The sequence below is a fragment of the Acinonyx jubatus genome, chromosome D2 (assembly GCF_027475565.1).
Source record: "Acinonyx jubatus isolate Ajub_Pintada_27869175 chromosome D2, VMU_Ajub_asm_v1.0, whole genome shotgun sequence".
Taxonomy (NCBI): domain Eukaryota; kingdom Metazoa; phylum Chordata; class Mammalia; order Carnivora; family Felidae; genus Acinonyx; species Acinonyx jubatus.
In genome coordinates this window covers 44,661,783-44,941,707 of record NC_069393.1, presented here as the reverse complement: position 1 = coordinate 44,941,707, position 279,925 = coordinate 44,661,783, and the positions used below count along the sequence as shown (strand labels likewise).

The following is a 279,925-nucleotide window of genomic DNA, read 5'->3' as shown; positions in this document are numbered from 1 at the left end:
CTGGCCCGGGGCGGTCCACCCGTGGGAGCCAGATCTGCTGGGGCTCGTTGCCTCAGGGTTTGAAAGCAGGGTGTGCTTAGACCAGACCCACGCGGGGAGGAGGCACCCGGATTCTGAGCACATACCCGCGAGACAAAATGTCTATTACATTGACCGACATTACGTTCCATTCTGGGGACAGGTGCCCGGGGCCCAGCAACCTACAAGAAGGAATTGTTCTTTTCAGCCTCCTTGGAAAAACCTGCCTCGTGTTTTCCCAAAATCCACCTCGTGCCAGATTCAATGCATTACCTGATTTATCTCTCACCCCAGAAGAGACAAATTGGGAAGCCCTTAAATATCCAACAATGGGTGGAAAGGTGTCTAAATTACATACATCTTATGCAATGGAATATATTTTATCAATTTAAATGCCACGTGTTCAAGAAACTCAAGGATGCAGGAAAATGTTCCAATATATCATTAAGAGAAAGAAGGAGGTCTGCCTATATAATGATCCTACCTATATATTATGTGTACATAGAAAAACCTGAAAAGAAATCTGCCAAATTATTTTAACAGTAGTTTATCATTGGACTGTGGAATGAAAGGTGAATTGGTTCTCTTTTATACTTGGGAATTTTTTTTCCCATGGTTTCTAAATGGAACAGTTATGTTCATAATCAGAAAAAAAAGTACATTAATAATGAATATAAATATTTGTTGAATAAATGAGTGAATTCAGGTACACCATCTTCCCATGTCCTGGTGGGCTGGCCTGTTTCCAATGATTCTGAAATGAAAAATAAATGCGAGCAATCATTCATACATTCTCTTCCCATTTCCTTGCTTCCTTTTAGGCTTCTTTATTTCCTTCCTTCATATTTCCAGTAAATATGTATTTTATACCCATTCTGTGCCAGGCACTGTGCTAGCACTACAATGGAGCTTAAAGATGTAATGAACATAATAAGGAATTAATAATGGTAAACAAATGCAAAATGATCACTGCATTATAATATAAATTGATATGGATATAAGGAATTATGAAACCAATTAATAGAATTAATAAGGCTAGGAAAGTCTTCCTTGAGGCACTGCCTCTTAAGCTAAGAGTAGATTTAACTGGGCAGAAAATATTTCAGACAGAAGTAACTTGATGTGTAAGGGTCCTATGATGGCATATAATTGCTTATAATATTCTCTTATTGTTTTTATTTCTGCTGTGTTGGTTGTGATCTCTCCTCTTTCATTCTTGATTTTATTTATTTGGGTCCTTTCCTTTTTCTTTTTGATCCAACTGGCTAGTGGTTTATCAATTTTGTTAATTCTTTCAAAGAACCAGCTTCTGGTTTCATCTGTTCTACTGGTTTTTTGGTTTTGATAGCATTAATTTCTGCTCTAATCTTTGTTATTTCCTATCATCTGCTGGTTTTGGGTTTTATTTGCTGTTCTTTTTCCAGCTCCTTAAGGCGTAAGGTTAGGTTGTGTATCTGAGATCTTTCTTCCTTCTTTAGGAAGGCCTGGATTGCTATATACTTTCCTCTTATGACCACCTTTGCTGCATCCCAGAGGTTTTGGGTTGTGGTGTTATCATTTTCATTGACTTCCTTATACTTTTTAATTTCCTCTTTAACTTCTTGGTTAGCCCATTCATTCTTTAGTAGGATGTTCTTTAGTCTCCAAGTATTTGTTACCTTTCCAAATTTTTTCTTGTGGTTGATTTAGAGTTTCATAGCGTTGTGGCCTGAAAATATGCATGGTATGATCTCGATCTTTTTGTACTTACTTAGGGCTGATTTGTGTCCCAGTATATGGTCTGTTCTGGAGAACGTTCCATGTGCACTAGAGAAGAATGTATATTCTGCTGCTTTAGGATGAAATGTTCTGAATATACCTGTTAAGTCCATCTGGTCCAGTGTGTCATTCAAAGCCATTGTTTCCTTGTTGATTTTTTGATCAGATGATCTGTCTATTGCTGTGAGTAGGGTGTTGAAGTCCCCTACTATTATGGTATTACTATCAATGAGTTTCTTTATGTTTGTGATTAATTGATTTATATATTTGGGTGCTCTCACATTTGGCACATAAATGTTTACAATTGTTAGGTCTTCTTGGTGGATAGACCCCTTGATTATGATATAATGCCCTTCTGTATCTCTTGATACAGTCTTTATTTTAAAGTCTAGATTGTCTGATATCAGTATGGCTACACTGGCTTTCTCTCAGTGATAATTAGTATGATAGATGGTTCTCCATCCCCTATTTTCAATCTGAAGGTGTCTTTACATCTAAAGTGGGTCTCTTGGAAACAGCATATAGACAGATCTTGTTTTCTTATCCATTCTGTTACCCTATGTCTTTTGATTGGAGCATTGAGTCCATTGACATTTAGAGTGAGTACTGAAAGATATGAATTTACTGCCATTATGGTGCTTGTAGGGTTGGAGTTTCTGGTGGTGTTCTCTGGTCCTTTCTAATCTTTGTTGCTTTTGGTACTTATTTCTGTATTTAGTTCTATGTATCTATATATCTATATATATTTTCACCTTTTCTCCCCTCAGAGAGTCCCCCTTAAAATTTCTTGCATGGCTGGTTTAGTGGTCCCAAACTCCTTTAATTTTTGTTTGTCTGGGAAACCTTTTATCTCTCCTTCTATTTTGAATGACAGCCTTGCTGGATGAAGAATTCTTGGCTGCATATTTGTCTGATTCAGCACATTGAATATATCCCGCCACTCCTTTCTGGCTGCCAAGTTTCTGTGGATAGGTCTGCTGCAAACCTGATCTGTCTTCCCTTGTAGGTTAAGGACTTTCTTTCCCTTGCTGCTTTCATGATTCTCTCCTTGCCTGAGTATTTTGTGAATTTGACTATGATATGCCTTGTTGATGGCCAGTTTTTGTTGAATCTAATGGGAGTCCTCTGTGCTTCCTGGATTTTGATGTCTGTGTCTTTCCCCAGGTTGGGAAAGTTTTCCACTATGATTTGCTCAGATAACCCTTCTACCCCTATTTCTCTCTCTTCCTCTTCTGGGACCCCTCTGATTCTGATGTTGTTCCTTTTTAATGAGTCACTGGTTTCTCTAATTCTTAAATCGTGCTTTTTGGCCTTAATCTCCCTCTTTTTTTCTGCTTCATTGTCCTCTATAAGGTTGTCCTTGATATCTCTGATTCTCTGTTCTGCTTCATCCATCCTTGCCGCCGCTGCATCCATCTGTGATTGCAGCTCAGTTATAGCATTTTTAATTTCATTCTGGCTATTTTTTACTTCTTTTATCTCTACAGAAAGGGATTCTAATCTATTTTTGACTCCAGCTAGTATTCTTATTATTGTGATTCTAAATTCTGGTTCAGACATCTTGCTTGTATCTATGTTGGTTAAATCCCTGGCTGTCATTTCTTCGTGCTTTTTCTTTTGGGGTGAATTCCTTCGTTTTGTCATTTTGAAGGGAGAAAAGGAATTAATGAGGAAGAAAAATTAAAATTAAAAATATTAAAATTAAATAATTAAAAACACAAACACACACACAAATCAAATTAATGATGCTAGATTCTAGGTGTGTTTTGTCTGGGTGTTGATAGTGGTTTGACAGATTAGAGAAAAAAAGGGGGGAGAGAAAAACAAAGAAATCGTTTGAGAATTTGAAAAATGAATACACTGATGTAGACTAAAATGAGATGATGGGAGTAAAATAGAATTTGAAAAAATATACACAAAAGTAGAGAATAAAGTAGAAGAAAATTAAAGAAAATTAATAAAAATTAAAAATAAATATGAATATTTTCTTTTTCTGTATTCAAGAAAACGAAAAGATAAAAGAGAAAAAAGATTTTTAAAAATTTTAAAAAGGAAATTGTTTGAAAATTTGAAAAAGTGAATACACTGTAGTATATTAAAATAAAATGATGGAGGTAAATAGAATTTGAAAAAATTTACATAAAAGCAAAAAATATAGTAAAAAAATTAAAGAAAAATATTTTTAGTAGAAATTGAAAGTAAAAATTAAGTTTTTCTCTTTCTGCATTCAAGAAAAAGAAAAGAAATGAAAAAGAGAAAAAAGAAAAAGAAAGAAAAAAAAGGAAATCATTTGAAAATTTAAAAAGGTGAATACCTTGACGTAGACTAAAATGATGGAAGTAAAATAGAATTTGAAAAAATTTACACACAAGTAAAAAATATAGTAATAAAATTTAAAGAAAAATATTTTTAAGAAAAATTGAAAATAAAAATGAGTTTTTTCTCTTTCTGTATTCAAGAAAAAGAAAAGAAGTGTAAAAAAGAAAAAAAAAGGAAGATAGAAAAATGAATAGATGGACCTGCTAACAGATTGAAGTAGGACTGAAATTATTTCGTTTTCCCCTAGAAGTCAGTCTATGTAGCGCTCTATAGTCCATAAACTAAGCCGGGGGTGAGACTTGGGTTCTTGAGAGGAAAGTTGGCCCAGTTGGGTGGGGCTCAGTGTAACAGCTCCGTTCTCCACTAGATGGCGCTGCTAGCCTACTGGGGTGGATTGTTGTGGCACTGGTATCTGCGTATGTGCATGTGCAGGAGCGGTGAAAATGGCACCATCCAGCCACCCAGTCTGTTCTCCCGGACCAACAATCACTCACCCGTCCTCCGTCTTCAGCTTTCGTCTACTCCCCACTTTTTCACTCTCTGTGACCAGGCCACAGGCAGTGCCTGTCTCCTGAGTTTTGTCTCAGATGCAGCTATTTTCCCTGGCCCCTTACTTCTGAAGGACTGTGGCTTTGACCCGTTCTGTCCTTCCGTGGGAGCGTCTCACCAAGCAATGACCAAATGAGCAATGGCTGAATGTGGGCTGCACCCAGGAACGCTTGCTGGACCCTGCTGTTGCTGGTGCCCCGAGACTGTGGCCAGATGCCAGCCTACCCCAGAAAAAGTTCGCAAGATAGTGTAGCAGCAGTGTTTCAGGGATTATGGGAAATCACAACACACATCTGGCACCAGCTTCACCCTTAACGACCTTGTTCCAGCACCAGCGAATGTGGCCGTTTTCTGGGGTCTGCTGGGACCAGGAGGCTTCAACAGTCTCTACAAAATGTCCTTCCAGCAGTGGAACTGCTTTTCCCCATGTGGCCCGAGACTTCCCAGACCCCACTCTATTCCTGGGGATTCGCCCTTCCCACCAGAGCACCACCAGGTATCAAGCTGTGGAGTTGCAGACTGCACTCCCCTTGTTTACAGTCTTAATGGAATTTAAACCCACTCCTTTCTCCTTTCTCCCTTTTTAATTTAGTCCCTGCAGCTGTTTCCAATTTTCCACTTTTCTCCAGCTGCTTTTGTGGAGGAGTGCTTTTCCTGTATCCTCTCCCCCCCAGTCTCCATCCTCTCTCCACTCACAAAAGCACCTCCCTTCCTGCACCTTCTCGTTCCCCAAGTTCACTTCTCTGCACCTGCTGAATTCTGTGGTTCAGGGTGTGCAGATTGTTGTGTTAATCCTCCAGTCAGTTTTCTAGGTGTGTAGGATGGTTTAGTGTTGGTCTGGCTGTATTTCATGGATGCAAGACATACAAAAAACTTCCGTGCTATTCTGCCATCTTGGCTCCTCCCTATTAAAATTCTGCAAGGGTCCTATGATGAAAGGGATCAAGGTGAGTTGGAGAAATTGAGGAAAAGCCAGTGTTGCTGGAAAAACAAAGAGCTATGAGAAGAGGTTGGGAAGACTGAAAAGAGACCAGATTTAGTGCAGTCATACTACCCATGTTTTTGTTCTAAATGCAATGGGAATCCCTGATATGCTTCAGCAAAGGGAGCGGAATGATCAAAATGGCATCTTGAAAAGATTCCTTGTTTGAAGGAGGTCATGTGGATATAGGTCTAGATGGCAGATGTTAGAAGCGTGTTCTAGGGTGATGGTCATGGAAACAGTAAGAAGAAGGATCTGAGGACCATTTAGGAGATCCAATGCACAGAATTTGGTGACAGATTAGGTGGGTAGTGAAGGAAAGGGAGTCGTCAAGGGAAACTCATAGGTTTCTGGCTTGTGGCCAGAGATGGATATTGGTGCTGGTTCACTGAGATAGCAATCTTGGCAGAGGTTGAAACTTGAGTGGAAAGACTACATGAGCAGGTAGTTTGAAGGCTTTTGATCTGCCCTAAAAGGACCCCACATTGGGTTGGGTATACAGAGCTGGGCTCAGGCAGAGAAGAGATAAATGTTGAACATTCAACATACATTCATGATGAAAACTTTTAAATATTAAGCATAGAGAGAACGTATCTCAACATAATAGAGCCCATATGCCATATATGACAAGCCCATAGCTAAAATCATACTCAGTGTTTGAAAGCTTTTCCCCTAGGATCAGGAACAAGACAAGAGTGCCCACTCTCATTACTATTCAACATAGTTCTGGAAGTCCTACTAGAACAATCAGGCAAGAAAGAAATAAATGGTATCCAAATTAGAAAGGAAAAACAAAAATGTCTCTGTTTGCATTTGACATGACTTTGTATACAGAAAATCCTGATGATTGAACCAAAACCTCTTAGATTGAATAAATGAGTCAGTAAAATTACAGAGATATAAAATTAACACAAAAAATCAGTAATGTTTCTATACAATAACAATGAATATTCTGAAAAAGAAATAAAGAAACTGATCTCATTGACAACAGTATAAAAAATATTTAGGAATAAATTTAACTGAGGAAATGAAAGATTTCTACTCTGAAAACTACAAGACATTGATGAAAGAAATTGAAGACACAAATAAATGGAAAGGTATCTCATGTTCATGAATTGGAAGAATTAATATTGTTAAAAGATCAATATTACCAAAAGCCATCTATATATTCAATGTAATCCTGATCAAGATTCCAGTGGCATTTTTTGCAGAAGTAGAAAAAACATGCTTAAAATTTATATGGAATTACAAAAGACCCTGAACAGCCAAAGAAATCCTGAGAAAGAACAACAAAGCAGGAGGCATCATACTACCTGGTTTCAAGCTATAGTATAAAACTATAATCATCAAAACAATATGGTACCAGCATAAAAATGGGCAGATCAACCAATGGTACAAAACTGAAAGCCCAGAAATAAACCCAGGCCTATATAGTCAACTAATATTTGACAAGGGAGCCAAGAATACTCAATGGAAAAAAGACAGTCTTTTCAGTAAATGGTGCTGGGATGATTGGATATCCACATGTAAAAGAATAAAACTGGGCCCATAACTTATACCGCTCACAAAAATTAACTCAAAATGGATTAAAGACTTAAATGAAAGACCCAAAATCATGAAATGCTTAGAGGAAAACATAGGAATAAAGCTCCATGGCATGGGTCTCAGTAATGATTTTTTGTATGTGAAACCTAAAGTACAAGCAAAACATGTGGAAGTACAGAACCTAAAAAGTTTCTGCACAGCAAGATAAACAATCAATAAAGTGAAAAGACAGCATATAGAATGGGAAAAAATTTTCCAAAACCACATAAAGGGTTAATATCTAAAATATGTAAAGAACTTCTGTAAGTCAATAGCAAGAAACCAAATAACCCAATCAAAAAATGGGCAAAGGACCTCAATGGATATTTCTCCAAAGAAGATATATGAAAAGCCAATAGGTACATGAAAAGATGCTCAACCTCGCTGGGAAATGCAAATTTATTATCTAAAAAAAATGTTTAATGTTTATTTATTTTTGAGAGAGAGAAGGAGAGTAGGGGACGGGCAGGGAGAGAGGGAGATACTGAATCCAAAGCAGGCTCCAGGCTCTGAGCTGTCAGCACAGAGCTCAACATGGGGCTCGAACTCACGAACTCACAAACCGTGAGATCATGACATGAGCCGAAGTTGGACACTTAACTACCCAGGTGCCCTGTAAATGCAAATTTAAACCACAGTGTTACCTCATACCTGTTAGAATGGCCATCATCAAGAAGAGAAGAGAAAACAAATTCCTGCATGAATGTGGAGAGAAGGGAATCATTGTGCACAATTGGTGGGATTGTGAATTGGTACAACAACCATGAAAAACAGTATGGAGGATCCTCCCACCCCAAATTAAAAATAGACCCACTATATGATCCACCAATTCCACTTCCAGAAATATATTCAAAGAGAATGAAAATACTAACTGGGAAAGTTGTCTGTACTCCTATATTCATTATTTGCAATAGCTAAGACATGGAAACAATGTAAGTGCCCATTAATGGATGAATGGATAAAGACATTGTGGTATATATGTGTATAGTAGAATATTATTCAGCCATAAAAAGGAGGAATCCCATTACTTGCAACAACATGGATAGACCTTGAAGGCAAATGCTAAGTGAAATACATGAGACAGAGAAAGCAAATACTATATGATCTCACTTATATGTGAAATATAAAAAAAACCAACAACAACAAAGCCAAACTCAGAAAAAGAGATCAGATTTGGGGTTACCAGAGGTTGAGAGTTGGGGGAAGGAGAGAATTGCTGAAGGTGGTCAAAAGGCGTAAATTTCGGTTATGAGATAAATAAGAACTAGGAACATGAACCACATGATGTCTAGATCTAATATTGATGTAGGATGTGTAGGAAACCTGTTGAGAGACTAAATTCAGAGTTCTCATTGCAACGAAAAAAGTTTTTTCCTTCTTTTCTTTTTATTCTCTGTATGACAACATATGAGATGTTGGATATCAATATCATACCTCCTATCTACATGAGAAAATGGATGTTAGCTGAACCTATTATGGTAATCTTTTCACAATACATGCAAATCAAACCATTATACTGTATGCCTGAAACTTATACAGTGACGTAGATCAATTATTTCTCAATAAAACTGGCGGTGGGGGGAAGAGATTGATGACATTGACAGAGAGTAATGACTTGAAGCCTCGGGTATGGAGGAGTTAGCCTTAGGCCTGAGGGACAGTAGGTAGTGAGGAAGAAGAGAAAAACACCAGGAGCCAGGCCTGAAGAACTTCAGAATTAAATGACCACGGAGAGTCTGCAAAGGAGCTGCCAAGGAGGTAGAAGGAAAGGGGAATTCAGAAAGAAAGGAGTGTTTAATGGTATCAATAAAAGAAGAGACTTGAAATCCCAGAGTACTTAGAACCAGGAGTGGATGAAAATGTGCTGAGGAATGAATGGGAGATAGAAAAGGAAGGCAGTGAATATTGATTGAGTTAGGCAGGGAAAGAAGACAAACATATTTTACATCTAATAGGAAGGCTCTGTTGAGAGAGAGAGAGAAAAGAAGAAATAAGCATGAGTGTTAAGTGTCCTGGGAGAGCATGGGTATGGCTGGACACACAGATGGAATTATTGGCTGGCACCTCCTACTCCCTGCCAGACCCCCAGGTAACAAAAGACAGCATAATCAGAACAGTTGTGAAGTGAGAGGTGTTGCCAGGACAGAGCTCCTGCGAGTTTCATGTTCAGTTCTGTAATGTTATTGACAGCCTCTCTTTCATTCAACAGAGATAGCTTCTGAGTTAGCATCAGCCTACCACTGTCAGCTTCTAATTACCTACGTCTAGAAAGGACATCCCACATGTTTATATATGCATGTGTGCCTCTGTGTGATTTCAGAAAGCATTTCAGTACTTGTGATTGAATGTGATCATCTCTGATATTCTACAAATTCAGAATGCTTTTTGTACCCAGATGTGGCTCTGGGCCTTGTTCCTTCTCATGGCATTGTTCTTTGTTAACCCACTATGCTTCCTTGTTAACCTATTGGGGGCTAACTCAGAAAAAGAGGAAGAGCTAAGGAATTCATGTTTTTTGACTTTCGCCCCAGGGGAGTTGCCTTGGGGACAGCGGTTTCTTGGCTCCCTCTGAGGCTGAGATGAAGGGAAGGAAAGAGGAGAGGTTACAAGCCCCTTAAACCCAGTCTCTGCTGGAGTCCTGAGAGATGGTCACGAAGAAGTTGCACCTTGTCCAGAGAATCTCTTCCCTTGTCATTTTCACTAGACCACACACATACACTAGACTGTGATGGAGTTGGACCTTTGGCTAATGAGTCAGGTGGATCTCACTAAGCTGTTCAAAGGTACAGAAGCCAGAAGTTGAGACTTGATCTCACTTCCTAGTTCCCTGATTTCAATTCAGGGGTGAAGAGTCAGGGAGAGAGGATTTACTGACTAAGGTCTGTGGAAGGACATCTCCAAGAACACACCTTCTCTCCTAACCCCACCTCTAGCATTGTCCTCCTTTACCTTCACTTTCAAACTTCCCAGTCTGGTTTTCCAACCATGCCCCTGATCCTATCTACTCCCTCTGGGAGAGGAAGAGGTTCAGCACCTTGGTCAGTCACCCCCTGGCTCTGGGATGGTCTTTGAGGCTCTTTGGAGGTAGAGGCTGCTGGCTCCAGAAGGGACAATTCAGGCCCTGGTTGTGTGAGGAGAGGAAAGATGACTGTTCACCTTGCCAACTGCTCTCTCCCGACTTCGAGAATGATGGGTCATTTCCTCAGGGGTAAGACAGGACCAAAAATGAACGGAGCTCCTCAGTCACAACTTGAACAAAGCAAAGCAGATTTCTATGATTTGAACTTACAAAAGAACTCCCCTCTTCACTTGGGCTTCCTCTTTCCCTTTACCTCTATGTGTGCACATGGTTTTCAGATACACACAAGAGACAACACAGCTATGCAAATCTATAGACTGAGTACACACACATGGTCTCATCGAAAAAATGGTAAGCATTTATTCCTCTAAGACACTGGTTCTCAAATTGTGGTCCCCACATCAGCAACATCAACATCACCTGGAGACTTACTGAAAATTCAGATTCTCAGACCCACTCAAGACAAGCTGAATTAGAAGCCTTAAAGGAGGGCCCCAGCCATCTGTGTTTTAATGAGCCCTCCAACTATTTCTGGTGCCCACTAGGATACTAGCTCTCAAGTCAGCCAGCTTGTTCACATCACCCTGGGAAATTTTAAAACTACTCATGCCTAGATTCCACTTCTGGAGATCCTTCTTCAAAGGTCTATCAGGCTTTTGTAGTTTTTCAAAACCTCTCAGGAAATTCTGATATGCAGCCAAGATTGAGAGCCAGTGCCTTAATTCAACATATTTTCTGTTCCTTAAAATCTCAGAGCAAAATTGATAGGACCACCTGCCCTCCACTAGCGTTTGGGTTTCAATTTCTCTCTTGATCCTTACTTTCATTAGTGGCTCCCTTTACCCTAATGTTCTGCCTGCCCCCCCTGCCTGCCCCCCCACCCCACCCAACCTTCCACAACTTAGATGTACCTCTGCCAAATTTTCCTCCTTCCATCCACATTCAGATATTGAAGATATTCGGTATTTATTCCCTAGAGATAAAGAGAAAGAGATAAAGAAAATTCTTTCTCTCCATTGAATAGGAGAGAAAGAATATATTGTGGAAGTCCTGTAACTAATAAAATCCTTCTTGTTATTTTAAATAAATATGTATTTAGGAAGAAGTCTTTCCACCAGACTTCTCAACAAGAACTCTCGGCCTCAGTCACAACTATTTAGCCTAGAATTTCTACCAGCCCGGTGGAATCTTGCCATTTGTAACTCCTGCACTGCAGAAAACCTGTTCAGACCCTGCCAGAGAGAAGGCAGCACCTCATTACTGGCCTCGCGTCCTTGACATCTTTAGGAAGGACCAGTGTCTATCTCCACCTCCATCTCCCCCTCCATGGCTCCCTCCCTCACCCTTCAGATATAAAACTAGAATTCATGCAGACTGGCATTCTACAAATGACCCTTTGTCAGAGAGATCCCTGTGAATTCCCACCCATTATCAATTAAATGTTAAAAGGCTCTCTGTGGTGGTATTGGGTAATAGGACAGAGATTCTGGCATCCCTGGAGGGTTAAGAGTCATTGCTTGCAAGCGGCAGAATTTTGAGCCCCTTAGAAAGCCAAAGTGATGCTAAGAGGGATGTTTCCCTGCTACTGCTTTTCCAGGGGCCTCTGACAGGACAGGATTTGTCCCATTTTCCTGACTCCGGGGGTAATCTGAGGCCCTCCGACAGTCCTGAGAAGATCTTCTTGCTTCTAGAAAGCAGAGGTCTCTAAGAGACAATCTGATACAGAAGTTTCAACACCCTGTTATCCTGTTCCTGAAGCAGATTTCCATACAAAGCAGCTTTGCTTCTGAGGGTAGGCTCCAGTGCCCCTCATGCCAAAACCAGCAGGATTAGTTCTCAGCTTCAAGTTGACATAGTTGTATCAGGCTGGCCAGCTCAGAGTTTGTTATGAGATTAAGAAGGCAGAGGAGAGGAGGGTGCCTATACATGGGAAAAGGCAGGGGAATGTGCCATAACCCTTCAAGGCATGACATTGGAAATGAAGGACAATTACATAGAGAAGTAAGTGAGCATTCTTTCCTGAATCCAAGGCAGTCTACACTCCAACTGTAGCTTGAAAGATACACAATCCAGGGTAAATAGAGGAGAAATTTATTTCTAGGGTTGCTAAGTCATGATGACTGAATAAGGTCTCAAACCCAGACCCCCGCCTACTTCCACCCACCCCTTCAGTATTCTATTTCCTTATAACGTCAAGATGAGGTTGGTAACTGTCAGCCTATGCACAGCAGGAAGCAGGACTTCCCTTGGAATCAGCAGGAAAAGTAGGGACGTCACAAGTACCTTCTTCTCAAAGGTAGGGCCATGGCAAGTGGTTCTCTCTACCACTAAGCATTCACACAAGGTCTGTATGGGGGTGTCTGTGTAGATACAGAGACCATGCTGTTTGGATTACCTTGTGAGGGCACATACGCACCTATTTAGAGAAGATGGAGTTACACAAAATGACCTCAGATTCAAATACTGGGCTCACTCTGCCCTCACAGCAGGCTGGGGCATCAGGAGGCAGAATTTCCCCATTGTTTCAAAGGTCTACAGCCCCGGGAAGGAAATCGGACAGGGCTGAAAGAGGCAAGCCAAAGAGAAAACCAAATATGGAGAGCTGGCCTCAGAGGCAGAGATATAAACCATAACAAAACAAGACAAAAGAAAACAAACCCACACAGATACATAGAGACAAAATCCCCCCGAAGAGGCTAGCCAAGGCACTAGATTTCCCCCTACTCCAAATGGTCCTACAGCTTATAGATCAGAGGGAAGATGCTTAAGAGTGTTGAGTAAACCGTGAAGTCAAGGAGTTTTGAATGATACTCAGTAGGGATTGAAAAGCTTGGATTCAAAAGGACATAACTGTAGACTTATCTCCAGAATCCTTGTCAACCCGGGGAGAGAAATAGAGACAGCACTTAAAGGAGTGTGGCCAGGAGCTGGGGGTTTCCTGGGCTTATTGAATGGAAAGATAGAGGACAAGGAGGCTGAAATAAGGACTTCTGGACCCAGGCTGAGCAGGAGGAATAGTGAAGCCAGTAGGGGACAAACAGACGGGGGCAAAATTCATACAGAGAGCACACGCTTTCTATTCTTTGGGACGGAGAATGGTTGTCAGTGCACATAAGGAGTGCAAGAGGGAGACAGACAGGAATTGGGTGAGATACTGCAGTTTACACATCCAACATGGAGCAGCCCCTAGGTATGTTTACAGCTGTGAATGGTTGGCCAGAAGCAGATGTCTCAAAGTGAGTCATCGAGAAACGGTGAGTCTTTTGTGGTGGGCACAGAGTTTGATCAGATGTTCCTGCTTGTGTTGGGCGGGCCCATTTTGTACCTGTTGCTCCAGGGTAATTACCAATAGGGCTTCCCACACTCTCAGAAGTATCCAGGTTTGAACGACTACATTCGTTGGTGGCGGCAGTAGCAGAAGTAGCGGTCGTGGCCGTGGCCAAAGAAAGAAGAGAGAGGCAGCATGAGGGCGTGCTGGGTCCTCTGCAGCACGCACCTTCCCATCAGTCTCCAGAGACTCTCCCTGGGGCATCTTCACAAATATGAACTCTTTGGCCTGAACTCGAGACCAGAAACTACCCACACTCAGGCTTCTAATGTCATGGTTCTGGGTAGAGGACTTTCAGCTAAGTACTCAGCCTTGGGGTTAGCTAACTTCTCTCTTCTCCATGCATCTCACAGGGTCAAGAGGTGGATAGAGTGAGAAAGGCAATCCCAGGAAAGCGGAGTCAGAGACAATTTGGGTGAGTGGCCCAGCCAGTCACTTCTGTTTTCCCTCTAGTGGACTGAACTTGTCTTCAGCAGCTAGGCACAGTCAGTTTTCCATACCAATCCAATGTATCTAGCAAATACTGCTTTCCCATCTTCCTGACTGGGGGTCCTTAGATGGCGCACAGATCAGAAAGAGAACATTGGAGGGGCGCCTGGGTAGCTCAGTCAGTTGAGTATCCGACTTCAGCTCAGGTCATGATCTCACAGTTCGTGAGTCTGAGCCCTGCATCGGGCTCTCTGCTGTCAGCATGAGGCCTGCTTTGGATCCTCTGTCCCCCTCTCTCTCTGCACCTTCCCTGCTCATGCTCTCTCTCAAAAATAAATAAACATTAAAAAAGAAAAAAAGAAAGAGAACATTGGAATAAAGTCAGCAGGCCTGTGGAAGTATACAACTCTGTCCATAACCGAGAAAGGTTTTTGCCCCTGGTTTGGGCATGTTGGTACCAACAATGGGTACCCTAATTGTCCTGGAACCATTCATACTGTGCCCTTGGATCTCAACATTGTGCCTAGAGAAGATGACCTGCATGAGACCAAAGTTCCCCTCAGAGGTGAATTGAAGTCCAAAATTTCATATTGTCCTCATATGACTCCATGAGAAGTAACAGTCAGACTCTTGTTCAGATGAGGAAATCAGTTTAGAGAGGCTGGGTAACTTGCCTAAGGTCACCCAGTTCCTCACCAGCAGAATCTGGAGTTGAAACTCAGGTCTGGCTCCAGTCACTGCCACTGCTGCCTTCCGAAGCATGTGTTGTTTTCCTCTTTAATTTCTAAGAAATGGTTGCCTTACTTAGGCAGTGTTGCTCGTCAAGTAGCCCTCAAAGTCATCCTGACAAAGAACCTTGGCATTTCATGGTCAAGGAGGTTGGGTGTGGTTCCAGGGGTGGCCAGAAGGTGTCACGGTCACTGGTCAGATGCAGTGCGCTGAGTCTGCATTGCTGGACATGAGACTGCGCTGCCCATGTTCTTAGAAAGCCTCTCTTTTCAGCAACTTGACAAGAGCAAAGAAAAACATCCTGGACAATGCACGTCACTCCTGTCTTTATGAACTCCTGCCCACGTTCGGATGCACGCTTCATTCCAGGGGAAGAAATCATGTTGACATTGAGCTCATGACCCAAGAGAATGTAAAGAATTCCTAGATTTCTGAAAGAAATGCTTCATTTAAAAATATTTTTTCCTACAGATAATGACTATAGAGTCAGCTGCAGAGGGGCAGTGTGGTAGGCTTCTCCAGTACTAAGCCGTTTGTACACAGGCCTCCTTTACCGTCCTCCTTTGCATGCCATGGAGTGTGTCTGTCACAGAGTTGATTTCAGCAAATTACGATGATTAACATGTATCCGTGTCTGTGCCCATTTAATTCTCACAATCTTTCCATTTTAACAGAGAGGGAAAGCAACTCATCCAAGTTCCTGTGGCCAGCGAGTGTTAGGATTGGTGGACGAGTGAGTGATGGAAGGATGGAGAAGCCTTAGTGTTCTCATGCTTTTCCAGGCCAAGCCTCCACCTGTGGATGGAAAGCTCAGGTCGATCAGAGGGGACAGCAGGTGCTGGGCGTAAGGCCTAGAGAGGCAGACCTCTCTTGCCCAGAGCTGTTTGGGTAGGGGCATATAGCTATGAGAGCAGGACTGCAGAGCAAAGTTGTAGAGTACCGCCTTCCATCTCAGGGGCCAACAGCATCACCTTCATCACCAGTGAGTGTGAGCCAAAGCCACTGTGGGCCACTTATGGTTTAGTGCTGTCTCATTCATCAAGGAAAATATTTGGTCAAGAAGTGGTGGGAAAGCAGTGTGCTTGGTCCTTTTATTACTGAGCAAATCCAAGGAGTCTACTGCTCCCTGTGGTATGGCAGGAGCAATGACAAAGGGTCTGCCTGGGCCAAGCTCCCCTTGCCAGTGATTGAGAAAGAATCGAAGAATGGATCCCTTTCCTGAATTTCGTGCTTCCTTTTTCAGCTGGGCGCACAAGAGGTTATCTGTCTCTTTCTAGCACCTTGTCAGCAACTGGAATATGTTGCCATGAGAAGGAAGGACACAGGAGCTTGGTGTCTTCAAGCTTCATCTTGGTGACCTTGACTTGTTTTTGTCTACATCTGCTCTGCCTCCCAAGGGCCTTTGTTCCTCCTCTGTTTGCTGAGCTGGCTTCAGTGGATTCTGGCCCCAAGGCACTGCTGCTTTGTCTCTGAGCTCCAGACTTGTCTTCTTTTCTCCCTGGGCTAGAACATACCATTGAGATCATTGCTCCTGAAAGGAGAGCCACATCAGGTGACAGGAGCAGGGAAAAGGTGTCTGCATGCACAGTGTCTGACCCTGAGGTGGCTCATTCTGCTCAGACTGTGAGGACCCTCCCTTTGCCTTCTTCTTGTGACTTACAGAGTTGGCCCGTAGAACCTTGCCATGAGAATCTTATTAAAGTATGTGCCTTCCTTTCACTTATGGTTCACAGAAAAAATAATGCCCAAATTTTATCTCAGTAGGTGATAGCAACACTAACTAAGGTCAGTCATTCCGAATCACACATATTTGTCAGATGCCCCTGCACCTGATCAGGTACACTTAGCAGAAGTTGAAAGTGAAACCCTGGGACAGGTGAGTAAAATGGCAGGTCCCAGGCCCTGCCCCAACATTTCTGGCTGGTGTGCCAGTCTCAGTTGGCTCTGTCCCTCTCCCCCATTCCCCCACCTTCCCTGTGCTTTCTGATCACATAACAGATCTTACAAAGTCTAGCCCTGTTCTGCTTAGCACTGTCTGGCCCAGCGACAGCCCTTCCTTGATATTTACCAGGATCCTCCTTCCTTTGTATTCAAAGCCCCCTTTCTGCCAGTCTTCTTCAACAACTGCCCAGGCACCATCCACTCCAGATTTGGGATCTGGGTGTCTGGTCTGTAAAAGTCCCTGCCCTCCCCCACTGAGGGGACATGCGTTGTCAGGCACTGAGCTAGTCTTTGGCACTTGTCCGTGCCTTGCCCCACCCATCTTCTCCCCTCTCTGGGCCTCCCTTTGGCCTTCTTGACTCTCTGACCCTCTACACAGCTCCCACCCCCTTGGGCCCACCTGCTGCTCGTCAGCTTTGCTATTCCCTTCAAATTGATCACCATCTCAATCTTCCCAGGATTTGCCACAAATTGTTACCATTTTTAAGTCTGAACCTCATCATACGGATGACTGTGTGTACTACTTTCCTGAAACAATTGAGGCCATCTGACGTGAGATTTCTCAAATTCTCCCCCCATCAGCCTCAAAATTTCTGTGTCCTTCCACTCAATTTCTTCCCTTTGTTCCACCTCAAAAAAAGAACTACTTCACGGACTTCTCCAAGGCTTTCTTCTAGTGGTTCTTCCATTGGTTCTTCTAGTGGAAGGAATACAGGGTTTGAAGTGTGACCCTTTGGGGTTCAAATCCTAACTTTACCAACTGTTATAGCTATGTGTCCTTGGGCAAATTATTTGACTTCTGTGAGCCTCAGTTTCCTAATCTATAAAATGGATATGATACTCCCTACTTTCTAGTATATGTGCATATGGAGTCATATGGAAAAAGCCTTGACAGACAGTAGGCCCTCACTAAAGCAAGCAATTTCCTGGTCCTGCTCTTGTAAGACCACTCATCGTCAATCCCTCCCTTGTTCTTGAGTGCAACTTTGGCCATTTTTGAAACTCCTCTATGGGTTTGAGCACCTTACCCACTTCCTGGCTGGGTGACCTTGACTAATTCAGTCAACCTCTTCAAGCTCTAATCTTCTTTGAAAAGCAGTGAATAGACATTGACTTCACAGGGCTGCTATGGGAGATGAGCAAGACTGGGCCAAAGAAAGTAGATCTCTGCAAGGTCATCAAGAGTGCCGTCTGGGTCACTTTTAGTCTACTGAAGTACAAATATTCCATCATCCAGTCAGCCTGTATTTTTTGAGCATCTGTTCTGACTTGGGCCCCATTCCAGGTATATGGGGGTGGCAGACATTCTTGGTGTCTCACTCAGTAATCACACCCCTCCCATCTTCCTTGGTGTCAGGACCCTAGTTCGTGCAGACATCAGGGGGCAGGTGATCTGCAAAGATGGGTTTGTTCTCCTCTCTAGGGAGAAACTACGATTGGTCAGAGCCAATCACTGCCATCCTATTCCACTATGGTTTAACGGCGGCCCATGACCTCGTGTGGACAAAAATATAAAAAAGGAAGTTAGCTAAGATTCTGAAAAAGATTCCAAAGAAATGTGAGAGGATGAAGTCTTTTCTCTCCCTTATGACATGGTTGGGTCAGGATGTGAGGACTGGAGCTGCAATGGCCATTCCTCAGTGTGAGAAAAACAGAAACGTTAACCCAAGGCTCTGGGGCTGTTGAATTGGCAAAGACACATTTATGTCAGAATGTAGATGTCCTTGAGTGTTTGAGTCACTTTCCATTGTTTCACTTGCCACACGCAGCTGAAAACACCCTGTAAGCAGTAAGCAAGATGGATAAAATTCCTGCCCTCATATAGCTTATATCTATTGGTGGGGCAATAGAAAATAAACAAGTCAGCAAAGAAATACATATTATTAAAGTAAAAAAAGAAGATAATTGGTATAAAGAGAAGTGAAGAAAGCAAGGGGATTCAGAATGATGACGACATGCTACCTAAGGGTAGCCTTTCTGCGAAGGTTACACTTGAACAGACACCTGAATGAAGTGATGAAGTAAGTATGTGAAGATCTGAGGGAAGATTCCAGGCAGGGGAAATAGCATGTGAAAATCTTTGGACCAGGAACAAACTGGGACTGCCTGAAAAGCGTCAAAAATACCACTGTGACTAGATTACAGGAAATGAAGGAAAGAGTGAGGTAGCTGGCGTTAGATTGCACTTTGTGAGCCATGGTAAGATACTCGGATTTTACACCACTAGTGTGATGGACATTCACGGGAAGATGTTAAACAAGATGATGAGATGATCTGCCTTGGTTTTAAAAGGACAGCTGTGACTTTTGAGTGAAGAGTATTCTGGGAAGGGCCAAATGTTGAAGCAGGACGAGCAAGGAAGCTACTTTGCTGTTGACGTTAGAGAGGATAGTAGTTTCGATGGAAGGTAGGGGGTGATTCTAACGAGTCGTCAGATCCAGCATATATTTTTAAAAAATTTTTTTTAATGTTTATTTATTTTTGAGACAGAGAGAGACAGAGCATGAATGGGGGAGGGTCAGAGAGAAAGGGAGACACAGAATCTGAAGCAGGCTCCAGGCTCTGAGCTGTCAGCACAGAGCCTGACATGGGGCTCGAACTCACAGACCGTGAGATCATGACCTGAGCTGAAGTCGGACGCTTAACCAACTGAGCCACCCAGGCGCCCCAGATCCAGCATATATTTTAAATGGCCTTCCAGTTGATCAGACATGAGATGTGAAAGACCTAGAGGAATCAAATTGACTGTTAGTTTTTTTTTGGCCTGGGCCAATGGATGGAGGATGGTGGCATTTATTGAGATAATTAGACTGAGGAAGGAGTAGGGTTTAATTTGGTGGGGAAGGGGACTTTCGAAATCAACAATCTTCTCACAGATAAACTTAAATTTGAGTTGGTTATTTGGCCTCAAAGTGAAGATATATGGGTAGTTGCATAAAAGAATCCAGTTTAGGAGTGCTTGGATGGCTCAGTTGGTTAAGCATCCAACTCTTGATTTTGTCTCACGTCATGATCTCACAGTTAGTGAGTTTGAACCCCGAGATGGGCTCTGTGTTCACAGCTTGGAGCCTGCTTGGGATTCTCTCTCTCTCTCTCTCTCTCTCTCTCTCTCTCTGCCTTTCCTCCACTCATTCTCTCCCTCCCTCTGTCTCTATCTCTATCTCTGTCTCTCTCCCTTTCTCTGTCCCTTTCTCAAAATAAATAAATAAACTTAAGTATCCAGTATATTGGATATCCAGTATACTGGATATAAAGTATCCAGTTTATTGGAGGGGTAAGGGCTTTTCATAAATATGAACTTGGGATTCATCAGACTATAGATGGCAGGTAAAGACATGGGAGTTGAGATTTTATGGGGCAAGTGAGTGTAGAAAAAGAAGAGAAGGGTGCCATGGAAGCAATCCCCAGGCATTTCAACATCTAGAGGTCAGTAGAAGGGAGGAAAGTAGGCCTGGGATGGAAGAAGTGGCCAGCAAAGTAGGAGGAAAGTCAGAGGAATTCATTCTGGAATCCCAGGGAATAAAGCATTTCAAGGAAGAGGGACTAATCCAGTGCTGCTGTAGATCAGGTCAAATGAGCATTGGAGACCTTACCCTTGGACTTGGCCGCCTAAAAAATAGCCCTTTTCCAGGGCTCTTGTGTGGGGAGAGCCTGATTTGAGAAGAGGAGAGGAGACATGAGGAACAGACTGGAGAGAGCAAGAGGCAGATAGACTTGATGCTGGGACCATGAAGGGGCTCTCTTCGGACAGATTCTCCCTCCTCAGTGTAGCTTGAGGTTATCGGCTGCACAGAGGGAGAGAGGAGACGGCATGACTGTGGCCTGGGGGAGTTGAGGGCAACGGGGCCAGGGAAACGTGGCAGGATTATTGGGCAGTGCGGTTGAGGTGTGGGGCCACCGGTGTAGAGTGAGACCGGTTGGCACAGGTTTGTGCTGTTCTTCAACCTGGTTCAGCTGCGTGGACGTAGGGGTGCAGTAGGTGGAAGCAGAGAAGCAGAGGGGTGCGTGCCACAGCAGCAAACACACAGCGCTTACCTTGTCAGGCCGTGGTCTAATCGCTCTACACCCTGGACATGTGTCCACTTGCTTCCCTTTCGAACAGACCTATGAGCAGGTACTATCATCTATACTTCACAGATGAGGAAACACAGCAGAGAGAGAGCAGCCAAGCCAGTAGGTGGCAGAGCCAGGATTTGAACCCCTGTGGTTTTAGTCCAACAATCCATCTCTTAATCATCGTGCCGTATTGTAGCTCATGCTTCCACTTACACGCATGTGAAATTTTAGTGATAAGCTATACTAATGTAACCGATGTGGCAAAACTCAATGGCTTAAACGACATGTTTGTTTCCTTCTTAGCACACCAGGGAAAGTCTTCTAGGTGGGTGGAAGTCAGGGTCCCAGACTGAATGGGACTCTGCCGTCTATAATCTATGGCTTCCAAGTTCCCTGAAGTCGTCATCCTCACTGCCATTCCATCACCCCCTGCTGTGGGGGGTGCACACATCCTGTCCACTCACTTTCCATTGGCAGGAACTCTCTCACATGGTTCCACCCAGCCACAAAGGAGGCTGGGAAGTGTAGTCTAGATGCATGCCGCAGAGGAAGGGGAGAACACATTTTGTTGGATGGCTAGCAAGAATTTCTGCCTCGTGGACCATGGACTGTAAACTGGATAATGAGGGACAAAAACTGATGATCGGTGAAAAGGTGGTAAGGCCAATGGATGGCAGGTCTTCAGGGGCACAAAAATATGTCAGAATGGAGGTAACTTGAAGAAATTAGCTGGGAAAAATAAGTGTCAGTGGGTGTCTGAGCCTAGGATATTTGAAAGGTAAGTTTTGGAAGGGACACCATTACTTGTAATGACAAAGGCTACAGTGTGAGTGCAGCGACTGAGGTGGGGTGAGGAGGGGGAAGTGACATGGTCAAGGATTTGTTGAGGTCAGCAAGATAGCAGGAGAGACCACAGAAAGCCCAGAGCTGACACTATCAGTGAATAAGAGTGGCCCGTCCCTAACTTTTGCAGGGCCCAGGGGAAGAATATAAATGGAGGCCCACATACCTTAAGTTTAAATATTTTAAAGTTATAGGTGAAACCACCAGGTTTAAACCAAGTATTTCTGTCCTCTAACCCCGACGCATGTAACTTTGTAACTTCCTGCAAGACTAAATTTGAAATGAAAGTTCTGAGCCTCTGGGACACCTGCTTTGAATTTCTAGTCCCAGGCCATGGCCACTCCTCTTCAGGCTCTGCCTCACATTGTGAGGGGGTTTTGGTCTTCACATCCAAGCCACAGCCACGCCCACACTGGGAGAGGCCTGCACAAGCCCTGAGAGGAGGCTCAGTGCTGGTTGGGCAGGACACCTTGAACAAAGCCCAGGGGGCTGACACAGGGGCTGGTCAACATGAACCCTCGGTCCATGCACTTCTCACCCACGGGGAAGGGGTGCCTTCAGACGAGGACGAAGCTGGCCTTCTTGCCATGGTCTCAGTGGTGGACTTAGGAGTCAGTAGGTGATGGCAGCAGGGGTAGCAGGGCATCATGTCCTGTGTCTCAAAGAAGAGGTAGGTTGTCAGGGAAGTGGTTAGAGGGGCAAGAAAGACAACTGGACCCTGCAGAGGCAGCCAGGTGAGCTAAAGCTACCGGAGATAGAGTCAGGCCAGGGGGTTGCGGATGGACAGAGCTGCACTTCCCCTCCATAACCACCTAGAGCAAGACACAGAACTCTCCTGTCACCACAGAGGTCTCCTTGTGTTCGCCCTTAATAATCACCCCTCCCTCCACAATCTCTAACCTCTGGCAATCATTAATAAGTTTTCCATCTCTATAATTTTGTCATTGCAAGGATGTCGTATGAATAGAGACATACCGTATGTGACAATTTGAAATTGGCTTTTCCACTCAGCTTGATGCCCTTGAGATTCACGTAAGTGTGGCATGTACCAGTGGTTCATTCATTTTTATTACTGAGTAGGTTTCTGTGGTATGACTGTTCCACACTTTGCTTAACCATTCACCTCGTGTAGGACATTTTGGTTGTTAACAGTTTTTGACCATTGTAAAGAAAGCTGACAAACAATCATGTACAAATTGTGGGGTGGACAGAAGCTTTTTTCTTTGGGAAAAATGCCTAGGAGTTCAATTACTGGCAACAATATGTTTAGTTTTTAAAGAAACTGCCAATCTCTTTTCCAGGATAGCTGTACCCTTGTTATATTCTCCCCAGCAATGTATGAGAGGTCTTGGATTCTGTTTAGAATAATAAAACTTTATCACTTTAGATGTAGGTGATTTGCAATATATGACACCGTCGACATTGGACATATCCTTGGCAACAAGCATAAAATAAGGGGCATAAGTGGGAACTGGTCTTAGTATTAAATCCTGCTCGATTCTACATCCTACTTTAAAAAACTGTATTTAGGGGCGCCTGGGTGGCGCAGTCGGTTAAGCGTCCGACTTCAGCCAGGTCACGATCTCGCGGTCCGTGAGTTCGAGCCCCGAGTCGAGCCCCGAGTCGAGCCCCGAGTCGAGCCCCGAGTCGAGCCCCGAGTCGAGCCCCGAGTCGGGCTCTGGGCGGATGGCTCAGAGCCTGAAGCCTGTTTCCGATTCTGTGTCTCCCTCTCTCTCTGCCCCTCCCCCGTTCATGCTCTGTCTCTCTCTGTCCCAAAAATAAATAAAAAACGTTGAAAAAAATTAAAATAAAATAAAATAATAAAGAACTGTATTTAAATATGAATAAACATGGCTCTTGAAAGTGAAGCAGTTGAATTTTCTAAAATTATGCAAATTCGAAAATCTCAGTACTGAATTAGGGTTTTTCCTTGCTTTAATTTGAATGAATGAAATCTTGGCAGAAATAGGTACAGGAGGAAATTGCAGCCGAGTGCTAATATTTGTGACAAAAAGGGTGAAGGCAGTGGTGACTTTAAGCAGACCAGCATGTTCCTGGGGGTCAAGGACTTAGATGTTACTCTCTGTTCTGCCAGGAAACAGCTCCATGACTGGAAGTATTCATATTCTCCCTCTGGGACTCATTTTCTTCCACTGTACATGGTTGGCCTGAACAAATTAATAAAAACTACTTGGGCACTTGCTAAAATGCAGATCCCCTGGCTCTCTCTCAGAGATTCAGTGTCAGCAGGTCTGGGGTGGTGCTGGAAATCTACATGTTACCAAGATCCATTCTGAATCTAATGAATTGATGAATTTGGGAGAAACAGCACAAGATGATTGCGATGATCATAAAGTGTGTTACTAGCCTAGTGTGGAATGCAAGTAGGTTTGAGCCGGAAAACATAAATTTTGTAAGATATTATATAATGTTCACCACTTAAAAAAACACCTATATAACACAGGGTATAGGGGGAAAGTCCAAACATGGACAATATTTTTCCTGATTAAGTCATAACTAATGACTAACAGCATTTAAAATGGTCTCAACAAAGCAAACACTATTAAGTTTCTAGTGATTCCTCCTTAAGACTATACATGAATGTGTAATACATATAATTGAATATGTAATATAATATATATGTAAAGAACATTATATATATATATATATTCATTTACACTAAGAGGAATTATACAGGGCGAATCCACACTTGTGGTGTTTTGAAAGATTTTTGGGGCAAGTGTTGAATGCCAGCACACACAGGTCTATCCACCTCCTTTGCACAGCTGTGTAGCTGGATTTTCACTGTGTGTGAACAACAATTTACTTACCTGCTCACTATTGATGGACATTTTGGTGGCTCTCAGTTTTTCCCCATAACAACAACAACAACAACAACAACGAAATACTACAATAAGTATCCTTTTTCATATGCGTAGGCGAACGTTTGCAAGCATGTTCATGGGGTCAGTTCCCCACAACTGGGTTGGCAAATAATGTGCGCAATTACAGCTTTAATGAATATTACTGAATGCCCCACGGAGAGGGTATGCTAACGTACATTACCACTACCGACATGGGACTGCTCATCCACCATGCCCTCACCTGCACTGGGCTTCATCAAGTGTCACTATTTTATTTTTTGGTCAATGTGTGAAGTAAAATGTTCATTTTCTTTTGGAAGTCAGTTCTGCGGGGTGCCTGGGTGGCTCAGTTGGTTAAACATCTGACTCCTGATCCTGGCTCAGGTCATGATCTCACAGTATGTGAGTGTGAGCCCAGCTGATGGCGTGGAGGCTGCTTGGGATTCTGTCTCTCCCTCTCTCTGCTCTGTCCCTGTTCGCTCGCTTTCTGTCTGGGTCTCAAAATTAATAAACAAATTAAAAAAAACAAAAATTTCAGTTTTGAAATTGCTGTTGATCTAGAGGGCTCCAAAGATCCGTTCTTTCACTCTTACCTCTGCAGAACTGTGATCCAATTCTTCCTATCCTTCTCTGCTGGTTCCTTTCTGAATCCAAATACCAGAGAGTGTGGGAATTCCTTTCCTTCCTTCTCCAAACACATCCTTCTTTTAAAAACAAAACAAAACAAAACATTTTATTGAGGTATGACTGACATAGAAGAGTTGTCTATATTTCATGGATTTAATTTGGTGAGTTTGGAGATAAATATCCTCCAGTGAAACCCTCACTACGATCTATGCCATAAACATATCCGTCACCTGCAAAAGTTTCCTTCTGCCCCTTTATTTATTTATATTATTGTGAGGATTATTTTTGTGTGTGTGTAAGAATCACAACCACATTCCTCTTGCCTTCCTGCTGGCAGCTCCAGGTCACGGTTCCTCATCACGATCTTGCATGTTACTCTGCCCCGTTGGGTACAAGTCTAAAGTCTGCCTCTGTTAAAGGGCATGGAGGGCTGCTGAATTAATGAAACTAAGACTCGGCTCTTGGCGGGCCCCCTGGTTCTTCGCAGGGATCTTTCTTTTGATTGGACCAGGAGATAAAGTGACATCAGTGTAAAAGCCCCTGCTGAGCCACAATCCTATTGTCTTCAGTGGCACCTAATCCAGTTGAGCTCTTACAAGCTCTCTCACAGGTCACCGGCCTTGGGGACGAAGCCATGGCGGGATGGCTCTGCCTGCGACTGGAGACTGCACAGGGCTTAGGGCAAGAGAGCCAGTGGCAGGAAAGGAAAGGCCCCGTTGACTCACTCGCTGGGCAGCCAAGTGCTTAGTAACAAACAGTAAACAGAGGCGGCAGCGCCCGTGGCCGTGGCAGCTCAGCAGAGAGGTGAACGAGATCCCTGCTCGTTGTTGGAAAATTGTGTGATGGAGGCCTAGACCCGATCACGATCACAGAGAATTTCACATGCAACCTCTGACTCAGAACACAGGTATTTCTCCGTGTTGTTCACTTTTCTTCTGTAAATCTGGGTCGGGGGAAGGGCAAATCCATTCACTGGCTTGGGTATCAGGAATAAGGAGAACACAACTGGACTAAGTCTTGTGCTAGTGACTCTGTGGTATTATTTGGAGTGTTATTTGTTCCAGGCTACTAGTGGGACCTGATTCAAATGGTGAATTTGCTTTAAAGCAGTAACGAATGGGCTCAGCAGAGGAAACATGGGGTTTAGAGTCAGACCAACCCTTGTTTAAGTCATTGCTTTACTATTCAGCATCTTTTAGTGAATTCAAATTCAAAGGAAAGGCAACTTCCCTGAGACTCAGTTTCCTCATCTGTAAAATGGGGATAATAAATACCTACATTATAGGGCGATTAAGGATACACGAAGTGACATATATCAAGCACTTAGCACATGCTTGAGGCATAGACGTAGCTCTTAGTAAGTGATAACTCACTATCTTTCAGAAATGAGGAATTTGGTTATGCTTAAAGAAGGTCAATGCTTTAAAGAGTTTCAGGTTTTATCCGGTTGACTTCCACAAAACAATGGGGAATAAAAGTATCAATGATTCATCTGGCTTTTGTTTTTTAAATAACAAATTCAGAGATGAGGTATGCATATTTCTCCTGGCTACATCCTGTCATTTGCTACAGATTAGAGCTGAAATGGACAAAGTAATCAATTCAGCAAGCACTTACCACCTATCTCCTGGCTGCCAAGCCAAGTGCTAAGTACTAGGGACACCTCTCTCTGCTCAGAGCCTCTTCCGGGTGAGCGCAGGAGCCAAAAGAGGTGAGCCTACAAGGTGACGTGTGGCAGCAGCAAGTGCTGAAGTGGTGTAGGCTCCCGGAAGAGATGATGCTTGAGAGCAGTTTGAATGCTGGGTGGGAACTAGCAGGAGTACGAGGAGAGGGGTTGGGGCAAGCTATGCCAGGCAGAGGAAAGCATGTGCAAAAGCCCAGTGGCATGAATAAGTAAAGCATGTTCTGGGAATATCAGGCAGTTTGGCATAACTGTAGTGAGACGTGAGTGTGGGCGTCTGATAAGAAAGAAGTCTGCATAGGTGAATAGGGTAGAGCAAGGAAAGCCTTCTATGGCTTGCATTTCATTCAGAAAGTTCTGGAAAGCCATTGATAATTTTAATGAGGGGATGTCATGATTGCATTTAAATATTAGAAAGATTACTCTGGTAGTAATATACATGTTGGGTTGGAGGGGATGAAGCCTGGAAAGTTGACAGATAGACTAACCTAAGGAAACAATTTGGGGATGTATAGACCTGTCAAGCAAGGGCTGCCAGCAGTGTGAAAAGAAAGATAAACAAACATGCATACATGTACATAATATAGGTTTGTTATAAATTTTATTTATATGAAGGATGCTCATGTTGCACAATTTATAAGTAGTAAAATACAGCATCGTCTCTTTTGCAAGTTCCGTACAGCCAATAGATTCACAGAATGCAAACATTGATTTTACTGAACTCTTACATCCTTAGTCAGTCTATGTTTGCAATGGACCACTGAGTATAGCTCCAACATGAATGTTGGCTGATATCTTTGTTTACGTTGACAAGTCAGAAGAAAGTTAAGCAATGAACGTGAATGTTTTAACTTTGCTCATTTCTCCGTGACAGGAGGAACTGCTGAACTGGATCATAATTTTTGAATTCTGGAAGAATAGTTCCTCAATTTTTGCACTACTCAAAATATAACAGCTGTAGACACAACACACTTTTAGATTTAATCTGAATTATTAACATTTTCTCCATCACTGTCTTAAGTCTAGATAATCAACAAAAACAACAAACCAAGCCCTGCTTTGTAGCTTCTGTCAATTTCTGTGGTGTGAATACTGCCTCTATGGTCAATTCCAAGCTCCCAGTGTGATATCACTGAACGCAAAGTTTGAAGAGCTGTGTATTAGCACACCATTATATAGTATTTCCACCATGCAAATGCAATTGATTTAAATGAGCTGAAGAGCATGGACAATAATGAAATGTAGTGAAACAATTAGGAAATATATTGAATATATTATTAATATAATTTATTTATTTAAAAATTTTTTTCTTTTTAACGTTTATTTATTTTTGAGACAGGGAGAGACAGAGCATGAACTGGGGAGGGTCAGAGAGAGGGAGACACAGAATCTGAAACAGGCTCCAGGCTCTGAGCTGTCAGCACAGAGCCCGACGCGGGGCTCGAACTCATGGACCGCGAGATCATGACCTGAGCCGAAGTCGGCTGCCCAACCGACTGAGCCACCCAGGCACCCCTAATATAATTTATTTAATTGGAAGTTTCTGTAATTTGATTTTTCACAACGGCTATGTTTAACATCCAGCTTGCAAAATCCCTGGACATTCATTGACTCTCACTGGTGAGTAGGAGTCTTCTTCAGCACAGCAAAGGGGCCCAGAGAGTTTTCAAGAGGCAGAATCCACGGGGAGGGGAATATGATGATCAGGAGAAGCAGGGATGAAGAAAGGAGTTAAGAGGAATATGTGTTTCTCTCTATGGACAAACACATCAACCACCAAAACAAGAAATACAGGATTGGATTCAGGGGTGCAAAGTGATGTTAGATTATTTGAAAAGACTGATAAAGAAAGAGGACTGTGGATTTAAATACAGAGTGGAGAAGGTTGAGCGCTATTCGCAGTCTTGAAGAGAAGTCACTGGACTTTTTCAGATGCCTGCAGAATCCTTGCTCACTCCCCTGCTAGGGGATATCTGTGTTTGATGGAATTTATCTTGGCCAAGTTGGTCTGCATTAATCCTTTTATTTTTAAGGTAATGTTTACTTTGCCTTTCTAGAAATTGAAGGTGATTCTGCTCTCTACAAACTGTATTTTAAGCCTTCAGGGATGTCTGGAAAGTGATGCAACCCTCCTTGGGTGCTGCCCCTTGCCCAGCCTGCCTCTCTGTCAGTCGTGCTCATTGGACTTGAGGTTATGGAGGAAGGGCAGGCCATGCTCAGAGGGTGTGGCTGGACCAAGGGAGTGCTTTCGGTGGGACAGGGTAGCGTGCAGCCTGTAAGGGAGGACACAGGAAAACAGCCCTTTTCACCATCTCTCCCCCTCTCAATTTGCCTAGTCTCTGATCCTGGTAGTCACCTCTCTCCCACCTATTGTCCCCTTGTACAGGTCCCCTCCACTCACGGCTTCTGTGTTCAGGCCATGTAAGCCTGCCTGACACTGTGCAGCCGGCCTGAGTTTATGGCCTCAGTTCATAAGTCTTCCACCAAACTCCTCCCCTTTCATCTAAGAGAATAGTCACCCAAATACCCTGGAGCATTGCCAAGGACTAGGTAGGGGTCTCCCTGGTTACCTCACACAGTAATTCTATCTCTAAATTCTAACTGGCTGCAGTCATTGCCCACCTGTAACTGGGTCTTCCAAATAAGCAACGGGACCTAGGGCAGTTCTGTCTGTAACTTGTAATGTGCAGATTATCCTGTTAAAATACGGATTCTGACTTAAAGGGCCCAGGGAAGGCCTGAGTCTGCATTTCTAACAAGTTCCTGGGTGATGCCCACGTGGCTGGTCTGAGGGATCACACTTTGAGTAGCAAGGACTGGGGCCGCTGGCATCTGTAGTCCCACTGGTAAAGCCATTTCTGCTCTCAAGCCCGAGTTCTGTGGGTTTGTCCCCACCCTATCCCCTGCCCTCACTTTATATTCAATGTTAGTCGTAGGAACGGCTAGCATTGATTGAGAAGCTACCACGTGTCAGATGCAATAATTCATGTTACAGACGAGTATCGAGGAAAAAAAAATAAGTTACCCAAGGTAGACAGGGGTTAGCCCGACTCTGACCTCAGAACCTGCCCTCTCAGCCACTATGCTTTCCTATTTCCGTTTTCCTTTCAATATTTATTGGCCCTGAGGTCAATGTTTTTAGCCGTTTTCCTCTCTGACCTCTCTTGCCTGAGACAGTCAGACTGACTCCCCCGCCCCAGACTTGGTCTTCATTTTATTCTTGGTCACCGGTAGCCCTATTTCTAATCGCTCTTCTCCTTTTTCTTGCCTTAGTTCTTACTGAATTACCTCCTTTTCCCTATAATTCCTTGAGTTAAAATGGTTATAATAGCCCGACATCGTCGGAAACAGAGTAGGTGGTGAAGGAAAGCAGGAAGGAGAGCCACAGAATGGTGGAAAAGGACCAGTTCGTGGTGGGCTGGTGCCAGTCAAGTGGTATATTTTGAGACTAAGTGGTCAGAACTTACTTCTCCGTAGGTTAAAGAGGTGTGGGAAAGTATCTGGCTAGGTAGGAAATGTGTTGGACCTTTAAAGAAAGTGTCACGTAAGTATTTCATTCATTTCATGTATTGGTATCTTTTCTGTATGTTGCTGGTCCACAGAGTGCAGACAGCTCCTGACTCACTCAGTCAGGGAAGAAGGAGCTCCAGGTGGGAGTGTCCCCACACAGCCCTGGGGAGGACAGGAGATGAGAGGGGTGTGGTGCATCTGGAACTTGGAGAGAGGCTATGGAGGCAAGGGGAAGTCGCTGGAGATCAGTGTGGAAGGGTGGACTGGAGGTCGCATAAGCTTTGTTTAGGAGTCAGGAAATGGAAATGATTCTATGGAAAACACAAAGCCACTGAAGGCTTTCATGTGGAAGAGTCATATGGTCAAATGTGTTTTAGGAAGAGGTCTCTGTAGGATGGAGACTGGATTGGGGCAATGGTAAGACTTTTGCTATGAAGGTGCTTTATAGATGGGGTTAACGTCTATAATCAGTTGACATTAAATTAAGGGATATATGTAATGTGGGTGAGCCCAAGCCAGTCAGTTGAAAAACCTTAAAAGCAAAACCGAGGTTCCCTCAAAGGAGAATAAATTGTGCCTCAAGACTATAGCATCAGGGCACCTGAGTGGCTCAGTTGGTTGAGCATCTGACTCTTAATTTTGGCTCAGGCCATGATCTCATGGTTTGTGGGATTGAGCCCTGCATCGGGGCTCCACGCTTGACAGCACAGAGCCTATTTGGGATTCTGGGATTCTCTCTCGCCCTCTCTCTTTCTGCCCCTCCTCTACTTACTCTCTCTCTCTCAAAATAAATAATAAATAAACTTAAGAACAAAAAGACAACAACATCAACTCCTACGCAAGTTTCTAGCCCGCTAGTCTGTCCTGTGGATTTCAGACTTGCCAGCCCCGCATTCATGTGAGCCAATTTAAACAAAAAACTACAAATATAGTTTATATTTAAATGAATATATTTAAATTTAAATAAATATATTTAACTTCATATATATCAATAAACCTGGCTCTCTGGAGAACTGCTGACAACAGTTATATTATAAATTAGGTGAACATTAGTCAATATCATGTGAAATAGGGGCGCCTGGGTGGCTTAGCCGGTTAAGCATTCGACTTTGGCTCAGGTCATGATCTTGTGGTTCGTGAGTTTAAACCCCATGTCAGGCTCTGTGCTGACGGCTCAGAGCCCGGAGCCTGCTTCAGATTCTGTGTCTCCCTCTCTCTCTGCCCCTCCCCTGCTCTCTCTCTCTCTCTCTCTCTCTCTCTCAAAAATAAACATTAAAAAAAAATCATGTGAAGTAGCCCTTTTTATATATAAATCACCAGATGAATGGATCTTAATACTTGAAAGCTGAATCTGAAGGCTCAAGACAGCAGCTGTTAAAATTCACAACTTTATTTTATTTTATTATTATTATTTTTCTACAGCCCCAAAGCAGCTGTCCTGAAATACCAGACCATTCTTATCAACCTAACAAGACTGATTCTCACCTAAAATTCACAACTTTGGATAAACTGAATAATGATTTAAACATACGGAGCTTCAATTCGTCTTGTTAGCTTACAAGCCCACCATCCCCTCCTTTAGAAACTTAAATGGCACTTACTAGCCATGCAAATTTGGGGACCTTAAGTCAGTTAAATTCTCAGTTTCCTCATCTGGATATGGGGATCATTTTGCCTCGCCTTGAAGGATTTTTGTGGGAATCACAAAAATGTATGCAAACTCTATAAGCTGCAAAGGGCTATTCTCCTTGGAAGGCATTGCCTTCAAGTAAAATTGGTGAGGACTCAATCAATCATCTCTGAGTATGAATTACATTAAAACTGGCCCTGCAGCCTTAGAAATGGAGGATACAGCTCTTCCTAAAGGACAAGCAGGACCAAAGAACACAGGTGGAACACGAAGTGCATTAATAACAGTGAATTATATTTTTGACATTTTACTAAATTCTTCCGATTATGTCAAGAAGAAAGTCTGTCTGGAACCTTAGGCTTTCACATTTCTCAAACGAATGGCTCCTTTCACAATGAAAGACCAGGCTTTGGGACCATTGGAAGGCAATATTATCTGGCAAGAATTCAAGGATTTAAAAGAAATAGATAATTACCTTCTGTTGTTGTCCAATACTAACTTTCCTTTTCCTATAAAATATGCAGTTGCCCTGAATGCATTCACTCAAATAAAAAACTGGTCTTATCAGCACGGGTTATATAGGAATGTAGCAAATATGAGGTAAGTCGAATGTAAGCAAATATGGGTGATGAGAAAAACCCTCCTCTAAAACACTCTAAATGTTTTTCTGTACTGGAACATCCATTCTCTTTTCTACAAATGCAAGGTTCCATATGGGAACACTGAAGAAAGGTAGGACATCTGCTAGTTGCCATGTTCTCATCAGCTTGTTCTGCTTCTCACAACCATCTTGTAAGGCAGGATGTATCATCTCCATTTTACAGCGGGGAGAAGAGATTTTGAGCGTGCTCTTGCTCAAGGTCACACTACGTTGGTGCTACAGCCAGTATTTATATAGGGCAGTAGGGCAGGATCTGTGTGAAGAACTCAGAATTGAGATCAGCTTCCAAGGATCTCCCAGTAGGAGAGTGCCGGAAGTTAAGAGCCCTGACACCTTTAGCCCAGATGAGGCTTTCAATGGAGCCCAGATGAGGCAGAAGCTGACTTTTCCTCCTGGGGGAATGATGCCATTTGCCTTCTGGAAAGTTTTGCTCAGATTTTGGTCTGAGTGCAAGCAGATGGTTTTTAATGAATGTCCAAAGGGAGAAGGAATGAAGGGAAACATAAGGACCAAAAGGAGGAAGGCAAAAGGATCATTCTGAGAGCTTTGATTCCTTGGGAGCCCCACATCCTTCCCTGGTTCCTCCCTAGGGTGTCTATTTTGGGGACCTTGAGATATTTTAGGCATTTTGCTAAGGTTTAAAATGGGTTGTTTATAGCACCTCAATCCTGGCAGACAGATGGAAACAATTAACACCATATCTTAAGAATCTCATACTTGGAAACTTCTCAGCAGCTTTGATGCTTAAAATCTCTTTCTGGGTGGTTAGAGCAGAGATGGAAAGAAATGGAAATAAGATGTGTTCATCACATTTTACATACTGAGCCCTGGAATATAATTTCCTAACAGTTACATGAGGTAGATGCTATGATTAACATTATATCCCAGATGACAAAACTGAGGCTCAGAGAGGTTAGGTATATATATGCTCTGTGCCCAAGCTCACATAGCCAGGAAGTTAGGGAGCTGGAGTTTCAACCTCCCAGAGCTCATGTCTTTTTTTAGCCAACAGTAGACTGTTGAATGAAAAAGAGCTGGTGGTAGGTTGAACAATGCTTCCCCCCACCACAAAAAAGATATATACATCCTGATCTGTGGAATCCATGAATACTACCTTAAATGGCAAAAACAACTGCAGATGTGATGAGGTTAAAGGGTCTTGAAATGGGGAGATTATCCTGGATCATCTAGGCATGCCCTACTAGATGCAATCACAAATATCCTTGTAAGAGGCAGACAGAGGGAGATTTAAAATAGAAGAGGAGAAGGTGATGAGACCATGGAAGCAGACATTAGAATGATGTGGCCACAAGTCAAGAAATGCTGGCTGCCACCAGAAACAGGAAGAGACAAGGAGCAGATCCTCCCTTGGAACTTCTGGAGGGAATGCGGCCCTGCCCACCGCCCGATTTCAGCTCAGTGAAACTGATTTCTCTGAGATGATAAATTTCTGTTGCTTTCATCCATCAGGCTGGTGGTAATTTGTCCCAGCAGCCATAGGAAACCAGCGCAGGGCCGGAGCTAGCATCCTGGGGGACGACATTCCAGGGACAGCGAGAGGGAGTCACGGGAAACCGGGATCTGAAGCAACGGGTAGTGTTTCAGGGAGGGAGTGGTCACCCACTGGCTGTCCCCACGAGACCAGAGGCAGTGTGCCTTGTCCCTTCCACTTCCCTCGCAGGCACCTTCTCAACCTTCAAGTCTCAGCTCATATGGTGCCTTCCCTGACCACTCCGGCTCAAGTGCACAGCCTTGTCTACCTCTTCTTCACAGTCTATCTCTCTGTGGACTTATTTTGTTCCTCTGTTTACCTGTTCGGTATCGGTGCCCCTCTGCCCATCCCCACTAGAATGTAAGACTTGCCAGGGTAGGATGTTATATTTTCATGTTTCTATTTACAGCTTAAAATATACTAACACCTTGGTAGGATTTGTTAAATAAAGGGATGGCTGAGGCAAGGATGTCGAGGGCATGGGCAGAGCTTCTAGGCCGAGCCAGACCAGAGAAGGGCTATGAAGCCGGAGGCCAGTAGAGGAGAGTCCCTAGAGACAGAATGCACCATAGCGTGGGAACTTACGGAAGGGAGCCTGAGGAAACTCCTGAACAGCAATGAGGCCTCAGATGGAGGAGACTTTTGGGTTACGAGATGACTGCAGAAGCGTTCAGAGAATCGAGTCAACATACAGGACTTGGCCCACAGAGGTGTGAGCCTGGGAAGTGAATGAGAGACAACAGAGCTGCCCCCCCAGAAGCATGGCCATGGGCTGGACGCTTTCCCAGAGCTTCCTCACTGGCAGGAAGGCAGGGTTTATCTGTGTGGTGGGATCTCTCTGTCCCTTAGATGGTTAATGGTCCCCTTCCAGTTCACGGTGCAGTGGTACCTCACCACCAGACTGTGTAGACAAACACTTGGATGCAAGCCCGGAGGCATCACGGCATGCCGGGGCAGGGCTGATGGCGGCTGTCTCATAAACCGGGACTGGTGCACATAAAGCCCTTGGAACAGTGCCTGGTGCACAGTAAGCGCTAGGGAGTGTCTCCTTGTATTGGTGTTGTCAGCTGGCCCTGAAATGGAATTTGCAATATTGCAATGTTAACATATATTTGGGTTGCTTCTTAAGGACTAGTGGACTGAAATGGAGTCCCTGAAGTATATCCCCAAACAGGTTACTGCCTACCAGAGTGGAGGGGTGTGGTCAGGGCTGCCGTGGAAATTCGGGGCCACCAATGGTTCCCAAGTGTTGGCACTCCCTGGAGGCACAACTCACTCCTGTGGACAGAATGTCACGTTCATCTGTGGCCCTGGGGTCAGAGAGAGTTTGTACAGAAAAGCAGAACGTAGACATCTCTTTCTGCAGTGGGAGCATGCACATGTCTTGGAACAGTGGGATGGGTTTGTTGTTGTCGTATTTTGTTTTTTTTTAATGGAGAGGCTGATGACTAATTCACAGGCATTACCTCCTGTATTTGGGGTTTGTTGCCTTTGACGTGGAAGCTGTAATCCTGATACACCAGCAACGAGAATGGCAACTTCAAGCCTCAAAGAACTCTTGGTTCCAACCACAGAGAGGGGTGTTTGACTAGCCAACCCGAGCAGTTATGTGCTTTTCTAGATGTTGGCTGTTTCCTTATCCACCCTAGATGGAAAGAATGGTTGGGCCTCTTAATCTGGTTGGCATTTGTTGGCAGCATTTCAGATAGAGTCTAACATAACTGATGAAAATTGCTGGATTTGTATTTCAAGAAAGGAGGTGGAAATGGAGTGCTATTTTTTGGATTTGCCTAAAGACATTTTTAGCAGGGCAATGCTTGAAATTGTTTTAAACTTATCGTAAAAGAACGGACCCAGAGAACCGTTACAACAAATGTTTAGCTTACCGAGTCATTGTAAGATGAACACCTTATTTGAGCCATCACTGAGGCTAAGAAATAGGACTTTGCCCCCCATTCCAGAAACCCTTCCATATCCTCCATCTCAATCACAGGCCCTCACTCCCCCAAAGGTAATCATTATCCAGACTTTTACAGTCATCCTCTTGTTTCTGTAGCTTTGTCCCTCACATGTACATTCCTAGATACTATATTTACTTTTACTCATTTATTAATTTGATCTGTCTTAAAAAAATTTTTTTAAATGTTTATTTATTTTTGGGAGAGAGAGAGAGAGAGAGAGAGAGAGAGAGAGAGAGAGAGAATGAATGGGGGAGGGGCATAAAGAAGGGGGAGACACAGGATCTGAAGTAGGCTCCAGGCTCTGCACTGTCAGCACAGAGCCTGACGTGGGGCTGGAACTCACGGACTGCAAGATCACAACCTGAGCTGAAGTCAGATGCTTAACTGACTGAGCCACCCACGCACCTCATGATCTGTCTTTTAATTATAAGTTCCTTTCCATTCCTTGCTTTTCTCTTAAAAATTATTCACATTTCTGGGGGCACCTGGGTGGCTCAGTCGGTTAAGCGTCCGACTTAGGCTCAGGTTATGATCTCACGGTTTGTGGGTTCGAGCCCCACGTGGGGCTCTGTGCTGACAGCTCGGAGCCTGGAGTCTGCTTCTGATTCTGAGTCTCCCTCTCCCTCTGCCCCTCCCCTGCTCACGCTCTGTCTCTCTGTCTCTCAAAAATAAATAAATGTAAAAAAAATTAAAAAAATTATTCACATTTATGGTGTAATTCACATACCATAAGTCACCTTTTACTGTTCACAATTCAGAAATTTTTGGTATGTTCACAAGATTGTGTAACTATCACAACTAATTCCAGAGTATTGTCATCAAGCTGTTAAGAAATCTATACCCACTTCAGTCACTCTCCACCTGCCCTTCCCCCAAACCCTTGCCAAACCACTGATCTTTCCATTTCTATTCATTCGCCTCTTCTGGATATTTCTTACGAATGCAATCATATGAAATGTGACCTTTAGTGGCTGACTTCCTTTACTTGGCAGATTGTTTTCAAGATCCATCAGTCTTGTATGGCATAGATCGTGGTGATGGTTTCATGAATATGTACTTATCTCTAAACTCATCAGGTTGCATACATTAAATATATACAGCTTTTCGTATGTCAGTTACACCTTAATAAAGGGGTATAAGAAAAAAGATTCATCCATCTTGCAGCATGTAGCAGGACTTTGTTCCTTTTTATGGCCAGATAGCATTCCATTGTATGTGGATACAATTTTGTATATTCATTCATTAGTTAAGGAACGTTTGGGTTGTTTCCACTTTTTGGATACTATTAAGGATGCAGCTATGAATGTTTGTGCGTAAGTTTTGGTGTCACATATGCTTTCATTTGTCTTGGGTATATACCAAGGAGTGGAATTACGGAGTCACATGGTAACTCTATGATTAACTCTTTGAGGAACTGCTGAACCGTTTTCCAAAGTGGCTTCATTATTTTACATCCCTATCAGCAATATGTGAGGGTTCCAATTTCTCCACATTTTTGTCAACACTTTTTGGTTATAACCATCCTTATAGATCTGAAATGGTATCACATTGTGGTTTTGATTTGCATTTACCTAATGACTAATTATGTTGAGCACTTTTCATGTGCTTATCAGTTATTTATTTGTACATCTTTGGAGAAATGTATGTTCATAGTCTTTGCCTATTTAAAAAAAAGGATTTGGTGGCCATACATTCCAGTTGGCCTTTGACACTCTCAGTTTTGGCTATTGTAGTCATTTTTTTATTCTACTTTGAATTTATTTATTATTGAAGCACAGTTGACATCTCTACCCATTTTAAAATTAGGTTGTCTTTTTACAGTGAATTGTGAGGGTTCTTTATACTTTTTTTTTTTTTAGTGTTTATTTATTTTTGAGACAGAGAGAGACCGAGCGTGAGTGGGGGAGGGGTGGAAAGACACACACACACACACACACACACACACACACACACACACAGAATCCCAAGCAGGCTCCAGGCTCTGAGCTGTCAGCACAGAACCTGACACGGGGCTCAAACTCTTGAACCGTGAGATCATGATCTGAGCCGAAGTCGGACGCTTAACCAACTCAGCCACCCAGGCTTCCCAAGAGTTCTTTATTTATAGATGACCCCAATTTGTAATGGCTTGAGTTACAAGTTTTTGACTTTATGATGGTGCAAAAGCCACACACATTCAGTGGAAACTGTACTTCAGACATTGAATTTTGATCCTTTTCTGGGCTAGCAGGATGCACTACAATCCTCTCTCATGATGCTGGGCAGTGGCCTGGAGCCTCAGCTCCCAGTCAGCCAGGTGGTCACAAGGGTAAACAACTGATACGCTTAAACCATTCTATTTTTCACTTTCAGTACAGTGTTCAATAAATTACATCAGATATTCAACACTCTATTATAAAACGGGCTTCGTGTTAGGTGATTTTGCCCAACTGTAGGCTAATCTGAGTGTTCTGAACACATGTAAGGTAGGCGAGGCTAAGCTATGATGTCAGTGTCAAATCTAAGAACTCTTTGCTTCATCCTAGATCCTGAATATTTGCCTCGATGTGTTATTTCCTAAAAACTTACAGTTTTATGTTCTATATTAGGTCTATGATTCATTTTCAGTTAATTTTTAGTTTTTTAAAATGTTTATTCATTTCTGAGAGAGAGAGAGTGAGAGAGAGCATGAGTAGAGGAGGGGTGGAGAGAGAAATGGGCAGAGGATCCAAAGCAGGCTCCAGGCTCTGTGCTGACAGCAGCGAGCCTGATGTGGAGCTTGAATTCACGAACTGTGAGATCTTTTTTTTTTTTTTTAATGTTTTTATTTATTTTTGAGACAGAGAGAGACAGAGCATGAGCAGAGGAGGGGCAGAGAGAGAGGGAGACACAGAATCCGAAGCAGGCTCCAGGCTCCGAGCTGTCAGCACAGAGCCCGACGCGGGGCTCGAACTCATGGACCGTGAGATCATGACCTGAGCTGAAGTCGGTCGCCCAACCGACTGAGCCACCCAGGCGCCCCAGATCTTAACCTGGGCCAAGGTCGGACTCTCAACCGACTGAGACACCCAGGTGCCCTGAATTAATTTTTATATAAGATAAGAGGGGTTTTTTTTCTTTCTCCCATGATGAATCCAGCACTATTTGTTGAAAGTTGAATTACTATATTGAAATGATGGTCTTGACTAGCCACACCACACCACCCTAAAATACTTTTAATGCAATTTTTTTCAAGTCATATAGTGATGGGAAAACAAACCACACCACATTTGGTATTTCGTGAGAAATCTTGAGATTCAGAGATTTCGTATTTGAGAGTCCTAATCTTGTCCCTTTGTTTGTTCTCTAATAAGTAGCCTTTTACGCTGGCTGCAGAGAGCTGGGAACATGTGGCAGCATGGGGATGCCTAATCCATATGTCTCAAGCCAAGTTTAGATAAAGAAGTAGGAGGAAGAGAAAAAAGAAAGACAAGAGAGGCCCTGCACTTCAGCTTTGAATCTATTACTTTTTACCTGGGTGACCTTGGACTGCCTTCCTGTCTGCCAATGGGAATGACGGGCTTTCTTTGCAGACTCCTTGTTGTAACATCTCACACATCAAGCTTCCGGCCTAGGTCTGGCTCCAGCACACCTCTGGTCCCCAGGGGAGAGGAGGACGTGCAAGGCTTTTTTCTTCTGGGAGTCCAACTCTCTTCCTGAGGCCAGAGGAGGTTGGACTACAGGAGTAGGTAGAGCTGAGCAGGTGGTGAGTGGAGAGCTTGGCTTGGCCATGTTGGACAGAGGGATGAGGGTGCCATAAAGTGCTCTCTCCGCCCTGCCCCCCACACCGCCCTCCCACCCTCCCTGAGGCCACAGAAAAGATCAATGACGTAAATGGATTAGGAAAAGCCTGCCTGGCCTCTTCCTGCTGTCACCCCACCTGGGGCTGGAGATTAGTGGGTGGCAGCTGTGTCAGGAGGACAGACATTTAAATGTCAGCTTTGGTCAAAAGGAGCCCTTCTAAGAAGAGAGGAAAAGAGAAGACCAGCCTCCCTCACCCCTCCTCCGGCGGGTCAGTCCCGCGCTTCCCTGAGCCTGCACTTTTTCAAAACACAGGACTCGCCTTCCTTCCAGTGATTTTCACTCCTCAGGCAGGTGTCGTGATCATTACAGACAGGGCTGGTGCTGGCGCCACATCCGACTCGGCGTGTGGCAGGGGAAAAGCCATGAATCATGTAGTGGAGATTTAAAAAAAAATGCCGTTAACCTACTTTCCCAGACACAGAGGAGAGCAGGCAGAGGATGCTACCTGGGCCAAGGGAGCACTTTTCAACAGCGCAGCCCAGCTCAGAGGGCGGTGCCATTCTCATGGTTCATTTGTTCATTCATTCATTCATTCATTCATTCGCCTAAGCTTTCATTTCGGAGTTTATTTCCTCATTCACTGATTCAGCCAGGCAGCCTCGCAGGTCCCCCCCAGAAAACATTTCTGTAGCTTCCTCTGTGTGCCTAGCCCTGTGCCCAGCCCCGGGGATGCAGGTGATGAAAACATGGTGTTGCCAGGCCGCAGAGGGGGCTGGGCTGTGCCTGGGCTGGAGCGGTGAGTACGGGCCCAGAGAGCTGGTGGACGTTGTGGGGACTCTGCCACAGGCATGTCTCTGCAGGCATGAGCCGGGCCTCTGTGACCCTGGCCAGCACCCTGCAGGTCAGGGGCGAAGCTCTGTCGGAGGAGGAAATCTGGTCCCTCTTGTACCTAGCTGCGGAGCGGCTCCTGGAAGACATTCGTGAAGGTAAGAGGGTGTTTGGGCCACATGAATCGCAGGGAGTTGAACGCAAAGCTTCCCAAACCATCTCTGACTGCTGCTTCTCAGATCTGGTATCAGTCCAAAGCATTAGATCAAGTAGTCAAATGACACCTGCCTATGGAGTTGCCCTGGGAAGGCAGGCCTGTCTCTCGGACCCATGGCATGCAGCAGAATTGAAAAAAGGCCTTGCTTCTAGGGAGCTTCTAGTGGCTGCAGCTATATGGGCCTCTCCCAACACCTGGACAGTCTGAGCATAAGGGACAGGAGGCAGGGGGCTGCCCTGCTGACACTCCCATATTGTCTCCTGCCAGATGGTGTATCACCTGTGCCCCATCAGGGGTTAGAACCCACACGCTAGGGGGTCTAAAGAGCGGGAGGGAGGTTAATATAAAGAATTATTAAATTCCAACAGAAGAGTAATTGTAAGATATGGTTCCCCAGGACTGAGGGAAGTACCAGTGAGGGACAAACTTGGAAGGGAAGCCCCTTCCCCAGATCGGGGTTCAGATTTGCTGGAATTGCTGTGCTTGGAGCCCACGATGAAGGCGAAGTTCGCTGCTTTGCGGGGCCAGAAGGGTCTGGCATTGACTGGACAAGCGAGGCACAGGAATAGCCACCAGGGGCGAGGGTGACCCTCTGGATGGAGGAGGGCAGGGGGGAGACATAACTTCCGGAGCTAGTGCTGCCAGGGGGCCTGGAGCCCGCAGCGTCTGTGCAGAAGCAGTGATCACTTGGGGCCGGGAGGTGCGTGCTGGACCACGGGTCCTTTGTCAGGGCAGAGCGTCACCAAGTGTCCTCCCGCCCGCGCTCTGAGACCCAAAACAGCAGGAGGGCCCCGCCTCCCGCCATGTCTCTCTAGCGCCCTCTACTGAGAAAGCTGCATGACGCACTCGCTGTAAAGGAGAGCTTGCTTCAGGGAGCAGGTATTGAAAGGTGAATTTGGAGCTGCGAAGCCTTCCGTTAATAACTGGAACAAAGGCTGAGCACGCACACTCACATGTCAGCTCCGAAGTCACCCGCGAGACCGCAGCCGAGGCTCCCCACACATGAGTGAGACCACATGAGCAATCAGGCGGGTCCCAGTGTGGGAAGATAAAGGAGGCTGCTGTGCACCTCTACTACCTTCATTCAGTTTCACCCTCCCCGTGATTCTTCACTCCCTCCTCCCTGCCCCGGGTGTCGGTTCCGGGATGGGGGAGGGGAGACTGATGAACCCCTACAGTACGCCCAGAAGACCAGCTGCCTTGGTCCCAGGCTTGGCTCCAAAGAACTCAGACTTGGGCTTATTTCCAAGTGGACCTCTGACCTCGAGACGCTTGGGGCACTGAGGAATTTGGATGCAGGTGGCTGGTTTCCTGGCCACCACTGTGGTCGCCCTTGGTAACACGTGGTCTTGTGCACGCATGTATCTGGGTTGTATCCACTTCATGTTTCCCTGGGCATTGCTCAGTCCATCCCAGGGGCACCTACTGGTCGCAGTCCTACAACTGGCCCTCCGGACAGTGGTCATGTCTCTATACTCCCATCATGGCCTTGTTTTCAGATTCCTCGGACTATGTGGTCTGTCCCTGGTCAGCCCTGCTGTCTGCAGCCGGAAGTCTTTCTTTCCAGAACCACATTTCTCACATAGAGGCTGCTCCTTTCAAGGCCCCTGAACTGCTACAGGAACAGAGTGACGATGAACAGCCCGACGCATCTCAGGTAAGTTGTGGGGCATCTCTGTGGCACCTTTGGGCCTGTCCTGGGGAAAGGCCTGGTCCTAGGACTTTGGATCTGTCCTCGGGGTGGCATCCCCAGCTCCCAGTTTAGCACCGAGGAACACTGAGGCAGAATGGATTTAAAGAATATTATTCCCAGGCTTTTTTTTTTTTTTTTTTTTTTTTGCCAGTCTTTTAGTTATTCGATGAAGACAGGTCACCTTCTCTAAGCTTCAATTTCTACACCTGTAAAACGGGGTTAATTTGACTTAATCCATCAGATTATTATAAATATTCAAAAAGAAGTGTTGGGAAAGTTGTGGGTACACGGTCTGAACCATGGGTACCCGTGGCAGCATGTAGCAAAACCCTAAAACGTCCCCAAGCAGGAGTTGATCCTAGGGTAGGAGTAAAGACTGATTTAACTGCAGTAATGTTTATTGTTGTATTGTTGACATTAGTGATAAACTGGAAACAATGTCCAGTAAATAAGATAGCATTAAAATGAGGCTGTGGGGGCTTATTTAATGGCTTGAAAAGAACCTAAATATATGCATGTATAATGTGACCCTAGTTTAGTAAACACACACACAACACACACACACACACACACACAGGGGAGATTATTTCTGGGTGGCAACATCAGTGGTAATTTTAGTTTTTTCACGGACTTGTTTTGCTTCTGGATAGCAAAAGGTCTAGTAAACATTATATTCAATTTTTAAAAGAAGAAATTCTTTTTTTAAATGTTTATTTACTTTTGAGAGAGAGAGAGAGAAAGAGAGTAAGGAGGGCAGGGGCCGGGGGGGGCGGGGGGACAGAGGATCCGAAGTGGGGTCTGCACTGTCAGCAGCGAGCCCCATGTGGGGATCAAACTCATGCACCACGAGAGCATAACCTGAGCTGAAGTCGGATGCTTAACCGACTGAGCCACCCAGGCGCCCCCATAAGAAGAAAATCTAAGGAGAAAGTGGTGTAAGGCAGGCACACAGCACTCAGGGCATAGTGGGCTCTTAATCAGCGAGTTCTGCTTCTTCTTGCCATCCTTTCAGGAGAAAAGTACAGCCTGGAAATTCCACCTCTCTTGGAAGGAGAAGGCGTCCTGGAACGGAGGCTGCTTTTCCTTCAGGCTCAGATAACAGGGGCTTGGTGGCTTCCAGGGTTGGTTTATCTGGGCCCATGTGTCTCCAAGTCAGATCACAATAGCGAAAGCATCAAGTTCCCCATCGCAGTGGCCCTGACTCTGTCACCCACAGGCAGACACCCAGCACCCCGAGCCCCTCTACTCTTTCCTGCACTGACAGAATCTCAGGGATAAGTCCCTGGACCCCTGTGTTAGATACAGATGTGGGTGCCTCTCAGTCCCTCTGTTTGGGTCTCTCTGGTGGTGCCTCCTACAGTCTGGAGTCAGCTGACATGCCACAGCTGGAGCCAGGGGATCTGACTTTCTTTTCTTTTCTTTTTTTTATAATTTTTTAAACATTTTATTTGTTTTTGAGAGACAGAGCACAAGTGGGGGAGGGGCAGAGAAAGAATGAGACACAGAATCCGAAGCAGGCTCCAGGCTCTGAGCTGTCAGCACAGAGCCCGATGTGGGGCTCCAACTCACAAACTGTGAGATCATGACCTGAGCCCAAGTTGGACGCTTAACCGACTGAGCCACCCAGGTACCCCAGGGGGATCTGACTTTCTGAGCAGCCACTAGAGGGGTGCATGCTGATGCACCCCAGAAATGCAGGGGACTTAGCTTCCTGGGGGGGGGGGAAGAATTGTGGCAAACTGGTGCTTAGTAGGCCAGGTCACCTGGCCATTACCCCTCTTAACACATCCCTGCCATTCAGTTCTGTTAATTGCTCTTATCTTCCGTCCACTGCAGACTCCTCTCTGCATCCAACTTGGCTCAGGTCCTGTGGGAGGTGAGGTGAGCAGTCAGGAAAGTGGTCTCAGCAGAGGCTGTGCTCACAATCTTCCCCCAGCTCTGGGCTCCGTCCTGAGCCTTGGAGGATGTATGCCGACTCCTCTCCTCAGACCAATATCCAGCTCTCCCAGCACACAGAGACATTTTTTCCACTGCTTGGCGAGTTCCAGTGCAGGTGGAAGGTGTGCGCTGGTCTCTAACTATGAGTCACTCAAGCCACTATCACCCCATCCTGTGCTCATGGCAGACATCAACAATCGATCATGCTGTTCTTTCCCGTGGCACTAGGAGTTGCATTCAAAACCGTCACCACCCTGCTCCAGGCAGCATGTACTAAGGGGCTGGATTTGGGATTTGGGAGGAAGCCTGTTGTCACTTTGGCCTTAGGCACCACCAAGGGTACTTAGAGCATTTGGAATCCAGGTCACTTCCCCAGTGTGGACGGTGCCTCTGGCAGTGCTCAGGGCACGGCTCCAGCATCTGCTGTCAAGACCATTTCTCCAGAGGTGAGGATGAAATCTGTGAACTTGTCTGCAGGTGTCTAGTCACGTTCCTCAGAGGGCTGGTTGATCGGGTTGGGGATATAAGGTCAGAGAGACAATTGGCACGTGTGATACTGGACACATGCTCTTGACCTAGGGATGCCAGAAGCCAAAACCAAAGTCACTTGTACTTAACTGAGTGGATGGCTCAAATAAGCGTGTATTTTCCACATACTATGTTTTATGAACTCAGCGTGTCCCTTCTGAAGTTCTCAAAAGTCATTTCCCGTGATCCTAAGGAGAATGCGCCTTGTCAATTACGGTAGAAGCCCCACAACAATAACAGACTGACATCGATTGAAAACTTAGTATAATCCAGAAGCAACATAGCCAAGGCTCCGGTGCCTGGCTTTAGGTCTTCTTTGGGAAAGTTCCCAAAGTTGCCTTTGCGTCGCCTCTTCTGTATAATGGAGACAATTAAAATACCAACCTCACAGGATGGTGGTGAGGACCGAATGAGTTAATGTAAGTAAAAGGCTTGGAGCAGAGCTTGGCATGTAAGTGCTCCGCGTCCGATAATGATAAAAAATTTTCATGACCATTTGCAGGTTCTTTTTACTCAATCCTCATGAGTATTCAGGTAGAATACTCACTTTATTATTATTATTTTCTTTTTATTATTAAAATTTTTTTAATGTTTATTTTAAAAGCAAGAGAGACAGAGTGTGAGCGGGAGATGGGCAGAGAAAGAAGGAGACCCACAATCTGAAGCAGACTCCAGGCTCTGAGCTGTCAGCACAGAACCTGATGGGGGGCTCAAACCCATGAACCGGGAGAGCATGACCTGAGCCAAAGTCAGACACTTAACCGACTGAGCCACCCAGGTGCCCCAGAATCCTCATTTTGAAGATGAAGAAAGTGAGGGTGGAGAAGTCAGATAATGTTCTTCCATTTCATCTTGTTTTCTGACAGGTGATACTTTTAAAGCAGGCTGTCCCATAGTGTGACACGTGCAGATGGTTTCAGCTATGCGCCATCGGAAAGCCTAAAGTGCAGCGGCTGGCACCACAGATAGAGTTATTATTTGCTTCATAAGGAGTCTCGGGATTGGTCGGCGGCTCAGTAAATGTCATTGAGGATCCAGGCTGTGTATTTACATTTTACCCTTTTTAGCTGCTGGTCTTTTTTCTGGTGCCTGTTGCCTCATGGTCCCAAGATGGCAGCTATGATCCATATATGTTGTCAGCATTCGAGGCAAAATTGAGGAAAAAGTGGGACCATGGACTGTGTTCTTATTGTCAGTAAAGCAAAAGCTTTCTCAAAAGCCCCTTAACAGACTCCCCTTGCGTCTCTTGCCAAAGTGGGGTGTCACGGTCACTGTGGTTTTAAGCCGCTAGAGTGGGAGACGGGAGGTTCACGGGAGTTGCAGATGGTGGGGGGGGGGGGGGGGCTAGCCGGCCAACACTGTCTGCCGCACGTGGAAATGGAATTGTGATTTGTTTGCAGGACTATGGAATACCAGAGGTGACCGAAATCTAATCTTGTGCTTTTTCTCTTGAGCAGGTGCACGTCTATTCTTTAGGAATGACCCTCTACTGGTCAGCAGGCTTTCATGTCCCACAAAATCAGGTCTGTAAACAAGGTACTCAAAGTCTTGCCAGGTCATGTCTTTGGATTTAATGAGCAGTTTTCTTCAGGACAGGGACCACTTCTCTTGAGCTCTGTGTCACCACTCTGTCCTCCTGGGTTCTAGGAAGGCATTGCCAACGGGTTACAGAAGTGCTCCCGCTGAGTTTAGAAACCACCACAGAATGCTACTCAACATGGCCATCCAGGCAGCCACGATTTAGAGTTGGCAAGCAAAATAAGACTTATCTGCTCAGAGGAAGTGGCAAACTAGAGGATTTTATAGATGCAGATTTATAAAACAGGCTTTAAAGCAGCCGTTCCTGACGTGAGATGCTTTCCTGAAAAAGGGTTCTGTGCTCAATTGATTTGGGAAAATGCTCCCTCTATTACCTTCCTCTTCAAGATTTTGCAGAGTAATTTATTAAAGACTCCAAGAAAGCTTAAAGCATAGAAAAATTTTAAACTTTTATCACAGCACTGTATAAAACTTTTGACTACAGAGTATGTGTGTTTGTGTGTGTGTGTGCAAATTTTCATCTCACACTATAAGAATTTCTTAGACCAGGGTAACAAGAGCCAGAGAATTCTCCTCTTCCTTCTTTTTTTCCTTCCTTCCTTCCTTCCTTCCTTCCTTCCTTCCTTCCTTCCTTCCTTTTGTTCCTTCCTTCCTTCCTTCCTTCCTTCCTTCCTTCCTTCCTTCCCTCCTTCCCTCTTCTTTCCTCCCTCCCTTCCTTTCTCCCTCCCTCCCTTCCTTCCTCCCTCCCTCCCTTCCTTCCTTCTATCTCACCTTTGTCTCTCTAATTCAACATCCCAGTGTTTCCTGGTGCTTTGTATTCTCATCCCTCCTCGTGTGATATCCTTCTTACCTTCCCACTCTACTCATGGGGTTAGATTCCACTTCTCAGCAGGGCATACCTGGAGCCCCAAATTGGGCTCTTACCTGTAGCTCTGGTTCCTCTCTGGAGCTCTTCCATAATCAGGGCCAGTTTCACGGGCGTGTGGCCTGTGTAATCGAATAGTGCCCTGCGCTTACAAGGGCCCATGCTTGATGTAATGCTCTGATGTCACTGTCTTGAAATTCTTAAAAGTTTTGAACAAGGGGCCCTGTGTTATCATTTTCCCCTGGGCTCTCTCCTGCCCACAGTGCCCTTCTTTTCAGACATGGCATCCTTACTATATACTGCTCCTTCTATCTGTGGTTCCTCCCCCCGCTTTTCTCCTGGTTAACACCAGTGTGCTTTTTGAGATTTAGTTCAAGTTCTTTCCCCCAGCTCCTTGTTCCCTCCCCAGGTTGGGTTAGACCTTTTCCTCTGTGTTATCACCATGTCTGTGCTCCCCAAGACTTGAGTCCTTATCTCTCTCTCTCTTTTTAATGTTTATTTATTTTTTAGAGAGAGAGAGAGAGAGATAGAGTGCAAGCAAGAGAGGGGCAGAGAGAGAGGGAGACACAGAATCTGAAGCAGTCTTCAGGCTCTGAGTTGTCAGCACAGAGCCCGAAGCGGGGCTCAAACTACAAACTGTGAGATCATGACCTGAACTGAAGTTGGATGCTTAATTGACTGACCACCCAGGCGTCCCAGTCCTTGTCTCTTTTGGTGACCATATTTCTCATCAGACTGTGAAGTCTTTGAAGACAGGGACTGTCTCCCACTTTGTAGTTCAGGCATTGGGATTTGCTGTACGAGTCCAGAACGCAGCATCCCTCTTACACATGGAGATGGGAATTCACAACTGATGCTCCATGGCAGGAAATGGTAGGGCAGCCCTTACCTCGAAAATGACTCACGGTATGGGTGAGCGGGACAAAAAGCCTGATTTTGAGTCTGAATTTGAGGACTTTCCCAATATAAATGGTGGCCACTTGAATGCACAAGGGAAATGCTTAAGCAAATATTTTTTCTTTTGCTTCATGGCTGCATGTGACATAAAGTTCAACCAGTGATTATTGACCTTGTGCTGACCATTGGAAATGCCCAAGGATGAAAAGGCACAGCCCTTATGTTTCTGGAGCTCACATTCTAGGGGAAAGGCCCAGTGAGATCCACCTAAATAATTCGAGAAGTAATTTGGTAGAAAGTAATTGAGGAAGTAATTTGAGAAGTAATTGCATTTGAGAAGTAATCGAGAAATAATTTGACAGGTTACCCAGGTGGGTGTGAGTTGAAGGCTGATCCCTGGTTTGATGTGTGTACTTGGCATGGGTGGATGCCCACTATGTCAAGCACCTATTTTTCATAAGTATTCCAAGCACAGGTTTGTGCTCTCTGGGTACCAAAGAACATTCCAGACTAGAAAGCAGCAAACTTCACACAGCTGGCGTAGAGATCATTGCTCTGCATTTTGTGGCCTCGGTGATATATCTTGTGTCCGTCCCCAAACGCTCCAGAAGGAGCAGGTGTCTGTCTAGTGGTAATGAGATCATCTGTTTCCATTAGTCCCCACCGCACACCCGACAAGGTATTGGACTCAGCTGTCCAGGCTTCTCATGCAGCCCCTCTTCTCTCCAGCCTCTGCAGCTCCATGAGCCCTTGAGCTCCATTCTGCTGACCATGTGTGAAGACCAGCCTCGCAGGCGGCTCCCCTTGCAGTCAGTTCTGGAAGCTTGTCGGGTTCATTGGGAAGAAGTGGCCATATACCCAACCTCTGCCAGTCTCCACGTTAGACGGCTGGCTGGCTTGGTTCTGGGCACCATCTCGGAGGTCAGTGTAGATCTGCGCTTCTCAACCCAGGAGCCACTAGCTAGGGGGAGCTATTGACATTTACATTAGCTAAATTATAGTTAATTGAAATGCAAGTAAAGTCTTCAGCTCCTCGGTCATACCTACCACGTTTCAAGTGCTCAGTAGCCACATGCAGCTGCTGATGACCATACTGGACACGGAAGATCTAGAACAATCCCAGCCTTGCAGTTCTGTTGGGCAGCGCTGGTAAAGACGATTGAGCAAGCCCAGACTTCTAATGTGGCTGAGATTCTTGGAATCTTTCCAAGAAGCTCTTTACACAGAAACAATGACATTACATGTTTGTAATCCGTGAGTCAGGTCACCTGTCAAAATTCAACTAGGCTTCATGCAAGGAACTTTCCCTGACTGTGCCTACAGTCCCTGGCCCCTCCCTCCCTCTGCTATCTTGTGTCTGCAGAGGGTCCCCCTGCTGCACTTGTCACATTTGCTGCCCCGTGTGCTCCCCACCGCCTAGTAAGAGGCTGGCACATAGTAGGCATTTGGCTTACATAGGGTTCCCTCCAAACAAAGCCAGAAATGGTGATGCTTATGCATGTTATTTATTGGGTAAGTGCCTGTAGGAGAGCGGGAGTGGGGGAGGGAAGACAGGATGGGAAATAAGCCCACCCAGAAGGTGGTCTCAGGTGGAGACAGCCTCCACCTGACCGCACAGGGGTGGAGCGGGGACTCTGGGGCAGAAATTACTTCAGCATTGGCCCCCTTGAGGCCGGGGCAGTGCTGGGACTGGGGAGAGGCAAGCGAGGTGCCTGTGATAGAAATGCAAGGAGGTCTGCATTTCAGAGGAACCAGAGAGAGGCCGGGCTGGAGACTGGCCGGGCACCTGTGCACCAGTCCAGGGGGCTGGTTGGAGAACTGAGACCAAGACTAACACAGGGGCGGTGTGGATGGAGAGGAGGGGACTGCTGGGGTGGGTGCTGTCCACAGTCAATCAGAAAATGCCTGTTCTGTCTTGTCCTCCTTCCTGGATCCCTTCTTTCTTGGCATCTGAACATGTTGCCCCTATTCATTGAGCCGGAGGAGCTACAATGAAGCAGAAAGCACACAGTAAGGTCGGTGGGTGGGGGTGGGAGCAGACAGACAAGCAAGCAAACATGATATAATGTGTCATAGAAGGAGATGTGAGGGATGTGATGAGGGAAAGTGACAAAAAGACACTTCCCTCTGCCTTGAGGGCAGAAGTGGAGAGCTTTGAAAGTACAAAGAACATAGTTCTGGGTCTTGAAGGCACAGAGGAGCTTAGCAGGGAGACCCTAGCCAGTTGGGGGAGCACATGAGCAAAGGCACGGCTGTGCTTGAGTGCGCTGATATGGTGGGAGGGGAGTGAATTACCTCTAGGGCGCATGTGGGTGGTGGGGTCCGGAGCACATTCTGGTTGCCACTGTTAGGCTCTCACTGTGTGGACAGATACTTCTGAACTGACTTAATCTGACAGCCAGTCTGTATGTGTCCATATAAATGTCCCCTCTTGACTTTGGGGTGTGGATGTGTGATGCACTTGACCTTCAGGTGGAGAGGAGACTCATGGAAGAAAGCTCCTTGGCACAGCAGGACAGAAGCTGCCTGCTCAGGCATAGGCTGCATCAGGCGAGCTGCGAGAACACAACAGTATGGGCCCTGGAGCGTCTGCACCCCTGCAGAGGTGGGTATGGTGCCCCGAGATTCCCACTCTACTGTTTCCCGCCCCGAGTGGGCCGGATGTCCGTGCTGTGGTGGCAGAGAAAACCCGGGCAAGCTCCCCTCTTCCAGAGAGCCCCCACAGGGAAGGGGCTGGGTCCTGAGGAAAGCTTCACCTGGAGCTATAATTTTGTGTGATATAAATCACACATAAATTTTTTTTTATTGAGTTTTAACTGTCCCAGCTGATAAGAACAAATTTCAACACACAACATAACGGAAGACTTTCTTTTCGTTAGTTTCTAGGTGGAGCAAAAGGAAAAGCAATCTGTAAAAGATTGTTTCTGTTGTTGCTGTAGGCGTGTCCAAGGAATGGTTTTTAGAATAATCTTGTCTCTACTCTTCAACTGAATCGGAGGTTTTTAAAAAAATTAATACTACTGTTTTCTGTCCCTAAAACAAGGTACTCTTTGCCACTAGGTTTTATTCTCCCCCTCAAAAACAAAAAACAAAAACAAAACACAAAAAAAACTCCTCTGAACCCCCTGTAGCTGTCATTTCCATTTCTCATGTGAGCAAATAGACTCAGAGAGGGTAAATAAGTCACACAGCCTATAAGTCATGCTGCTGATATCCACTTGATTCAAGAGAGCCATGCTCTTTGCCTCTTCTCATGCCCTCTACCGTGCTGTTTGGTTAGTTTCAGAGAGAAGCACAGAGACCCAGAATTCCCTGGAGCCCGGTCTGAGCACCTCAGCACCCAGTCACCATAGCCTCTCTGTTAGCAGGTAAGCAGTAAGGTGTCCAGGGGGTGGGCCATCCGCGTGGGGACCGCCGTGTCTTGCTTCTTTACTGATTACTGATACAAAACCCTTTGCTTCTCCAGAAAAAGCTGACCCTATTCCATTGGCAGGTGAAAAAACCCCACATTTAAGCAGATATGCAGCCAAGGTGATGAGGGGCCTGATGGCAGGTGTGCTTTTGGGCCATTCTGTCTCCCCTGGGAACCAAGTTCACGCCTCCATGTTGTGATTTTCTGTTGCCCCATGAGGCAGCATAGCAAACAACCACAAAACACGCTGTCTGAAGATAATGGTTTATTTAGCTCTTGATTATGGGAGTTGGGAATTCAGACTGTGCTCCGCTGGGAGGTTCTTCTGGACTCTGCCAGATGCCTTTGTGATTGGCTGCAGCCTGGCTAGTCAGCCTCACTTCTGGGGGTGGCTGGCTGTTATCTGGGGGCGCCCTGGCTCTTCACCAGCAGGCTTGCCTGGGGATTGTTCTCAGGACAATGGCAGAGTTGAGAAAAAGAGAGGGAGGGAGGGAGGAAGGAATAGAGAAAGGGAAGGAGGAAAGGACAGAGGGACAGAGAGACGCAAAGGACAGGGGTCAGGGAGAAGCTGTTGGTTTGGGGATGAATGTAATGTAGATGCTTGAATCTGCTTGAAACCACATGAGACGATATCCTCCTGCATCTGGAACATTAGGAATTTTGTAACTTGGGTATTTATTTTTTTATGTATTGATTTGTTGTCCTTCCATGATTTGGCCAAGGGCTGTGGCAGTACTTGGCGTCCAATACAGAGCTGGGGCTTGACAGGATGCAGTCTAGTTCACCTTACAGTGATTTTGCCTGCTATTTAAAACTCTATTTTTGGGGCGCCTGGGTGGCTCACTCGGTTAAGCGTCTGACTTCGGCTCAGGTCATGATCTCACGGTTTGTGAGTTTGAGCCCCGTGTCGGGCTCTGTGCTGACAGCTCAAAGCCTGGAGCCTGCTTCAGATTCTGTGTCTCTCTCTCTCTCTGACCCTCCCCCGTTCATGCTATGTCTCTCTCTGTCTCAAAAATAAATAAACATTAAAAAAAAAAACCTCTATTTTCTATTTGCCCAATGAAAATAGCTTTTTTTTTTCTGATGCTGGAAACAATGTGTCTTTTTTATTTCCAAAACATTTTGTTCCTTTAAATTTTTTTAATTTTGTGTGTGTGTGTGAGAGAGAGAGAGAGAGAGAGAAGAGAGAGACCAAGCGGGGGAGGGGCAGAGAGAGAGGGAGACACAGAATCCAGAGCTGGCTCCAAGCTCTGAGCTGTCAGCACAGAGCCCGACATGGGGATCAAACTCCCTAACTGTGAGATCACGACCTGAGCCGAAGTTGGACGCTTAACCGACTGAGCCACCCAGGCTCCCCTACTTCCAAAACATTTTGAACGATATATAAAATTCTTTTTTCTTGAAACACTTCCTTTATTTTTTAAAATGTTAATTTATTTTTGAGAGAGAGAGAGAGAGAGAGAGAGCGTGTGTGTGCTTGTGTGGTGGAGGGGCAGAGGATCTGAAGCAGGCTCTGCGCTGACAGCCAAGAGCCGATAGGGGGCTCGAACTCACGAACTGTGAGATCACACCCTGAGCCAAAGTCGGACACTCAACCTACTGAACCACCCAGGTGCCCCTGAACAATATATTAAATTCTAAGCAGGAAAGTCAGAACCTCCTGCGATCCCATCACCTGTGTCAGGGTGTTCAGGAGCTGGCATCGCAGGACCTGCCTGTCCTGAACACAGTGAGCCAAAACAGGGTCTTGGGGGTGGGGAAGAAGTGGACTGTGGCCTTGCACCTCAGACCCCGCCCCACTCTTTCCCTATGCAGCCCTAGCTGCCTCATTGGAAAAGTGGACACGGTAATTTCTCCCATAGGCGTGGGGCCAAGGCTAAGTGTGAACACACCTTGTCCAGCTGAGCACCTGCACGTGTGGGCTTTGACTGTTGGAGGCTGTTTCCTTTGTTAATCATCTCTCCCCTTCTTGAACACTGGCCAGTGCTTTTCCAGTTGAAGTTCCCCCAAATCTTCAGGAGGGACCGCGGCTCAGCTCCAGCACCGCTCTGTCTGTGGCAGCAGAAATCTCACAGCCGGCAACTCCTTCTCAAAGGGCTTTTCTGCAAAGGAAAGGAAAGGTGAGCAAAAGGGGACCGAAGGACGTTCTCCAGAGAGGTGTGAGTGGGGACCTGTGTGTGGCTGACACAGTAGTTGAAAGTGGGCAGGTTCCTCTGGGGGTGGGGTGGCCAGGCCCCCTGGGCTGAGATTTGCAGAACTAAGTTAAAATAAACTTTACAGTTGCAATCCTGGCGATAGGTGTTTACTGAGTGGCCTTGCTGTGGTAAGTGCTGTGTAGGATAGAAGGTTGAAGTAGCCAGGTCCAGCTGTTCAGGAAGTTGACTGCCATCAATGTGGAGTAATGGCAAAACAAGGCATATGAAATAAGAGAGCTGACAAGGCCGAATGTACTTGGAAGGGGGCCTTGTGAGCAGGCAAAACGCAGGAGCAAAGGTTTGGGTGAGCAGAAAGGGAAGGGAGATTCTCCATTCTGCTTGGTACACAGGGTAATAGGGTTTGGGCAAGTGTGAGGAGTAGAGGCTACAGGGTAGCCAGGCCAGGATGCCTTGGCCTTGACGTCCAGGTTGACAGGGGGGATGGATGTCCAGTGGTCCCTGCAGTGTGCTCATGCCTCCGGGAACAGTGTCTCCTTGCAGGCAGGCCGGTCTCTCCTGAGGGTCCAGCTTACTAAGCCTGTGCTGGAGGGTGAGATCAGGGGTGGTCCAGGGTGCACCTTCTGCCGGACACAGCCCTGGAACCAGCCACTTGTGGTGGTTAGAAGAGAAGCACCCCCGTTCCTTGAACAACACTGCCATGAGCTGAAAAATTGTCTTAATAATCACACAAGCCCTCAGTGATCCCGAGGGGATCAGGGCCCCCTGGAGCAAGGACGCACCCCCGCTGGGCTGGCTGCTCGCTGAGGAGGCTGCCTTTGCCAGGCGTTCTGCCTGTGCATCTAGATCCCTTTGGGGATCAGACTCAGGTGCCCCCAGAAAACCTTTGTCTGTTGCAGAGAGATTTGCTTAAACCTCTTTAATTCGAGAGTAGTTGAGCCTGGAGCAGCTTCAGGACATCCTCCCCCTTGTGACTTTCAGCTCCCACACTGCCCACCAGGCCCTGATGCCCTCAGAGGCCACTCGCAGATTCTCATGAGCTTGGTTGGTGGGGGGGCAGGGGGGGGATGTAGACAGGGTCACGGAGGCCTTTTTCACCTTCTTTGATTTTTCTTCATGATCACTCACTAAGGACGCTTCTACTGGAAACTCTTACAGGACACAAGTCACGTGCCAGCTGCCCTTTTGAGATAGGAGTCTTGTTGATTCTTTTGGGGAACACATTTGTGGGCCCACCAAATCCTATCACTCTCTGGTGTTAGGTTTTGGCAAGTTTCTTAACCTCTTGGAGCCTCAATTTCCTGCCCAATGCTTCGAGAATAATCACCCCACAGGATGATGGCTAGGTCTAAACAGCGATGGTTATCAAAGTATTTCCCGGTCACAAGTGTGATACAAACAGTGTGCAATTGGGAAGAGCTGCCCATGTACCTTAGTGACTCAACATGCAGAGCTAGGAAAATGTTTCCTCAAACTTAAATCTAAAGGTATTTTTACTTTAGAAAATCTCTTGCGTTTAATATCTATTTGTCTCATATAATGTGTTTTATGATTTTGATACATATAAAAGATTATGTAACGATGCGTGAATTATGAAACATATAACGAAGGAGACACCCACCATAAGAGCACTATACTCACCGTTAAGACTTTGGCTTTGAAATGTCCAGCCTACCTGGGGCCTCAGCCCAGTTGAGCCCCATTTCCCTGGAGTCTATTTCCTGCTGGCTGTGGAGAAGGGGGAATAGATAGGGGATGAGGGGAGATGAGCCCATGGGGGAAGCCCAGTCCCAGAATTGGGGGGGGGGGCAGATCCCTGGAATGTGACTTCTCTTCTGATCACGAGTGACTCCGAGTGTTTCCCACAGTTCTCCAGGCCGGAGTTCGTCTTGCTGGCTGGAGAGGCCCCAGTGACTGTGCACCTGCCTGGATCAATTGTGGTAACCTCTGGGTTGACTGGGCAGGGGTGGAGGGTGGGGAGGGAGCCACACTGCTGGGAAGGCCTGGAGGCCGACTGACCCCTGAGTGGGGTCTCAGGCTGGGAGGGCCCTGGGGGGGGGGTACTCACTCTCTCTTCCAGGCTCCTCCCAGAGCCCTCTGCCAAGTCCCACTCCTGCTTCCCGTCCTTCAGCACTTCCTCTTCTCCTTGAAGACGAGCCTTCTGCTACTTGCAGCTCATCCTGCTTGGCTTTCCAGATGCAGCTCAACTTTGTCACCTTAATGAGTCAGGAAATATTGTTTGAGCATCTAGTCGGGGCCAGGCCCCACTCCAGAACCCAGATCTATATAATGTGAGCAAAATGGAGTCCTTTCCACCTGGAGCTTACATTCTAGCATATTCGTACTTGTCCATTTACTGAGGTGGAAAAGTCAATCTCCTTTTCCTTAGCTCTGCTGCCCCAGCCCAGGGAAGACTGTCGGGCCCCAAGGGGTTCAGCCTCCGTCTGGAGGGGCACTCGGTGTCCGGATTGAGGGTGGGCAAGACACTTGTCCCTGCTGATATACACTCAAAGAGTTTTCGTGATACCAGACCAGAGTGGGGACAGCCACTGCCATGACCTGCTCCAAGATGTCTTGGGGGTATGTGTGCTTTACTGAGACCTTCCTGAGCCAGCCCCCTGCAGAGGAGGGGAGAGATAGGCTTCCCTGGAGAGTGGAAAGGGGCAGTGGGAGGGACAGGTTGGGCTGGGCTGGAGCACCAGGGTGTAAGGGAGTTTGCAGCCAGGACCTGTCCTGGCAGGTGGGCAGCAGAAGCTTCATTGTCCCATTGGGCCCCACTTAGAAAACACACGTTCAAAGGCACAACTATTAAGAATTTCAAGGGGGCCCTTGTAGAACATTAAACCCAAGCAGAGGGCCCTTCAGAGCACATGGGTGCCTCCACACCTCTCTCTTAGCCTCTGCACCAGAGTGCCTCAGAGTGTATTGTGTGATCAGCCCTGCCCAGGATCATGTAGGAACCCTTTCGTACAGGGACCTCAGTTCCACACTGGCCCCTGGAATGTGCGGGCTGCCCCTGGGTGCCACAAGGGCTGGGATGTGGTCACAGGCATGGTCTCCATGACACTAAAGTCACACATGTCAGTGTCCATATCCATGACTGTCCTCTAATGAGGACTTTCTGGATGGAGGTCCAGGCCAGACCCCTGGCTGGGCTTTGGACAGAGGTGATACTCAGCCTATGTCCTTAGAGATAGTGCTCAGTGCCAGGGCTCTGAGCACAAGGTGCCATGGAAGTAGAAAAGGGAGTGGGTGGCTATGCCCTCCAGGCCACAGACAAGGATTTTGAGCCAGACCTAAAAAACTGGTAGGAACCTGCCATGTGGGGAAGGAGAGGAGGAGTATTCTAAGCAGGGGACATTGCATGCAAAGACACAGGCAACAAGCCCATGTGGGGGCAGAATGATGGGTGGCTGAGCGGTGGCAGCTGTGGTCAGGGTGGGGCTGTGGTAGCAGATGAATCTAGAATTAATCTCAGCAGGGTGAAGAGAGAAGTCTGGCCGCTGCTTATCTTTGGATGTGGCTCTGCTGAGCAACTTCTCGGTTCAGAACAATCCCCTTAACTCCTATCTCCTCATTGGATCTGTGCCCACCCCTATTCTCTCTGCTGTGCACTGGGAGTGGGGGTGGGGGCTGGAGGAACAGATTCAGGGTGATTGACACCTGGGACATATGATCCATGGATGAGGTCCCTGAGAAGCCTAAGCCCTTCTAGGAAGCGGAGCCCAAGGGGCAGCTGGGGTTTCAGCAAGGGGGAGACATCCACTGGATCTGCCTCCCAGCCTTTAGAGTCCCTGCAGAGCCTTATAGAATGCGGACTTGGGTCCAGTTCTGCCTCCTACTAATTCTGACACCGTCCCTTCCTATGGTTGTCATCCTTTAACTAGTATCTTTGAACCTCATTTTTCATCTACGGTATGGGAACCCTAACATACTTATCTCATAAGGTTGTTTTTCATTAAGTGAGACAATGCGTATAAAGTGCTTAGCACAGTAGCTAGCCCACAGTCAAGACTCCTGTCTCGTAAGTTATTGTTACAATTGATACTATTATCATTTTCAGACCAAAAAAGGGAAATCCTATTTGGCTCTCAGGGCCCTCTGCGTGGTGCTGTTGAGTGGGCAGTGTCTGGAGGTGAAATGTGACATTATGTCAACGGCAGGAGCTGTCTTCAGTGCTGTCATGTCTTTTGTCAACCTTGGGGAGCTCACCTACTTTGGCTTGGCTTACATGAAAGGTAAGCGTGTGTGCATAACCTACTGCTGGCCTGGTACCTCACGTAACCCAGGTACCTGGTTACCCGAACGCTCTTCCTTCTACGAAAATTGCTTGAGGCTGGGATGCCTCACCTTGCGCATTTAGACATCAGTTAGCATGGTGAAGCTTCAAGTGCTCATTGCAAAGTGTCAAGGGAGTGCAGGAGATTATAATGAAATCGTATATGTAAGAGGCTATGGGTTTCTGTGATTTGCTGGGTCTGGTTGATCTGGTTGATCAGTCTCGAAGCACTGATGCTAGATAAGTGAATGTTAAAAGCATCTCCATGTAGGGATGCCTGGGTGGCTCAGTCAGTTAAGCATCCTACTCTTTTTTTTTTTTTTTTAATTTTTCATGTTTTATTATCCATATTTGAAAGAGAGGGAGACAGAGCGTGAGCAGGGGAGGGACAGAAAGAGAGAGAGGAAGATACAGAATTCGAAGCAGGCTCCAAGGTGTCAGTACAGAGCCTGATGCGGGGCTCGAACCCACAAACCGTGAGATCGTGACCTGAGTCGAAGTAGGACGCTTAACTGACTGAGCCACCCAGGTGCCCCAAGTGTCCTACTCGAGTTCAGCTCAGGTCTTGATCTCAGGGTTGTGAGGTCAGGTCCCCCCGACTCTGGGCTCCACACTGAGCCTGGAGCCTACTTAAAAAAAAAAAAAAAAGCAGTTCCATATAGATGGGAATGTAAAATGGTGCAGCCACTGCAGAAAGCAGCAGAGTGGTTTCTCAAAAAATTAAAAATAGATTTGTCACATGATCCAGCAATTCCACTTTTGCACACATGCCCAAAATAATTGAGAGCAGAGTCTTCAAGAGAGGTTTTTGCACCCATGTGTGTAGCAGCATTGTGTGCAGTAGCTAAACTGTGGAAGCACCCCCAAGTGTCCATTGGCAGATGAATGTGTAAGCAAAGAGTGGTATATACGTATGATAGAACATGATTCCACCTTAGAAGGGAAGGAAATTCTGACCTATGCTACAACAGGGACGGACCTGGAGGATGCTGTGCTATGTGCAATAAAACAGTTGCAAAAAGACAAATATTGTATGACTCCAACTGGGGGAGGTACCGAGAAGAGGCAAAATCATAGAGACAGAAAGAATGGCGGTTGCCAGGGGCGGGGCAGAGGGGGAGTAGGGGGTGTGGTTTAATGGGTACAGGGTAGCAGTTTCTAGTAGAATTCTGGAGGTGGGTGGTGAAGATAGCTGCATGGCAATGCGAATATACTTAACAGTACTGAACTGTACCTTCAACTGTGGTTAAGATGGAAAATTTTTTTATTATGTGTATTTTACCACAACAACTTTTTTTTTTTTTTTTTTTTTAAATTTCCATCGAAATATACAGGACTAACGGGAACTCAGCACCCCACCCAGGAGCCGTTATGAAGACCTTCCCCTTTCCCAGTTCTGCCCAGTTCTTCCCTTTTACCAGCTCTGCCCTTCCATTAGGGACTCCTATTTCCAGCCACGCAATTATACCTTTGCTGTAGTTGATGCTCTCTAAGTGCTGTGTGGGAGAATGGAAAGGAGGTCGAGTTTGGATTATTTGGGCTCTCAGGTTCAATCCTGGCCAGCCCCTCTTGCTTAGGAATCATAATCTTGGTGTTCCTCTATTCTCCCATCCCTAGTGGGAGGGGCTCGGGAGCTTGTTGTAGGGTTGGTTAGTGGCCAATGGGGCGGGGGGACAGGATGGGGTAGGGGGTGCCCTTTCCCCATAGCTCTCCACAGACCTCCAAGAGACCCCTCTCCCAAGTAAAAGAACAAGCACAATATGCTTCGATGTGATGGACTGATGTTGGCTCCATCTTTTGTAAAGTGTGAAAAGAATCTTTAGGAAACACTGTATCTTTATTGATCTGTAACATGCAACTGAAAGAAAACCAGTGTGCTTGTTCTGAGTCCCAACCTTGTGTGTATCCTGGACTGTTTCCCCCCAGTCAGGTGTGTGTCCCAGACCCCTCCATGTGGGCATTCTTGAGCCGCTTAACTGGGATGTTCTGAGTAAAATGCTCAAAAGTCCCCAGTGTGGGGCTTGGAAATAAACCCACTGGGAGGGTTTGCTAGCCAAACAGTAATGGACATCTGTGTATCAACTGGGGAGAAGTGGCCCCAAGGGAAGGGTGAGTTGGTGTGAGTGGTCAGATTCAGGAGCAAGGGCTGAGGGCAGAGGGGGCAGAGGTCTGGGCGCTGTGCGGTGAATGCTATTTTGTCTTCTCTGGAGACCTCCTTCCCTTTCTCCAGCACACACAGCTTTTGAGAGAAAAGGCTGGTTATCCACTTAAAGGGTCTGCCTTCCAAAACTTGGCAGAACTCCTGTGCCTGAGGAACCTGCTGCAGTGTGCCTCTGGGCTGAGAGACTGACGCATGGAGAAGGGTGTGGGCAGAGCAGGGCTGGGGCAGGCCTGCGGGGGTCCCAGAGGGAGTGGGGGAGGGGGTCAGGCTTCAAGTGAAGAGAGCAGAGGTGAGGAGGCAGTGCCTGCAGTGGCTGGGGCTGATTCACCGTCCCTCCTGGCAGTGTTGGAGGACAAACGCAGCAGGGGTTGAAGTCCTGAGCTTGGAGTGGAGTTTCCAAGCTGGCAACATTCAGGTCAGAAGGCAAAGATGACTCCACTTAAGCACGGTCAGTTTGCTGGGGCTGCTAGAGCAAAATACCATAGACTGGGGAGATTAAACAACAGATCTTTATTTCTCACAGTTCTGGAGACTGACAAGTCCAAGATCAGGGTTTGAGCTTTGTCGGGTTGGAGGTTTTCCTGGCTTGCAGATGGCCACCTTCTCATGGTGTCCTTACATGGCAGAGAAAGTGAGCCCTGGTCTCTTCCTTTTATTACACTAATCCCATCATGGAGGCCCCATGATAAACCTAATTATCTTCCAGAGGCTCCCCATTCCCCCATTACATTGGGGGTAAGAACTTTGGGGAGATACAGACATTCAGCCCATTTCATGCCCATGGCTGGGGAAGTTTAAGAATGGTCCAGTTGAGGCAGAGGGCCTGGCCCATGGCAAAGAGCAGAATAAATAGTCATTTCTTTGTTTTTGACTTTATCTCTATAGATAAATAGCTGGAAGGCAGCTATTAAGTGATATCTTCTCTGAGATAAATAATCACATTTCTCCTCTTAGCCTGAGTTCCTCTTCTTTGACTCTCTCCTCTCTGTTTCGGACTCCTGGCCCCTCCACAGACCCAGCAAAGGTCCTGTGGCAGCAGGTGTCCAGATGACTTGCTTTTCTCCTGTTTGACCCTTCTGGGCAGAGCTCAGGGCTGTGGGTGTGAAGGGGTGGAGTCTGTCTGACTGCCCTTCCCTCTCTGTTTCAGACAAAGAGTTCTTTTTCTTGGACGATGAAACCAGGCTGTGCAAAATAGCCCCTGAAGGCTGGAGTGAGCAGCCCCAGAAGAAGACCTCCTCAAATACCTTCACACTCTTTCTGAGGATAAAGTTCTTTGTCAGTTGCTGTGCACAGCTCCAGTGAGTGCTCCAAAATTTTTCATTTGTTCCTTCAGGGACCTGTGTATGTGCTGGCTGATGTGCTTGGTGAATGGCAAATTACGCATAAATAACAACAGTCATTGTGGTCGATCTTGCTGATTAGATTCCAATATGACAGAACAGGGGGAAGTCTGTATTTGGGTCCCGGTCAAAAGGAGAACTTGCCCTTTTGTTTCAAATGTGGTCCACTCAAAGCCAAAGTTCTCCCTTGACCCCAAAATGACCCTCCCTGAGCAGCAGATCAGGGTTGGAGGAAAGGGTTATGTGTGGCTTCGGAGTTGGGTAATTGCCTCTTTATTCCTTTGCTTACTGAAAACAACATCTGAGCGTCAGTTTTCTCACTTGAACCACGGCAACAAACATCTCCGTGGGTGTTGTGTCAAGTGCTTGGCACACAGTAGCCCTCAACTTGTGGCAGGAGGCATGATGTGGGTAAAGGAGACCACACTCATCTTGCTGGCATCGCCCTCTGGGTTCTTTTAGCTTGCACCCCATCTTTTCTCCTTTCCCTGCTTCCCAGTCTGAGAAAACCCTCCAGTTTTAGTGTTCTTTCCCCCTCTCAGCATTCCAGTGACCCTTATTCCTGCGTTTCTTTCCCAGGAACAGCCAGGCAAGGCACCAATTTTATCTGCAGCTTCGGAAAGACATCCTGGAGGAGAAGCTGTACTGCAGTGATGAGACGCTGCTGCAGCTGGCGGTCCTTGCCTTACAGGCTGAGTTTGGCAAATACCCCGAGGAGGTGAGGGTGGAAACCTGGGGCCTGTGGTGGGGTCATTGGAGAAGCAGTTATGGGAACTATTAGAAATGTGGAGACTGAGACTTTGAGAAGTTTTCAGCATCTACCACTGAGATTGAGGTAAATGGCATCCATCCACTCACCCATCCATGCATCCACTCACCCATCCATGCATCCATATATCCATCCATGCATCCATGCAGCCATGCATCCATGCATGCATTCATGCATGTGTCCATGCATCCATCCATCCATCTATTCATCCTTCCATCCATCCATCCATCCACCCACCCACCCACCCATCCATCCACCTACCCACCCACCCATACATGCATCCATGCATGTGTCCATCCATCCATCCATCCATCCACCCATCCATGCATCCATTCATCCATCCATGCATCCATATATCCGTGCATGCATGCACACATGCGTCCATGCATGCATCCATCCATCCAACAAGCTTTCACTGAGTGCTTTGCTGGGCTTTGGGAGTACAAAGATGGACAAGTCAAGTGTCTACATTGTAATGTATTTCTAATTTGAGGTTTCTCCTAAAAACAATAATTTGCTAATTTATTGAGTTCCCATCCCCTTCATCATCACCAACAGGAAAAGACAACCTTTATTAAGAGATCACTCTGTACCTACCGTTGACCTAGACTTTTCCCACAGTGTTAACTCACTCAGTCCTCATAGCAACATTGTATTAATCACATTTTCTAGAAGAACAGTCTGAGACTCATTTGCTAGAAAATGGTAAAGTGTAAATTTGAGCTTAGGTGTGTCTGACTCCAAGGCCAGTGCTGAGTCTGCTGGAAACATTGCTTCTCAGAGCTTTACTCTTTTTGGCCAAACCCTTGTCCTTGCAGCAGAATCACACATATATTCCTTTGATTGATTTTGCCTATGATGGTCTCGTATTACAGTACTCAGGGAGTTAGTAGAGGCTACTGGCTATTTAATTTGCAGATGCATCACAGCAAGGAGGGATGATGTTAAGCGATTTACTTACTTATTTAGGATTCAAAGTGGGGACACAAGACAGGAAGGAGGGACCAGCCCAGTAAGCTGTGACAGAGAGCAGTGCAACTTTGCTCTGGGTTCAGGAAGCCCCTACCCGTGTTCCAGATGAGGGGAAAGGGGCTTGGCAACAGACCTCAACTGAGACTGAGTCATGCGACCCAGCAGTGTGACGTGGCATGCAGTTGTGGAGGCCATCTCTGGCTGCGTCGGTAGAAATGGAGAGGGAAAAGTGAGCAAGCAAGGTGGGCTCCCCACCAGCCCCCTGTGCTCTCTCTTGGATGGTATTGCCATCGCTATGTGACATAAGCTGGGTGCCTCTAGGAAGTGCTTACCTTGGAGAAGCTACGCTCAAGAGAGAACCTGAGAACTGTGTGAAGGAAGAATCCACTGCTCAAAGGGAAAAATGTAAAAGGCTTAATCCCTGTTCCCTGGGGCCTTTGACTGCTTTCCGGAAAGTATCTGTACACCCATCCCCACCTCACGTACCCTCCAAGGCCAACCCCAACTTCACAACTTTCCTGGCCTCCCCACAGGTAGAAGGAACCCCACTCTGGTCCTTTTTGACATCTCCTCCACACCCCTTGGCCAGGAGAAGGGATGACTCAGCACTCTCTTGATAGCAAGTGACAGAAAATCAAGCTCAGATTGGCTTGAATGAAACGTGTAATTTACTGGTTTGCAAGACTGAAGTGTTCAGGTCCTGCCTACTGTTATGACAGGCTTCTAGTCCTTTTACTGCTTACCTGGTAGCTTCTTCCTATCTCTTTTTAGCCTCCAGGCCTGGGGTCCTACCATGCCTAGGGCTTGCTGGGCTCAGGGATTCAAATGACATCAACAGGACTTGGGCTTCTGTATCTCTGGGCCGTGCTCTCCTCTTTCAGTTTTGCCTTCGGTGGCTTCTGGATTCTACCCTCCAGGTTGCAGCCTGGAACCAAAGGGAGGGTCTGTCTCTCTCTCTTTCTCTCTTCTGCTCTCAGTAATGCCATGGAGATCCTACAGTTCTGTCTCATTGGTTCTGATGGGGTCATGTGCCTACTCAAGCCAGTCACTGTGCAGGGAGATGCCATGCTCTGATTAGTTAGATTTGAGTTACATGGCACCCCGAGAACCAGGGTAGAGTTCACACTATGCAAATACATGGACTGAGGGGAAGGAAGGATGGTTCCCATTTCCAGAAAGAGGAAATGGTTGCACATGGCTAAAAATATGTCTGCCACCAGTGAGCACTTAGTGGTTGGCCATGCTACATCCTTGGTGAACAAAGGAGCTGCGTTTAGCCGAAGTTCTGAGTCTGCTGGGGTCATTTTGGTCTGGCCTTGTGTTATAGGCTGAGGAATGTTCCTCCAAAATTTATGTGTTGAAGCCTTAACCTCTGGTACCTCAAGAGTGTGACTATATTTGGAGACGGGCTCTTTAAAGGGGTGATGACATTAAAATGAGGCTTTCTGGTCGGGTCTTAATCCATTCTGACTGGAGTCTTTATCAGAAAAGATTAAGACTCACAGGGAGACACCAGGGATGCTGGAGTACAGGGGAGAGACCAGGTGAAGACAGGGAGAAGATAAGCACTTGCAAGTAAAGGAGAGAGGCCTCAGAAGAAACCACCCCTGTCAACACCTTGATCTTGGACTTCTAGCCCCCAGAGCTGTGAGAGAATAAATGTCTGTTATTGAAGACATCCAGCCTGTGGCATCGGTTATGGCATCCCAGCAGGCTAACGCACCTGGAGTCGGAGAGGGAGAAGCTGCAACCACCAGAGAGTCTGGACGCCTTGGTGGAGATCTGTGTCTTTAGTCCTCACACAGTTGGGGGGTGGGGAGTGTGCCTGTTTGCCTCAGTAGCTGGGTTTAAGAGCAAGGACCAGTTCAAAAGTTAAAATGGCTCTCAAGAACAGTGGCTTTCAAATGTGCTGTGCTGTGACCCAGGATTGAAAAAGAAAAAAAAGGTAGACATTATAACCCAACCCACGTGGGTATGTACATAGAACAGAACTGAAACAAAAGTTTAGGAAATAAGATGTACCCTTTCTGTACCTGTTACACATTGGTGTTTCCTATTCTATCGTAGTTCATGCTGGTTATGAACCATTAACCATTAGCTCGCTAATGTGTTACATACAAACTGCAGTTCGAAAACACTTTTTAGCCCATAGCATTCTCGTTTTGCTTTCTTCCCAGTAGATCTTCAGAAGGGACAGCCATGTCCAGAGTCTTCCAAGGCCCTCTTTATTCCTCACTCTGCCGCATTTTTCTCCAGAGCATTTACCACCGCCTGCGTGGTTATACCCATTTATCAGCCATCCTCCACCTCCAGCACCTTCCCCAGATTCACAGAGCCTCGCCCTCTCTCACTGCTGTGGACCAGAGCAGTTCCAAGACGCTCTCTGCTGTCCCCACATGGGCTCCCAAAGGCAGACACTTTCCTTTTCTCTTGTATGTGTAAAGGCAACAGATTACACAAACCCACTCATTTGGGCACCCACACCCTCAGTCCTAATTTATGGAGGGCCTGCTCTACTCTTGGTATCATCTAAGCCCTATGTCAACCCTGCAAAGTCCGTGTTATTTCCATTGGCAGTTGAGGAAAATTGTGCCTCTGTGAGCTTAGGTAAGCTGGTGAGAGCACAGCCAGGACTCACTTCCAGGGCCTCGCTTCACTGTGAGCCAGGCACTGCGGTGGGCGCATCAGAGGGTGCTTGGGGAGACGCAGAGAGGAGGGCCTGCGCCTGTGTCCGTGTTAAGGGGGGGGGGGGGCGGTGTGGCAGGAGGAGAGGGCTACAGGCATTTCCCTGCAGCCCTAGCTAAGGCGGCTGTGAGGCTGGGCGGCACCACCAGCCAGATCCGGGAAAAACCTCGTGTGCCCCCCTAAGGGGCTTATATCTTGTTGGATAAATGGTTCTATGGCTGGGGGGAAAAATTTAATTTGGAAACCACTGTAGTGAAAGACTGGGAGCCGCTGCAGAATTCTAAGCAGGGAAGTGACATGATTACATTTGCATTTTAGAAAGGGAGACAAAGACATGTTGGTATAAAAATAAATCTCCTTCATCACATCAATGCGACAGAACAGCTCTTCCTCTGGGTGCATCCCCTTCCAGCCTTTGATTACACGTGGGGATGTTATACAGGTGTAAGCATTGCCGTCTGCATTTGCATTCCGCTTTCCTGCTTGCTGACGCGCCTTCCTGCGGCCTTCCTTGTCATCCTCTGCGACGATGACAGTGGGAGCCTTAGCAGGGCTGGACCTCTGCTCACTTTTCCATCCCCGCCCCTGTCGGGCATCACCCGGAAGTGCCACGTAAGTGGTAACTACTGCTGTTACTGTTCCTGTTGCTTCCGATCTTTCTTTGTGATGAATGACATAGAAGTAAATGCTTCTGCTAGGGCATTTTTAGTTGCATATTGACTTCTTCTCTTGGACATATTCCTAGCTGGGTCAAAGGTCCTAAGTGCTTGTAGGTTCATGGCAAAATTGAGTGGAAGGTACTGAGATGTCCCGTGTATTCCTTTGCCCCCACACATGCACAGCCTCCCCCATTATCAACATCCCTCACCAACATGGTACATTTGTTTCAGTTGATGAACCTACATCGACACGTCGTCGTCCCTCAGAATCCATTGTTTACGTTCATGTTCGCTCTTGGTGTTGCACGTTCTATGGGTTTGAACAAATTTATAATGACACGTGTTCACAATTAGAGTATCATACAGTAGTTTCACTGCCCTAAACATCCTCTGTCTTCCATATATTTGTCCTTCCTTCTCCCCCACCCCCACCTGCCAACCATCCCCTGGCAACTACTGATCTTTTTTTATTGTCTCCATGGTTTTGCCTTTTCTAGAATGTCATATAGTTGGAATCATACAACATGTGGCCTTTTCAGATTGACTTCTTTCAGTTAATATGCATTTAAGTCCCGCCTCCCCCCCCCCCCATGTCTTTTCATGGCTTGTTAGCTCATTTCTTTTTAGCACTGAAAAATATTCTGTTGTCTGGATGTACTATAGTTTATTTATCCATTTCACCTACTGAAGGACATCTTTTGCTTCCAAGTTTTGGCAATTATGAATAAAATTGCTATACACACCCACGTGCAGGCTTCTGTGTGGACATACATTTGCAACTGCCTTGGGTAAATACCAAGAAACATGATTGCTGGATCATATGGTAAGACTATGTTTGGAAGACAAATTGTCTTCTAAAGTGGCTGTACCATTTTGCATTCCCACCGGCAACAAATGAGAGTTCCTGGTGCTCCAAATCCTCACCAGCACTTGGTGTTGTCAGTATTCTGGATTTTGGCCATGCTAATAGCATTCTGAATGCTTTTTTATGCAGCAGATTGCTGAGCAATTTCTTTCCATTTGTGTCTGAGCTTAGCTCAAAACTGGCATGGGCTAGCTCTCAGTTGAGGATTCTTAGTCCATGGCCACATGGGGATAGGTCTGTGCCATACCAGGAAATGGGGATGGTTCCCTTCAGATCCCCTCATCAGACCAACCTGCCCATCACCAGCCTTGAGAAGGCAAGATCCTCCCAGTTCCCAGCTGCCTTTCTCATGGGTAATTATCCTCACCTATGGGGAAATGACTTGGCCAAGTTTAAGCTGGGAGGGGCTGCCTAAGACCAGGACATGCTGATTCAGGAATACAAGGGCAATTTCAGCTTCCTCTGAAAGTTCTGCCTTCCTCATTCCTTATAGTGGACCCCAAGACCACCCCTCCAAAACTTTTTTTTTTTAAGTTTGCTTATTTATTTTGAGAGAGGGAGAGAGAGAGAACGCGCGCACGCGTGAGCAAAAGCGGGGCAGGGGCAGAGAGAAGAAGAGACAGAATCCCAAGCAGGCTCCATGCCATCAGCGCAGAACCCGATGTGGGGCTTGAGCTCATGAACTGTGAGATCATGACCTGAGCTGAGATTACCCCTCCAAAACTTCTGCATACCTCTCTGCCCCAGAGTCTTTATCAGGGAACCCTGCATCAGACGGCGAATGATGCTAATCTCCTAGCTGCTCACTGTAGGGTGGCAGCCTCAGGTTCCCTAAAGAGCAGACTGGATGGAGGTTCAGGCTTGGGGTAAGGTGGGGCTCTCAGATCTCTTGTTCAGGAGACAACATCTTGATCCCCTTGTGGTGAGATGCCGGCATAGGCAAGACCTCCTTTGTGAGAATGTGACAGTGTACTAAGAGCATATGCAGACCGGAAATGCTAAATGCATAAAAAGGAACAAAGTTTTGGGGCTAGGGTTTTGCTGTGGCTTTTGGGAAGCGGTGTGGCATCGGGGAGGGTGTGAGAGCTTTGGATGACCGAATCATGTTTCTGTCACTAAGTGGTGGGATCTCGGCCCTGTTGAATGACTTCCTTCCTTGTTCATTTTGTTCATCCTGTCAGTGGCAATAGAAATATCCTCGTAGGATTGCTGTGGGATGGAAAGAGCTAATGTGTTCTGAGGACCACCTGGCATACAGAAGGTCTCAAAAACAGGTGGCTCCTTTCTTCTCTCCCTTCTATTCATGTCATATGGTTTGGGCCAACTTCTAATACAGTGTAAAATGTTACCCTTGGTGGGCACTTCAAGGGAGCATCCTTGCCCTGGCGCCCTAACTGGAGTTTGGGTTGCAGAGGCTTCTGCTGTGCTCAGAGTTCCATAAAAGGCACCTTGACTATGCCCCCCCCCCTTTTTTTTCCTGCATCTTTCCAGCAGATAGAGAGTAAAGCTTATTTTCGAGTTGAAGATTACATCCCAGCGAGTCTAATTGAGAGGATGACTGCTTTCCGGTTGCAAGTTGAAGTCTCGGAGATGCACCGTCTCAGTCCTGTGCTCTGGGGAGAGGATGCCGAGCTGGAGTTCTTGAGGGTAAGACCTCTGTACTCTTGAGAGGGGGTGTTGGTGTTTAAGGGAATGCAGCCAGCCCTCTGGAGCTTTCTCTGGGGGATTGGATGTGCTTAGACCCACAAGGAGGTATGAGTGAGGGACTTGAGACTGGGAGGAAGGAAGCTCTAACATCCTGCAGGGCAAGGAGACTGTTCTGGGAGCAGGTGGCATATTGGAAATGATCCCCCCAAATTTAGTGGGCTGGGGTGGGGATGGTAGGGCCCTTCTTTAATCACAGAGTTCACAGTCACTTTTTTCACAGAGACAGACGGGAGAACACTCAAGTACAAAACTGGGGTATGAGCCAAAAGCAAAGCCATGGGAAGACCTCTCGTTTCCGGCCTTCCAGGCAACTGTCCTCCGCACAGCACAGATGGTGTGGTTTGTGCGTATGGGTATGGCTCTGGTCCACACTCTCTTCAACCCTGAAGCAAAAGCAGTGGCATTCCGGTCCCTGATATCTGTGGTACACACAGAGCCTAGGATGGATAGCCTTTGTACACTCCATAACATACCAGCTCTGGGCCGAGGGCTGCGTGGAATGGAGACAGAGAGAACCTGCTCCCTGCCCGCCAGGGAGTTCTGCATCTCCTGGGGAGGAAAGACAGGGACCCAGAGACTTGCCTAGTGTGCTATCTGATGAAAACAATAATAATGTGTCAGGATAGGAGGGAGGGGCGCTTTGCCCGGGGCAGATGGAGCTGGGAGGGGGGCACATGGGAGCCCCCACCCCCTGGCTTCCCCAGGGCAGGACGCTTGGCTGGCCTTTACAGCTGAGGAGCTGTTTCAAAAGAAGCTCCGAATTTATACATTTCCCTGTGCGAAAGTCTCTCAAGATGGATAGAAACATGTCCGTGGTTTATTTTTATCTTATTTTTTGCCTTTAATAGAGATGGGCATTGGAAAGCAGACCTGCCCAGGGGAGATCTGGCCTTTTCTTTTTTGGTGTGTCATTTAATAGACTGTCTGCAACACTTCGCACATGTGAGTCCACAAACACTTCATCTGAAACGCCCTGATGGCAAGGCACTCACTGCTTCCTATAACCCAGCATTCGTGCATGCTGCTTGTAAGAGGATGCGGCCTTCCTTTGATGAGGGACAAGTGCGCACCTCAAAGCCATCAGCGCACATCTGATGGAGGGTGGCCACAGAACCACAGAACCAGGCGGGGAAGCCAAGGGCTAGGGCCTGCGGGGGCCCCTGTAGGACCGAGAATGCCCACCTGATCCCCCCTCCCGAGGCTCCAGCTTTGTTTGCCTGGCTCTGTGTCCCTCCCTCTCCTGGTTGATTGATGGAAATTGATTGTGAAGGAAGCCACCATCTCATAAGCAGAAATACAGGAAGACTTTGCCTCAGTCATTGCTGGAAAACATCGAATAGATTTGGCTTCATTCGCATGCCATCTTATCAGTGTTGAGGAATACTGGCTTTTAGTTCCCCGTGGTGGCTAGTTGGGCTTGCTAAGGCTGTGTGCCAGCCCTGGGGCGTGAGACACCCACACGAGAGGGCCTTGTGACCCCCAGAGCACATTGCGACCCTTCTCTTTTGGGTGAGTGTGTGTTAAGCAAAATCTCCCCCACCCCCATAATGATAAAAGTAACAATTTGCTCGGAATTCTGTGGAGACAGCACAGTTATATTTTGTTGCATTAATTCTTTGTTCTGTGCGTTCACACTGTGTATACACATACACATTTAAAATTGGGTTTATATTATAGGTGCAGTTTTGTGTATTTTTATAATCGCCTCTCACCAACATTTTGAAACTTTATTTTAAATCAGCACACGGTGTACCCTAAATTTTTTCTCAATACTCTGTTGTTTGGCACATAAATTGTTTTTAATAGGGGACTATCTTAAACAATACTGAGATTAGCACTTTTTCTACATAAGTCTTTAGCTGCATTGGTGCTTAATTTCTTAGGGATAGAATCTCATGAGTGGAGTTACCGGGTCTCAGGTTATGAACGTTGTAAATGTTGTTGACAAATATTGGTAAGACACTCTACGTTTTAGTCCTTTCTATACTTTTCTTGTCCTCTCTACTAGGCTGTAAATGTCAGGGCCCTGAATTCTCAGAGCCCATCACAGAGCCCAGTTACTTCACGAACAGTCACTGGATTATTTAATTACAGTTCCTCGTGGCTCCTCTTTTCCATTATCAGATGGCGCCTCTTGGCCTCCAGTTCACCGATGACTAATTCTGCTAGTTCATCATCTCACACTAGAAGACTTGGCGGAAATCCAGTTTGGGTAACGCTGAATAGCATACTCTGGAAGATTCACAACTACATTAGCATATTAATCCCAGAACAACCTGTTCAAGGTTTACTCAATGTTTTCCAAACTTCTTCAGCCATGGAACCATTTTTTCCCACCTAACTAGGGGTTTCATATTCTATTAAGACATTTTGTTTCTTTTCTTTCTTTTTTTTTTAGCAGTTGAAATCATACTGGCTGTATCCTGTGTTTTACCCCACTTAGCATTGTAACATGTGCATTCCCCAGATAATGACAAATGCTTTGTAAATCTCCTTTCTAAAGGCTGCCTAATGATCCCTTTTAAAGCAGTATTGCCTTTAGGAAATATTTATCTCTGGCAGCTGGTCCCCCAACCCAACCTCGCTAGTCGACACCAACCATGAGAAGGGTTTGTCTTAATTACGCACTATATTTTCTTAGGACAGATCCCTAGGAATGGAATTACAGGGTCAAAGGATCATGAGTTGTTATGAATTTCTTGACGGACCAGCCTGTTTGTTTCAACAGTTTTCAGTACAGCAAGGGTACTTCATAGGCTGGGAGCCAGGAGAGCCTGGGTCCGGTCTAAACCTGGCTGCTGTTATAGGGGGCAGGAGAAAATAGTGAGATGCCTTTAGGCACCTGGAAATACAGTGACCCTCTGAGGGCAATCGGCAACTGCAACATGGAATGACCAGGAGAGGCACTACAGAAAATTCCCTAGTAGAGCATGGAAACATAGAGAACATTATTTATTTTTTACAGATTGAAAATGCCCCCGAGGATCTTACGCATATGCACCCATGTTTCCAAACTTTACAGAAACTCTGAATTTTAGTTGTGAAGAGTGGAGTTGCGGAAGGAATCAGACTCGTACTTCCATTTGTGACTCCGAAGTGTATCTCTGGTTTTTGATTTGAAAAGAGATAGCTACACCTGTCTGTTGTGATCGTTGTGAAGGTTAACGTGAAGATTAAGTGACGTCATCCAGGGGAAACGTTTAGGATGGCGCTTCACCACTTAAAAATTTTGTCCCTCTAAGTACTTGAGGATCACGTCCTTCTCTATATAATTAAAAAATACAATTAAATACTAAACAATTTCAAAATGTAAGCAAGTCTAGCAAAGGCCTCTTTATTCTAGTGAAGACCATTTTAAGGCTTTACACTTTTTTAGAAATATCACATCAAATTATTTAAAAGAATTTTATCGTATTGGTTTGAGATGACTCTAGTATCTTAAGCACATGCCTAGCCTGGCCATTGGATATTTCAGCCCCAATGCTCAATAAACAGTGTTTTGGATGCTACTGCTGATGACCATGATGGTGATGAACAGTGTCTCCAAAGTTAAAACAAGGAGGCTCAGGGCCCAGAAACTTAATCAAGGTCATGTGAAGAGCTGTAGGCTCTGCAGGCAGCAGAACCTGTCTGAAGAGATTATTTATTTTTTTATTATTTTATTTTATTATTTATAAGAAAGATAGTGCATGTGAGCAGGGGAGGCAGAGAGAGAGAGAGCAAGAGAGAGGGAATCTTAAGCAGGCTGCACACTTAGTGTGGAGCCTGACACAGGGCTCGATCCCACAACCCTGGGATCATGACCTGAGCCCAAATCGAGAGTCAGGAGCTCAACCAACTGAGCCACCCACGTGTCCCTATCTGCAGAGATTATTAACAGAAATAAAAAATACAGCAAGGATCCTGAGAAAGGAGCCCTCAGAAGTCGTAATTTCTCTCTATTTTTGTTACCCCGTGTGGCAGTGGGAGAAATTGGCCAGGGCAGACTGCTCTCTTTTGCAGGGTAGAGATGGGATACCAGATCCCACCAATGAAACCCTTCTGAGAGGGTTTCCAATCCCCGGAGCAAGAAGTCCCTGCTGTGAGTCCCGGTGCATCAGCCTTCTGATGAGGACTGGAATCTTTCAGGTGAAGACGAAGGTGGTAGACCCCAGGATAGAGATGTGATTACCAATCAGACATAAAAACATTTGCGTCAAATTTGTACCCCGATCTCTTAAGAGTTTGGTGGGCCTGATGCAGTCCCCATCTCTGATTGACCCTCAGGGCTCTGACAAAATTCAGTCTCCTGACCTGGTAAACTGAGGACAGACCTTGGGCTATGGGGACCTGGCCAAGGCACTGCCACATGGTGAGAAATGCCAGTGATTGTTCATTTTTTTTCTGCAGGATGTTCATGGCTTATCTTGCTTTAACAGTGATGCTAGCCACCTGGAAGGTTGCTTTCTGTGCCCGGGACTCAGTTTTTCTGTAAAAATCTATAAAATGAAGGGTTTGTACGAGATAATATTGCAATAGGCCTTGGTGGACACAATTATGAAAAGAAATCCTTTACCTTGAGGTGACCTAGAAGAGTCTGCATTCTAAAAACTTGCTCAGAATATTATTACTCTGTTGTATCATTTTCATAATAACGTGTTCCAAGTGTTTTGTTTTAGGTACTCCATGAAAAAAGGACTCCTAGGGTTAATAAGATAGGAAATGCTATCATATTAGAGGTGAGAAATTTTGTAGTAAGGAGATCTGTTTGACTCAGTGTTTCCTAAAGTCAGTTTGCAATTCTACTCTTTTTAAAATTTTTTCAAGGCATCTCTTAAAATGGTTTGGAGCCCGTTATTTTGGATTAGTGTGACTTGTCTCTTCTTAACTGGCCTTTTTCTTGCTGTAGGTCACTCAGAAACTCCCAGAATATGGTGTGCTGGTTCACCGAGTCCTCCCAGAGAAGATGACACGAGAAAGGGAGATGGCCTTGGGGATCTGTGCCAAGGGCATCATAGTGTATGAAGTGAAAAACAACAGCAGAATTGCAACTTTACGCTTTCAGTGGAGAGAAATTGGAAAGATTTCTACTTGTGTGAGTATCACTCAGTTGATAAAGGTTTCAATTTCCTTTGATCTGTTGCCCCTTTAAAGGAGCAGTGGGGTGCTGTGATCATCTTCTGACCAGATAAGGTCACAGCCTGTCTAACCAGTACTAACCAGTACTCTGAGGTACTGTGGCATGTTTGGAAGAAGCCTACCGGGGGCCTGGAGAGTTCTCAGGGTGCTATTTCTCCCCACCATGTCTTGCCCAGTCCCTCTATACCCCCATCAGCCATCAGCCATCAGCCAAAAGAGCTACTACGCCTTTCCTCTGTGTAGAGATCTCTTAGTTTGGGGAATCCACTGATGTTGAAAGCAAGGTTGGTGGTGGGAGATGGGAGGGGAGAGTCTGCTGTAGGCAGGGTGAAATCTGCAAGGTTTTGAAACATTTCCCTTGTGTTTCAAATTTTCCCTGTGCACGCAGCATGCTGAGGCATCTGGCCTGTCTCCTGTGAACTACAGGTGTGCTACAGGACACTGGGGACTGCAAACTTTGATACCCACTGAAAATTGAAGAGCCTTTTTTTAGAAACAAAAAATCCCTGTTAAATGTATAATGTTTGAAACTGTATTTCAACGCCATTTGCATGAGTATTTATATACTTCCTGAATTTAGTTACAATAAATCTGCCACCCAAAGCATTATGTGTGTCCCCACATGAGAGTGTTCTGGTCCCTAATCTACCTGCCTGTCCTGTGGGTCACTGAAGACAGTATGCCATTACTTTAGCGATGATTTCGTTATCAAATGTGAAGTTCTTTGTCTTTTGGCTCATGCAAAAAATTAGCTTTTTCTTTCCATTTAATTTTCTTTTAGGGTTTTAAGAATTTTCCTACTGATTAGATTGCTGTTTTAATAATCAGCAATCTGATGTTAGCTTTTCCTAAGTGGAACCTAATTGTTTCTTCCATCTTGGCCATTGAAGATAACATATTGTTCAAATACCACTCTTGATAGTATTTAATGATAAATTATTGTTTGTCTTGGGACACCTGGGTGGCTCTGTTGGTTGAGCATCTATATGACTCTTGATTTCAGCTCAGGTTGTGATCCCAGGGTCGTGGGATGGAGCCCCACATAGGACTCTGTGCTGAGTGTGGATCCTGCTTAAGATCCCCTCTCTCTCTCCCTCTCCCCCTCTGCCCTGCCCCACTTGCATGTGCATGCGTGTGCATGCGCTCTTTCTCTGTCTGAAAAATAATTGTTTGTCTTTAGAAAAAAAGCTTATATCTAAAAGTAATACCTGAACAAAATTTAATTGAGTTCATTAAAGTGGCTTATAATACACTATCAGGAAATTGACTTTTTCCCAAATATTTTTGACCATATCTAAAAGTAAACAACATTTATATTTGTAATTTCTAAAATAATTTTAATGACTTGACTTACTTTAATTCAATTGAAAGATTATTTGAGGAATTTTAATGATTAAATTAATTCTATACTATTGCATTGCTTCTTATTTTCTTTAGGTCATGGTTAATTCAAAATTTTCAAAGAAATTTGTTTTAAGACATCTGTAAAAAGGCAGATAACCTAAAATATAATTTTGAAAAGTAGAAATTTGACATTATAAAGTTGAACAATCCCTTTAAGTAAATGCTTTATATTTAAGTTGTTTTAATGTTTATAGATACTCATTTTCCCATGGCCAGGGACAATTTCTTGATTAAAGCTGGAAAATCATCAGGTTCACAAGACAAACTTAGTAGCTTAAAATAATAAAACAAAGCAAAGCAAAGCAAAGCAAAACAAAACAAAACAAAACAACCTTGCCACTAATTAGGATTTCCATGCCCTGATGATCATCCTCTTCCTCAGCATGAATGTCTTTTTTGTGGCAAAGTCATCCCATGAAATAATGTCACCAATTGCTTGCCACAAATTAGGCATCTTGCACAGAAAACGGGGAACTCTATGAACAATACAGGAGTGAGCTCCAGCAGCTGGTCTGAAATTTGCCTAAAAGCAGAAGCCAAGATACTTCAAATAATTGCAGACCATTCATCTTTCCAGCCTGCAGGGAAGTAGCAATCGAGATAGAAAAAGATGTCATTTTCGAAGACTGTGATTTACAGGTGTGTTGGCAGCCTGTCTGTGACAGAGACAACATCAATTCAGATTATTCAGTTGAGAAAGTGTTGGTTGTAGAATGATGAACCTCCCCGAGTTAGCAACTGTTCTCGGTGATTAGCAGTAGTTAAAATGCTTGAAGAGAAATGCACGAGGGCAGGAGAGGATACAGGCTTTGTAGAGCTCTCTTTAAGAAAAAGAATACAGTGGCTCAGTCAGTTGAGCCTCCAACTCTTGATTTTGGCTCAGGTCATGGTCTCAGGTTGTGAGATGGAACCTGAGTTGACTCCGTGCCGAGGGTGGAGCCTACTTGGGAGTCTCTCTCTCTCTCTCTCTCTCTCTCTCTCTCTCTCTCTCTCCTTAAAAAAGAAAATGTTGTTCTCTGTATGTAGTGTGTCCTTTTTGGGCTCCTAGGTGACTCAGTTGGTTAAGAGTCTGATTCTTGGTTTCAGCTCAGGTCATCTCTCACAGTTTGTGGGTTTGAGCCCCGTGTTGGGGACTTGGGATTCTCTCTCTCCCTCTTGCTCTCTGACCCTCCCCCACTCATGCTTATGCTCTCTCTCTCTCTCTCTCTCAAAAAAGGAAAATAAACATTAAAAAAAAAGAAAAAAGAAAACAAAGTTCTGGGTACAAACTATGAAATGAAAGTGAATAGTCATTTAGAGTGAGAAAAGAAATCACCAAAGCTTGTGAATTTAAAAAAGTGAACAAATACTGCAAAACTATGAAGACAAAAAGTGCTACTTTTATTAATGAACTCCCTGATGAGCTATAATTTCTTTCTTCTTTCAAATGTTGGTGGCATGTGCTCTGATTATGTTTCCATGTCATGGCACTTCTGTAGTATTTTCTCTAGAGGCAATAGAAATATAATTCAGACTTTCTTCTAGCATGGCTGGCTAAAAGTTATTTTTATTATTGGTAAGATGCATAAAACATGCAGCTTTGCACAGAGATGCACTTGCTCTTTGCAGTGCCGCTGTGGGCTTCTGTGCAACAAGTGAAGGGAATCTAGTAAATTCTATTTCATGTGATTCCTATCCATAAAGGAAAAATATCGTGTGATGTATTGAGAGTGCAGTATATACAGTTATAAAGCATATCCCTGATTGGATGGAAATGCCAGTTGATAGGGGTGTTTTTAAGAATTAAACTACAGTTTTTCATTTCTTACAACTGAAGATATCTGTCAGACTGGCCTCTGGCTCTTAACATTTTAAAGCTCTCTTTCCACGCTTTGCAAGAACACGTGAAGACTTGGCCAGAGCCCCTCCAGGACTCTCAACTTCATTAGCTCCAATGGCAAAATGGTAAAACAATGCTTTGAAGTGAACGTGATGTTATGGAAGCACCGAGTGTGTTTGTGGCGCAACGACAGGGGTGTAAATACGTTTTTCTTGTTTGTACGGAAAACTCTGAGATTCAAGTTTTACATCACCTTGTTCACAGAGCAGCTCGCCTGTGTGAAAGTTTGCTCGCGGATGTGTGTGTCTCATTAAATGACGTTATCAACATGGAAAAAAAAAATCCAGACTACTAAAGTCAAGATTGTTTGCAGCTTTCTGACAGGAAATTCCACTCTTTGTGGTGTGTAATACCTTAAAGCATTAGTGTCTAAAAGGAGAGTTTTGCCAAGAGTTTATGAGTTGAAAGAAACGTGTGTGTGGATGTGGATGATTCTCTCTTTTCAGATTTGTCAAGGAGTAGGTATTAGATTTTTACAAAATGACAATACTTACCTAAATTTTTTTTAATACTTGGGTGCACTTAATGTAACATTGTCAAGACTATATGAGAGCATATCAACATGTACTGACCAAAGGGATGGATTCCAAGCAAATATTCAAGTTTGGAAAAGCAAATATTCTACTGCTGGAGTTCAGGCATCATTATAATTGGAATATTAAGAAAAAATTATCAAGGATGTTAGGGAAGCGTCTGAGTGTTTGAGAAAATACAGTATTAAAAAAATGCTAGATATGGTATAGTTCAATTGGATTCCAAGTCCACTCATATTAGTATAAGGAGGTTCAACATTACATGTGTCAATACAGTGAAAGAATATTCAGAAAATGCTCAGATTTTTAAAATTAGGTTATGGGCAAAAAAGTTTCTCAGAGGAAAAGTAATGAATAATTATCTGCCTTTTGTTAATACTTGACAGTGTGGATGGAGCTTCTTGGAAATGCTAACTACTATGAATTAAAAGGGATTAGCATTAACCAGGATCAGGAGTTTCAGGGAACCCTTTCAAGCATAAGCCCTGTATTTATAAAGTTATCTTTCTAAGAGCAAGCTCAAAGTTCTTACTGAAATACCTAGAATATCTAGAGATTTTATTAAATTTTTTAAAGTTTACTTATTTATTTTTGAGATAGAGTGGGGGGGGCAGCAGAGAAAGAGAGGGAGAGAGAGAATCCCAAGCAGGCTCTGCACTGTCAGTGCAGAGCCTGATGTGGACTGTCAGTGCAGAGCCTGATGTGGGGCTCGAACCCACAAACCATGAGATTGTGACCTGAGCTGAAACCTCAGTCAGACGCTTAACTGACTGAGCCACCCAGGTGCCCCATAGACTAGAGATTTTATTTAGAAGTTATATTTAAATCCATACTTAATATCATCTCTATTTACTTTGTATTCTATTGTTTTTATTAACATCGTGCATTGAAAATAGTTATGGATCTTTTCCACAAAGCTCCATATAGATAATCCCATGTAGATAATCCTCTCCAGTTTCTCCCACTGAACTGAACAATATTATCACCTTGTATATGGGCCCTGAAGGTATAAATGAGGAGAAGGATTGCTTGGTGATGTGGCTTCAATTCCTGCTGCATTCTGAGGACTCTTGGTGTGTTTCCTCATCTGTAGAATGAGGATAATGGTATGACCTCCCTCATTCTGTAGCCTTGAGGATGAAGTGAATCAATACCCAGAAAGCACTTAGAACAGAGCCTTGTCCATACAGTAAGTAATACGAGGATACATACAGCGATCTTATCTTTTCTCTAACCCTACCAGCTGAAATTTTGTCTGCACCTTCTGGGAGTTTGTGCAATGAAAACTGTAGGTAACTTAATGGCCTTTCAAAATGCACACGGGGGATTATGTTCACTCCTTGCCGAGGGCCACGTGTGTGCCTGGCTCATTTCGTATTTTATTTTAGCGTACTTCCTGGCGGATAGCCATGACCCGATAAACAAACATTTGCTTTGTGAATGAAGAAAAAAAAAGGGATTTTCTTTAATCAAAGAAAACATATTGGGCCATGGTCAGACAGACAGTACCTGTCACACACTTCTGGATGCCTAGTACGTTGATATTGAATGGAGGGCTCCAGCATTTGATAACTCTCTGGACACTTGTGCTTCAAGGATGGTCAAAATGACCAATACATTCATGTCCGTGTTTGCTTCCTTCAGCGAAAGAAGTTCACCATCACAAGTGGCATCACTGGGAAAAAGCACACGTTTGTCACTGATTCAGCCAAGACCTGTAAATATTTACTGGGACTCTGCTCTGCTCAGCATGGATTTAATGCCCAGATGAGCTTCCTGCCAGTTGCAGCTGGTGAGTAGACACTATATTCTCAACCTCCAGGTCAGAAAGTTTGTTGTTTCATAAAATAATTTGTGTAAATGTATACAGTTGGCCCAGAAACCTCCACAAAGTTTTAGATGTCTCTAACAACTCAAGAAATACCATCTTAAAATGAAATATGTTTTGTTTTTCTTTGGTAAATGCTGAAATAAGTAACATGGTGGTGGGTGGGGTAAATGGATACCATCTTTCTGAAGTGCAATTGGGAACATATATCAAAAGCCTTTAAAAAAAAGTGCATGTCTACTAGCCCTACAATTTTGCTTGTTGACAAATATTTATCCAAAGGTGATAAATATGGAAACACACAGTTGTTTATGGGCTCATGGGTGTTCACCAGAACGTTATTTGTGATAGTGACCATTTGGAAGCAAGCTAAGTCCCCAAACACGGACGACTAGCGAAATAAATCACAACACATGTCTATAAGTTAGACATTAGAGTCAGTTTTGGAGACTGATGACACGTGAAAATGTACATAATATGGTGCTCAATGAGGGAGAGCAAAACACGAAGCCGTATCTTGGCGTGGATAGAGCTCTCTGCAATGATGGGCTATCTACACCATTCTTTATGGGGGGCACTACCAATTTGTACCTCCTGAGCACTTGAACGGTAGCAAATAGAACTGAGGAACTAAATTTTCTATTTTATGTAATTTTGACTAACTTACATTTAAACCTAAATGGCCACATGTGCCTACTGTATTGGATAGCACGGGCGTAGACATCAGGATAGTAATTTGGTTGGTGTTAATGTGTTATAAAATGAGAAAGGAAGAATATGGAAATGAACTGCACCAAAGTACCTTTGTGGGCTTGTTATTCGCTTTGTGAGTCAGGCACACAGGCATGATTATTTCCCCTTTTGTGTGTTTTTCAATAGTCACCAAACTTTAACAATGCACATGTATTATTGCTTTAATTAGGAAAGAGACTATTAGTGAAAATGAGGCCACACATCACAAAAGACTAGTTCATATTTACTGAATATTTAGGAAGTGCTAGGGAACCATTTGTTACTGTTATTAGTACTTTCCCAGGCAGTATGCTAAGCCCTTCCATGAATTATCTCATTTATGCTCGTAATACACTGTTTCCTTAAACCCCAATTGTCTGGCAGCTGAATGAGGCAGGGACCAGCATTACTGGGGGAAGCAAATTGAAGCATGGAGAAGTTAAGTGACGTGCCAGCTGGGTGCCAGGGCTGAGGTTTGAACCTGTGGCTCCCCTAGCCTAGTGCTTGTGCATTTCACTCTGCAGTACAGCCTTTCATAACCTGCCAGAACAGGGACTTTCGGACTAGAGAAGTTTGGCTTCGCGTGTTGGATTTATCACATTTGCTATTGATCTCTAAGCATTATTTATTCTTTACTTAGGAAAGGGAACAATATAATATAGTCGTTTCAGCCTTCATATTCATCCAGTGGTCTCTTCATGCACATCATCAGGGAGCTTGCTAGGGATCCAGAATCTCAGGCACCATATGGATCTACTGAATAAGTCTGCACTTGACAAAGAACCCAGGTGATTTGGATACACATAAAGGTTGAGAATCCATGGCTGGGAATGTGGCCCCTGCAGCCCAGTAGACTCAGGGCAGTGACATTTACTAGCTGTGTGACTTTGGGCAGCTCACTTGCCTTCTCTGAGCCTTGGTGTCCTCAGGTGAGCACACCGGCATCTCTTGGGCTAGTATGTATGGTGTTTCTAGGTCCATGTCTCATGTTCATGGCTCCGTGTGGGAAGTAATAGCAGCTTCTGCTTGTGGGGATTTTGTTCAGTGCTAGCCAGTTCATGTGGAGACTGTGAACGCTGGGTTCTGTGGTCCTGGGACACGGCATCAACCAGGAAACGAAATCACTGAGTGTTTTGATGCAGAACGAAACATAGAAAACAAAGGGGGTATATTAGCAGCAAACCAAAATAAGCTATAACTATTTCACTGAGATCACAGAGTGGCAGTTTTAGGATGTTTGCAGGGAGCTGGAGATAATGAATGTAAATTAATTATATTTTACCTGCTATTGCTGAGATACAGCGTGAAACATCATCAATATTGCTTTTACTGCCTAATACCACTGAATGTAAAATATTTATACAGATCCACAGGCTCCCTTGCGAAACTAGACCTTGTAGGCTTATTTTGCTCATAATATATTATTCTCTCAAACTGCAAATACTACCATCCTAAGAGTTTTCAGGAATCTAACATTTGCATTAAAAGGATTATTTCAGGCAATTTTTCTTTGTTGGGCTGGGTTGAGGTGATGCTATTCTCTTGTATTTTTTCTTTTACTGCATTATTATTGACATAAATATGTAAGTTTAAAGTGTAAAATATGATTGTTTGAACACCTGTATATTGCAAAATGATTGCCACAATAACGTACTTAAAACCTCCATCCCTTCCCCTAATTACATTTTGTGTATGTGTGGTGATAACGTTTAAGAGCTCCTGTCTTGGGGCGCCTGGATGGCTCAATTGGTTAAGCGTCCGACTTCGGCTCAGGTCATGATCTCACAGCCCGTGGGTTCGAGCCCCGCGTCGGGCTCTGTGCTGACAGCTCGGAGCCTGGAGCCTGGAGCCTGCTTCCGATTCTGTGTCTCCCTCTCTCTCTGACCCTCCCCCATTCATGCTCTGTCTCTCTCTGTCTCAAAAATAAATAAACATTAAAAAAAAATAAAAAAAAAGAGCTCCTGTCTTAACAACTTGCAAAGATATAATAGAGTATTGTTAACTATAATCACCATGCTATGTATTAGATCCCCAGAACTTATTCATCTTATAGCTGGGAGTGTGTACTCTCTGTCCAACATTTCTCCATCTCCCTTAACCTCCCTTACCAACCCCCGCCCCCAGGTCCTGGCAACTACCATTCCCCTCTCTGCTTCTATTGGTTCAGCTTTTTAGATTCTGCATATAAATGACAGTATACAATATGTGTTTTTCTCTGACTTATTTCACTTAGAATAATACCCTTAGAGTCCATCCATCTTGTCTCAAATGGCAGGATTTCCTTCTTTTTGATGGCTAAAAAATATCATATATATGATGTATAAATATCATATATGAGGTATATATACACACATTATGTAAAATATATCATATATAAAATATATCATATATAAAAATACATATACACACATTGCTTCTTCTGTTCTTTTGTTGATGGACACTTGGGTTGTGTCCATGTCTTGGCTATTGTATATAACGCTTCAGTGCACACGGGGTACACGTATCTCTTCAATGTAGTGTTTTGATTTCCTTCAGGTGCATGCCCAGAAGTGGGGATTGCTGGATCATACGGTAGCTCTATTTTTAATTTTTTGAGAAGCCTCCACACTGTTTTCCATAGTGGTCGCACCAGTTTACATTCCCACCGACAGGGCACCAGGGTTCCCTTTGTTCCACATCCTCACCAACACTTGCTGTCTCTTGTCTTCTCGGTAGTAGCCATTCAGACAGGTGTGACATCTTATTGTGGTTTTGATTTGCATTTCTCTGTTGATGAGTGATGTTGAACACCTTTTCATTTGCCTGTTGGCCATTTGTATGTCTTCTTTGGAAAAATTAGACAATTTTTCTTTGCCTTTAAAAATATTTCTTCACGTTAGAAACTCTGTCTGCAGACACTATTTTCAGTGATTGCATCCAGCTAAGAACCGGCCATGTCCATCTATCTAACGGCCCCATATGGCCTTCAAACTCAGCGTGTCCATGATTGATCTCATCCTCCCACACAACTCTCTCCACCATGATCTTTGTCTTGTTCAATTGAGACCACCCACTCACTCTGCAAGAAACTGGGTGGGGGAGGGGGTCTGAACCCGCATCCTCTCATCACATCCCACCTGTCCCCAAGTGCTCTCAACTGGGCTCACTGCTGGCCGTCATGTCCGTCTAATTTGTCTTGCTCTTGGCCTTCAAAGTGACCTTTTAAAAGCACCAATATGATTGTGTTCTTTCATGCTGAAAATTTGCAGGGGCTTTCTACTGTCTGCAGGGAAAAGCCCAGACTTAGGATGGCATGTCAGACTCTTCCCAGCCTGGCCTGAACCTTCACTTATGTCTTGCCCTGAGTCCTTCTCTTTGCTCTCCGGCTACACTGCATGTTGTCTTGCAGCCTGCTGAACACATGAAGTTATCTCACGTGCATAATTAAGCCTGAGATCACTGTCCCTTTGGGCCCTGGTGATCAGAAGGCTGAGCATGTCTCGGATACATCCCCATGCTGCTGCCTTTGTCTCTGTGTCCTGGGCACCTCCATTTCTAGTACAGACTGTGGAGTCAGCTGACTTGAGTGTAGGTCCTGCCCTACCACTTACAAGCCCTGAGACCTTGAGCAAATCATTAGCTCTCTCTTAGCCTCCATTTCCTCCTCTATAAAATGGGTATAATAATATCTACCCGACAGGGTTATTGTGGAGTTTAAATAAGGCCATATAGCGAACATGTTCACCACGGTCCCTGTCACATAATAAGCATTCAGCATACGTGAGTTGTTGTGTTGATGTTACTGTTGTTGTTGCCTCGTGTCTGAATGGGCCCAGCCTCTGGAGGAAGATACTATACGACTTGTGCAAAAGCTGCAGGTCATATTTAACTTGACTATAGTCCTTTGTTCTTTCTTGCCCACTGTGGGTGAGTAATAGTACCAAATGTCTCAGACACAGAAAGTTCTCAAGAAATATTTGTAAAAGGCTACCTTGTTCAGGGGGCACAGCCCTGGCAAGGAACCAGACACGGGTGTAGCAAAGGGGGTTCTGCCTGAGAAAAATCGATGCTCACGGACACCCTCAAAGTGGAAGCACTTCACCGTGCTTTAGATACGCGTATATGCAGACAGAGAAAACTGCAGCCACACAGGCGCCATGTGCCCAAGCATTTTTTCCTTCCCCGTTTTAGCAGGGAGCAGATGGCCCAAATATAGTCATCATTTTCCTTTTTCAAAATACAAACTTGGCTTTATAAAGCCTAGTTAATTTAAGAACTCTATCAATCAAATCTCAATTTCTTATGAATGACATGAATAGTGAAGTGGTAAGAGTCACTTACATGCATGGTCTCGAGTCAGGGGATTCATCAGAGCCATTTATTACATCCTTCCACATGAAGGAGAAAGGGAAGTTTGAGGCTGGGAGGCTCAATACACCTGATACGTATTCATATTTAAGAATATTGGATCTTAAATATTACCAGGGAAACTAAACTGCATACAGATTAAAGACTGTAATCCAGGGGCCAGGGCCTGGTTTTAGAGCCCAGGTAATTTGAAGACCCACTTGTTACATTTGGGAGGACAGTTTTGTAAAGGCACTGAGCAGAGGGGATGCGACAGCAGATGTTACACAAGGCTCTGCTGACATTTGTGACATCACCCTGAGTGTTAACACCCATCAGACTCTTGGCTGGGGGCTTGTCAGCTGCAGGGAGAGGGAGAGAATCCTCTTACCTTTGCTGTGTTTCCGAGGTCGCTTTCACTAGTGAGTGCTAATTAGGAAGGCTTGGCTAACTGCAAGGACCCCGTGAGTCAGCCTGAGGATAAATTGTGGAGAAAGAAAAGCAACAATAGAAACCGGGGTCTGTGATGTGTTGTTGCCCTGAGAGTGATACATCGAGGGTCATGCTTGCGTGTGTTTATGTTGTTTATCTTTTTCTCCCAAGTTTCAGACCATGATAAGTGTGTGCAAATGGCCAATACGAGTCTTGCACACCTGGTCCAGTCTCAGCCTCTCACTTGGATTCAGCGGCTGTCGGACTCGGAAAACGCGCTGTTCACACCCGCACCCGGGTGCCGGAAGCCACGGCAGGGGGCCTGCGGCGCTTGTCTCTGGATAACTTCACCTTGGAAACCAGCAAGGAGACTGCGGCACGGGGGATCCGAGGCAGGTGGGTTTAACACATCCGTTCTCTAAGTCCACGCCACCTTGTACTTGGCCCTCCGGGGCACTCTGTACCTGTAGAAGTTACTTAAAAGATGTCGGATATCTAAGGGGAGTATATGCTCACTCAACTATCAGCCAGTTCCATGGAGATTTCGTGAAGGCGGGCTCTGGGCAAAGTCTATGCTAATGTCACAGGGCGGACACACCATCCCCCTGGGCTGCTCTATGTTGTTCTGGTGGAGTAAGAACTAGGTGATGATACAAAATCGAAGAGGACAAAATAAACAAGTTGTCATTAGCCTGTTTGGCCTTATCATGAGCCAAGTACTGTTCTAAGCATTTGCACACATCAACTGATTTTACCCTCACCACCCTGCGAAGAGGTTTCTGTGGTTCTTCTAGGTGTTCAGGGGACAAAATGGAGAGTTTGGGCTTTGAGCCCATCTGGCCCTGGCGTCCACACTCCTAACCTTTATACTACGCTGTCTCTCTACTGATGGATTGCTTGTCAGTTGATTTGTAACTGAAAATAATGAGCTTCTAAACACAAATTTACATTATAACACATGGATCCGTAAATGTAGAAATAGCCTCGAAGTTGGATTACACTTACATGGCAAGTTATATAAATAGCTTGGATTCACAGGCAGCACATGACCAATGGAGGTTTTCTGGAGGAGGTGTTTTTCTGGAATGAGTTATACATTTGCTTCAGCAAGAGGGTACGGATAATTCATCTGAACTGCAATGTATGTATGTACCTACCTATCTATCTATAATTATTTTCCATATAAATACATATATATGTAATTCTTAGATTCACGCCCCAAATTCTGTTGATGGAGATATGCATCACCGTGCACCACAAACAAAATCAGCAATGACGGAACACGACTGTTAGTGTACCTAGTGCTGCGTAACAGACTCCTCTAAAGCACAGTGGCTTAAAACATCAGCCATTTTGTTATTCTGTTTCCCAGTTTTCTGGGATGGAAATTCAGGCAGGCTTCGGCTGGGTGATTCTTCTGCTTCATGTAGTATTGGCTGGGGTCACTTAACAACAGCACTCAGCAGGACAGTACTCAGCAGGACTGGTCTGGAGGCTCCAAGATGACTCCACTTACACGTGTGGCCCTTTGGTAGGGATGGCTGGGAAGGTGAGCTCTGTTGGGCACCTCTCACTCCCTATCTGGTCTCAGGCCCCCCCCCCCCCCCCCTGCACACGGTGCCTCCAGCCAGGTAACCAGGCTTTTCCATGGCGGCTCAGGACTCCCAACAGGTCAAGGGGAGGCTGGCAGTCTTCCTAAAGGCTGGGCCTGGAGCCGACACAGTGTTGCTTCTGAAATACTCTTTTGGTCAAAGCAGTCACAGGTCAGCACAGATTCAAGGGTAGGACAAACAGACTTCACCTCTTGATGCAGGAGTGTCAAAGAATTTGTGGCCGTTTTTACTCTGGCATTTAAATTAATAATGCTTTACAACATTTTAAAAGCCAGAAGAAGCTATGATTGACTCAAGGCCACCTCGAGAATGTGTTGAGTGCAAAGGTTCCTTCCCGAGGATAAGGGGCTTCCGGCGATCTGCCCACGGGCTCGCACAGTAGGGCCTCACAGCACTCCATGGCAGCCAGCCTACTCCAGAGAAAGCCGGGTGAGAGTCCTCAGCAAACCCTGCTACTATTTCCATCTTAGTTCACAAATGCCCAATGTTCAGAGATCTTGGCAACTCGCTTTGGAGGTTACTAGCAGCCCTTACGTGAAAAGGGAAACGGGGTCCTTGGCCATCTGGAAGGCCCCAGAAGCACAGCCGGAGACAATGACTGAATGCAGTGGTTTGTGGAGATGGTGCCAGGAAGCAGGAGTGAGCAGGGTGAGACAGGAGGGGGAAATCAAACCAAGGAGGGCACTGCCATCGGAGTAGCTGGTGTGGGCATCCAGGGCTGTTTCCCAATAAGAAGTGTACAGAAGTCCTCCCAGAATTGCCTGTCTGAAGGACAGGCAGGCGGACACTTCCGGACTGGCTCCTACCCCCTCTGCTGGAACGTTGTCCGTGGGAGGCACGAACTCCCCCGTGCTTTCAAGCAAGTGGGGGATAGCGGGGGCAGAGGGCAGCCGAGATGTACGACAAGCTCTAGGGCAGAAGGAGGACCACACTGGATGTCATCAGCATGAGCCGAGCCTGAGCTCCCGTGGGACTGCTCACCGCTGCCGTGATCAGAGTCTGAGGTGGGCCGAGAGCGGATGTCCATCTGGCTCTGTCGGTCTCCGTGGCATGAATGAGATGTTCAGCATTTCTACTGTGGCTGGTGCAAAGATGACCCCTTCAGACGGGGCTCTGGAGCCAGCTCAGCATCTTGCTGCCTGCTCAGCCATCTATTGCTGTATGATTTTGAGCAACTTATTTAATGAGTGCCTCTGCCTCCTCATTTGTCCATGGTGATAACACACCCACCCCCTGGATGGCTGTGGGAATTAGACCATGCTGGAAAGCACTGAACACGGGCTGGGTCTGTGGTCAGTGTCCTAACGGGGGTCCCTTCTCCTCGTCTCTAGAGGACATGGTAGGAACACCCCCTAGAGGGATAGAATGGGTTAAACATATGTGGTTATTTCCAAATGAGGGGGCTGGAGAAGGCTGCATGGGGCATGTGACACCAGGTCGTGACGGCTGGTAGGTTTGGGCACAGGGAGAGGGAGGGTAGGATTCCTTGAGTAAAGGCCCAAGTTAGTCTTGCTGGAAAAATTGGTTGAGCACCTGCTGTGTGCCAGCCCCGGGCTACTGGCGGAGGATGCAATATGAGCAGGACAGACACAGTCCCCGCCTTGTGGCACTCACAGACGTGACAAGCCCAGGGGCCTGTGTGGGCAGGAGCAGGCTGTGCTGTTGGCCTGCAGCCCGGAGCTTGTGGCTTGGTGGCTGGAGCCGGGACAGGAAGGGTGGCACTGCATGCCGGCATTCACACAGGCGAGGGGGGACCCCAATCCCGGCGCCATTCCCGAGTTGTTTGCTCAGCACGCCTTAGAATGGAGATGTCAGTGGGGGCATCAACCCTGACACACCACCCCTGCCTCACCCTCCTTCCCTGAGAAGCCGGCTCCCCATTTCACATCACCTTTCCTGTGAAAACTTTCCTGACTGTCCCTGCAAAGGGGTGGCTCCTTGATGTCACTGGCTCCTTTAAGAGCAGCCGCCCTTGTGGCGCCTGGATGGCTCAGTTGGTTGACTTTGGCTCAGGTCATGATCGCACAGCTCATGAGTTCAAGCCCCATGTTGGGCTCTGTGCTGACAGCTCAGAACCTGGAGCCTGCTTCAGATTCTGTGTCTCCCTCCCTCTCTCTGCCCCTCCCCCACTCACGCTCTGTCTCTCTCCCCTTCAAAAATGAACATTAAAAAAAAATTAAAAAAAAAAAAGAGCAACCGCCCATGCCCTTCATGCCCTTCTACCCTGACATCCACATGTATCTACCTGTCTGCTTGTTAAACAGTGAACTTCCAGAGAACAGTAGCACCTCTGCTTTTTCCTCAGCTCTGTGGCCAGCGTGTGGAGGCTTCCAGGAAATGGTCTTTTTTTTTTTAAGGTTTGCAGTAAAATACACATGACATAAAATTCGCCATCTGAACCATTTTTAAGGGTATGGTTCAGTAGCAGTGTTAAGCACGCTCACGTTGTTGTGCGAACGATCTCCAGCACTGTTTTCATCCTGCAGACTTGAAGCTCTAGCCACAAACCCACAATCCCCACCCCCCTCCCTGACTTCCGGAGAGCCACCATTCTACTTTCCGTCCCTATGCCTGTGACCACTCTAGCTGCCTCCTAGGGATGGAATCATGCAGTGTTTTGTGCTTGTGGGACTGGCAGGAAGTGCCAGCCCCTTATCCTTTTTAAACAACAGTGGCACATGTGGCGGGATCAGGCAGGCCGTAGAAACCTGGGGCATGAAAGTCCTTCCCTTTCTCCAAAGGTTCTCCCCAGTGACCTTGTCCTCAGAGCCTCTGTTGGCCCCTCCAGGACTCCTGGGAGTGTCCTTCCTGTAAACCCAGGAGCGCTGTGCAGTGCCTCTCCTTGGGCACTTTGGTGGGCTCCACGTGGTGCGAAAGGCACCTGTTCTACGTTCTGCCGTGGGCTGGGGACTCCCGGAAGGTGGAGCCCACCTCTGATCCACCTTTGCCCTCAGTGTCTTGCCAGCCCAGGGCCTGACACCTGGTGGGGGCCCAGTCGACTAGGGTTGTATCTGCTGAAATGCACAGTATAAACAGAAGCCAAGCCAGAGCGAGGCCTCATTCCTAATCTCTGAAGAATGGCTCTGTGCTTGCCCCTGGCCCCCGCACCCGCCTCCTCTCCCCCTTCACTCCTGTCCTTCCCTTTCTAGTTCTGGCTTGTCTGAACAGAGCGGTGCCAGGCTCCATGCCAAGAGCACCTGGCATCACTGATCCAAGGGAAAGGCAAGAGGCTCTGTGGGAAGCTGCCTGCGCCCGCATCCCTGCCTTAGTCTGGCTGCCTGAAGCAGTGGGGCGGCTGTGAGCTCACTGAGGCTGGGGACAGTCTTGGGGGAAGAAGGTTGGCCTTCCTGGCCTTCCTTTCTTCAGATGAGGCCCACGCCGGCTTCTTCCAGGGCTCTGAGCCCCCATGGCTGTGCATCTACTTTTCCCTCTTACTCTCTCTCTACTTTGCTCATCCCTCAAGGTAGCTTATCATGTGTACAGCTGACCCTGGGGGTGGGGCAGTGTCATCGCTTAATTCTTTATTCCCCTAGGGCATAGGATATTCTTTGTTCTCTAGAATGCTGGCTCTGCAAAGGCCAGTTGGATGCCTGCATGAGAACTTCTTGTTCATAGCTTGGTATGATTATGGGGTAGCCCACCCAAAGCCTGCAAGGGTCAGGCAGGTGAGTTACTGCGTGGAGCCCTCAGGGCCCATCACAGTGGGGGCGCTGGATTAAACACAAAAGCAAACAACAAAAAATCAGGACCCTTCATACTCGTTACTTTGTTTTGGAGCCAAACGTGTGATATTACTTCACGAGTGTGGGAAATAAGAATACTATTCCTATTATATGGTTAAGAAAACGGGGGTTTGGAAGGGCCTCATATCCAACACAAAGGAGAGACAGTAGGAGGCTTATAGGGGGCCCAGGTGACTCTAGGGTCCCCTCTGAGTCAGAAAGACCCCAAAGCTATTCTTTCTAGTACACTCCTGACAGCCACGTCAGCCCGTGATGGGGTGTGTCTGCGGGTCTGCTGGCTGGCCAGGCATGCGGCTACCTTCCCCACGAACCATACTCAGAAATGCCAGGACACTGCCTCTTAGAGTCATCTTTTCTCATCTTGTGGCCTTTCCCTGCAGCCCCTGCATGGGTCGGGAGCAGCTGGAGACCATCTCTTTGATCCAGAAGCCGACGACTCGTGCCCGTCTCTCCGGGCCGCCTGTTCCCAGCGTGCACAGGGGTATGGGCCGGGACGTGGGCTAGGTTTGGGAAAAAGGAAATCCTACACGTGACGCTTGCTTTTAACGCTTTTGCCACCACTGCACGCTGCCTTCCCAGTCGTATTCACAGTCCTTGTGATTTTTCAATTAATGTCAAAATGACTTATGGTCAGGAAGAGCCCCTGCAGTCCCACTTTAGCTTGGGCCGGGGGCATGTGGGTCTGAAATGTGTCAGTGCTCGTGAAGGTTCTCAGCGCTCTGGTCCCACACAAAGAAGACCTTCTGTGGAGTGCTGTGGTCAGAAATGCACCGTCCGTTTCAGCTACAGCTCTTCCCCAACCCCGAATATCACCAGGCAGCATTCTCCCTGTTGTACATCCTCTGGGGAAGACCCTAGGGAAAGTAAAGACAAAATGATTCCAGAACTAGAGAAGATATTTAGGCTTGACAATTCCCCCTAAGCCTGGGGAATCCCACTGAGCAGCACTTTTCTTTTTTTTTTTTTTTGAGAGAGAGAGAGAGAGGGAAAGAGAGAGAGAGGGGGAGGGAGGGAGGGAGAGAGAAAGAGAGAGAGAGAGAGAGAGAGAGAGAGAGAGAGAGAGAGAGAATGAATCTTAAGCAGGCTTCACACCGAGGAGGATGGAGCCCAACGCGGGGTTCAATCTCACAACCCTGTGATCATGACCTGAGCCGAAATCAAGAGTCAGATGCTTAACCGACTGAGGCACCCAGTCCCTTCTGTGCTGCTCTGTACCATAATTGTCTACCAGGGTCTGCCAAGGTCCCTGGGAGGGGGAGGAGAGATGTGGACAGCTCTGAGCTGTGGGTCATATTTGGGGATTTTCCCATGTGCTCTCTGGCCTGAATTGGAGTGCTTCACCCCAGGACTCCAGCTCATCCAGAACCAACCTCAGAGCTCTGCTTTGTGTCCCCTCTAAGACCCAGGCTCTGGGGGAAGCCCTCCAGGGTACCCTTGCTGAGCTATGGGACTATGTCACCCCCGATTATTAGAGACCCAGGAGGGGAAGGCTTTGCTGTCCCATGTCCGTGCTCTAACTTTAGTTTGACTTTTCACTGCCCGCAAGTACATCTTTGCTCAAATTCTGTCTTGTCCCAAGACCAATGCAGAAAGATACTAGCTGTAGGAAGTTGTAGAGAAAACAAGTACCATGCCCCCCACCCCCACTCTTGTCTCTGCTCATCATGAGCCTGTACTGACCCAGTGAGGCTCTATGAAGCAAGCGTGTTGACCCAGTGATGGTAATCAGAAGTGTGTGTTCAGTGATCCATTCCCAGTGTTGTGTGTGCCTGTGCACGTGCGTCTGTAAAACACTGTTTACCCCTTTTGTGTTAGGTCTCAGATAATTTGAGGAAAAGCACAACGTGGGGCTTTGTTTTCACCTCTAGAGCCACAGAGTAACAGGAGAAAGAGCTTTATAGCTGAGCCGGAACGAGAAATCGTGCATGTGACATTGCGCCGGGATCCACGTCGCGGTTTTGGTAAGAGGGCTTCTGGTAGGTGAGACCCAGCCTCTCCCTCTGGGCAGAAGGGAGGCTTGTGCCATTTTCCCTTTTGACTTTTCTACTCTCCTCTCCTGCCTCTCTCTCAACTTGCCTTTTTCAGTGATCACTTCTTTTTCTTCCCTTTAAGTGTCCCTAACAAACAATGGAATTTCTGGGTCAAAGTTTTCCTTTGATACTGTAATAGTGATGTATGGGGACAGATCATAGCTACACTTGTGAACATAGTGTAATGTATAAACTTGTTGAATAACTATGTTGTACACCTGAAACTAATGTAACATTGTGTTTCCAGTACACCCAAATTAAAAAAAACATCTCTTTCCTATTTCTGAATCTACTGGGGCAAAATTCAGCGCCCATTGATGGGTCATGTTCCCAGCTTTAGCTGTGCTTACTAATGGGGGGCAGTCAACTTTTATCCATGTGTCCGGCAGAGTAGAAGGAGCTGTTTGAGAATCAGAGGACTTAGATATAAGCAGTGCCACTTGGTAGCTGGGTGATCTCAAGCAAATAACCTAACCTCTCTGGGCAGCAAAATCATTATCATCTTATTAAATACCATTGGATTATAGGTTTTGTCATCAATGAGGGAGAAGATATTGGCAAAGTTGACCCTGGCATCTTCATATCTTCTATTATACCTGGGGGACCAGCTGAAAAAGCTAAAAGGATCAAACCAGGTATGTCTTTTTAAATTGCCAGACACACTACCTTAAGGAATGTCTCCTTCTTTCCTTGATGGTATTATTAAGATGCTTTATTTTTCCAGGAGGGCAGATTCTAGCCTTGAATCACATCAGTCTGGAGGGCTTCACGTTCGACATGGCTGTTAGAATGATTCAGAATTCTCCCGAGAGCATAGAATTAACCATTTCTCAGTCAAAAGGTGTGTATGTCTTCATCTGTGTTCAGAAGCCGGAGAACCTCCCCCATTTGCAGGAGTTTGTTATCACCACGAGGTACTAGATCTTTGAGATTACATAGGTTTGGCGTCGCTTTTCTCATGCTGGTGGCTTGCAGAGAGGCAGTGTTGTGGCACAAAGCACTAAATTCTGTAGTTCTTTGCGCAGAATGGGCTCTACTCTTGCTTGGTCTGCCCAAGGGGAGTGGTCTCCTCCATCCAGTTCTTTACCAGATGTGACCGATACAGCCATTGTGTGTTTTCCTGCTCACTCTTCTTGCATGACAGGGAGGACATTCTTTTTGTCCTTATGGAAAGTGGCTGCTCCAGAGTTTCTACATAGCTGGGGCTTGGATATGGCAATCAGCTGGGGAGGAGACTGGAGAGCTGTTCTTGAAGGTGAGCTCATATCGCAAGCGCACTGGTCTTACCTGGCTAAGACTTGGCATGTTGGAGATCAACCTGGAGAGTCAAATTCTTTTAAGAGACACTTGTATTTATCCTTTAGGTAAGTATGAGAGAGCAACAATTTCCCACATCAAAGAATAACATTATTACGTGCTATGTTTTTGGAGCAGGTTTGGGGAGATGAGTGGAAGTAAGGAGGGATGTTAACTTTCCCTTCCCTCCCAGTTACCTGGAATCACTACTGCGTTTTGGTTGAATGATCCTGTAATTGAACCGCAGACTGCCCGCGAATCCCAGCTCCTGGATTTCTTCCTCACACTCCCGTTCTCTGGACAGTTTCCCCTTATGTACAGAAATGCTTCACATCACACAAGCCAACGTTTTCTTGGTCCTAAACGTAGGCACCCCATTTGCCTTGCCCTGTGAAAGGCATGTGCGTTCTCTCAGTCTTGCACTCGTTGACCCCCATGGCCAGATGGTTTTCCCAGGTGTGGTAGCTGCTGCTGGACAGAAGCCACAGGGGATGGGAGGTGGCAGCAAAGCTGGAGCATCAGCCATGTGCTTTCTACCCTGTGTTTGGAGCTGACCTGGGGGCTCGGCCCCAGCACTTGTGAGACACCAGCCCGGTTCACACTGTCTGCTGGATTTCCCAGCACTGTCCCTGTTCTTCACATCCTATTTTAGCCTTCCTTTCATTCCCTTCCACATTTTGCACAGGACTAGGACAGAAAGGAGGAATCGAACCATCCTTTTTTTTTTTTTTGTCAGGAAACGATGCAGCTGGGCTGGGATCGGTTTGGCGTCGTTCAAGGCTGGCTATTGGGATGGGAGGTGTCAGCAGTTGGCCCCCAGAGTCTGTGAGGCTCAAACCACAGTTTCACACTAGAATTTTGGACAGCAGCCTTCCCATAATGCCTGTGAATTACATGTCTTTCCACCTTAGGGCCCCAGTTACCTGTTGGTAAGTGTGTATTACCACAGTTGGCGTTCCTCACACAGCTGCCAAGGCTTCACTGCTGTGCATTTTTTTAAAGTTTTCTTTCTTTTCTTTTCTTTTCTTTTTTTTTTGAGAGAGAGAGAGAGAGAGAGAGAATCTTAAGCAAGCTCCATGCTGTCAGCATGGAGCCCAACATGGGGCTTGATCCCACAAACCTCGAGATCGTGACCTGAGCCAAAATCAAGAGTTGGGTGCTCAACCGACTGAGCCACCCAGGCACCCCTTGACTGCTGTGCATTTGTCTGTGGTTAGGCTGCTGTTGGGGGCAGGCGCTCTAGACCTGAGGTCAAGGACAAGACAGATAACATTCCCATCATGGGAGCCATCACTGTCTACGACAGATTGAGTTTTAATTTCCTCAGAAGGTCTCCTAGCTTGTACATCCGTTAGGCAGGCTCATGTTGTATAGCTTGACTTTTTATTTCAATCATAAATCCTGTCCTCATCTCGCATGGAGTGTGTGGAAGAAAATGAACAGATGCTTACAACGTTGCCAGAAGGACAATGACAGTAGAATCTGTGAATGAAATGGCTAGGGATAAGGCATTAAAGAACAATGGCCCCACCATTCCCTACTGAATACCTTTATGCTCAAGTAACTTCCAATCTAATTCATTAAATTACAGTTCATTCAATGTGTGAGTTTGGGTACTTCCCTGTGTGCTAATGAGTCTGTATCACAAGTAAACCTACTTGTGTGTTTATATATCCAGATCTAAAAAAAGTCAGACTAGTATACCTTCCTCCCACATTTATTTGTTAAGCAGCTAATATTAACATGTTAATAGAAAATACATTGGGGCGCCTGGGTGGCTCAGTGGGTTAAGCATCAGACTCTTGATTTGTGCTCAGATCATGATCTCACCATCATGGGATCGAGCCCCGGTTCAGGCTCCATGTTGACAGTGTGGAGCTGGCTTGGGTTTCTTTCTCTCCTTCTCTTTCTGCCCTTCCCCTGCACACACTTGCACCTTTTCTCTCAATAACTAACTAGTTAACGAAATAAATAAATAAACAAACATTTAAAAAAATAGTAAATACATTTATTGAGGCTCTACCATGTACTAAACTAATTTCTCTTCATCTCTCTCTGTCTATATGAAAGATCTCTCTACATATATAACTTCTAAGCCCTACCAACCCCCAAAGGTAGTTGATACTATCTGTATTTTAACTAGTAAGGAATTTGAGGTCCAGAAATGTTAAGTACCTTGCCCGAGATTTTGTCTATTGATTCCTGACCTCATGTTCTTTCCCCTGTTTTGTGCCAGGTCAAGGGTCAGACATGGGGTAAATACGAATTAGTTGCCTAGCCTTCACCCACAAGGAGTCCGCCATCTTGTTATTACCAAATCCTCCCCAAAAGACCTAACATGTTGGTCTTTGGATCACATGGTGATTACAGGCACGCTCAGCGGGATCTCTGGAAGAGGCTGAGTTTAACGGCACCACCACATGCTTGCTGTGGGATCCTGGGCAAGCTACTTAATCCTTCTGACTCTGCTTTCTCATATTTGAACTGGGATAACACCTTCCTGGTGGATATGTCGAAAAGATATCTGTGTGTGTGTGTGTGTGTGTGTGTGTGTGTATACATAAGTGTGCTTGTGTGTGTGTTTATGTATTGCCCATCACATGGCAATAAATTAATAAGGTGGAGCTGGCATTATTAACTCTCCATTTGCTCCCATATTTTCATAGTTGGGTCACAAACCTCTACTTAGGTTTTTAAATCACACTCAGAATCTTCCCTTCCTCTATTTTAAATGCATCATCCTTTCTGAGGTGCTAAACTGACATCGTTCGCAGCAGCTATAAAAGGTCTCTCTGTCATTGGAGGAAAATACTGTACCCCATGTAGCATGATGCCACTGAAATGCCAGCCTTTCCAAGCTGTTGACTTCTTGGCTTGTTTTCATAGGTATTTGTGGAAATACCCCAAGTGAGGAAAAGAATAGCCCAGCCAATTCTGGGGTCTTCTCTACAGACAGCCCAAGCAACGGGCACCTGGGAAGTTTTTCATCACGCGCACAGGACCAGGAGAAAAATACTGAAGAACTGGAAATGGCTCAGACTCAGAGCTTACTGTCCAGGGTGAGGCCTTAGCTTTCCCCTCTGTCATTAATGGTAATCATCCCTTGGTTCACTCTCTAGAATTTGGAGAAAAGAGAACAGTGTGGACTCCAATAGTCCTGGCTCCAAATTCCTTCTTTGCTCTTTTTTTGCCATGTTAGCTAGATAGAATTTACTTACTCCCTCTGACCCTCAGCTTTCTCGTCTGCAAAATGGAAATAAATGCCTGCATTGCATGGCTATGGAGAAGAACATAAAGGGGAAAAGGCAAAGCCATGCCTGGGCCATGCCCGGGCTGTAGGGTTCAGTCTTTGAACCTTCAGTGTCCTCAGTCACTGATTATAATTGTTACTGGTAATAACATTGACTGCTACCAAGGGCCATGTATGGACAATCAGGCATCCCATAATTCTTGGCCTCTAGTTGTCCCTCGAGATCCAACTCAATGGCTTTGCTCTTGACAACACCAGGGAGAAAGAAGACAAGCCACCTTTGGGATACAGAGGGCTATGAGCTTCAGTCCCAGCGCCACCGCCTTGAGCTGTGTCTCCTTGGACACTTGGTAGAAAGGTCTCCTTTTGCCCTCCAGAACTTTCTCCCTTCTGCTCTGGGCCCCACGAAGCTGATGTTCAGAGACGGTGTCAGCCTTCCGTCCACTCATTGGCTGTGCCCAGGAGAGGCCCTGTGTCTAGAAAAAACTCTCTGCTTTCCTTTACTCTCACACTAGGACCCCACTTACGACATCACACTTACGGCACTGTTGTGTGGGTTTCTCACCAGAAGCAATTCTGGCAGTAACTGAGTGGAGTTAGCACCAGGCCCCACAGGTTTTGTGGGATTGGACTCAGCCCCACAAGACTGACTCCATCTGGGAAGCCAGTCACAAGTAGTAGATCCACAGGTTACCCACACTTCTGCCCAAATTTGGCTACAAATTGGAGGTTCCCATGTCTCCCCCTTGGGTTTGATAATTGCCTACAGCAGTTCATGGAACCCAAGAAAACAGTTTTCTCGGTATTACCAATTTATTACAGAGAATGTTTTAAAGGGTGCAAGTGAACAACCAGTGAAGAGATGCATAGGCCAAGGCCTGGAAGGATCCTGAAAACAGGACCTTTTGTCCTCATGGGGTTGAGGTATGCCATCCTTCCAGCACATACATGCTTTTGGTATTTTTATGGAGACTTTATCACATAGGCATGGTGGATCATTAACTTATTCTCCAGCTCCTCTCCCCCTCCCCCTCCCCCCCAAAATCAATGGGGAGTCGAGTGAGGTGGAAAGTTCCAAGCTTCTAATCATGGCTTGGTCTTTCTGGTAACTAGCCCCCATCCTGAAGTTATCCAGAAACCCACCGAGAGCTGCCCCTTTAGAACAAAAGACTATTACTCAAGAAATTCCAAGGGATTTGAGAGCTTTGTGTCAGGAACTGGGGTCAAAGACCAAAAATTAGTATAAAATATTCTCCCAGTCTCTTAAGACTTAAGAAATTACAATGGTAGAAGGAGCTCTGTGCCAGGAAGTGAAGAGAGACCAATATATGTATATGCTACTGTTTTATACCCTGGTTGAGTCAGTAGTTGGGGGTGGGTGGGGGCAATATTGTCACCCTGCCTGTGCTCAGGTTGGCCTCGTCCCTCTTCTGAAAGCACAGCTTGTATGAGGTGCTCTTCACCATAGAACTACTCTGTAGATTCCATCAGTCATTCCCTCCTCTTGCTCCTCAGGCTCAGAGAAAGTAAGTGAACCTACTGTTTCTTGCCCCAGTGTCCTTAGCCCTCCTTGCTGGTTTCTTTAAATGCCACCACCTCTGAAAGCAGGCCTCGCGCAGGCTCTCTTCCATGGCCCAGGTTGAGCCTGTACACCTTTGCTTTCTTGCTTTGTGGACTCTGGTTCACACAGACAAGTTATCCCACTTCTCTCCATCTCATTTTTATCCTTTGTGAGTAGAGGTAATGTCTGTCCACAGAGCTGTGGGGACAGAAGTGCCCGGGATCCACCTCGCAGTAGGGGTCCAGGAATGTTAGCTCCTTCCTAATCAGTCATGGTGCCTCATCTGGACAGTGCACCCCATGAAGAGCAGGGATAAGGGGTCAGTATGAGGATAATCCTAACAGCGGACATTTATGGTGTGATTAACCATGTGTCAGGCAGGATCCTGAGCACCTATATGTTTTATATCACTTAAGCTTGGCCGGAGCCGTGCTCCCTGGGGAGGGAGGGTGCCAAAGGAGAGGTAAAGGAGGCCAAAGGCCAAAGGGCAAAGGCAAAAGCCTACAGCACCCAGTATTCCCAGGTGGTCTCCCATCCAAGTACTAACCAGGCCCAACCCTGCTTAGCTTCCAAGATCAGATGAGATAGGGCACATTCAGGGTGGTATGACCGTAGATGCCATTACAAGCTTATGAGATAATTATTATCATCAACCCTTTTTATAGGTGTGGCACCTGAGGCACGAGAGGAAAGGAATATGCTCGAGGTCTCTCAGGGAGTGAGTGGTAGAGTTGGGATTTGAATCCGCGAGGTGGGACTGTAGAGCAGAAGCTTTCACCATAGGGCTGTACTTCAGAAGGTCCTCCTTGGCAGGAAGCAGGGCCAAGAGGGATTCAGGGCAGGAAGCAGGGCCAAGAGGGACTCATTTCCCATGAGGCTGCAAACCTGTGAGTTAGTTTTTGGTGAGCAGTTGACGGGAGTGATGGTGTTCCAAGGCCACAGCTGACCATGGTACAGGCTATGGAACCTGTGCAAGACAGGCTTTTCTGGGCCACAAGGCCAGTTTTGTGGTAAGGTAACTTTCAGTGGCATAGTGGGGTTTACACTCTTGCTTTGGACTTCACCCTTAGTGGCTGCTTTACTCTTTGGATTTTAAAGTTTGGACAAAACATCTTGCCAGACTCTGTAGGGTGGACTGTCTCTGGAACAATTGGAGTTTCGTCTGTTTTATGCCGGTCTCTTTGGAACCTCCTCTGTTGGACTGATAATTTTCTAGCTTACTTCAGCCTGTTTATTTTCCTATGGTATTAATGGTATTTTCCAATATGGTGAACCAAAAGCAGCTAAGTAAAGGGGACAGACACGACAGAAGTCTGGGAGTACCCGTGGCTCTATCTCCACCTGTGGGTACAGTTCACTAAAAGTTTCTCCCCTACTAAACAGTAGTTCAGTAGGGGCAGGTCCGTATTGTCACTGCTGTCCCCTCAACTTGCACAATGCCTGACACATAATTGGTGCTCAATTAACGTTGTTACATGACTGGATGAATGACCAAACAAATCACACACGATAGTTGTCATAGTATGGAGTTAAATCCCTGGCACGTGGTAGATAATTCTTGTCTTCTGACCTTTCCTCAGGCATTCAATCACTGTTAAGTAGAGCTCCAGTGCAGCTACGCTTGCTAGGGATGATCGGAGTTTCCCCTGAGGTTTTTTCTGTTCAAGAAGCTACTGTATCTCTGGTATCCAACATCGCTTAGCTGGTGTCATGCGTGAAGCTACCAGGAAGTGCCTAGATGGCTTTAGTTCTCAAAATGATATGTGCATCTTGAGTGGAAACATGAGGGAACCTATATTTATTGAGCCCTGCTATGTGCTGGGTATGATTCATACTCACAGTGAGAGGGGATCTCTCATGCCAGTTCTGTGGATTGAGAAACCAAGGCTGGAGAGACCAAGGGACTGGGCCAAGGTCATGTAGGGAAGATCTGATAAAGCTGGAAATGATCCCTGTTGAAGCTGAAATTCATGCTTCTTTTGGTGCGTAATCCTGGTGAGAGCTGAGAGGTGCTATCAGCTTACGTAGGGCAAGTGCCTTCATGCGTTCTTTATTTTTGTGTTCTTTAGGGGCAGGATGCTGGTATGTCTTGTCCTCCACCACCTTCAGAAATCAATGCCAGTGAAATCTACTTTGTGGAACTGGTTAAAGAAGATGGGACACTTGGATTCAGCGTGACTGTAAGAATTATTAGGCAAGCTCGGGAAGTACACGGTTGAAAAGATGTTCATCTGTAGCCTTGGTGGGCATTCCACTCATATAGCAACCTCTGATAATGTGGTCCTGGGTACAAGAAGCACACGAGAAGTGGTGAGCCAAGAAAGTCAGTGGGGCCTCCGTTGGGGTGGGGCTAGGAGTTCAAAGACAAACTGGGAGATGTAGGATGATCAGGCACTCCAAGCAGTGTGGGTGGGATTGGGTGATGGGGTCCTGACTCCGTGGTCATGCTGTACAACCAGGAAGGCGCAGCAGAGTGGGGTTGCAGGGACATAAGCTGAAGGTGAGTGGGGGTGACCCATGGTCATCCAGAGCAGCGTCACGGTGAAGCTTGGTGCTCCCGCTTCCAAGGACAGAACAGAGTCACCTTGGCCAGAGTGGGGTCCAGGGTGATCACTTTGCACTGGCTTCTAAGCTCTATCTGCGGACCCTGGAGGAGGGAAGGGAAAAAAAAAACTGCACAAAAATGATATACTCCCACTGCTGGATACGTGTGTGAAGAAATCAGAAGAAAAGTAAACTTAGATCTTCATCTCGTGACCTGTAGGGATGTTTGCGATCTATTGTTAAGTTAGAAAAACAAAAGTAAGTTATAGAACACTGTGTAGTTAATTCTAAGTTTGTACCTACAAATCAAAATTCAAGCACACAGGATGTGTCAGGCCCGCCTTTGGGCCTGTGGCTGCATCCATGTATGCTGTTTGCTACTTATGGAGAGATGATGTGGCGCGTTGATGTGACTTCAATTTCTGAACACCTGCCATGGGTCAGTCCTGGGCTGGGTGTGGGGCACAGCTCCCTCATGCTGGCTGTGTTGTTATACTCCTTTTGGACATCTAACCTTGCTGCACAGCGAATAATGTAGTCTGGACGAACAAGTGAGTATGTGACGTTGTCACATGGAAATGAGGTATTGGGATAGAGTGTCAGGCAGATGGGGGAATCTCTTAGGGAGGTTGGGGAGGCTCTTTCAGGAGGGGGCAGACAGGTGGTGAATTTTTCATTGTGTTTTCCAGGGTGGCATTAATACAAGCGTGCCCTATGGGGGTATCTACGTGAAATCCATCGTTCCTGGAGGGCCAGCTGCCAAGGAAGGGCAGATCTTGCGGGGTAAGGGACGGAGTATGTTGGGAACTGCATTGAGTCATGTGATGAGCCCTGGCCTGGGGGGTACAGCCTCCAGGCCTTGCCTCACTCCCACCCTAGACTTTGTGCAAATGATGGCCTCTCCAGGTCCTGGTTTCCTCACCTGGGAAAGGGGCTGATGTAACCTGTTCCACCTGCATGATAAGTTAACAAGGGGATCAAATGTTTGTAGTGGCACATTGGGAAGCAAAAGGTGATTTTAAAATATGAGATTTTAAATAAGCCCATTGCTGCTGGCCTTCATGGGAGAAAGTAGTGCTTCCCATGGAGGACAGAGAATGCATTGGTGACCCCACTTTTTCGTATCCAGGGAGGACACCGGCAAGCCTCCTCTCTGGCCTTCCTCACAGTCACTACACTGAAGCAAGGGGGTGACTGTTATTGCTCTCCAAAATGGCCAGTTGAGCTAGAAAGGGAACCTCGGATCTTAGTCACTTCTAATTTCTCTAGAATTCCTGTGTCTCTGGCATCAACCAGGTCTTTCTGACCTGTTTTGAGATAAAAAAACATCCTCGGGATATAAATACAATCCCTAAGTGACTTGAAAATACTTTCAAAAATGGTTTCGGAGGAAAATAGGAGGAAGGATATGGCTCTACAGAGTTGGCTCAACCTCTCTGTGAGCCAATAATAGAAAGATTTTTGTATCATTGATCTATAAAGATGTCCAGAGAGGTGGCTGGCAGCCAGGACCTATCTGGGCTCCTCACAGCTCAGCTTCCTGTCCCTCCTTGAGGCTGCATGGAAGGGTGCTGGGCAGGGGCCTCCCAGAGGAGTGCTTCCTGCAGCCTCGGGAGCTCAGAGACATGACATCTGTCCCCCTCCCAGGTGACCGGCTCCTGCAGGTGGACGGAGTGAGTCTGTGTGGCCTCACCCACAAGCAGGCTGTGCAGTGCCTCAAGGGTTCTGGGCAGGTGAGTGCACCATTATTGGGAGCTGTTCTTCTTCCTTCCAGAGCTTTCCTGGACAACATCAGAAGCTGCAGTTGCTTCTGGGTGGGAGGTGGACAGGCAGGAAACCAAACAAGACTTTCTTCTTTGTCTTTTTGTTCTCTTTCACTTCTTCACTTTTCTATGGTGATGTGAAAGCCAGGAGGAAGCAGAAAGATTTCCCAAGCGGAATACCTCACCCCTGCAAAGACCCTTGAAAAACTTGCTTTTCCCTTGCTGAGATTCTAGAATCAGAGAGCTTAACAGAGCTGATGTGCTGAAGCGACTTCTTGCGCCTCGCTCTGGCTGCCCTCTCACACTCTCCGCTCCAGCCTGAGCTGACCAGTGCTTCCATCGGCTCTCAGGACCTGTTACCAGCTGGCCTTTGCACTTGTAGGCACCCTCTTCCCAGTTCATGCTGTTCCCATCACCCTGGGTAAATTCAGGCCACATTGTCCTGGGATTCTTTTCCCAGTGAAGTAGAAATTCAAGACACCCTGAGCCGAAGGCATGAAGCCATTATTCTATGCAGCGCCCAAACAGCATGTGGATGTTACCATGCTGTGTTCAGTTCTCGTCCTGAAGGTGGGAGCCTTTACATGTCTCAGTGTGTAAGCCACAGAGCTGGCGTTGCCCTCTAAGTAACTGGGGAGTTGGCAGAGGGAGGAAGGACTCCTGTGGCCCTTCTGGCAAACTGAGGGAGCAGAAGGGCCCTTGCTTGCTTCCTTTCCCAAAGCAGTCTTCTGGTTTGTAGTGCAATTAACTTATGCTGGTGATCTTGGTTGACCTAACTTGAGAACAGAGTCATAATTTATTAGTACTCTCTGTTAGACTTTTTCTAATGAACGTGATTAGAAAAGGTACTTCTTGCTTGCTGCTGGCATCTTGCTGGCAGTGGTAACAGGTAGGAATTGTCACTCTGGGATCACGGGCTTGGTGCTGAATGACAATGGCAGCAGAAGGAATGTTAGCAGGGCCAAGGCCCCTGAATGGAAGCTTGGCATTTCTAAAAAGCTTCCAGGTGATGTCCAGCCACTGGTTCCTGAAATATGCTTTGTGTAACAAGAGTAAAGAGTGTGTCGGGAGGAAGGATGGGAAATCAAACCAGAAAGAAAAGGGAAGCCAGATTGGCAGATGTTGAGGATACCCTGCTAGGGGTTTGGACTCTAGGTGATGGGAATCATTGGAAACTTTTTTTTTTAATATGAAATTTATTGTCAAATTTGTTTCCATACAACACCCAGTGCTCATCCCAACAGGTGCCCTCTTCAATACCCATCACCCACCCTCCCCTCCCTCCCACCCCCCATCAGCCGTCAGTTTGTTCTCAGTTTTTAAGAGTCTCTTATGGTTTGGCTCCCTTCCTCTCTAACCTTTTTTTTTTTTCCTTCCCCTCCCCCATAGTCTTCTGTTAGTGAAAACATATGATATCCGTCTTTCTCTGTATAACTTATTTCACTTAGCATAACACTCTCCAGTTCCATGCACGTTGCTACAAAAGGCCATATTTCATTCTATCTCATTACCAGGTAATATTCCATTGTGTATATAAACCACAATTTCTTTATCCATTCATCAGTTGATGGACATTTAGGCTCTTTCCATAATTTGGCTATTGTTGAGAGTGCTGCTATAAACATTGGGGTACAAGTGCCCTTATGCATCAGCACTCCTGTATCTCTTGGGTAAATTCCTAGCAGTGCTATTGCTGGGTCATAGGGTAGATCTATTTTTCATTTTTTGAGGAACCTCCACACTGTTTTCCAGAGCGGCTGCACCAGTTTTCATTCCCACCAACAATGCAAAAGAGATCCTCTTTTTCCGCATCCTTGCCAACATCTGTTGTTGCCTGAGTTGTTAATGTTAGCCGTTCTGACAGGTGTAAGGTGGTATCTCATTGTGGTTTTGATTTGTATTTCCCTGATGAGGTGTGATGTTGAGCATCTTTTCATGTGCCTGTTGGCCATCTGGATGTCTTCTTTAGAGAAGTGTCTATTCATCTTTTCTGCCCATTTCTTCACTGGATTATTTGTTTTTTGGGTGTGGAGTTTGGTGAGTTCTTTATAGATTTTGGATACTAGCCCTTTATCCGATATGTCATTTTCAAATATCTTTTGATCAAGAGTGTTGCACGCTGCTGGTGGGAATGCAAACTGGTGCAGCCACTCTGGAAAACAGCATGGAGGTTCCTCAAAAAACTAAAAATAGAACTACCCTACCACCCAGCAATTGGACTACTAGGTATTTATCCAAGGGATACAGGTGTGCTGTTTTGAAGGGGCACATGCACCCCAATGTTTATAGCAGTGCTATCCACAATAGCCAAAGTATGGAAAGAGTCCAAATGTCCATCGATGGATGAATGGATAAAGAAGATGTGGTATATCTATACAATGGAGTATTACGGGGCAATCAAAAAGCATGAAATCTTGCCATTTGCAACCAAGTGGTTGGAACTGGAGGGTCTTATGCTAAGCAAAATTAGTCAGTCAGAGAAAGATAAATATCATATGACTTTACTCATATGAGGAATTTAATATATAAAACAGATGAACATAAGGGAAGGGAAGTAAAAATAATATAAAAACAGGGAGGGGGACAAAACATAAGAGACTCTTAAATATAGAGAACAAACTGAGGGTTGCTGGAGGGGTTGTGAGAGGGGAGTTGGGCTAAATGGCGAAGGGGCATTAAGGAATCTGCTCCTGAAATCATTGTTGCACTATATGCTAACTAACTTGGGTGTAAGTTAAAAAAAAAAGTGTTACATGTTCAGTTTGTGTTTTAGATCAATCCATGGGTAGCCAAGGGCAGAATGGACTGAGGAGGAGAAGATAGGGTCCAGGAAGCCAAGTTAGCTGGAGCTTTGCCACAGTCCAGCTGGGCATTGGCAATAGGGGAGGAAGTGGGGGAGGGGGAGCCCTGGGGGGAGATGTTTCTGATGGTGAACAGGCAAGTCTTAGAAAGCAGATGAACATTTGGAGGGCGGAAGGGGGCAAGCTGGATCACTGCAAGTGTGGCCTCTAGGAAATTAATTGAGGGATGGTTCCATGTTCTGAGAAAGCAGGTGCAGGAGGAGGAATGTTTTAGGCAGTATGGGGAGAGGGTAGTGAGGATGTGAGAGAGGAAGAAGATGAATGTGGCCTTGAATGCACAGAAATGGAGGTACATGTGTTACCTCCAGGAACATTTGTCTAACAGGCACTGGAAAATATGGCTCTGGATCCTAACAAGGAGGCTAGATTGAAGATTTTCATTTGAGATTCAAATGAAGCAGCTGGTGGAAGTATCAGAAAATTAAGAAGCAATTGCAGGGCGAAGGGAGAGCCTCCTGGTGGCTATATGAAGTGTAAACTGAGCTTCTCCACCCATCTTCTAGGTTGCAAGACTGGTCTTAGAGAGAAGAGGCCCCAGGACCACACAGCAGTGTCCTTCTGTTAATGGCAGGATGGCAGACGGATGCACGGCTGTTTCCTTGGCAACAGCCTTGCCCGGCAGGCCTGCGAGCTGTGTCTCAGCGACAGATGGTGAGAGAAGAGAGAATTGAGTGTTACTATTGTTATGTCATCCTGTGCTGCCTTTGAATTCTCTACTCAAAAGACAGAGCAGGAAGGCTTCCTCTGGGTTCTCAAAGGACAGTGAGCACGATGTGGCTGGCTTTCGGATGCAGTGGAAGCCAATCTGATGGAATATGTTTCTGGGAAAAAAAAATACATTGTCCCCAAACAATTGCTAGGCATAATTCTCCCCAAGTTTTCCGAGGTTTCTTGATCAGCTGCCCGAATGCTTGTGTGTAAATATGTAGGAATGAAATTGGAATGAAAGGGTCATGCATTTCCTGACCAGATCTCCACATTCCAGCCAAGATATTTGTAACAAAAGATCTGGGGAATGATGAGGCAGGCTGGGAGAGGAAGGTGCTCAGAAATCTAACCTTACTATTAGCATCATTTAAAACCGTAAACCTCCATAGGTTTGCAGGGACATCATTTGCATATCTTCTGAGAGGTGGCCTCTTTGCACTTCCCTGGTGACTTTGTTTCCTGCTAGGAAAACATGTATTTCTTTTGTATTTCATGATTTGGAGCTTAGCCATTTTTCAATCCCTTTACAGAGATTTTCCTGAAGGTGTAAGTCAGGTTGAATATAAGGTAGCCATAGTGAGTGATGGGGTTGGGTGGAGGGGGACACGTGTGCATAAGATGAGTCTGTTTCCTTTTTCATTGCTCCTCTGCTCACTCAAATGAGGCCCTTTGACAAACTGACTATCAGATGAGGGGAGGGGCCTAATGGCAGTGATGGTGAAGTTGGTCGCACAATACACCTGAACCTAAAAGCATTAGATGCTTTCATTCTTGCCCCAAATTAAGGTTTACCAGCCAGTGCTCTGTCCTATTGATCGATTGCCAACTGAGTTGAAGGCAGACCAGGAGAGACCCAGAGACCTCTTTTGCTGTTAGACGATGGAGGTTCCTGAGGCTGTGTCCCTCTTTGGTGCCCAGAGGTAGCTGTTTTGTCTTATGGTCCATCCACATGGCTGCACAAAACAGCAGCTAAAAAATTTCCACAGAGTTTACCATAATTTTCTCCATGGTCTAGTGATCAAAATTTTGTTTCAAGTGTGCTAAAAGTGATTGAGGTTCTGAAAGAGTGGTAGGAATATATATGATATATGTTTTACTAAACGATATGGGCATATTATGTCTGTCTATAAACTATATCTTTACATATAAACTTTGCCGATTATCTAGAATTGCTTTGTCCAATATGGTAGCTACTTGCCACGTGTGGCTATTGAGTACTTGAAATATAGCCAATCCAAATTGATAAAATACATATTCAATTTTTGAAGACTTAGTTCATAAGAAGGATGCAAAATCTCTCACTAATATTTTTTCATATTGATTACATGTTGAAATGGTAATATTGTAGATATATTGGGTTAAGTATACTATATGATTAAGTTTATTTTTACCTATTTCTTCTTACTTTTTTTTAAGCTTATTTATTTTGAGAAAGAGAGGGAGAGCGAGTGTAAGTGGGAGAGGGGCAAAGAGAGGTGGGGGAGGGACAGCGAGAGAAAGGGAAACAGAGAATCCTAAGCAGGCTCTGCATTGTTAGTGTGGGGCTCAAACTCACGAACTGTAAGATTATGACCTGACCTGAAATCAAGAGTCGGACACTTAAGGGCCTGAGCCACTCAGGTGCCCCATCTTACTTTTTAAAATGTAGCTGTTCGAGAACTGAAATTACATACATGGTTCGTCATTTGCATTTGCACTTCACCTTGTTTCCATTGGACAGCACTGATCTAATGGATCTAAGTGTAACGGACTCTGTCATAAAAATTAGCAAAATGAAACCTTTTTGTGTAAAGCAGAAATAATTCTTGCCTGCTCGACAGTTTGCATTTTAAGGCTGGTCAGTTTCGTTCGTAATCTGCTGTCAGATTTACCTTGTTCACATCCCACAATACAGGTCCTAAGTTTGAAGTCACTCTGAAAAAGAATGCCAGTGGCTTGGGATTCAGCTTCATGCAGATGGAGAGAGAGAGCTGCAGCCATCTCAAGAATGATCTGGTGAGAATTAAGAGGCTTTTCCCAGGGCAGCCGGCTGAGGAGAACGGGGCCATTGCAGTTGGTGACATTATCCTGGCCGTGAATGGAAGGCCCACAGAAGGCCTCGTCTTCCAGGTAGGAGACCATTTGGCCCTGTGTGCACACTGACCCCTCCCATGTTTCTTTCAGGCCCACCTAACATAAGGAATACCCTGGGCTCTCGAAAGTCACACCAGGGGCCTGGATCAGATAAACAGAGCAATTGGTGGAACATTCTTACATTTAATTTTCTGTCTCAGTTCTTAAATATCTGACCTTGAGTAAGCCTTGCTTTTAATTAGGTTTATAATGGAAGTGAAGATAAAACCCTGGCTCTGTGCTGGCTAAAGCACACCTAAAATTCCAGAAGGGGGATATATGGGCTGAAGAGATTACAGTAGGTCCTTTTCTGCCCTTCCTCACATTTCTCTTTTAAATTTACAGTTTTTGATGTGTCGTGTTGTACTGGTTGTCCTGTATGTGATCAAAAATGTAATTAAAAGAAGAGAGAGAGTGAAAAATGGACACTTCTCTTAATCTCAATGAAATATTATGCATATGCACAAAATCTCAATGAAGTATTATGCATATCAGTCAGGGTCCTGGCCGGAAATTGAGTCACTTGAGGAGAGTTTAATAAAGGTGTGAGCTGGTTGTTAAGAAGCTCAAGGGAGAGTATAGAGCCCTGGGGCTGGGAACAATGGGTGCAGTTTCCCCGTCCACCCCTCTCAAGTCCAAAGGCATATGGGAAGGAGCAATTATACAACCCGGGAAACTGAGAGAGCTGGTGAAGTGGACGTGGTGACCATGAGCTGTGATATTAGGTGGCAGACCCAGCCATTCTGCACAACCCCATGGGGAGGAAGACAGAAAAACAGACATCCACCTCCCTTCTCTTCTGCCGCTGATCCTGCCCATGCTCCCATTGGCTGAGCCCAACAGGAAGTACCTCCCTCTCCTCATGTCTCTGATCCCCGCCCATGCTCCCATTGGCTGAGCCCAGCAGGAATCGTGGCTGCAGTCTGCACAGGCCCACCTCCAGAGCACAGAGCAAGGTGGATTAGTCACTCTGGACCGGGTTGTGAGAGGTGGGGAATCCTCGGGACAGCGTATGTTTGGGTGGTGATACCTTCACCTATCTAGTGTGGGAGCCAACTGTTTTGAGAGAACCAGTGCTGGGTCAGCAGCTCTCTGAGGAACTAAAGACACAGAGGCGGGCCATACACGTGGTCTCAGAGCTCGCAGTGGGGTGGACAAACAAGAAAACAGACCCGACTGTGGAAAACAAGTGTCATGAGAGACAAAGCTGCTTGCCCCGGGGAACCGGGGAGGGAAGAAACACATTCTGTGGAAGTCCACTGTCGCCAAGGGGGGGGGGGGGGGGGCGGGTATTATGTGGCGTCCAGATTAGCGGTTCTCCAGTGGGGATGATACTACCTTTCAGGGGACATTTGGCAAAAAATTCACGTATGTTTGTGGTTGTCACAACTGGCGGGTGCCCACTGGCATCTAGTGGGCAGGGACCAGAGATGCTGCTCAACATCCTACCATAACAGGACAGCCCCACAGCAGAGTTATCCAGACTAAGATGTCAGTAATGCCGAGAGGCCGAGAAATCCTGGCCTAGATAAGAAACAGGAGCTGTCAAGGCACCCTGGGCTCTGAGAGAGTGGGTTGGAGGGAGAGGCTCGGCACGGTGGGAGCTTAGGGTATGGGAGCAGAGGGGACAGGTGGGAAAGAGAGAGTGGGGGCGAGAGGCAGGTGAGAACCGGTCCTGCGTACTGGGCTGCAGAGCTTGTTGAGTGTGAGGTGAGCCAGAGGGGGAGCTCAGCAGGAGAAGGACCTGGTTATATCTGTGTTTGGAAAGAGCTCTCTTGAATAATGTGGAGGAAGGGAGGTGGGTGACGCTGGAGGAGGCAGGGAGCAGAGAAGAAGGCACTGCAATTTCACAGGTGAGAGGTTCCGAACGCCGAGCTGAGCAGTGGAGCAAAGCTCGGGGCCAAGGGGCAAGCTTTAGAGATTGGGGTGGCGGAGCACACATGACTGATGGCCCCTGAGATGAGGGGGTGCTGAGAGGAAAGGGAGGTTGAAGTGATGAATAGCTATTTGCTTGAGTCATTCTCTCAGTGAAGAAAAGGCATCAGTATTGGCAGGTGGTGCCGTGAAAAGACCCTGGGCAGACCCTGGCCACTTCTAGCCCAGCACATCTGCATTGCCTGCATGGGAACTTCAGGCCCGTGGCTTTGGCTTCTCTCCCTTCAGGAAGTCAGGCCCAGAGCAGTGTTCTCCAGAATTCTCTGGAGGCGAGAAACAGATCAAGGGGATGGTGCCAGAGAGATAGTGGGGAGCCCAAAGGAGGAGCTGTCACAGCCATGCCACTCCCACATCTAACCACAGAGTTTGGTTTCTCGTAGGAGGTGCTCCATTTACTGCGAGGGGCATCACAGGAAGTCACGCTCCTACTTTGCCGACCCCCTCCAGGTGCACTGCCTGAGATAGACCAGGGATGGCAGGTAAGATGGGGTGGTACCCGCTGGTGCCTTCAAGCACCCCTTTTCTTGTCTGGTGGGTCCTGAGAAACCCCACTTTGTTTTAGGTAGGGTTCAATGCCATTTTCTTCCACTGGGGCAGGAAAATAGCTGGCCTCCAAACGTCAGTCTGTGAGAAGTTCATGAGATTCTATCTCTCTCTTCTCCTTGCCCTCCCTACTCTGCCTCTCCAATGTTTGGGTCTTCCTGTAGAGAAGTAACATGTTTAGATCTTGTCTGTGAATCTTCTGGAGCCAGGGCCTCTGGCAGCCCAAGCCTCAGAGAGGGGAAACCAGGATCAAGGGGAATCCATACAAAACCAGAATGAGGGAAGGTAAGAATTTCCATTGTGAGGAATGAAATGGAGAACAGGATGTATGTCCACCCTCCTAAAGCATGAATTAGACATGTATGGTCTAGTGCAAAGAAGAGGCATTGAAATCAGGAAAACTCAGAATTTTTGCTTTGATACCTATATTAGGTTCTCCAGAGAAATAGAATCTACGGGGTGTGTATGTGTGTGGGTATATGGGTAGTTGGAGGTGGGGGGCAGTTAGGGCATGGGCTCACGTGGTTGTGGGGGCTGCAGTCTAAATTCTGAAGAATAGGCTGGTAACCTAGGGAGGAGTTGATGTTGCAGTGTGCATCCCAAGGCAAACTGGAGGCAGAATTCCTTCTTTCTTGGGGATGTCAGTTGTTTTTTCCTAAGGCCCTCAACTGATTGAATGAGGCTGACCCACATCGTGGAGGGTAATCTGCTTTACTCAAAATCTGCTGACTTAAATGCAAATCTCATCTAAAAAATGCCTTCCCAGGAACATCCAGACTCCTGTTTGACCACGTGCCTTGGTTCTGTGGCCTAGCCAAGTTGACAGATAAAATTGATCGCAATGCCACTTGTGCGGTCCCCGGGACACAGACTCTGCAGCAGAGATTTGAGTGCAGGAGGTTTATGGAGCCAGCTCTTGGGGACACCCCTGTGAGGGTGAGGGAGGCAGGGTTGGACAGTCAGGGAAGTTACTGTGTGCAGCTGCAACGGGGGCCTGTGTTCATGCCACAGGGAGCTTTGGAGCTGGGATGGCCCCTCTGAGCCGTCTTGAATTAGGGCAAGAGAACCTGTGCCTTTGCATTTTGTATCAACCAGCGCTGGAGTGGGGCTGCCCCAGAGGGGACCTGACTTTGGCTGAGACAGCTCCCTTGAGTTGAGCATGATTCCTGCGGAAAGGCTAGCTGTGAGCTGTCAGTACCCAGCATTCCCAGCAGCTGGAAGATGAGGGATTCGTCCTGGGGAGGGATCTGTGTGGGTACCCTGCAATCACCTGCACCTGTTCTGCCACTCACTGGCTGCATGGACCTTGGGACAATTGCCTGACTTCTCTAGGTCTCATGAGTCATCATTTATAAGATGTGGATAAAATCGGTCCCTTATCACTGGGGTGACAGTCACTAGAGATATCACAGGGGATTTTGTGACCCAGATCCTTTTGATTCTTGGACTCCAAGAGGTCATTTGATATAGACTTTGGTGTATAAAATTGCCAAGGAAAGGAAATCAGAAAGCTGCCAGCTTGGAAAAGAAGGTAGGTATAGCAGTTGTGTTGAGCAACTGACCAGGGTGCGAAGGTCAAGCTTCACATGCACAAAGATCAGGCCACAGGGTTTGTGTCTTGTGTTTTTGCTGAGGTATCTGGGAAATGCCAGGAAAAAATGGTCCTTCTGTTCTGGAGAATAGATCCACCTAGGAGGACCCAGAAAAGTCCCCTGTGAGGGCTTGGAGTGAGGTGTGGTAGGCATGCTTTCTTTCTCTTCAGACTGGAAGGCCAAGTGGAAGAGGAATTTTCATTCATTCATGTGGCTTCAGAGGTCAGATAGAAGACCAATGAAGGGAGCATTTAGTTCATAACTAGAATAAAGTAATCATGGAAAGGAGGCAGTCATACAAAATCTAGAGTAAAGTCAATCCAAGCAGAAGTGATAGCAGGTGTGAGGGAATGAACCTGGATGTTTGAGGGACAAAAAGTAACAGGTGTGCCTGGACTGCAGTTAATGGAGGGGAATGTGGAAGGGGAGAAGCTATAGCGGGAGTCAGGGGCCACATCGTGTAGGGACTTATAGGTCTTGGCCATGTGCGGATTGCATCTTGGCTGCGATGGGAGGCCACGGGGCTGGAAGTGGATTGAGGGTGAAGGGCTAGGCAGGAGCATACCCTCGTCTGGTCTATACTTTAGAAAGACCACTGAGCTGGAGATGGACTGGAGCACAGAAGCCCTCATTCAAGTAAGATACTGCATGCAGCTTGGAATCAGGTTGCAGGCAAATAGTTGATAATAAGTAGTCAGATGTAGGATACATCTGGGGGGTAGAGCCCAAAGGATTACTTTTGGCTTAGATGTGGTCAGATGGAAAGAGAGCAAAGTTTGCCTTGGACAACTGGTTGAATGACGATACTACTTGCCGAGACGGAATGTATTTACAGAATGCAGCTTAAAGTACGTGGCAGAGAAGTGGTAGTTCTTAGTAGCATCTAGAACTGAAATGCCATAGAACAGTCAGGGGGAGATGTCAATTAGGCATTTGTTTATGGAGACCTGGCATGAGGTCAGGGCTGGAAAAGGTAGATTTGGGAATTGTCAGCAAGTAATGTTATTTGAAGCCATGACGTGGGTGAGATCACCTTGGGAAAGAGTGCAGAGAAGTAAGCCATGGGATCTGCCCAAACACTGAAAGGTCCAATTCAAAGAAATGAGACAGCAGGGGCGCCTGGGTGGATCAGTCGGTTAAACGTCCAACTCTTGGTTTCAGCTCAGGTCATGATGTCACAGTTTGTGAGTTTGAGCCCTGCACTGGGCTCCACACTGATGATGTGGACACTGCTTGGAATTCTCTGTCTCCTTCTCTCTCTGCCCTTTCCCCACCCGCACTTTCTCTCAAACTAAATAAACTTAAAAAAAAAAAAAAAAAGAAATGAGACAGCAGAAGAGTAGGGGCCTGGGAGTGGTGGGAAAACCAGCAAGGGCAGAGTTCAAAGGAAACTCAAGTAGAGTAAGTGAGTAAAGGATGCTCTCAAAGACAGAGAAACCAGTTATGTTGCCAGGAGACAGAGTGAGGTGAAGACAGAGAATTGTCCTTTGGCTTTAGAAGACATAGGTCACTGGAGACCCTGATCAGAGCTCCTTTAGTTGAATGATGTAGGCAGAGGCCTGGGTGGAGTGGGTGCAAGGAGAAGTGGGGAGACACTGACAGAAATAGTGAGTACAGGCACGCATTTGAAGAACAGAGAAATGAATGGCTTGGTGCTTGGAGGAGGTTGGGACAGGGATGCAGGCTGGTCGACTGATTGCTGTGGGGAGGTGAAGGATTCTTATCTGAATGTGCCCATTTTCACTGTCAAGTAAGAGGCAAGGTCAGGGGGATGGTTGAGGAGAGAGATGAGAAATAGAGTAGAGGGAGAGAGAATAGGAGAGAACAGGAAACTGACTTCACAAAGGAAGTGGAGAACGATTATCTAAAAGTCTTGAGTGCCTACTTGACATCTGTGCCCATACGCTTGGCATTAGTCAGTGGCTCAGAAGCAGGCATAAAGCCCACATAGAATGTCACTAGGAATTGGAATTACAATATGGCAGCTGCATATGACACTGAATCGAGGCAAAATGGAGGCACATAACACAGAATGGGAACTCGGGGTTTTCTTTATTTTTAAGGGAGTGTTTATGGGATAGAACCATGGAATCTTAGCAGAGGAAGAGGGTGGAGTTAGTAGGGAAGTGGTGGTGGTAACGTACCATGGACTGGAAGCCTTGAAGAGGGTGAAGCGTCGCTATAGAGTGAGTACTGGGGATGATGAGTTGGCGGGAGAGGAATGGTTGAAAATGAGATTTTGGAGGTCTCATTACAAGAGAAAATATAAATGCTCTTACTATTTATTTCTTATCTCATCCACTTCACATTTTAATTTTTGGTATATCCCTTATAATTTACATTGTATATCAGTAGACTAATAAGAATTCGTGGTTTATAATTAAATAAAAGTGTAGCTTTGGAAACATAGCCCCCTCTCGTTTGGAGGAGTGGGCAATCGGCAAGGCGAGGAGATATCCAGTGTCGGGGGCAGAGTAATAGTATGTGTGTTACAGGTGAGGGCAGGGATGGGAGCTCAGCCCTGTCTGGCTCTAAAGTCTGTGTTCTCTGTCACATCAGGAGTGTAGGTCATGGGACAGAAGTGCTAAAAGATAATTTTCAGGAAAAGGTAAAATCATGACTCTCACATAGATGTAGAAATGAATATATGTTAAAGATTTTATCTAACCCATTCAGTGAAGGAACCAGGTAGATGTTAAAACTGGTTCGAAAGAGATTTCAGAGGAAAACAAATTTGTTTATACAGAGTTATGAAATAGCTCAAAGTGGAAAATACAGTACAGTCAGATAACCCAGAAAGTTGTGCTGTAAACAATGCATAGTTTCCATCGACGTCTAGATTTTTTTCTCCAATAGAAAGTTGAATGGTGTTAACGTGCACAGTGTGTCATCAAAATCAGAACCTAAAAGGCCCAACAGGGATGTAAACAGTTGAGAGCAATCAAGTAATGTTTGGAGAAGTGAGGGGGACACCTAGGGAAGGGAATCAGGATGGGAAGGGAGATGAGGCTGTGAAAAGGAGCCATCATGGATGAGGACAGATAAAGACAAGAGTTTACAAAACTCATTTCTTATTGGAAAGTGAGAGAAAGAGTCAGTGTTACTTCTGCTTCCATGTTTTTTTGAAGTTTTTAAATTATTAAAAATAATGTTTACATTTATCAAGAGCTTCCAATGCCTGAACCTAAGGGGTTTAGAGATGGTTACTTGGGTCATCTCGGGCCCAGTGGGAGCTGGGGTCCTGACAGCGGGAGACTGACCCCAGAGTCCATCTTTTAACTGCTTTGCCCTACAATCACACACACAAAAAAAGGTTATTTTTAAAAGAAGCACTTTTTAGACTTTGCTTAGTGTGTACCATTGATCCAATAACCCTTAGCATTTCTTTTAATAGACACCCGTGCTCTCAGCAGACAAAGAATTCACCAGGGCAACTTGCACTGACTCTGAGCAGAGCCCGAGTCTGGATCAAGAGGACAGCCGGAGGGACAGTGCCTCCCCAGACACAGGGGAAAGCTTGGGTCCCGGGCCCGAGTCTTTCCAAAAGGCCACTGGCAAGGCACAATGGGACCAGGACATAGAGAGACCCTGGGCCACTTCCTCGATGCGTCCTCAGGATTCCCCCCCTCATTTATGCAGACTTCAGCAAGAAATGGATGCATCCACATTGGCCACCTCTTTGGAAAGGGATATGAGGCAAAACTGCTATTCGGTTTGTGATATCAGGGGACTTGAAAGGTAAGAATCACTACGTTCGCAGACACTTTGTAAATGGTATGCATTTCATTGCTAGAAATTGCAATCAGTTAATAACTGTGTTCAGATGCTTACTGGGCCCAGGACTCTGCTAGGCCTTTGGAGGGGAGGTGGGGAAAAAAAGAAGCATAAGGTTTGGAGTGGCTGCAACCACAGTTTGTGAGCTTTTGGGAAAGCTACCCTCACCCCATGGTCCCCTAGTACCCTTGGAGCCTGAGGATGGCAGGCCTCTGTTTTTTCCCAGCACACAAACCTTTGTGCTGCATTCTGCATGGATTTTTAAAGCATTGTGGTTAAGAAAGAAGGTCCCTGGTATGCATCACCATTTTTTATTGCTAATGTTACACTTTACAGTCAATACCAGCTTAAAAAAAATCTATGTCTTCAAACACCAGACTGAAACGTTCATTTTCATAGCCCCTTTTAAAAAGTTTGTTTATTTATTTTGAGAGGTGGGGGCAGGAGGGGCAGAGAGAGAGGGAGGGAGAGACTCCCAAGTAGGCTCTGCACCTTCAGCGTAGAGCCCGATGAGGGGCTCGAACCCACGAACCGTGAGAGTCAAGAGTCGATGCTTAACCAACTGGGCCACCCAGGTGCCCCATTAATAGCCATTTTAACTCAGGCTTCATTTTGTGCCCATCCCCCACAAGTATTTCCAGTTTTCCATACTGTTCTGCTGAAAAACATTCTCTTTGATTCAATTTGACGGTATTTATCATGTAGAGTCAAGGTGCAGGGGAACCCGTTAGGAGCAGAGAGAAGGTACAAATACTAAGGAAGGGTGAGATACTACTGCGAGGCACGTGCTAGCTAGATACACAGGCACAAAGCAGGCAAATAATGAGGAACAATGGGTTGTGTTTGATGCTGTATAAACCCACTGCTATGAAATGGCTCTTTTTTGTTGCTCATCCTGGAAGACTAACTAGGGCAGATCTGTAGGGACTGATAGGTGACATGACGTCTGAGGCAGCAGGTGTAATGAATGCAGTTAGGCAGGGCGAGATCTGTGACTAACAGGTGCCAGGCATGTGTTCCCTAAAAGCATCCAGACACAATTTTTATAAGTATACTGCACCCGCCAAACAAAAACTAGTGTGCCAAGTAGAACAGAGTAGGCAAGCACGATTCACCGGTAGAATTCATTTTCATTGTCTGAAAATGCATACATACAAGTGTATTTATAGCTTCTTACAATTGCATTCTAGGCAGTAATAGATACACTTGATCACATGATAAAGGAAATAATCTACAGAGGTTTATCCAAGGACAACTATTAGTGTTATCTTATAGGAAATATAGAAGGAACTGTACTTCCTTATAGGCATGAAGCTCCTCTTTTGGATTTTTAAAAGTTTTGCTGCCAGAGAGTTCAGGGTGATGGATGGAAATGACGAGCATTGGATTATAAAGTGACTGTGGGTTTAGGTACAATACTGGAGTCTAACTTGCCATGTGCTTGTAATCTGATATAGTTATCAGCTATTAATAATTGGCTTGTTTGTTTTTACTAATTGTTAGTTTGGTCACTGTTTCATTCATGGAGTCACAGAATCTGGGGGTTGTTCGATAAAAAATGATCTAATCCAACCTCATATCCTGTCGTGAAATCTGTTGTGTAATATCCCCGCAGTAGGGGGCCTGCTTTGCTTGAATACCTCCAGGGATGCAGAACTTGCTACCTCTTTTTTTTTTTTAAGGTTTATTCATTTTTTAGGGACAGAGACAGAGCATGAGTGGGGGAGGGGTAGAGAGAGAGGGAGACAAAGAATCCGAAGCAGGCTCCAGGCTCTGAGCTGTCAGCACAGAGCCCGATTCGGGGCTCGAACCCATGACCTAAGCTGGTCAGACACTCAACCACCTGAGCCACCCAGGCACCCCAGAACTTGCTACCTCTTAAAGTGGCCCGTTTTATCACCATGTGGTTGTTGATCAGAAAGTGCTTCCTTGTGTTAAAGTGAAATCTGCCTTTTTCCGTGTTCTACTTATACATAGATGCTTGTGTCCTCCTATCTTTTTTGTCATTATTTTTGCAAGAAATATCACATTATATTATTTTTCTGAATCAAATTAAATTTGACTTAGTGTTCCTACTTGAAAGGGTGTACCCGATGTCCAAAATATTCCATCTTTGGAGGGGGTTTTTCTCTCCTAGAGTTACACAAGAATCCTGAGGGCTTTTCCAGAACATTCTGGGAGCGCTTTTGATATTCAGTTGGTTGTGGTTGCTGCCCCATGCTTGTTGTCCAGGCCGATGTGGTCCAGGGAGCCACAAGTAGGACGGTCTTACTGTTTCTCTGTCCTGGTTCCCTCCATGGTCAACACCTCCCCTTTGCACTTGACCTTTCCTGTGATGGTCCTGGTAATGACGATGCTCTGTCTTCTCACATTTCCTTACTTCACTTTTACCATGTTTTCTTCCCCCTATTCAGGGACCTTTCTCTGTCTCTGAAGGAAGGACTCAAACCACGTTAGCTTCTCCTCTAATGGGACACTAGCTTGCTCTAGATGCATATATAGTGACTGTCTCCTATGGGAAGAAAAGCACGACACATGCCCAGCAGTCTCTGAACACATTCCCCCAGGTCCTGGTGGGGTTGTGGCTCTTCGCAGATGCCTTTTAGAAGTGTCTGTACCTCAGTTCTGAGGTGGCTGTCCCAGGCAACTGCTCTTTCTGGAGTTTAGAACAAAAAGAGCATGGACTCCTTGACTGTCTAGCCTTGGCTTCAGCTCTACCACATACTGTGTGTGCCTGGAGTGTTGACTTCTCGGAGCTTGAGGTTTCTCAAATGTAAACAAAGACCACAACAGCCCCACAGGGCACCTCGCGGGTCAAAAGAAGTAACACAGGCAGAGTGTTATCACAGCGCCTGGCTCCTGGCTCGCAGCGGGAACTTAACACAAGTCAGTTTCTTTCTCTTTCTTGAATTATTTCCAGCTAAAGAACAGGTCCTGTCAACTGAAATTCCCAGCAAACTGCCAGAATTTACCGTCTACCAGGTGGCTACTCTTAAAGCCAGGTGGCTGCCGGCACCCCAGCAAGCCCAGAGTAGTCATAGAGAAGATGAGGTTTTACTTTTCCTTCCTTCCTTTCTCTTTTCTTTTACAGTTGTATATCTGGAGACTGCCATATCGTAGTAGATCTTTAGAAAGCATGTTAATAAAGCAGTACAGTATATTTCCATGGAGGAAGGTTAGAACTGTGTGCCTGCTGGCAGGATGGCTTGACACTTGGCTAGAGTTGCATCTTATGCAAGGTTTATTTCTAAAGTTAGGGCATAAGGCAAAAATCACATCAAGTCACATCACCCTGGAACATCACTTTGGAAGGCGCAATGTTATTTGCTCCCCTGATAGGGGGACAGATCACCTTTTCTTTGGTTGAGCCTCAGGTGAAGGGCCTTGCTGTCTGCCAAATGGTTATCTTTAAATGCTGGACTCAGAGGAATGAATGGGGATGGCAGATTCAAGGCTTCCACTTGGCCTAGGGGCTACCACGCCCTCTCCACACACTCTGACCCCCTCACCTCTTGCAAGGAGCTTACTAGAAAGATTGGAGGAAGATGGTGGCGGGTGGTAAGGGGTGAACTATCAGGCACTGCAGTGGCCCGTGGGCACATGTTGCCACCTGCTTGTCCTCTGCCTGGAGGGAGGAGGGTAGGCAGGTTCCTGCTCGGGACAGGGTGGGGTGCGGTGTGGGCTGACCTCGGCAGCAGGCTGGATTTCCCATTTTCTGATGAAACTTCCACATTGTCCCCTTCCATGTTTATAAGAAAATGCATTTTCTACACAATTTGGTCAAGTGCTTTAAGGTTTTAAACTGATTTTTCTCAAAGTGCTTAGTGATTTTAAATATTACTTTCTTAAAGTGAGTGTTCTCCTTTTATTCCTGGTAGCATACAGTCTCCTTTTTGTGCATGTGAATGTGCATATATTTACATGAAACACACATTGACATATACCTGTAGGTCTCCTGAGCAGAAATAACGTCTTTTTGACAGTGAAACTCAGGTTGGGACAGACATGCCACTTCTCCCAGGGAGGAGGACAGGGTCTCTGGGGGTTTGGGGGCCTGTAGCTATTGAGGGGCACCAGAGCTGAGTTTACAAGAAAGAGGCGTTTCGAGAAAGGGAAGGGAGGACAGCGGGCACATAATAAAGCCAACCCATTGCTTTGGGTGTGGTGACAGAGGCTGATAAATGAGGATTTGCGTGTTTGGTGAAAAGCTAAACCTGTGCATTTTTTTTTAGATTTTCCTACTCACCCTCTCTAACCAGGCTTTCGACAGATATTTTCTGAGCACATTCTCTGCATGTTTGAAGCACTGTACAAAATGCTCTGTCGTCTGTATGGACTGCTTTTTCTAATCAAAAGGCGTGTGTGGTGACCTTTGGGCAGCCCCTGGAAGGCTTATTCTTCATGTTGTGTCTGCGTCTTCACTGCCAGACAATGCGCCCCACTCACCGTTCATCTGCCTCCTGTGTCACACCGGGAGTAAATGTCACTCCAGCTGGCTGCCTTTCCAAATAGGCACTTTCTCAGCGCTCAGAAAAGGACTCGATATTTGCACAGAGTGCTTTGAAGGTCACCTGCTTGAGTTGTTCCCAGCCTCCCGCTTTGGCCCTTTCCCTCTAACCCCTCTGTTGAAACGGCATTCATAGTCATAGCGATAACAGCCCCTCCTATTTACTGAGGACTTACCCTGCACCAGGAGCCATGGATGGATGTACCAGAATTATGTATTCTAAGCATCCCAGAAATCCTATAAATTTCTCGACCTTCTCACTTTTCAGATGGGAAAACTGAGGTCCCAGAGAAGTTAATAAGCTTTCCCGAGAACCGAAGTCATGGCCCAGAACAGAGGCATAGCTCTGCTTTTGATGCCATGTCCTCTGGCAAGTCCCCCATGGTCTCCTGGGCTCCGTAAGGAGCTCCCCTTGCTCCCATAATGCTCTGTGCTGCCGCTCCTATAGCACTTTCTCCCTGGATTGTAACATTTGTTCACCACTCACTCTTCCCATTAAATCAGGGGATCCTCAGGCACAGGGGCCATCCATATCTTATCCAATGTTCAGAACAGTCTCTGGCAGGAGCTGTTTGGACCCTGGCTGGCTCTCCTACGATGTGCTGTGATGATCATCCTGAAAGCAGGGCAAGATGGGGAGAGGAGTTTCTTATCAATGCTGGAAGACACATGGGTTTCTGTTTTCTAGTCCTGAATTGGACAGGGATGATGAGGAAGGGGACATGTGCCATCTACCTGAAGCCACTTCTCCCACTGTGGAAAATGAAGCCTATCTTACCATCAACTCTGCATGGGAAGGCCAGCTACTCTGTGAAGAATGTTTGGAGGAAGATTCAGGGACCATTCCCTTGCCACAGTTCTGTTCTTGGAGTGCCCTCTCAGAGTCTTTGCCTGCAGAAGAGGCTTGTGAGAGTGACAGTGAATGGGAAGACCTGGAGGAGGCTGTGGACCCGGAAGATGGCACCCTCAGGTGGGTGTCACTCTGGGTGGACTGAGGCTGGGCTCAGGGTTCAGTCCACTTTGGCTGGGTGATGGTCTATGGGCATCACCTTGTTCCCCTTGCATCCCTTCAGGGGGGGTCACACCTTGTCATGGCATTCGCCACGGCCCATGTTCCATGACAACACCCTATAAGATAGGGTCACTGTCATTCTCATTTGGGACTTTCCCAAGGTCACACAGTGGGTAAGTGACAGTCATAAATCATCCCAGCTCTTTTATTCCATGGACCACATGTTCGGGGCCTTCCTCTGCTGCCATCTATATGTGGCCCAGTGCCCTGGGCTGCTTGTGAAGTGCTCATTCCTCTTTTGTGTGCTCTTGCCTACCCTTGGGCTACATAGATTTCAGAGAAGTGTCTCGGTGCCCTGTAGTGCAGTCCTTCTCAACAGCCTCTGTGGCTCACAGTGAGCTCTTTTTTGATTGAGAAAGTCATTCTGTTGACTCAGGATGCCACCAGAAGTTGGGACTGGGTCAGAGAGCTGGAGGCAGATTGTACCGATGAAGACGAGGGAAGAGTAAATGTGACAAAAATCCTCTGACTAGGAGCAGAGCGGGTTAAACTCTTGACAGGTTGGTAAACCCACCCAACGTTCTGTTAAAGTGCCTATGACATATGTTGTTCCAGTATTTTATTCTTTATTTATTTATTTATTTATTTACTTATTTAAAATTTTTTTTAAATGTTTGTTCATTTTTGAGAAACAGAGAGAGAGGAAGAGAGAGAGATAGTGGGGGGGGGCAGAGAGAGAGACAGACAGACAGACAGAGAATCAGAAGCAGACTCTGTGCTATCCGCAAAAAGCCTAACGTGGGGCTTGAACTCATGAACCAGGAGATCATGACCTGAGCCAAAGTGGGATGCTCAACCGACTGAGCCACCCAGGTGCCCCTTTTTCTTTAAAAGAATTTTCTTAGGGGTGCCTGGGTGGCTCAGTTGGTTAAGCATCCCACTTCAGCTCAGGTCATGATCTGAAGTGAGTTGTGAGTTTGAGCCCTGCATTGGGCTCTGTGCTGACAGCTCAGAGCCTGGAGCCTGTGTCAGATTCTGTGTCTCCCTCTTTTCTCCTCCCCTGCTCGTGCTCTATCTCTCTCTGTCTCACAAAAATAAATAAACATTAAAAAATTAAAAAAAAATTTTTTAAACATTTATTCATTTTTGAGTGTGTGTGTGTGTGTGTGAGAGAGAGAGAGAGAGAGAAAGAAAGAAAGAGAGGAGGGGCAGAGAGAGGGAGACAGAGAATTGTTCCATTATTTTAAAAATGCTAAATACTCAAGAAACTTTCATATAAACACATTTTCAAGGCACCTTGAAACTTACTGAGGCATCAGCTCATGAAGATTTGGGTGTACCTGAGACAGTCTTGTTCACTTTTAGCCCATTGTGTCATAGCTACATTTTCACCACAAATGACTGACCTGGATTTCTTAGAGGACAATGGCAGGCAAGCTAATAAGGTGGGTGGCTATTTGAAATTCAAATATGACAAAAGGACTGGTTCTTATCTGAAATAGGAAGCAACAAGTTCATAGAGGAGATCATGTGGGGGCTTTGAAGACCATGCCTGCCATCCATGGGAAAGTTGGACACTGACGGCCTTGGGGATGATGCAATGATGGATTCATACAAGTGTGGAGCAGGCAGGGTGTGGCTTATATGTGGAGGGAAATATTTCCAGAGTGGGCTCCTCAGGGCTGGGGAGCTAAGAGAAGATGGGGTAAGCAATGCTTTTGGGACCTACAGGGAAACAAGTAAGGACCCCAAGTGTCAGTACTTATGAAATGTCCCAGAAAATCTGCTGTTCCTCTGGAGACTGGAGCAGGTAGCAGAGAAGAGACAATAGGGCTTTTTGGTTGGAGGGGCTCAGGCTCCAAGCCTGCCTCCATCACTTACTAGGGGGGTGACCTGCAGCAAACAACTTTTAAACCATCTAAGACTCAGCTGACTACCAAATGGAGATAGCAAAAGCCACCTCATTCTGTAAGAGAGGACAATGCGTGTCAAGGGTTTAGCACACTGCCTGGTGAGTAAGGACTCAAGCAGTGTTAGTGCATTTTAATCATAAATCACAAAGGAGACTATCTCTCCAGTGAGATGGTGCAACCTTAGGAACCCATTCAATACTGTTTTTTTTTTTTTTTTTTTTTTTCTGTGTAGACAAAGGAACTGGGCAACTTTGTCAGACTTGCCCTCTAACTTGAGGGGCAGGTAGAAGTATTGGTCCATGGCAAGGGTCTCAGGATCTGGGTAGACTGAATAGCCCTCTGCTATGACAGTGGCTTGGAATGTCATTAGGCCTAGGCCTGCCACAGTCACTTATCCCACCCTGCTGATAGAAGGCAGGCCTGCAGGGAAGTGCTTAAGTGAGCTCTCAGCCTGGGCTCCTTGGAGCAGCCCACAGATGAGCTTCAAGGCATCTACAGTTAGAATATTGACTTGCATGCTTCTTTTGGAAAAAGCAGCTCTTTTTTTTTTTGAAAAAGCAATTCTTAACATTCTTTAAATTCTCTAAGTGGTCCACAATCCCCTAAAGATTAAGGATCTCTGTTGTATATATTCTCTCTTTCATCCTGGAAGTGGGGAGGGTATAAAGAGGATTTTCCTTATGGATGGAGTCATGCATTTTTTAAAACCATATAAGAGATTATTTTCTTTGGTCCTTTTAGACAATGAGATAATAAATAATTTCATTTAGCCCTCATATCAACTTTGAAAGATATTCTTATTCCTCTTTTATAAATGGCACTTAGAAGGTTTATTTAATTTGCCCAAAATCACACAGCCAGAAGGGGCAGATTCACGCTGCATCTATCTGATTGAACTCTTGGTGCATTTTTACATTTCCTCTAGAATGTGTGTTCCACATGCACTTGTGTAACACACGTCTTTGCCTCAGATGTCATGAGTCCTACTAGTTCTCTCACAAAGTATTTCTCTCTTAGGAGGCTAAAACAATCCCTGCTGTCTGGTGGGATCAAGAAGGCAATTAAACTGTTCTCTTTGGAAAAGGCTAGGGCCAAATGGTGAGGGCAACCAGTAAAAGCTGCCTATTGTTTTAGGTGAACAGAGAAAGTTGGACAGTCACCCAAGGCAGAACCCAAGGTTTCTGCATGCACATCCTTTTGACAGTGATCACATGGAAGAGGCCTCAGATGCCCTTGGTCCGGAGAATGTACACACGAGCCCTACAACCAGGAAAGAAGCCTGTGGGTCCCCGAGAAGGCAACATGGAATGGAGGGTCTGGCCCAGTTAAGAACTAACTTCAAGAAGATCATGCCTGTCAATTCTGAGACTCATTTTGAATAGTGGTCATGACCTCTCTTCGGTTCTGGGGTTTATGTCCAATAAAGCTTGGTGTCTGTGTGTGTGCGTGCGTGCACAAGTGCGCTCACAAGGGCTTCCCCTTGTGAAAGGATTTGAGAACCAACCACCTATGTCAAGATAAGCCAGCTCAGGGTGAGGTCTCGCTGCTGCCCTGGTACACACCTTCAGGGACAGATGCAGTGTTCCAGTTTCCACTCTTTAGTTCTCCATTGGTTGAAGGAGTTTCCATGGCCTTCAAAGTGCTGTCAGTTCCCTCAAGGGAATCTGCTGAGAGACGGCTCAAAGGCCATGGGAGTAATGTGTTTTGACATCTTTCTGTGTTCCTCCTGTGCAACTCCATATGGTTGTAGATTCTTTTAAAAGCATTTTCCTTTTGAACTCGACAACCTGATCCTAAAGATTCTATGAAGGAAAAATAAGATGGGAACATGTAATAAAAAAGAAAGAGCAAAGTGGTAGATCCGGCATTATCAGATATTATGATATATAGCCACGGCCATAATAAGAAGCTAATATTACGTGGGATTAGCTGGGGGACATAGTGTGTGCCAAGGAACACGCTTAGCATGACACAAGAGGGGATACGTGGCAGTCAGCATTTCAACATGGGGAAGGAAGACGCCTTCACACACATAACTGGAAAAGAGGATTTGATTCAAATCTCACTTCATCTATTAAAATTACAGACCGTTTGATTAGGAAAAAAAAAAGCAACACAGAGAAAAGCTGGTGAAAGCAGATGCTAGTCTCACCAGATCTACACAGGAATAACACACTTCTTCTGGCCTACAACAATAAAAAAGCATAACAAGGAAGAACTACAGAGTTGACAGTATTGAGAACGTAAAAACTTCTGTGCAGCAACGATGACAAAATTAATGTAGAAATAGGTGCAATGGATGGGGAAGCACTTACATAATTGTGAATAAAGATTAATGCCTATAATATTTAGAAATCCCATTATAGTTTATAATAGATTAATAAAGGATTTCAGTAGCTGGTGTACACAATAAAAATGCAAATGGTGGACAAATACATATTCTGTTTAAAAAAGTTTTTTTTTAACGTTTATTTTTGAGAGAGAGAGACATAGTGTGAGCAGGGGAGGGGCAGAGAAAGAGGGAGACACAGAATCCGAAACGGGCTCCAGGCTCTGAGCTGTCAACACAGAGCCCAGATGTGAGGCTTGAACCCTGAACCATGAGATCATGACTTGAGCTGAAGTTGGACACTTAAGCGACCATGCCAGCCAGGCACCCTGACAAATACATAGTCTAATCAAAATAATCTCAATGGATTAGTTTGTGTTCACATTTGCAAAATTAAAAAAAAAATACTATCCAATTTTGGCAAAATTTGGGTGAAATTGGTATAATCAGAAATACCAAAAGCCATAGAAATGCTTATGCCCAATACCTCACAGTGCCAGTCTTCAGAATTTATCCCAAAGGAATAATTCAGAATAAGAAAAAAAATACCCACATATTTCAAGATGTTCATTGGAGTGCTCTCTCTGAAAACAACTTGAAAATGGTGAAAATCCCTTAGAATATAGTAATGTTAAAGACAGTTATGTCAGCATGGTGAAAAAATTGAATAGAATAAAAATGGCAGAGAATAAAATATGGTGATATTAAAGACAGTATGGTAAAAAAAAAAGAGAGACAATTATGGGATGGTAGCATAGTGGGATATTATGTAGCGAAGAGGACAATAAACCAAATACGGAAAGTCACGACTTAGAGCAGTGTTTGGTATAATAACATCAAGTTGCATTTGAAATGGCGTACTAATGACATCCACAGAAAGGCATATGCACATACACACAGACTAGTATAGTGAGGGAGTAGAAATCACCCAGGGGTTGGATGATAGATTAAGAGAATACATTTTGTTAAAAAATACCTTTACTTTTCTATATTACTTGTATAATGAATTTTAAGTTGAAAATAAAAAGACTGGACCAGAAAAAAAAAAAAAGAGACAACAGACAAACACAAAGGTTTAGAAAAGCCTATGCTCTAAAATTTAATTTACGAACTCTTCTCCATGTGCTTTGATTCCTAATTTCTTGTTTTCTTTATGAGAGAAGTCTGATAGATCCATTGCCTTGTTTTGTTATTAAAGAGAAATTTCCGGGCATCTGAACAGTCTTGTTTCAAATGCACTCAGGGCTGGAGCCAGCTTCCTCGGTGCACTATTACACGGTTTCACAGACCTCAAGTTTAGGGAATTAATCAAGCATGCAATGAAGTGAATAAATAACAGTATTTACAATTTTGGAACTGCTTGTGCTCTGCTGAACCCTGGTTGCTTATTTCCTTTTTGGAAAAGAAATGGATGCCTCCAGGTTCAAAATGAATCTAGTCCTCCTCCTTAGGGGAAAGGACCCCCCCTTCCCCCCAGGGCTGTTAACCCATTTGAGCCATATCTCATGAAGAACATGTTAATTTGCCTTGGGTGGACTTGACTGCAGCTGCTACTTGCTTTGTTTCAGGGCAAATGTTGGAAAGGACAGTGCAGTCCTAAGGGACTCAGACCACTGAGCGCAAACTGCTTCCCTGTCTGGCTTCTGCATTGCACATCCTCAAATCTGGATGTACCTAAGTCAAGTCAACTACAGAGGGTGTTAAAAATACAGCTTCACTGGCCTCACCCCTGGAGATTCTAAACCAGCAGGGTTGGGGTAAAAACCAGAGAACTGTCCTTTTATCAAGCTCAGCAGAGGATAGTATATATGGCCAGATTTGGAAAGCATGGATGCACACTCTTCAAGACTTTGCTTGGCTCTCCCATCCTTCCTCTCTGCCATAAATATTTATTAAGCTTCTGTTATGTGCCAGTACGCCATGTGTATGAGGTTGCCCAAACATATACATGGTCACCACTAAATTGTAGAGCTAAGGCGGGCTTCCCAACTCCACTTAGCAAAGATGTGAATTCTCCCTGAAAAAGTTTAATTTAGAGGTGTAATGGGATTCCAGTCAAGTTCCCTTCAAGGTATTTCGCAGATATAGACAAGTGTCTTCTAAACTTTATTTTATACATTTTGTATTTTAAATATAATTTATATAAATAAAAAATACGTTCTGAAAAGTCACAGGCCCTAGAATAACTAAAATAATTTTGAACATGTAGAATGAAATGGGAGGAATAGCTGTGTCCAACATCAAGGCTTACTAGATAGCTACCTTCATTAAGTGTAGTATGGCAGAGGGATAGACATACAGATCCATAGAATAGAATAAAGAACCCAGAAATAAACCCATACATATATTTCCAACTGATTTTTGACAAAAGTGCAGAAGAAATTTAATGGAGAGAAAGTAGCCTTTCAATAAATATTGCTGAAACATTTGGACATCCACAGACCAAAAAAAAAAAAAAAAAAAAAAAAAAAAAAAGGACTGACCTAAACATCACAACTTGTACAAAAATGAACCCAAAGTGGATCACAGACTTAAATGTAAATGTAAAACTATGGGACTTTCAGAAAACAAACAAACAAAAACAAACAAGAAAGCCTTGGGATTGAGGGCTAGGCAAGGAGTTCTTAGACTTGACATCAAAAGCATGACACATAAAACAAAAATAGTAAATTGGTATTTTGCTCTGTGAAAGATTCTATTAAAAGGGTGAAAAAACACGAGTATCTGGGTGGGTCAGTTGGTTGAGCATTTGACTCTTGATTTTGGCTTAGGTTATGATCCCAGGTTTGTGGGACAGAGCCCTGTGTTGGGCTCCATGCTGAGCATGGAATCTGCTTAAGATTCTCTCTCTCTCTCTCTCTCTCTCTCTCTCTCTCTCTCTCTTTCTCACTCCCTCTGATCCTCTTTCTTGTTCATGTGTGCATTCTCTTTTGCACTCTCTCTGTCTCTCTAAAAAAAAAAAGAAAGGTGGGGGAAAGTATTTGCAAACCACATATCCAACAAAGACTAGTATGTAGAATATACAGAGAACTCTCAAAACTCAACAGTAAAAAGCCAAAATCCAATTAGAAAATAGGCAAAGGTATGAACAGGTATTTCCCTGAGGATTATATACAGGTGAGAAGCAAGCACAGGAAAAGATGTTCAACCTTATTAGCTATTAGGGAAATGCAAAAATCAAACCACAATAAGGTATCTCTATATACGTATCAGAATGGTAAATAAATAGTGACACCACCAAATGCTGGTGAAGACGTGGACAACCTGGGCCACTCATGCATTGCCAGTGGGACTGTAAAATGGTGTAGTCACTCTGGAAAATAGTTTGGCAGTTTCTTATAAAAAAGTGAGTATGCAGTTACCATGAGACTCAGAACTTGAGATTAGGCATTTATCTCAGAGAAGTGGAAACATTTTCGTACAAAGATCTGTATATTAATGTTCAGAGAAGCTTTATTTATAATAGCCCCAAACTGAAAATAATCCAGATGCTTTTCAACCAGGCGAATCGTTAAACAAACCATGGTATATCCATACCCCAAAGGGTGAATTATGCATGTTTGGATGGTTCTCTGGAGAATTCCGCCAAGAAGCCAGTCACAAAAGTGTGTGCAGTATGATTCCATTTGTATGACACTCTTGAAGTGACGAAGTTCTAGAAATGGAGAACCTACCCATATGATAAAATTGGATAGAACAGCACACACACACACACACACACACACTCAATCTATCTGATTGAGAGATAGATCAATGTCAATATCCTGGTTGTGATACTATACTAGTTGTATAATAATAAAGTTGTTATCCTTAGAGCAAACTGGTAAAGGTCCAGGGGATCATCTGTATTGTTTCTTATAACTGCATGTGAATCTATAATTACCTTAAAATAAAAAAGTTTAATTAAAAACAATGGTTTTCTCAACTCTGCTTTAACCATATTGCGGCTGCTCCACGTACTGGCAGGGCGGGTTCTGCATTAAGTCATAGATCCATTGACCAAGAGTGAGAGCTCTCAGCTTCTGTGGCCAGTCTGTGTCTGACTCTCCCACAGTACATCTACATCATGCTATTGCTGCGACACTTCAAGTATATATATTTTTTTCATAAATTGCAATTTCATCCTTCAGCTACACAAATCTCGGCTGCCGAATAAGTGACTCAGCTTCAGAGTCAAGCAATCCTAGAGAGAAATCATCAGGAAGAATATCGGAACAGCTCTACATGTTTCTGCCCCATTTTCCATTTGACACACATTCACCGAGTACCTACCATATAGCAGGCTCTGGGCAAGGTGCAGGGGGTAGAGATGACCATGGATGGCAGTTACTCGCTGGAGGCTCGTGTCTTGTGAAGGAGATAAAACACAGACACGTTACTATCAATGGGAATAGTGCTAGAATGATGGTATAGAAAAAAGTAATGTAGAGAGAAAAGGGATTTTTTTTCCCCAGAAGGAAATATTAATGCTACCTGAGGGGAGGGTCTGCAATGGGGTAGCAAGATGTTCCTCTAAGAGGAGAGGCATAAGCCTTGAAGAGCATGGGAATGATTCAGCATAAAGACAGAGTAAGCAGGGGGCTGAGAGGCAGGAGAGGAGCCGAGGACGGGGTGTGGACAGATTATGAACTAAGCTTGGCTTTTCGGCAGTGTTTGTTATAATAAGAACTCTCATCAGAAAGATTAGTCTGGTTTGTGGGGTGGAGGAAGGATTGGTATAGGGAGAGACAAAAAGTAATCAGATCACTTTGGAGACCACTGCTGCTGATTCCAGAGCAGAAGGAATGGTGGGCCCATCAACTAGGATGGGGATGATCAAGGAATATCATATTTGGTGATCAGTTTGGTTTTATACATTCTGAATTTGAGATGTCTCTGGATCTGAGGTACCCCAGAAGGATGTTTTCATTAAGATGGGATCATCATGAATTCCATTGCAAAGGGCGCCATCACTGAGGGCTCAAGGTAATGCCATGGTGTGGTTTTATCTATGAGAGTTTCTGTAGAACAGACCCTAGGGCTAACAGTGCTATGAGGTGCTAACATATAAAGGGAGCAGCAGCAGAGGGACAGCCCCATGCAGCGGTCTCCCTTCTTCATTCGGTGAACTACTCCAGTCACCTCCCCTGGCAAGCCAGCAGCACTGGTGATCACCCACCCATAGCTTATAAGGGTTTAGAGGGTAAGGAGGCCAGTAATGGACAATTCCCCTGAAAACAGATGTTGGAATGCTATGGTATTTTCCCTTCCATACCTGTGAGGGAGGGTGGCGCTTTTCCCTGTATGAGAGAACTTTAAGAGAATAATTTACAAGGCTTGATGTGTGTCTCCTGAAGTTGGAGGTGGTGGTGGTGGGGGACACACGGGTGTGTAGCTGCATCCCAACAGACTTGAAGCCAAGTGTGGGTGATGGTCCAGTGAGGCCAAGAAACGACCCAGACACAGATATCAAGACATCGGTTTACTCCTGCAACTTACATACAAGGAGTCCGTAAATGGCTGACTGGACAAAGCAACCATTGCTGGGATCTACATGCAGCAAGCTTTTATAATGTAGCAACTAGCCTAGCAACTCTCTGTAGCCTCTCCTTCCTACATGGCCAGCATTCCAAGGAGATGAAGGCCTGCTGTCTGGACATTCTTCATTACAAGGGAGACGCTCTGGATTGATTACCCCCAGAGCCCCTGACCTTGAATGCTGAACAACATGTTCTTCTGCATATTCTTCTTGATGGGAATATACAAGGAGGATGGGATCTCTGCATTCTCAAGATAGCGATGAACATGGACACTCACAGTGTGCTCGCACCAGCTAGCTATCCAGCACGTACCGGACAAAAGTCTTTGTGTCTAATCCATGCCTGAGCCGTGTAAAGGTGAGAGGTGATGGCAGAAAAAATAAGCCTGGTGGGGGAGCAAAGAGAAAAAGGACTGCCCAGGAATAAATTGTCATACCCTTGGTAGGGTAAGGACGTGGAAGCTTTTCTTATAGTCAAGTGGCCCTACAGGTGGGGCACAGCCTACAGCTCTTGTAAAATAAGTAGGCATGACCCAACCAGAGAGAGAGAGAGAGAGAGAGAGAGAGAGAGAGAGAGAGAGAGGAGTGTCAGAGCCTCCGCTCACACAGAGGGTGTGTCAGTGAGAATCCTAAAAAGCCCCCTTCTGTGGCTGATACATTATGCAAAGGTGGCCTTTTCTCCCTTTGACAAGCCCCTCATCGGGGGACAAAAACCAAGTTGGCATTTTGGCCCCCACTTACCCATTTGTCTGGCACCTGTACTCATAGCACAGACTACATAAACTCATTGGTACTCTGGAGTGGGGGAGCAGAGGGAGGGCATTGTAAACAGCTGTCCAGAGACAACATCACCCAGGCAATGGAGTTGCGCCTGGAGACACCTTGCAGGGGAGTTGTTGGGGAAACCACAAGATTCTCTCCCAGCACAAACAGCTGACTCAAAATACCTGCAGAGCCCAGAGGGGCCAGGGCTGCGTTCCAGCTGCAGAGATATCAGGCACTGGGTCTACAAAGTAGGATGTGGGTGTGAAGCTGAGTGAGGAGGAGAAACTGATGTGTCCATTTCCCATACCCGTTTCCAACCCAAAGCAGTCCCAGCCTCAAGGGCAGAGAGCTTAACAGATCAGAAGACAGAGGGAATCTTACACTGAAATGGGACTGTTCTGGGTGTTCATAGTTATGGGCCTGCCCAAGATTTGATATACAAGGGCCCAGGAAAAAGATGCATCTGGATATCGAACTTGAATGGCACTGGAAGGAAACAAAGACGTTGTCTTCCGTGTGCCCCCTATTCTGTCTAGCTAATAAGATGCAATCAGCTGATGACATCTGTATTCTTGCTGTAGAGCCCAGGGCTTGGCACAGACCAAGTGGTAATACGTGAGGGTTGAAAGGCATCCATCCAGCTCCCCTGTTAGAATCTGTCAGTGTTTGCAGTTCACTTCTGCCACATCATGATTTTACTGTTAATAAGTAGAGCTGGAAGCAGAAGGCGGGGCATTTATGTACAAGAGTTGGTGACAGGCGAGCCTGCCAACTTAGCGACTCTCCTTGTCAAAGCCTCCGGATCCCTTCCCTCTCCGTGTGGTGTGTGCCTGCGGAACGATGGGCTGGTTGACACTCTGCAAACAGATGAGCAGCAGCTAATGGTCAATCAATTAATATTTATTGGGCATCTACCATGTGCCAGGCTCAGGGACCGGGCAGCGGGGAATTCACAACGAGGTAAGTGTGTGTCCTTCTGCTCTTTAAATAAAACAGTTTTCGGCTCCCACTGGGCTTTTTATTGGCATTGCACTTTCCACAATTTATTTTTATAGAGCCTTTTATGTGAAGTGTCTCAAAGCTAAGCAGAGAGAAAGAAACACACAGAAAGGCCCCATGGCTTCTTCCAAGCTCACGATCCCCATCCACTCACACTTGGTGGCGCTGGGTGTGAAGAACATCATCTAAAAATAAATCAGGCTGCCAAGCAGAGGCCTAGGCCGTGACGGATCCGATGGAAGGGTAGTGTTGCTGAAAAGATTCTTTTCTTTCCTGCCGGTGTTTCTTATTCTTAGTTATGTGCTCTTCCCTAGGTCAAACCAAGTTTAGAAAACTCTGGACTTGAGCGTGGACCTTGCGGACTGTGAAAACATGCCTTTGGGTTCTGAGGTGCACAGTGCTTCCTGGAGTCTGGAAGCCCCTCATGGGTCCTCTCTGATTGTGTCTGGAGACCCATGGCTTGGGATGAGGGGCCATTTTGTCAGTAAATTCTTGTACTTGAAAGAAGCAGAAGGGCCCCACCTCAGCAGAGAGCAGGTCTTTGGCTGGCCTTCAGGTGCATCCAAGAGGGAGCCTGGATGTCCAGACCAGGGGTGGGGGTGCAGACGGTGAGATGACACAGTCAGCGTTACCTCTTTGTGCTGGTCACTGCTATTCCCCCATCTGAGCTTTCCCAGGGATCTGTAGTGAGCCCCAGGCACAGCAGGACAGGAGGAGGTGGTGTCTGGGGGCGGGGGGGAGTGGGGAGAGCAGAGAGGGGATAACCAAGAGACTCCATAGGTAGCCTGGAAAGGGAACCTGGATGGATGGACTACGAGAGGCAGACTGGGATGGAGGACCACATTGGGACCAGGCCTGCAGTAAGCACCAAGGGTTGTGTGGTAAAGAGTCCTGTAAGGTTGAGTTCTGGAGCCCAAAGGAAAGGGAATATTAGCAACCTAGTCTCCTAGACCTGCTTTTGGAATGACCACGACATCAATATTCCTGGTCTAATTTGTGGAGGGTATCCAGCCTTACCCACAACAGGACAGAGACCATGGCTGCAGCGGGTCCTTTGCTTAGAGAGAAACAGACAATGAGAGATAGAAACAGTCAGCACAGAAACTCTGGAAGATCCACAGCCCTAGCAAACTCTGTGAATCCATCCTCTGGGAAAGGGAAACAGGATTTAGCACCACAGTGCTGCATGCTTCTGTACTTTGTCTCATTAAGCACTTACAACCCTATGGACTCTTTTTAAGTTTATTTATTTTGAGAGAGATAGCATGAGCGGGGGAGGGGCAGAAAGAGAGGGAGAGAGAGAATCCCAAGGAGGCTCTGTGCTGGGACTCAATCTCATGAACCATGAGATCATGACCTGAGCTGAAATCAAGAGTGTGCTTAACCGACTGAACCATCCAGGTGCCCCTGGACTTTGTTTTTTTTTTTTTTTTTTAAAGAAACTGAGGCAGAAATTAGGAAGTAACTTGCTCCAGGTCACCAGCTATTCAGTAGCAGAGCAGGGATTGAAATCTAGGCCTGCAAGACTCTTTGCACTACTGGTGACTGGTTAGACACAAGAGTTTGAAAGGGCCTCCAAAGCATGGCAGAAAGTTTGGTAACATACTACATCGTTCTTTCAATTTTCCACAGAAGCAACCAAGAAAAGCCTTCTGGGTTGGTGGCCTCTGAGATTATTGTGTGGTTTAGCAGAAGGTTGGTGGATAGAGACCTCAGGATCCACTCTGACCAAGTGTTCATTTAGTCTCCATTCGGGGATTTCCTGACGCTGTGGGTGGGAATTCTTTCTTCTGTGTGTCCCTAAGATAGCCTTCTATGTAGGGACGTATAACAGTATACATAACATTTCAATTCATTCATGCTGTTCATGTTTGTGAAATGGTGACCACGGCAGAGTTCTGATATTAGAGACTATGAAAAACAAAAGATACATCAGACAAGGGGGTCCGTCTTTAAGAGGAATCTTACCCTGGCACTGGTACGGCTTGCCTGGAGGGTGCCTTGGTTGCTAAGGGAAAACCAGGACTCTGATGGAGAGAAGGCAGCTACCTATTGTCAGTGACTCGTAGAGCAGGAAGCTGACCCCTCCATGACTGGACAGAGGGTGGCCGTTTTTGCTGAGTCCGCCTTCAGCTTAAGGATATGGCTGTCTTCTTTGGACCAACACTGACGGCCGTGGGCTGAGCCAGGCAGGTCTTGTCATGACTTCAAGGGAAATGGATCTGCTAGAATGGCTCGGGTCAGGACCAAATGGAGAGAGATGTACTCACCAAGATAAAAAGATTCCAGCTTCGTGGATTGAGGCAATGTTTACATCCTGAATTGCCCCTGCACCGACGATCCGAACAGAAACTCTCAACCGACCTGTAGCCAACTGACCTCGCACTCCGGCACGGGTTAGTGACTTCTGCAGTAGTCTATCCTGTCCAACGTTCCTAAATACTCTGTCTGTCCTGCTCTGACACTGCAAATCCACTCCTACTCTGGCCGCTCTGCGACTCAGTAGAGGGGGACAGTCAGAGGTACGGATGAACCAAGAGGCCATCCCTAGGGAACAAAGTCAGTGGTTCAAGATGTGGGCATGGCTCAGAGAGTTGCTGGCGTCAGGGCTTAGTTTAGGAAAGGGGTATGTACAGCGGGGTGGTGGTCCAGCGACCCGCAGGGAGGCGTCAGCTGGGTCCGCAGGGAGCGCTGTATGGCCTTGAAAGGGCAGCAGGGGAGGTACTGCAGGCTCCAGCCAGGCCAGCAGAGGGCGGTGGCGCAGGGTGAGGCCCCAGTGCGCAGGCTCGCAGGCGTGGCTGGGATTGGGTCTGCGGGCTCCCGCGAGAACCCAACTGGCAAGGCGGGCTGGGGGCGGGCTGGGGGCGGGCAGGGGGCGGTTGGTGCCACGCAGGGCGGGGCAGGCCAGGTGAGGAATTGTGGCTGGGGCCAAGTGGCAGCGGGGAGGGTGGGGGAGGCTGCTGCGCAGCAGCGTGAGAGGGCCGACTTGGGCTCACCCGGTGGCCCGGAGAGGAAGATGCCTTTGATGCCCAGGGGCAGTGGGAGTGTGTTGTGGCCCCAGTCCCCAGGAGGCCTGCAGGTGCTGGTTTTGGGCAGGCCCTGGGCAAAGAGAAGCCAAGGCGGGGGTGGGGGGGGGGGGTGGAGACTCAGCCTGTGTAGTGTGATGTCCAGCTGTACTGTGACATATGTTGTGGTTCCTGTGTGTGACAGGTTTGGGGCAGGAAACACTTTGGCTCTGTGGTAAAGAAAGGCCTTGAACTCTCATTGAGAAGCATGGAGCCGATATGATTGGTAAGAAGCCATAATCAGATACTAAGACATGGTATGGTCCTCGCTGGCCTGGGCTGGGGAGGTTTTGAGGCCAAGAACTCCGGTCTCACTCAAGGACCAATGAGGGTTGAGGGGCCTAGCAAGAAACGGAGCATTAATTCATCAGTTAATTCAGCAGCTAGTTTTGAACACCTCCTGTGTGCCAGGCACTGCTCTCGAAGTTGGGAATATACATGAACAAGATAGGCAGGGCCCCTGCTTTGATGGAGTTATAGTCCAGAGGGGAAGATAGCTAGTCAAGGCTGCGTCCTGGGTTTTTGCCTCGCCTACTCTTTTGCCTTGCTGTTTAATGAGATGGGGAAAAATGTAGGTGGGGTGTAGGTTTCATTTTTGGAAGGGGTGGAACCAAGAATTAATGTTTTGAATATGTTAGGTTTGAGATGCCTACTAGGTTTTCCCCCAACGTGCGACATACAAACAACATAGTTGGAAAGAATTTTCCACTGAACTCTGTATACCCGCCACCTAGGTTCCACCACTAACATTTAACCACACTTGTTCTTGTGTTTTTTTTTTTTTTTTATTTCTCACATATTGATTTATCTCTCCATCCCTCTCTCCATCTGTCACCTTGTAGATTTATTTTGTTTTATTATGGTGAAATATACATGACAAATCTAGTAGATTTTTAAGTTGAGATGTCAGAGAGGCCATTGGAAATTTGTATCTGAAGTCCTGTGCGATGTCAGGGCTTTGGAATCACTACCACATAGATGGTATTTAAACTAAGGGACTGGCTGAAACCACCTAGGTTGAGAGTGTACCCAGAAAAGAAAAAGGGAAGCCAAAAAAAGAAGGAAGTGGTGGTTAACTGTGGCGAATGCCACTGTGTAAGATGGATTTGGAATTAGGATTTTAATCATTTTAACAAGAATAACTTTTTGGACTAGAGGGGCCTTTAGGTCAAGTGGGTTTTTTTTTTTTCCAAGATAGAAGAAACTAGAATATATTTATATGCCAGTAGGATTGAACTCCTAGAAAGGGAGAAATGATGCAGATGAGAGAGGGGAACATTACAGGGGTAGGTCGTTGAATATCTGAGAGGGGAGGAGATCCAGAGCAGGTGGGTGGTTGGCTTTGAATTGATCAGGAGCACATATTCCAGTATCACTAGAGGGGAAGCCGAGACAACAGGTGCAGATGCAGGTAGGTGGTAGTGGCACCATCTGTCTGTAATGCAGTCATTGACTGAGAGGACAGTGGGGGAGAGGAGAAGAGGTGTTAGGCTCTTGAGGAGACACATGTGACGTCCTTCCGCAGAGTGGAGAAGTGAAGTGACTAGGGAAATGGGATTGGACTGTCAGGCAGTGTTGAATACCTGTTCGAGGTGTGTAGAAATGAATTTAGAGTGAGATCGACCAGTGGGGTTGTGTGGTTTTCTCTGGGAATGTTAGCCCCTGGAACGGTGTTTTGAGGATTAAATGAAGCAACCTATGGAAAACATTTAATAAGTGGCAAGCACATGATGAATGTTACCTATTTTTGAGCTCTCGTTTTGTTTTTCTTTTGGTTTATGCACATATAACCGGGGGAGGGGTGCTGACCTTTACCAACTGACAGGGTCCTGTAGTCCACTGTTTGCAGTTATTTCGAAGCCTGTCTCCTAATGTGTTGTATTTATATAGCCTGATAATAGGGGATGTTGGCTTAAAAAGGCTAAACTATAGCAAACAGGGGTGTCACTGGCAGACTCATTCAGTCTTGGCCTGGATGGGCTGGGGCTTTGTCACAGTAACAGTTACAAAGTTCTCGTGAAAGTCTGTTTTGCGTGTCCTATCGGGTCTGATATACTGGGACTTTACAGAATCTACAGATCTAAGATCACCAGAGAGGATTTTCAGTTTAGTAGGTTGTCATTTCTCCCCAACCACTTGGGCCGTATTATGGTACAAATAGCAATAATGGCTGACATTGACAGCTCTTAAAAATGTCAAGTGTTGTTCTAAGCACATCACATGCATTGTCTTGTTTAATCCTCACCCCAACTCACTGAGGCAGGTACTGTCATCTCTATTTTTCATGTGCAGAAATGGCACAGAGAGGTTAAGTCACTTACCCACAGTACACATAGTCTGATATCCAGTGTTTGCTGCGGACTAACTTAAATTTTTTTTTTTTAATTTTTTTAAAGATTGTTTGGCCATCACTCATCTACTAGTTAAGGTAACAGGCTGAAGCAAATTGCCTGGGTTCAAAAACTGCCACTTACTAACTCTGTGTCTTTGGAACTCATTTAACTTCCGTGTGTATTTTTTTTTTTTAACTCATGAAATGGGAATAATAAAAGTACAGTATGTGCTCAATAGGGTTATTTTGAGGATTACATGAATTAATGTATTTAATAAGCTTAAGAATAATGCCTGGTTGTTTAAATGCTATTACCATCTGTCTGGTAATGCAGCCAGGGTGATATGTGTACTGATTGACTCCCCTAAAATCATTCACTAAGGGTCCTGCTGCTGCGTTTAGTAGAGCTTGAAAATTACAGGGCACTCTGTTAATGCTCCTAATTAAGAGATCACCTTTCCTTAGATTTTATTATGTCTGAGGGAAGCAAATTTAAGTTTGCCTCTAGGTGCAGAAAACAACTTGGATTTCATTCAGACTCATCTGACCAGTGAGGTTAATGTCATTAGTCCTGGTATCACATACCACTTAAAGGGAAATGAGGCCTGGGCATTCCATTTTGCCATTCCCAAATCGGCAGCCTAATGGGATTTGGTTAGAAAGGCCAGCGGACTGCATAGCTGGTGCTGGGCACAGTGTGTGGTAAATGATGTGGGTCAGTAGTCTGCACATGAAAATGTTTTGAAAAGGTCTGTAGACTTTAGACTTGCTGTGATGTATTGCATCAGTTACTGATTAAAAGAAACTGGGAAGGCTTGGCATGGGCGGCCATGAAAGTTCTGAACATGCCAGGAAAGTTCTAAAGGACCTTTGCTGGTACACAACAGGGAGAGTAAATTCATAGTATAAGGTAGTGGTTCCCTGCAGGTTTCTGTCAGAATCACCAGGGGGAAGTTTTATGATGCTTTGCAAAATGCCAAGTTCCATGTCCATGGACTCGGAATCACTAAGTTATGGCAGGGTTCTGGAATCCATCTATTTTTTTTTGAGAGCTCCACAAATGACTCGGATATGTAGTTAGCATGGGGTGTCATTAGTGCAAATAAGTATTTTTCAGCCCTGACTGTGTTTTAGAATTACAGATCAATTAGCCTTTTAAAGAATACTCATGCTCTGGACCTACCCCAAGGATTTTGATTTAATGGGCTTTCGCAAGGTCTGGACATTTGGTATGGGTTGTTTTTAAAAAAGCTTAAGTTGATTCTAACCTGCATCCAGGTTTGAGAATCGCTGGTATAAATAGTAAGTTAGATTTCCCTTCAAAGTTTAGTTACTCATAGATTTAAAATGGACATAGCTTCAGGTGGCATCTTATCATCAGAACACTGAGAAAGTTAGCATTTCTAAACTTCTCCAATGCAAATGTTCACTTCAATAGTCAGGTAACAATGGAAGATATGAATTGATGATTGAATTAGCATTTGTCATACCAAGCAATGAAGATTTCATCAAGCTTGCCCTGGAGAGGCACATTAACATTTACTTAGAGCTTTATATAGAATCTCAGTCTTTGGGAGGTATATATTGTTCCCATTTTATAGATGAGATTTTTGGGGCAGAGGGAGGTTATGTCACTTGCCCAAGATTTTCACCCAAGTAGGTACAGCTCCAAAGCCTAGGTTCCATTTCCTCAGTAGTTTTTAATCTTGACTGCACTAGGATCACCTGGAGAACTTTAATGATCAATACTTGGATCCCATTCTCTGATTTCATTCATTTGATGTGACCTGCAATCCGTATTTTGCAGAGCTCCCCAGATAATTCGAATGCGCACAGTCCTGGCGGTCTAAATTTACTTTCTTTTACATCAGGTTGCCCCTCTGTGGGCTGCTATGACTGGGTTCCTTGCTTTTGCAAATTTACTTATCTTTGTGTCACTTCTTTCTGCTTCTTACTGCCTTTTAATACATATGTATTGAGTGCCCACGTTCTACCATTCATCTTGGTGTTGAGGTGACACTGTGGTGACAAGACAGACCAGGTCACCAGCCTCGTGGTACTTATACGGAGGGAGATAGACAGTACACATATGAGCAGATACACAAGGACTTGCATACATAGGTAAATCTTAAGGTAATGAAAAGTGCTTTTAAGAAAACTAAGGCAAGGTAGTGAGTAAAGGGGTCCTGACAGCGGTGCATCAGAGTTCCAGTTGTTCCATTTTTGCCAGAACTGCTTTGTATTGTTCGTGTGATTGTATTTCATTTTAGCCATCCTGATAAGTGTGTAGTGGCATCTCATTGTTTCCTTTTGCATTTTCCTGTTGACAAATGGTGTTGAGCGTTTTTTTCCTATGTTTAATTTACCATCTGTAGTTTTTTCTTTGGTGAAGTGTCTATTCAAATATTTTGCTCATTAAAAAAAAACTTGGGTTGTTTGTCTTCTTGAGTTTATAAGGGTCTTTACATGTTTGGAATACAAGTCCTTTTCCATATAGGTGTTTCTTCCAGTGTGTGGCTTATCTTTATATTTTCTTAATGTAATCTTTTGAAGAATGGGATTAAGAAAAATTTTTAAGAGTCTTCCAAATTTTTCTTTTGTGGTTTGTGCTCTTAGTGTCCTAATATATGCATTCTTTCACAGTTCTGGAAGCTAGAAGTCTGAAATCAAGTTATTAGCAGGGCCATGCTCTTACCGAAGTTTGTCAAACCATACCTTTAGTCTTGTTTCCAGAGCATGATATATTGGATAGGTTGAGAATATTACAAATCATCAAATGCTGGTTCCATTTCGCCTAACAATTCCTTTCTCAATTTATCTCTTCCCTCTTGCATTTTGTTATATAGGCAGCAAGGAGAACCCATGGTCACATCTTCTACACTTTGCTTAGGAATATCCTCAGCTAAATATCCAAGTTCATTACAGTTGACCCTTGAAAACATGGGTTTGAACTGCATGGGTCCACTTATATGTGGATTTTTTTTTTTTGATAAAGGTAGTACTATAAGTGTATTTTCTCTTAAGATATTTTAAATAACATCATTTTTTCTCTAGCTTACTTTAGGAATATAGTATATGAGACATACAGATGTGATATATCTGTAGATATGATACATTCAGATGTGTCAGTTGACTTTGTGTTATTGGTAAGGCTTCCAGTCAATAGTAGAGTATAAGTGGTTACATTTTTGGGGAGTCAAAAGTTATAGGTGTACTTTTTACCATGGCGGGGGTGGGGGTGGTCAGTGCCCCTCACCTCCACTTTGTTTAAGGCAACTGTAGTTAGTTACAAGTTCTACTTCGACCCAACAGTAGAACACATTTCAGGCAGTTTTTGCCACTTTGTAACAATGATTGCTTTTCTTCCAGTATCCAATAATATGTTCATTATTTCCTTTGGAAAAAAAAATTTAAAAATGTTTATTTATTTTTGAGAGAGAGATAAACAGAGCACAATCAGGGGAGGGGCAGGGAGAGAGGGAGACACAGAATCTGAAACAGGCTCCAGGCTCCGCACTGTCAGGACAGAGCCTGATGTGGGGGTTTGATCTCACAAACCATGAGATCATGACCTGAGCCGAAATCAAGAGTTGGATGCTTATCGCCTGAGTCACCCAGGTGTCTCTCATTATTTCCTTCTAAGGCCTAGCCTGAGGAACCTTTAAAGTTTATGTTTCTAGCAATATTCTTTTCTTGGACGGTACATGTATTCTCGAAGACTGGAGATGCTTTTTACACTATTCCCCTCTTTTCTTTCTGACCCCTCACCAGGGTCGCCTTTAATGTCCACATTTCTACCCACAGTCTTTTCAAGGCAGACTAGGCTTTTTCTATAATGTGCCTCAACACTTTTATGTCCTCTATCCATTACCTAATTACAAAGCCACTTCCACATTTTTTTTGGGTATCTATTATACAACACTGTACTTCATGGTACCGAAATATGTATTGGTTCTTAGGGTTGCCATAACAAAGTACCGCAGACTGGATGTCTGTAAGAAAACAGAAGTGTATTCTTTCACAGTTCTGGAGGCAACATTCTGAGATTTTGTCAGCAAGGCCATGCTCTCTCTGAAGTTTCTACAGAAGGATCTTTCCTTGCTCCTTCCTAACTTTTGGTGGTTGCCAGCAATGCTTGCTGTCCTTGGCTTGTAGACACATCACTCCAGTTTTTGCCTCTCTTGTCATACGGATTTTTTCCTCTGTGTCCAGATTTTCCTTATCTTAAAAGGACATCAGTTATTGCATTAGGACCTCATCTTAATTACGTCTGCAAATAGCCTATTTCCAAAAAAGCTTATGTTCACAGATACTGGGGGTTAGGACTTCAAAATATCTTTTTAGGGAATACCGTTTGCCCACAACAATCACACAGGAGAAAATATGGGTGACCTTGGTTTCAGCAATGAATTTTTAGATACTACACCAAAAGGAATCATCCATGGATCACCATGAAAGAAAAAAAAATGATAATTTAGTCTTTATTAAAATTAAAAACTTCTGTGAAAGGTACTGTTAAGAGAATAAAGACAGGTCTCACACTTGGAGATGATTTTGCAAAATACATATATGATAAAAGACTTGTAGTATAGTTGAAATCATCCAGTATGTGGCCTTTTCAGCCTGGCTTCTTTTCCTTAGCAACATTCACTTAAGGTGCCTACATATCTATTTATAGCTTGATAGCTCTTTTCTTTTTCTTCATTTTTAAAAATTTTTAATATTTTTTTATTTTTGAGAGAAAGAGAGAGAACCAGAGCATGAGTGGGGGAAGGGCAGGGAGAGAGGGAGACACAGAATCTGAAGCAGGCTCCAGGCTCTGAGCTGTCAGCACAGAGCCCAACGTGGGACTTGAACTCGGGAATGGTGAGATCATGTCCTGAGCTGAAGTTGGACGCTTAACCTACTGAGCCACCCAGGTGCCCCCTCATTTCCTTTTATCACCAAATAATACTACATTGGGTGGATGTACTACAGTTTGTTTATCAATTCAACTAATGAAGGACAGTTTGGGCATTTCCAGCTCCACCTCCCCCACCCCTGTTTTTGATGATTGTGAATAAAGCGGCTATCAACATTTGAACACAGGGTTTTGTGTGGATATACATTTAAAATCAATTGGGTCAATACCTAGGAGTATAGTTGCCAGAGCATATGGAAATACTATGCTTAGCTTTGTAAGAATGTGCTAAATTGTCTTCCAGAGTGGCATTCCCAGCAATGTATCTCCATCCTTAACAGCTTTTGGTTTGCTTAGTTTTTTTTGGATTTTAGCCTAATAGGTATGTAGTAACATCTCATTGTTGTAACTTGCAGATCTCTAATGACATACGATGTTGAACGGCTTTTCATATGCTTATTTTCCATTTGCATATATTCTTTGGTGAGACATCAGTTTAGATCTTTTGCCCATTAAATATTTTTTTTAATTGTTGAGCTATTTAGGAGTTTTTTTTTTTTTTTTTTTTTTTTACTTTTTAAAAGTTTATTTATTTTTGAGAGAGAGAGAGACAGAGTGGAGGAGGAGGAGCAGAGAGAGACAGAGACACAGAATCCAAAGCAGGCTCCAGGCTCCAGACTGTCAGCACAGAGCCCAAAGTGGGGCTCGAACTCACAAACTGCGAGATCGTGACCTGAGCCGAAGTCGGATACTTCACCGACTGAGCCACCCAGGCACCCCAGTTTTTTTTTTTTTTTTAAAGTCACCCAGTTTGTGGTACTTTGTTATGATAGCCTTGGGCACCAATACAGTTATCTTTTAGAAGTTTTATAATTTTGTGCTTTACATTTAGGCCTATAATCCATTTTGAATTAATTGTTTAAAAGTGTAAAGTCTAGTTTTTTTTTTTTTTTTTTTTTTTTTTTTTTGGCATATGGATGTCCAGTTGTTTCAGTGCTGTTTGTCAGAAAGAATGTTCTTTCTCTATTGAATTGCATTTGCTCTTTATCAAGGATCAGTTGACCAAATTTGTGTGGGTCTGTGTGGGTCTCTCTGTTGATCTATTTGTCTTTTTTCCCACCGTGTCATGCTGTATTGATTACTGTATCTTTATAGTAAATCTTGAAACCCTGAAGTGTCAGTTCCTACTTCATTCTTCAGTATTGTGTTGATTATTCTGAATCTTTTGCTTTCTCACATATACTTTATTTTTTTTAATATGGAATTTATTGTCAAATTGGTTTCCATACAACACCCAGTGCTCATCCCAAAAGGTGCCCTCCTCAATACCCATCACCCACCCTCCCCTCCCTCCCACCCCCCATCAACCCTCAGTTTGTTCTCAGTTTTTAAGAGTCTCTTATGCTTTGGCTCTCTTCCATTCTAACCTCTTTTTTTTTTTTTTTTTTCCTTCCCCTACTCCATGGGTTTCTGTTAAGTTTCTCAGGATCCACATAAGAGTGAAAACATATGGTATCTGTCTTTCTCTGTATGACTTATTTCACTTAGCATAACACTCCCCAGTTCCATCCATGTTGCTACAAAAGGCCATATTTCATTCTTTCTCATTGCCATGTAGTATTTCATTGTGTACATATACTTTAGCATGAGTTTATTGGTAACTACAAAACAACTTGCTGGGATTTTGACTGAGATTGCACTGACTCTATAAAACACATTTGGAAGAATTGAGATCTTAACAATTTTGAGTCTTTCTATCCATGAACATGTAATATTTCTTCATTTATTTAGACGTTTCCTTTCTTTCATTAGTTTTGTAGAGTTCTTCATGTACATCCAGCACATATTTTGTTAAATTTATGCCTATGTATCTCATTTTGGATGAAGCTAATGTAATGATGTATTTTTTATTTCCAATTTCATTTGTTCGTTGCTGGTATATAGGAAAGGAATTGACATTTGTGTATTAACTTCAACCTTCAACCTTGCTATAATTCCTTATTAGTTCCAGAAGTTCTTTTGTTGTTGTTGATTCTTTGGTATTTTCTTCTTAGGCAATCATGTCATCTGAGATGAAAGGTAGTTTTATTTTTTCCTTACCAATCTGTGTATCTTTTATTTCCGTTGTGTTATGCATTAGGTAGGACTTCTATAATTTGGTCTTGAATAGGAGTGGTGGGAGAGGATATCCTTGCCTTGTTACCCATCTTAGAAGAAAGCATCTAGTTTATCATCATTAAGTTACCTGTAGATGTTTTTGTAGATGTTCTTTGTCAAGTTGAGGATGTTCCTCTCCTCTAATCCTGGTTTCCTGAGAGTTTTTTTTTTTTATCATGAATGTGTTTGGATTTTGTTAAATGTTTTTTCTATGTGTATTGGCATGATAATATAATTTTTCTTCTTTAGACTGTTTTGTTGCATTACGTCAGTTGGTTTTCACATGTTGAACCAACCTTGCATACTTGGAATAAGTTTTGCTGGTCATGGTGTATAATTATTTTGATATATTTTTGGATTCAGTGGCTGATAGTTTTGTTGATTTTTGTATCTGTGTTCATGAGTGATTTTGGCCTATAGTTTTTTTTTTTTCTTTTAATGTCTTCATCTGGTTTTGATGTTAGGGCAATGTTGGCTTTATAGAATGAGTTAGAAAGTGTTCTCTATGATTCTGTTTTATGGAAGAGATTGGAGGTAATTGGTATATTTTTATTGATTGAATTTCTTTTATAGGCTCATTCAGATGATCAACTTTTTCTTTTGTGAATGTTGGTAGTTTATGTTTTATAAGGAATTGATCTCTTTAATCTGAGTTATCAAATATGAGGGCATGATGATATTCCTCTCTTATCCTTTTAATGTCCGTAGAATCAGTAGTGATAATCCTTTTTTATTTCTGATATTAGTACTTGGTATTGGCTCACTTTTTTCCGTGGTTATCCTGGTTATAGGTTTATCTATTTTATTTATCTTTACAAAGAACCAGCTTTTGGTTTTATTGATTTTCTCTATTGATTTGCTGTTATCAACTTCATTTATTTCTGCTTTAATTTTTATTCTTTCTTTGCTTGTTTTAGGTTTATATTGCCCCTTTTTCTTTAATGTCTTGAGGTAGAAGCTTAGTTATTGATTTTATCTTTCTTTTTTAAATATATGTATTTAGTACTTTAAATTTATTCCTAAGCATTGCTTTTGCTGTATCTCACAAATTTTGATAAGTTGTATTTCAGTTTTCATTTAGTTCAAAATATTTTAAAATTTCTCTTGAGACTTCTTTGACTTCTGTGTTATCTAATCACATGTTGTTTAATCCCCAACTATCGTTCTGTTACTTATTTCTAGTTTAATTTCACAGTGTTCTGAGAGCATATTTTGTATGATTTATACTCTTTCCAATTTGTCTTAAAGTGTGTTTTGTGGCTTGAGATGTGACCTGTCTTTGTGAATGTTCCATGCAAGCTTGATAACAGTGCTTATTCTGCTATTGTTGAAGGAAGCATTTGATAAATGTCAGATACAGTTGATTGCTTGTGTTGATCAGCTCAACTGTATCCTTACTGATTTTCTGCTTGCTGAATCTGTCCACTACTGATAGAAAGGTGCTGATTTCTATAACTAAAATAGTGGATTTGTTTATTTCTCTTTGTAGTTTTATTACTTTTTGCCTCACATATTTTGACACTTTGTTAGATGTGTACCTGTTAAGGATTGTTATATCCTCTTGGAGAATGGACGATTTATCATTATGTAGTGCCACCCCTTGTCTCTGGTAACTTTCCTTTTCTGGAATCTGCTTTGCCTGAGATTAATATAGATACTCTAGCTTCCTTTTGATTAGTGTTAGCATGCTATATCTATTTCTTTCCCTATCTAAAAAATCTATCTTTGTCTTTATATTTAAAGTGGGGTTCTGAGAGACAAGTTATATTGGAGGCTTTTAAAAAGTCTACTCTGACATGTGGATGTATTTATTAGACTATTCATATTTAAAGTGATAATAATATAGTGGGGTTAATATCTACTGTATTTGTAGCTGTTTTCTACTTGTACTTGTTCTTTGTTTCTTTATCTTCCTCCATTTTTCTGCCTTCCTTGATTTTAATTGATCATTTTGTGGTCAGTCACTTATGGTAAATCATTTTCTGTCCTCTTAATTAAAAAATTAATTTTTTTAGTGGTTACCTTAGTGTTTGCAGTATACATTTATAATAAATGTAAGTCTACGTTCAAATAACATTATGCTGTTTAATGGGTACTCCCCATTTTGCCTTACATATTTATCTTATTACACAGTAGTCCCAATTTTTCCCTCCTATCCCTTATGACATTGCTGTCATTCATTTCATTTATCCATATGCTATAATCACCCAGTACATTGTTGCCATTATTACTTGAAAAATTATTAGATCAATTAGGAATAGGAAGAACAAGAGATTCTACTTGACCTTCATTTATTCTTTCTGTGATGTTCTTAGTTTCTGGCCTTTTCCTTTCTTTGAAGAACTTTGTTAAAATTTCTTATGTGGAGGTCTGGGAAAAATCCCCTAGTTTTTGTTTGTTTGAGCAAGTCTTTATTTCTCCTTCACATTGGAAGGATAATTTCACTGTATGCAGAATTCTAAATTGGGTTTTTTTTTTCCTTTCATCATATAAGTACTCTATGGTCTTTTTGTTTGTGTGGTTTCTTACAAGAAATCAGATGTAAATCTTGTCTTTGTTCCTCTATAGGTATTGTATTTACCCCCCTTCTCACTTCTTTCAAGATTTTCTCTTTGTCTTTGGTTTTCTTCAGTTTGAATATAATATGCTTTGGATATTTATCCTCCTTGGTGTTTTCTGAGCATCTTGGTTCTGTGGTTTCATGTCTGTCATTAGTTTGAGGAAAGTCTTGATTATTTTTACTTCAGGTATTTCTGTTCCTTCCTTCCCCACCTTCTTCCCTCCCTCTCTTCTTCCCTCCCTCCCTTCCTTTATGCTCCTTCTGGCATTCCCATTATACATATGTTACGCTTTTTAAAATTGTCCAGTAGTTCTTATATATTTTGTTCTATCCCCCACACCCCTTCTTTTTTCTCTTTCTTTTTAGTTTGGGAGGTTTCTGTTGACGTGTCTTCAAGCTTGCTGATTCTTTCTGCAGCCATGCCCAATCTACTGATGAGTTCATCACAAGCATTCTTCATTTATGTTACAGTGTTTTTTACTTTGAACATTTCCTATTTATTTATTTATTTTTACAGTTTGCCATTGTTTGTGTCCATGACCCATATATTCTTACACATTATTACTTCTTTTTCCTAGAGCTCTTAGTTTTTGTTAAATCCCTACTGGATATGTGTGTCATATTGGAATCTAGTTCTGAACTTGCTTTGTCTCTTTAGATGGTAAGGTTTTTCTTTTGCTTGTTTAGAATGTTTTGTAATTTTTCTTGAAAGTCAGACATAGTATTTGAATAATAAGAACTGAGGTCCTTAGGCTTTAAAATTTTTTTTTAAGTTTATTATTTTTGAGAGAGCATGCAGGGAAGGGGCAGAGAGAGGGAGACACAGAATTGGTAGCAGGTTTCAGGCTCTGAGCTCTCAGCACAGAGCCCCACGTGGGGCTCGAACTCACAGACTGCAAGATCATGACCTGAGCTGTAGTCAGCTGCCCAACCAACTGAGCCACCCAGGCACTCCTTTAGGCTTTTAGAGTGAGATTTTGTGTCAGTCTGGCTGGAAACTGGACTCTTGTCTAATGTTTCCTATAGCTGTAGGTGTCAGAGCTTGCAGTTTCTTCTAGTTTCTTTCTTTTTCTTTCTTTTAAAAAAAAAATCTTTTCATACCTCTGTTGTCTCTAGGTTTTCCTAAGAACTCCTCCTTACATGGAGTTTATAACTTGCAGCTTGCAACTTTTTCAGTTATAATGCACTGCTAACATATGCTAGCATACTGAAGCCTAGATGAATGGTAGGGCTTTGAGGAAGAAAAGCATTGTGTAATTTTAGGATTAGATCTTGTATTTTTGGTGGGCCTGAGTCCTTAAGATGTGATTTTCTGAATTGTTGATTAGTCTCTTTTCTTATCTCTTTACCTAAGACAGATGGCTAGAGGAGACTAGAGTTGGCGGTTGCTCTTCCTCCAGGTCAGATAAAGCCCTAGTCAAGTACTCTTCCTTGGAGTGCAGGCTTTTGTTATGGAGAACGCTTTAGGGACAATGCAAATTGTCCCTATTGTCCAAATTGTCCCAAATTGGTTACGCTGTTCTCCCCTCCCCCATCTAAAACACAAGGGTATGTTTTAAAATATTTTTTCTCATGGGAACCCAGTGGAGTTCTTGGAGCTAAAATTCATATAAGTATTGAGGCTTTTCCAAGTCTGGACCCTCAGTTGTTTGTTTTTTTCACTTCACCCCTTTTTATTTTGGAACAGTATTTCATTCCATTCTATGATTATACATCATCCAATGAGGGGCATTTGGACTGTTTTAAGGTTGGAATTATTATGAAAAGCACTGCTATGAACATTGATGAACAAGTCTTTATGTGCGTGTAAGTTTTCATTTTGCTTAATAAATTTTTCTTAGTAAATATCTAAGAGTGAGCATGCTGCTTCTGTGGTAAGTACATATGTAATGTAAAAAGAAACTGCCACACTTTACTTATAAGCATTTGTGTCATTTTACACTCTCCCACTATACGTGAGAATACATAATTTGTCCAGATCATTGCCAACACTTGTAATTTTTCCAAATCATTGTCAACACTTCCAATTTTTAGCCTTTGTAATTTTGGGATTTCTAGTTGGGGGAGTAGTGGTATCTTACTGCAGTTTTATTTTGCATTTTCCTGTTATTTAATCACGTTGGGTTATTTTCAAGGCGTATTGTCAATTTCTTTCCCTCCTTTAGGCAAATTGTCTTTTTCCCATTTTTAAAAGAATTGATAGAATTGGCATGGAATGTTATATTAATTTCAGGTGAACCACATAATGATTCGATATTTGTATATATTGGGAGATCAGCACAATAAGACTAAATAACATCCGTCACCACACAATTGTTATTCTTTTCTCGTGGTAAGAACTTTCAAGACCTATTCTCTGAGCAACTTTCAAATATACACTACAGTTTTATTGACTCTAGTCACCTGCTGTATGTGACATCTCCAGGGCTTGTTTACTTTATAACTGGAAGTCTGTACCTTCTGACCTCCTTCACCTCAGGGGTTTTTCACTTTCAAAGTAGTCCACGCTCAGCCTACAGCACTTTGTAAAAGCAGTGAGCTTAATTCTCCCTACTCCCTACCGGCTCTGATGCCTCTGTTGTAGGTAAGCTGATCTCAGCAGCACTTGTCTGTATCTGCCTGTCTCTCCAGATTTGGAGTGGCAATTTTCTCTGCCACCTCAGTCCGCTGGTGGATCTAAGAAAAGTCATTGATTTTTACTTTCTTCATCTTTTTTTCTTGTGAAGATGAGAGTGATGACTTCCTAGCTCTTTGCCCATTAAAGCTAAACCCGAAGTCGCAATTATCTTTTAAAGAGATTAAAAAATCCTTTATATTTTTACCATTCTTTGGCATTCTTACCGTTTTTGGTATTTTCCACATGTTTGGTATGTAACTTCAAATTTCCATCTGTGGCCTACTTTTCTTCTTGAAGAACTTCTTTTAACATCTTTTAGTGCAAGTATGCTGACCCTGAATTCTGTCAGTTTTTTCATAGGTCCCTCCCAGATTCCCACAATATCTTTGTTTGTCAGCATGTGGACTATGATGTGTGTAATCCATACACTCCCCCCTCCCCCCAATTGAGATTCTGAACACATCTTTGATTTGTGATTTCTTACCATATATTAATTATGGACATTTCTCAGGTATTCTCTCTTTTGGTGACTCCACTTATACAGAAATTAGGCCATTCGATAATGATCCACTACTTTTGAACAATCTTCTGATTTTCACTCATCTGCTTATTTCATTTTGGATCATCTTTATTTACCTGTCTTCAAGCTTACGATTCTTCTCTTCAGCTGTGTTCAGTCTTCTAATAGATCCATCTAAGAAATCCTTTATCTCTGATACTGTTTTCTATTTCTAGCATTTCCATTTGATTTTTTAAAGTAGTTTCTGTCACTCTACTTAAATTCTCTACCTGTTCATATATGCTGTCCACCTTTTCCCCTCGACCCTTTAACATTGTGCAGTGACATGTGCCTCATTTTAGTTTGAGACCTCATCAGAATCACCTTTACCATCCATATTTCTACCAAAATCCTATTCGTGGTTACTTATGTATTCTCTAAGAAAATGGAAACTTTGTCCGTAGCACTCTTCTTTGCTTCCTGAGCTCTCACAAGAATTGCCTTTAGAAGTCCTTTCATGGCAGTCTAGGCTCTTTCTAGCATGCACCTTGAAACTCTTCCAGCCTCTACCCATTACCCGGTTCTAAAGCACTCCTGCATTACAGCAGCACCCCTGAGAAATTGGCACTTCTCAGAACCAATTTTTGTCCGAGTTCAGGCTGCTTCAACAAAATACCATAAACTGAGTAGCTTAAACAACAAACATTTCTTTCTCACAGTTTTGGACACTAAAAGTCCAAGATCAGGGTGCCAGAATGGTCAGGTTTTGATGAGGACTTTATTCCGGGTTGCAGACTTCCATCTTCTTGTTGTGTCCTCACTGGTGGAAAGAGAGCTCTCTGCTTCCTATAAGGGCCCTAATCCCATTCATGAGGTCTCACTCTCACGACCTACCTCCCAAAGACCCCACCTCCAAATACCATTACATTGGGATTAGGGTTTCAACATATGCATTTTGGAGGGACGCAAACATTCAGTCCTTTGCAGGAGGAAACCATGTGCAAGCTTTCCAGAGTCCACTCTTAGTGGGGTCACACAGAATGTATTTAATTCCCTCAGCAACAAATTGTGACAGCTCCTGTGAAGTACGTCTACCTAGGAAGCTCACCTGAGGTTAGGCATTGAGGGTCTTTCTTGGGGGTCAGTCATGAAGACACACAGTATTTGTGTGACTGATGGTGGTCACTGAAATTCCAGATGTCCAGAAGGAAAACAGATGTTCAGCATATACCACATCATTTATACAGTGTAGGCACAGTGAGTCACTCTTCTCATTTAGGGAAATGACTTCTCATTTAGGGCAATTCCTGGAAATGACTTTGCCAGGAAAGTTCCCGGATGACAGCCAAGGGCCACCCTTGCAAGTAGGTTTTTCTAAGTGTGGCAGCCTAAGGCCTGCTATGTCAACTCTTGTCTGCACACATATGTCATGTGTATATGTTTGTGACTGACATAATCTTAGTTATGGAAAGGCTCAGCTGTACCCTATAAATAAATAGTTCCTTGGGATATACAAGCCAAGGTCTATTGATTAAAGGTACAGGAGCTACATATTTTAAAACAGGCAGGCACTCTCACGTAGTTACTGGCAAACTTTATTTCCTAAAGAGCGAGAGGAAGGTAAGAGGGAAGATAAAAAAGAAGAACAACAGACAGATGGATATGATGTTCAGGAGGTTCGAGGGAAGATGCCAAAGCAAGTTATGTCGTGAATGAAACAAGCAGTAGAAGATTGTTTATCTTGGCACCTAAATAGCAGAAGCATCTAGGTAATGAAGTCATTTTCAAATGTTGTTAGTAAGTAGTTATTTTTACTAATGCCATTCTAATAATTGAAAAAGTATTTGCTCAGAGTGTGGCTCATGGTAACTATGTCAGTCCCTGGGTTGCAAGTGACTGAGCATTGTTGACACAGACTTCCAGTGCTTTATAATACAAACAAGATGGTAAGGACCCGCGAAGGGGTAACAGTTCTCTCATTTCCATGATGGTGGATAACAGCTCTTTAATGTTTAAACTTCCATTAATAACTTGATTTTTAAAGTCATTTTAGCACAATCACCTTCTGTGTTTTATTTTACTCTTACTGAAGTAGATTATCTTTTTATGGCTTTTTTTTAACGTTTTATTTATTTTTGAGACAGGGAGAGACAGAGCATGAACAGGGGAGGGTCAGAGAGAGGGAGACACAGAATCTGAAACAGGCTCCAGGCTCTGAGCTGTCAGCACAGAGACCGACGCGGGGCTCGAACTCACGGACCGTGAGATCATAACCCGAGCCGAAGCCGGCCGCTTAACCGACTGAGCCACCCAGGCGCCCCTTTTTTTATGGCTTTTTAAAAATCAGCCTTATTGAGGTATAATTATGTACACAAATCTTAATCATGTGAATAAAGACAGTTTTATTTTGTCCTTCCCAATTCGAATACCTTTATTTCTTTTTCTTGCCTGATTGTGCCAGCCAGAACTGCCAGCGGCTCTCGTGCACTTCAGCACCTCATCCCTCCCTGCTTTGTACCCCCCAACCCTCACACACACATACTTCAGAGTGACTAGGAAGCCACGGATCAAAAGTGAAATTTCCTGATGGGAACTTCACTTTCTACATGAATACTGGTTATCTTTATAATTGGAAAAAGCAGTAACACTATTCCTTTAAAACACAACAAAACTAAAAGCAATTCTTAAGTGGCGTAAAACATGCTACATAATACTAGTCCAAGAGGCTTGCCCTGAGAATTTAGTCACCGGAAATACAGAGTTCACAGGAAAGAGCTCCTACACCTGAGGTAGACTTCAGGTAGGGCAGTAGTTACTCAGTACTGGGCATTTGGATTTCTTTCATTCTCTTCTTTCTAGGCCAACACAGGTCTCAGAGAAGAATTTTCAAAAGAATTGGAAGTACTCAGCCCTAGAGGTTAGAATTGTCAGGACAAGGTGCTGAGCATGTCATTTCAAACTATATTTTGGCATTTTGCTTCCAACATAAAGTCTGATATGCAGGAATGGCCTTTGCTGGCATCTGCTTTAGTTTTGAGAGCATGTGAGACAGACTGACAATTGCACCTTAACTAAGCATTGGAGAATATGTACAGTATTCATTGGTTCTTCTGTGTCACTCTACCTCTCAAAGAAAAATGTCCTGCATTTGTTTCTTGGGAAACCAAACACGTGTTTTCTTCCTCTTGTGGTCACATGGGACCACTTTGTGCCATATTGGAACTTTATTTGTCTGTCCTCAGTGCTGTATCCCAAAGCAAGTAATAATTTTTTAATGTTTTCCCCCCTTCTCAGGGTTGATTCCTTGATTTTCTATAGTGTAGAAAACTTCTTCAGGAGTTGGGAGAGAAACTTTTCATTTAGGGATCTGACCTCTGGGACTTCCCAGAGTTCTTGGCGTGCTATGCAGATGCATACACATTTTTCATGGAATTAAATAATTAGTGAACCCATCAAACATTTCTTGAGTGTGTAGAATGTGTTAGTCACTGAAGATACAACAAGTTAAAATTCCTGCCTTCAAGGTGTTTATGGTTCAACTTGGGGAGATGAGTCCAGAAAGTATTATAAAAAACAGAAATTATGGGGGGGAAGCCCTGATGGGGGCTTACTCAGTCAAGCATTGGAGGAGGTGGGTAATATGGTAGCAGCTTTCACTATATTCCCTTAGAAGTTTTCTTTGGCATTATAATAAGTGAAGATTCTGGGTTTTTTTTTTTTTCCAATTTTTTTTTTAATTTATTTTTGGGACAGAGAGAGACAGAGCATGAACGGGGGAGGGGCAGAGAGAGAGGGAGACACAGAATCGGAAACAGGCTCCAGGCTCCGAGCCATCAGCCCAGAGCCTGACGCGGGGCTCGAACTCAGGAACCGCGAGATCGTGACCTGGCTGAAGTCGGACGCTTAACCGACTGCGCCACCCAGGCGCCCCAAGATTCTGTTTTTTTATTATGTAATTTACTTTTGTAGACTTTATAGACCCTCTAGGCTTTAATACACACTTGTTGAATTTTATAATCTTATGCTGTTGCTGATTTACTATAGTAGCTGCAACTCACAAACTGAATTAAATGTTAATCAGCTTAATTAAGATATTCTTTTATCTATTTGTCCTGCGATATACTAGATCAAGTGTAAGAGAAGGGAAATTCATCCAGTTTGATTTTTATATTTCTATAGGCTGTCTCAAACTCATCGCACTAATAAATGCTAGAAATGGGTATGTGTTTCTGATCAGAGTTGTTTGCTCTGAGAGAAGTACTGGCTTATATGAAAGATTTGATACTGGTGACTGTTGGTATGGATTAATATGAATTTCAGTCTACTTACCTGTGTGCTAGAGAGATCTTGTGTGTGTGTGTGTGGGGGTGTGTATTCACATAAAGATGATGAGCTGTTGGAGTGCAGGACCATTTATATGTTTGATTTGGTGGAATGCAGCTTATAGCATATTTAAATTATTTAATTTATTTATTTACATTTATTTAGTTTTGAAAGACAGAGAGAGACAGAGCAGGGGAGGGACAGAGAGAGAGGGAGACACAGAATCAGAAGCAGGCTCCAGGCTCTGAGCTGTCAGCACAGAGCCTGACATGAGGCTTGAACCCACAAACCATGAGATCATGACCTGAGCTGAAGTTGGACGCTTAACCAACTGAGCCACCCAGGCGCCCCCAGTATATAGCATATTTAAACCCTGATATTTAATTAAGAGTATCTCCCGTTACCAAAGAGCATCTTAAAATTGTCTGGCAAAATTTCTAAAAAATATTCATTTTTTTGTCTTTAGTTAAGATTTTATCATTTTACATATTTTCAGTCATGTATTTGGAAGGCAGAAACTTGGGCATTATTCTCAGTGGTTCTTAGTTACCAGTGAGGTCTTTAACTTCTCAGGTCTGCTTCCAAGGAAGGCTCACCACTGAAGTCCATTACCACAGTACCAGTCATGAGGCCACCGCTGTCCTTTTAAAAAGAAGAGATTTTTTTTCCTTTCGTCAAAGTAGCATTTAAAAATAAAATTAAAAGTGTGACGCATTAAAATATGAAGTGAAACCATGATAGAGATTGTATTCAATTTATTGATTAATGAAGAAACCAGGAAGTTGGTGAAAGTAGTTCAGAGAAGATTTGATGATCCAGATTTTTATAGGCAATTGGAATGAATGTTAGAATAAGAACTCTAGGTTAGATTTAGAAAGCCTGGTTTAAGGTCTGACAGGGCAATAGATGATAATCTCTGATGTTCTCTTTCCTACTAGAAGAAAAATCTATAGGTTAACATGTAATTTTATTAAGTCTAGGATTTAAACAATGAGTCGTAGTTAACAATTCTCTACATAATTGATAATCCTTGGAAGGGCCTGTTAAATATCAACATCAACATTAAAAGGACATGCCACCTACCTTTTTGCCTTATATCCATGTTTTAAATAATCTTTTTTAACATCCTATATCTCAAAATTCTAAAATTTGTATGTTTCAGGGGCACCTGGATGGCTCAGTCGGTTAAGCGTCTGACTTCGGCTCAGGTCATGATCTCATGGTTTGTGGGTTCAAGCCTCATGTCAGGCTCTGTGCTGACGCTCAGAGCCTGGAGCCTGCTTAGGATTCTGTGTCTCCCTTTCTCTCTGCCCCTCCCTCTGCTCATGCTCTGTCTCTGTTTCTCTCTCTCAGAAGTAAACATTTAAAGAAATTAAAAAAAATAAAATATGTTTCAAAACATTAACTTTTAGATTCAGATTACAGCAATCCCATATCATTTGCAGGTAGTTAATGGAGAAGTTGCCAAACAAAAAGTACTCTAGTTTTTAACCAGAAGGAGTAATGTGCCATGATTTTACAGGCCTATTATTTACAGACAAAGATGAGAAAAGAAAACATGCTTATTCTATCTGAGGATTTTTTATAGATTGAACATGAACTATTTGAAGACGGGCTCTGTAGTCAGTTCTTATCCATTCAATATTGAATCCCCAACACCTACTTTAGCCTAAGTGTGGCATTCAAAGAATTAAGTCATCCAGTGACAGTGACTGGGTAAATATCAGTAATAATCTAATAGAAATTTCTTTGCATTGTGTTTGACCAGGTGAACGACAATTGTGTGCTGGCCCCAGGATACTAATCAGAACTTCTGCCTGACTCTCAAGGCACAAGGCTCAGTACCTGCAGAAGCCTTTTACCCATCTAATCCGGGCGTGGGGACAACATGTCTGCACCTAGGAAGGCCACAGCAGAGTCTGGTAGGTTCTCATGCCTCACACACTTTGGGGGATGTGGAGCAGAAGGAACCAGAGCAGTGCTTCTCAGACTATAAATACATGTGGGAACCACCTGTGAATTTGTTGTTAACCTGCAGATTCTGACTCACTGGGTCTGTGCAGGAGTCCAAGATTCTGTATGTCTAACAAGCTGTCACACTTTGAGTAGCAAGGAATAGATTCTAGTGTTTTATTATACTCTTTCCATAGAACATTTTTCCAATTATGTAAATAATATGTTACCTATATAACATGTAATATATAATTATATATAATAATAAATGTAATATGTATTTATTGCAGAGAATTTGGAAAGTACAAACAAGCACAGAAACACAAGGAAGGCTTTTGGTATGTAATAACTAACACGGTGTTTAGATGAGATGCCACTGTGTCCCAGGTGATCCATATTGTCATTGTCTTGTCTCAAACATTAGCAGCTTGCCATCATTTTTCAACATTTCTTTTATACCTGTCCTCATTCTTTCCATGTTGGGCTCAGCTGCTGGTCCCTCTCCTAGACTGCTCTCCTTGTCATCAGTGTTACTCCCTGGCCTAGAGGTCTGAGCCAGAGCTCTACATAGGGCTGTCCTTGCTGGGCTGCTTCTCTGCTGTTTCACCTCTGACTCCAGAAGTCCTTCTGGTCCTGTCTACATTCTGAAAGACGTGGAGACAGCTTTTTTTCTCATTGTGGTATTACTTATCCAAGCATATATGTTGTTTCCAGTTTCCTTCTGTCCATCATAGACATTCCTATTGACAACATGTTAACATTTACAGGTTTATTCTTTGGTTGAATTCCTCCTTTAGGATAAATTCCCAGGATTGGGCTCCTTGAGCTAACAGGTCTGAAATTTTGTATTGCCTTTTTTTTTTTTTAAGTTTATTTATTTATTTTGAGAGAGACAGCACAAGTTGGGGAGGGGCAGAGAGCAAGGGTGAGAGAGAATCCCAAGCTGTGAGATCATGACATGAGCCAAAATCAAGTCAGATGCTCAACTGACTGAGCCACCCAGGCACCCCAAGAATTTTGTACTGCTTTTACTATCTATTGCCAAATTATTTTCCAGAAAAATTTAATCATATTACCAGGATTATACCAGTTCTACTGTAACCTCACCATATTTGGTGTTATCACAGCAAGAAGAAAGTTAATTTATGAAATGATATCTTGAGTTTCCTTTTCTCTTCCATTTCTATGATTACTGTTCAGGATTATCTATTTCATTTTGTGTAACTTGATTTTTTTTTTTTTAATGTGTGTTCTGCGTTTTCCTTTTTGAGATAGCTATGCATTCACCAACAGTTCTATCAATTATCTTCTGACCTTCTACTAAAGAATATGATCAAATTTGGGGCGCCTGGGTGGCTCCGTCGATTGAGTGTCTGACTTCGTTCAGGTCATGGTCTCACGATTCTTGGGTTCAAGCCCCGCCTTGGGCTCTGTGCTGACAGCTTGGAGCCTGGAGCCTGCTTCTGATTCTGTGTCTCCCTCTCTTTCTGTCACCCCCCCCCCCCAATTACTCTCTGTCTCTCAAAGGTGAATAAATGTTTAAAAAAAAATAAAAAAAAACATAAGAATATGATCAACATATACATTTTACTGAGGTCTTTTAAAATACAATTTTGAATCAGTTTCTTTCCTATTTTATGTTCTAAACACTCCATTCCTTTATTTTAGGTTTTTTGAAAAGGACAAAAACAGCACACAAAAAGATAGCTGAGGCACCCATTTACTCAAGACCTTTGTAATTACTATGCACGTGACCAAACTGGGTGGGTTTTCCTGAAAGAAATTACAATGAAAGTAGCAATTGTCATATTTTATTGGCAGAACTTTTTAGATTCTAAATATATATGGTAACTTACAGCTTTGTTCTTTATTGCCACCTAGTGAATGCAATATTCTTTTCTCGAGGAAAGAGTGTGCTTGCAAAATTGAAAAGTTAAACATGTAGATGGATTGAAAGTCCACAGTAAGTGGCGCCTGGATGACTCAGTCAGCTGAGCATCTGACTATTGGTTTTGGCTCAGGTCATGATCTCATGGTTTCTGAATTTGAGCCCTGTGCAGAGCCTGCTTGGGGTTCTCTCTCTGCCTCTCTCTCTCTGCCTCTCCTGCTGTCTCTCTTTTTCTATCTCTCTCTCAAAGTAAATGAATAAACTTAAAAAAATTAAAAAAATAAAGTCCACAGTAAAAGAGAGCAAGAGCCAAGTTACTTTATTTTTAAAAATTTATTTCTTTATTTACATTTTAGTTAGTTAATATACAGTGCAATATTGGTTTCAAAGTAGAATTCAGTGATTCGTCACTTACATAGAACACCTAGTGCTCCTCACAACAAGTGCCCTCCTTAATACCCATCACTCATGTAGCCCATCTCCCACTCACCTCCCTCCGTCAACTCTCAGTTTATTTTCTATCATTAAGAGTCTCTTGTGGTGGTTTGTTTTCCTCTCTTCTCTCCCCTCCCTCTTCCCATATGTATATTCATCTAATTTGTTTCTTAAATTCCCCACATGAGTGAACTCATATAATGACTTTCTCTAATTGACTTATTTTGCTTAGCATAATATATTCTAGCTCCATCCATGTCCTTGCAAATGGCAAGATTTCATTCTTTCTGATGGCTGGGTAATATTCCATTGTTTGTATATACCACATCTTCTTTATCCGTTCATCAGTCGATGGACACTTGGGCCCTCTCCATAGTTTGGCTGTTGTTGATAATGCTGCTGTAAACGTTGGGATGCACCTACCCCTTTGAATATGTATTTTGTATCCTTTGGGTAAATACCTAATAGTGCAATTGCTGGATTGTAGGGTAGTTCTATTTTTAGTCTTTTTAAGAAACTCCATACTCTTTGCCAGAGTGGCTGCACCGGTTTGCATTCCTACCAGCAGTGCAAGAGGGTTCCCCTTTCTCCGCATCCTTGACAATACCTGTTGTTTCTTGGGTTGTCAATTTTAGCCATTCTGACGGGTGTGAGGTGGTATCTCATTGCAGTTTTGATTTGTGTTTCCCTAATAACGATGTTGAACATCAACAATGTTGATGTTGAACATCGTTTCATGTGTCTGTTAGCCATCTGGATGTCTTTTTTGGAAGAGTGTCTGTTCATGTCTTCATTTCTTAACTGGGTTGTTTGTTTTTTGGGTTTTGAGTTTGGTAAGTTCTTTATAGATTGGATATTAACCCTTTATTAGATATGTTGTTTGCAAATATCTTCTCCCATTCCAGAGGCTGCCTTTTAGTTTTATTGACTGTTTCCTTCACTGTGCAGAAGCTTTTTATCTTGATGAAGTCACAGTATTTCGTTTTTGCTTTTTCCCTCTTGCCTCTAGAGACATGTCTAGTAGAAAGTTGCTATGGCAAAGTCAAAGAGGTTGCTGCCTGTGTTCTCCTCTCAGATTTTGATGGTTTCCTGTCTCATGGTTAGGTCTTCCATCCAATTTGAATTTATTTTTGTATATGGTGTAAATAAGTGGCCTGTTTTTCATTTTTCTGCATGTTGCTGCCCAGTTTTCCCAACACCATTTGTTGAAGAGACAGTCTTCCATTGGATATTCTTTCCTGCTTTGTTGAAGATTAGTTGGCCATATAGTTGTGGGTCCATTTTTGGGTTTCCTATTCTGTTCCATTGATCTATGTGTCTGTTTTTGATGACTACAGCTTGTAATACAGCTTGAAGTGTGAAATCATGAGGCCTCCAGCTTTGCTTTTCTTTTTCAGGATTGCCTTGGCTATTAGGGGTCTTTTGTGGTTCCATACTAATTTTAGAATTATTTTATCTAGCTCTTATGAAGAATGCTGGTGGTATTTTGATAGGTATTTCATTAAATATGTAGATTGCTTTGGGTAGTAGAGACATTTTAACAATGTTTGTTCTTCTAATCCGTGAGCATGGAATGCTTTTCCATTTCTGTATGTCCTCTTCAATTCTTTCATAAATGTTCTATTGTTTTCAGAGTACAGGTCTTTTACCTTGTTAGTTAGGTTTATTCGTAAGTATCTTATTGTTTTTGGTGCAGTTGTAAATGGGACTGATTCCTTGATTTCTTTTTCTGCTGCTTTGTTATTGGTGTATAGAAATGCAACAGATTTCTGCATGTTGATTTTATATCCTACGACCTTGCTGAATTCATGTATCAGTTCTGGCAATTTTTCTGTGGATTCTTTTGAGTTTTCTACATAGAGTATCATGTTATCTGCAAATACTGAAAGTTTGACTTCTTCCTTGCCAATTTGTATGCCCTTTATTTCTTTTTGTTGTCTGACTACTGAGGCCAAGACTTCCAGTATTGGTATTAGTTGTGGGTCTTTTATATACGGCCTTTATGATGTTGAGGCATGTTCCATCTATCCCTACTTTGTTGAGGGTTTTTATCAAGAATGGATGCTGTATTTTGTCAAATGCTTTTTCTGCGTCAATTGACAGGATCATATGGTTCTCATCCTTTCTTTTGTTAATGTAGTGTATCACATTGATTGATTTACAAATATTGAACCAACCCTGCAGCCCAGGAATAAACCCCACTTGACCACGGCAAATAATTCTTTTAATGTACTATTGAAATCAATTTGCTAGTATCATGTTGAGAATTTTTGCATCCAGGTTCATCAGGGATACTAGCCTTTAATTCTCCTTTTTAGTGGGGTCTTTGTCTGGTTTTGGAATCAAAGTAATGCTGGCTTCGTAGGAGGAGTTTGGAAGCTTTTGTTCCATTTCTATTCTTTTGGGACAGTTTGAGAAGAATAGGTATTAACTCTTCTTTAAATGTCTGGTAGAATTCTTCTGGGAAACCATCTGGTCCAGGACTCTTGTTTGCTGGGAGATTTTTTTTTTAAGTTTATTTATTTTGAGAAAGAGAGTGTGAGTAGGGCAGAGAGAGAGGGAGAGAGAGAATCCTGAAAGAATCCTAAGTAGGCTCCACGCTGTCAGCACAGAGCCCAGCATGGGGCCTGAACCCATGAACCGTAAAATCACGAACTGAGCCGAAACCAAGAGTCGGACATTTAACCAACTCAACTACCCAGGTGCCCCTTGTTGGGAGATTTTTAATTACTGATTCAAGTTCTTTGCTGGTTATTGATCTGTTCAAATTTTCTATTTTTTCCTTTTTTAGTTTTGGTAGTGTGTGAGTTTCTAGGAATTTGTCCATTTCGTCCAGATTGTCCAGTTTGTTGGAATATAATTTTAGTAGTATTCCCTTATTATTGTTTGTATTTCTGTGGTGTCAGCTGTGATAAAAAATGTGATTTTTATCTATTTGGGTCCTTTCTGTTTTCTTTTTGATGAGTCTGGTTAGGGGTTTATCAATTTTGTTTATTCTTTCAGAGACCCAGCTCTTAGTTTTGTTGATCTGTTCTACTGCTTTTTTTGTTTCTACATTATCTATTTCTGCTCTAATCTTTATTATTTCTCTTCTTCTGCTGGCTTTCAGCTTTATTTGCTGTTTTTTTCCGAGCTTCTTTAGGTGTAAGGTAGGTAGTGTGTTTGGGATCTTTCTTGCTTCTTGAGAGAAGTCCAAATTGTAGTATCCTTTCTTTTTAGGACTGCCTTTGCTCCATCCCAAAGGGTTTGGACTGCTGTGTTTTCATTTTCATTTGCTTCCATGAATTTTTTTTCTTTAATTTCCTGGTTAACCCATTCATTTGTTAGTAGGATCTTCTTTAACTCTCATGTATTTGAGGGCTTTCCAAATTTTTTCTTGTGGTTGGCTTCAACTTTCATAGTGTTGTGATATGAAAATATGCATGGTATGATTGATGTTGACGACTGTTGACGACTGATTTGTGACCACGTATGTGATCTGTTCTGGAGAATGTTCCATGTACATGAGAAGAATATGTATTCTGCTACTTTAGGATGAAATGTTCTGAATATATATATCTATTAAGTCTATCTGGTCCAGTGTGTCATTCAAAGCCATTACTTCCTTGTTGATTTTCGGCTTACGTGGTCTGCTCATTGTTGTAAGTGGGGTGTTAAAGTCCCCTACTATTATTGTATTATTATCAATGAGTTTCTTTATGTTTGTTATTAATTGATTTATATATTTGGGTACCTCCAAGTCAGGGGCATAAATATTTACAATTGTTAGCTCTTCTTGATGAATGGATTCCTTAATTATGATATAATGCCCTTCTTCATTTCTTGTTACAGTCTTTGTTTTAAAATCTAGTTTGTTTGATACAAGTGTGGCTCCTCTGGCTTTCTTTTGACATCCATTAGCATGATAAATGGTTGTCCATCTCCTCACTTTCCATCTGCAGGTGTCTTTAGGTCTACAGGGAGTCTTCTGTAGGCAGCATATAGATGAATCTTGTTTTTTTTTTTTATCCATTCTGATACCCTGTGTTTTTTGATTGAAGCATTTAGTCTGTTTACATTCAGAATGATTATTGAAAGATAAATTTAGTGCCATTTGTTACCTGTAGAGATGATGTTTCTAGTGATGTTCTCTGGTCCTTTCTAGTCTTTGTTGCTTTAGTCTTTTTTTTTCTCCACCGAAAGGGTCTGCCTTAAAATTTCTTGCATGGCTGGATTAGTGTTCATGAACTCCTTTAGTTTTTGTTTGTTGGGAAACTCAATCTCTTCTTCTCTTCTGAATGACAGCCTTTCTGGATAAAGAATTCTTGGCTGCATAATTTTCCCATTCAACACGTTGAATATTTCCTTCCACTCCCTTCTGGCCTGCCAAGTTTCAGTGGGCAGGTCTGCTGCTTACTTTGTGTGCCTACTCTTGTAGGTTAAGGACCTTTTGCCCCTAGATGCTTTCAGAATTCTCTTTATATTTGTATTTTGCAAGTTTCACTATGATATGTCATGGTGTTGACCTGTTTCTGTTGCTTTTGAAAGGAGCTCTCTGTGCCTCTTGGACTTGAATACTTGTTTCCTTCCCCAGATTTCCTTTCAGCTAAAATTTGTTCCAATAAACCTTATGCTCCTTTTCCCCACTCTTCTTCTGGGAATCCTATGATACAGATGTTGTTCCATTTTATGGAATCACTAAATTCCCTAAGTCTCCTCTTGTGATCTAATAGTTTTTTTTCCCTCTTCTTTTCAGCCTCATTGTTTTCCATAGTTTTATCTTCTATATCACCTATTCTCTCCTCTGCTTCTTTAATCCTCATTTTGACTGTATCCAGTCAATTTTGCATCTGTTATCGCATTTTTTATTTGAGCCTGACTAGTTTTTATGTCTTTGATCTCTGAAGCAAGGGTTTCTCTGTTGTCTTCTATGCTTTTTTCAAGCCCAGCTGGTAGTCATATGACTGTTCTGAATTCATCTTCAGATATTTTGCTTCTATCTTTTTTAAATTTTCTTAATGTTTATTTATTTTTGAGACAGAGAGAGTGAGTGAGAGAGAGAGTGGGGGAGGGGCAGAGAGAGAGGGAGATACAGAATCTGAATCAGGCTCCAGGCTCCAAGCTGTCAGCACAGAGCCTGACATGGGGCTCGAACTCATGAACCGTGAGATCATGATCTGAGCAGAAATTGGAAGTTTAACTGACTGAGCCACCCAGGTACCCCATATCTGTTTTTTTTTTTTGAAAAAAAAAACCTTTTTTTAATGTTTATTTATTTTTCAGAGAGAGAGAGAGAGAGAGAGAGAGAGAGAGAGAATGAGCATGAGAATGAGCAGGGGAGGGGCAGAGAGAGAGAGAGAGGGAGACACAGAATCCAGAGCAGGCTCCAGGCTCTGAGCTGTCTGCACAGAGCCTGATTCAGGGCTCGAACCCACAAACCGTGAGATCATGACCTGAGCTGAAGTCGGATGCTTAGCCAACTGAGCCACCCAGGGGCCCCTTACTTATTATATCTGTTTTGAGCAAGTCTCTGGATGTGATTTCTTCTTGACCTTTCTTTTGGGGGGGAATTCTTCCATCTTGTCATTTTGGCTATGTTTCTGTCTTGTGTGTGTTTTGAAAGCTTGTTATATTTCTTGCACCTGAGAGTACTGCTATATTTAAAAGGCGTCTCACACTGTCCAGAGCCTGACGCTTCAGGAAGTGTTTCTGGTATGTGCTGTGTGTATTCTGCTGTTGCATTTTGGCTGCCCTTTCCCACTGGTCAATCAGAGCTCCTTCTTGCTTGTCATGTGGTGTTTGGACCTTTAACTAGGTGTGCTTTGATTTGTTTGTTAAAATAAGCCTTGCACCTGCCATGCTGTCTCCCTCCAACTGTGGAGATCCTTCTGCCAGGCCACAGATCGATTTCCTAAGTGTTCCGCATGATCTGACCTCAACACAGCTGTGTTTGATGGATGTGGAAAGCCCAGGGTCCCCCTACTTCTCTGTCAATTTAACTCGTCCACCCTAAGAACTGAATTACTTTAAATGAATTAAAATCTGTAGTCACATACACAGTCCCCAAATCACCTTTAAAAGCATTTATAGTGTTTATGGAATTCCAGCTGAATTTATATTCTCTTTTCTGGGCTCCCTTAAACCTTTATTGATATTCTTATTTGAGTGCTTGTTTTATTGTCTCATGTTATAGTTACTTTTATACTTCCTTATTGAAGTACAGACTTCTTGAGGATAAAGGTTGAGTCTTTTTCCTCTTTGCTTAAGCACGCTCAGTGCTTTGTATATTGTAAATATATAATGTTTAATAAATGTTGAGTTGAACATGATTTCAGAGCTGCTCTTAGTGGTGGGAGAAATCAAAGAACAAAAGAGGTACTCCTGATCTGTGGTTTCTGCAATATATTGTCCTTAAAGAAATGACAGATTAGCAGTTTTGATTTATGCCAAATTTCGATGAACTAAACAGATAGCTTATGACACATTAAGTGAATGAAATGATCTTTAAGAACTGAGCTTCACTAAGAACAAGAGGGATTAAACCAATCTCCATCTAGAGTAATCTAGAGCAGCCTTGGATCAAGACAAAGCTTTCTTCATCCTGATAGTGTAATTGTTCTCCTTCCTGGCTACCCTAAGATTAGGATGACCCAAACCTCCAAACCCCAGGAAATTATTTGTTTGGAGAATTTCATGGCCCTGAAGCTTCCCTGGAATCCCTTTGCAAAGTGAAATAGGTGCTTGAACTTAGCAATGTTTGCTGAAGTCAGGAGTCATCCTTTTAGGATTCCAAAAGTGGTAGAACACACAGGAGATTCATTTACTAGTTTAACTAGTTTACTAGCCATTTATATGTCCCATTGGCAAAGTCTATGTGAAGATCATCAGCCTTCTTCATGTTTTAGGCGCCTTAAAACTTAACCACAATGACCTGAAATTTCTGGTGATTTTGATGCATCAGGTCCAGTATTCTGAATTATTCAGAACTGTGTAGGCCCTGAGCTAGCTACCTAGCCCAGAGTTTATGCTACTCTCTGTTAGTTCCTGAGGATCCTGGAAGAGAGCATCATTTTCATTATGGTAAATGTCCAGGCCACACTAGACCAGTAGGTTCTTTGCGCTAGTTCACTTTTAGTTTTTATAGTCAACCCCACTTTTTCTTGAGATACTTCTTTATCACCTTCCCACCCATGTGTCTGAGAAAGGGCAACATTTGTACCTTGTACTTTTTAAGGTTCTCTAAGTTCATGTCCCCTTATCAATAAGCCAGATGGGGTATTTAGAGGAGTCACTGGGAAGTACGTTTGGTACTGTGCCTCATATGAGTATAATGACAGGCTGCATAGCTCCTAAATAAATGCTGAATTAACGTACAGCAGGTCATGAGATCAGTCCACACATCTTTCCTAATAATTATGTCCTTCCCTCTTCCTTCTCCTCTCTCTAGAATCATCCTGACTCTGGCCATTGGTCAAGGGGTCTCCATCCACAAGAAAGACTTATAGGATACCACACCAGGGTCTGCTACTAGCCTAGCTACTAGGCTACTAGGCCTCGGCTGCTAGCAGCCTCGGCTGCTACTAGGCCTCGGCGAGCCTTGCTCGCCATTGGAAAAATCCCACAGGCTTACCCAACTCCTGTGAAATCTCTACCACCTGACCCTTCAAGAAACCACATTCTGGATTTTTCCTAAATCACTGAAGTAATAAAGGTTGCCATCTTTCTACTACCATTAATTAATTCATTCACATTCTCCCTGGTTTTTAACTTCCTGACCATTCCGATATGCCAGTGTATAATGCCATGCACCCAGACTTTCAGGACATGCTCTACAAATAGCCTTATTCAAGGCCTGCTCCAGTGCCTGAGCCGAGGAAAAAGGTTGGACATCAGAGTAATTCATAGGAGCTTGAGGCTCAGACTTTTTTAGGGACAGGATCTCAGACTGAGCAAAAAAGGGACACCTTGCCTTATCCCAAGGCTAGGGAATCTAGGAATGAGTAGGGTGGGACAAGAGGGTGTTCTCTCCAGCCTGGTGCTTTTAAACTTTCATGTCTGCCCATAAACAACACATGAGCACACATAAAAATGGGTCTCTTATGTGTGTTCATTTTTCATGGACCTCTTTAATTTATGGCCTTGTGCCTTGTATGACTTTCCATTTCATATTTCATTCCTTGCACAGATGCCTAGTGCCTCTTCTCCAGTTTTGACCTGTTCCTTTCCTTCTTTGATTTTTATTTGCACTCTTCTTCTGGCCAAGGGATTTTCCTGGTTTTGGGAAAATACCATTTTAATCTACTAATCTAGAACCCATGATAGAAGTCCACACCCTAACAGAAAAGCTTTCCATGTTGCCCAACACCTTGCATTTGTCCAGACCTGGTAAAAGTACTCTTATTGCTAGAGAAACATGTGATAAGATGGACCACACAATGACAGTTGGCAACAAAATTCATCGTTCCACAAACATTTTTCTAGTGCATGTTTTGGCCTGGCCAGACATGGAAGGGAAGGGAAGTAGAGAAAGCATGGTCTCTCCCAAGAAGATTACAATATATTGTGGACATTTGTATGCAGGTAGATTGTAATATAAATGTTTATCTTGTAATAGTCATATGGGGAAAGTGCTATAGTAATCTCAGCGGATTTGGAAAAGGAACTAAACAAGGTAAAATATAGTAAGAATAAAATTAAAGTTTTTTGTTTGTTATGTTAAAAATTCAGCTCTGAACATGACCAAGGTAAACTGTTTAAAATGTATTTAGGAGACAAGAACCTGAGCAATCCTTGCACTAAAACACGGCAGACTAAGTACAGGCTTTAGTGTATGCTCCCTCTAGAAATCCTACTAAAGAGGTAGTGAGGGAATGGAAAGATGTAAACCCATACAGACATCTTGACAGGAGAGGAGACACTGGAAGGTGAAAGAGTCTAACCATTTTGGAAGATGGAAAGCAGGTGGGTGATGACTTTAGCAGAGAAGAGAAGAAACCCACTGCCAGAAAGGGATGAGGTAGGAGAAGCTGCCAATAAGAAATAGCTAGATTTTTGCATTAGAACTTCTTAAGAAGTAGTCAGGAATTGAAGGCACTGAGTGAAACAGGAAAATTATTGAAAGCCTGTAATATTAGAATTTTCTAGACACAAGACAGTTGTTCTTTTCTTACCTTGGCTAAGGACAGGAGGCTTGCTCTGTAGAGGTGGAGGTGGAGGAGTTGTTTGGTTTGGAGGTTGGCTGGACTGGGAGGGGAGAGGGCTGTTAGACTGCAAATGGAGCGGTAGTAGAAAGTTTGTGCTTAGCACAAGGTTAAGCCTCTCCCTCCCTCCTTCCCATCAACCGTCCATTTTCCTCCACTCAGCTCTTAACAATGCTGGTAGCCAGGTTTATACACCATCGGCAGGAAATCAGAGGATTTATCTCTGGGGAAATTGGCTTTTCTGAGGAAACATCTACAGACTTTGGGAAGTTCTCAATTAAAGGACAATGTATGTGTGTCTCCCTCTGTCTTTGAATTTTCATATAACAAGGACTACTTACTACTAGTCAAAGACACACACACACACACACACACACACACACACACACCCCTTCTTAATATCTTAGTGTTATGCATGAATGAATGGCCAAAGGTCACCAGATAGATATCTAAGGAAAGCCTTTGAGTAAAATAAACAAATGGGAAAAGAATGAGTTCAGACAGGAGCGCCTGGGTGGCTCAGTCGGTTAAGTGTCTGACTTCGGCTCAGGTTATGATTTCACAGTTCATGGGTTCGAGCCCTGTGTTGGGCTCTGTGCTGACAGTTCAGAGCCTAGAGCCTGCTTTGGATTCTGTGTCTCCCTCTCTCTCTGCCCCTCCCCTGTTCATGCTTTGTCTGTCTGTCTGTCTCTCTCTCAAAAATAAATGTTAAAAAAAATTTAAAAAAAGAATGAATTCAGAGACAATGCAGGTAGAAAACAAGTAAGTAAATACTGTAATTAATATGCTTAGAGAACTGAGACAATACTGCACCAAGAAACGTGAACAGGATTGTCAAAACAAGGACCAATCAATCAATAAAAAGAGCTGTTAGAAATTTAGCAACTGCTAACAGAAATATCAGAATTGAATATAAAGTTAGATATATCTTTCAGAAAATAGGATAAAGAGATAAAAAATAGAGCAAAGATAAGATTAGAAGATGAATTCAAGATAGTCTGCATGTAACTAATAGGAATTCAGGAAAAAAAAAAAAGCAACTGAGGAGCTACTTACTAAAAAGTTCACAGACTGAAGGACATAAGTTTCTAGGTTTGAGAGTGAGTTCAAGAACTAGTGAAACAAAAGGAAAAAAAAGACACCACATCAAGGAACATTACTGTAAAATTTCCACTCACAGGGGAAAATCCCAAAAGCTTTCAGTGAGGGTGAATAAAACAGGTCCCAGGTTGTGCATTAGAGTCAGAATAGCATCATACTGGGGAACCTGGGTGGTTCAGGCAGTTAAGCGTCCAACTTTTGATTTCAGCTCAGGTCATAATCTCATGGTTTGGTTCATGGGATCAAACCCTGAGTTGGGCTCCATGCTGCCAGCACGGAGCTTAGGATTCTCTCTTTCCCTCTCTTGCTGCCTTTCTCTCTCTCTCTCTCTCTCTCTCTCAATAAATAAATAAATAAACTTAAAAAAAAAAGAAAAGCATCATATTATTAGCTTATCAAATTATCTCACTGGAAGCTACAGTAAAGGATTTCTCAGACATGAAGTAAGTTTTATCACATTTATTTTCAGTGTAGAATAAGAGAGGAATTGGAGGGAGTGGAATAAGGAAGTAGGGATGTGAATCCTGGAGAAGAGAACCTAACAGTAGATGTTACACCAGTGTACAAATGTGCCAAGAGCTATTGTGAAAGGGCATGTTCTGTGGTGCTCCAGAGGGCAGGGCATGGAATCCGAGATTACAAAGGGAGACTCTGGCTGAACTTGTGAATGACCTGTGGTATTCAGTGATGAAATCGTGATTGTCTGATATGAGCCTATATAAGTTTGAATAGAATCATATAAGGGAATCTCTTGAGAGACTGCTAGACTATTAAATATAAAATCTAACTAGACGATGAGATGCTATTGTAACAATAAATGCCATTATGTATATAAATTAGCAGAGAGGAAGCTGTCTGTTATAGGCACAAAAAGTGGGTCAGTAAATCTAGCGGGTTTTTTAGTTTTAAAAAATTCTTAACAGAGCCCTGCATTCCTTTAAAGAAGGTAGGTTATTTAAAAAGTGCAAGGTCTAGTAAACTTGAAGGTTTTTCACTTATTCAAATCAAATTTTGAAAGCCTCAGACTTGACAAAATTCTCAAAAGCATTGTAGACAAGGAGACAATCCCTTTTTTCTAAAGGTTAAAATCATATATGCTTGAAAAATCACTCAGCATTCAAGTGTCACTTCATTTAGCTACCTTGTATTAGAGGAAAACCCTTCCAAATATGGAAAAAAGCTGTCTCAAGTAATTTATTCAACTCATTAAATAATCAGGGAGTAGTGCTGGTTGAAAGAGCATTTTGAGGAACAGGGTATGTGTTGTCTATTAGGGAAGGCATTTCGAAATAACTTTGCTGAATTAGAAATAAAACTGGTTAGTGTTCTACAGGGCATCAAAACCACAGCCTTTCTATCAGGGGGCTCTTAACAAAATATTATTAAATTAATAACTTTACTTCTGATATGAACATATAAACCTGCAATTTTAGTTATTTAATTATTATTTATAACTTACTGTGCTGTATGTCACAAACCGTTTTGACTCAGTAGAACTTTATGAAGTTTGAAAGCCTTTGAAAGGGCAGTGGGATAGAAATCAGGGAAATTTAGGATGGTCTATTAGATTTCCATTTTATGGATGTCTTAATTTATTAATTGTCCCATAATTGAAGGACATTTTGGGGTTTTTTTCCCCAAATTTTTATTGTCCCAAACAGTACTACAGTAAACATTCTTGTTCTTCGATCAATATTTACATGTGTCAGTATTTCTTTATGAGAGATACATAGAGGAGGGATTTCTGGTTAAAATTTATGTACATTTAAGGGGATTGATACTATTTCAATTTACTTTCCCTTTAGCCTATTTCCCTAAACCCTCATCAATAGTGAATGTTATCCATTTTAATGATTTTTCCCAACTGATCAGTTAAAGTGGTATCACACTATTTTAATAAGCATTTTCCTGAATGCTGGCAAGGTTGTCATCTTTTTTATTTATTAGGCTATTTCCATTTCATTTGAATTTTCTGGGGTTTTTTTTGTTTTGGTTTTTAAAAAAATTCATATATTCTGTATTTTGTAGCTAATAACCTTATCTTTAATACATAAATCAAAAATCTCCCAGCTTCTAGCTTGTCTTTTTTTCCTTGAATTTTTATTGAAATACAATAAAATACTATCTCAATATAGTTTATTTTATATACATGTGATAAAGTACTCATAAATGTACAAGCTCAGTGAATTTTCACAAAGGGAGTGCACCTTTGTAACCAGAACTCAGATCAAGAAGCAGGATGTTACCAGAATCCTAGTACATCTTTTGAGTCCCTTTCTCAAAGGATAACTACTGCCCTTACTTCTAATACCATAGTTTAATTTTGCTTGCTTTGGATCTTTATGTAAATGTATTCACATTTTATGTACTTTTTTGAGTCTGACTTCTTTTACTTAATGTTTTATTTGTGAGATGCAAACATGTTACTGTACGTAGTTGTGACTTGTTCATTCTTACTGCTGGGTAACATTCTACTCAATGGATATACTACAGTTTGTTTATTCATTGTTTTAAGTAAACAGAGTGTTAGTAGTCTTTATTACAAATGGTACTGCTATGAATATCCATGTAAATGTCTTTTGGTGAATATATACATAGGATATGTACATAGGGGATATATACATAGGGATATATGTACATTGGGGATATATACATAGGAATGAGATGCTGGTTCATAAAGTTTGCATCTGTTGAGGTGTGGTAGCCGTGCCTACCAATTTTCCAAAGTGGTTAATCCACCAGCAGCGTTTGAAAGTTTCAGTGGTTCCACATCCTCGTCAAAACTTATTTGTATTATTTGTGTTTTTCATTTTGTCAACCTAGTGGCTGTGTAGTAACATTACATTTTGATTTTAATTTTTATTTCCTTGTTGATTAGTGAAGTTAAGTACTTTTTCATATCCTTCCTTATCTTTTTATCTGTGTTAGCTGTTCAAACACTTTTCCTGTTCTTCTATTAAGTACTCTCATTTTCTTATTCATTTGTAGAAGTCCTTTTTTAAAAAAAATATTTATTTTGAGAGAGTGAGAGCACACATATGTGTGCATGCTGGGGAGGGACAGAGAGATGCGGAGGAAGAGAGAATCCCAAGCAACACAGAGCCTGTTGCAGGACTTGAACTCACAAACCATGAGATCATGACCTGAGCCAAAATCAAGCGTTGGATGCTTAACCAACTGAGCCACTCATGTGCCCCCATTTGCAGAAGTTCTTTATGTGTCATTTAAGTGAGTTTATTATAGGATATATGTATTGCAAATATCTTTTCCCATTCTGTGGTTTGTCTTTTTACTTTTTTTTAAGGTTGTTTTTTTTTTTAAGTTGTCTCTACACTTCATGTGGGGCTCCAACTCATGACCCCAAGATTGAGTTGTATGCTCTTCTGACTGAGCCACCCTGGCACTCTTGCCTTTTTACTTTCTTAATAATATCATTTGATGAAGAGAAATTTTTAATTTTAAGGAAGTCCAATTTTTCAATGTTTTTCTTTAGGACTGGTGTTTGTTTTAGAAATATTCACTTTCTGAAGGTCATGAAGATATTTTCTTATATTTTCTTCTAAAGGCTTATTGTTTAACTTCTCAAATTTAGATCTGTGATCCTTCTGGAATGTTTGAATATGGATATTTAATTGAACCAGCACGAGGTAATTAAAGACTTATTTTTTTTTAAATATGTTCATGAGAGGTAGTGGTGTTCTCTTTTAATATTCTTGTCTGTTTTTGATAGCAGGGGATGTCTGGTGTCATAAAGCGTTTTTGGGAAGTATTCTATCTTCTTTTATTTTCTGAAATTCTTTGTGTAGAATTGGTATTATTTATTCCTGAAATATTTGGTATAAGTGAAGTCATAGAGCCCTAGAGGTTGTTTGCATGTCTTTTCCAAGATTTTTGACCCAAATTCAACTTCTTTATTTGGACTTTCTGTTTCTTACTGTGTCTGTGTTTAAAATTTGTGTCGTTACATTGATGAAAGAAAAGGAAGAAGGCACAAATGAACGGAAAGTTATACCCTGTTCATGGACTGGAAGAATTAAAACTGTTAAAAATGTGCACACTACCCAAAGTCGTTTATGGATTCAGTGAAATCCCTATTGATACTCCAATGGAATTCTGTACAGAAGTAGAAAAACAATCCTAAAATTTATATGGCACCACAAAAGACCATAACACTTTGTATTGCAAGCTATATTATAAAGCTATAGTGATCAAAACAGTATGGTACTGACATAAAGACAGATACATAGACCAATGGAACAGAACTGAGAACCCAGCAATACACTCATACATATATGGTCAACTTCTGTTTTACATGGGAGCTAAGAATATTCAATGGAGAAAAGACAGTCTCTTCAATAAATCGTACTGGGAAAATGAAATATTCACATGTAAAAAATGGAACTATACACACAGGAATATTATTCAGCCATAAAAAAGAAGGAAAACCCTCTATTTGCAATTACATGGATGGAACCTTAGGGCATTATGCTAAGTGAAAAAAATCAGAGAGAGAAAGACAAATACTGTGTGGTCTCACTTATGTGTGGAATCTGAACAAATGAAAAAGTGCACAAAACCTTAGAAAAAGAGATCAGATTTGTGGTTACCAGAAGTGGAGGGGGTGGGTTGAGGGGAGATTTGGATGAAGATAATCAAAAGGTACAAACTTACAGGTATAAGATGATAAAGTGCTAGGGATGTCATATACAACCTGATGTCTCTCTGGTTAACAGCGTTGTGTGTTGTATGTGAAAGTTGTTAAGAGGATCTGTATGAGATGCTGAATGCTAACTAAACTGGTCTGGTAGTCATTTCTGGGTGTACATAAGTCAGATCATTGTGCTGTACACCTTAAACATATACAATGCTGCCTGTCAGCTATAGCTGATAAGACTGGGAATTAATGGGTGAATGGATAAACAATATGTGGTATAGTCATACAACAGAATATCATTCAACCTTAAAAAGGAAGAAAATCCTGTCACATGCTACAACATGGATGAATCTTGAGGATATTATGCTAAGTAAAATAAGCCAGTCACAAAAGGACAAGTACTGTATGATTCTACTTGTATGAGGTATCGTAGATGGTCAAATAAATAGAAACAGAAAGATAATAGTGGTTACTAGGGCCTGGGGGGAGTGGGAAAAGTGGAGTTGTGTAATGGGTACTAAGTTTCAGATTTGCAAGCTAAAAATGTTCTGGGGGTCTTCTTCACAACGATATGCATGTAGTCAACACTTCTGAGCTGTATACTTAAGAATGGTTATGATGGTAAATTTTATGTTTTATGTTTTGTACCACAACAAAAGCAAGTGGGGGGCAGTGCTAGGGTTGGAAAATTATCATTTTGTACCCATTATAAAAGACTGAATCAGGCAAAAAGCGACAATGGATGTTAAACAAGGTGAAAATTTTGATGAAGAGCAGGATGTATGTGTGGTTGCAGGGTAGGGATAGGGATCCAATGCCTAAATGGAGGGCGCGTGGCTCCTGTGTTACCTACCACCCTAGGAAGAGGTCAGATGTGCAGAGGTGGAGGATTGGTCTGTTATGCATCAAGGATGCAAGAGAATTCCAACGGATGGATTTATTTTGTCTGTGAAGTGCAGGTTGGTCCACTGCTGGGAGTGAGGGGAAGATATGGATATGTTACAGGCTTAGGAGAATAGGCAAGATTTGAAACAACTTTTGGGAGGACCAGGAAAGTAAGTGAATCTCCCAAATCTACTAGACCCATTGAATGCCAGGATTAGGTACCGTTGTGAATGGTAGAAAAACTGAAACACTGATGGCTTTTAAGAGCTGTAAGGTTATTTGTTTCCCATATAAAGGTCTGAGATAGACAGCCCGGGACTAGAATTTGGCGCTGCTCCAAGAAGTTTTCTAAGAAACGTATTTGACATAAAATATTACAGGTTTGGGAGAGGAACACCACAGAAGTGAAGTTCCCTTCTTGTCACATGATGTCAGGAGGCACATGACATCCACATGACACTACTGATAATGGTTAAGGTGGTATTTACTAGAGGTGTTTTCTCTACTACAAATTTATTGTGTTTCCCTTTTCTCACTCTTTGGAAGTGAGCCACTAAGTGTAGTCTGCTCTCATGAGTGGGGAAGGGAGCAAGAATTAAACTCTACCTGTTGGAAGAGGAGGTATATATATGGTTTTTGGGATTATTCTATAAAAATATTTTCTCTCTTCTCCCCTACTTATTTATTTGATCATTTGTTTATGAGTTTGGAATCATTTGTATTTATTTTATACTTTATTATAATCCAATTGTCATTTAGCTTATTGTTCAAATTGTTCTAGCCCTGGCCCTTGGAATGTCTTTCAGGTTGACTCCTGTGTCTTGTCTTTATCCCATATTTGTGTTTTGTGTTTTTTTTTTTTTTTTAGCATTTCATTAATTTATTGCTTTGCAAGATACTGCAGGCTTATCTTGTATTTACCCACACCCTAGCCCTAAATTCAGCCATTTCTCCACAGAGATTTGTTTCCTTTTATTGGAGAATAGTATTTAGGAACCAAGATCTGGACATTGGGCTTTTTGTTGCTACTGTAGTACCATTGTTTCTAGCTTTTGGATAGTTCTTTTCAACAGATTGAAAAATAATCACATGGTTTAATGGAATAAATCTTAAAAAATGTAAATGAAGAAAGTGAATTCTTGAAACATTAACAGTAATAACCAACATGTTAAATGCTGACCCTGTCAGCACTTTGTTGAGTGTTTCAAGTATAATACCTCATCTAATCATTAAAACATCTTTTTTTAAAAAAAATATCCTTTAGTTAACATACAGTGTAGTCTTGGCTTCCGGAGTAGAACCCAGTGATTCATCTCTTACATATGACACCCAGTGCTCATCCTGAAAAGTGCCCTCCTTAATGCCCATCACCCGTTTAACACATTGCCCCTGCCCACCCCCCACCCCCACACCTCCCATCCAGCAACCCTCAGTTTGTTCTCTGTAAGAGTCTTTTATGGTTTGCCTCCTTCTCTGTTTTATTTTTCCTTCCCTTCCCCTGTGTTCATCTGTTGAGTTTCTCAAATTCCACATATGAGTGAAATTGTATGATACCTGTTTTTCTCTGACTTATTTCACTTAACATAATACCCTCCAGTTCTATCCACATTGTTGCAAATGGCAAGATTTTATTCCTTATTTATCACTGAGTAGTATTCCATTGTGTGTGTGTGTGTGTGTGTGTGTGTGTATACCACACCTTAATCCATTCATCAATTGATGGACATTTGGGCTCTTTCCATAATTTGGCTATTGTTGATAGTGCTGCTATAAACATTGGGTGCATGTGCCCCTTTGAATCAGCATTTTTGTATCCTCTGGATAAATTCCTAGTACTACAGTTGCTGGATCATTGAGTAGTTCTCTTTTTAATTTTTTGAGGAACCTCCATAATGTTTTCTAGAGTGGCTGTACCAGTTTGCATTCCCACCAACAGAACAAAGGGTTCCCCTTTCTCCCTATCTTCTCCAACATCTGTTGTTTCCTGACTTGTTAATTTTAGCCATTCTGACAGGTGTGAAGTGGTATCTCATTGTGATTGTGTTTTTTTTTATATATAATTTATGTCAAATTGGTTTCCAAAGCAATCTATGCATTCAATGCATTCAATACATTGAATGCAATCCCAATCAAAATTGCACCAGCATTCTTCTAGAAACTAGAACAAGCAATCCTAAAATTTGTATAGAATCTCATTGTGGTTTTGATTTGTATTTCCCTGATGATGAGTGATGGTGAGCATCTTTTCATGTGTCTGTTAGCCATCTGCATGTCTTCTGGAAAAGCGTCTCACCACTGTTGCTCAACATAATGTTGGAAGTCCTAGCCTCAGCAATCAGACAACAAAAAGAAAAAGTGTCTATTCATGTCTTCTGCCCATTTCTTCACTAGATTATTTGGTTTTTGGGTCTTGAGTTTGGTAAGTTTTTTATAGATTTTGGATACTAACCCTTTATCTGATATGTCATTTGGAAATGTCTTCTCCCATTCCGTCGGTTGCCTTTTAGTTATGTTGATTGTTTCTTTCTCCGTGCAGAAGCTTTTAATTTGGATGAGGTCCCAGTAGTTCATTTTTGCTTTTGTTTCCCTTGCCTCCAGAGACATGGTAAGTAAGAAGTTTCTGTGGCCTTGGTCAAAGAGGTGGCTGAAGGATTATCCTGTAGGATTTTGATGGCTTCCTGTCTTACATTTAGGTCTTTGATCCATTTTGAGTTTATTTTTGTGTACGGTGTAAGAAAGTGGTCCAGGTTCATTCTTCTGCATGTTGCTGTCCAGTTCTCCCATTTGCTAAAGAGACTGTCTTTTTTCCACTGGATACTCTTTCCTGCTTTGTCAAAGATTAGTTGGCCATATATATATGGGTCCATTTCTGGGTTCTCTATTCTGTTCCATTGATTTATGTGTCTGTTTTTGTGCCAACACCATACTGTCTTGATAATTACAGCTTTGTAATACAGTTTGAAGTCTGGAATTGTGATGCCTCCAGCTTTGGTTTCCTTTTTCAACATTACTTTGGTTATTCGGTCTATTTTCTTGTTCTGTACAAATTTTAGGATTGTTTGTTGTAGCTCTGTGAAGAATGCTGGTGTAATTTTGATAGGAATTGCATTGAATGTGTAGATTGCTTTAGTTAGTATCAACATTTTAACAATATTTATTCTTCCAATCCATGAGCATGGAACGTTTTTCCATTTCTTTGTGCCTTCTTCAGTTTCTTTCATGAGCTTTCTGTAGTTTTCAGCATACATACCTTTTACCTCTTTGGTTAGGATTATTTCTAGGTATTTTATGGTTTTTGGTGCAGTTGTACATGGGATTCCTTGATATCTTTTTCTGTTGTTTCATTATTGGTTTATAGAAATGCGACCAATTTCTGTATATTGCTATTATATCCTGCGACTTTGCTGAATTCACGTATCAGCTCTAGCAGTTTTTTGGTGGAGTCTTTCGGATTTTCCACGTAGAGTATCATGTCATCTGTGAAGAGTGAAAGGTTGACTTCTTTGCAATTTGGATGCCATTTATTTCTTTTTGTTGTCTGATTGCTGAGGTTAGGACTTCCAACATTATGTTGAGCAACAGTGGTGAGAATGGATATCCCTGTCGTGTTCCTGATCTTAGAGGGAAAGCTCTCAGTTTTTCCCTATTGAGGATGATATTAGCTGTGGGCCTTTCATATATGGCATTTCTGATGTTCCTTGCATCCCAACTTTCTTGAGGGTTTTTACCAAGAAAGGATGCTGTTTTATGTCAAATGCTTTTTCTGCATCTATTGAAAGCATCATATGGTTCTTATCCTTTCTTCTATTAATGTGACCTTAGCACTTAATTGATTTGCAAATATTAAAACCAGCCCTGCAGCCCAGGAATAAATCCCACTTGATCATGGTGAATAATTCTTTTAATGTACTGTTGAATTCGATTTGCTAGTATCTTGTTGAGAATTTTTGTATCCAGGTTCATCAGGAATATTGGCCTGTAATTCTCCTTTTTAGTGGAGTCTATGTCTGGTTTTGGAATCAAGGTAATGCTGACTTCATAGAATGAGTGTGGAAGCTTTCCTTCCATTTCTGTTTTTTGGAACAGTTTGAGGAGAATAGGTGTTAACTCTGCTTTAAATGTCTGGCACAATTCCCCTGGGAAGCCATCTGGCCCAGGATTCTTACTTCTTGGGAGATTTTTGATAACTGATTTAATTTCTTTGCTGGCTACGCATCTGTTCAGATTTTCTATTTCTTCCCATTTGAGTTTTGGTAGTGTGTGACTGTCTAGGAATTTTTCCATTTTTTTCCAGATCGTCCAGTTTGTTGGCATATAATTTTTCATAGTATTCTCTAATAATTGTTAGTATTTCTGTGGTGTTGGTTGTGATCTCTCCTCTTTCATTCGTGATTTTATCTATTTGGGTCCTCTGTCTTGTCTTTTTGAGAAGTCTGTGTGGGCATTTATCAATTTTGTTTATTCTTTCAAAACATCAGCTTTTAGTTTCATTGATCTCTTGTACTATTTTTTTTTTGATTCTATATTGTTTATTTCTGCTCTGATCTTTGTTATTTCCCTTCTTCTGTGGGCTTTGGGCTTGATTTGCTGCTTCTTTTCTAGCACCTTTAGGTGTAAGGTTAGGTTGTATATTTAGAACCTTTCTTGCTTCTTGAGATAGTCCTGAATTGCAATGTATTTTCCTCTTAGGACTGCCTTTGCTGCATTTCAAAGGGTTTGGACTGTTATGTTTTAATTTTCATTTGTTTTCATGTATTTTTAAATTTCTTCTTTAATTTCCTGGTTAACCCATTCGTTCTTTAATAGGATGTTTTTTAACCTCCATGTATTTGGGGGCTTTCCAAATATTTTCTTGTGGTTGATTTCAAGTTTCATAGTGTTGTGATCTGAAAATATGCATGGTATGATCTTAGTCTTTTTGTACCTGTTGAAGGCTGTTTTGTGACCCAATATGGGATCTATTTTGTTGAATGTCCCATGTGCACTTGAGAAGAATGTGTATTCTGCTGCTTTAGGATAAAATATTCTGAATATATCTGTTAAGTCCATGTGGTCCAATGTGTCATTCAGAGCTGTTGTTTCCTTACCGATTTTCTGCCTAGATTATCTGTCCATTGTTGTAAGTGGAGTATTACGGTCTCCTACAATTATGGTATTATTATCAATAAGTTTGCTTATGTTTGTGATTAATTGATTTATATATTTGGGTGCCTCCACGTTAGGACATAAATATCTTTGATTCTCTGGGATTCAAAACCCGAAGTCTTAAAGGACCCGGCTTGGTGTGTCTTCTCTCCCCTGTTCCAGAGTAGAGCCTTTCCACCCTGCTGATAAAAGGCCTTTGGCTGGTGCCTGCAGGGTCTTTTGTCCTTGGGTACACAATAAACCCTCTTCCCAGAGTCCGAGAAAGGGACTGTTCTCTCTCAGTGCACCTCTGAGATTGCTGTACCACATTATGCACTCCAGGGCCTCTTTGCTCCTCCCCAGGAGCGTATGCCAAGGCTCCTGGATTCACTCCAGAGAAGGTTGTGCACTCGAACCTCTAAGTTTTAGTGCCTAAGGCTGTTTGCAAAAAAGAAAAACTGGCGCTCTCTGTACTTCTCATTCCTCAGTCTGTGGTCCAGAGAGGTTTTCCTCTTGTGCTAACTCCATACCACCCTTTCACAACCCCTCTTTCTCTCCCTTTTGTCTCTCCACAGAAGGGGTTCCCTCCCCTTCGTGCCTATGCTGTTTTATCTCCCCCAAGTCACATAGACACACCTCGATCCTGCCAAGCTGTCTCCCTCCAACTGTAGAGATCCTTCTGCCACTCTGCAGATTGATTTCTTGGATGTTCCAAGTGATCTGACCTCGATAGAGTTGTGTTTGAGGGATGAGGAAAATCCCAGTTCCCCTACTTTTCTGCCATCTTAACTCCCTCCATCATTATAACATCCTTATGACACAGGCACTGTTAGTATTTCTGTTCTATAGATGATGAGCCTGAAGCATAGAGAGATTAGGGAACTTGAGCAAAATCGTGAGCCACATGAATGAACTGGGATCAAAGAGGTGAAATTAAGGTATGATATATGACACATGGAAATTTACTGATTGTATAAAATCAAGAGAAAACTTCTGAGAAATTATTAAACAGTGAATTTTGATGAAATTTAATTTATCAGTTTTTCTTTTACCTTTCATGTTTTTTGTGTACTAAGACATTTGCATAATTGTAAATCACATTCTCTCCTGTTTATTTCTAAAATTTACAGTTTAGTTTTTAGATTTAGATCTCTGATTTATTTCTTTTTTTAAAAATGATGTGACATAAGGATTTTCTTTTTCTTTCCATGCTATTTCAGAATTACTTTTTGAAATTAATTACCATTAAATTACCCCCCAAAAATAATAGCAACAATTTTGGGGGCACCTGGGTGGCTCAGTCGGTTAGGCATCCAACTCTTGGTTTCGGCTCAGGTCATGATCTCACGTTTTGTGGGTTCGAGCCCCGCATCGGACTCTGCTGGTAGCACAGAGCCTGCTTGGGATTCTCTCTGCCCCTCTCTTTCTGCCCCTCCACCATTCTCGCTGTCTCTGTGTCTCTCAAAATAAAAATAAATAAACTTTTAAAAATGCTTTAAGAATAGCAACAGTTTTGACAAAGAACAACATTGAAAGACTTAAACCACTTGATTTCTAGACATCTTACAGAGCTGTAATAATTAAGATACTATGACACTAGCATAAGGACAGAAGTAGGAATCAATGGAACCAAGTAAAAAGTCCAGATATAATTCTACACATATATATTCAATGATTTTTAGTATGGTGCAGTTTTAGCCTTCAGTATCAGGAGTGTAAATGTGCACCCTCAGCATTCAGGAGACCAATGACTTTCTGCTCAGCTTTTTTGGTGGTTAGAGGAGTTGTCCAGAGGACATGCAATGAATTTTATTTATTCTCAAATCAGCAGAGGTTGGTTGTTGTTACTTCCAACTAAGAGTATCCGCTAGTTTAATATACTTTACTCGTTATTTTCTATTGGCTTGTCTTCCTATTGAATTTCAAGAATTCTATATGTATCCTAGATATATATCCTTTATATCCCTTCTTCCTGGTGAATGCATTTTTAAAGCTTTGTTGACAGTATATTTTATTTTTGTTTTTTTAAGAATTTATTTTTAAGTAATCTCTACACCCAAGATGGGGCTTGAATACACAACCCTGAGATCAAGAGTCAGATGCTCTTTTGACTGAGCCAGCCAGGTGTACCCCTGTTGACAGTATTTTTTATTGAATATTCAGATTTATCAATATTTTCTTCTATAAGTTGTGTTTTTATAATTCAAAAATCTATTCCTATGCTGAGATAATAAAAATAGCCTCTTTTATTTTATCTTGTATATTTTGATCTTTGATCTTATCATGCTCTGAGATAGGGATATAATCTTTTTTTTTTTTTTTTTCTGGTGGGAAAGCCAGTTCTCCAACCCCATTTGTTTTAGTGTTTTCCCTACTGATCGGCAGTGCCACCACTATCAAATGGCAAAGGCTCTCATGTGCCTGTGTCTGTTTTTGAATCCCTGTTCTCTTTTCTTCATCCGTTTTTCTATTCTTACATTAATTCACATTGTTGATTACTTTAGCTTATAATGAGTATTGGTATCTGATAGGGCAAATGCCCCCAATCTGTTCTCCTTGTCCAAGTTGTCTTTGCTGTTCTTAGACTTGTATTCTCTAGTTTGTCTACATACAGAGCGCGCGCGTGCGCGCACACACACACACACACACACACACACACACATCCTGCTTGAATTTTGATTGGATTTACGTTGAATCTGTGAATTAGTTTAAAGGATTCTTATCATTATATGATACTGGGTTTTCTTCTATATGAACATGGGTTCATTAGTAATTGTATTTTTTTTTACACTTCAATAAAATTTTGCAATTTTTACTATATACTTTTGGTTTATTTCTAGTTACCTTATATTTTTATTTCTATTGTGAATGATACATTTTCTTTTGTTGCAATGTCTAGTTGGTTATTGTTGGTTTATGGAATGTTTCTAATTTATTATCAGCTATCCTGTCAAACTTTCTTATTATTTCTAGTGTTTGACTATAGAGTCTCTTTAATTTTCTGTGTAAGACAATTACAGTATTTATATATATGATTTACTTATTTTGTTTCTAATCCCTAAGGGTTTTTTTTTTTCCCTTTCTTCTTTTGTTTTAGTGCTTGGACCCCATATATTATTCAGTGTTAAATAAGGGTAGTAGTAGCAGGCATTTTTATGTTTTCCTTAAACAATGAGAATATGTCTAAAGTTTTACCATTAAGTATAATGTTGGCTCAATATTTTGAATAGATAACCTTTTCTATTAGTTAAAGAAGTTCCCTTCTATTTCTCCCTTGAAAGACTACTGAGTTTTTCAAATGATTTTTTGTTATATGTTCAGATGATACTGTGATTTCTGTCCTTTAGTTAACATTTGTTATGAACCCATTTACATTGATAGATTTGTATGATATTGAGCATACGTTGAATTTTTTTGATAAATGTTACTTAAATCTACACATTTCTTTCATTGCACTTTTTACTAATATTTTACTTAGGATTTTTGCATCTATGTCCATTTTTGAATTTGGCTTATGATTTTTCTTACTTGTATTTTACATATTTTGTTTTTATGTGAGAATTTTCTTAACCTTTTAGTATAAATTTGGTAACTTTACATTAAAAAAATCTCTAAAATAATTAGTATAAGAAAGATATTTTGTTCATTGAATGTTTGATAAAATTTCATCTGGAAGCCTCTCTGCCTCCAGATGCCTTTTACCTCCTGGGGATGAGATTTTTAATTATTGAACTTAAAAACTGGCTATTATATTATTCATGCTTTCTACACATTCTTGAGTCGATTTTGATGGTTTATAATTCTCTATAAAAGTTTCCATTTCATCAAATTTGTCTAAAGATACTTACTTCTTTTAAGTTTTTTTTTTAAAGTTTATTTTTTCATCCTGAAAGATAGAGAATGTGTGTGAGTGGGGGTGGGGGCAGAGAGCAAAGGAGAGAGAGGATCCCAAGCAGGCTCCTTGCTGTCAGATGCTCCTTGAGCCAGATGCTAAGCTCAATCCCAGGAACTGTGAGATCATGACCTGAGCAGAAATCAAAGAGTTGACACTTAACCACTTAACCGACTGAGCCACCCAGGCACCCCAAAAGGATTTAGTTCTAAAAGTGATAGTTGGGGGGTGCCTGGGTGGCTCAGTCAGTTGTAACATCTGACTTCAGGTCAGGTCATGATCTCCCAGTTCGTGGGTTTGAGCCCCGAGTCTGGCTCTGTGCTGACAGCTCAGAGCCTGGAGCCTGCTTTGGATTCTCTCTCTGTCTCTCCCACTGCCCCTACCCCGCTCACGCTCTGTCTGTGTCAAAAATAAACAAACAAACAAATAAATAAATAAAAGTGATAGTTAGGTCTGTGGCTGTGCCCTTTTTCCTTCTTAATTTAATTAAATTGAGTAGTGAAAGAAGTTTGCATATTTTTAAGTCTTTTTTTCAAGTCTTTGATTTTGTTGATTGTTCTATTGTTTTAAATTATTTTCTATTTGCTGTATTTCTTGATGATGTCTTACTTTCTACTTTTTTTGGAGATTTCCTCAGTTTTTCTTAGCCTTTATGATTACATATAAACCTAATATTTGTCAGTTTTTCTGTTTTTGTTATAAATGTATTTAAAACTGTACATTTCCCCTTTAAACACTGCTTTAGCTAACTTTCACATTAGTTTTGATATGTTGTTTTTTCATTGATGTTTCTTAAGATAGATACATATATATATACATATGTATATGTATATAAAATCAACTCATGTGTTTTAATAGTTCACAATTTCTATTTGGTTTTCTTTTTAACACATTCACAAGTGCACTTTTTGTTACAAAGTACTTGTTTACTATATTTTTTACTATATTTTATACTATTGATTTTATAATAGCCATGTCACAAAATTTCTAAATCATAATATTTATGGCTGCTATGATATGGGGGACAGTACTCTGAAATCTTAGTTCTAAGATCAGAGAAAAATATTTCCTTTGGTTCCTCTCTGAAATACTCTGTTCAGTGAAAGAGTAATTAACAATGCTCCTACAATAAAACCAGCACAGAGTTTCCTAGGGAGGATTCATATTATATTCTTCAATAAAGCCTGAAATGATTTTCTATATACATTAACATTTTGCTTATTTATTTATGGTTAATAATTCAAGAAGTCAAAGTGAGGCATATGTAACACGCTGCTCTTTATCCCAGAAGTAGACCCTGAAGAAAGAATTATATTCTGTAATACCTAGTACATATGTTCTGTAAGTTGTGTATATTTAGGATTTATCTGAAGAGTACTTTCTTAAATAATATGGAAGTAGGAACAAAGGGACCTCTCAAAAATTAACTTAAATGAACTGAGAATGATCCTAGAAGAAGGATCATGTTTGCTCTGTTATTTTTTTAACGCAGGGAGAAAAGTGATTAATACAGGAGATAAAGATGAGATGACTCTACAACAAGAAAGTAGATTCCCCTTATGTAGCTTGGCTTTTCTCATTAAGGCACACCCTTTCTCTGTGTAGCCCTTTGCATTTGATCAATTCTTCCCTTCTCTTTGTTCAGGAAAAGATATGGAGGGAGAGGACTCTAATTTGAAAGACGTGATTTCCTGGGAGAGTTTGCCTTCATCAAGTCAGACACCTAGATCAGTGACTCGTGAGGTAAAACTAGACGAGGGAATCTCTGCTAATTGATTGTGACTAATGCCTAAATCACTGAGTAAGCCCTCTAAGGAATAGGTGTCTATTTTGTTCTCCTCAGCATAATAATTCTCAGTTCCATTTCATTCTGGTGTTGAAGATGACCCAAATATCTATTTGAAAGAGTGCAACTCTTTGTGACTCTAAAGAAAAAAAAAAACCTTTGATACTATTCTGGAAAGTTTACTTATTTTGGCATCTATTTCATTTTGTGCTACTGATAGAGATACAGAATAAATTCCACATAAAATTTGAAGCACTTTTAGGTATATTGATGATGGAATTTTTAATTGATAGAGACATGGTGCAGTATCTCCAAACCATGGAAAGGTAGAGAGTTGGGAAAAATCTGGGGCAAAAACTCTCACCTTGACATGTGTCTCCTCCCTTGTGGAGGTTAACTGCCAGGATTAAAGCACAAAAAGCGAAATGCATTGTCATCGTGTGGGTGGCTTGCAGTTTTTTTTATCTACTGGAACTTTGGGACTTCTACCATGTTGCTGTCCTCATACTCACATTCTGTAAGTTGCAGCATTATTAGAGATAAAAATAAGTACCAAGAACAGACATTGCTGTCCTAACTTTCCAGTTTGGTTGCCATCCCCACCCAAGGGCTGACAGTCATGTTGCTCTTTGAAAAACAGTGCTATGGTTTGATTGTTCTCTCATGTAAGAATCTGTGCGTTCCTCTGTGACATGTAAGATGGCTGCATCAGGGCCACCCACGATCACGTATCTGACTGGCAGTCTCCAATTTTTAGTGTACTGCTGCGCTCTCAGCTCCATTGTTGATACTTTTCTCTGATCAGAATGATTTTCTACTTGAAGGACTGATAATTTCAAAATGAGCACCTTCATAGAATGTCCCAAGTAGATCGTTTTTATAACCATGCTTGACTCCCTTCTAGAACTAAATACATTTTATTGTTTTTTTTTTACCTCCATATTTTATGGCTTGACCTATCTAGGATAAGTTTTGATATCCTTTAAAGTTTCATTTTAGAAAAGAGTATCTTAGCAGTCATTTCTGGATGGTTTTTAGAGTATGCTGGGAAAACCAGCTGATTTTACCAGAATTTGCTTTTAACATTTCATGAATTAATTTGATGTTACAGCCACTTGATGCTCTTTGAGTTATGATGCTGTCTGTAGGAATTATCTAGACTCATAGACTTGTAGATGATTGTATTTGGAAGCTAGGTCAAATCATTTTTATTCCAACAATCATTTTAGACATGAAGAACCTAAGTCCTGGAGAGCTAAAATGATTTGTCTGTGATCATACAGCTCTTCAACCACAGAGAAAAGACTAGAAACCAGGCTCCTGTCTCCTAGTATTACTGCTTTCACTTTGTCCTCATATGTCCTTGGCATATGCAGTACAAAAAACCCAACTTAGGCTCCTCGTAAAAATTTATCTAGCCCTTTCTTTAATTTGACACAAATTTGATTCAGTGAGCAATCTCTGAAAAGACCTGACATCTTGGTAATTTAGTATATTTCTCCTTGTACCTTCTTGGCGTTGCTGGCCAAATCACATTTCATTCAATCAAAGATGTATTAGAGTCCTAAGTGAGCCTTTAATTTGAATTGCAGCCATCTAAAACAGTTCGCTTCTTGGATAAATGTAATCAAGTTGATTTTGAAGTGTGACTTGAAATATGTCTCAGGTTTAAATTATGGTAGGAATTCTTACTCAGGTGATGCCATTTTTTCTCAGTGAGCAAGTGCTAAGAAAATGGCTTTTTAAACATGTCTTGTTGGAAGAAGAGAGGGACTGTGTTGGTGCAATAGTATTGTTCTCCTTTTTCTCCATCCTCACATTCCTGTTTTAATTATCCTGAAATTAATGCTTAGGGATTTGTTTTACCAATTAGCATTGATAAACTAGCTTTCAGGACTAAGCCAACTCTGTAGAACTCATTTAATTCGTTGGTCATCTGTATAGGTTAATGAGAAGGAATCTTTGGGGAACATTTTCCCCCTGATACACAGAGCAACACTAACAAAAGAGAGGTAATGTAGCTATAGTTAATGTCAGACAAACGAACTTAAAAGCAAAAAACATTAGGCTTTAGAGGTCACTATATAATACGGGAAGGTTTAGTTCACAAGGAGGATATAAAATTCTAAATTTATAAGCACCAGAATATGTAAATCAGAATTAGAAGTGAGAATTGATAATTTCACTATGAGAGTAGACCATTTAAAAATATATCTTTATTAATAGAATAGATAATAGTTAAGAGTAGAGAAATAACAAAAAAATTTAGCAAGATATATGTAATGAATATATATATAGAACTTGCATCCAGAAGTTAGAGAACCCATATTCTTTTCAAGCATACATGGACCATTTATAAAAATTTACCATGTATCAAATCAAAATATATCTTAACAAATTTCAAATAATACTATATATTTAAGTTTATAGCGCTGTGATCTCTGACATAAAGAAATTCACTTAGAAATCAACCACAAATAGAAAAAATATGCATTTGGAATTTAAAGACATACTCAAAACTCGTGGGTCAAAGAAGAAATCATAATGGAAATTTAAAATAGTTATAATAGAATAAGTATAAAATTACAGTATATAAAAACGTGATTTTCTCATTATGCAGTAGTTAGCAAATGTATACCAAATATTAAATACAAATTATCTACCATAATGGATTATACTATTATATTTACAGCTATAAAGTATGTGAGAGTCAATTTAATAAATGGTATGAATTGCCTTTCCTGAGAATATTTAAAAATATTTTGATGTATAGCTGTATCATATTAATGGATAAGAGGAGTTAATATAATAAAGAAAACTGTTATCTCTAATTTAAATACGAAATGAATTTAGCTTAATTTCAGTAAAAATTCCAAAGTTTTGTTTTGTTAGTGTATATTTGAGGTTTGATCAACTGATCAAAAAGCTTTTGGGAAAACAGAAGGTCAAGAATAGGCAAGACAGTATTAGGAAAGAAAGCAAGAGTATATATGTGGTGGAGAGGGCCATTGGTACTGCAGAGTGTCAAGGCCTATTAGAACGCTGTACAAATTAAGGAAATGTGAAAACAGTATAGGAAGTGGCAAATAAGACCCATGAAACTGCATAGAAATTCTAGAAAAGACCTATACACATATGGGAGCTTTTCATGTGACATTGTAGATTTCTAGAATGGTGTGCTCAATTAATGGTGCTGGTATAATTGGTTATTCCAACAGGAAAAATAAAATGACATTATTGCCTGTGAGTAAAGATGAATGAACCTTTTCTTTTTCACAACGAGAAAATGATCTTGTGTTAGCCTTCTAGCACCCTGTTTCTCTGGAAACCTGGTAAAAGTGGACTATCAGCTGTATTACCAGGTGGCATTGGCTATGATAAAAATGATCCCCAGACTGGGAGGATTATGACTAGGACAATAAATGTCTTAATGAGAGTACAAATGGCATGAATGTGGGAATCCCTTTGCAGTGAGCCCTAGGTTAGGTTCATGCATTCTTACAAGAGATATGGGTTCCTGTGCTGCTTGAGGTTTCTAAGGAGGGGGACTTAGGTACCCACCCACCCCTTGCTTCACACCTGAGCTTACACTAGAATGCTGCTAGGACTCTTAATGAGGGCAAGCCTAAGACTGTCCTGCTCACATATTGTGGTTTTCCACCGTATCCTCTGCAAAGCTCATCTGGTACCAGGTGTGGCCTACTGGATCTCGTGAATGTCCAGTTGAACGCAAGATCATTGTTGGTGGTTGCGCAGAGTGGGTGAGGAACACTTCACATCGAAATTGTTTCTAGGTGAATTAAGTCCCCAAATATTAAAAGCAAATGTTAAAAAATTTTGGAAAAGTATTTGAGAGTAGATGGTTTTCTTGCATAGGGAAAGACTTTTTTATCTTTTTATTTCAATTTTTATTTATTTATCTACCTATTTTTATTTAAGTACAGTTGACACACAGTATTACATTAGTTTCTGGTGTCCAACATAATGACTCAACAACTCTGTATGTTGTGCTATACTTGTGTCACCACAAGGAAAGACTTTTTATGTTTTATGTATTATTCAAAATGACAATTAGCTAATCCACTAGAATTTACTGTATTTAGAAAACTACTGCTAAAATATGAGTTAACTTTAATTTCAAGCAATCCTTATTCATATTAGATTAAAAACCTAATAACTTATATGTTTTGATTTGTTCAACCAAATGAATATGCTTGGTAAGAACAGTGTTGGGTAATTGTTTACATCTTTCCATTAACGTGCTTGTTTCTAAAACTGATTGTGTTTGAGTCCATGTTCTGGAATGATGGCTGTATATATGCCCACAATAGGTATTCCAGGTCTAAAAAGTTTCATGGAATAAGCAAAACACACACATGCACATGCACACGCACACACACACACATACTTGTGAGCGGGGAAAGATTAATAAGTTTTGCACAATCAGAGTCGTCAAAGATACTTGAGAAAAGATGAAAAGACATGGTATATAGGCTGTGACTTGAGATGCTGCGTGAGAAATAGGCATGAGGTGAGGGTGGTCAGTTAGGCAGAGGCCAGAGGCTCTGCCTGGACCTGGGATCTGCTGTTTCTTTCGCTCAGGATGCTTCCCTGTCTCTTTGCTTAGCCCTTCCTTTTGCCTTTTAGGTACATGGCAGTTACGTATCACCATACTCTGTTACTGCAGTAACACCACCAGCTGTAATTTGTATGTGTTTGCTTGTGTGTTTTCTTTCTCCCCATGAGAGTATATATGCTCTGCAAGGGCAGAACACATACCTCTCTTGTTCACTGTTTTATCCATAGCACTTAGACCACTATCTGTGCATACTGGGTCCTCAGAAAATAATTGTCAAATGAATGGATTAATTGAAACAGAATTGAGGGCTAAAATATTGATTGAATTTTTAATTTAATGTGATTTTTCCCCTCTACTCTCATTTTTTTTTTTTGTTATTATTATTTTTTTACTATACAGGACTCTGTGAATGTAACCAAGTGGAAAAAAGTCTAGGGGGCAGAAGAAAATCTCATGGCAGAAACATACTTAGAATTAATTACTGGATTAGATTATATAAGTATTAAAATAAAGATAAATATAGTGCTAAGAATTTTGTATGTAAACTAAATGTGATAAGCATTCATTATAAGAATCTTCACTGGGCTACAGTGATAGTCTTTTTTTTTTTTTCTTATCACAAATGAAGCTTATTTTTATCAACTTTTGTAAAATAACTTGGGTGACTCAGTAAAAATCATTTGTGTGTGCATAGTACTTTATACTCTATTTTTACAGTTTGGAAAATATTTAATAGGGAGAAATACATTTCAAGTGATTTTATAGGAATAGAAATCAAACTGTGATTGTGGTCTTAATTCTGTTATTAAATACCTTAGCACTCTTCTTAATAAGCTATAGAAATCGGGGTTGCCTGGGTGGCTCAGTTGGTTATGTGTCCGACATTGGCTCAAGTCATGATCTCGTGGTTTGTGAGTTTGAGCCCCATGTTGGGCTTTGCACTGATAGTGTGGAGCCTGCTTCACATTCTCTGTCTCCCCCTCTCTCTGCCCCTCCCCTGTGCTTTCTCTCTCTCTCTCAAATAAACATTAAAAAATAAAAAATCTATAGAAATCATATTTCTTTTAAACTGTACATTCCTAAAATCATAGCCATAATTTTCTTTCCTTTCTTATTCCTGTAGGTTTTGGCAAAGGAAGATAGCTCAGAGGAGGTAAAATTCTCTCCTCAGAGTTCCCAAAATGATTATGAGGATATTTTAAAAGATGCTACAGAAAGGTATAATGTGCTTATTTAGTGAGTTTTCTATTCATATTCATAGCTAGCTCTCTCAGTGGAGACAGTGAATAATGGCCTTCAAATGTTTGGTTAGTTTTTCAAGATACAGCTCTTTGTAGTAAGTACAGCCTGATTTGGCTAGAAATAAGATGTATTTATGATCTCATAAATATAGTATTAACAGATGAAAAAGATATCCCTAAAGAATGTAATTTCTCTGTCATCTCAACAATTGTACGTTTCCAGAGTCATGGTGTTTGGAACTTTGGAGAGGACAATGTACTTGAAGTAAGGTAAAGCTCAGTACACAACTAAATTTTACTAGAAATGATATTTGGTTCCAGAAAGAAAATAATGTGCTGGAAACAATAGAATTGTTAGCATGGTGAATTTTTGGTACTATATATGAAAGAATTTAAGGAACCAAAAGAAAAGTAAATTTCCATTAGAAAAACAAAACAAAAATAATATTCATCCTTATAAACTGTTCACATTTAGGTGTTACATGCAAAATCATGTCAAATAAGAGAACATTTTAGTGAGCCATATTTCCTTAGAGATTTATAACTAATATTAGTGGCATAGCACTGCATAGTAATGTGTATAATAGGTAACTTGCATATATAACTTTCAAAAGTGCGTTAGGTGAACAAATAATTCAAAAGGCATTTTGAGATACTATTATAATCTAATAGTTTATATTAATTTACTAGATACTGATTATATACTAAACACTGTACACAGCTGCAAAATATTACACAGCTCTTGCCCTTTATAGGTTTTTAAAAATTGTTTTTAATGTTTGTTTATTTTTGAAAGAGATACAGAGTGAAAACAGGGGAGGGGCAGAGAGAGAGGGAGACATAGAATCTGAAGCAGGCTCCAGGCTCTGAGCTGTCAGCACAGAGCCCGATGCGGGGCTCAAACCTGTGAACCATAAGATCATGACCTGAGGCAAAGTCAAATCCTTAACTGACTGAGCCACCCAGGCACCCCTAGTTTATAGTTTAATTAAGGAAACAGATATGTAAAAGACAAATTTAAGTACAATGTAGTAAATACTACTATAGAGTCAAAGTCCAAGGATTGTGAATATAGAAGACAGATAAATATGTATAGGGGGCTTCACCAGCTTCTTTGAAGAAAAGATACATAGGTTGGATTTAGGACCTTAAATAAGTAGAAATCTAGCAGGTGAAAAGGAAGGGAATATGGGGTGCCTGGATGGCTCAGTCGGTTAAGCGTCCAACTTCGACTTAGGTCATGATCTCACAGTTTGTGGGTTTGAGTCCCACATCGGGCTCTGTGCTGACAGCTCAGAGCCTGGAGCCTGCATTGGATTCTGTGTCTCCCTTTCTCTCTGCCCCTTCCCCACTTGCGCTCTGTCTCTGTCTCTCAAAAATAAATAAAAGTTAAAAAAAAATAAAAAAGAAAAGGAAAGGAAGAAAATGTCAAGCTGGAGGAAGAGGTTTGAGCAAAGGTAAGAAGTTGTGAAAATATCTTATTAATGGTGATAAATGTTATGTGTCAAGAGTTGTAGGGTACATGTGAATTGGAATGCCAGGAAGCTTGAGAAGGTAAGAGGTACAGCCAAATGTAAGGTGGGCCAGAATGTGAAGGAAGTTGATATATGTGAGAACAAGGAGTACATATTTTAGTCCATTTGTTGGAATGAAAAGAAAGTACAGGGACTTTTTTTTTGCTGTATCCATGCATATGTCTGTCTGTCTGTTTATCTAGAAAAAGAGGATTGCTGGTCGCCAGGTGGATGATAGGTGGCAAGAAGTGGGGAGCAATTAGATATTTACAGTAATCTTAAAAAAGATGAGAAGGAGAAAGAGTAAGAAACTTTAAATCATTTCCAGAAGCAAAAGAAAGAGGCATTTTTTTTTTTTTGTTAAGATTAAAACATAAGATACATAAAGGAGATTAGTAGGAATGACGAACAGATTGGCTGGGGCCAGATTGCCAGTGTCTTAAACTTATGTAAGAAGCCTGGGTTTATCTTGAAGGTGATGGGCAGGCATAATTAAATTTGAATTTAGGAACAGTTGTCTTTAGACATCAGAGATTAGAACCAGAAGTCAAATTAGGAGGCTTTTGTTAAATGGGGCTATGAATGAAAGCACAAGTAAACGGAGTAGTAAGAAGCTGGAAAGGAACAGAAAATGGGTATGGCTAGTATTTGAAAAATCTGTTTGAGATAGGAGGTTGAAAAGGGTTTCTATTTTTTTCCAATTTTTATTGGAATTCTAGTTAGTTAAAATATACTGTAATATTGTTTTTAGTGGTAGAATTTAGTGATTCATCACTTACATATAACACACAATGTTCAATATATGACATAAACATATGACATACATATAATGACAAGTGCCCTCCTTAATACCCGTCATCCATTTAGCCCATCCCCCACCCACTTCCCTCCATCAACCCTCAGTTTGTTTTCTTTTGTAATGAGACCCTTATGATTTGTTTCCCTCTTTTTCCCCCCATCCAATATGTTCATCTGTTTTGCTTCTTAAATTCCACAATATGAGTGGTATTCTATTGTATTTATCTTTCCCTCACTGATTTATTTTGCTTAGCATAACGAACATACTGCATCTCCATCCAGGTCATTACAGGTGGCAAGATTCATTACTTTTGATGGCTGAGTAATATTCCATTGTATGTATATATGTATACACAGCTTTTTTCTCTTTTTTAAAAAAAATTTTATGTAAATCAAAGTTAGTTAACATATAGTGTAATAATGGTTTCAGTAGTAGAATTTAGTGATTCGTCACTTACATATTATTTCACTTAGCATAATACATTCTAGTTCTATCCACATTGTGGCAAATGGCGAGATTTCATTCTTTTTGATTGCTGAGTAATATTCCATTGTGTGTGTGTGTGTGTGTGTGTGTGTGTGTGTGTGTGTGTGTGTATGTATAATATTTTCTTTATCCATTTGTCAGTCAATGGACATTTGGGCTCTTTCCATAATTTGGCTGTTGTTGATAGGGTTGCTTTAAACATAGGGGTGCAGGTGCACCTTTGAGTCAGCATTTTGGTATCCTATGGATAAATACCTAGTAGTGCAATTGCTGAGTCATAGGGTTGCTTTATTTTTAATTTTTTGAGGAATATCTATATTGTTTTCCAGAGTGGCTGAACCAGTTTGCATTCCCACCAGTAGTGCAAAAGTGTTCCCCTTTCTCCACATCCTCTCCAATATCTGTTATTTCCTGAGTTGTTAATTTTAGGAATTCTGCCTGGTGTGAAGTGGTATCTCATCATTGTTTTGATTTGTCTTTCCCTGATGATGAATGGTGTTGAGCATCTTTTCATGTGTCTCTTAGCCATCTGGATGTCTTCTTTGGGAAAGTGTCTGTTCCTATCTTCTGCCCATTTCTTCACTGGATTATTTTTTTGGGGGTGTTGAGTTTTTTTAAATTTTTTTACATTTATTTATTTTTGAGAGACAGAGATAGAGCACGAGTGGGGAAGGGGAAGAGAGAGAAGGACACACAGAATCTGAAGTAGTCTCCAAGCTCTGAGTTGTCATCACAGAGCCCAACGCAGGGCTTGAACTCATGAACTGCGAGATCATGACCCGAGCTGAATTTGGATGTTTAACCAATTGAGCCATCCAGGTGCCCCTTGGGTGTTGAGTTTGATAAGTTCTTCATAGATTTTGGATACTAACCCTTTATCCGATATGTCATTTGCAAGTATCTTCTCCCATTCCGTCAGTTGCCTTTTAGTTTTGTTGATTGTTTCCTTTCCTGTGCAGAAGCTTTTTCTCTTGATGAGGTCCTGATAGTTCATTTTTGCCTTTGTTTCCCTTGCTCCTGGAGATATGTCTAGTAGGAAGTTGCTGTGGCCAAGGTCAAAAGGGTTGTTGCCTGTTTTCTCTTCTAGGATTTTGATGGTTTCCTGTCTTACATTTAGGTCTTTCATCCATTTTGAGTTTATTGTTTGTATATGGTGTAAGAAAGTGGTCCAGGTTCATTCTTCTACAGGTCACTGTCCAGTTTTCCCAACACTATTTGCTGAAGAGACTCTTCTTTCCATTAGATATTCTTTCCTGCTTTGTCAAAGATTAGTTGGCCATATGTTTGTGGGTACATTTCTGGGTTTTCTATTCTGTTCCATTGATCTATGTGTCTGTTTCTGTGCCAGTACCATACTATCTTGATGATTACAGGTTTGTAATACAGTATGAGGTCTGGAATTGTGATGCCTCCAGCTTAGGTTTTCTTTTTCAACATTACTTTTGCTATTTGGGGTCTTTTCTGGTTCCATACAGATTTTAGAATTGTTGTAGCTCTGTGAAGAATGCTGGTGTAATTTTGATAGGGATTGCATTGAATGTGTAGATTGTTTTGGGTAGTATCGACATTTTAACAATATTTGTTCTTCCTACCCAGGAGCATGGAATCTTTTCCCTTTTTGTGTGTGTGTGTGTCTTCTACAATTTCTTTCATAAGCTTTTTATAGTTTTCAGTGTATAGATTTTTCACCTCTTTGGTTAGGTTTATTCTTAGGTATTTAATGGTTTTTGGTGCAATTGTAAATAGGATCAATTCCTTGATTTCTCTTTCTGCTGCTCCATTATTGGTGTATAGAAATGCAGCCAATTTCTGAATGTTGATTTTATATCCTGTGACTTTGCTAAGTTCATATATCAGCTCTAGCAGTTTTTTGGTGGAGTCTTTTGAGTTTTCCACATAGAGTATCATGTCATCTGTGAAGAATGAAAGTTTGACTTCTTCCTTGCTGATTTGGTTGCCTTTTATTTCTTTTTGTTATCTGATTGCTGAGGCTAAGACTTCCAACACTCTGTTGAACAACAGTGGTGAGAATGGACATCCCTGTCATGTTCCTGACCTTATGGGTAAAGCTGTCAGTTTTTTCCCATTGAGGATGATATTAGCCATGGGTGAAAAGGGTTTCTATTTTTAAGATTAGGGAGAATTGAGTATTCTTATGTTATGGCAGAATTTGTACATAGGGAGAGATTAATTATATATATATGAAAATGTCATTTCAAAGAAAAGACTTAGGAGATAGAAGGTGTGGAGTTGAATGTGGAAGGATTAATTGTGATCAGGGAGAAAGTAAAGAATAATGAAACATATTGATGTATCTAAGTACCCATTTTATTTTTTAAAATGTTTATTTTTTGAGAGGGAGAGAGAGAGAGAGAGAGGATCAGAAGCAGGCTCTGCGCTGGTAGTGCAGAGTCTGATGTGGGGCTCGAACTCACAAACCACAAGACCATGACCTGAGCTGAAGTCAGACACTTAACTGACTGAGCCACCCAGGTGCCCCATAAGTACACATTTTAAGAGAGAATTAGTTGAACGAATTCTTGCTTCCTGGCTTGCATTTTCCAGAAGGGGCTCTGTTTATACTAAGGCAGAGAATTAAGATAGGGTCTAAATGAGGGCGGTGGTTCAGAATTAGCTGTCGTGGAAGAAAAGTAGAGGAGACTCAACAGGGACATACATCACAGTATTTTCCACATGGCTCTGTGCTGATATCAGAAATCCCAGTGACCTCAGTACTTGTCTCTCACAGCCTGGGTAAAGGAGGAAAGAAGGGGCGTAGGTAAATTGATCCAAGATGGCTAGTTTGCAAGCCAGATAAATGTGGGAAGAGATGGAGTTTGTGATCAGACATTGGGACTTCAGAGTGATCCCTTTTGAAGTGGGCCAATTCTGGGTGCTGACAACAGAAGTACATGGCTAAACTTAAATAAAGATGAATGTCAACTGAATAACTAATATAGATTATCAGAGATTCTTTAAAAAATGTATACATTGTTTGAAACCATGAACAGCGAAATATATTTCTTTTCTAGTGACAGTGATCCAAGCATATGGGCCACCAGTGGCTTCCTAAGAGACAAGTGGAGCAGTGAGGATGAAGAACTTGCAGGGCCATCCCAGACTGTCCCTCCTCAGCTCCACGGTATGACTTCATCCTCTTTTTATTATCACATTCTTGAAGAAGCTATATTTCATAGGTATGAACCAAGAAATTTCTAATATAAATGTGGGAAAGAGCTAGGAAAAACTTTTTTAGATGGAGCAAACATGATTTCCTAGGATTTTTTTAAGAATGAAGAAAATGCTCCACACCTCACCTTCATAAGGGCAAATCTCTCCCTTTCTTTAAATGTTTTAATTTACAGTAAAACCTTGGATTGTGAGTAACTTGTTTTGAGAGCCCTCAGCAAGACAAGCAAACGTTTCTAATAAATTTTAACTTGAAAAATGAGCGATGTCTTACAATACAAGTAATATGTGATGCCGAATGTCACATGATCACAACTGAGCTAATGGTTCTTGAAATTTGCTTTGTTATACAAGTGCTTTGGATTACAAGCATGTTTCCATTCTAATAGACTTAGAATGAATTATGCTTGCAATCCAAACATGTCAATTTAATAAAATGAGCTATTTATATTTTCTTATACTAGGAATTATAGATTTGTGTAGACTTGCACATGACCTGCTTCCTCATTTTTTAAATTTTAATTTGTTGCACAGTATATATACTTTGTAAGTAAAATAATAACTTTTTTTTGGATTACACATAGGGTATATTATGAGGAAAAAATAAAATACAAATTGTATAAAAAATAAATCATAATACTGAAGATAGTCAAAATTTTTGTGTATATGTATTTACATTTGTATATAATATAAACATAAATATAACCATGAACATACATAGATTTACATATAAAGTTATAAAAATTATAAAAACATATAAATTTATATATATGTAAAATTTTTGTGTGAGATTGGGGAATCCCATACCTCAAAAACCTTGGAGCTAGAGAGGACTATAGAGATCACCCATTTCAACCTTAGATCAAGTGCCAGAATCATCTTGTCTAATGACTTTTTTAAAGTTGGAAAATGTCAAATCTACTGAAGGCAATCTCACACTTATGTAATTATTAAAATACAGATCTGACACAAAAATAGTTAATGAGAAAATTAGCATACAGGTCTACCACCACCGTCAGCATATAGTGCATTTCCTTCACCCTTTAAATTTCTCTTGTACTGTTTTGAGTCTTCCCCTAACCCAACACAAGCACCTGACAACCAGTAATCTCTTTTCATTCTTGTTAGTTTTCTTTTCCAAAGTGTTGCATAAACAGAATCATAAATATGTTGCCTTTTGAGTACAGTTTTTTTTGTAATGCTATTGATATTCATGTACACCATTGCTTTTATTGGTATTTAATTTTTTTTTTCTGAATAGTATTCCATTGTATGGCTACACCAGTTTGTTTAGCCACTCACCAGTTGAGGCACAGTTGGGTGTTTCCACATTTTAACAATTATGGATAAAAAACACTACAAACTTTCACGTACTGGTCTTGTGTAAAGCTACATTTTCATTTCTTTAAGGTACATGTATCTATGATTGGGATTTTGAAATTGTAAGTGTATATAATTGACAAATTGTTTTCCAAAGGGGCTGTACAAATATGCTTTTTACCTTTTTTCCTCCTATTTTTTCTCTTAGAGTTTCAGTTAAGGTAATTTTTATCAACTCATCTTCAAGTTTATTGCCTCTTTCCTCAGCTGTGTTAGTCTACTCCTGATGAACCCATTTGAAAGCATACTTTAGCTCTCACAAACGTTTTGACTTTATCTTATAGTTTCCTTCTCTGTTCAAATTCCTTATCTGCTCATGTACTTTGTTCACCTTTTCCATATAGCTTTCACATATTAATTATAGTTATTTAGAATTCCCTCTCTTATGATTCTAACACATGGGTCATTTCTAAGTTGTTTTTTTTTTTCTGTAGATTGCCTTGTTCTTTTGACAGTGATTTTGTCATTGTTGCTGCTTCTTGTATATCTTGTAAATTTTGGTAGAGTGTTGATGTCGGGTGTAGAAGAGTAGAGATTGAGATAAATGGGATTTATGCCTATTCCCCGTTAGGCCATTAGTATAGGTACTTGAGTTAGTGTGTTTAGGACATGAGCTGGACTTTGCTTTTGTGTTGGTGTCATGACCTACCGTGAACTATTAACTTAAAATTTAAATCTTTCTCAAGATTTGAATTGTACTTAGGGTGGCAACTGCAATGCTGGAGTTTCCCTTCTCATTCCTGTTCCATCCTTAGCTTCAGGCCTTCCCCATGTACCTGTGCTTCAGAAGTGCTCTTCCCTACACTCATGGCCCTGCTCTAGTGGTAGGTAGCCTGGTGCTGGCTGGCCTGGAGAGGAGGGCAGGTAGTGTTTTGTGGTCGTAGTCCAGTCTCGGCCTTAGGCAAGTTCTCTGTTCCTGGTTGTCAGTGGAGGGGCTTTGTCAGTGATGCTGCCTCTCCTCATTATGGCATTCAAACTCTGCTTTATATTTTTGGCAGGTTTACTGTGGGAGGAGGTTTCCTGTCGGAGGGGGTTTCCTTAGTGGTGAGAGACTTACTATAGTATTGGTTTAGGATCCTGAGCTTAAGACTGTTTCCTGCCCTTCCTCCAGGAGTGGAGTGTTTTTCTTTTGCCTGTCCCAGAGGCGGTGATTCTTCACCTGTGCACAGTGGGGTTTGCTGCTGTTCCGCCTGCAAATGAAGACGTTTCTTCAATGCGGAGGTGTAGGTCCAAGTAACGGCTTTATACATTTTCTGCAGTGGTAGTAACTCTTCTCCTCCGAGCCTGTACCACTGAGGGAAAGATTCCTTCCATTTCCTACTCTGTTTCCTTTATTTTTTGTTTTTTTAATGAGCACCTATTGGAGGCCTGTTGAGTCTGCAAGAGTGTTGCAAAACTCTTTTATCTGTGGCTTCCCGGAATTTTAAATTGTCACATTAGGCCACATTCAGCCTTCAGGAATACATCAAGTTTTTTTTTTTTTTTTTTTAAATCTGAATACTTCTTTTACACTTGTATGGTGTCTGGCATCTCTTTCTCCCATTAGCTGCTACAAGTGAACTCGTGTTGGTGATCTGTCTCTCCTTGGAGGCGTCTGTCTTTCCTTAGACTTCAGACTACTTGGTTGTCCTGCAGCCACAGCTCTCCAGTGCATTTTTTTTTATTGGTTTTTATTTTGCAGTTTTCAACTTTTACATGTTGTTAGTGTATGGGTGATGCTTATACCAGCTTTCTACGTTTTAGGCAGAAGCGGAAGTTTTAACACAAATTTATTTTTAAAATAAAAATGAACACATTCCTTTGTAAACATGCCTTTTTAATAAACACATATTTACCCAACAGTTTTTAAAACCTAAATGATACTTCATTGTATGAGTGCACAATTATCTGCATAGTAGTCTCTTCTTGTTGGTCAGTTAGGGTAGTTCTTTTAAAAATATTATTATAATATAAAGTAATATATATGATAAACATCCATGGAACTGAACCTTTGGGGAAATTCTTGGATTGGGTTGGAAAAAAGAAGGAAAGCTTTATTCATGGTACTGCTGCTGCAGCAATAGCAGGAAGCTTATGATCTAAGATCAGTGTCTAACCAAGCAGGTGGTTTTGAGAGCTGAGATTCGGAACGATGAGGAACAAGAAACTTGCAGTTGGTATATTACGGGTTATTCTTTTGAGTTCTGTCAAGATATGATGATTAGGTGGTTTTGTTTTGCTTTATTACAGTCTTGCAATGGCAACTAATATCAGTGCTATGTGACATTGATAAGAGAGTGGCATGGCCCGGCCCTCAGAAGCAAGGCCAGCTCCCCAGGGAGAGCAGACAGGAGCTGCTTTTTCTTTCCCAGTCCCCTTCTTTTCCCCTCTTTTTAATTTTCACTTTAGGGTTAGGTCTGTCCTGGGGTCTGTTACTGAGACTGAGATCTGTACTAATAATGGATTAATGCCAGAAAACATAAAGAACTACAAATTAATAGGTAAAAGACAATAGGAAAAATGGGCAGAAGACATTGCTATGGACTACTTTTTCGCCCTCCCCCCAGCTCCCCGAATTCATGTTGGATCTCGAATGTGATGACAGATGGAGATGGGGCCTTGGGGAGGTAATTGAGTTCAAATGAGGTTATGAAGGTGGAGCCCCATGATGGCATTGGTACCTTTATAAAGGGATGAAGGAGCTAGAGCTCTCTTTCTATAACATGGGGATGCAGGAAGAAAGCAGCCATCTCTAAACCGGAAAGAGGGCATTCACAGAGAATTCAGCCATGCTGGCACCCTGAGCTCAGACTTCTAGCTTCCAGAACTGTGAGAAAGAAATATTTGTTGTTTAAGACCCCGAGTCTATTACTTGTTGTAGCAGCCCAAGTACTGTTTAAGCCCCCGAGTCTGTTACTTGTTGACCAGACAGATGTCAGTAGGCACTTGACAGAAGAGGAAATCTGAAAAAGGTACTCAACCTAATTTTTAATCAGGGAAGTGAAAATCGAACCACAGTGAAGCAACAATTTACAATGACTAAATTGTTAAAAATTTTAAAATGCGGCAGTAGTTCTAAGTGCTACCTAGAAAGGCAAATCCTTCCCTTCATTTTTAAAAAAATAAATGTAAAGGAGATTACATTAAAAAAATAAATGTAAAGGAGAGGTACAAACTTCCAGTAATAAAATAAACAAGTCATGGGGATGTAACGTAAAGCATAGGGTGTATAGTCAATAATAGTGTAATAACTTTGGTGACAGGTGGTAACTAGACTTATTGTGGGCATTATCTTATAATGTACAAAGATAAAAAATGACTATACAGCTTAAGCTAATAGATATTGTATGCCAATAGTGCTTTAATAAAAAATTTTGTAGGCTAGTTGGGCTCTTGCTACATGTGGTATTTTAAATTATTTTGTTCATTCCCACAACCCCCCTTTTTTTCTTTCTACAAATTTTTATTTAAATTCCAGTTAGTAAACATACAGTGTAATATTAGTTTCAGTTGTAGAATTTAATGATTCATCACTTACAGTGCTTATCACAAGTGTCCTGTTTAATGCCCACCACCTATTTAACCCATCCCCCGCCCACCTCCCTCCATCAATTCTCAGTTTGTTCTCCATAGTTGGGTCTGTGTCTTCATTTGCGTCTCTTCCCACTCCATGTTCATCTGCTTTATGTTTTAAATTCCACATATGGATGAAGCCATAAGGTATTTCTCTTTCTCTGACTGACTTACTTTGCTTAGAATCATAGTTTCTAGCTCCATCCACATTATTGCAAATGGTGAGATTTCATTCTTTTCCATGGCTGAATAATATTCCATTGTGTGTGTATGTGTGTGTATGTATATATATATATATATATATATATATATATATATATATATATATCTCACACATCTTCTTTATCCATCATCAGTTGATGGACACTTGGGTGCTTTCCATAGTTTGGCTGTTGTTGATAACGCTACTGTAAATATTGGGATGCATATACCCCCATGTATATTTTGAAATTCAGATTGGAGTGGCAACATATTCATTTGGGAAGTATTGCCACTTTTATGATACCAAGTTTTTCCCTCTGTGTAAAAAATGAGGTGTGTCAGGAGATAAGCTATAGTGTGTGTGAACTACAAAATTGCTATTGTTTCAGGTTCACCGTCCTAAGTCTCACATAAGAACCTCTCTCGTCAATCATCTTAACTGGAAACATTTAGGAAATGGAATTCTGGGAGAAGAAGTTCAGCCTAGCCATATTGACATATTGCAAAATAACCACAGTCCATCTTTTGTCAACTTGGCACCCACATGTATCTCTTTAAACCATACCTAATCTCCAAATAAAAACGTATGTTTCCATCTACGATGATACAGTTATCCTGTGTGCAACTGAAAACACCTTCTCACCCCATCCTCAAAAGAGAATATAAAAATCTCCCTTTTGTCTTTTTTTCTCTTTTTAATGTTTGTTTATATTTGAGAGGAGGAGGGAGGGGGAGAGAGAGAGAGAGAGAGTGAGAGAGAGACTGAGTGTGAGTGGGAAGGGGCAGAGAGAGAGGGAGACACAGAATCCAAAGCAGGCTTCAGGCTCTGAGCTGTCAGCACAGAGCCTGGTGCAGGGCTCAAACTCACAGACCTCGAGATCATGATCTGAGCTGAAGTTGGACCCTTAACTGACTGAGCCACCTAGGCTCCCCTCCCCTTTTGTCTTTGAGTGATGTCTTCCTTGTTCAGCTGATTAACACTTCGCCTTTACTATCCTATAAAAGAAAACAAAAATATGTGGTTAATTTACATATTTGAATGTATGTGAATACTTGATATATTGTGTCAGACATTTATATTGAAAAAGGAAGACTTACTTGTAACTATTATGTCCTCATTTGTGCAGCTGGTCACAAGGTTGTATCTGGTAGAACTGCCTTCTTCTACTAATTTGGAATTCTCTTTGACCCCAGCAAGCACCTCAGTTGGTTGTGGTTCCTTGTCTGGTAGGATGATGCAAACCTTCATCCCTTCATCCCTTCATCCCTTCATCACTAAGCTAGTAGCAGTCATGTCTAAATTTAACTGTTATCATTTTCCACTGACTTTAATCGCTGTAAAGTCACTCTAGAAGATCACCTACATTCTCAACATACTCCTTCTTACCCCTGCTGTTTAGTAGGAACCCAATTTCCCCTTGATAATTAGAATTAGTCATATCAAGCATTATAGTAGCCCCTCTTTTTCTGTCAGTTTGGTAGCATGAGGAGCCCAAAATGGGCTGGTGGCATTCTCAACTTCTAACGTTATCAATAGGATCATTGTAGTGTTCTCTGATGGAACCATTTCTCCGTTTAGGTCTGCTTTGATTTCTTTTATCAGTAGTTAGTGTGTTATAGTTTTAAACATACAGATCTTATACATATTTTGTTAGACTTTTATCTAAGTATCTTACACATTTTGGTGCTATTATAAAATACTTTAACTTCCATAGTTCACTGCTGGTATATAGAAATATGATTGATATTTTTGATATTGCCTTTGTATCCCTTTACCTTATTAAATTCACTCTTAATTCTAGGAGTGTTTTTGTATATTCTTTTTGGAATTTGCCTATGTAGACACTCATGTTATCTATGAATGGACACGGTTTTATTTTTTAACCTTTGTAATGTATATGCTTTTCATTTCTCTTTCTTGTTGAACTAGCTGGGACCTTTGGTGCAACATTGAAAAGAGTACAGAGAGTGGACTCCGTTTTAGGGGGAAAACATTCTGTTTTTCATCATTAAGAATAATGTGAGTTGGAGGATTTTTGTGGATATCTTTTATCATATTAAGGAAGTTCTTTCTAGTTTTAGTTTCCTAGAGTTTTCATCATGAGTGCATGTTGAATTTTTTCCCAGTGTTTTTTCTGTATCTACTGAGATGATCTTATAGGTTTTATTCTTTGGTCTGTTGATATGGTGACTTATGGACTGTTGGTATTTGATTTTCAAATGTTGAATTTGCTTTGTATTCCTGGGATAAACCCAGCTTTGTGGTTTTTCCTTTTTATATGTTGCTTGATTTGATTTGCTGGTATTTTGTTGAGGTTTTTGCATTTACGTTCATGATAGATATTGATTTGTGGTTTTCTTTTTTGGAGTGCCTTTTTCTGGTTTGAGTATCAGGGCAAAGCTGCCCTCATAAAGTTGGTTTGGAAGTACCCCTCCTATTTTATATTCTGGAAGAGTTTGTACAAAATTATTATTATTGCTCTCTTAAATGTTTGCTAGAATTCAGTGAAACCATCTGGTCTTGGAATGTGTTTGTAAGGTTTTAAAATACATATTTGTGTTCATTTTCTAGGGTTTTCATAACAAAGTACTAGTGGCTGAGTGGCTTACATAACAGACATGTATTTTCTCACAATTCTGGAGGCTAGATGTTTAAGATCAAGGTGTTGGCAGTTTTGATTTTTTCTGAGGCCTCTTCTTGACTTGCAGATGGCTGTCTTCTCCCTGTGTAGTATCTGGGAGCTGTGTTTTTTGTTTTTGTTTGTTTGTTTTTTTTTTTTTTGTAAGGATACTAGTCATATTTGATGAGGGTGCACCCTAAAAATCTTACTAGCTTAATTACCTCTTTAAAGATCCTATCACCAAATACAATCATATTCTGAATTATTAGAGGTTAGGACTTCAACATATAAAATTCTGGGGGGGGGTGGGGGTGGGACACAATTCAGCCCATAACAATATTCAATGTTTTTAATTGATAAAGGACTATTGAATCATCTTTCTCTTCTTTAATGAGCTTTGGCAGTTTGTCTCATCAATATAAGTTTTCTAATTTATGGAATTAGAACTGTTTATAATATTCCCTTATTAACTTTGTAATGTCTGTAATATCTGACTTGATACCCTCTGTTTTATTCTTGATGTGGTAAAGTGTGTTTTTTCTCTTTGTTTTGTGATCAGTTTAGAGATTTTCATTTTTTTAAATTCAGTGTAATTTTATTTATTTTGATAATTTTTAATTGAAGGATAATTAGCAGTGTTATATTAGTGTCGGGCGTACAATAAATATAGTGATTCAATACTTCTGTACATTACTCAGTGCTCATCACAATAAGTATAATCATTATCTGTCACCAAACAATGCTTGGGCTATATTCCTCATGCTGTACTTTTCATCTTCATAATTTATTTATTTTGTAACTGGAAGTTTGTACCCTTTAAGCCCCTTTACCTATTTCGCCCATCCTTCCACCCACCTCCACTCTGGCAACCACTAGTTTATGCTTTCTATTTAAGAGTGTGTTATTTTGTCTCTTTTTTTCCTTTGTTTTGTTTCTTAAATTCCACATAAAAGGGAAACCATATTGTATTTGTCTTTTTTATTGATCTTTTCCATGAACTAGCTTTTTTAGTTTCAATTATTTTTCCTATTGTTTTCAATTTTATTGATTTCTGATAAGTTATTTCTTCTGATCTAATATAAGCACTTAATACAACAGATCTTCCTGTGAATACTGCTTTAGTAATACCCCCAAATTCTTTGTGTGTTTTTATTTACATTCCATTCAGAATGCTTTTTCATTCCCATTGGCTACAGCTGGAACAGTTTGAGCACCAACACAATGTAGCATTGGATTATAACTCAAAGGATGAAATAAATGTCTGAGTCCATACTAATATAAAAAAATAATTGAATATATAAATAAATGGGGAGAAGAAAGAGATGCAGAAGAATTCCAAATAAATTATGTTGATATTCCACTCTAAAGTAGATGTATTCCACTCTAATGTAGATGGAGCATAACATCCCATCCCTTAAGTGTGTGTTGTATATAGTGATTTTCTTCTAAAGAGTACAGTATGGAAAGAGGGATAAAAAGAGGACCTTTGTAGTAAAGAAACATGATATACAGCTGCAACAGGTGAACAAGGTCAACATCAGTCATGTTGATAGTAGGTCCCCTTGATATGTTGTGATGAATATGGCACTTTACCTCTGTGATCTTCCCCAAAACTGATAACCCTAAGCTAATTATGAGAAAAACATCAGACAAATTCCAATAGAGGGGCATCCTAGAATATATCTGATCATTACTCCTCAAACTGCCAAAATCATCAAACACATGGAAAGTCTGAGAAAGCATCCCAGCCAAGAGGAGCCTAAGGAGACATGAGAACTAAAGATCATATGGATTCCTAGATGGGATCCTGGAACAGTAAAAGGATATGAAGGAAAACTAAGGAACTCTGAATGAACTATGGACTTCAGTTAACATATTAATAATAATGTGTTAATATTGGTTAATTAAATTCTTTTTTTAATGTTTATATTTTTTGAGAGAGAGAGAGACAGAATGTGCATGCACACAGAGTGGGGAGGGGCAGAGAAAGAGGGAGGGACACAATTCGAAGCAGATTCTGTGCTTTCAGCACAGAGCTTGATGTGGGACTCAAACTTGTGAAGCATGAGATCAAGACCTGCGATGAAATCAAGAGTCAGACACTTAACTGACTGAGCCACCCAGGAACCCCCAAATCTAACAAATGTACTAACCTAGTTTAATTGTTAATAATAGGAGAAACTATAGCAGAGGATATATGGGAACTCTCTGTACTACTTACTAATTTTTTTGGTAAACATAGATCTATTCTTTTTTTTTTTTTTCCAACGTTTATTTATTTTTGGGACAGAGAGAGACAGAGCATGAACGGGGGAGGGGCAGAGAGAGAGGGAGACACAGAATCGGAAACAGGCTCCAGGCTCTGAGCCATCAGCCCAGAGCCTGACGCGGGGCTCGAACTCACGGACCGCGAGATCGTGACCTGGCTGAAGTCGGACGCTTAACCGACTGCGCCACCCAGGCGCCCCAACATAGATCTATTCTAAAGTCTGCTTTTTTAAAAAATTGTTCTCTAATTTCTCTTGTGACTTCTTCTTTGATCCATGGGTTATTTAGAAGTATGCTTTTAACTTTCTTAATATTTGAAGATTTTCCAGGTATGTTATTGATTTTTATTTAATCTCATTATGGTCCAAGGGCATAATTTATATTAATTCTTTTTAATTTGTTAAGGTTTGATTTTTGACCTAGAATATGGTCTATCTGGTGAAGGTACCATGTGCACTTGAGAAGAATTTTTACAATGTTGTTGGACAGAGTGTTTTATAAAGGCCAGTTAGATGACGTTGTTGTTTAGTTCTTTTCTGTCCTTGCTGAATTTCTGTGTACATGTTCCATTCATTCCTGAGTGAAGAGTTTTGAAGTCTTCAGTGATAATTGTAAATTTTCTTTCTTTTTTTTTTTAACACTATCAGTTTTTCATGTATTTTGAAGTTCTGTTAGGTGCATACTCATTTAGCATTGTTACGTCTTCTCTGTGATTTGACCTCTTTATCATTAGCAATTATCTCTTTAATTTTTAGAGCAGTTTTAAGTTCACAGCAAATTTGAACAGAAGGCACAGAGATTTCCCATATGCTCACTGCCTTCACATATGCATAAGCTCCTCCACTATCAGTGTTCCTCACCAGAGTGATGTATTTGTGACCGATGAATCTGCACTGACGTAGCAATACCGCTCTGAGTTCATAATTTACATTAGAGTTCACTGGTGGTATTGTATATTCTATGAGTTAGGACAAATGTGTAAAGACATGTTTTCACCATTTTAGTGTCAAACAGAATAGTTACACTGCTCTAAAATTCTCTTTGTTCCCCTTATTCATCCTTCTTCCCCCAAGTAACGACTTTTTTAACCCTGGTAATGTTCTTGGTCTGAAGTCTCCTTTGTTTTTGATATTCTCTGATGTTAATAGAGCCACTCCACCTTCCTTTGATTAGTGTTCCCATGGTACATATTTTTCTATCCTTTTACTTTTAACTTGCCTACATTTTTGTATATAAAGTGGTTTCTTATGGGCATTGTATGATTGGGTCTTGCTTTTTCACCCAGTTTCCTGATTTCTGTTTTTTTAATTGGTGTATTTAGACTGTTTGCATTTATATTACCGTCTTTTAACTCTACCATCTTGCTAATTGCTTTCTATTTATTCTTTCTATTCTTTATCTTTTTTCCTTTTTTTTGCAGATTTCTCTAGGATTATTTTGTAATAACATTTTATTTTCCCAATGGCTTTTTAGTTATACCTCTTTAAAAGTGTTCTCTTGGTTGCCCTGGGATTTATAATATATATACATCTTTAATTTTTCACAGTCTGTTTTTTCTATCTTCAAATAACATTATAACACTTGGCAAAAGGACCTTCCAATAGTGTCTTCCTAATTATTCCCGTGAATCTTTTGTACAATTGTTGTCAAATATTTCTTTTACATAACAATAATTATGAAAAATATGTATTCAGTGCTTTTGTTTTAGATAGCCAGTTACCCTCCAGGAAAGTGAAAATTAAGGAAAAAAAGAATTTTATATTTATCTACTTTCATGGAATTTTTACAACTTTTCATTTGTGTAGAGTCAGTTTCCTGTTCTGTAGTATATTCCTTCTGCCTGAAGATCTTCCTTGAGCATTTCTTACAGTGCAAGTGTGCTGCTAATGAACTCTCAGTATTTGTCTGTAAAAGTGTTTATTTCTCCTTCATTTGTTCTGAAAGACATTTTTGTTGGTTGTAGGATTCCGGGTTGTCTTATAACTTGTATTGTTGATGATGAGCTTTTGTATCTGAGGCTTGGTATCTTTCATTCATTTTGGAGGATCCCCAACCATTGTCACTTCAAATATTTCTTCTGCCCAATTCCACTCCCACTCTCTGTTCTATTTTGGGTTTCTAATTATAGGAATATTAATCTGTGTGATATTGGGCTGTAGTTCTTGGATGCTGTCTACTGTGGCTTCCCTGACTCTTTTTTCTCTTTCAGTTTGAGTAATGCCTATTGACCTATTTTCAAGTTTGCGGATTCTTTTCTAGTCTGTATCAAGCCCATAGATAAGCCCACTGATAGCATTCTTTATTTCTATCATAGAAATTTTCATTTTTAGGATTTCTGATTGATTTTTTATGGTTTCCCTAGCTCTGATGAAATTCTGCATTTGTTTATGCATGTTGTCCACTTTTCCACTGAAGCCTTTAACTTCGATCTTATTTAAAATTCATTGTCTGATAGTTTTAACATTTATGTTCTATCTCTGTCTGGTCCCTTTGATTGCTTTATCTCTTGGCAGTTTTATTTTTTTACTTTACTTGCTTCTTTGTGTACATATAATTTCTTTGTTGAAATCTGGATATCTTGTGTTCTAGAGACTGGGGTAAATAGGAATAGGCATACCTCTTCCTTTTGTAGGCCTTCAGTCTGGTGAGTTAAGTCAGTTTAGTCAGGAATTGAGCAGGGTTTGAGTTTTTATGTTGCTAGGGTTACTCCTAGTGCATCACCAGCTTCAAATTCCTGTATTGCTACCTTGTGCTTAGAATGGAAAATGCCAGAGGGTTTATTTCAATGTCTACCCTCTGCTTTAGGTCTCTGCATTGCACTTGAACCTCAGAGAAGGTTTCTGTCAATGACCTTGTTCATTTCCCAGCAACAGAATGCTCTTGTTTGTAATTATGTTACTTGCTAACCTAATTGGGGGTGGGAGTAGATTCTCTGTTGTCTTTATTGAGTATTAGTTGTAGACAGGTGCAGTGTCCCTGGTTCTTAGGGATGGTGCCTTCTCAGTTACCTGTCTTTTCTTTAGGGGTAGAGGATATGTTATGGTCTGAGCCTAGGATGCTTTCCTCCCCTCCCAATTCCCAAAGTTATTGTGTCTTAACTTGTGTTTTGTGGACAATAGAGTTTGCTGCCCTTTTCCCAACTTCTTCTGCTTCTGATCCTTAGGGAAGATAGGGGAAAGGAACTGGATGGGACATCATACCTTGCCTGTAGAAGCTGCTGCTTCCCTCTCTGCGCTTGTACCAGGAAGGATGATTTCTGGAGTTCCTCACTGTATCTTAAGTTTTTATTCTGAACTTCTGATGATGTCCATACATGCACTATCTTTTGTTTTTTGTCTCTTCTTCCACAAACCATGAGATCATGACCTGAGCCGAGATCAAGAGTGGAACGCTCAAGTGACTGAGCCACTTGGGTGCCCCTGTAATCATGTAGTTTTGATCTTTATTTTCTTAGGTCTGTAAACTTATTTTTTACCTCATTCTTTTTTTTAATTTAATTATTATTTAAGGTTATGATTCAGCATTTGTTGGGTTGAATCCAGAAATCCCTATTTTCTTTCTTTCTTTCTTTCTTTCTTTCTTTCTTTCTTTCTTTCATGTGAAATTTATTGTCAGATTGGTTTCCATACAACACCCAGTGCTCATCCCAACAGGTGCCCTCCTCAATGCCTGTCACCCACTTTCCCCTCCCTCCCAACCCCATAAACCCTCAGTTTATTCTCAGTTTTTAAGAGTCTCTTATGGTTTGGTTCCCTCCCTCTCTAACTTTTTTTTCCTTCCCCTCCTCCATGGTCTTCTGTTAAGTTTCTCAGGATCCACATAAGAGTGAAAACATATGGTATTTGTCTTTCTCTGTAGGACTTATTTCACTTAGCATCACACTCTCCAGTTCCATCCATGTTGCTACAAAAGGCCATATTTCATTCTTTCTCATTGCCACGTAGTATTCCATTATGTGTATAAACCACAATTTCTTTATCCATTCATCAGTTGATGGACATTTAGGCTCTTTTCATAGTTTGGCTATTGTTGTAAGTGCTGCTATAAACATTGGGGTACAAGTGCCCTATGCATCAGCACTCCTGTATCCCTTGGGTAAATTCCTGGCAGTGCTGGGTCATAGGGTAGATCTATTTTTAATTTTTTGAGGAACCTCCACACTGTTTTCCATTATTTTCAAGGCACTTCCCAGGTGATATTGATACAAATGTAGATGTGGCAGGGCACCTGGCTGGCTCCACTGGTTAAGCGTCTGACTTGGGCTCAGGTCATGATCTCACAATTTGTGAGTTTGAGCGCTGCATTGGACCTGTATTGACAGCTCAGAGCCTGGAGCCTACTTCGGATTCTGTGTCTCCCTCTCTCTCTGCCCTTCTCCCAGTTGTGCTCTGTCTCTCTCTCTCAAAAATAAACAAACATTAAAAAATTTTTTAAAAATGTAAATCTGGCCTCTTTTCTGATGCTTTCTCCATCTAAACCTCTGTCCCCCATAGGTGTGACCTCCCCTCTGGCTCTAGGGTAAGACCTGGGGAGGCATCAGAACTGAGATGTAGGGGAGTTTTGCTGGCACCGGTAGGGAACAGCTAGGGAGGAGCTGGAAGGATGCCTTGAATTTTGCACAAAGGTTTTTTTGCACCCTAGTCTGTGCACTTGGGTTGAGGTTGCTGCAAATGTTGTATAGTGGCACCAGTGATCACTCTAGCTGATTCTTCAGCACTCATTTCATCTCTTTTCCATCGAGCTGCAGCAAGGCAGGTTGAGAAATTGCTTTTAACTCAGGGTGTGAACCTGAATGATCTGAGGATATGCCAGTTAGGTTTTGCCAGTTTTGTTTTGCCAGGTATGTTTCAGACACTTGGCCTGCCTGAAATTCAGGTAAAGGTTTGTTGGATGCCTTGGGGAAACTTTGTCCTTGCATTTAAGAAATAGTTTGTATGTGGGGCGCCTGGGTAGCTCAGTCAGTTAAGTGTCCAACTTCTGCTCAGGTCATGATCTGGCAGTTCATGAGTTCGAACCTCTCATCGGGTTCTGGGCTGACAGCTTGCAGCCTGAAGCCTGCTTTGGATTATGTGTCTCCCTCTCTCTCTTCCCCTCTCCTACTTGTGCTCTGTCTCTCTCTCAAAAATAAACATTAAAAATTTTTTTAAAAAAGAAAATAAATAGGTTGTAAGCAAGAAAATACATGGCTCTGATTGCTGTTGACCATCTTTTTGTGACCATGAGGAGAATCTAGCTTTATAATAGCAGCTGATCTCTGGATAACAGACTATAAGTGATGCAAAGAATCTGGGTTGTTAGTAGTATTTTAAAAATTGTGGTAAAATACACAGAACATAAAATTTATCATCTTCACCATCTTTCTGTGTACTGTTCAGTGGTATTAAGTACATTCTTACTGCTGTGCAAGCAACACCACCATCCATCTCTAGAACTTTTTCCTCTTCCTCAACTGTAACTCCGTACCCATTAAGTACTTAACTCTCCATTCTTCCTCCCCCAGCCTCTGACAACCACCATTCTACTTTCTGTACTGTGAATTTGACTACTTGAGGAACCTAATATAAGAGGCCATTCTGTTTTTTGGGGGGCATCTGGGTGGCTCAGTCGGTTAAGTATCGATTGGACTCATGGTTTTGGCTCAGGTCATGATTTCGCAGTTTGTGAGATTGAGCCCCACATCTGGCTCTGTGCTGAGAATGGCTGAGCCTGCTTGGGATTCTCTCTCTCCTTCTCTCTCTGTCCCTCCCCGCTCGTGTCTCTGTCTCTCAAAATAAATAAATAAACATTAAAAAAAGAGGCCATTCTGTTTTTTAAAATCTCACTTTTAAACTCATTTAAAATAATTTATATTCTATTACTTCTTCCTACAGATAATAGATCTACAATATAAGTTATGTTCCATTCAGAATGGATTAAATTTTTTTGCCTACCGTATTGCATTGCTCATTTTTTTTCTTCATCTTGCATTTTATTTCCATCTTGCTCAGTAACATGTATAGTTTTGCATCTCCTTGATTTTTCAGTTTGAGCATGAATGAATTCTTGTTGATTCTCATTCCATTTGATTTGATTAGTTATCTTCCATTATAAACTACACTTTGAGGGCTGGATTTTGCCTAAGCAGATAATGACAAATGTGCAGAAGGGTTAGGGGAAAAGGAACAGAAAACTCACAGGGTGTGGATGAATTGTTGTATAGAAGATATTATAGATTAGCTTACTCAGCTTTGATCACATCCTTCTGCTAACTTGTCTTTCTGTATAGCCCAGGCAGGAAAACTAAAAATTACATTTCCCGGAAATCCTGAAGTTATGTGGGTTTGACCAGTTGTATGCACTTAGCCAAGACTTAAATCTGTGGAGAAGCTCTCAAGTTGCTGGTACGCACCATAACACGCATGGTATTCCTTGTGTCTCATTATGACTGAAATGGTACATCACTAGCACCAACAGTTGTGGTGCTGACTTTCTAATTCCTCCATGGTTGCTATAGTAGTGTCATCCAGGAGCTAGTGGTTCGAGCAGCGGTGTCCAACTTCCTCAGATTCCTCCTTACAGCAAAGCTAGCAGTTTTTGTGGTAGACCATTCTGCAGTGTTATTTTTGGACCATGTTAGGGGGAAGCACCTGTTCTTCAAACCTGTCCAATGATGTCGAACCAAATAGCTAGAAAAGAACTGCCCCTCTGCAAAAATCCCATTGCCATTATTGTAGCTGAAGCCTGACCTGTCCATCTTGATTGGAATTCTTGGACCAGGCCGTAATAAAAAGAAACCAAATTCAAAATGATGTTAACCACAGCAATATATTTTCTCCCATAATGGAAGTGCAGAGGTAGGAAGTGTTCCAAGTTCAATTTGATCAGTTTCTCAGTGATGTCATTAAGAGCATAGGTTCTTTATGTATATATTTTTCATATTTGCTGTATTCAGCTCATTCCTTTTATGTCACAGTAGGGCTGCTTGTAATAATCAGGGTCTTATATGTCTGTATCTATGTCTGGGCAAGGGATGGAGATGAGAGAGAGGCTTGCTTCTCTTCCTTGCCCGCAAGCCCTGAATATACTTCTTGCTTCCCATTGGATCAAGTCATCTACATATTGTGAATTATTCACTGGCAAGGGAGTCATTGTGGAATGATCACTTATGGCTTTAACTAACCATCAGGGTAGAATCAGTGTTGGAGAGTCAACAACAGTGTCCATTACAATCATTCTACCTTTTCTTTCGTTTCCTCTCTCCCTTCTCTCAGCTTTTGTTCTAGCAAGGCTGGGATACATGGGAAGCTCTAAATATTTTTCTGTTGGGCATCAACGATGATCAAAATGGCTTCTACTCTTGCAGAACTTTAGCTCCCCCTCTAGGCTTCCTAGATCTCCTCTCATATTCAGGTTAGAGATATTTGTGAGAAATTTTAGGATTTCTGTGACTATCTCTCCCAACCAACAGTCCCTCACTTCCACCCCTACAAAGAGCTTTTGGTTAAAATAGGGTTCCAAGACAAGAAGAGTTTCACAGGGCTGTGCACATTCTTAGAATTTTTTACTTTTTATCCCCATTCTTTTGTGGAATTGCTTCTTGTATGTGTGTGTATATATATATATATATATATATATATATATATATATATATTTGCTGGTGTTAACTTTATTTTTGTTCATATTATTTGGCTTTGAAAAGAGATTTTGAGAACTGGCTTCACGTGAGCATTTTACTTCAAAATTCTGAAATTTTAAAAATATTCTTTTAATACTGACTTCTGGATTTATTGCATTTTGGTCAGTGGACATGATCTGTAAAATTTCGGCTGTTTGGAATCTAGATTGTCAACATGACATAAAACATCATCATTAAAAAAAACCCTCCATGTGTACTATTGAATAGCATGTATTCTCTTCTATTATTATTGGTTATAAATGTGTAACTATATAATGTATATATATGCATATAATACATAATTACAAGTTATATATTATATATATTTTTTAGTCTTATTAGTGATATCACATAGAGCCTCTCTATCCTTGTGGGGGGTGTATTTGTGTTGTATGTCTGTGTGTACATGAATGTCCTTGATCTATTTTAGAGTGAGAAGTGTGTTAGACTCTCCACATCCTCTCCTCTCAAACTCCAGGGATGTTAAATACTTGGTCTGAGGGAAGACAAAAGTTCTCACTTTTTCCCATCCAAGTCTTGTTTGCACATGCTTGCTGTGCATAATTGTCAATACATATACTCAATCCACATTGTTAAATAGAACACTTCTCAGTCTATAGCATCTTTTATTTATATGGCACTTAACAGTTTTTCCAAGAATAGTGGGTTTTGTGTAATTTCAAAGTACATAATCATGATTTTTCAAACCAAGAATACTTTCTTTCAAAGTAACAGATTTCTTCACTTCTGGAAACACAAATTTCCAGTAATCCATAGGTGGCTGTGCCTTTATTTAAGAAAAAGCAACAACAGAAAGAAAATCTCCCTTCACATACATACAAGTAACTTACAAATGTGAATTTTTCTTTTTCTTAGGTATACAAATTGTTTCTGAAAGGGAGCTAGCTCAGCTGGCTCATGTTCGACCATTAATATTCAGTTTTCATGAGCAATTAACCATCAAGGATTGTTTTAATGTGCTTGAGAAAAAAGTAGCAGAATTTGAAATCCTCCAGGAATTTATGGTAAATATTTTGGTTTTAACAAAAGTCTCTGATTTTCCACATTACTACTAGAGGGTTTTTTCTTTTTTTTTTTTTTTTTCTGTGTTTTTTAAATTGAGTACTTTGTCTTTGTTTTTAAATATTAAGTTTGTTTTTAAAGAAATAGGTGTATATAGTTAAAAAAAGAGGTTAAATAGCATGAAAGGTTATAAAATGGATAAAGTATCTTTTTTTCTCTCTTGACTTCCTAGGCTCCCTTTCCACTATTAACTTTGTCATCCAAATGTCCAGAAAAGCATTAGCATGTACTTTATTCACCATTACCCTTTCCTTCCTTAAAAAAAAATGTGTCACCTGAGAAATAATTTCCAAATATATTATCAGTACATATAGCTCTATCTCCTAAAATCTCATTCTTTTTAAGGGTTGCATAGTATAGTTAGTTGTATAGCTCTAAAGGCTTTCTTTTCTTTACGTAGTCCCCTATCATGCTCATTTAGATTGTTCTAGGCTACTATGAACAGCAGTTACCCCGCTTCATATGCCTGTACATATGTATGAGTATCCTTTTTTTTTAATGAAAGACTCCATCACGAGTATATCTTTCTTTGTTTTTTGTTTGTTTTTTCTTTTAATTTTTTAAATATTTATTTATTTTTGAGATAGAGTAAGAGAGAGAGACAGCACGGGGGAGGGGGCAAAGAGAGAGGGAGACACAGAATCTGAAGCAGGCTCCAGGCTCTGAGCTGTGAGAAAAGAGCTCGACGTGGGGCTTGAACCTACAGATCATGATATCATGACCTGAGCTGAAGTGGGACACCTAACCGGCTGAGCCACCCCTGTATTAGTATTCTTTAGAACAAATTACTAGGAAGACCACCAGTATTTTGTGCTATTTAATTTTTGGATCTTTGCTTATCTCTTACATGACAAATGATTTCTTGTTGATGATCTAATTGACACTTATTTGGGAACAGAGGAATTACTTTCCATATTTTTTTTAAGCCTTTTATATTTATTTTAGTGAACTGTTCCAATTCTTTGCTCAATTAATGTTTATTCTTTTTATTATCAATTGATAGCTTTATATAATGAAGAAATTGTCTCTTTTGTATGTGCTTTATATGGTAACTTTCCTCCCTTGTTGTATGTGCCACACATACATGTGCGTACATGCACATACACATTTAGTAAGAAGAGAGGTATTTTTTAGTGGTCAAATACGGCAATCTTTTGGGACTTCAGGGTTTTCTGTATCCTTTAGATGCCCTTTCACTGTAAGATCATAATTATTTCATGTTTCTTACTAATATCTTTTAAAATGTATAAATTTTTTAAAATGTATAAATCTTTGATCCAACTAGAATTTAATTTTTTATAAGGTATTTGTTAGGGACCCCACGTTATATATCTATCCTCTTGTCCCAAGATCCTCTTGAAACTTCTATTCAGTGATGTAAAAGGCCACTTTTATTATATACTGAAGTGATATATACACTTTAATGTATTCTTGGACTTCTTGCATTGATTTGTTTATTCATATGCTGTTACCAAACTCTATTAATTAGTGTAGCTTCATGGGATCTTTTACTGTTTGTTCAGACTAGTCTTCCCTCATTTACTCTTCTTTTACAAAATTCTTCTAGTTCTTCCTACAGATATTTTTTCCCAAATTAATTTTAGGATTAATTTGCATAAAAATTAAAAGGGTAAAAATCTTACTATCCTACTGCTTAACACCTTCTCTAGCTTCTCATCGGCCATGTCAGTGGTTGCCAGCACTTATTTAAAGACTGATGGTGCCAGGTTGGCTACCGAAGGGTTACTGAAGAGCTTTTGAAAAGTATAGACTCACAGGCTTTATCCACAAATATTCTCATAGACTAGGACTGGATACATCTCTGCTTCTTTTGTATATGAAACGAGGCCTTCCTGGGTAGTTTTCGTTTCCCTCTGGGCTAGATCATGTTCTCTGTTCTCTTGTTCTCATCCTATTCACTATTTCCCCAAGAGGAGATGTATGCCCCCGTGCCTTTATTCCTGTCCTTTTACCTGGAGTGGTACCTGCTCACCTCTGCTCTCCTTGCCTTCCGCACACACACATACTGTCATATGACTAACTTTTGATGACAGTCATCAGTGCTACCATCATACTAGCATCTCTGTACATTGATCTCATAGGTCCCCCTCTGACTGCTCTGATAGCTCCTTAAGGATGGGAAATTTTTCAGGTTCATTTTTGTATTCCAGTATCTAGAAAAGTGCTGAGTATGTATTAAATGTTCAATCAGTGTTTACTGAATTCACACTTGGTAATGAAATTTTTTTGGAAGGGAGAATTCCTTAATTGATACCTGATAATTCCTTCATGGGCCAAGGAGTAAATTGTGAGTCTGCTTGTATTTTTTTTGGTTTATGTTTATATATATATTTTTTGTTGTTATTTTTATTTGTTTGCTTATAAAATAATAGATTTATGGGTAAGTCCAAGAAGGGAATGTTCTGTATTGGCTTTTTTATGAAAAAGGAAAAATATTGAAGTTTAAGGGAAAAAAGCATCTTTAGAGAGATTAGCATTTTCTTATCAAACAACTTGTTGATTGACATCTCAAATTTGAGGTATTTTCTATAGTATTTTTTTAATGTTTATTTGTTTTTGAGAGAGGGAGACAGAGCATGAGTAGAGGAGGGGCAGAGAGAGAGGGAGAGACACAGAATCCAAAACAGGCTCCAGGCTCTGAGCTGTCAGCACAGAGCCCGATGTGGGGCTCAAACTCACGAACCACAAGATCATGACCTGAGCCAAAGTCAGACACTTAACCAACTGAGCCACCCAAGTGCCCCTTTCTGTAGTATTTTTTAATGCGGTTTTGACTTCACTTATCATACAACACATTTAACATTGGGTCATGCCATATAGAGGTTTAAGGATCATGAACACTAAGCAAAGGCAGATTTTTTTTCTTGTTTCTTTTTGTCGTAGTAAATATGTGACTTATATTTCTTACCTTTTAAAGACTTTAGATTTTCAGAACCTACCTGGTGAGTTCAACTCTGGGAATGACCTACGCAACAGAGACAAAAACAGATATCGAGATGTTCTTCCATGTAAGCTAAAAATGGTTTTATTTTCCTGTTTACATTGCGGGAAAGATAAAAAGTGGGTTGTATGGCTTTCAGTATTAGGCATTTGACCTGTGATCATGACAAAGAGCTCTGGTAGCTAGCTAGTGGGTAGCCTGGGCATATTCTTAAATATGCTAGAACATGGTCAAGTTCAAGTCTTCTATTCCAGGTACTTCTTCCAGCAACTAACATAGGGTTATTTACAGAAGTCTTTAAACCTTCTTCTTATGCATATGCTACTTGTCAGGCCATGAACTATATCCAAAATATAAAGTCTAGTAGTCTGAGACACCTCTTACTTTTGGTACCCCAAGCCCTAACCACTTTCCTTGGCCATTTTGTTTAGACACACGGATACAGTGGAGCTATTTATATCCTCTGCCTTGGACAATAAAACTGCCAATCTACCCTGCAATAGGAGTTTGCTCTTTGATTTTCTCTAAGGGCCCTCCACATTGCTTCCCTGTACTGGGTGAAGCTAGTGCCCCTCTCCTTCCCACCCAGTTGCTCACAGGATTTATCTGTCTCAGGCCATCCAAAGAGTAGAAACAAAATACAAGACATTTTTAATTTTAGGCAGGAAATCTCATTCTATGCCTCACATTCCTTTCAAAGTAAAATATTTTTCGTGTTACTTTACCATTTTTCTTCCTCCATCTTGACCTTTCTCCTTCCTCCTGTATCTTATTTACTGTAACCACCCAGTTGTCCACACCAGAAAACTTTGAGTCACGCGCAATATTCAAAAGTGGTCACAAAGCCCTTTTAATTCTACTTCCTTAATACCCCCAGAATCTTCCCCCATGTCTCAGTTCTAACCACTGCTTGGATTGAGCCGATTTCATCTCTCGGCTGGTCTGTCTTCTTCACTGCTTCCATGCCCATCTACTCACAGCAGCTACTGAAATGACTTTCCTAAAACACAAATCCCTTCCAAGCTCTTCTTTGGCTCCCTGTTACTGTCATGGTAAAGCTCTTTAGCATCATGGCATCTATTCCACCTCTGTTGCCACAGCTCTCTGACAGAACCTCTTTTGGTTTCTGGAATTCATTCTCTTTCTTTGTCTCCAGGCCTTTGAACCTGTGGTCCTTGCAAGAACCATCCATCCTCCTTTCTTTTCTGAGGTAATTCCTACTGTTTTTCAGAGCTAGCTCAGCCCGAGCTTCCTTGTGTTCCTCAAAGCTAGGTTTGGTGTTTCTCTAATAGTCTCATACTATCTTGTGACTGACCTCCCCAATTTACCAAATTATATTTTATTTATCTATTTATGCTCCTATTTCTCCCACTAGACTTGAGGTGGTTATCATAGAAATTAGGGTAGAATAGTGACTGCCATAATTAGATAAATACCTTTATGTTTAGTTGGTTCATTCAGATCTAAAATAGCTTTATTATTATAGACTAATGAGTACCTTCCCAGATAGTTAAAATATTAATTCTGCTATCTTCTGTGGGGAGAGTGTGCAGAAGTACATTGATGAATATGCCTGAAATCAGGGTAATGTTTAAGAGATAATACCAATAATTTGGTGCTAGTCTGAGAAGTCAGAGGTTCCAGTTATGTAATTCTTACACCTACATGTGCAGTGAGCCCTCAAGGAACCAAATGCAAACAAGACTTTAAAATGAGGATTACAAGAAGCTTGTTTTAGGATATGGGGTACATTTGACATTTGATCTGGCTTGAACTCTTTACTCTGGGTACAAGAAGAGTGACAACTAAAGAGAAAAAAGATGTGAAGATACAAAAAGTAAAGTTCAGTGATTAGGAAAACAGTATGGCATTTCTTCAAAAAGTTAAAAATAGCACCAGCAATTACACAACTAGGTATTTATTCAAAGGATACAAAACTACTGATTCGAAGGGGCACATGCACCCCCATGTTTATAGCAGCACTATCAACAATAGCCAAAGTATGGAAAGAGTCCAAATATTCATCAACTGATGATTGGATAAGGGGATATGGTACACATATGTAATGGAATATTACTCAGCCATCAAAAAGAATGAAATCTTGCCATTTGCAGTGACATAGATGGAACTAGAATGTACTATGCTAAGCAAAATAAGTCAGTTAAAGACAAATACCATACGATTTCACTCATATGTGGAATTTAAGAAACAAAATAGGTGAATATAGGGGAAGGGAAGGAAAAATAAAATAAAAGCAAAAAGGGAGGCAAACCACAAGAGACTCTTAACTCTAGAGAACAAACCAAGGGTTGCTGGAGGGAAGCTGGGTTGGGGGGATGGGTTAAATGGGTGATGGGCATTAAGGCATGCACTTGTTGTGATGTGTACTAGGTGTTGTTGTATGTAAGTGATGAATCACTAAATTTTACTCCTGAAATAAAAAAAACAAAACAAAACAAAAGTTCAATGGCTAAAACTAAGGAAAATCATGTAAAACCCTTTGATTTTCTCTTAGAAGAAAATCAGTTGTTATTCAGTCAACTTTTGTTTTAAAGCCCACTGATTTATCTGCCTTATACTACAGTGTAATTTAATCTCAAATAAGCCTCCTTAAGTAACAATCATAGAAAGTTTTTTTTTTCCTTTTAGAGAGAGAACATGCATGTGCATGTGAACGGGGGACAGAGAGGCAGAGGGACAGAGAGAGAGAATCTCAAGCAGGCTCCATGTTCAGTGTGGAGCCCAATGTAGGGGTCAACCCCAGGACCCTGGGATCATGATCTGAGCCAAAATCAAGAGTTGGGCACTCAGTCGACTGAGCCACCCAGGTTCCTCAAAGGTTTCTTTGATTTCTTCACCACACATTTTTTGAAGTAATAGAGAAGGTTCAAAAAGAATCACATCAAGAAAGCCAGGAAAATAATTCATTTATTCCTCTCTTCAAATGCTGGGAAGACTAATTGGGAGATTCACATATCTTGGCACACTGCAAGTATATGCAAGCCTCACTTTGCATGGCTCCAGTATGCACAAATTTCAGTTAGTGTGTTTAGTGAAGAACACCATTCCCCCAACAACACAATTCAAATTTCAGTGATCACAATATATTAACTATGAGTAATTGCATAAAGTACAAACTTCACTTCTAGCTCTTCAGTCTGCAGATTACTATGTAAATAACAGATGTGCACATGATCAGTGACTAACCATGTCATTTTTTTTTTGCTTCTTTTAAAATACTACTGCAGTTGGTCACTGTGTACCTGTTACTCAGCTCATGCACAGATAGCAAAGCGCATAGTTTTTTTGCCTCCTTATTTTTTAGTGATAAGCCCACGTTACCTTTTATAAAAATGGGTTATCAAAAGTTGCTTGGTCAACAAAGATGAATTGAAGCAAAGAAAGGAAAAGTAGTAACACTGGGATGAAATCCTAATAGAACAAGAATAGAGTTAAGAAGAAATAGTGCCTTGGAAAAGGTTATAGAACAATCATAATTTGTCCTGTTGATTATTAAGATCTTTTGCAAAGTTTCAGCTTGTGCAGTCATATTTATGGCCCTATACTACTATGCAAAGCAGGAATGGGCCTTATTATGTACCCAGGGATTTTTAGGTATAAAGTAAATATCTTGCATTTGTATAGCATTTTATAATTTGCAAAGCATTTTAAAATGCATAATCTTATATAATCTTTATGAAATCCTCCTGAAGTAGACCATTGGATATCATAATTTCTACTTCACAGAAGAGGGAATAGCTCTGAGGTTAAAAGGTGTTTTGAAGGCTAATAAAAGAGTGGGGCCATACCACATGTCATGGCCTAATACTTTTTCTGTTTCTTGTCTTTGGGTCAGGATCTACTCAGAACTAACTAATAATGATAGTGACTTAGATTTCTATTAGTTTTCCACTTTACAGAGCACGTTTTCATATATGTCATGGAGTGCTGTCTACAGTTATGCAAGGAAGGCAGAGCAGACGATATCTGAATTTTAGGATGCAAGCAATGAGGAAAGGGTAATTTCAACAAATGGTTCTGGACAGTTGCATTTTCATATATTTAAAAATGAACTATACCCTTATCTCACACCTTACATAAAAATTAACTCAAAATAGATCATAGGCCTAATATGAATTAAAACCATAAAACTTCTGAAGAATACTTGGGAAAAATTTAGTGTTCTTGGGTTTGGCAGAGTTTTTCTTAATAGGACACAAAAACCCCAAATTGCAAAAGAAAAAAACAAATTAGACTTCTTTGATTTAAAACAAATATTGCTTTTCAATGTACTGTTATGAAAATGAAAAGGCAAACAACGGACTGGGAGAAAACACATTCAAAACATTTGTCTGACAGAGGGCTTTTGTTTAGAATGTGTAAAGAAATTGGGGCTCCTTGGTGGCTCTGTTCGGTTAAGTGTCTGACTTTGGTTCAGGTCATGATCTCTTTTGTCCGTGAGTTCGAGCCCTGCATTGGGCTCTTTGTTGACAGTTCAGAGCCTGGAGCCTGCTTTGGATCTGTGTCTCCCTCTCTTTCTGACCTTCCCCTGCTTGCTCTCGCTCTCGCTCTCACGTGCTCTTTTGCTCTCAAAATAAATAAGCATTAAAAAATGTTTTTAATTAAAAAAAGAAGAATATGTAAAGAATTTCTGTGGCTTGATAGGAGGACAAATAACCCAACAATAAGTGAGCAAAATATTTAAGTGGCTGCTTGAAAGAAGATGTATGGATGACAAATATGTGAAAAGATGTTTATATCATTAATCAGTAAGAAAATGCAAATTAAAACTATAATAAGATACATTTTACATGAGATACACTTTACATCCGCTACAATGGAAGTGAGTTTAACAGTTTCTTATAAAGTTAAGCATGCTATTGCTGGGTCATAGGGTAGATCTATTTTTAATTTTTTGAGGAACCTCCTCACTGTTTTCCAGAGTGTTACTTCATTGTCCTCCAGCTTCCAGTGTTTCAGGTAATAAATACGATGGTATCGTGACCTTATTCTAAATTTTTTAATGTTTATTTATTTTTGAGAGAGAGAGAGAGAGAGAGAGAGAGAGAGAGAGAGAGAGAACAAGTGGGGGAGGGGCAGAGAAAGATGAAGACACAGAATCTGAAGCAGGCTCCAGGTTCTGAGCCATCAGCATAGAGCCCATTATGGGGCTCGAACCCACGAACCGTGAGATCATGACCTGAGACAAAGTCAGACGCTTAACTGACTGAGTCACCCAGGCGACCTGGCCTTATTCTGTAAGAAACATATTCTTTCATTCATAAACCTTATGGCATTTTAATTGTTTCCTGGAATTCAGAAATGTTACCATGTATGTTTCATTTCATTGGTCTTATGTAGAATTCATAGAACCTTTTAATCTGAAGACTCAGTCTTCCTTTAGCTCTAGGAGAGTTTCTTCAGTTGTTTAGTAATTGGTCTTCCTCTCTCTAATCTGTTTTTCTTTTTCTGGAGCTCCTATGATTTGTAGGGTTGGTCTCTTGGATCTTTTTTCTAAGGCTTTCATCTTTTTCCTAATTACCTCTTTACTTTTGCCTCTTGGTAGTTTTGCATATACTTCCTCCCCACCACCCCCAACCTAGTTTTAGTTCTTGCTTTCTTTCATTTGGTCTTCTAGGGAACTTATTTAAGTTTCAAGAAAACCTTCCTCCTTCCAATCATCTATTAAAATTTTTAGCTTGTGTGCTGCTTAATCTTATATGTCAACTTGGCTAGGCCACACTACCCAGATATTTGTCCAAACATGAGTCTAGATGTTGTTGTAAAAGTATTTTTAGACGTAATTAAGACTTAGATCACTGGGCTTTAAGAAATTCAGATCATCCTCTCTAATATGGATGAGCTTCATCCAATCAGTTGAAGGCCTTAAGAAAAAATGATTGAAGTTCCCCAAGGAAGAAGCCATTTTGCCTCCAGATTGCCTCTGGACTCAAGACTGTAACATCAGCTGTTCTTCGGATCTCCAGCCTGACAGCCTGCCCTGCAAATTTCAGACTGGCTGCATAGTTGTGTGAGCCGGTTCCTTAAAATAAATCTGTCTACTGTATATATATATATATATATATATATATATATATATATATATATATGGCCTATCAATTCTGTTTTTCTGGAGAACACTGACTAATATAAATTTTGGTACCAAGAATGATTCTAGAGGAACAGAATCTTAAGGATGAGTTTTATGAATTGGTTTCCTACTCTGATAAAATTTAAAGGCACTAATGACTCTATTTCTAGTAGTAAAGAGAACAGTGATAATCCATGGTGTAATAATGGTAACAGAGATAAATAAAATCTCACCATTGGCTTTTCCTTTATAAATGCTTATAAGAAGCAAGGTCTGGATGACTGTGTATTTTATACCTTAGAACATTTTTGTCAACTAACAAATATAATGAGATTGGCTGGTTGTTTCTAATTGTGCTATGCCAAGTAGGGGAAAAAAAGGATGATCTCAGGGATTTGAATTTCCAGCTCAAGCATCACATAAATGACCTAAAAGTGTTCATGTTTTCCCTGAAAGAAACCCTTATCTCCTGTAGCCATGGAGCTCAGAATGTTGAAAATCAAACCCAGGGTCTCATCCTATGAATGGCTGACTTACTTTGCAATTTGAATTCCATACTTTGCAGGGTGTTTGCTATTAAAATGAGGGCATAGAATTTAAGAAAGAATGGGATTCTGAAAAACTGAGAACATATGGCAAAGTCCTGGTAAAGATAGGCACATCAAACCCCTAAATGCAGAAGAGTCTTGTTTGCCAGTACTACTGACGCTGGCACTAATCTGACACTAATTCCAGGAGACCAAAAGTGTCACCCTGGCCCACCAGGAAGAGGGGTACTTATGGAGGTCAGATAAGCAACGGAGTTTTAGCTTGGGTCCATTTCCTAGTGGGTTCGGTGTGTTCTGAACCACTGTGGTTATTTCTGAAGTTCTGGAATGCATACTTGGAACAGTCATACTCAGCAACTGGCAGAATCCCTACCTGTGGAGTGAGGCCAGTTATGGTGGAAAAGGCCAAATGGAAGCCTGTAGATCTGCTTCTGTCTAGGAAGATAGTAAACTAAAAGCGATGCTGCATTCTTGAGAGAGCACAGAGAGATTAGTGCCACCATTAAGAATTTAAAAGGTGCAGGGGTGGTGATTCCCACCACATCCCCATTCATCTTACTTATTTGACCTGTGCACAAGTGGATCTTGGGGAATGACAGTGGATTATTATAAGCTTAAGCAGGTGGTGACTGTAACTGCAACCATTGTACCAGGTGTGATTTGATTGCTTTAGAAAATTATTACATCCCCTGGTACCTAGTGTATACCTGTTGATCTGGAAAGTGCTTTTTCCCCATATCTGTTAGTAAAGACCACCAGGAGCAGTTTGCTTTCAGCTGACATGGCCAGCAATACACATCCAATGCCCTATCTCAGGAATAGATCAGTTCTCCAGCCCTATGTCATAGTTCCCAAGGATTTTGATTACCTTTCCCTTACTTAAGACATTATACTGGTCCATTATATTGATGACATTATGCTGATTGAATCTAGGGAATAAGAAGTAGCAATTAACTACTCCAGACTTACCAGTAAGACATTTGTGTGTCACAGGGTGGAAAATGAATCTAACAAAAATTCGACCTCTTTGAAATTTCTAGAGGTCCAGTGGTGTGGGGAATATAAAAATATTCCCTTCTAAGGAGAAGGGTAATATGTTGCATCTGGCCTCTCCTATAGCCCAAAGAGGTAGAATGCCTCATGAACCTCTTTGGACTTTGGAGACAGTATATTCCTCATTTCAGTGTGCTACGCTGGCTCCTTCACTAATACGGGTTTTGAGTGGAGCCCAGGACAAGTGCAAGTTCTACAAGTCCAGGCTGCTGTACAAGTGGCTCAGTTGATCCAGTAGATGCAATGTCAGTGGAAACTAGGGGTACTGTTTTGAGCCTTTGGCGGGCCCCTATGGCTGATCAGAGCCCAGGCCATGGGCTTTTAGAAAAGCCCTGCCAATCTCTGTGTATACTGTTTTAAGGAACAGTTTTGCCTGCTATGAGGTATTAGTAGAGACTGGACACTTAACTATAGGCCATCAAACCAGAAAGTAGAGCGTGCAAAGCAGCACTCCATCATCAAATGGAAGTTGTAGATACAAGGTTGGGTTTGAGCCAGCCTTGAAGGCACAAGTAAGTTAGATGAAGGGACCAAACTGTCCATGGTCTTCTTTCCTTTACCTCCTCTCTTCCAGCCTGCATCTGTGACCTCATGAGGAGTTCCCTATGATTAGTTGACTGAGGAAGAGAAAATTGGGATGTTCTTTACAGATGGTTCTGCACCATATGCAGGTACCACCTAGAAGTAGACAGCAGCAACACTACGGACTTTTTGGAGGGCACATCCCTGAAGGACAGTGGTGAAGGGAAATCCTCTCCGTTGGTAGAACTTTGGGCAGTATACTTGGTTGTCCATTTTGCTTGGAAGGAGCAATGGCCAGAGGTGCAAATCTGTACCAGTTCAGGCGCTGTGGCCCATGGCTTAGCTGGATGGTCAGGGACTTGGAAGGAACATGATTGGATAGTTGGTTACAAGGAGTTCTTGAGGAAGAGGTATGTGGCTAGACCTCTTGGGATGGGCAAAAATAATGAAGATATTTGTGTTGTATGTGAATGTTCACTGAAGGGTGACTTAAGGAGAGGATTTAATAATCAGGTGGATAGAATGACTCATTCTGTGCATACCAGTCACTTTCCCGGTCACCCGTGCATTACCCAGTAGATTCATGAACAAAGTGGATGTTCTGGCAAGAATAGAAGTTATGAGTAGGCTCAGCAACATTAACTTCTAGTCACCAAGGTCAACCTTGCTGTGGCCTGTGCTGAGTGCCCAATCTGTCAGCTGTAGAGATCAACAGTGAGGCCCCAATATGGCACTCTTTCCCAGGGTGTTCAGCCAGATACCTGACAGCACGTTGATTACATTGAACTACTTCTATCACAGAAGGAACAGTGCTTTTTTCAGTGCCTTTTTTTGTTTGTTTTTTTACAGAATAGATATTGTGTATGGATTTGCCTTCTTTGCATGCAGTACTTCTACCAAATCTACCCTCCAGAGACCCACAGAATGCTTTAGCTAACGTCATGATAGTCCACACAGCATTGCCTCTGACCAAGGAGCTCATCTTGAGGCAAATGATTTGTGGCAGTGGACTCGTGCTCATGGAATTCACTGGTCTTAACATACTTCTCATCCTCCTACAGCGGCTGGGTTGATAGAACAGTGACATGGCTTTTTGAAGACTCAGTTACAGTGCCAGCTAGGTGGCGGTAACTTAAAGGGCTGGGGCAGTGTTCTCTTGGAGGTCCTATGTGCTCCAAATTAGCATCCAGTATATGTTTCTGCCACAGCCAGGATTCAGGAACTGAGAACTGGAAATGGGAGTGGCACAGCTCACTAAGACCTCTAGTGATCCAGTAGCGAAGTTTTGCTTCCTGTCTCTGTGACGTCATGCTCCGCTAGTCTTGAGGTCTTAGTGGCCGTCTTCAGTAATGTTGTCTGGCATTTGAAGTGGTCTTTCCTTGAGTCTTCCTTGAGGGCCAGCAGATCATAGAGTTACTTGCGGAGACTGTGGAATCTAGAAGAACTGCTGCATAATAGGGAACAAATTACTTAGCCACTTTGAGTGAAAGTGTCTCATCTGAAAAGCATGCATAATCTACCTCATTCAAAGGATCGTTTTGAAGTTCAGATGAGGTGATGCATGCAGAATACATACATGCTGCTTGGGCCTGGGTGCATGTGAGCACTAAATTCTACACCTGTCTCTTCCCTTAGGGGAACATTTCTCCTGTGATCACTTGAACTATTTCCTTACTACTGTGTATTCCATAGTTTTGCTTCTGAAATTCCTTTTATGTATTTTCTTTATATGCTCTGTACTCCCTAACATATTACTCATTATTATCATTGTTTTCATCTTTTTTTCTGAGTTCATGGGGAAATCTCTAAGCCAATTTTCTAAATCACTAATTTGTTTTTCTATTCACTTCTCACTTTAGAGGTTTTAATTGAGTAATTGTGGTTTTTATCTGAAGGCAAGCTTTTATTAGTTTAGATTGTTTGATTTTCACACATTTAATCTCCCTTTTAAAAATAAATACTTTTCTACTATAAAGTAGTACAAGTTCACTATAAACAATTAGGTAATAAAATAGCCACTAGTATTTTGGTGAATACTTGCCAGGTTTATTATTATTATTATTATTATTATTATTATATGTTTATATAAAGTAATATAATGTATTTGTATATATGTTCATATATGAGGAAGACCTTTTGCTTTTGTTACCTCCTTTATAATTTAATAACATGTCATTCTTTTTAAATAATAAAATAATGTTCTCATATTTCATTTTGTTTTTTTATTATTTTTTTAATATGAAATTTATTGTCAAATTGGTTTCCGTACAACACCCAGTGCTCATGCCAAAAGGTGCCCTCCTCAATACCCATCACCCACCCTCCCCTCCCTCCCACCCTCCATCAACCCTCAGTTTGTTCTCAGTTTTGTTTTGTTTTGTTTTTTTTATTTTTTTTTCAACGTTTATTTATTTTTGGGACAGAGAGAGACAGAGCATGAACGGGGGAGGGGCAGAGAGAGAGGGAGACACAGAATCGGAAACAGGCTCCAGGCTCTGAGCCATCAGCCCAGAGCCCGACGCGGGGCTCGAACTCACGGACCGTGAGATCGTGACCTGGCTGAAGTCGGACGCTTAACCGACTGCGCCACCCAGGCACCCCTGTTCTCAGTTTTTAAGAGTCTCTTATGGTTTGGCTCCCTCCCTCTCTAACTTTTTTGTATTTCATTTTAAATGAAAATAGCTTTTAAAGTATTCTTCCCTCTTAATAGGAAGGAAAACCTTTGCTATGATTTTTAAAAATTGTATCCTTTTGTGAAGTACTAGCCTTCTTCATATATCTAGTGATTGTTTTTCCTATCTGTTCATATTTACAAGGGAAAGTTTATGTTTGCTATGTTGGAATTTGAAAAGGGTTCTATCAGAACTTGTGTAAGGCCCTGTTTAGTTATCTCAGTCATACCCTATTTGCCAGATAAGTGGCCCACAGGACTCTGAGTAATAGGGAGGGGCTCTTGGTGAGACCACTGCCTGGCAGGGAAGGTCTGTCCTTTGCTGAGGGCATTTATTGTCTGTGTGGGAGCAGTGGTTGAGCCAGAGGTCCAGATGTCTATGTAAAATGAAGAAAGAGCTCTGGGGCCAATGGAGTTTGTGAGTAGGCCAAGTAATTGGCTTCCTCTTTCATATTTGTTGCAATAGTTCATGTTTCATGAGTCCCATGTTACTTGGAGCAAATCCCCTTCATAACATCATTTTGCCATAATACCTTTGCTTTGATTACATACTGTTTCACCCAGTGAATGCTGAGGATGGATATAAAAGTTGACTATCATGTAGTTGGGGCATTGGTAGAATTCCATTAATCCTAGGGTTTGGATCTGATCAACTATCACAGTCATTTTTTTTTTTTTTTTTTTTTTAATCCTGGCCCCTACTGCTCTGGGCTTGCAGCTTGTCTGGATTTATAGAGAATGGCATTCCCTTGCCCCCTCAGAGGGCTCCTCCTTGGCTGCATTCAGTTCAAAGGAGTTAGGTAACTCCCTTGGCTTATTCATACCTGTGGCATATCTAACAGAAATCTCTCAAAGTGTCTGGATTCCGATGGCAACCTTGTCTATTTAGTAGAAACAGATGAAAACAAAAAACACTCATTGTGTATTTTGTAGGTCATGCCACTATGTTTGGGGGAGGGAAGAACTTAAATGCATGGACTCCTATAACTCTTGAAATGACACTCTTATGCCATCTTCTCTACTTGTCAAAGAGATGAATGAATTTACCAGTGTGAAATACTTTCATGAATCCAGGGTGTATTGTATCTCCTACTTTTCTTTTATCTACCAGATATTTCTGTTTTTATGATAGATGATTCAACACGTGTTCCTCTTGGAGAAAACAAAGACTACATCAATGCTAGTTATATTAGAATAATGAATTCTGGAGAAGAGTATTTTTATATTGCTGCTCAAGGACCACTGCCAAGTACCACAGATGACTTCTGGCAAATGGTTTTAGAGAATAACTCTAATGTTATTGTCATGATAACCAAAGAGATAGAAGGTGGAGTTGTCAAATGCCACCATTACTGGCCCATTTCTATGAAGAAGCCTTTGGAATTGAAAAACTGTCGTATCTTCATGGAGAACTACCAGATACTTCAATGTTTCATCATCCGAATATTTCAAGTTGTGAGGAAGTCTGTAAGTTTTAAAAAAAATCAGTATTAGATGTATATTTCATTAGATAAGCCACATATCAGGAGGAGAAGTTAGGATTAGGTTGTGTTACAGACTGGGGGTACTTTTTTGAGTAACCTGTTTTTACTGCTCCCTGGTGCTAGAAACCAAGACACCAAACTCTGACTGGAGAGATGAAAAACCTAAACAGGGAAGATGGGACAGGGACCATCAGTATTGGAAGTTGCCTAATCCTGGGATGCACTTTGGCTGCTCCTGCCTAGTATGACATATGTATTGAGTCTTTCAGGTATATTGCTAACCACTGTGCCAGGCACTATCACTACCTTACCAAGTAGTGGAGATTCGGGTATCCTTACTGATACTCCTAGTTACTGTGGTCTGTGGTAATACTGAGATCTGTATGGAATGCTTTGGGGCCTGGAAGGGAAGTACTTAGCTTTACTTAGGGTTCGGGGGAAGGTTTACTGGAGGAGGGAACATCTGGATTGAGAACTACCCAAACAAGAAAGATGTAAATAAGAAGTCGGTAATCAAGATATGAAATGCGGTGTGTATGGAGAAATGTAAGTAGTTAAGTGTTTAGGGAATGTAAAAGTTTAACAGTTTAACTCAGGGAAAAGTGAGAGGTGAGATGAAGCTCTAGAAGGTAAGCAGGGACCAGTCATAACATGAAGTATCTTGGAGTTTGGCTAAGAAGCACAAACTTTATTATGAAGATAATTGGGAGACATTGAAGACTTTTAGTCAGAAGGTATCATGATCAAGCAGGGCAGTTGGCATGGAGATGAAAAGCAGAGACTTTGGTGTTTTTCATATAAAATTGGCAGACTTATATGTGATTTATGACTTATAAGGGACAGAAGGAGTGGTCAGAAGTTAAGTTATCCAATACAGAAGCCATATGTGGCTATTTAAGCTTAAATTCAAATCATTAAAATTTATATGAAACAACAAATTCAATATTTCACTTGCAACAGCTGCATTTCTAATGTTTAGTCACATGTTACTAATGGCTGCCATATTGGGTCACACAGATTTAGAAAATTTGCATCATTATAGAAAGTTCTAGTGGGAAGTGTTGATCTAGAATAACTCATAGATTTCTTGCTTTAATAGAATCAAAAGATACAAAAGGAATGGTTTATAGGAGCATTGGTATAAGTGGATTTGATTAGCAGGAAAGTGATACATGTGTTCAACAGGAATGAAAGAGATGGGGAGTTAAACAGGAAGCGTGACAAGAGGATCAAAGAAATTGATTGGAGTCCAAACAATGACTAGGAAAAGGGTTGCTGGAGATGATGAAGTTGGAACCAGTAAATTTTCAGTAGCAATAAAATGTGCATCTATGAAATTATTTCCTTCCCAGCAGCCTAACTATGAGATTCCTGAACACAGGTTAAGGGGCTGACCCAGGGTGAGGTGTTGTCCACTATGTGTGGTAAAATTCAAAGGATGAAAGGAGTTAACAGTTTGGTAAGAGAATGATTCAGATAATCAGCCATGAAGTCTAAACTTAGGGAGACAAATGGAATCAGGAGCAGGTCAACTAGGAGTAGATGGAGGGCATAAAGGACAGGAGAGCTCCATTTGGTCACATTGTTGTTGGAAGGAAGATTTTTGATACTGGACATGATTATAGGTGATAATAAGTTCAAGGAGTGACCATCACTGTGAGGACCAGAAGAAACAAGTGGTCTCCTCTACAAGAGAGAAATACAAACGCTGTGAGGTTAGAGTGTCTGTTGGGCTGTAGAGACCCTGGATTTGCCGTAGATGATGTCAGAGTCTGTGGCAAAGAGAAGGTCAGGATTTTTGGTGAACGTAGCAAATTGACCAGAGGCTAAAGCCGCTGGGTAATAGCAATGAGAAGATAAAGCTAAGAGGTATGAAACTCAAAAGGAAGAGGGGTATTTACACAAGAAGGAATGATGAATTGGAAATAGGAGTGGGCAGCAAGGAGTATGCAACCTGATCTCTATGCTCTGTGGGACCTGGAGAATGGGAGAATAGGTGGCCTCGGTGAGGGGGCTGCAGAGAGTGAAGGGCTGTGGGAGGCAAGGAAAGAAATGGACGAAGCATTAAGGGAAATGATGAAGGTTTCAAAAAGTTTACGGTGGGATGGGGCACCTGAGTACGAAGGGAGAAGTTGATGAGATACAGGAGTAGGGTGAGAGGGAAAAGTGAGGAGGATTCGAGCATAGTTGTGACCAGGGAGGCCAAGAATGATGGCTGACGCTGATGGATAACTAGCTGGCTGTGTGCTAGGCACTGTGCTTGGTCTGTGCACTAAGGTTGAGGGGATTCGCTTCAACCCTCACTCCCCTAATACTTGTGGATTCCCTCCTGTTGTAACCAGGTGTTGTGCCAGGCGCTGGAGACAGAAAACACACACACACATTATCAGCTCTTAGAACACTTATGGTCTAGTGGGGAAGGAAGTTCCAAAATGATGTGTGAGGTACATTTTATGGCAGGGGAAAGCCAGTATGCTTAGAGAGTATAGGCAGGTGAAAGGCACAGAGGAATTATCTGTCTGCAAGAACTCAAATGCTTGGGTCCAAGCAGTGGTGGCCTTTGAGCTGAGGCCCACAGGCTCCAGAACCATGGCGTTCGTGTTTGAAGAATCTGCATCACGGTTTCTGTCTAAGTGATTAGGTCAGGAAAGTGGTGAAGTCCACCTTTGTGCAGATTCTTAGCGGCCAACAGTGGCAGGAGAGATTTAACTCCTGACATATGTGGTAAAGCTATCCTCACTTTGGTGCCTTCACAAGATTTTCAGTATTGTTTTCATCATTCAGTTTCACGTACCAATGATTTAAACCTGAGTTTTCTATTTGGGACTTAGGAAAACTTATTTCTATTTGGAACTCAGGCAAAAGGGCTGCATTAGGGAAAAGCAAGGGAGGAGTAAGAAACTCATCCTGAGTTTCCCTGCAGGGGTGCCCAGAGAAGCAAAATGAAGGGCTTGACACTGGGAAAGCGCCATCCTTTTGGAAAGGATAATGGGTCAACTGGAAGTGTTTAATAGTCGACCTTGAGGAGAGTTTCATGCCTGTGCTGCCAGAGGGCTCAGCATAAGGGTGGGGGCACAGCCCACTTGCCTGGTCACCACCTACCCTGTCCTCAACACCAGAAGAGATTGGTGCGCCCCTGGTCAAGCAACTTTGCAGCACCCAGCTGTTTTCATTAAATTTTGTATCATAAACATTCAAGCTAACATAGAATGCTTTTCCTAATGTGTTAGCCCATTCTTGGTTTTTGGATTCTGGGTTTTTCTGCACAACCATGGTCCAGAAGAAAGATGGTTGATTTGAATTCAGGAAGCCTACATTATAGTCCAAGCTCTAGACGTGGGAGATTTCTGATCTCCTAGCGTACATCTCTCCATTACCCTGATCCTTACGGTTTCATCTGTAAAATGGGGATAAAACAGTACCTACCTCCCAGAGTTGATGTGAGGATTAAATGAAAGAGTGCATGTGAAGTCTCTAGCATAGTACCTGGCGCGTCATCAGTGCTTAATTCTTTTTTTAAAAATTATTTACTTATTTATTTATTTAGAGAGAAAGAGGGTGCGTGCACTCACGCAAAGTGGGGGAGGGGCAGAGAAAATTTCAAGCAGGCTCCACACTGCCAGCAGGGAGCCTGATGTGGGGCTCGAACTCACTAATCATGAGATCATGACATGATCCAAAATCAAGACTCAGGTGCTCAACCAACTGAGCCACCCAGGTACCCTCAAAAGTGCTTATTAATTCATGCTACCTATTGGTATTCTTATTTGCATTACTGTATGACCATAGAGCTATTATTATTATCATTTATTATTATTATTATTATTATTATTATTATATTGGAAATGGAATTGAGATCCTTAACACAAGAAGTTGATAAATCTCTCTATTCCCCTTCTTTCTCCTCCCTGTCTCCTCTCTCAACAGACAGGAACTAGTCACTTTATAAAACACTTGCAGTTCACCAACTGGCCAGACCATGGCACTCCTGCCCCAGTAGATGGCTTCATAAAGTATGTACGTTATGTGAGGAAGAGCCACCTTACAGGACCTGTCCTTGTTCACTGCAGTGCTGGTGTGGGCCGGACGGGGGTGTTCCTCTGTGTGGATGTTGTGTTCTGTGCCATCGAAAAGAACTTTCCAGTAAGTGACATTAAACAGATAACTTGATGCTATTAGTAAACACTCTACTACTTTTAACAGCCTTCTAGTACCTGAAGACTATGATTTGGCCCTCAAGAGAACTCAGTCAAGAGAAGGCATGTGAACTTTGGGTACCTGCTTCTCAATCAAGTGGTGCAGATTCTGGGAGGGGGTTGTGATGATTAAAGTACATAATGCAAATGAGTGGCATGGAGCATTGTTGGGAACACAGCAGGTGCACAATGATTGCAAGTTCATGTCTCTTTGCTTTTCCTCTACCCACACATACAGCTTTTAAAATCCTGTTAAATAATGTCAGTGAAGTACGCCTGTTTTTAATGAACAGAAAATACATGCACATGAGCACGTTGGAAAAAATGTAGACATCAGAGTTTTAATGAGCGGTCCCTAGCTTTGACTGCCAGTTTTGCCTCACACTTGAGATTTTGGTGACTTTGTGCAAATTGCTCATCTTCTCTGAAACCCAGTTTTTTCATATGTGAAATAAGGATAATAATATTGCTGGGTTTGGGTCAATCATTGACAATTCATTGCTTCCCTCTAAATTTGGAACCAGCTGAGAGATAGACACAAGAATTAGACACATACTGATTATACTATTACCTTTACTCTTGATTAAACTGATTAGGGAATGTGACCTTAGATTTGTGGCCGGAAAGACTGACTCACTGAATCGTTTTCCTGCACTGCAGGAGTGCGAAGGGGAAGACACCTGTTTATTAGCAGGCACAGGGGCAGGAGTGACTCTTACCAGGGGCACAAGGAATGTGAAAAGCCACACCTCAATCCTGAGAAAACAGGCTGCCGGGCATTTGCCGTGCGAGGCAAATTCTGCGTTAGGTTGTTGTCACAACAGTCCAGTCTCTGCTCTCTTGGGCCTTCTGCACTTAAACCCTAACAGTGCCAGATTCTCTCCGGGGGCAGCGGAATGGCTACTTTGGTTCCAGAACTCATTATCCTCAAGCTATATTATGTGGGAGGGTTGGAAAATGGTCTCTCCCAGTAGCTCCTTGGAGGACAGAGGAAATTACTTTTTGTCAGAAACCTGAGCCAGTATTTCCCAGCCTTTCACTGTGTCTGAGCTATAGCCCCTTCCCTGAACTAATCACTGTGGGAGATACTGGGCTATGTAGGCCAGTCAGGCCATATGTAGGCCTCTCCAGGCCATAAGACTGAGAGTGAGAAAAGGGATGGTTTTCCAGAGCAAACTCAGTGGATTAATATAAACTGGTGAGTCCCCCCAGTGTGCTAAAAAATGCTGAAAATTTTAGTAGTGTAAGTCTGATATTACCCATTCCCATAACTAATGTTGTTTGAGCCTTTTAGCAGAAAATGTTAGTATAATTTTCTTTTATATATTCCCCATCATAGTTTCTTAAATAATTTGTTTATATTTGTCCTTATTTTATATTCCTTGTAGAAACTATAAAAACTGTAAATATTATATTTCATGTTTCTAAGGAGCACTGTTTTCTCTCACCTTATACCTTCTTTAAACTCAGAATGTGTTTTATAATAAGCCATCTGTCAGTTTAATTGACAGTGTTTTTCTTAGTGGTACATAAAATAATGATGCATTTTACAATTAAGGATGCTTAGATTTGATGGAGTAATTCAAAAATAGAAAATACATCCATTGTTTCTTTATTGGCTTCCCACAGAACCTTGAACTGTCAAATGTTCTTACTGATACCCTTTCTACTCTTTTCAGAAATTTTGCCCACCAGACCTACTCAGGGTGCGGTCTTGGACCAGCACCAATCTGTGGATGTTTATTGTCTACCATAAGATACATTCCTAGAAATTGAGAGTGAACGTTTAGAAACTTTCAGAGCAGTTTGATGTATTGCTGTGACATCCAAGAACATGACCAGTGGATGGGTCTTCTTGAACAGAGTATAGACGAGTTTGTGTGTTGTGGAACTCACATGGGGAGTCTTACATGCAGCAAGCTACATACCAGCTCTGTGAGGCGGACAATTGTGACCTGAGACATTTTAAGATTATCCGATCAATTATAACTCAGATATGAAAATCGGAGAATATGTAACCATTTCTTTCTTTTTTGTTTGTTATTTCTATAGCCATTTTCATTTTTAACCACGCCTGCTTAAAAGTTCTTAAAATATTGGGAACACACCGCCTCTTTTCTTTCAGAAACCCTGAGACTGCTCTGTAGTTTGAACGGTCTCAATAGACCTTTCTCTTCTAATAGTCTTTAGGGTACAATAACAGTTGTTCATTACTGGTTACCGTATTATCACATAATTATGTGAATAATCCAAAATTTAGCACATTAGCCTTTACATAATTAAAAATTATTTACACAACTATGCACACTGTCAAGTTTATCTGGCAGGGTTGGGTTTGTTTGTTTTGTGTAACAAGACTCTAGATGAAGCAGTGTGATATTTATTTATTTATTTATTTATTTATTTATTTATTTATTTTGATGGGGGGGGGAGGGGCCCTCAAGAGAGAGGGAGAGAGAGAGAGTCCCAAACAGGCTTTGCACTTTCAGTGTGGAGCCCTACACTGGGCTGAAACTCATGAATTGTGAGATCATGATCTGAGCCTAAACCAAGAGCCAGATGCTCAGCCAACTGAGCCACCCAGGCACCCCAAAGTCCATAATCCATTTTGAGTTAAGTTTTGTATAAATGTGAGATTTAAGTCAAGGTTTACATATGTTTTCTTCCTTTTTTCTTTCTTTCTTTCTTTCTCTCTTTCTTTCTTTCTTTCTTTCTTTCTCCTATAGATGTCCAATTTTCTAGGACCATTTGTTGAAAAAGCTATTCTTCTTCCACCAAATTGCTTCTGCACCTTTGTCAAAACCATTGGGCACGTTTGTATGGGCCTATTTCTGTCTCTGTATTCGGTTCCATTGATCCATCTGTCTATCCTTTTACCAATATCACACTATAGATTCCTGTAGCTATATAGTAAGGTAGAGTGATTCCTTTATTCTTTTTCAAAATTGTTTTAACTTTTATAGGGTCTGTGCTTTCCTATATAAATTTTCTAACTAGCTTGTCTATATCTACAGAAAAAAAGCTTACAGGGATTTTGATAGGAATTGCTTTAAATCTGTAGATCACTTTGGAGAGAACTGACATCTTTGCTATGTTGAATACTCCAATCCATGAACATCGTATGTCTCTCCAATTATTTAGGTCTTCTTTGATTTCTCTCATCAGCATTTTGTCATTTTGGGCATATAGATCCTATATGTGATTTATTAGATTTATCCTATTTCATTTTCTTTGGAGCAATTGTAAATGGTGTTGTGTTTTTGTGATCAGCTTCTACATGTTCATAGTTTATATGTAGAAATGTGATTGATTTTTGTGTGTTGATCTTGTATGCTCTGATTTTATTGAACTCACTATTTCTAAGAGGTTTTTTTTTGTTCTATTTTGTTCTGTTTTTAGATTCCTTGGGATTTTCTACATAGGCAATCATTCTAGTTGCCAATTGGGACACATTTATCTCTTCTTTTCCTATCTGTATGCCTCTTATTTCTTTCTCTGGCCTAATTCAGCTATCTAGAACTTTAAGTATTGGGTTGAATACAGGTGGTGAGAACAAACATTTTTAGGGGCAAAGTAAATTAAAATGATTTATTTTGTGAAAGACCCTGTGAAGAGAATGATAAGCTACAGACTTAGAGAAACTGTTTGCAAATCACATATCTAACAAACATACCTAAATATCCATTTAGAATATATAAAGCATACTCAAAACTTTAATAGTAAAGAACAAAAAACAAACAAAAAAAAGCAACCCAGTTAGAAAATGGGTAAAAGACATGAACAAACATTTCACCAAAGAGGATAAAAAGATGACAAATTACCATGTAAATAGATTTTGGGCTTCATTAGCTTTTAGGGAAGTGAAATTAAAACCATGATGAAATATCACTAGGCATGTATCAGAAAGACTAATATAAAAAAAAATAGTGATACCTCCAAATGCTGGTGAAGAGTTGAAGACACTGGATTAATTATTTGTTGCTTGTGGGAGTGTAAAATGGTATACCCATTCTAGAAAATAGTTTTATAATTTCTTTAAAACAAAAGCAAAACTAAACTAAACTTACTATACAGTATCAGCAGTAGCACTCTTAGGTGTTTATCCCAGAGAAATGAAAACTTACAATTATTCAAAAGCCTGTATGTAAATGTTCATAGCAGATTTATTCATAATAAACGAAAACTGGAATCAACCTAGATGTCCTTCAGTAAGCTGATGATTAAACAAACTGGTATATATCCATTTGATTTATTTTTTAAATGGAATACTATTAAGAGATAAAAAGGAGTGAACTGTTGATATACAGTAAAACCTTGGATTATAAGTAACTTGTCCTGCAAGTGTTCCACAAGATGAGCAAACATTTATAACTAGTTTTAACTTGATAAATGAGTGATATCTTGCAATAAGAATAATATGTGACACTGAATGTTACATGATCATAACTGAGCCAATGATTCCTCTCTTTCTCTCTCTCACTGTGAGATTTTGGGTGATTGTCTCCCATGCTTGGATGCTTGGTCTCAGGCCACAGTGTTTGACAGAAATTGGTGATTTTTCAGAATGTTGGAAGGTACCCACAACTGTCAACCCACAACAGTGTATTTTTTGCCACTTAAAGCACCTGTGGACAGTCCTTTGCTTTTCCATACAAGAGTAAGCTTAGGAATGCTTTGCTTCATTCTAGGTCAGGCTGCCTGCAGATATAGACCCTTTTCTCTGCTGCCTTACTGCCAGTTACATTAAATACAGTATATGACAAGAGTTTATTAATACTATACTGTAGTCACCATCTGTTAGTGACAATGAAAATCATCCTACACAATAACCCTCCTCTCTCTTGTCTCCCTCACACCAGCCACAAAGGTTTTCAAAGGTAAGTGCAGGCTAATTTGTTTATTTTTCTTTATATTTTGTATTTCCTTTATTATTTTATGTGATAATACAGTACTGTAATCATTTTTATATGAATATTTTTGGGTCGTGGAACAAATCATCTGAGTTTCCATTATTTCTTATGGGGCAATTCACCTTGATATACAAGTGCTTTGGATTACAAGCATGTTTCCAGAATGACTTATGCTCGCAAACCAAGGTTTTATTGTACACAATTTATAAGGATCTCAAGGCAACTATACTGAATGAAAAAAAAACCCTAAAAAAGTTAGGTATTACATGATTCCATTCATACAATCCTCTTGAAATAACAAAACAGTAGAGATGGATAACAGATGACTGGTTGCCAAGAGTTAGGGACTGGGTTGGGTGAGTAGTTCTAATGGATAACATGAGAAAGTCTTATGGTGGAACAGTTATGTATCTGGATTGTGGTTGCAGTTATCTGAGTCTTCACATGTGATAACATTGCACAAAATCACACACACACATATGTACATAAATTCACAAATGATTGCAGATAAAACTTGCAAAATCTGAGTAATGATCAAAATATGATTCATGGATCATACCAATGTCAATTTCCTGGCTTTGATATTATACTATAATTATGTAGGATGGCATAATTGGGGGAAATTGGGTTTAGGGTACATAGGATTTCCATGTATATTTTTGCAACCTATTGTACATCTATAATTATTTCAATATGCAAATTTTTAAAGGTTCAATTAAAATTTTAAATTATTATAAAAACGAAAAGTTATAAAAATCAAGGAATGGTTACATTTTCTCTGATTTTTATATAATTTGGGGTTATAGTTAACAAACCTTAAAATTTCATGTGTCTATGTGGTCTTGCTAGACATGACTGGTCCTCAGCATCACTTGTGACTCTCCAGGCAAGTTCAGCAACACTTGAGCTGGTCTAGGCCTGTTCCACTGGTGATCCTCCTTGATGCTGCACCACTGTCAGATTGCCATAAGAGTCTCTAAACACTTACTACCAGTTTATGGACTCATCTCATTGTGGATTAGTAACAGCCCCTTGCAGACCTGCACCAGCTCAGTGACTACACTGGGTAGGCTGGTATCCATGCACAGGTGCAGAATCTGGTATTGGGCCAACTGTTGTTCAGGGTCTCCATTTGAGTTGAGAGGGCTTTTTAGATGAGAAACAGCTGTGTTACTAATGTGGCCAGAAAAAGTATTCTATGCTCAGACTTTTCCAGAATTACAGTCCTGCTTTAAGATTTCCCTTTGGAGAACAGAAAAGTAGACACAGGGGCAAATTTGTTGTTATTTCTTTTGGAGAGCATTTCTTATTATAAATGATTGCTTCCTGCTTTTTCCTGGAAACCTTTTAAACTAAAGTCTTCCTTATCCATTAGACTAGCTTAAAAATAGTGGCTTTTCTTATAGTTGAAAACGAGACCTTTCTGGTTATATCTTGACATCTTTTTTACTGGAAAGAATTATGGAGTACTTATTTGGCAATCTGTGGGTTTGTATTTTCCCCCATGTGAATAATACAAAATCACTGTCATCCTGTTGCAGTTCAACATCAAGAATATAGTGGCCCAAATGAGAGAACAGCGTTATGGCATGATTCAAACAAAGGTAAGCCCTCACTACATAAATTCTAATAAAAAGAATAAAGAATATAAAGATTAACATGTTTAGCATGTTACAATTTGTAAATCTCTTCTACCTACATGATATCATTGAATTCTCACTGTTTGAGGTAGACCTTATTTTTTCTCTGGTATTACTGATGAAGTACTTCACATTCAGAGTAATGAAGTCTGTTCTGTGAGGTCATTCATATAGCACATGGGGGAGCCAGGAGGGAAACTGAGGTCTCCTGATGCCAAACACATGACTTGTCCATAATGCCATGTTATTTAAGTAGCATATCTGAAGTTATTTATAAGTTTCTGGATAGCAGCTGGGAGATATTTACTTGTCACTAAATTATCAAAGTCATTGGTCTGTCATAAAAAGATAGCGTTTATGTTACAGACCAGTTAGTAATCATTGGGAAGGAGAATCGAGAGAAAGCCTGGATGATGAAAACAAGCAGGTACACCTAAATCTTTAGGTTGACCTGTTTTTAAGCCAATGCTGAATGATAGATGAAGCATTTTATGTGAACTAAGGTTGCCTGAGAGACCTGAGGCTACACCTAAAAAAATTTTAAGCATAGGTTTATCCAGGGCAATATAAGGAGATTGAGATTGGGGGTCAGTTTCCCCTGTGTTCAGTTAAGCCTTGAGTTAACTAACTCTAGACCAAACACTATAGTATGATCATTTTTCTTATTGCTATTTTAAAAATGTATACATAAAGAAGTTCTTGGTTAGATGTTTGCTCTTTTTGGGAACTTACCTTTATGGTTGAAAATTACAACTATGTTCTCTGAAAGTGGATATTGGTATTCAATTACTTAACATTCTGTTGTTTTTCATATATATGTATATAGGAGCAGTATTGCTTTTGTTATAAAGTTGTGCTTGAAGTTCTTCAGAAGATTCTGACTTTCGATTAAGAAAGACTTCCGTTGCCTCACACTTGAAATTACCAATGGCTTGGAGTCTCCTCATAAAGAACATGTTCCAGCTGTCCTGAAGGGCTTTGCTTAGGCGTACAATGTACTTTCTTGGTGTATCATTTGACTGTCTTTCTGACAACTACCGGAAGGCAGCATCATTTGGTTTGCGGTGAACAGTGTTTACCCATTAATCTTACTTAGGTAATATAAAAATATCTTCCCACATTTTCCAATGAAACAAAAGTTGCATAAAACAATTGCAGCCTAATTGGTTGAAGGGATTACAGAGCCAATAAAGGACTTAAACTATATTCATTAAGATTTTATTTGGACAGGCAGCTAAAGGGAGCTGAGGATTTCCAGGACCTTATAAAGCCCCTATTCTGGGAGAACATAGGGCCAGTAAAGGCAAGATCACATCATGACCTCTTGGAGGCATTTTCAAGACAGATACTTAACCCATGTTTTTTAGCTAGAGCGTGTACTTTTAGCTGGTATTTGAATAACTCAGTTCGCTAATTAGGATGGATTAACTTTTTACACAAATTGGATTTCATTTTCCTGTAGTTTCTATAGGACCCCAGGGACCTCAGAGGACAAGCTGCCTTTCTAGAGCAGCTGCACAAGGACCTGTCGGTCTGGGAAGTATTTCATGGGTGGGCAGAGCTCCTCTGCTCCATCACATGAACACTGGTGAACAGGCCAAAACTAAAATAGATGTTTATATAGAAAGTCCAAGAGGAAATTTTTGCCCAGCTTGAGTTCTTTCCTATCCCACCCTAACACTTAACATATTACTCAGTCTGCTTTGTCAAAAGCACGTATTACATTTTACTTGCCTCTTACTCTTTGCCCTTTAGCTAATCAATAAACTTTGATATAAGCATTATTACATAATTCTGTGTATCTCTGTCTTACGCCAGATATATTTCTTAAACTAAGATCTATGATAGTTTTTTTTTTAAGAGTTCCATTAAATCATTTCTTTCCATTACTGCCCCACCTCTGCTGTAACATTTAAAAGTTGGCTTTGGGAACCAGGTTTTGGAAAACCAAATTCGTAGCTGTGAGAATGAAAATTTTCATGTTCTCTTTTTGAAAAGATGTGGCCATTATTACATCCATCTTATTATAGGACTTTGCCTCATATAATTACAGTGATATTTTGGTCAAGGAATTTTAGTGACCATTTTTACCTGATTATAAGCTATGAAGCAAATGATACATGTTTTTGTACAGTGTGATTCAATGGAGATCAGAATATTTCATGTATTATACTGAGAAAATTTCTAATATTAATCTGTAAATCTTTAATTTTTAAGAGGCTTACTTTGTTCCCTTGGCTGAATGCATATTTGGATTTGTTGAATTATCTTGATAATTTTCATTTTAACAATAATTATATGCCAGAAATATATTTTATATTAAATCAAATTGATGATTCTACCTATTTACATTGTTCATATAAATAATCTATGCTAAACATTAATTTCATTTTGATGATTGGCCTTTAATATTTGTATCCCTCATTTTATTTTCTCTCTGTTCTTGTAAAATAATAGATATAATGTACAGCAGTATTCCTGAGAAGGATTCTATGCTGTTACTTAAATGAAAAGACTTACTATGAATTGCCTGACGTATTTTTATTATCTAGGCCTTGAAATGTTCTTGTAAAAAAAAATGCCACAATTCTTGATGGTAAGCATATTTCTTCTTTAATGTGTGCCTCATATTTTTATAGCTGGACCAATTTTTAGTTTTTCAGGGAAATTAAATAAGTAAACATGGAAATACTGATTGCATTTGTTTTATTTCATTTTTGGAAAGTGAATTCCAAATTGAAAATGTTTGACTAATTGAAATACTAAGTTTCATACCAACAATAAATCAGTCTTTGCCTAGACTATGAATACGAAACTCCCACTGACACCTTTGTGAGTGTATGAGTGCTTATTGAGAGGAACTTTTAAAACATTTAAATAAAAACATATATGCATTTATTAACTTTCAACTTTAAATACATATTTTTAAAGATGCATGTCCTCGATGGACTGACATGTTGGGCCAAATCTTTTCAGAAATAAACACTGTAGGTTTTATTCTCCTATAAGTCTTGGTAATTTATTTTTCCTTGGGCTTTTCACCCCTAAGCTATCTAGAACATTATTGAATTTTCAATTAACTTTACATTTACTACTCAGAGGTCATTTCAGTGATTTATTCTTACTGAAAAATCTTAAATGAAAACACCTTAACTCTAAAACAAAAAAGTTTCCTTTCCTACTTACTTTTTCTTAATACCTGGGAAGAATTAATTTTCTTATATGTTGTCTTGAGATTTAAGTAATTGAACTAGAAGATTTGGAAAGTATCCATTAAGTAAAAACAGGTTAGTGGTATTCAGTGGGGATGATGGATTGCTCAATGGAGTGCTCAATTTGTCTACAGCTATAATCAAAAGGAAGTAAGTAATGACCTCATCATGTAACAATTTGAATTAGAAGGGATCTTAAAACATGCCTAATGTAACTATCATATCTGAAACTTGAATGTGATAAAGAACATTTTTTAGAAACTAATAGCGACATCATATTGGGAGGTGAAAAAATAGAGCCTTCCCATTAGGAAAACAGTAACTCCTGTTAGCACTATAGTATTGCTCTAGAGTTATCTAGCCAATACAGAAAGACTACAAAAAGGAATAAATGGTATATAAATACTGGAAAGTTAGAACAAAGCGATCTTTTGTTTGTATATTTGCTCACATAGAAATAATAGACTGAACTAAAATACAGTATTAGAAAAATCATTATGAAGTCTGGATACAAGATAACTGTGTAAAAATTTCTTTTTCTACATCAGGGCTCATCGGATGATGGCTTGCAGGCCAAATCTGATATGTTGCCTGTTTTTGTAAATAAAGTTTTATGCCCATTTGTTTACATATTGTCTATGGCTGCTTTTGTGCTGTAGTGACAATGGCCAAGTTAGTAGTGGCAGAGATCATATGGCCCATAAATCCTAAAAATATTTACCATCTGGCCCTTTAAAGGAAAAGTCTGCCACCCTCTGTATCTTCAATAGGAAAAATACCTCTGAGCAACAAGGATATGTAAAATGTATAAAATACTTAAGATTTAACTTACCAAGAACTTGACCAGTTGTTGCTCTCGCTCTCAACGAGCAGTAAATACATGAAAAGAATCAAGATAGTTTTGAAAAAGAAAAGTTAATTGTGGGGAAGAGAGAGCATTTGCCTTAGTAATAAAGTATCATCTAAAGTCACAGTTAAAACAATGTGATTCTGGCTCAGGGATACACGCATGGATCAGTGGAACAACATAGTCAGGAAAGAGACTCAACAGACTCATATATTTGTGAATTTATTATATACTAATGGTAGCATTTCAAATCCAGAGCATCAAAATTTATGAAGCAAAAACTGAGAGAAGTGATAAAATTGGAAAGATAGATGAGTCCACAATTGTATTTGGAGATTCCACCATTCCCCTCTTAGTAATTGATAGAATAAATGGAAAAATCAGTAAGGATATAAAAGATCTGAATAACATTACCAACCACTTTGACCTAACTGACATTCGTATAACACTGCACCAAAATACAGTAGAATACACATTTTTTTCAAGTGTATGTGGGACATTCACCAAAAGCGATTATATTTTGGCTTATAAAATAAGCCTCAATATAATTCCTAGGAAAGGAGCTTTATAGGTATGTTTATGGAATTAGCTACAAATCAATAACATAAAGATATTTCAAAAGCTTCAAAATAGTTGAAAATTAAATGGTGTACTTCTTTTTTTATATATTTATTTTGAGAGAGAGAGAGCGTGAGCAGGGAGAGGCAGAGAGGGAGACAGAGAATCCCAAGCAGGCTCCATGTTGTCAGCACAGAGCAGGGCTTGATCCCACGAATTGTGATCTCAATCTCAGATCATGACCTGAGCTGAAATCAAGAGACAAATGCTTAACTGACTAAGCTATGCAGGCGCCCCAACAATTTACTTCTAAATAACCTATGGGTCAAATAAAAAAAGAACCTCAAGAGAAGTTAGAAAATATTTTGAAGTGAAAATAAAAACATAACATGGGATGCAGTGACAAAAGTTTTGGAGAAAGCCATGTGCTTAGTTTGTACAGTGATGAATTTATTATGCTTATGGGACTGCCAAGTGGCTCTACAAGTCTGGGATGAAGACCTAGATCTGGAGGAATCTTTGCCTTAAAGATGCTGTTTGAAGGCATGGGAATGGCTCCCCCAAAGAAAGTGAGACAGAGGCCAACGGCAGAGTCCTAGAGAATTGTCGCAGACTACGAGTACAGAGTTCTCCCTTGTCCAGCAAGAGAGCGGACATAGAATTGAATATGAGAGAGGCTAATTTCCGGGAGGAGACAAGAGTCCTGAACAGGGATTTCATCTCCGTATTTATTGAGCTCACAAGATATTACCCATGTGGTGAATGTGAAGAAAACAAGATCTTGCACACGTGAACGTGGAGAAAACAATTGGTCAGTAATCATTAACTTGTGTATGTAGGAAGCAAAGGGTCTGGGGGACAAGTGGTGTTTGTGATCCAAAGTATAATAGTATATTGGCATCAGATGGAAAGTAATTTCTTGCAGGTGATATAACAAGTTACTCGTGATCCCATTTCAATATCTTGCTAGCTAACCTTGGGCGCTATCGCCCTGTGGTGGTGGCTTTCCATCCTAAGCTTTTTCTTACCCATTTATGTACGTAGAACCTGTTTCCCCACAGGGAATGTCAACATTCATTCCTATCTAGATTGCCCTCATGGCCCAGCCTAAAAGCCACCTCTTTTATGAAGTCTCCTAATACTCCTCTCTCCTTCATCAGTACTTCTCAAACTCTGTGGTGAAGAACCCATTTTATTTACAAACAGATGGACCCCAAAATACCCATCAGATATTTATTGGAAATTGTGGTGAGCTAATTTGAGGACAGTAGCTGAAATTGGATGATTGCCTCAAAAGTGAATAAGTGCAAGGAGCACTTGGTAAAACCTAAAGGAGTTGGAGCAATCCAGCTTTTATCTACTGTAAAAGCTGATAAGCTAAGACTCCTTTCCAGAACCAAGTACCATACTGAGGAAAAACTGTAGAATCAACATTTAGCAAAACAGGGATAATAGGAATGAAGAAAAGAGAAGGTCTATATAAAAGTGAATGAAGGGGGGGGGGGGCGCCTGGGTGGCTCAGTTGGTTAAGCGTCCGACTTCGGCTCAGGTCACGATCTCACGGTCTGCGAGTTCGAGCCCCGCGTCGGGCTCTGGGCTGACGGCTCAGAGCCTGGAGCCTGCTTCCGATTCTGTGTCTCCCTCTCTCTCTGCCCCTCCCCCGTTCATGCTCTGTCTCCCTCTGTCTCAAAAGTGAATAAATGTTAAAAAAAAATTTTTTTTTAAATAAAAAAAAAGTGAATGAAGGGAACAGAGGCAGAAAACTTCAGAAGGTGAGCTCAATGAAGTTAACAGATCTATATGAACAAACCACTTATAAGTTCAGGAAACTTAAATTCACATGAAAATGAACAATAGGAAAGTATCATGATTAAATCCCACACAAGTTAATTTAAGGGGAAAAACAATGCTAGAGGACTTAATAGCATCCCTAAAGACAATGAAGAAACACCAGAAAGACCTGGTAAAAAAACAGATCAAAACTATAACCTAATATTTAACTTAATGAGCTTAAAGACATTAGGAAAATTACATAGGACACACAAATAACAAAAATCAGAATGAGAAAAATTCAAAGTGGTATGACAAATCGAGAATTAGAAACAAAAGTTGAAAAAATTAGAACTAAAACACAATAAATGTACTAAATGTGTACTCAGAACACAAACACAATAACTGATGCCTTGAGAGAAATAGGTTTCCAAGGAGGAACATTTTCAAAACAAAGTGAAGAAAGGAAACAACTTGAGAGCATGACTTATCAATGATGGGCAAAGAAGACTACCATGTAGATAATGAAACTTTTATTTATTTTTTAAATGTTTATTTTTGAGAAAGAGGGAGAGAGGGAGAGAGAGAGAGAGAGAGAGAGAGAGAGAGAGAGAGAGAAAACAAATGGGGTAAGGTCACCCTGAGATAATGACCTGAGCCGAAGTCGGATGCTTAACCGACTGAGCCACTGAGGCACCCTTAGAAGTTTTAAAGAAGAAAGCCAAAGAAAGGGTACAGAGCAGACACAATAAACTATAATTTAAGAAAATATTCCTGAAGTAAAAAATATTTAAAATTACATACTGGAATACCACAGTGTATACCTGAAAATACCAAATGAGCTTGACCACTACCAAGAAATGTTTTAGTAAAATTAGTTTGAAGAAAAGTTTGAAGAAAAGTTTGAAGTTTGAAGAAAAGGAAAAAATCTTTTGGGCATCTATGCAGGAAGAATAAGAGGAAAATAAAATTAGATTACTATCAATCTTTTTGACAATAACATTTTATGACAGGAAAAATAGAATCATATATTTAAGATTTTCAAGGAAAAAATATATGCCTTAATTTATAAAAGGTGCATATTGATGTCAACATGGGAGAAAAATTGTTTCCGAGTGTCCTTTCTGGGGAAGCTACTAAAGAACACACTTTAAATAACAAAAATACTTAGTCATTGACATAATGATATTATATACATATTCTAATTATATATATAATATTTGTTATATATTTAATGCTTATAAATGTATGGATATATGTTTTTTTAATATAAAAGAGTTAAAAGGGAGAAATTATAGTATGCAATGGCTATACTACCTAACAAGTAGACATAATCTTTTAAAAATGGGAGAGAATACAATAGTGTAGGTATAGTATAGGCAAAAAATGTTTAACTGTTTTTGGTAACAATTGGTAGAGTTGTATTGAATTGCTATTTTGAGACTATTGTAATATTGGGTAAAGTAAATGAGTAATTATAGAATATTTGATTTCATCCATCCTTTGTGTCCTTGTGAATGAGAACTCTCAATGTGAAAGAAAAAAGGTACAAGTATAATACAGAAGTTAAGGAAAAACCCTATAGTTCACACTTAGAAATGACAATATGAACTAGATAGTATTCAGATGATTGGCAAATAGATAATAGATGATAGAGATGATAGATAGAAACTCTGTCACTTAAATGGCCTACAAACAGTGACCAACCAGTAAAAATGAGCATCACTAGTGCCCAGATTTTGGTTTCTAAACCTTATAGGAATGCGAGTGACATAAAGACATTACCAGACACAACAAAACTGAGAGTTGTCCTCAAGCACTGTTTCCCAAAGGAAATTCTAAAAGTGAAAATGGCAGAAAATGATCTCAGATTAGGAGGACCTGGGTGGCTCAGTTGGGTGAGCATTTGACTCTTGATTTTGGCTCAGATTATGATCCCAGGGTCAGAGGATCAAATCCTGCATCAGGCTCTGCATTGACCATAGAACCTGATTAAGATTCTCTCTCTCCCTCTGCCCCTCTCCCCAACTCACGTGCTCGCTTGCTCTCTCTCAAAAATTAAAAAAAAAAAATCTCAGATTAATGATGGAATTAAGACCAGAGAATGGGTTAAATTTTTTGTTGGATTTAGAGTACACATAAAATGAATTAAAATATATTATAACATTAGCATATTGTTCAGAAATGACATAAATTTAAAATGTTCTAAGGTCCTTGCATTATTCAGGAGAAGGGTAAATTTACAAGTTAATGTTAGGTTTTGATAACTTTAAAAAGGCTTTTTTATAATTTCTATTATAGCTACTAAAAGAATAGGAAAAGAGTATATAATCTCCAAACTAAGAGAAAGTAACAATGGGCAAAACAGAACAAAAGAAAGGAAGGAAGGAGGGAAGGAGAGAGAGAGGAAGGAGGGAAAGAAAGAAGGAAGGAAGGAAGGAAGGGAGGGAGAGGGGAGGGAGGGATAAAAGGAAGGAAACCTAGGGGGTGGTGCAAATAAAAAGCATACAAAAGAATAGCTTGAAGCCCAAAGATATCAGTTATTACAATAAATTATAAGTGGGTCAAATGCTTAAGGTAAATGAAAAATATCAAGAGACAAATCTAAAACACAAGAATGCAAAGTGATTGAATATAAAAGGGTGTAATAAAAGATGCCAACACTAGCCAAAAGAAAGTTGGTGTAGTGTATTGCTCTTAGACAACATGGAATCCAGGCAAAAGGTATGACTAGAGAGGTTCACTGGAAGTGTATTGACCATTCTAAATTTGCATACATCTAATAACAGAATCTTAAAATATATAAAGCATATATATAAAACAAAGCATATATATATAAATTGAAAATGATAAAGAATACAAATAATAGTTGAGGATTTTAACCAATCTCTCTTAGTAATTAATAGAACAAGTGGACAAAAATTATTTAAGCTACAGAGAGAAGATAGCCCTCCAGATGCCTAAGAGAGAGGCCTCAGAAGAAATCAACCCTACCAGCACCTTGTTCTTGGACTTTTAGCCTCTAGAATTGTAAGAAAACAGATGTCTGATGTTTAATCCAAAAAAAAAAGAAAATCAGTGAGATTATAGAAGAACGTGAAGTAACCAGCTGACCGAAGAACATATATAGAACACTGCACCCAACTACTGCAGAATATAGATTTTTTCAAGCACTTGTGACACATATAATATGCCCCCACCAAAAATGACCATACCCTGGAACATAAAGTAAGGTCCAATTTATTCCAAAATCCATATTGAAATCGTATGCATTTTGTAAGCCAAATGCAATTATGCTAGAAAGTAACAGAATGATAACTGGAAAGCCCCATATACTTGAAACTTAAGAAATGTATTTCTAAATAATAGGACAAAAGAATATTCATAATCAAAATTAAAATAACTTAAACAAATTTTTTAATGTTTATTTTTGAGAGAGAGAGAGAGAGACAGAGTGTGAGCAGGGGAGAGGCAGAGAGAGAGAGGGAGACAGAATCTGAAGCAGGCTCCAGGCTCTGCGCTGTCAGCATAGAGCCTGATGTGGGCCTCGAACTCAGACTATGAGATCATGACCTGAGCCGAAGTCGGACGCTTAACCAACTGTGCCACCCAGGTGCCCTGAAATAACTTTTAAACTGATAATGAAAATATTATATTTAGAAACTTCTGTGAGACAGCTAAAGCAGTATTTAAAGGGGAATTTGTAGCCTTAATACATATATAGAAAAGAAATCAGGGGCGCCTGGGTGGTTCAGTCGGTTAAGCGTCCGACTTCAGCTCAGGTCATGATCTCACAGTCCGTGAGTTCAAGCCCCGCGTCAGGCTCTGTGCTGACAGCTCAGAGCCTGGAGCCTGCTTCAGATTCTGTGTCTCCCTCTCTCTGCCCCTCCCTGCTCATGCTCTGTCTCTCTCTGTCTCAAAAATTAAAAAAAATTTAAAAAAAAGAAAAGAAACCATTATTTGTAATAGGAAAGATATGAAAGCAACCTACATGTTATGTTCATCAATGGATGAATGAATAGAGATGTGATAGACACAGGCATGCGTGTGCGCGCGCGCGCGCGCGCGCACACACACACACACACACACACACACACACACCCCAATACCATACAGCCACAAAAAGCGAAATTTTGCCATTTGTGACAACATGGATGGACCTTCAGGGCATTATGCTAAGTGGAATGAGTCAGACAGGGAAAGATAAATACCATATGATCTCATTTATATGTGGAATTTAAACAAGCAAATAAAACCAAGATCATAGGCATAGAAAATAGATTAGTGGCTGTTAGAGGAAGGTTTAGGGGGTGGACAAAATATGTAAGGAGGTCAAGAAGTACAAACTTTGAGTTATAAGTCTTAGGGGTGTAGCATGCAGCATGGTGCTGAATTAATAATACTGTGCTACATATTTGAAAATTTCTAAAATAGCAGAAGTTCTTAAAAAGTCCTAATCACAACAAAAAAAATTTTTTTGGAACTATGTGTGGTGATGGACATTAGCTGACCTTACTGTGGTGATCTCTCTGCATTATATATAAATATTAAATCATTATGTTGTATATCTGAAACGCATATACTGTTTTAGGTCAGTTATATAGCTCAATTTTAAGAAAACTGAAAAAAAGAGAGAATATTATAAGTTTATGCCAATAAATTTGAAATAGACATAGTCCTAGAACGGTATTAAAACCAACACCATCTAAATGGAAAACTGTAATAGGTCTAAAATTCAAGGAGTCAAATTCATGATTAAAAACATTCCACAATAAAAAGTTTAAGCCTAGGTGGCTTCACTGGCAAGTTCTACAAAATAGTGAATTAGAAATTATTCCAATCTTATACAATTATATGGGAGGAAAGAATTAAGTTAGCATAACATCCATACCAAAACCCCGAAAAGGAAACTGTCAGGATATGACAGGTCAATTTCACTTATGAGCATATATGCAGCATATCTTAAAGCAATAGCAAATTGAATCTAGAAATAAACTGTTAGAAGATAATTTTTAAAGAAAATGTATTTATTCCTTTCATTTAATATTAAATATACACAAATCAAAAGATTTTAACTCATCAGTTAATGAGGGAGCCCTTAAGCTGTTTCATAGGAAAACTCAAAAACCACACATAAATGCTGAAATTTACAAATAGATGATAAACTGACTTTTACCATAGCAGGTAGGAATAAGGATCAATTATTCCTCCCCTAAGCAGAATTAACTTGCATGTCTATGGGTAAGAATCATTTGTATTGCTGTTAGTTATGTACAATTTACAGAGTTGTAAAATAGCTCAAGGATTATAAAAAGTATGGATCCCATAAAATCAGAAAACCTACAATTAGAAAATTTCTAGTTTTCCTTTGAGAACATCAGGTAACCCTTTTGATTCATTTCAGGGCCTTTCACAAATTTTCCTGGCAATATAAAAAGGATAATATATCATGATTACGTTGGGCTTATTCTAGGGATACCATGTGGGTTTAACATTGTAAAACCAATGAATATAAATCATCACACTAATGGATTAAAGAAAATCCTCTGGACACTTCAATAGATGCAGAAGAAAAATTCTGATGGAATTTGATATCCATTCTTGATTTTGAAAGTGAAAAGAAAATACTTAGCGAACTGGGAATACAAGGGAATTGCCTTAATCTGAGCAGATAGCTACAGCAAACTTAGAGTGGATATTCATTTAATAGTAAAGGCTGTTCCTCTCTTATAAATCAAATCTTGTCTTGGACTTGTCTTCTGAAAAGTGTGGGGAAGGGGGAGTGGAACTGGGGAAACTGAGTCTACCACATAACGTGGCTGGGATAATAACCCCAAGGAAACGATAAAGTCCTTTTAGGCAAGAGATCATGGCTCCCTCACTGGTGATGATTCTTAAAGTTACCTTTCAGATATGCAGAGAGTGGATTCGGATTAATTATACCCCATAGAGCACTTTAAAAATTCTCTGCCAGTATCCTTTCTGCTCAGGATCACCATGAAGACGTGAGCAATCCAGTACCAAGCCTTTTAAAAGCCCAATGTAGAAAAAGTACTTCACAGGCCCAACAGAAATGCCTATGTTTGCAGTATTTTATTCTCCAGGAAAATGCATCTGAAGAGCACAGCATTCTAGTGCTAAAGCGCCTATTTCTGCCTGTATGAAGCAGAAAACAAAGTGGAACATTAAAGCCATTTGCAACAAGGGGCCAAATCAAAGAGGCGCAGCATTCCAGAGTCTGAGCGTTACTGGACCTACAAAATGAAATAGTGTGTAGGTTTCTTAGTGACCGTCCAAGCTGGATTGCCAGTTAGAACAGGGGCATGTGGGGGCCGGCCTCGGGTGCCTGGGCTGACATACTTATGGGAGCAGCTTATTTTTATGAGACTTCTAATGACCTCTTGGGGGAGATAATGCTGGTGCCTGCTGGCAATGATTGCTGCCTCCAGAGCTAAGTGACATTCTTCCTGCCAGGGCATTCGGGCACAGTGGCCACCCCTTAACTTCTCAGGTCGGGTTCTGTGGGAGAGAGTCGTCCAGGAGGTAAAGAGACTGTCAACGCTCTGGACAGAGGCAAGGACCACGAATAAGGGATTTCTAAGGGGGGCCTGGCGTTTAGCAGGGGATGCTTTTATTTCCTCTGGCTCCAGACCTTCAGGGAGAGTATGTCATGAGCAGGGAGATGAAAGGGTGAGCTTTCAAAGACAGTCAAAATCGTGACGAGAACAAACAGTCTGGGAATACACTATTGTTGGGGTTCGCTGTAATGATGAGGCCAGGACTCATCTGGTCCTGTCCAGGAACCGGGGTGAGGAGCCAGGGCCCTGGGGACAGAGGGAGGACAGGGGAGGCAAGGAGGATCTCCAGCTGGCCTAGATGCTCTGGGAGGCAGGCTGGGAGACTCTAAAACAATCTGTTGGCCGAGGGGCCCTGGGCTGGGGAGGCTGGTTTGGCCAAGGCCTCTGCTCCTGGTATGCATAAAGATGGACTTTCGGTGCTCTCTCCTCCAAGTCCACTCACAGGCTCCCTGGTTGCCCACACCGGGGTACGTGGACGTTCAGGCAAGCGTGTACCTCCGGGCTCTTCTGCACTGTCCCTACAGCACTGCTTTCTCCTGAGCAGGGCAGGAGGGAACAGTGTCTTACTCAGTCACAGCCCTCTCCTACCAAACGTGAGCACGGTTATGAAATGCAGGGGCGGATGCGGAATCATTATACGCTTCCCGTCACGGGGGCCCCGGACTCTCACAGTGAGTGGCCCATCGCGGCAGCAAACATCACATTAGGCCGTTGTTGACTGACGGCTTTCCTATGAGCTCTTCCACAGCTCGCTTGTGCTTTATTCTGTTCTGGGCCACGATGACCTAGGTCCTCAGTACAAGTCAGATGAGTGGCGAGTGAACGGAACATTGTTAGTACTTACCTATCACAATGCCAGTGTTTTGGAGTGTGGTTCCTGCCGCAGGCCTTGGCTTGCGATGTGGGCATACGAGCTTGAAATGCTAAGGCTCTTTCACAGAAACGTCCCGGGAGAGTCAATAAGAGAAAGATTCTTTGAGCAAAGAAGTTTGGGAAACGCTGCATGCCGCATGCCCCTCTCTTGGAGTTCCAGAGACCGCATTAGCCCGCCCCCATCTCCTGGGCCTGGAGAGCAGCTCGCGTGCAAAAATGCCATCTCTCCCTCAGCCTCTGGTATGAAATTATGGCCTGAGGACGAAGGATGAGTGAATTAAATATCTGAATGCAGTAACAAACTTGGTTGTTTTGTCTCTCTAGTAGATCTATAGAAATTCCATTAGGTTGATTAGAATTCATCCTCCAATAGTTTTTTTTTTTTTTTCAAGATGCCCTCATGAGTTCCACATTCTTTGATTTCTGGCATATTTGAAACTGTTTTGATGTGTACATGACATTTTGGCTCTGCATAAAATCCATGGGTCCCTCTTGTCTCACTTGGGTGTTTTGTAGATATTGTTTCCCTTACTTAGAATTGGATGCTGTTAGGGAGGAATCCACTGTGTTGAAAACCTAATTGTCATACAAATACTGAGCACATTTCATTGCTTTCATTTAACTCATTAATGGCCGAACCAGCAGGAAGATCAAGGAACAAGAATTTTTCCCCAAGCACTGCCAACTCACTCTTAAGCTTTTCTTTTCCCTTTACCTTTTTGTTGAGTGTCTGTCTCTCACCTTCAGCTCCTGTTTTGTGCAGCCCTAATTGTCAGCTAGTGAGTGTTAGCTTTGTGCTGTTTGTTTCCTGCCTTCTAGACCTCTGAAAGGCTTCCATGGTCATTCTTCTCTCCTTTGAAAGGAAGCCCTTCTCCCTACCAGCTAATGGTGAAGGTGGTGTTGGTGTTGAGTCAGGGCTGAGGGCTGGGCCAGCAGGCAGCTGGGACTTTGCTCTGTTGTTTCTAAATGTGTTCTCAGCAACACTGTTCTCTGGGCGTGTCCCTGCTGCTCAATTCCAAGTGGTTGAGGGTTTTGCATGAGCGAATGAATGCAAATACTTTATTTGCACACTGCATATTCCTCGTGTTTTGGTGAAGCAGGCTGCCACAAACGTTCTTTTGCTTTTAGAGAAACCAAGAGACACTGAGGGACCAAGAATAAATAGCTTAAGGATTGTCAGAGGGCCCTCAGGACTTTTCCTCCTTTGGGGGAATAACAAGCGACACAGTGAGTTTTCATAACGCAACGCCTACTGGAGTTGTTAGTAGATAACATCTGACAGATGAAATGGCACCTTTGGCCTCATTCTCTCCCAGCCATGTTTCAGGAGAGGCCAGCCAGGACTAATGAGAGTAGGGTCACCATCTTGACTCCTGGTGTTCTCTGTATAAGGCATTTTTGGAAATCTCCATGAAGCTAATCCTTCTGAATTTTGGCATTCCTGTTTTGCCTTGCAGCCTCCGCTAATAACAGACAAACCAAGATTACTGGTTAAAAATAAGCCACAGTCAGTGTATGTCAACCCCAGGATCCTGCTCTCCCCGTGTGTCGTTGCTCCAATATTTGAATCCCCCTGCTCCGTGTATCTCAGGGAGCTGAAAAAGGCGCCGGTGATAAAAGGTGGACATGTGACTCAGAGCCCTGTTCATCCTGGACCCTGACCAGGGCCAACTCACTCACTGAGAACAGTGGGAAACACAGACAAGAGGGAGGGAGAGGGAGGTTCATTGGTTCTTGTTTGGAGGTGAGGACCAGTGCTTAGCTCGCAGCTCCTTCCCTGCACCTGGTGCTCAGCACAGGCTCTCCTGGTAGGGCTGAGGGCTCCCCTGTGGTCAGGGGTGAGGGAAGGGGTGGGCTGCATGGGTGTGGTATGTATGAGAATTCTCTTGCTGGAGCCATTCTCTGCTTGGCTTTGGAGCTGAAAGTGAGCCTCCCATTGGGTAGGAACACTGGATGCTGACACTTCCTGCGCACCTGTCATTTACCTGCCAGCAGCACTGGCCCACACAGCCCACTGAGCCCAGCGCCTGTCCTTTGGCTCAGGTGACTTCTACAGCCCTGATACAGGCAGTGAGACTAAAAACCCCAGTTCTCACGCTTCAGGCTGCTCATTCCAGTCTCGGTCAACACTGACCCGGAGCTATAGGCAGCTTCCGAGGTAAGGGCGCCTGCAGGGGAACCGTGAGAGGGTGGGATATGCACTACCAAAGAGGGAAGGGGGGAGGCTATCGGATCAAGCCTTGTTAGATCCTTTATAATCGCCTCTAAATGGTCTTCCTGCCACTAAGCCCCGTCTCACCTCCGTCATGCCCCACCACATCCCACCCACGTGCCCACACACAACAGCCATTGTGCACGCCCCTCCTCGAGAGCCTCTCTCTAAAGGACACCTCTAATAAGGTGACTGTGCTCAAAAGTCACTGGGTAACCAGGAAGCTGAGAAGTCTTCTCCACTGGCACAGCCTTCGCCTCCTGTGGAAGGAAACCAGTGGAGAGCAGCCCTTACATCCAGGTCTAGAAGGGAGGGGAGCTGGCATACAAAGTCTCCTTTGAGGGCCCTGGGTTGGCCTCCAGGACAGACAGACCCTGCTCACCCTGGGCCCAGGCATCGAGTAGGGGCAAGGCTGCAGAGTCTGAGGCCAAGGTCAGATGCCCACAGGGCTTCCTGCTTAGGAGGCCATTGCTCATAAAGAATCTCCAGGAACCAAGGCCATGTTCTGAGATATCCTGATGGATCGTTAACCTGTCACTGTAACAGGAACAGCAGGCCAATAGCTCAAAGGGCTTGAAGAAAGTTCCAGCATGTGGGGAGTCGTGAACCCACAGGGGAGGCACCTCAGCCTGGAGGGTCTCGACGGAGGTTGTACCTGTGGTTCGGGGTGCAGTGCCCCGGGCAGGACTCCCCCTCACAGGCCCTCTCGTGGAGCCGAGCACGCTGCTGGCACTCAGCAGATCATAAATCACCATCCTGCACTGCCTTCAGCTGGGATAACTCCACAGCTGGAAGAATTTTCTTTTTTCCCCCAAAACTTAACACATCATAAAACACAGCCATTTGGGGAATGAGAACAACCACGAGGTGTTTTCGCCTCTAAGGCTGTGTTCTGGGAAAGCTTGGAAGGTGAGGTTTGGAGTCTGATATGTCTCCACCCCCGACCAGTCTCACCAGCAAGCCCTGAGAACAGCCGTTTCCTCAGGTTCCCAAGCTTCTTCCAGACTGGTGGCCCGGTTGCTGTGGCCCAGTGATTGCCAGACCTAGGTTGGAAAAGGCCATGGTTCCCTCTCTGGGGCCATCTTGGATTTGTGGCATGTGGGCTTAGAGTCAGCAAGTGTCAGTTTGTCCTAGAATTCAGCACTGAGTCTCCTCATCCCTTTCTGACTCCTTCAGCACCTGCATCTGGTCCAGGTATGTCAAATTTACATCTCGTTCATGACCCCACAGGTTTCTGATACCCGCTCCCTGGCCTTAGTGAGCAGAACAGCTACTCGCAGCTCCTTCCCAAGGTAGAAGCACCAGGTTCAGGGTGGACAGTAAGTGATCTCCAAAGACAGTCACCTTCAATCTTCCCTTCCCTGTAAAGTGCTCTGTTCTAAGAGTTACTCTCAGTCCCTGGCACCTTGACCCCAGGGCCAGATCTTTTACTTGCCTTGACCAACAAGATGCAGGCAAGAGATAATTTTAAGCCAGTGCTGAGTCTGGTCCTTAAGAAGTCTGGCAGCTTCTGCCTCTTCTGGGGGAGGCCTGTACCAAGCTATAAAGAAGCTCAGGCTAGACCACTTACTGAGAGGCCATGTGAAGAGAGGGGCCATATGGGTGAGCACCCAGCTGGGAAGCCCAGTGAGAACATCTCGTTTAAGGAGGGTGCTGTCAAGATTGGGTGAGTTGGCATGGATATGGTGCTTAACACAGAGCCAGGCACATAGTAGCTGCTGGACCAGTGTTGACTCCCCAACTCTTCTCTCCAGTTTCCATGCCCAGCTGATTCTAGCAATGTCATCTTTGATTCTGGTAGCCCGAGAGACAAGAGGACAAATATGGATCAATAACACTTTGCCGCTGTGGGATATGTGGGCCCAGACTCAATTCTGACATGATGAACAACAAATACAGTGTTGGTCCAGACGGAAGGGCAGACACCCCAATTCCCCTCCGGGGAGGCACACACAGCATTGTGACAGTCACCTTCTGACTCTTCACAAAAAGCCGAGTAGTCAGCGTGTCCAAGATGATGACCTGGGATGCTTAACTGAGACTTGTCCGAGGCAGCTGAGGGAAGCCCAGACTGGGGTCTGTGTATGCACATTGATAGCCCATCACAGAGAAATTTCATTGAACATTTGTTAAAAGCAGCAAGACAGATTTTATTTGAGCAACTGCAGCAGGGAAGAGAGACTTCACTGCAGCCCTGAGCCCAACTCCAGACAGAGCAGAGGAAGCTAGGGATGTGGCACCAAAGGGCAGAGTGAGGGTCATGAGCGGTCAGTGGACAGGAAATTACTGAGAGGCATTTAATTAGACATCAAGAGTTGGAGGGGCGGGGCAGTCTCAGGGAAGGTCCTTGCCAAGCCACAACTTCTGTTCTTATCGGATCAAGATTCTCCAATGTTGGTGTTATACACTTTACTTTCATTCATCCATTCACTTACTCTTTCTTTCTTTTTTAAAAAATTTTTAATCTTTATTTATTTTTGAGAGAGAGAGACAGTGTGAGCAGGGGAGGAGCAGAGAGAGAGGGAGACACAGAATCCGAAGCAGGCTCCAGGCCCGGAGCTGTCAGCACAGAGCCCGACGTGGGGCTCGAACTCACAAACCATGAGATCGTGACCTGAGCCGAAGTCGGACACTCAACTGACTGAGCCACCCAGGTGCCCCTCTTTCTTTCTTTCTTTCTTTCTTTCTTTCTTTCTTTCTTTCTTTCTTTCTTTCTTTCTATTAGTATTATGGAGCATGTTTGAGGGTCAGGGAGAACCTAACAAGCAGAAGTAGACATAGTGCTGTTCACATGGTGCTTTTAAGACTCTTCCAGAAGATTAAAATGTCCACGTTTACCAGATCTCACAGTGACTGTTGAAGACATGAGAAGCACAAAAGGGAGGGTGCCCTCAGGACATATGGCAGAGGAACCTGCCTGTGCTCGGGGTTCTAAGGCAGGTTCGGTGGCCGTGGTAACGTCTGGGGGGCTGCAGCGGGGGAGAGGGGCAGCAGGCTTCTCCTTTGCGGAGGGTCCGCGGGCGCGCAACAGGGGAGGCAGCGCCACCTGCAGGCGGCCCGGGACGGAGCAGCCCGAGGAACTGAAAGAAAGCGAAGACGTTCCCCGCACCCCCCGCCCCAGAGGGGAAGTGAGACAGGGTCACCGCCTGGGGCCCCGGGGGTGCGGACAATGGACAATGGGAGATTTCAGGAGAACAGGTTAGAAGCGGTCATTTTGGAGGGCAGGAGAGCAAGCTGAGAAGAAAAACACGGTAGGTTTTGACATTTGAGGTAAGACATTTGAGATGTTGAAAAGTGGATCCGTAGTCGAATCCACTTGACCTGTTATTTTCACTTTGTTTACTTTGGCTCCGTCTCCCCTTTAGGTCTATACATATACATATACATATACATATACATACTAATATATATGCATGCCAAACCCCATGGATATGTGGTTTATGTATATATATGTTTACATGTATGGGGTTTTATATGCATCAGGAGATATAGTTCTGTATCTATGATTTTCAGCTGAAGTATGCGGTGGGGGAACAGGCACAGAGGCTAGAAGCAGCGTGGTGCTTTCAGGAAACCGCAAACACATTGACTTGACTGAAGCCAGGGGTGAAGGGGAAAGGCTGGCTTAGCTTCTGTCCCTGGGGGTGACCAAAGAGAAGGAGCAGGTGGGACATGTGAGCTTTTCTGGGCAAAGGTCACCTTAATTGGAGGCGGGGGATGATTGCACGCCCATGAAATCGGTGACAACCCAGTTGATGTGACCTGCCCTAAGACCCATCTGCACATGCGTGGCCCCACTGCCTCCTGAGAGCATTTCTTTTAGACTAAAGTGGTGTTTTTCAAAACCACTGGTCCCATGAGCCTGAGGAAAAAAAGCCAAGTGTGTTGGGAAAAAAAAAAAGGCTGCAAATTCGCCTTTCCTCCCCTTGGGAGGACTGCTTTTATTAAAAGCTCCTTGGTATCTAAAGTGGCGAGAAGTGTCGTAGTTCAGCAGAAACGTAGCTCTGCTTAACCCAGAGTCAAAATTGTCTGTTGTTCTGCTCAATGCCTATTGCCACCCAGGATGCTTGGACGCTTGTGTTCCTTGGAGAATATGATGAGAAATACTGGCTAAAGATACCATTTCCCAGAGGCTTCTGCTCTCATTTAAGTATGTTGCCAGGGAGTAACACATTGGCACATTAACACACACACACACACACATTACTCAGGAGGAACACAACAGAATTCAGTCTAAAAGCACCTGCGTTTGGCAGAGCGGCTGCCCCTCCTCGCCCTGCTCCCTGCACAGGACCCAGACGGGAGGCTCTCGAACACAAACAGAGGGGTGTGCATGGCTGAAGGAGGGCTGGGGCAGTGCTGACAGTCCCATAAATGGCTGCAGGGCCCAGCTTGGAGAGGGTGACCAAGATGAGTTTCCAGGAAGCAGCATTTTAATGGGACTTGCACGAGAGCTGGCCCTTTGACAGGTGTAATTGGGTTAGAAAGGGCTTCGGGCAAAGGAAAGAATGGGAGTAAAGGCAGTAGCAGGCGGTAGGGTGGAACTCTAGTTCAGGGGTACGGCGGGCATGAGGCTAAGGACACAGACTTGGAATCGAGGTATTAGGTGTGTCAAGTCAGCGTAAGCGGTGGGGTTGGGTGGCCGTGTATAAAGCAGAGGTTCTCACGCTTCCTTTTCTCCTACACCCAAGGGCTGGGGCACACGCATCGGTGATTGGCTCACCCAGGCAGTCATTCTCACCTGGGCAGGTCGGAAGAGGGCGAGGGTGGAGTGGGGTGTACTTTTTGGAAAAGTCTCTTCAGGGACTCTGAGAGACCACAGTATTAATCACGTCTTATTTTCGCTGTTCTGATGCTTTGTCATCTTGGAGCGCCGCGGCCCCTCCCAGGACCAGCCAAAATTCTTGAAGCTAGGAAACCACTCACCTAAGAGTACGCTTTCCAAATGCAAATCAACCGATCCAGAGCCCATGCCCAACCACAACCTTGTTTTTGGGGTCTCACAGTCTGAGTCACTATCCGCCTGCTTTAATCACCCCAGGGCCAGGTATCACACACCCTATACCCCAGACCCTGCTGAAACCATTCACACTAGCCAACCCTTAGCCTGCTAACCCTGCCTCATCTACTCTTTCCCGTGGGAAGCACAATAAAGCCTCTTGCCCACACTGTCCCCTCTCCGTCTGCCTCCTACTGCCCCTGGTGCTTTCTCATGTGGTCCTGCAAGTGGGCTGTGGCTCCTGCTGCTAGACATCTGTGAGCGTAACAAACCTCTTCCTTTGTGACAGTCATTCCTGTGTCTGCATGCCTGGAATCATTTTCGTGTCTGACCATCTGATTAAAGCAAATCCCCAGGGGCGCCTGGGTGGCTTAGTTGGTTAAGCATCCAACTTTGGCTCAGGTCGTAATCTCAGGGTTCGTGAGTAACAGCCCCACATCAGGCTCTCTGCTGTCAGCACAGAGCCCACTTTGGATCCTCTGTCTCCCTCTCTCTCTGCCTCTTCCCCCCGCTCTCTCTCTCAAAAATAAATAAACATTAAAAAAAACCACCCAAATCCCAGCCCACCCGTATGACAGCTCCTATAGGTAGGGCGAGCGGTAGGTAGGGTGACCAGAACAGTCCTGCTTGACACCTGTTGCCCTACGTAATTATTAATGGCACTTCTTACACTCTTCAAAAGAGTCCCAGTTTGGATATTAAGTTTTAAAGGACTGTGCCTCCCGGTTGAGAATCACAGGTGAGATGTAGCAAGAAAGGCCGGTCAAAGGCAGAATTCCAGAGGTTCCCACTAAGGAGACTGAGGATTGATGTGAGGGAGGGGGGAGCCTGTGCTTGTCACATCAGAGAAACCCAGATTGTAGGGGAGAGGGGGTCGCAAGGCACACGGTGGAGAAAGCAAAGAGGAGGAGAACCACGAAGGCGCCACGCTGGCCGGTCTGCAGGGGGAGTGGGCGGTGGGGTCGCTGCCTCTGGGCAGAGTGCGAGGGAGGGCAAGGCGGGAAGCGGTGACTGCATTATTCAGTCTTGTATCATGAAGGGAAGCAGGGAAGGAGATGGGGCAGGAATCTGAAAGGTAGCAAGGCTGAGGAAGTATTTTAGATGTATAACTGGAGTTTTCATGAGTTTCGTGGAGGAAGAGAAGTGTTAAGACAGAACACCCAATGGGGAAAGGACAGTCTCTCCCATAAATGGTGCTGGAAAAACTGGACCTCACATGCAGAAGAGTGACACTGGGTCCCTATCTTACACCAATACACAAAAATCAATTCAAAATGGATGAAAGTCTTACACGTAAGTCCTGAAGCTATAAAACTCTAGAAGAAAATGTGGGGGTAAAACTGCTTCGTATTGTTCCTGGCAATGACTTATTGGATTTGACACCAGAAATACAGTCAACAAAACCAAAAAACAGATAAGTGGAACTCTACCGAATTAAAAAGGAAAGGAAAGAGCAAACAATAGAGTGAAAGGCGTCCTATGGAGTGGGAGAAAATATTTGCAAACCATCTATCTGATATTTGGTTAGCATCCAAAATACTAAAAATTTATATAAGGTCTACCACACAATAGCAAAATAAATAAATAAATAAATAAATAACGCAGTTAGAAAATGGGCAAAGAGCTTAAATAGACATTTTCCCAGAGTAGACACACACATGGCCCCCGGGTATATGAAATGATGTTCAATATCACTATCAAGGAAATAAAGATCAAGACCACAGTGAGATATCGTCTCACACCTGTTCGGATGGCGATTATTAAAAAAAAAAGGGGGGAAATAAGCGTTGGCAAGGATGTGGAGAAATTGGAACCCTTATAACACTGTCAGTGGGAAATAAATAAAAAATAAAAAAAGAAAAAGAGGAAATAAATTAAAAATATATATACTTAAAAAAAACACTGTCAGGGGGAATGTAGAATGAGCAGCCACTATAAAACACAGCACGGAGGTTCCTCAAAGATTTTAAAATGGGACTACCACATTATCCAGCAATTATACATCTTTTAAAAAATTTTTTAATGTTTTATTATTTACTTTTGAGAAAGAGAGAGAGAGAGAGAGAGAGCAAGTGAGGGGGACACAGAATCTGAAGCAGGGTCCAGGCTCCTAGCTGTCAGCACAGAGCCTGACGCAGGGCTCGAACTCACAGACTGTGAGATCATGACCTGAGCCAAAATTGGACACTTAACCAACGGAGCCACCCAGGTGCCCCTACGCCGCTAAATAAATACATATCCAAAGGATTTAAATCAGGATCTCGAAGAGACATCTGCACCTCCATGTTTATTATACCACTATTCACAAGAAGCAAGATATGGAAACAATCCAAATGTCCAGCAACAGATGAATGGATAAAGAAATGTGCTACATGTACACAACGGAATATTATTCAGCCTTAAAGAAGAAAGGAATCCTGCCGTTTATGACAAAATGGATGAATTTAGAGGACATTATGTTAAGTGAAATAAGCCAGTCACAAGACAAATACCGCATGATCCTACTTACATGAGCTAAGATGGTCAGACTCATGGAAACAGACAACAGAGTGGTTGTTGCCAGGGGAAGGGGGAAATAGGGAACTGTTTTTCGATCGGTATAGTGTCTGCTATGCAAGATGAATCAGCTCTAGAAATTTTTGTTATACAACATAGCACCTACATGTTAACGGTCTGGAATTGTACTCTTTAAAATACATTGAGAGGATAGAGCTCATGTTAAGTGCTCCAACCGAAAAATAAAAATGGAAAAATAACCCAAGGAAAATGTCTTAGAAGGGTTGCATGTCTTTAGTGCCTTGGTGACTTGGTTATGGTTATAGTATCACAGGTGTGGGCCTCTGTCCAGACTCATCAAGACGTTTAAATTAAATGTGCACATGATTTATCAATTATATCTCAATAGAGCTAAGAACATTAAAAGGAAGCCCTAAGACAGAAAAATGGAAAGAGGTCAGGAAGGAATCAGGAAGGTGAGGGATCCAGAATCCAGGGGGAAAAGTTTGTCTTGACAAGAGGAAGGATATTTCTCAATAAAGACCCACCGGGGGAAGGCAGAGACATTCTGAGGAAAGGGGGAGAGAAGGTGAGAACGTCATTATCGGATGAAATTCTCAATAAATTATGAAGTGCATTCATCTGGTATGAGTTCAGGAAATGGGGGTGGGTTTGTGGATTTGGGGGCAGGAGGAAGATTGGGAACAGCTGCTGGGGGAATCTTCTGGAACACCAGCCAGGGATGCAGAACTGGGTTGTGCAGCAGCCTGGAGGGGCCGGTGGAGGTTAGGAAGGACTGGCTTGTCAAGGAGCCAAGGCACACAGCTACATGGCTTCCCCCTCCATGCTGCATGGGCCTGGAGGGGAGAGAGGAAGCCAGGTGGTGGCTTATGACTGTGCCAGTGCCTGACAAGGTGGGAATGGAAAAATGTAGGAGGGCCAGAGATTTGGAGCTGTGAGGATGGAGTTCAAAATGAGTTCAGGAGGCACTTGCAGGATGAAAAAAAAAATGGGTGATCTTTACATAGATAAAAAGCAGGTGAACAAGAACTGGGGAGAGGTTGAAGGGTGGGTAGATGGTGGTCATCAAGGGCCACATTGGAGTACATGGCCTTGGAGCTGGAGCTGGAGGGATTCTTGAGGGGTGGAGAGACCTGAGGTGAGGACATGTCTGTGTGTCACTGAAAAGAGTGGAATCAAAGTCCACCAGAGGCCTGGGAAGTAAGTTCCAGAAGAGTCATCAGTGTGGAGGTTGATGTCCTAACCTCTGTCCTCATTCGAGCCTAGGCATTGGTGACAGGGGGGCACTGGGGACCTCGGGCTCCCATCCTCTGAGAAGACAGGGAACTTCAGTAGAGTCATGGATGGCAGGAAGACAGGTAGGGAATGGGTCTGTCAGGGAGCATTATTCTCCAATGATGTGGTGAAAATACCACCGTGGGGTGGACAACATGGTGGGGCTAAAACAAGGGCAGGGTTTCTAAAGTGGAAGGTCAACTCTGCTTTCTTTATGAGTGTCCCAGACCGTGATACCAAGTCACAGAGCAATGTACGTGTTGGGACAAGGTGAACAGGAGTAATGGAGTCAGTTACTGATAAAGTAGTTAGTATTCCTGAGATGGGGAGAAGGTGGTAGAATTTGAGAATGTTAAGCTTTCACATTATGGGAAAAAGATGTGTAGAGTTCAGAGTGGATGTCAAACGTCCAAGAATCAAGTCTGGAGTAGAGGTGGAAAGGAGAGTACAAAAGCAGGGGCTCTGGTTTAAAGACGAGGGGCAGGGTGGGGTTGCTGGGTGACTATGCAGGTGTCACCCAAGTGGGGATGCTGAGGAGTCAGGGATGCATCTGGGGCTTGCGAGAGGTCAGGGTTACATCTATAAATGTAGACACTGTTGACATGAAAGAGACAGGAAGAGCCATGAGACTACACCTGTAATAGTGCAGCCAGAAAAAAGAAGAGTTAAAAACCAAGAACTTAAGGGTGCCTGGGTGGCTCAGTTGGCAAAGTGGCAGACTTTTGATATTGGCTCAGGTCATTAGCTCATGGTTCATGGGACCAAGCCCTGCATCCGGCTCTATGTTGGCAGTGCAGAGCCTGCTTGGGATTCCCCCTCTCCCTCTCTCTCTGCCCCTACTCCTCTCTCTCTCTCTCTCTCTCTCTCTCTCTCTCTCTCAAAATAAATGAATAAACATTAAAAAAACCCAAAACTTAAAACATAGCAGCTGGGGAGATGAGAAAGCTCCAGCAAAGGAGACAAAGAGGGAGCTGCCCTTGATGTGGTAGAAAAACCAGGAGATGTCTTCAGGGGAAAGTGCCTCTGGGGCGAGGGAGAGGACAATGGTGTCAGATGCTTCTGAGAACTAGAGGACGGTGAAGGCTAGGAACTGACCATTGGAATGGAAAATAGATTGAAAAGAAATATGAAACACACACATAAAAGATCTAACATTCATGCCATCAGAGTCCCAGACCAGGCAAAGGACGTGGGGCTGAGAAAGTATGCCTAGGGAGAGTAGCTGAAAAATGTCCAAATACGGTGAATGACATAAATCTATAGATTAAGTAGGTGAACAAACTACCAATAGGGTAAACCAAAAGCAATCCCTGAGAAGATGTTATCACAAAAAAAAAAAAAATCTGCAAACTAACGACAAAGAAAAAGGTGGTGGGTACATGAATCTACACAAGTGTGAAAGGTCATCCAGCCATCATACACACGCTGGGCCAATGTCACATTCCTAGCTTTGATGCTGCGCTGTGGGTAGGTAGGATGAAACCACTGAGGAGACAGGGTGAAGGAGACAGGAGAGGTCTCTGTACTGTTTGCTACTGCTGACGTATGGATAGCTGTTTCCAAGTAAAGACTGAAACCAATCATTCAAACAATCAAGCAAGAGCAAGTATAAGAACAAATTACTTTCAAAGGAATGACCGAGTGACAATAGTCTTTACACCAGCAACAAGAGATGCCGGGAGCAAATGGAGTTAACAATTTCAAGATGCTGATGGAAGATAATTATGATTTGATTTTCCTATCAGGCTAACCTGAAAAATGACGTAAGAACACAAAGATATACAAAGACCACACAAAGTTACATCCATCAGATGATCCAGGTAAGAGCTATCACAAAACCATGTTCAGTCTTTGTTTTGCGCGGTCACTGGGACTAGAGACATAACCATGCAGCTGAAAGACTGAAAAGCTGTCTTAATAATCAATGGGACAAATTACAATTGTCCAGTGCCCTTTAAAAACTTTTGTCAAGTCATTAAATAATGCTCTGTCACTGCTTGACATAAATATAGAGGAGAAGGAAAAATACAGTAGAAGTAACACATATTTAGTACACTATATTTTAAAATATTGGAAACGTGGGAGAATTAAAATGGTTTTATTTCCTTGTACTCTCTACTCTTGCAAAGAGTAGTTTGAACGGTGTTTGCTGGTTCAAAGCCTGTCTAGTGCATTATCGCTTTTTGTTTCTTTGTTGCATTTTATCTCTCTCTCTTTTTTTGTGTGTGTGTGGGGGCAATATACCTACCTTGTGATGGTCAGATCAGTTATTTTTACAATCAGTTATTTGAACTCCTTTCTTAAATCCATTTTGGAAAAATATAACTGGTCGAAAAGGAGGCAATATAACAGCACGCTTTGCTGTCTAGACAGGAACAAAGAGCCGTGCAGGACCAATCGCCAACAGACCTGGAAAGATGTCCCATGGCTGGTCACTGGTCATGATCAGCAGACTCAAGGGCTAGCCGCAAAGTTTGTATTTTTCTTGCGAATACAAGTCTGGATCATGTTGTTGGAGCACTGGTGTTATTTCACACCCAAGAGGTCCACAGGAAGACACAGCATAGTCAAAAATCTGAAAATTAAAAACAGAGGAGAAATCTTGGGAGCAGGGTGAGTGTTATTCATGCATATCGCAACTGTGCACGGTGAGGGTTACGTGCACATTTCTGGGACGAAACTGACCTGAGAGGGGCCAGTGAGGATGGGTGTGGAATCCCTGACCTATGTCAGAAACCCTAATTAACTTTTAATGATAAAAATAGAAGTAACGTTTTGTATGTAAAGGTAAGAGGTAAAACCGACTTCAGACAGAAATAAATGGAGGACAAGGGTGCATGCGTGGGTAGCAAAGTCTGGCAACATCCTTGGCACACCTGGAATGGGAACAACGAATACTGCAGACTTGCTCCAAGAAAAAGGTGAAGTTAGGTATTTGTGCTGGAAAAGTAAAGGAGCAACTGCAAGGGCAGAAAAATAATGATAACTTCAAAACCATAAAAGAAGCAAAAATTGACTCTGCAGGGAAAATGGAGATAAAAAGAGAGGCCACGGAAAACAGAGACTATAAAAGAGCAGAAATAAGTCAAATTATATCCGCGATCACACACAAAGTGAGCAGTTTAACTTGCCTAATTAAATGGTAGATATCATCGGATTGAAAATGTAAAAATCCATCTACAGGCTGCTTACACGTGATGCACCTCAACCAAACCATGCAGAAAAATCAAGGGACAGAAAAAAAAAATGGACTCTACCAGGCATGCACAAACCTAAATAAGGACAGTGAAGCAAAACTAATAACAGACCAAACAGAACTGGTGGCAAATGGCACTTGGGGGATAACGTGGGACAGTGCATTCTCCTAAAAGAAACAGTCTGAAGGGCTGAGCTGTGTGCGCTTAACGTAGCCCCGGGGATATTAATGACAATACTGCCTCTCCACGTGCATAAAGCAAAACCCAACAGAATCCTAAGACATTGCAAAACTGTCATCGTAACGGGAGATTTGAATTTACTTTACTTATCTTTCTGATGAAGATAGCTTCGGTGGTAGTAGAAGACCAAAATCACTGTCCTTAAAAACCTAAGCAGACATGCGATGACATGAAGTGAGTAGAAGTCCCCCTGAGGGGGGGGGCATCCTAAGGGGCACGGCCTGCGTTCGTGCTGTCAGCCTCAGGATTCCCATCTGGAAAGTGGGCATGGCGACTGCTGTGTTGTCGGCTTCCTAGAAGTATGGCCAGGCGTGGGGAAGAGGTGGAAGGAGAGGGAGTTTGAGCACATTAAGCACCCTCTGTGCCCCAGCTTGAGGGTTTGCTCTTTCGACTGTGTCCCTGTGGACTCGGACCAGAATGCTGCTGGGCTCGGAGAAGGTAAGAGTGAAGTGAAGGCCACGCTTGGGCAGAAAGCAGATTCAATCAGATGTCTGAAGAGTTTGGGACTGGTCCTTCGGGTGGAAAGTCTGTGGGAACAGGGAACTATTCCTGTCCTGAAATGAGGGAATTGGGAGTGTCTAGGTCATCAGAGTCCAGCTAATCACTGGTCTTAGTCACCCTAATGGGAAGTCCAGGAGCCTGATAATTGGGGGTCATCACCTGGATCCTGAGTCCTGGAGGTTCACCCTGCCCGTGATGTCTCTGTGAGGCCACGGAGGTTTGGCTGGTGGACACGAAGGCCTCTCATCCTAGGTCCACGCTCGGACCAGCTGATGGGTGGAACCACTTAACCCCCAGGGTTGGCCCAGGGGCCTGGGCCCAGGCTATAGACCCCCTCCCCAGACATTGCTTGAAGGCCTACCTGTCACCACATTTGCAATGAAGAAAGGAAGGATACTTCCAGGAAAGGAAGAGTCTGGAAGGAAAAGGATTGAGATCGTATTAATTTTCCGTGGCTGTGTAACGAGTTGCAAACTGAGCAACTTGACACGCAGTGAGCATCTCCTAGTTCTGTAGGTCACAGGTCTAGGTGGGCTCCCCCAGGCTACCTGCCTAGGGTCCCACAAGACTGAAATCAGGGGGCCAGGATCTTACCTGGAGGCCCTGGAGGTAAATCTGATCCCAAGCTCCCTCAGGTGGTTGCAGATTTCAGGTCCTTGTGGTTCAGGGACTGAACTCCCTTCTTCTTGCTGGCTGATATCCGAGGACTGCCTCAGCGCCTAGTGACCACCCTCAGGTCCTGGTCCCTGCCCCTCCCTTTCAGCAAAGGAGACCCCCTCCATGCCCAAGCCCCCTGACTCCGACTACCTCATCTCCCACCAGCCAGAGAGAACTGCTATCAAGGTCTCATGGGATTAGGCTGAGCTCATCAGAAAGGTCTCCCTAACTTAAGAGCACCTGATTAGTTGCCTTAATGCCATCTGCAAAGTCCCTCTGCAGTATGAGTTTCTCCATTGTGGGAGTGCCTTGGTATTCACAAGTCTTACCCACACCCGAACGATGGAGATTGTACAGGGCAGGGGTCTGGAGGGGGCCATCTTAAACTGAGGGTGGTCATTGCAGTGAAATGCAGTGAGAAGATGCCTGGAGGGCGTTTTCTGGCCGCGGTGAGATGGGAGTGTGATTTGGGGGTATCTTCAAGCGCGGCACTTGTGAACTCCCCAGCAACGAGAAGGTCAGGAGGCCAGCATGCTGGGTACTAGGAGAACGGACTTTGAAGTCAGCTGAACTGTACTCGCCACTTCTTGCTGTATATGCGCACCTAGGAGCTTAAAGCCCAACATGTATTTAGTTCGGGAAACTGCACTATGGGGCAGGAAAGGCTTGTGGGCTCCACCTGGCACCAGCTGGGGAGGCCCCACTGGGGCCTGGGGGTCCATTTCTAACATGCCTCACTTGGTGGCTGGTGAGCGGGGGCAGGCTGGGAGGGGGAGCTTGGCTGGAGTTGAGGGCCGGGGCCTTGGGTCCTGTCCATGTGAGCACCCCCCACAGGCCTCCTCTGAGAAGGGTGATGGAATTCCAAGAACAAAGTCCTGAGAGACAGGAAGTGGATGCTGCCAGTTTCCTATGGCCTGCCCCCAAACTGGCACAGCAGAATTTCTGCTCTTGGCCAAGAGTTCCAGGTCCAGATTCAGCAAGAAAGAGAGAGAGAGAGAGAGAGAGAGTGCGCAAACCCCACCTCTCACTGGAAGAAGTGTCGAAGAATTTTGAGATTTAAGAATGTTTAAGAACTGTCCCCCTTGCTGTATGACCTTGCCAAAGACCCTGAACGTTGGCGTTTGCTTTTCCTCATCTAGAAAGCATGACAGACAACACTCTGCTGCCCTGATTTCTGTGAGGGAGGGTAATTCAGGTAGAAACCTAGTCTTGGGGTCTGGTCTGTGCTGAGGTCTCAGAGGTGAGTCCTCTGCACTTTACAGGGTCGGCGCCAGTGCACCTGACCCAAGGGGCAGCAGTAGAAGAGGGGCCTGGACAGCATCGCCCAAGTGTGACCCAGCAGCCCACCCTGAATGCTGTTTCCAGAGCCTGTGCTGGAGAGTAAGGTCCTGGGACCCTCCCACTGAGACTGAAGATGTGCATGCCGGTGGCCTGGCCTGGGGAGGGAACCGAGAGGGTTGCCTCCACTCTTCAGCTGGGAGGACAGACCCAGGGATGGGGTAGCAGGAGCCGGGCAGCTGCGGGCGGTGCCAGGGTCGTAATAAAGGCAGTCAGCTTGCCACAGGAGCTGTCCACACCCGGTCACCCAGCAGATCCTCTGAATGCGGAAGCCCTGGCCCCATCCTGGCCCTGGAGAGGTTCCCATTCCCTCCACTGAGGGCAGAGGTCAAAGAGCTTCTGTGGCTGGGGATGAGCACCCTCCCTCCACCCGGGGAGAGAGAGGGAGGCCCAAGCTGACACCAGGAGATGTGTCTTCCAGCCAGCTGCTGGGTCCTGATGCTCTAGAGGCAGCAAGCTGTGTCCCAGTCATGGGCTGGGAAGGGGTGGGCTCTCCGTCAGCCTCCAGCCTCAAAACAGAGCCTGACTTCGGGTTTCCCATGGCACCATGCTGTTTGCAAGAGTGACGTACCAAGTCTGCTTTTCAGCGTGGAAGGGAGAAAGGAAATATTTGCTGAGTCTCTTATGTGCCAGGCACTGTGTGAAGCATGTCCTCAGGGAAACTGGGCCCCAGAAAGGCAAGGAAAAGACCATGTAACAAATCACTCTAAATTTGGTGGCTTGAAACCACAATTATCACCTCACAGTTTGTGTGGGCCAGGACTCTGGGTGTGGCTTAGCTGGGTCCCCCTGACTCAGGTCGCATCCAGCGTTGGCTGGGGCTGTGTTCACACCTCAAGCCTCGACCGGGGAGGGTCCGCTTCTAAGCTCAACCAGTGCCTGTTGGGTGCCACTCAGTTACTTGCAACTTGTTTCTGGAAGCCTCTCTCATGAGCTTCCTTGCCGCGTAGGCCTTTCCATAGGACAGCTCACCACGTGGCAGCTGGCTTCCAGCAGGACAAGTGAGTGAGACAGAACCCAGAGTCATTTTTGTAACCTAATTTTGAAGGAGACATCACATCACTTTTACCACATTTTATTCATTAGAAGCAAGTCACTAGAGGCAGCCCATATTCAAGGTGTGGGGTTACGTAAAAGCATGAACACTGGGAGGTGTGGGCACGCCCAGGATGACAGGGGGCAGGACTGGGATTTGATCCTCCCTCTCTCTGACCACAGCATCTGTGCGGCAAATGCCAGTTGCCACACACACACACACACACACACACACATCCCACACACAGGTACCCTCCCACACATACCACACACACACATATGCACACACACGCAGACCCTGCACATACCACATACATGCGCTTGCACACACGCACACATGCACACGCACGCACGCACTGCATTGCTGGGAGGAGACTGAGGACAGTGGAGGTAAGACAATGATTATGGAGAATTGGGGCTCTGGTGCCGCTTCAAAAATCACCTTGGGACCAAAAGTACAATTATGGGCCAAGTTGGTTCGTTTCAAATGAAATTCTAGTTCAAGGATCCATAGCAACCATTTTTAAAACTGGAATCACCTGTGGAATTTGGAGCAACGAAGGCATCAGCTGTGAAGCCTGGGGTTTGGAGTCACTTGCTGGCTGGGTGGGCTTGGGTAAGCTAATTTTTCTGTGTGACAGTGACACCTACCTCATGGCTGGAAGGCTGGCATGTACTAGACCTTAAGCAAATGTGACCTCACCCCATTTCCTTTTCAGACAATTTGGCTGTCCTCACATAGTCACCAAATCAGTTTTTGGAACGAGAAAGGAAGCATGTTGCTTTATGGCTGTTGATGGCCAACTACAAGATGTGATGCAGTCGGGGGGCGGGCTGGGGAACTTTTGTGCACAGGTGCAAGTGTGGGTAGGGGCCTGTGGTATGCATTCGCAGTGGGGTGTGTGTTGGGGAAAGAGAGACACAGAGAGAGACCCACCCCATCAAGGGGAATCCAGATTCATGGTGCTGATCACATCCACTAGGTGGCGCTGCGTGCCTGTGCAGCAGCCACGCCAGTACCAGGGGGCTGGTCCTGGGAGGCAGGGTCCCCTCTCCCACCCACCCACTCTCAGCTGCTGAACCTATGTCTCTTGATCTGTCCTGGGTCAGCTGGGAATTGCTGCCATCAGACCTGAATCCCATTGGAGCACAGGCTTAATATTACACTTCCCAATGCTGCCCTTGTTAATATCAAGGAGGCAGGGAAGCCTTCATTTGCACCATGCAAAGCACTTACACACACAACTGCTTTGCATCTTCACAACCACCTGTAAGTGAGGAGACTGAGGTTCAGAGCGGTTCAGCAACTGTCCAGGGTCACACAGCCCGGAGGTAGAGGAAGCCAGGGGCTTCTCTCCAGAACCCACTTGCTTTGTGTGCCCCCAACTGGACCTTGAGCCAGGCTTGGTGGAAGAGGGGTGTTGGGCACAGGGCATCAGGGACTGCAGACAGAGGGAAGACTGTCGCCAGATGGGGGCTATAACTGGGGGCGTTGCTCCTCCTCTGTCTGCTGGGACAGGGGTGACTGTAGGGCTTGTGAGCCCAGAGCAGTGCTAGCAGATGCTGGCCAATTGTAGGACCCTGTCTACATGAGGTTGCAGCCTGGTAGCCCATAGATGCCATTAGTGGCTGCCCCCTTCTTGGAGAGCTCACGCTTCTTGGGCAGACAGAGCCCCACACTGGGCGCCTAACATAGTTCTTTACTGCTCCTGCCTGGCCCTCTAAGGAATCTGAATCTGTAGCCCCCGCCCCACAGACAGGCTGGAGTTTTGGTTCCTTTCTCCCCCGGGCTGAATCCCTGTGACTTGTCATGGGAAAGAGGAGTGCAGCTGGGTGGAGGCCGGTGATTCCCCCAGCTGCTCTGAGCTCCCCAACGAGGGTCATGCAGGTTTGTCTACCACTTTGCAGTTCAGAAGGGCTCGATCTGGACAGGACCAGGTGGTCACAGGTACCCTTATGCTCGGATAGCACCTTTCACGGCACGGAGGCACAGGGCAGTGAAGGGGCAGGCTGTTCTCTGGGACCAGAGCTGGATTGTTCCCTGCAAAGTATCATGGAACCCAAAGGCCACCTCACTGTGCCCATCCCCACACAGCTCTGCAGGGTAGCCTGGGTGGTTGGAAATGCCCCTGGGCTCTGGCCCCATCAGACCTGGTCTTGATCCCAGCTCCACCACCAGCCATGTGAGCCTGGGAGACTAACTCATCTCAGAGCCTCAGTTTCTCTTTCTGTAAATGATGACTGCAATGAGTAAATGGGATTAAATTGCAGAGCGTGCTGGTAGGGGGTGCTCAGCACAGGCTGGCTCCCGCGCCCTCTTCCTCCTTACCTCTCGCCCTGCCCGCCCCCCTCCCCCGAACCACTTTTCTTCTTAGAGCCCTTGTGCCCTTTACCATCTAGACACGTGCCAAACATCAGGCTGGCTGCCAGGGAGACAAGACCCCATTTCCTCTAATCGTCCTCCCCCCACAGAGGTGCGCATTAATGACCTCTTTCTTTACGGAGAAGGGAACTGTGGCCGCAAGCAGTCACGAGGCTTGTCTGGGGCTGCCTAGCCTTATTCCACGACAGCCGGTTCCCACAGATGCTTATACTAACAATTTGGGAGCTCTGAGTGAAGGCAGGAGGCTTCCCGACAGGGCACATCCGGGCAGACCCGAGAGGCAGAGGTATTGGAGCTGGAAAGGCAGCCCCCAGGAAGTTTGGGGGGGGGGGAGGGGAGCGGCCGCTGCACATGCCCAACCTCTGAACCAGCACTTTGGGCAGCTGCCTGGCTGAGCCCTGTGGGAGACCTGCTGATGGAGTCATTTTCGCCCCCACGGAAAAACAGCTCAGGGAAGGTGCCACCCAGGCTCTCGGCGCCCACGTGTGATGGGACTCCCAGCCCATATGTCGTGCTCAGGGCTTATGGGAGAATTCTCCATCCAGGTATGTCCCTGGCCACACCTGCTCGGTCTCCCTTTTCCCATTACCCAGTCTGTCTGCAGAGAATCTGCCACGGCTTCCCTCTCCCCTGCCCTTCTGTAGGCCCACCGGTGTTCACACGGCCCCAGACAGGACGCCTGGACTGCCGGCCTCTGCCCCCCACCCCCGCCCCCAGCCGTCTGGCTGCCCAGCGATGCCTGGATGCCTGGCCGTGTGTCTGGAACACGTGGAGTCACTCTCCTCTGCTCCCCACTGCTCTGCCTGAAACAGGGTGAAGTCTCCCCACACTCAGGGTCCTGATTCTAGGCCATCTGCTGTGCTGTAGATCCCACCCACCCAATTCCACTCAAGAAATGGTTAGTGAGTGCTATTCAGAGATGCCCAGAGGAACCAGAGCCGAGAAGTCCTCCCAAGTGGGAGGACGGCGCAGGCGTTGGCACAGACCTCTGGGACCTGCCACCCCGGGATCTGTTGCACTGAGCCCTTCGTGGCACGCCCTCAGCTGGACTCCTTGCCCCTTGGCCAACGCTCCTGATCATCTGTGTTCATTCCCTGGGGCTGCTATAACAAAGTACCCCAGACTAGGGGGCTTAAACAGTAGACTTATTTTCCCACTTTCCTGCAGGCTGGAAGTCCAAGATCAGGGTGTCAGCACGGTTGGTGTCCCCTGAGGCTTCTCTGCTTGGCTCACGGGTGGCCGTTCCCTGTGTCCTCACATGGCCCTCCCTCTGTGCGTGCACATGTCCATGCCCAAAGTTCTTCTTCTTATATGGACACCAGCCATATTAGATTAGGGACCACTCTGAAGACCTTGTTTTAACTTAATTACCTCTTTGGGGCATCTGGGTGGCTCAGTCGGTTAAGCATCTGACTTCAGCTCAGGTCATGATCTTGTGGTTTGTGAGTTTGAGCCCTGCGTCGGGCTCTGTGCTGACAGCTCAGAGCCTGGAGCCTACTTCGGATTCTGTGTCTCCCTCTCTCGCTGCCCCTCCCATCCTCATGCTCTGTCTCTCTCTGTCTCTCAATAATAAATAAATGTTAAAAAAAAATTTAAAAAGCTAATTACCTCTTTATAAGTCTTACCTTCAAATACGGTTATAGGGGTTTAGGATTTCAACATATGAATTAGGGGAACAACACAGTTCAGCCCATAATAGCACCACAAGAGAGAAATGGATCTTAGGGACCCAGGGAGGATTCTCTCTTTCCAGAAGGGTTGAAATTGCTCCCTTTCAGCCTGATAGAGCTGAAAAAGAAGGTGATATGA

The 279,925-nt window shown here is 42.5% G+C and overlaps 2 protein-coding genes, 1 long non-coding RNA gene and 1 other non-coding gene across 22 annotated transcripts; 2 read left to right on the top strand and 2 right to left on the bottom strand.

The window, feature by feature from the left end:
* The first annotated feature begins 40,318 nt into the window (after positions 1-40,318).
* Positions 40,319-122,226, top strand: FRMPD2 (FERM and PDZ domain containing 2). The gene is given in 29 exon segments (XM_027062508.2): positions 40,319-40,789; positions 42,348-42,505; positions 46,465-46,530; positions 49,038-49,229; positions 50,781-50,913; positions 51,589-51,676; positions 53,705-53,840; positions 55,742-55,813; positions 57,937-58,111; positions 61,461-61,611; positions 62,233-62,371; positions 69,098-69,250; positions 74,199-74,384; positions 79,889-80,036; positions 85,734-85,852; positions 85,855-85,958; positions 91,299-91,399; positions 92,787-92,879; positions 93,476-93,583; positions 93,673-93,789; positions 97,131-97,303; positions 101,125-101,235; positions 102,289-102,382; positions 103,247-103,332; positions 106,727-106,874; positions 108,826-109,040; positions 111,359-111,457; positions 116,508-116,851; positions 121,120-122,226. Coding segments are annotated over 29 exon segments (3,882 nt in total). The 5' UTR covers positions 40,319-40,665; the 3' UTR covers positions 121,169-122,226.
* On the bottom strand, positions 99,554-99,672 carry LOC113600390 (5S ribosomal RNA). Its single transcript, XR_003421394.1, has one exon. It is a non-coding gene; the product is annotated as a 5S ribosomal RNA (ribosomal RNA).
* Positions 122,227-123,380: 1,154 nt separating the features above from the next.
* Positions 123,381-136,678, bottom strand: LOC113600214 (uncharacterized). Its single transcript, XR_003421178.2, has 3 exons — positions 136,201-136,678; positions 130,921-130,995; positions 123,381-126,121 (listed from the first exon to the last, which is right to left on the bottom strand). It is a non-coding gene; the product is annotated as an uncharacterized LOC113600214 (long non-coding RNA).
* Positions 136,679-136,795: 117 nt separating this feature from the next.
* PTPN20 (protein tyrosine phosphatase non-receptor type 20) lies at positions 136,796-250,257 on the top strand. Of its 19 annotated transcripts, none has more exons than XR_008292066.1 (14): positions 136,869-137,009; positions 158,152-158,305; positions 158,627-158,674; positions 187,140-187,237; positions 192,983-193,077; positions 198,932-199,041; positions 217,641-217,789; positions 220,786-220,876; positions 232,827-233,161; positions 237,106-237,321; positions 243,826-243,888; positions 244,751-245,020; positions 246,382-246,520; positions 247,685-250,257. XR_008292066.1 is itself a non-coding variant. In XM_053207135.1 (14 exons), the coding sequence occupies exons 5-14, from the start codon at positions 174,550-174,552 to the stop codon at positions 244,814-244,816; spliced, it is 1,260 nt and encodes a 419-aa protein (XP_053063110.1). In that variant the 5' UTR covers positions 150,626-150,750; positions 153,669-153,829; positions 158,152-158,305; positions 158,627-158,674; positions 174,532-174,549; the 3' UTR covers positions 244,817-246,373. The 19 variants fall into 19 exon arrangements, 17 of the variants coding, with proteins under 17 accessions (XP_026918301.1, XP_053063113.1, XP_053063109.1 ...); XM_053207135.1 differs by lacking the exons at positions 136,869-137,009; positions 246,382-246,520; positions 247,685-250,257 and adding exons at positions 150,626-150,750; positions 153,669-153,829; positions 174,532-174,586 and having other exon boundaries at positions 244,751-246,373; XR_008292065.1 differs by having other exon boundaries at positions 246,382-250,257.
* Positions 250,258-279,925: the final 29,668 nt, after the last annotated feature.

What these genes read in the sequence shown, in the direction of transcription:
- PTPN20 (XM_027062500.2), top strand. Translation starts at nt 158,272, where the DNA reads ATGTCTGCACCTAGGAAGGCCACAGCAGAGTCTG. An exon ending in CTAGATCAGTGACTCGTGAG is followed by an intron (nt 187,238 to 192,982) that starts GTAAAACTAGAC and finishes TTATTCCTGTAG; the next exon opens with GTTTTGGCAAAGGAAGATAG. An exon ending in TTCAAGTTGTGAGGAAGTCT is followed by an intron (nt 233,162 to 237,105) that starts GTAAGTTTTAAA and finishes CTCTCTCAACAG; the next exon opens with ACAGGAACTAGTCACTTTAT.